Source organism: Oreochromis niloticus, linkage group LG14 (assembly GCF_001858045.2).
Source record: "Oreochromis niloticus isolate F11D_XX linkage group LG14, O_niloticus_UMD_NMBU, whole genome shotgun sequence".
In the NCBI taxonomy this organism is placed as follows: domain Eukaryota; kingdom Metazoa; phylum Chordata; class Actinopteri; order Cichliformes; family Cichlidae; genus Oreochromis; species Oreochromis niloticus.
Genome location: NC_031979.2, coordinates 19,447,149 through 19,655,251, shown reverse-complemented (window position 1 = coordinate 19,655,251; position 208,103 = coordinate 19,447,149). Strand labels below are relative to the sequence as shown.

General features: G+C 41.2%; 16 protein-coding genes, 2 long non-coding RNA genes and 1 pseudogene across 33 annotated transcripts; 12 read left to right on the top strand and 7 right to left on the bottom strand.

Moving 5' to 3' along the window:
* The first annotated feature begins 7,266 nt into the window (after nt 1-7,266).
* On the top strand, nt 7,267-17,216 carry aifm4 (apoptosis inducing factor mitochondria associated 4). Of its 4 annotated transcripts, none has more exons than XM_005463742.4 (20): nt 7,267-7,539; nt 8,939-8,944; nt 8,975-9,028; nt 9,568-9,677; nt 9,760-9,869; nt 10,859-10,903; nt 10,989-11,070; nt 11,247-11,359; nt 11,467-11,553; nt 12,285-12,376; nt 12,496-12,626; nt 12,782-12,897; nt 12,990-13,061; nt 13,263-13,326; nt 13,530-13,606; nt 14,071-14,188; nt 14,284-14,382; nt 14,481-14,556; nt 14,653-14,757; nt 15,673-17,216. In XM_005463742.4, exons 2-20 carry the CDS (start codon nt 8,940-8,942, stop codon nt 15,701-15,703), a joined length of 1,587 nt encoding a protein of 528 aa, XP_005463799.1. In that variant the 5' UTR covers nt 7,267-7,539; nt 8,939; the 3' UTR covers nt 15,704-17,216. The 4 variants fall into 4 exon arrangements, with proteins under 4 accessions (XP_005463799.1, XP_005463798.1, XP_005463796.1 ...); XM_005463741.4 differs by having other exon boundaries at nt 8,920-8,944; XM_005463739.4 differs by having other exon boundaries at nt 7,268-7,539; nt 8,939-9,028.
* Nucleotides 16,715-20,543, bottom strand: zgc:153372 (arsenite methyltransferase). Of its 3 annotated transcripts, XM_003458622.5 has the most exons (11): nt 20,403-20,543; nt 19,984-20,117; nt 19,138-19,288; nt 18,926-19,062; nt 18,754-18,823; nt 18,563-18,644; nt 18,339-18,470; nt 18,126-18,268; nt 17,842-17,964; nt 17,501-17,582; nt 16,715-17,012 (listed from the first exon to the last, which is right to left on the bottom strand). In XM_003458622.5, exons 1-10 carry the CDS (start codon nt 20,436-20,438, stop codon nt 17,505-17,507), a joined length of 1,086 nt encoding a protein of 361 aa, XP_003458670.2. In that variant the 5' UTR covers nt 20,439-20,543; the 3' UTR covers nt 16,715-17,012; nt 17,501-17,504. The 3 variants fall into 3 exon arrangements, with proteins under 3 accessions (XP_003458670.2, XP_025754229.1, XP_013121873.1); XM_025898444.1 differs by having other exon boundaries at nt 16,878-17,582; XM_013266419.3 differs by lacking the exon at nt 20,403-20,543 and having other exon boundaries at nt 16,878-17,582; nt 19,984-20,384.
* A 913-nt stretch (nt 20,544-21,456) lies between these two features.
* Nucleotides 21,457-28,113, top strand: LOC100697305 (protein FAM98A). Of its 3 annotated transcripts, XM_025898443.1 has the most exons (5): nt 21,458-23,003; nt 24,272-24,385; nt 24,460-24,571; nt 26,882-27,028; nt 27,152-28,113. In XM_025898443.1, exons 2-5 carry the CDS (start codon nt 24,378-24,380, stop codon nt 27,272-27,274), a joined length of 390 nt encoding a protein of 129 aa, XP_025754228.1. In that variant the 5' UTR covers nt 21,458-23,003; nt 24,272-24,377; the 3' UTR covers nt 27,275-28,113. The 3 variants fall into 3 exon arrangements, with proteins under 3 accessions (XP_025754226.1, XP_025754228.1, XP_025754227.1); XM_025898441.1 differs by lacking the exons at nt 24,272-24,385; nt 24,460-24,571 and having other exon boundaries at nt 21,457-22,327; nt 22,939-23,003; XM_025898442.1 differs by lacking the exons at nt 24,272-24,385; nt 24,460-24,571 and having other exon boundaries at nt 21,458-21,954; nt 22,939-23,003.
* A 1,257-nt stretch (nt 28,114-29,370) lies between these two features.
* LOC109205005 (uncharacterized) lies at nt 29,371-40,174 on the top strand. The gene is made up of 11 exons (XM_019367312.2): nt 29,371-29,416; nt 31,102-31,394; nt 32,223-32,370; nt 33,002-33,290; nt 34,050-34,194; nt 35,962-36,106; nt 36,737-36,935; nt 37,693-37,837; nt 38,527-38,694; nt 39,426-39,570; nt 40,077-40,174. Exons 2-11 carry the CDS (start codon nt 31,263-31,265, stop codon nt 40,100-40,102), a joined length of 1,542 nt encoding a protein of 513 aa, XP_019222857.1. The 5' UTR covers nt 29,371-29,416; nt 31,102-31,262; the 3' UTR covers nt 40,103-40,174.
* Nucleotides 40,175-46,288: 6,114 nt separating this feature from the next.
* On the top strand, nt 46,289-51,082 carry LOC100697567 (protein FAM98B-like; annotated as a pseudogene).
* A 7,411-nt stretch (nt 51,083-58,493) lies between these two features.
* On the top strand, nt 58,494-74,320 carry prpf8 (pre-mRNA processing factor 8). 2 transcript variants are annotated; one of them, XM_003458608.5, is made up of 43 exons: nt 58,494-58,705; nt 59,394-59,547; nt 59,664-59,832; nt 59,939-60,103; nt 60,202-60,420; nt 60,526-60,738; nt 60,938-61,063; nt 61,229-61,334; nt 61,598-61,788; nt 61,951-62,070; nt 62,189-62,378; nt 62,506-62,625; nt 62,868-63,002; nt 63,117-63,246; nt 63,362-63,558; nt 63,830-64,036; nt 64,381-64,544; nt 64,674-64,800; nt 65,126-65,318; nt 65,460-65,647; nt 65,752-65,990; nt 66,082-66,228; nt 66,365-66,575; nt 66,707-66,823; nt 66,950-67,197; nt 67,298-67,477; nt 67,600-67,735; nt 68,001-68,170; nt 68,354-68,483; nt 68,607-68,753; nt 68,852-69,012; nt 69,138-69,329; nt 69,446-69,683; nt 69,800-69,928; nt 70,085-70,198; nt 71,291-71,464; nt 71,595-71,788; nt 71,931-72,170; nt 72,280-72,421; nt 72,516-72,656; nt 72,749-72,888; nt 73,053-73,255; nt 73,698-73,852. In XM_003458608.5, exons 2-43 carry the CDS (start codon nt 59,403-59,405, stop codon nt 73,850-73,852), a joined length of 7,053 nt encoding a protein of 2,350 aa, XP_003458656.1. In that variant the 5' UTR covers nt 58,494-58,705; nt 59,394-59,402. The 2 variants fall into 2 exon arrangements, with proteins under 2 accessions (XP_003458656.1, XP_019223100.1); XM_019367555.1 differs by lacking the exon at nt 58,494-58,705 and having other exon boundaries at nt 59,403-59,547; nt 73,698-74,320.
* A 393-nt stretch (nt 74,321-74,713) lies between these two features.
* On the top strand, nt 74,714-83,374 carry rilp (Rab interacting lysosomal protein). The gene is made up of 8 exons (XM_005463743.4): nt 74,714-75,346; nt 77,543-77,666; nt 79,148-79,269; nt 80,672-80,857; nt 81,111-81,280; nt 81,384-81,509; nt 81,622-81,720; nt 82,199-83,374. The coding sequence occupies exons 1-8, from the start codon at nt 75,017-75,019 to the stop codon at nt 82,317-82,319; spliced, it is 1,278 nt and encodes a 425-aa protein (XP_005463800.1). The 5' UTR covers nt 74,714-75,016; the 3' UTR covers nt 82,320-83,374.
* Nucleotides 83,375-83,469: 95 nt separating this feature from the next.
* scarf1 (scavenger receptor class F, member 1) lies at nt 83,470-91,776 on the top strand. Its single transcript, XM_005463746.4, has 13 exons — nt 83,470-83,584; nt 83,689-83,826; nt 83,924-84,031; nt 84,299-84,360; nt 84,455-84,556; nt 84,688-85,228; nt 85,612-85,830; nt 87,287-87,415; nt 87,878-87,984; nt 88,108-88,225; nt 88,343-88,467; nt 88,690-88,827; nt 88,951-91,776. The coding sequence occupies exons 2-13, from the start codon at nt 83,717-83,719 to the stop codon at nt 90,063-90,065; spliced, it is 2,874 nt and encodes a 957-aa protein (XP_005463803.1). The 5' UTR covers nt 83,470-83,584; nt 83,689-83,716; the 3' UTR covers nt 90,066-91,776.
* vtna (vitronectin a) lies at nt 91,028-97,118 on the bottom strand. The gene is made up of 8 exons (XM_005463744.4): nt 96,960-97,118; nt 96,251-96,370; nt 95,760-96,158; nt 95,507-95,646; nt 94,531-94,687; nt 94,290-94,442; nt 93,668-94,207; nt 91,028-91,898 (listed from the first exon to the last, which is right to left on the bottom strand). Exons 1-8 carry the CDS (start codon nt 97,015-97,017, stop codon nt 91,777-91,779), a joined length of 1,689 nt encoding a protein of 562 aa, XP_005463801.1. The 5' UTR covers nt 97,018-97,118; the 3' UTR covers nt 91,028-91,776.
* Nucleotides 97,119-98,325: 1,207 nt separating this feature from the next.
* On the top strand, nt 98,326-111,081 carry sarm1 (sterile alpha and TIR motif containing 1). Of its 2 annotated transcripts, none has more exons than XM_003458624.5 (9): nt 98,326-98,468; nt 100,655-101,239; nt 104,238-104,856; nt 106,341-106,553; nt 107,135-107,226; nt 107,308-107,634; nt 107,735-107,924; nt 108,989-109,110; nt 109,375-111,081. In XM_003458624.5, exons 2-9 carry the CDS (start codon nt 100,776-100,778, stop codon nt 109,481-109,483), a joined length of 2,136 nt encoding a protein of 711 aa, XP_003458672.1. In that variant the 5' UTR covers nt 98,326-98,468; nt 100,655-100,775; the 3' UTR covers nt 109,484-111,081. The 2 variants fall into 2 exon arrangements, with proteins under 2 accessions (XP_003458672.1, XP_005463804.1); XM_005463747.4 differs by lacking the exon at nt 98,326-98,468 and adding an exon at nt 100,072-100,237.
* slc46a1 (solute carrier family 46 member 1) lies at nt 110,892-116,456 on the bottom strand. 2 transcript variants are annotated; one of them, XR_267826.2, is made up of 7 exons: nt 115,863-116,456; nt 113,986-114,377; nt 113,412-113,890; nt 112,366-112,449; nt 111,978-112,134; nt 111,760-111,879; nt 110,892-111,433 (listed from the first exon to the last, which is right to left on the bottom strand). XR_267826.2 is itself a non-coding variant. In XM_003458625.3 (6 exons), exons 1-6 carry the CDS (start codon nt 116,172-116,174, stop codon nt 111,825-111,827), a joined length of 1,479 nt encoding a protein of 492 aa, XP_003458673.1. In that variant the 5' UTR covers nt 116,175-116,456; the 3' UTR covers nt 110,892-111,824. The 2 variants fall into 2 exon arrangements, 1 of the variants encoding a protein (XP_003458673.1); XM_003458625.3 differs by having other exon boundaries at nt 110,892-111,879.
* foxn1 (forkhead box N1) lies at nt 115,921-140,223 on the top strand. Of its 3 annotated transcripts, XM_025898304.1 has the most exons (12): nt 115,921-116,040; nt 118,974-119,254; nt 120,563-120,628; nt 121,681-121,763; nt 134,226-134,307; nt 134,933-135,229; nt 135,419-135,514; nt 135,688-135,809; nt 135,938-136,034; nt 138,264-138,471; nt 138,584-139,042; nt 139,394-140,223. In XM_025898304.1, the coding sequence occupies exons 2-12, from the start codon at nt 118,988-118,990 to the stop codon at nt 139,702-139,704; spliced, it is 2,088 nt and encodes a 695-aa protein (XP_025754089.1). In that variant the 5' UTR covers nt 115,921-116,040; nt 118,974-118,987; the 3' UTR covers nt 139,705-140,223. The 3 variants fall into 3 exon arrangements, with proteins under 3 accessions (XP_025754089.1, XP_019223103.1, XP_003458674.2); XM_019367558.2 differs by lacking the exons at nt 115,921-116,040; nt 118,974-119,254; nt 120,563-120,628; nt 121,681-121,763 and adding an exon at nt 127,548-128,907 and having other exon boundaries at nt 134,229-134,307; XM_003458626.4 differs by lacking the exons at nt 115,921-116,040; nt 118,974-119,254; nt 120,563-120,628; nt 121,681-121,763 and adding an exon at nt 127,548-128,907.
* LOC106097012 (uncharacterized) lies at nt 136,938-139,608 on the bottom strand. Of its 2 annotated transcripts, none has more exons than XR_003213850.1 (4): nt 139,467-139,608; nt 139,205-139,288; nt 138,833-138,975; nt 136,938-137,629 (listed from the first exon to the last, which is right to left on the bottom strand). It is a non-coding gene; the product is annotated as an uncharacterized LOC106097012 (long non-coding RNA). The 2 variants fall into 2 exon arrangements; XR_001223344.3 differs by having other exon boundaries at nt 138,833-138,972.
* A 1,323-nt stretch (nt 140,224-141,546) lies between the features above and the next one.
* On the bottom strand, nt 141,547-164,675 carry unc119a1 (unc-119 lipid binding chaperone a1). Of its 2 annotated transcripts, none has more exons than XM_003458610.5 (5): nt 163,650-164,675; nt 145,437-145,550; nt 145,145-145,238; nt 142,713-142,885; nt 141,547-142,607 (listed from the first exon to the last, which is right to left on the bottom strand). In XM_003458610.5, the coding sequence occupies exons 1-5, from the start codon at nt 163,771-163,773 to the stop codon at nt 142,495-142,497; spliced, it is 618 nt and encodes a 205-aa protein (XP_003458658.1). In that variant the 5' UTR covers nt 163,774-164,675; the 3' UTR covers nt 141,547-142,494. The 2 variants fall into 2 exon arrangements, with proteins under 2 accessions (XP_003458658.1, XP_019200985.1); XM_019345440.2 differs by lacking the exon at nt 163,650-164,675 and adding an exon at nt 148,862-148,997.
* On the top strand, nt 160,803-162,147 carry LOC112842122 (uncharacterized). Its single transcript, XR_003213778.1, has 3 exons — nt 160,803-160,852; nt 161,702-161,881; nt 162,013-162,147. It is a non-coding gene; the product is annotated as an uncharacterized LOC112842122 (long non-coding RNA).
* Nucleotides 164,676-164,792: 117 nt separating the features above from the next.
* crybb1l3 (crystallin, beta B1, like 3) lies at nt 164,793-173,077 on the bottom strand. Its single transcript, XM_019345439.2, has 7 exons — nt 172,975-173,077; nt 168,478-168,727; nt 167,462-167,535; nt 167,222-167,340; nt 166,998-167,130; nt 166,367-166,509; nt 164,793-165,801 (listed from the first exon to the last, which is right to left on the bottom strand). Exons 3-7 carry the CDS (start codon nt 167,525-167,527, stop codon nt 165,633-165,635), a joined length of 630 nt encoding a protein of 209 aa, XP_019200984.1. The 5' UTR covers nt 167,528-167,535; nt 168,478-168,727; nt 172,975-173,077; the 3' UTR covers nt 164,793-165,632.
* On the top strand, nt 171,622-174,674 carry cryba1a (crystallin, beta A1a). The gene is made up of 7 exons (XM_003458612.5): nt 171,622-171,702; nt 171,864-172,198; nt 172,699-172,765; nt 172,925-173,043; nt 173,313-173,454; nt 173,773-173,915; nt 174,136-174,674. The coding sequence occupies exons 3-7, from the start codon at nt 172,727-172,729 to the stop codon at nt 174,281-174,283; spliced, it is 591 nt and encodes a 196-aa protein (XP_003458660.1). The 5' UTR covers nt 171,622-171,702; nt 171,864-172,198; nt 172,699-172,726; the 3' UTR covers nt 174,284-174,674.
* Nucleotides 174,675-176,629: 1,955 nt separating this feature from the next.
* cpda (carboxypeptidase D, a) lies at nt 176,630-196,705 on the top strand. Of its 2 annotated transcripts, none has more exons than XM_005463753.4 (21): nt 176,630-177,435; nt 178,089-178,336; nt 182,902-183,044; nt 183,386-183,555; nt 186,567-186,964; nt 187,072-187,263; nt 187,899-188,066; nt 188,306-188,415; nt 188,567-188,669; nt 189,395-189,537; nt 189,624-189,793; nt 189,903-190,205; nt 190,305-190,500; nt 190,662-190,797; nt 190,978-191,124; nt 191,975-192,073; nt 192,159-192,220; nt 192,464-192,595; nt 192,738-192,923; nt 194,273-194,375; nt 194,633-196,705. In XM_005463753.4, the coding sequence occupies exons 1-21, from the start codon at nt 176,786-176,788 to the stop codon at nt 194,857-194,859; spliced, it is 4,086 nt and encodes a 1,361-aa protein (XP_005463810.1). In that variant the 5' UTR covers nt 176,630-176,785; the 3' UTR covers nt 194,860-196,705. The 2 variants fall into 2 exon arrangements, with proteins under 2 accessions (XP_005463810.1, XP_005463809.1); XM_005463752.4 differs by having other exon boundaries at nt 192,156-192,220.
* On the bottom strand, nt 192,942-194,266 carry LOC102077877 (uncharacterized protein C22orf31). The gene is made up of 2 exons (XM_005463751.4): nt 193,821-194,266; nt 192,942-193,696 (listed from the first exon to the last, which is right to left on the bottom strand). Exon 2 carries the CDS (start codon nt 193,685-193,687, stop codon nt 193,187-193,189), a length of 501 nt encoding a protein of 166 aa, XP_005463808.1. The 5' UTR covers nt 193,688-193,696; nt 193,821-194,266; the 3' UTR covers nt 192,942-193,186.
* Nucleotides 196,706-208,103: the final 11,398 nt, after the last annotated feature.

Genomic DNA, 208,103 nt, shown 5'->3' with positions numbered 1-208,103 from the left:
ATTATCTTAGAAACCTTTCCATTCACTCCTGATGTTATCTTTCTGTAGCAAATCACCCATGACACTTGTCTCCACCCACTCCACCCTGCCTGCTCTCTTGTGCACTGTCTGTTGCTTCGGATGGTTGACCCCAGGTATTTAAACTACCTGTACTCTCTGCAGCTTCACTGCTACACCTGTCCGCATTACACGGATGTATTCTGTCCTCCTTCCACTTACTTTCTTTCCACTTTTCTCCACAGCATGCCTCCACCTCTCCAGACTCTCTTCCAAGCAGATCCCTGATGTAGTCCCACCCCCACTTTTAACCCATGTCACTCCGACCACACACCTCCCCACTGTCTCACTGCCCTAGACCACCCTCACATACTTCTCTGCCACTCCAAACCTCCTCATGCAGTACCACAGCTCCTCCCTTGGCACCCTGTCACATTCTTTCTCATGTCAACAAAGGCAAAGTGAAGCTCCTTCTGACCTTCTCTACCAATTGTTAAAGACAGCAGTAGAAAGATTAAATGTACAAACAGTTATTAATTATTGTGCCATCATGTGCAGTTTTTATAACAGATTGTTATTGTTGCTTTATTCAAAAAAGAAACTCCAGAATTCACTCGAACCTCCCACAAACAAAGTTATAAATTACAAACAGCCTTTAAAGCATCACCGCTTCCAACCCAAATCATTGGCTCAGAAACCACCGCGGGTTCATGGGAGTAGTAGTTTATTTGTATATGTGACTACAGATCATGTAAGGGAAAGCGAGGTGCTTTGATACTGGCATATTTGTGAAATATGACTGCAAAATAAATAATAGTCGTATGATCCACTCTGTTCTGTTTACATGGTAGCCAAATGAATGTTTTATTTCCTACTCGTGTGTTTTTTTCCTGTGGTATAGACCAAACGAGCGCCGCTTTCATTCACGCCCGGACCTGAACATGCACGTGAATGACTGCTGTGATATTTAATGACACAGCGACATCATGCGGCTAAAAGCAAAAACACACACAACCATAAAGCGTACTGCGCTACAAAGAAGAGCAAAATAATTTGTAGAATGAGTGTTTTATTTCATCTTAATAATCAAAGACTAATGTAGCATAGATTAAAAGAACAATACACTTGGATGTATTTTATGGGTTAACGTAAGTTTTAATAAGCTTCTCAACTGGATAACAGGTGAATGAGCTCTACCACCTCCTCCACATGGGGTAGCTCGGTGAAGTGGGACGGCCAGTGTCAGAATATCACTAATTGATCTCCTCCAGTACTTGTGTCAAAGTATCTTTGGGCAGCCAGAGCCACTTCCATATTCTGAGATGGGTCACTGTGTTGCATATCTGACCATTCAGCTTTTGTTCATTTATTTACTTTACTTTTTATTTAATTTACTCCACATCCCAAGGACCGAAAGAGCTACAGGATGTTGGCTCTGACATCCCACCTGATGAAGACCTTGGAGCGGCTGGCTCAGCTTTGGACCATGGTGAGCTAATTACTGGACCCACTTCAGTTTAACTTACCAACCTGGCACTGGAGTTGATGACGCCATCATTCACCTCCTACATTGTTCCCTCACTCACCTGGAGACCGCTGGGAGCACTCAGAGAATCATGTTCTTTGATTTCTCCAGTGCCTTTAATACCATTCTTCCCACAGTTCTGAAGGACAAGCTGGAGAACACAAGAGTGGGCCATCACCTCACTACATGGATACTGGATTACCTCATTGACCGACCACAGTACGTGAGAACTCAGGGCTGTGTGTCGGACAGGGTCATCTGCAGTACGGGGGCCCCACAGGGAATGGTTCTGGCTCCGTTCCTCTTCACCATCTACACTGCAGACTTCTTCCACAACTCCACCCAGTGCTTCCTGCAGAAGTTCTCTGACAACTCTGCAATAGTCGGCCTCATCACTGATGGGGACAACAGGGAGTACCGAGAACTGACTCAAGGCTTTGTGGACTGGTGCCAGCAGAACTACCTACAGATCAACACTAGAAAGACCAAGGAGCTGGTGGTAGACTTCCGCAGGCACAAACATCCTCCACAGCAACCACTGAACATCCAAGGTATGGACATTGAGGTTGTGAATAGCTTGGTGTTCATCTGAACAATAAAGTGGACTGGGCTCACAATTCAGATGCCATCTACAGTAAAGGGCAGGGCAGGCTGTACCTGCTGCGGATGTTCAGGTCTTTTGGAGTGAAGGGCCCACAACAGGCTGATCTGGAGGGCCAGCTCTGTTCTAGGATGCCCTCTGGACCCAGTGGAGGTGGTGGGTGACAGGAGAATAGTGGCTAAGCTGTCATCCCTGTTGGACAATATCTCCCACCCCATGCAGGAGACTCTGACAGCACTGAGCAGCTCCTTCAGTGGTAGGCTGCGGCACCCATGTGGGACGGAGAGATTTCAGAGGTCTTTCCTCCCCACTGCTGTCAGATTCTACAACATGGTCTCTGCAGAGGAACACCACACACACACACACACACACACACACACACACACACACAATTGTAACTCTCGCCACCTCTCTTTGATGTGCAATGGCACAAGTGGAATTTTCTCTAGATAACAAAGTATTTTATTCTGTTTGTATAGTACTTATTGTATTGCATATATGATTCTTTCTTTTTTGTATAGTATGTTATTCTGTTTATCTTATTCTATTCTTCTATTCTTATTCTGCTTTTCTCTTTTCTTCTCTTAATTTTTACTGCTGTTGTACTTTCTGCCGTGACCAATAATTTCTTACGTATGGGATTAATAAAGGTTTATCTTATCTTATGTTATCTACTTTACTTACTATTTAAATAAAAGTTCATTGCATGCACAAAATACACTTGAATCTTTTTGGCCAATATATCTTATTGCGTATAATTTCCCCCCATTTAGATCATAATATATTACCATTGGTAAGGTGACTAACACCCACTGGTTTAACTGGTTTCATGTATGTTTGGTCAGAGACATTATAAGAGACTGGCTGACAAATACACCTCACATTCAGGTTACGGCATGTTTATGTTAAAACTATAGACGTTATGGAGATGTTTCTCAGGATTGTGGTTATAGGTCATGGAGTTATAGCAGTGTGTGTGTTTCCCAACACAGGAAAGGACCTCTTTGTTTAAAATCCAAACATACAGCCAAAGATAGACTATAAGGGCCACACCTATTTCTCTAAAGCAAAATCCTTCTGAAAGTATTTCTGTGTTATGATACTTTATACTTCTACTACTCTCATGGTCCATGGGAGTGTCTGGGGTTTTTCCACCTGCGGCTGCCGGTCTCCAGTCCACCCTTTTGGGGTGGAGCTTCCTGGGTCTCACCTGGGCCTCTACAAGTAATCAGCAGGAGGGTTTCTTAAACTAAGGCAACATGCCACTCCTTGCCAGTTCATTACGTACTCTCTAGGCAGCTCTTTTTGGAAATTGTTTTACCTGTTTTCCTCGTGTGACCTTGTCTTCCCCGTTTACAGAGGGTGTCGCTTCCCACGACTCACCTGGAGTTGAGCTTTCATTCCTCCACCCTGTAAACATCTGTCTGTCCTCCTTGCCTCCCCCCGGCCTGACCTGCACCCCTCTCTCGTTCCTTCGTTTATCACTGCAACCCCTCTCCGTGGTCCTGTCCGCAACCCCCCCCCCCTCTAGTTCCCATCGTCATTTTCCCCGTTGCCATACAGGAGCGGTGTTTGCACAGGCATGTCCGTTTTCTGATGACCGAGAGCAATGCAGTAAACTTAGAGTCGAGAAACACAGTGAAGTATCGATCCTTTTGGGATAGTATCGATCCGATACCAGTGTTGGTATCGTATGTATGAATATTTGCTCACCCCTAGCAGAATTCACAATGATAATTAAGAGGCCATTAAAGGCTTTCAACTGTCTTACAGATTTATTGTCAAAAGCTATCTTTTAGCACCTCTTTATTTGGGCTAAATGCCAAAACCATTTCGTCTCCCTACAGTAATTCTTAATTCCAAAAAGAGCCTTCACACCTAAAATCCCAGGACCAGATCTGTTCCACATATTCAAGTCCTACTTACTAATTTTTCAAACTTTACTGAGAGTTTTTACTGAGAACAAGAGGTGTAAATAAACATCTTAATACTGCAAGAAACATGTACAGACCAAAAACTAAAGTCCAAAAACTGCTACAAGTGTTTTATATTTAAGAGGTTTTCTGTGGGTGTGTGCAGCTTCCCTCACAGCCGTGTGGGAGGTGGGGGAGGATGACATTAGCATTGAATTTCTCGAAACCTATCACCCCACCTCACACACATACGATGGGCTGCTTTTGTCTTTGCAAACAACAGGCACTGTTAGTGTCCAGCTTCAGAGGACTAGGAAATAAATGAGTGTGGTTTTTGCTAAATCATCGTTGCTGTTGTCTCTGTTCTATTTCCCACAGAGTAGGACTCTAAGTTAGAATAGAAAGATGCCTTTACAACAACTGTCGTTAGTTTCGAGCTTAGTTTTGAAGTGAAATGAATCATCAGACATAAAGCATGCTTCTTTTATTAATTTCACAATCAACAGAGATTTTTAAAAAAAGTGTCCAGAGGCAAAGTGTGGATAAAAGAATGATTCACATAAACCCATGAGTATGGCTTATAGGTAACAGTTTTCAGGGGGTTCACTATCACACACACTATGTTATGGTACTACATTAGTGAAAGCCACATACCGTCGTGATTGGTAATTTGGTGATAATGGTAATTTTGTGCCTTTTAATGATTTGTTTGAACTCTTCTCTTTCCAGGGTGGACTGATTGTCCAGTGTACATATTTAATGATTTTGACAAACAAGAACTGGGCACATTTTTTTAAAGCCATGATAAGAAATTGGAGCGCATCAGTGCAAAGACACACATACGTGCTATTTAATGTTAATTAACAGGCTTATAAAGTATAATTTCATGGGTGGATGGTCTGTATCCCACACCATCAGTGATTAAAATCAGCGGGGGTGAGGATCAGCAGGCAGCTGCTGAAAAAATGTCCAATGTTACCACAGACAATTAAAAAGATAAGACACACTAACAAAAGATACGAAGAGAACGTGCAGATTGCAGTTCAGTCTCATGTTTTAACTGTAATTTTTCACAGCATGATTAATGTATGATGTCTTGAGCTCTGATAGGCTTGTGTATCCTTTTTAATAGTCTTCATCATTTGGCTGCTCCCTTTAGGGGTTGTATGGCTCCATCCCACCATATCCACACCATCATGTGATCTTCTTATTGTGCTTCTGCTGGGAGTTCTGTTTCCATCCATTCAAACCATCCAGCCTCGTCTCTCTTAACTTTGTCTCCAAATTCACTTCACCTGAACTGCTCCTCTCATACATTAATTTCTCATTTCTTATTCTAATTATAAAATATTACAGAACATGAACATAAATTCCTCCAAACCCAAAAGAAACATTGAACACAAAACTAAAAGCCAAGGGTCCAAGACTCAGGGACTGATTCTTTGCTTGCCTCTCTTCTCTGGATTTCTGTTAATAATGACATGCCTGATGTATCATTTGACCTCTAAACGAAGTTGATTATATGGGTATACACAACAAGTGTGTCCTTAACCACTGTTGTTGTAAAAGCATCTCTATGTTCTGACTGTGAGTCCTACCGTGGAGAAAAAAAACCCTATATGTTCCTTATAAAGTGGTCAAAAAAGGGTAGGACAGAGACAAAAACCTACTTGTAACTGTCATTGTCATTATCCATTTATTTCTTAGACCCCTGAAACTTGACACTCCTAACAGTGTTTATTGTTTGCAAAGACAAAAGCAGCCCATTCTATGTGCGCGAGGTGAGGTGATAGGTTTGGAGAAATTCAACGCTAGTGTCCTCCTCTGACACGCCTGTGTACCTGTGAGGAAAACTTCATGGACACGTACGAACACTTTTTCATTTTATTTTGTTTATTTTTTTTCTTTTAAATTCAGTTTCAGTTAGTTTCCAGATGTGATTTCCTTACTTCACTTTTGTTCTTATTGTTTGAAACTGTTTAGTATTAGTTTATGTTTTATTGGTCTTAATCTTTTTAATTATTATTATATTCAGGGAACAAGTCAGAGACAATATTTAGGAAAATGTGTACAGGTGTTGTAATAAAAAAGCAGTAAACTCCCAGTGGTGTGGACATCCAGAATCTCAAAAAAGTTCTGATAAAACTTTTTACCAAACTAACATGAACTATATTTAATTTTATTTCAGTTTCCCAACTAATAAATCATTTCAGTTTCAATTCTTTTTAAAAGTCTAGTTTTTACTCGTCACCCGAGCAGGCAGCCTGGACACCCAAGTTTGTGAGTCCGATAACAAGAAAGAGCATCTGATCCTACATTTCACGAGGCCAGAGGTGACTCACGCATGCCCACCAGGAGCAAAGGATGCAGTCCTTTACATGGTGTTTATTTTTGGCCGGATATTTGAATTTCCCCTTGGGGATAAATAAAACAAGTGTCTTTCTGTCTATGGTCTAATAATATATCAAAGGGTTGGAAAATTGGTGAGGTGGTCAGTGCTGTTGCTTCACAGGAAGAAGGTCCTGGATTCAAACCCACTGGATGTTCTCCCTGTGTCTGTCTGTGCGGGTTCCTCCCACAGTCCAAACTGAGTATAGATGTATCAATGGTGGACTGTCTCCATGTAACCCTGCTACAGATTGACAAGGTGTACCTGAACTTGTGATGTGTTTTCATGGTTTATGGTGTGTAGATTCATGTGCTTTTTGTGCTGAGAAGTTTTTGTTTTCTTTTCTCCTACTGATCTCCCACCAGGAGCTCAATCTGTGCAGTTATCTTTTCTCTCCTCCACTCCCTATTGTGTTGTACATTTCATTGTTTTTCTTTATGCTACCTGTTCTGACTTGTCTTCCTGATGTGACGTTTGTGTAAAGTATGTATGAGGGGTCCTATTTCACTGCAGGCAACTGCAAGTGACAAATAAAGCTTCATCATCATCAACTCTCACCACATGACAGCTGGGATTGAACTGAGACTTTAAGATGGGTTATGACTTTTACATTTAAGGAATAGAAACTAATTTTTAAACCTTTATGCTTTGCCTCTTTCCATGCAGCTAATAACAGGGCACATGGCTGCACATGAGCCTGAAAACCATGCACTGTATGCTGCAGGCAGCTGATCATTTCTGATTAAATGCCCCCCGCCCTGGTGTGCCACCCCATTGACTAACGCCCCTGCTCCTTGCTGTTCTGCCTATTAAAACCTTTAAAAGCGGCTCCTCTGCAGGTATCTACCCTCCGGTACACATGTGTTCGTACTGATCCTTCCTTAGTCAGCGCTAATCCTTTTTTTTTTCATGGCGTAACTGTACGCTCTGTTCCTCCCGTACACGGACTGTATTCGCTATACGCGCTGTGCAGCCCATTGTCACTCCTGTATTGTTCCTCCTCGGTTACGGTTGGCTGAGGGAGGAGCTCGCGGGACCGGGTGGCTGTCACGCAGGGGGTGTTCATCTGATAGTCTGCTTTTCTCCTCCGTGCTGCTCAGGTGCAAGGAAACAGGTGAGTGCAGCCTCGTGGGGCTTGCTGTTTCTCTCTCTAAACCGGTCAGCTGTATTTAATGCACTCGTGGAAATAATGCGCAGATTTCGATTTCGCTTTAAGCTAGATGTAAATCACAGTCTTTAGCGGTGGTGTCAAACATAGGGCACGGGAGCCAGAAACGGACAGCAAAGACTCCGATGTCATACCAAAAAGTGAATTCTACTATTTGCATGTTTGTTATTTGTTTGTTTGTTTGTTTTTAAAGTACGTTGTTTATGAGGATAAACAGTGACTGTGATTTATGACGGGTTTATATATGAATTGAAGAGGTGGCCAGTTTTTGCAAGCATCATTATGACTCTGCGTTATTGTCCCCACTCCGTGTTTGACATTGTTATCAGTCCAGTCCATTTTATTACTTAAAGTATCTCTATAGAACTTTTATGTTTTGCTGCCACCTTGTCCAGGTCTTTCTTGAGACTGTTTCCCTGGATAAATAAAGATGTATCAACAGCCAACAACTGATTGCAGCTTCTGAAAAAACATTTTTTCCCGTCTCATTATGTCTTGACATCATTTATGTTTGTATGCACTTCTTTTCCTCAAATTATCTCAGGAATTAAATGTGTAGTTAAACTTTGTTACAATGACAGAATTGAGATTTATACAGGCTGATGTACTACTTCAGTCATTTTGACTGTAAGTATAAAAAACAAAACAACTTGCAGGAAATATTTCAGTTACTATAATGTGAAGCGGACATAGTAAAATCTATGCAGAGCTCATTTTACCATGTGCTGGTCTTTTTTTCTGAAACGGTTCAAATTTTGTCCATAGCATAAAGGATAATGGAAGTTAAAGAAAAGGTTAAGATGAACGTATGTGGCCCATGATGTAAAATGAGTTTGACGTCTCTGATCTATTGGTTTTAGTGTTAGCCTAAAGTTTTGGCCTTATATATAAATACAATGCCCGTTTACTTAATTTTAACCCTTGTTATACTAATAGGCTGCTGTACAGCACAAAGTCTGTATATGATCTTCACTGATTCTGCAGAACAACATATTTTAAGTATAAGTATATATTTTCTGTACCTGACATATATGGCTGCATTTGCTATCGCTTACCTTCTGTTAATTAAAAACTTTAATAATTTTTAATATTTAAATTCCCAAGAAGCATTTCAGCTAAAATGTAGGAGTATTTGCAATACATAAAGAACAAAAAGCGAAATATGCTGCGTGTGTCTCTGATAAAACTAAGAATTTCAGTACCTGCATGTTGTCTGTTCTGTACTAAGCTGGATTGTAGCTGACTTTGGTCTAGATACACATTATCATAAATCTTGGCAGTCTACGGGCCCACCCATTCACTCTAACAGCAAACATGTTTACTTAGGGTGGTTAACGTGTTGCAGGATGAATCAGTGCCAAGAAACCGGTCAAACGGAGACCCAGGAGGAGGTGACGGAACTGGTGTGTCAGGAGGCTGATCTCAAAGATGGACAGTAAGTGACAATGCAATTCACATCGTCTGTTTGTGACACCTTTGCTAACAGGAAACCAGGTCAAAAGTTCAAATCAGTGCAGAGGGAGGAGAGACATGTACAACACAGCAAACAATCTAAGCAAAACAAACACCGGGAGCAAACACATAATCAGCCGCCCATGAAGGCTTGGTATCTTATTCCAATGTTTCTTTAAGAAATGTTGAATGTGATTGAAAGGTTGTATTTGAACCCAAGACGTAATCTTTTCCTAAACCAAACCAAGTGGCTAAAGTAAGTGAAGTAGTTTAAAGGAAAAGAACGCCCTGAAGCCAGGTCTTTCCTGCTAATCTTACAAGATGTGCAGACCGACCTTCAGTAATCGTGCGATCCACTACTTGGCAAATTAATCAGATATATGTGATATTTACAAGTTGTTGGGAAAGAGCACAAAAACAGAGGGAAGTTAAGAACAACAACAAAACAAAAGAGGAAAATGGTAAAAAACAAAACAGGTTTTTATAATGATTTCTTCTTTTGCTCTTTTTGTGTTCATGCAGAATGAAAGAAGTAACTGTGGGGGATCAGAAGGTGCTGCTAGTCCGCAGCGAGGGTCAGTACAGCGCTGTTGGAGGCAGGTGCTCTCATTACGGCGCACCTCTGATCAAGGGTAAGGCCTTAAGGTACGTCTCGGCTATTTATCTTTCTCGCCTTCTTTCACTTTCTAAGTTGCATGCTCTGTGTTAATTCAGGGACACTGGTTGGTGACAGAGTGAGATGTCCTTTTCACGGTGCGTGCTTCAATGTCAGGAATGGAGATATTGAGGATTATCCAGGTCTGGACAGTCTGCCCTGCTACAAGGTGAAATGGCAGTTATCTGAATTATCACAAGTTCATCTAGGATTGTTTTCTTTGTCATGATTCTGGTTTTCTGCTCAGTCACTTCCTGTATTGTGAAATATTTTCCATTGGCCTTTTTTAGCCCTCTTTCTGCCACACCTGTATTCAAGTCGTCTCTGCAACATATATACAAACACCTCCTGCTTAACACTGCCATGTTGTCAAAAGGCTTCAGAGAAGTTTTTGAGTGGTATTGTTTGTTTCATCCCTCACTTTTGGTTTACACCTACCTCAATTCAAAAGCTGGATTTTTGGACTTGACCTCTGATTCTGTGACTTCCTGCATTTGGGTCATTTTCTCCGTTGTTCATTACATTTTCTCACAAATTGATGGATTCATTTTGTAGCTCCTCTGCCCGAAAAGTCGATCAGCTTATGCCATGGTGAGGTGTCCCTCATTCATCTGTCCCGCCTCGCTTCACCACAATCACTACACCTACAGTTTTGGTCAAAAATTGGATCACTGTGATCACCTAATGTGTCTTCACTCAGATTGTGCTCAAGTTCAAGGTCATACATGTTACTTTTACAGGCAGTAACGTGTGTATTGTGATCGCTCATGAGACGATTTGACTAATATACCGTTGAAGTTCTGGTTCCAGTTTAATGTAATTGTATAAAGAATAAAGCTAAATTAAAGGAGTTTAAAGTAATTAAGGGCTCAGATCATTTTAACAATATTTATATTTATATTTGAGCTTATGAAAAACATTTAGGAGATAGGCTGTGTTTTTTTTGCATCTGAGCTTCTGAAACGGGGAACGTTTGATCAAAAAAAGGCAAAAATAATGTATCAAAAGGGCTTTTCTTCCTAAACCTATACATGTTTGGTTCTGTTATCCTATCTCATTATGTTTCAGCAAACATTCTGCCTCTTAAACAATGTTTTCGTTTTTTATTCTGTTCACCTACAGTCAGGCAACGATCATTAATGTGGTTTCATTTAACAGGTCAAAGTTGAAGACGGCAAGGTGTACGTTTCAATCAACAAAAACGTAAGGCAGATCAGGTGAAAGACGATTAAAATGAACCAAAGTGCACTTTTATGTTGTGTTACAATGCACTGTGTGTTTGTCTCAGTCTCTGGCCGTGACCAAACGGGTGAAAGAGATGTGCAGTGTGGTGCCGGACGTCAAACATACGATTCTGCTCATAGGAGGAGGTGAGAACTTTGTAATGAATATGAGATGGAAATATTCATCAGTCCATTTTAACCGACAGGCAGGTTTAGGGCATGGCAGCTTTTTGTACAGTTTAAAGTATTCAGGCAAAAGTGAAGACAGAGACTAGGAGGTATAAAAAAAATCACAGTCCTTAACATAGACATTGTAATTTCAGGCCCCGCCTCTCTGGTCTGCGCTGAGACGCTTCGGCAAAATTGCTACCAGGGTCGCATCGTCATCATAACTAAAGACTCCGTGCCTCCGTTTGATAAACCCAAACTGAGCAAGGTAAGCACCAGGATAAGGGGGTAGATGCTCCATGTGTTTGCATTTCTGCCTTTTGATTTGTGTTTTTCTCTCTGAGTGGTTTTAGTGAGTGGCGTTCCTTCTTTCAGGCTCTGAATGTGGAGAGCAGCAGCATCCTTCTCCGGCCAGATGACTTTTATCAACGATACGGGATAGAGATGTGGACGAAGAAAGAGGTTAGAATGTATTTTTGATGCACTCTCGCCTAGTTTTGGAAATCAATCTCCTCTTGGGGAATAGTAAGATCTGCGGGCCTTAAGAGGGTCTGCTGTTTGGTAATCAGTGTAGAATTAATAGCAGTTTTATTTATTTAGTACATTTAATTATGCTCAGACTCAGATAAAAACATAAACGCCTATGAAAACAGCAAAATAAAACTAAAATACAAGTGAACATACACATGCACGGCCACACACACTTCAGGCAGAGTGAATTGTAAGCATCTTCTGCTCAGCTCCGCTGAGAATCATTAAAGCAATGGTTGGGACTTCCAGTCAGTCAATCCATTAAAACAGATTATTATGGATTTCAAAATGGTATTTGGTTTTCAAATGTACCTGTTTACAGTGATATCAACTTTAAGAGCAGGAAATTAATTAGGCATATAATACTTTTCTTTCTCCTTTTTTCAAGTATTTATCAGGTAACCTATATTTGACAACGGCATAATAAAACTAGAAATTATGTTTTTGGTGTGCCACCTGTATATTGTTAATCACCCCCATATGGCCACACCTATGAAAAAATTCTGGAGGCGCCCCTGGTCCTCGGAGGCCAAATCATTGAGAGTGTTATCAACTAATAGAAGGATTTTAAATGTAACTGTTTTGAACTGGGAGCCAGTGAAGTGACTTGACTACAGGGGTATGTTTTTGTGTATGTGTAAGGTTTGTGCGTTGCTTTGCAGGTGGTGTCGGTAAACCCGGCCAAGAAGGAAGTGAAAATGAGTGACGGCACTCTGCAGCATTACGACCAGCTCCTCATCGCAACAGGCTGCAGGTGAGACCGTCTTTAATGAGCAAAAGCAAACATACATTGTATGTGTCACAAGTTGTAATGTTTGTCTGATAGCACCGCGGTGGTCCCTTTTTTTTCAAATTACTATTTTTTGTTCACAGGGCACGGCCGCTCACCTGTCCTGGCTCAGACCTGGAAGGAGTAAAATTACTGCAGAGTTACGAAGACGCCAAAGACATTTACAGCTCCAGCCTCGGCCAGAAAGTAGTTGTTACCGGAGCGTCTTTCATAGGTTATTAAATAAGGTTTCTTTTTTATGTTAAAGAATGAGACACCTTTCATCTTTTTGCCCATCGGGGTTGACGTGACGCTCTTTGCTCATAGATATCTGATAGCTACGGCACACAAGTGTGCACGTCACTGATGTGTTTTTCATTTGCATATTAGGTATGGAGGTGGCGTCCTACTTTTCAGACAAAGCTGCCAGTGTGGCTATGGTTGGCAGTACTCAATACCCGTTCGAGTGCGCTCTGGGGTCGGAGATCGGCCAGCTGAGTATGCAAGTGCGCGACTATGATGACGACAGTTTTCAGTGCTACTCTCTTGGATTTGTTTTTTAAATTCACATAAGTAAAACACAGTTTTTCACTTTCAGATGTTGGAAGAAAAAAATGTGAAGTTCCACATGAACGATCGCGTCACTGAGATCAGAGGAGAGAACGGGAAGGTATCTCTGCCTGCGATTATTTTCATGACGGACAGTTTGGTTAATGATTGTAGAACAGGAATACATGTCACCCGCAGCATTATTAACAATGATCAAACATCAACCCTCATGATATCGCTTGTAAAATAACCCATTATCTCTGAAGTCTAATATATTCTGCTTAAACGGAGCCATAACTGATGTTTTGGGGGGTTTTTTCAGGTGAAGCAGGTGGTGTTGAAGAGTGGTGTAGTCCTGGAGGCTGATGTTGTGATCGCTGGCATTGGTAGTTATTTTTCTACTTCAGTGTTCCTTCAGGTCTGCCTGAAATGCAAATCAAGTTTGGGAGTGTTTGAGTGTGGAGACATTTGGATGTGTGGGCTGGTGTTTGCTAACATTGCTTTATGAGTGATGATTGTTTTAAACAAAGTCGGACAGAAATTTCCTGTGCAGTTCCACCAATATCAAAGTCAAATATGTGTTTTTCAGGTGTAATCCCCAATTCAGACTTATTGGCAGGAAGCGGGGTGGAAGTGGATTCAAAGAAAGCTGTTATTGTTGACAAGGTAACGCAGTCTTTAGAGGGCACAGCCGAACTTATGCTGATATAACTAAAGCATAAAGCATGGCACCCAGAGGTGTCTGCGTTTCTTTAACTGTTACCGTAAGCCTTGATGGTGAGCCAGCATCATCAATATGAGTACACCTTTGCTTTTCCTACGTTAAAAATATTAAAATTTTTGCTTCAAAAAGGTCTCTTTCTTACATTATCTGCACATCTGATGACCGCTAACCAAAATAAACCTGTCAAATCAACAGTCTGGTTCATTCTTACAAAGAATGAATGTAAGTTCATGATCACATGGAAGGCCAGATTAGACGTTGCCTGAAAACATACAGAGGCAAAAACTAAAAAGAATTATAGCCCTAACTGTGTGCCCTGATGACTGGAGGGAATAGCTGCACGTATGTATTTTACACGTCTTATGTTGAGGTTCTTGCTGTAACCTTTATTCATCTATTCTAACAGTTCATGAGGACCAACGTACCAGATATTTTTGCCGCTGGAGATGTTACCTCTTTCCCTCTGACCATTCGAGGCGACCAGAGGGTGAGCATTGGTCACTGGCAAATGTCACACGCTCACGGTGAGAGGCTGAAGGACTGTGTTTTTCATTCAATCGAAAACTTATGATGGGTGATTTAATGCCGAGTTAAACCTTATCATTGTCTTTTGTACCAGGAAGAGTAGCTGCTCTGAACATGCTGAAGAAATCCACAAAAATCGAGTCTGTTCCTTTCTTCTGGACTGTTTTGCTTGGGAAGAGTATCCGATATGCCGGTGGAGTGTTCACTTCTAAATGTCACCTTTAAAATGTAATTTACTTTTAGACGAGGCTGTGTTAAATCTTTGTTCCTCCTCTCATTTCCTCTTTCTAGGCTATGGGGAAGGATACACAGAAATTATATTCAAAGGCAAAGTGGAAGAAAGGAAATTTCTGGCTTTCTACATAAAGTGAGTGCAGAGTTAGCCCTGAACAGCTGACCATAAACTCGTCCTCTGTGTGTAAAATTTCTCACGTGACCTTTTTTTTTTTTTTTTTGGTGACAGGGACGATGTGGTGGTGGCAGCGGCCAGCCTGATGTTCGATCCTGCCGTGGCTCGCATCGCAGAGCTGATGGCTAAAGGCCAAATCTTAACAAAAGCACAAGCTCAGTGAGTGCTGTCCTACATTTATACAAGTTAGACTGTAAAATATACAAAAATGTTTAGTTCCTCAACTGTAATATTGGTTACATTCGTTGTTGATTTCTTCCTGTTAAAAGGGAGTTTTTCCTTCCCACAGTTACCAAGTGCTTGCCTATCGGGAGTTGTCTGACTGTTGGGGTTTTCTCTGTATGATTGTAGGGTCTTACCAAAAAAAGCACCTTTAGGTGATATATATATTTGCTGTGATTTGGCACCATATAAATAAAATTGAATTGAATCGTGCTGCTTTCCAGTTACCTCTGAAATTAAATGTTCGAACATCTAATCTCCCATCTAACTGACGGGAGTGACATTGACTTCTGTACGATCAGACTTTTTGCAGCCATATGCGTTGCCCCCTGCTGGTCAGTAGAAAGACTGCAGCTTGAAAGTTCTGCATTGGCTTCACTTTTTAGCCTTGGAAGTTATATATCCTTTTCTTTACAGACTAAAGACAAACCCCATGCAGGACATATGGGACAACATTGTCTGTCATTTATGTGTCATGTTGAAATCCACTGGTGCCTTTGTTTGCTTTCCACTAAATTCTCAGAGGAACATCTGGTTCTTTAGATGCCAAATTCTTCACTATGATTATAGGTTAGCTGCTTACGTCATCTGTCTGCCACATGGTGTTATGCAGGAAGTGAGTAGTGTATTACTGGAGTGTTTATGCTAAAACAACCTGCAATCTAAAACATAAAAAATACTTAAAGTAAAATTTGATGACAAGTATTGTTTATAGCAGTTTTAACCACTACTGTATACTACCAAAACTAAACTTAGTTCATGTTTTAAAAAATAATAAACCAAATCACTAACTCACAACCTGAAAGCTGCTCAGTGTTTAATTTTTGTTTTCTCCTCTTCTCTTCTGTTCAGAGCTGAAGACCTGAGCTGGCTGCAGATGTAACGAGGATTTACGCCTCTCAGCGATGAGCGATGTCGTCTCTTGCTTTGGTTTTTTCTCCTTCTGTCTGACATGACATCAAATGAAATTAATCCACTTTCTGCCTCAGGCTGCCTGGAAACCAGCCGGCCTCTCTTATCTGCTCTTATCAAAGAGCCCTGTTACTATAGTAGCAGTCACAGCTTTATTGAATTTCTCTCTTTGTGCACACTGACCTCTTTAATTAGTTTATTTTTATTTTTTTTTTCCGGTTGCTTTACTAAAGGTGTGATGTCTTAGGAAGGTACAGTCTGTAGTTAACGTTAGCAATGCAACATTAAATTGTGACAGGAAAAATCCCCCACACATCTACTCCACCAGCAGCCTGAATCCCTGGAACAAGACATGAGGGATATGCACTTTCATGTTGTTTATGCTAAATTAATCATCAGACCAGGCAACATTTTACATTCTCTTGTCTGTTTTTAATGAGCCGTGTAAACTGAAGCTTCAGTTCCCTTCTTTCAGCTGACAGGAGTGCCACCCAGTGTGGTCCTCTGCTGCTGTACCCCATCTGCATCAGGGTTTGAGATACTGTGCTCCCAGAGATGCTTTTCTAGATATCTTGATTGTAACCAATGGTTATTTGTTACTGTTACCTTCAGCTTCAGATTGAAGCTGTCTGGTCATTCTCTTCCAACATGAACGAGGCATTTTTACGCTGAGAACTCACTGGATATGTTCTCTTTTTTAGACCGTTATCTGTAAACCCTCGAGATTTCTATGTGGGAAAATCCCAGCAGATCAGCAGCTTCTGAAATACTCAGACCAGCCAGTTTGGCACCAACAGTCTCATCACATTCAAAGTCACTTAAAGCAGCTTTCTTTCACATTCAGACACTCAGTTTGAACTTCAAGAGATAACCAGCTGCTGTCATGTGATTGGATGATTCAATATTTGTACAGCTGAGCAGGTGTACCTAACAAAGTGGCCACTGAGTGCATTTAGATGTTTTTATGAGCTGAAAATGTTACGGCTTTATCAACTTTATCAGTTACTTAAAGGTCTTTTTCATTTCATACTATACACTCAAAACTTCTTAAACACACACGTCACTACACTTCACATGAGAATACATTTACAACATTTACAAAACACTTTAAAATACTGCCCATGAAAGATAAATAAGATAAAAAGTTTGTTTTTCACTTCTTTTTTTATGTGTACTGTAGTGCCTTAATACATTATACAACAGAGTTGTAGCTCATGTATTCCTTATGATATGCTGCACAGCTCTGTATCAGGTGTCGTCTTCAGTGCCACGACAGTTAACTGGGGAGAAAGAAAACTTTTCTGTTTCAGCACCCCTGAATGTTTATGTCATTTCGTATTTAACACTGTCAGCCTGTCGGCAGCTGCTTGTCATGCATCCACCTCAGTACCTGAATGTTGCTGTTTAAATCCCCTATAATTCAGTCGTTTTATTATACGGTTGTAAAATTCCATATCAAATATTAAACACAGGTTATTATGTCATTAAGTCTTTTTATTTCCACTTCTGTAAATTTTGTTGTTCACATGGCAATTATGACATGAGCTTGAAGAAGCTCAAACTCTGAGTTGATAGTGTTACAGAGAAACAAACTTGTGTTTTCTACAAAAATACATTTTAATGTCTAAATATGAAATATGGGGACATGTCACTGGCCACGATCTGTGAGATTATCTACAAGAGTCCCCATTAGTTAGTAAAGTTATGTCTTTAAAAAGGCAACTTCAAAAATAACATTTTCTGTTAAGCCTTCAGATCAGTCACTTGCCTCTTCATTTGCTTGTTTTAGAGCACTGCTTCACGGAGGATCCCAGTTTGTCAGCCAGCAGAAATGGGTTGAGGTGGCAATACTGAGAAGATAAAACTGTATGTTGATATCATAACTTAAGCACGCTGAAGCGTTAACTCTTTCCCATATCAAAACATCAATTAACGACCTGTACCCTTAATGATGAGTTTTGATGTCTCAGTCAAAATCACTAACAACGTGATTTGACGACCGCTCAGTTCAGAAAAGAGCTTCAAGGGTTTTTCTTAGTTCGCTCTAAAGGGGTAAAAAGTTAACATTTAAAAGCATTTTAGCCACAGTGAACTTGGGGTGTTGGATACCTCTGGCGTTGTCTCCGACTTGGATTCCTGTTTATCCAACATCTGGATTTTAAAGTCTGAGGAGAAACGGGAACTCTGGAGGATTGCTGCCATCTCTCCATTTACCTGCACTGCTACGTCTTTCTGTGTAAGAGGAAAAGAGTTTCATTGGATATCCATGTTTTTTCTCTGAAACTAAAAGCTACAACACTTCCAGACTTATTATCACCTGTGTTTTTAGAATAAAAGCAGGTTAATAAATGTCTCTGCATACATGCTGATAAGAAAAAGGGTGCCTTTTATACCTTGAAGCAGTGGGAGGAATCAAAGTCCAGCTGATCTGGGAATTCTGCCAACGTCCCTTTATAGGTCACAGTAGCGTTTGACATTGCTGGACTTTTGGGCAGCTTGAAGAGCCTGTAAGTGCCTGAAGCATAACTGATGTCGCCTACAAAATGAAGAGCTCGCTCAGTTGTGAAATCAGAGTGAATGCTGTCTGAAAACGTGCCTCTTTTTACCTGCTTTTGCTTTGAGCTCACTGTTGTAGACCACAATGTGGCTCGCTGAAACAAGGTGTGGAGAGCTGAAACCCACACTGTGGGCCAATGAGATTAGATCGGGCCAAAACAGAGAGCCGCCCATCCCCTCACCTAAGTCAGAGGAGACGGGGATTGAAGAGTGAAGTGACGGCAGAGATGGTTGGCTTTGAATTAACTGGATTTAGAAGCAGTGTTTGTTTTACCCCACAGGACTGCATCTTGCTTCATGTGATCAGGGATGATCTTACTGGCAAACATGTCACTGAAGTAAAGCTCACCTCCCTCCTGTATGAAATAAGTGGGTGCACCTTATATTCCTATATTTCTTTGTGTGTGTGTGTGACAGCATGTTAACACTTCTTTGTGTTAATTTGCAATTAATCGTCAGGCTAACCTTTAAGACGTTGTAGGCTTGCTGCAGCACTGCTCTTTTATCAGCACACAGACAGATCACACAGTTGGATCTGAAGAGATTACAAAGAAGGGTAAAAAAAACCTTTTATCAACCAAATTAAAGCTTCTTTTTTTCGGCTGACAGCCAACACAACTACATCATTTAAACCTACATCACAACATCCATGGAGTCACTCTGAATGCCAGCTTCGTTGAGGTTCTCCATGTAGCCCTGGACAAATGTGACGTTGGGCTCCTTATAGCCAAACTTTTCTTGATGATACTGAACATACTGACGAGCTGCGGTGATCTAAAAGAACATGAATTAACTACATCAGGAAGGGGCAGACATGAAAGTGCCATCTGTGCAGAAACCTGTAATTACCAGCTCCTGTGTCATGTCGATCCCAGTCACGTGTCCATTCGGCCCAACCAGTTTACTAAAAGCATAGCAGTCTCTGCCGGAGCCACTGCCGAGGTCCAGGACTCTGCAGCCCTCGAGCTTTGCTGGAAATGGAAGACCACAGCCGAAGAACCTGAAGAGAGCCAATAACACCAGTCATTACAGGAAAGCCTGTTGACTCTAATCAGGCTGTACAGAATGATCCCATAAGTGGGAATCTCAAAAATCTGATTGTCTGGGTCTATTCCATGTCAGCTGACCAAATGCTTCCAGCCTGAGCAAAAACGAAAAGATCAGGATAAGCGGAAGAAAATCGATGGAAAGATGTGGTGTCTGGTAGTAAGATATCCAAAGTTTGTGGTTGTGATGGTGTTTGGGCTTACTTTCCCAAAATGAAGTTTGGAAAAATTCATATTTGTGTTTACAGGCACCATCCACGGCCACATTGAGTTTATATTCTTTTCTTTTTGTGATACAGAGCTTAAATTCCACAATACGTGTCTCGTGTACTAGGCTAAATTAAGTATGAACTATTACACCAGTCAAATCATTAGTTACAAAAATAATGAAACACAAAAACTTAAGAAATTTTATCAATTTAATAAATTCATCGCCCCTGAAGTCACAGCAGCAGACATGTGGCTTCTGCTCCACAGAAAAACAGACAACACTGCTTAGAAATGCTTGAACAAGTGCATCATCATCCTGGAACTTTCTTCAGGTAACTGAAAGATGGTCGGCTGGGAATCTTTATTTACGAGCTGATATCTGGTAAGAAAAAAAAAGACTTTAATTGCTTATGTTTCCAAAGCGAGACGGGCATTTCACCTTTTGGTCACCTCAGGGTGAACCTCACTCAGAGCTTCGGTAACGCTTCTGGGCGCTGGTCTGCAGGACGATCCGCAGGAGGCGGCACCTGTCTGCAGATCACCCGAGGATTCCAGTCGCTTGCCGTAGTATTTCTGCACAGCCACATTAACAGCTGTCCTCATACATGTTTATTAAGACAACGTACTGTAAAGTAGACACCGCAAACCTTTCTTTTGCAGAATACATAAAACAACCTGCAAAGAAACTTATTAAAAACAAAAGAAATTCCACTGGTTATAAATTAATCACGCCCGAGCAACTATTTTGCAATGCTCGAATAACTGTGGACAAAATAAAAAAAATGTCCATAAACTGTGAATGAACAGTTTATGGACAACAGCTGAGCGGTGTCTGGGCGACACCCGGGACTAGAGTACCTTCACATTTTCTCGCACGTCCTCACTGGTCGCCATTTCTTCTGAGAAGCTGTCAAAATTACAAAAACTAAGTTCAAACGGTGTAAAAATCAGAGTGGGATCACATCTGGCCGTTCTTCCGGTGTGGTCTTTTCACAATAAAGGCATCAGTGTTTGTGTGTCGTGACGGGCTTTTTTGGCGGGGGTGGCGGCAAAGTTTGTTAATGCGTCCTAATAAATGGAGCTGTGTTACGTTTCAAACATCTGTATTCTAGCATGACAACTGCGATCTGATTTAAAGTTAAATTTGAGTAGCAGAAAATAATTAAAACTACACTAATTTAGACAATCAAAAGTAAAACGTCTGAACATCTTTTAAATACAGTGAATTATTGATTTTCACTGCTGATGCTTTACTGTGTAAGCAGCCTTATAGTTTTAACAATGCTACACAGCCATTGTTTTATGTTTTGCATGTAAAATCTCCAAATGAAGAAAGAAAAACCCAAATGCTAAACACACGAGGAAAGGCCTTATGAATGAATGAATGAATGAAGCCTTTATTTGTCACTTGCAGTTGCCTGCAGTGAAAAATTGACCCCTTCCGACCATACATATATTACACAAACATCACATATCACTTATCTAATATCTGTTTAGTTGCATCCCACCTTTCAAGGTACTTAATGCCAGCAGATTTATCTTTGGTTAACACAGCAGGCTACACTAGACCTCTGGTGACCCCTAACAGGCAAACAAACGCGTATTCCGTCCTCATAGGACAATTTGTTCCCCTCAAGAAGTGAGAAAGGTGTGATGTGTGCGGGCAGAGTGAAACCTTTTTCATTATATCACGGGAGAAAGTTTTAAAAAGATGCTGTCAAATAGAGACGCATAAAGTGGGAAGTTGAGGGAGAGTAAATATTACACGAACAGTTTGAAACCTTTGAAAAGCTAAATGTACTACTTTATTCACTAATTCTGTAACAGAAAAATAACCTAAACTTATTCATACAAACTGTAATGTTTTTCTGTTCTGCTTTTAATTTTTTTTTTAATAATTATGTTGTTGTTGTTGTTGTTGTTTAAAAAAAACACGATTACTTATTTTCTTTTTTTAAATTGGGGCAAATAATACTGTTAACTTTTATAATTTTTCATACACTTGCTCCACAATCTTGTACTTTTGTGTTCATATTTTGTAAAATCGTTGGACTTTCTGTACTTTATCCTTTATTTATTAATTCCCTCTCTAGTGAATGACTTGGTTATTTATGAAGTTGTTGTGCGCACTCCGGCCAGCAGGGGGCGGTGAGCGTGCTGGGTGTTAAAGGAGGAAGCACTCCTTGTAAACACACGTGAACTTCGCAGAGTAAAGAATAAGCCGTGCACGCCCGTCTTCGTGGAGAGGAGCGCGGGGACAGTCTCAGCTTTTCATAATGTATTTTTTCCACTTCTGGTGAACTCTGCTGTTCCTTATTCCGGCCCACTTTTCAACCAATCAGCATTTAACTGATGCACAGTGTCGTCCACATCGGGCACTGCACAGTTGAGATTTTGTTCGATTGCAATGGTGATTAAAAACCTGCCTCCAGAGGCAAATACTGACACAACCTTGGTAGAATAAATTAAGCACAAGGCAGATTTCTTCTACTTGGGTGCCCCTCGCAAACAGAACCTTTGAACAGCAGGTGGAGTTTTTACATGGGAAGTTGGATTTTGGAGCTGGGAGTGATTTCGTACCCAAGTAAACCCCATGGCAGGCTTCCAGGAAGTGTCTGGAGTATAACATAATGATTATTCATTTATTTACTGTGCTTAAAAATGGCACCTCAGCACAGAGAGCCTGGTCAGTACCACGTGTATGGTTTATTTAGCAGTCACAAATACAGAACAGTGGTTGTACAGATTACAAGTTCTCACCGCAGCCAGCTTGGATTACAAAGGTAGGGTTGGTGTGATGTCTCTGACTTTTTACGTGGGAAGTCCGACTTGATTAAGGGTTTTAGCTGAAAATTCCAGCTGCAAACTTGAAATTTCCAACTTCTCACTTAAATTGGAATACAGCACGGATCCACGAGATGACCATTTTAAGGGTGTCTTTAGCGTCTGATATCAGTTGAATGCAAGAGTAGTAAAGAAGTGTTTGAAACTGAGCGTTTAGTGTAGTCTGAAGCCTAAATGTTTAGTTTACAGGGATTACTTGTTCATATGCTTACCTCATTTGAAACTTTGACTGTTTAAATATGAGAATTAATACAACAGAAAATATGGCACGGAATAGGTCCACTTTAATGTGACTGAGAATGAAGAAAACCAGGTTAGAGTAACATTTGTGAAGACACTTAGCGGCACTCGGAAGTTTATTTAATGCACAAAATTAGCTGCGGTTCTTCATTTGCATCTGCATCAAATATCTCCAAAATGCATGAGAACCCTGCCTTCTCTAACACCTGTAACAAGTAGAGTGTATGTAATAAAGGAGATAAGCAGCACATCTGAAGCCTTAATCTGAGATTTTGACTGTCATCATCTTATTTTCATCTTCAAACTGAAGGAGGGTGGATCCGAGTAACAAACCAAGGGACACTGCGTGTTGCAGGACTGACTTGTCAATTGCAGGTTAGGCATTCCCTGATTCATCATCTTTTTTTAAAAAATCCTTCATGGTGCCATAATTTTTAAAATGAACGCCATAGTAAACCGGAATAAAACTGCTGACTGAGATGATAAACTCATTAGGAGGGTGTTTACTCGCTCATAAATTTAGTGAGAACCCATTTGTCTAATGTCCTTTTGCAAACAAAGGGGCCTATAGGTTATGTTGAATCTTTATATACAGTAAATGTCTGTTACTGTCTGCAAGATCACTGCGTTATTAGGACAACACTGACATTGTGTGGTCTGGGGTCCGTTCTTCGTACCTCGCTAAGTAAGTTAGCCGGATTTGATTGTTGACGATTTCGCGTGATCTTGGATCATTCGGTTCTCCGAAGCTCATCCGGGACTTGCTGTCATAGCAACAGATCCGTAAGCGTAAACCTGCTCGGGAGCAGTCTTACTTTATGTAAACAAGATTAGATCGCGGCCACTCAGGTATGTCCGCTGCATTTATACGAAAGCAACAGCGATATTTCGCCACTGTTTTTCCATAAATAAATATTAGCAATGTAACTATAATGCAGCATTTGATTCTTTTATTGATTTCATACAGATACATACAGGTCATTTCCGAAAAAAAAGGGAAATGTACTATTAATCATTCTATGTCTTGTAGTAGATCATATGTCAGATGTAATTCATATTTTAGGGTAGTAATAGTAAATTACTACGTGCAATCAAGATGAGAGACCACGGCTAAAAAAGCGAAGGTGGATTTGGGAAGTCTGTCGCAGCCATGTCCTGTCCGTTTGTACGCGAGCAACCCATTGCGGAAGGTGCAAGATTGATAAGGAGCGTTTACAGAATTCAGCGGATATTGCGGGATAGACAGGATCCTTTAGCTCAGCGCGACAGTGTGCTCATAGAGAGATATCAGTTTTCCCGTGAGGGTATTATTTACTTAACCAACTTGTTGGATCCCTATGTTAAGAGTTCCACTCACCGTAGTCGGGCATTAACAACTGCACAAACTGTGTGCATTGCCTTGCGTTTCTTTGCGAGTGGCACGTTTCTGTACGCTGTTGGAGACGCAGAGAACATTGGCCGTGCCATTCGCAAAGTATACCTGGCACTCAAGCATTTCCTGGGTGTGTTTGTGGTTTTCCCAAGCCACGTGAGACCACAGGTTGTCAAACAGGGCTTTTTTGCCATTGCAGGTACATGAAAATCGATAATGAATGTGATGCAACCATGACCTATGTCTGTAACTGTAGCGCGATTGTCCGCAGGCTTCCCCAATGTGATTGGTGCCATAGACTGCACACATTGCAATCAAGGCCCCCCCAGGCCCCAATGAAGGGGATTTTGTCAACCGAAAGGGGGTCCACAGTATAAATGTGCAGGTGAGTAATACTAATATTTCAGATGGTAATATATAATGGAATGGAGTGTGTTCACATATACTGAAATCTCTTAGATGGTGTGTGACTCCATGTGCCACATCACAAATGTGGAAGCTAAATGGCCCGGATCAGTGCATGATTCAAGAATCTTCAGAGAGTCAGGGTAATGCACATTATTTGAGCGTGGTAAGAAAAAGAGACTTATTTTGATATGTCATACTTATTTTGGGCCTGACATAACAACATTTCACCATTACACAGGGGCCTACGATGGGATTCTCCTTGGGGACAGGGGTTATGCATGCAGGCAGTACTTCCTGACACCGTTCCCTGACCCCAACCCTGGGCCACAGACCCGCTACAATGCAGCTCTAGCCAGGACAAGGGCACGCATTGAAATGACCTTTGGGCAATTAAAGGGGAGATTTCAGTGTCTGAAAGGTCTGAGGGTTGCACCTGACAGGGCATGTGACATTATTGTTGCATGTGCCGTACTGCACAACATTGCCACCATCAGAAAGGAGAGGACCCCCGTGGTGGAGGTGCAGCCTGTTGATGACCTCCAGCCAGTGCACTTGGACCAACCTAGTGGCAGAGCTGCGCGGGACAGAATTGTGCAACACAATTTCGTATATTAAACACTTGACAAAACATATTTTCCTTTGAGATTTATTTGGGCATCTTTTGCCGTCTCATCCAACAGAAGGCAGTCATCATTTGCCTGGAAAAGAAAATCATATATACTGTACCACGCAAGGTTACCAATAGTGCTCTGTATGAAAGTGTATTGTTACTTACTCTGTAGTTCCTTCTGTAGCAACTCGATTTCCAGTTGAACTTTTTGCCTCATTAGAGCTTGAAGTTCGATGTCACCGAGAAGCTTCTGTTTCTTTAGCTCAGTGTACTCTATTTTCTGCTGGAGACTTCTCTTATAGAGCACACGGATGTCACCCTGTTTCAATTGTGGAGACAACATTTGACGGTCAATACATGTCATATAGGAGGTAGAATTAATTCCAAGACTGCCCACCCACCTCTGTATCAGGCCCCTCTGCCGGCCTCTTTGCCTGCAAACCATACTGCAGTCAGAAACACATGGAAGTACACAAGTAGATACACATTCAGGCCAAATTATGCATGCACTTACAGGGACTTCCTCCAAACCACAGTCATCTGACAGGGTTGCTTCACTGTCCTGTGCATTGGGAACAACATGGTGTTACAAAGGGATGTGGTACAGCCTATTGGTCTACATAATTACACAACAGATTGTGTATGTGTGTGTGTGTGTGTGTGTGTGTGTGTATATATATATATATATATATATATATATATATATATAGATATATATATATAGGGAGAGAGAGAGGGAGAGATATGTATGTATATGTATGTATCTCCCAACTTACTGTGCATGCTTCAGTCACCCCTTGCATGGGAACAGGTAAAAGTGACGGGGTGTACAACTGCACACACAAAAACCCACAGTGTCAATACATGTCAGTGTACAACCAGCATTTTGATTAAGGCAACGACCACATATTTTACATTGTACAAATAGAATTATTAGCTCATTTACCAGTTATGAAGGTGCTGCTGCTACTGCACCCCGGCTGCTGGTCTAAGGAAGAGCTTCCCCCAGGGATGCCCTCAACACTGGGTCTGGTGGCATTCAACCCTAGGGCCAGCTCCTCTGCCGGGGTGTGACAAGGGGGTGCAGGACCACCACCTGTCTTTATTTGCTCTGCCCTTTTCTTGGTTGCTGTTACGACCAAACAAACAGGTTATTTCAGGGTCTCTTTTCAAGAGACTAGGAGCAATATGAGTGATAGATATTACCATTCTGTAGAATATTCTTATATTTCACTTTTACTTGTTCCCATGTTAGTGGGTCCTGTTGTGGCTCTAATGTGAAAGAGGATATGATGTAATATAATATAATGTGGTATAATATAATATCACATGATATAATGTAATATCATGGATCACTTACAAGTTTGATTTGTCAGCAACTTTCTGCCAGCCCTCTCTCCTTGCTTTTGCAGCCTTTGCAGTGTTCCCCTGCGTTTTAAGTAGACTCTGAAACTCCTGAAATCCCTCAATCAAGAGTTCTTGGTCTGCTGCCGTGAAATACTGAGCGCGCTCCTTCGACATCTTCGCCGACCAATCACAGGGTTGCCGATCAATGTTTCTACTATCGATGCGTAGCCCCTTTTAAACCACCCAGTGATCTCAGATTACTTCGTCCAGCTATACTAATCGTCAACAACAGGTGTGTTCGGAGAACCGGATTAGCGAGCTCAAAGTTAGCGCGATGATTTGATCTTGGATGTGTCATTTGATCTTGGATGTAGTAAGCGAGGTACGAAGAACGGACCCCTGAACTGCAACAGACTACTTTTATGTCAGTCGGCTTTAGGCCATCCTCAGAGCATGTGCTGGTGACGCAGAAGATAAATATCGGACATCTCCATTTAGTCCATCCTTTATTTACAGGAACACAGTGCTGCGCTGGCTTCGGCACCTAATCTTGCGTCCCTCATTGGCTCCTCCCAAGTGTCTCCATCTCTGCTGCTCGCTGCCAGAGAGGATCAGTCCTTCATTGACCCGGTCAAAGCTGGAACAAGCACCTCTGTTTACAAGGTACAATCATGAATGTGTCTGTGATCCTTAATGAAGATGCCTCTGACTCCAGCTAAGTAAACATTTTCTTTTTCTTTTCTTACTTTTGTTGTTGTTGTTGTTTTTTTTCACTGTTGTCACTAGACGTTGATGGGCAGCGTGCCAGACAGAGGAGGACGACCTGGGGAAATTGCCTCCTATGCCAGCATGGACAGGGAGGAGCTCGAAAGGCAACAGAGGGGGATGAGGAGGCGGACAATCTCATAAGCATAAGAAGAAGAAAGGGAAAAAAGATTAACTTGTCCATCTTTTTGGCCTTACTTATCAATTTAAGAAATAAGTGATCATTTTGCTTTATTGAAATCCTTGTTGCGAGGTAAACTACGATTGGGAAGTGCTGCATATAATTTTGTAGTTATAAATCTGTGTATAATTTATAGTTATAAGTCATGCACATACCAGATTGTGTACATTTCTATAAAAGCAATGAAGTCAAGTCAAGTCAAGTTGGCTTTATTGTCACTTCAGCCATATACAGTTTGTACACAGTGAGGCGAAACAGCGTTCCTCCAGGGCCAAGGTGCTACATGCAACATAAATTTACAACATAAGTTAACAGAAAATCACTAAACTAGCTAACTAGAGACAGGACAGACTGACCTAACATAAATTACAACATAAATTAACAAAAACTAACTATCTAACTAAAACTAACTATTCTAGCTAGGTAAGTAGTGCAAAGGAAACCGTAAACATCCTTGGTATGTAGGTAGTGCAGGAACAGTAAACATAAAAATATTGTGCAAAAAGAGCATTTACAGGTTGATGTGTAAGTCCAGTCTCAGTGCTTTGAGGTAGTTGAGTTGAGCTGAGTGATAGAGTGTGTGTGTGTGTGTGTGTGTGTGTTTATCAGTCCAGTCCCTTTTTGTTGAGGAGACGGATGGCTTGTGGAAAGAAGCTGTTGCACAGTCTGGATGTGTGTGCCCGAATGCTTCGGATACTGGTACATGACCAGATATTTTGGTAAAAGAGCAGAAAATGGAAAAAATGTTGGCTTTCCACATTTATCAGTAGGTTTGTTTAAGAATAAACCTCTGAAACACACATCTATTGGTATTTTGTGCAACTTACATAAAGCATTTAAGGATTATTGCATGAATATTTTATGCTCACTTCACATTTTGGAGACAAGAGGTCCCCTTGCCTTTTTTAGGTGATTTCATAAGATAGCAAACATGTTTATGTGGAATGAGAAAGCCTCACTTACATCTTTAAAAACTAAAAGGACCAGTTGGTGAAGGGTGACTTTGAATATCTAAGAATGTTGTTTTATTGTTACACATTAACCAAGACTCACTTCCCCCTGAGAGAACTCCTTGGTACAGCATTGAGTCATCTTTCTAGTCCCAGTGTTTCCACTTCAAAGTCTAAATTGCCTAAAGAAGGAAAAGATCATACAAATATTATCTTAAATATAATTGGAATAAACTGGTTTCAATGTTTCATTTTGATCTTGCCAAACCCAAAGTTGTGCTAAGGTAAAGCTCATTTTGACCAGATGTTCTAGTAGTCCACAGTGATGTATTGAAATAATTTCAAGATCTTGTACACCAGTTTAATAAACAACAGTTTCAATTGTTTTATCTGAAACTCCACCCTCAACCATCTGAATTCTGCAGATAGTTATGGATTAGATTAAGTACCTGTGAACTTTAGGAAATGTTATTTTAACATCTTCTCTGTTGATTCAGAGCCTGGACAAAAAGGCCTCTTGAGTTTTCAAAAAAACAAAAAAAACAAAAGAAAAAACATGAGAAAGTGGTTTAAGTCTGAAATTGGATGAGAAAGGACTTCTAGGAATACTGAAGTAACGGCTGATGCAAAGAACATCTTGATCAATTTAAGATTATGAATTGCTTTTAACAAGCTGGGACCACATCCTTATTTAAGTTTGATAACAGCAGATTGAGGAAGCACAAATTGAAGCTGCGGTTTGGGAACGGCCTCAGAGGGGACTGGCAGCAGATCCCAGGCCAGGCAGATCTAATGAGAAGTGACTGAATTGGGGAAAAAAGGAGAGAAGTGTTGGGCATGAAAATGAGTACAAACAGCTTGTTGCGCAGGAGGCATATACCAGTGCATGAGGTGTGGTCCTGCACCTGAAATTCAGATAAATTATCTCCAGTTATTGGACACCATACAAGTTTTGAGAATAGGGGTGAAAGATGCAAAAATATCCTTTGCTAAAGAGCTTCTGATTTCTTTCCACTGTTCTGCAGTGATGGACACAACATGTGGGGCAGAGTTGAAGTTCCGATTTTAATTGGGAGTAACCAGAATTGACAAGATCAGATGTGATTGTTTCAGAGGGACAGCTTGTGTTCAGCAGCTGGAGACAAAGTTGGAGAGGTAAGGCTGAAAAGGTTTGGACATGTGCAGAGGAGGGATAGTGTATGTTGAAGATAGAGGTGCCAGGCAGGAGGAGACATGAAGATTCATGGATGATATCTGATTTAGAGAAACTAAATCACATGCAAACAATAATTAACTTATTTTATGACACACATGCGTTTAAATGTGTTATTTCTTCTTAAACATTCTTGGAAACATATTTACTTACCACCCAACTTAACTAGAAAAAAAAATCTTATTGACTCAAAAAGTAAAGGCAGAGTATTTGCATCCACAGACCATTTTTACTTATACACACCAAGTGATTTATTTTACTGTCAAATATAAGGGCTCATATCCAAGCCAAGGTCAGCAGAAATTACTTATTCTTTTGCGAAACGATTATTCTATTGCAAAAGTATTACAGTCAGTGCACAGTCATATTTTTGTCATCTCGTTGCCATTACTGGTGCGCTTGGTGTCCACATTAGTGACACTCTTCTTGGTAGTCGGATTTTAATTGGGAGTAACCAGAATTGACTAACGGTCACCGAATGTAAAGTAAACGCTTTACATTCAGCGACCGTTGGAGAATCCCCAAGTTTGCCAACCGCCAATAGCATTTAAAAATTTGTCTCCCGAGTGTCCCACTGTTTTTTATTTAAGCAAATATGCCAATAGTAAGCAGAAGCCGGGCGTCGAGGATGCCCCCTCCAGCCAGGTAACACTTAGGGTTTAATTCCCCTTTTTTAAAGAAAGGTAGAGTAGATATTTTTAGTTAGCACAAATGCTAACGTTTAGGTAATGTCATAGTGCCGTATGTTAGCTAGGAAAGTGCAGGTCATGAGGTGCTTCAAGTAGCTTATAAAGATAATTTCAATTTAAACCTCAATTGCTGGTTAATCTGGGTATTGCTCAGAAAGTTACTGTGTTATGAAAATGATGAAGGTCATTGTCTTTATCGTGGTTTCCTCTGTAAAAATCCCCACATGCTAGCGAAGCCAGTAGAGTTGCATCAGCTTCTATAGTTTTGTCTTCTAACCTGCAGCTAAACTGAGACTTTATTCTTCCGAGTTATAATTAAATAAGTCGCATAAGGGTTGGAAGTATTTCTGTTTCTCTTCTCCTTGTGGGAAGTATAATCCCTCTGTCCTCATTTCTCTTTCACTAAATATATCCAAAACTAAGCTGAATATATAGCTGAAACTAAGAATTGCAAGAACACTTTTGACTCTTGGTGCTTAATAATTTGTACCAATGTCTCCACCTGTAAGGCCAAGCTGCATAGGGAAAGACTGATTATTTTCCACAGTGACATGTTGTTTAAAGTTCACTTTGAACACAGGTGGGCTTACTTTATCCAGCTACAGGATAACACTTTTTCTTACCAAGTGAAGAACAGATCCCAGGAGGAGACGCAAATCCCTTTGTGGTTGCATCAAGAAGAGCATCTGAATATTATTCTCGCTTGTGAATAAGTGATCAGCTGAAAGTAGCTCTTTGTTGTCTTACTAGTGTGGAGATATTCTCCGAATCAGAGCTTCACCTTTATCTAAGCTTTCATAAACCTTTGCTGTGATTCGGAGTAATAGCTGGAATAACAGATGTCAGCTCATATCTGTTTTTGATTGTGTTTGGACTAAAAAGTTCTTAACAAAACGCTTTTGTTACAGCCGGGCTCCACCATCCCCACCACCTATGGCCCGGGCTCCACCATCCCCACCCTCTACGGCCCGGGCTCCACCATCCCCACCCTCTACGGCCCGGGCTCCACCATCCCCACCCTCTACGGCCCGGCTCCCCCCCCCACCCCCACCTCTACGTCCCGGCTCCGTCCGCTGTCGGCACACCATCTGGGCAATGTATGTTTGCCCAGATGGCGTCTACAGCCACTGGGGTGGCAGTAGGGTCGGGGGTAGGCGCCACAATCACACAAACTATGACGGGAGGTTTGGGTGGAGGACAGTCAGAGCCTGCCAGGCCTGACATCACTCAGGTAAGCCCAGGTTTAGCCAGCCACAGGACTGGAACAGTTTCAAGGAAGATTAGGGTGTCTGAGACACGGTATGCAGGGCCTTTGCACCACAGAGCAGGTGAAAAACAAACACCACATTTTATGTAACACATGGATGCAGTTACATGCACTGTGGTAGCTCAATATAATAACAGCCAGATGGAAACAATATGGTGAATATTGAGACTTTTAACTAAAAGCAGTGAAGGAATCATCTTGCTTTCATTAAGACTCTTGAGTGCAATCCGTGCTGGTCGATTAGAGATGAATTACTCAATCTGGGTTTGTTTTTTTTGTTTTTTTTTTATGTTTACACATGTGATAAGTTTAATTTGAAAATACAGACACAGCTGCTGCTGAAGGAAAACATCAGTTATGAAAAATATTTGGGGTGTTTATAACCAAAACAAAAGTCCAAAGGCCAAATGTGGTTTATTTACATTCACACAAGTGCAGGGAAATATGCATAATGATGTTTGTCTCATTAACCCTGAACCCAGTACATCACTATTATCTTTATGCAGTTACATTCATAGTAGAATTTAAGATATGAGTGATGACCAATCATTTACTCTGCTTTTCTTTATGACAAAAAGGACTGAGAAACCACACGAACTTGAGCAGATTGAGGATTGCAGTTTTAGATATTTCAGCATTTTTATCGATAGATGTGTAAATATATTTACTTTGTGTCATTGATGGAAGATATTCCATCATTGTGATACAGAACTGAAGCTCGTTCTGACATGTTAAACTCTGTTTTGATCTTTATCACACACATGATTTAATTCTCTGTCTTGTGTGTATTAGGAGCCGTACCAGCAGGTGGGGCCTCAGCAGCAGCAGCATGCCTGCTCCGAAGAAATGAGGAGTTTTTTGGCCTGTGCCTTAAATATGAGCGACCTCATGGTGTGCGAGGGCTCCAGAGAGGCGCTCAAAAGGTGCATTTTTGCAAATGGTAAGTGAAACACGTCCAGGCTTTGTATAAATGGAGACTGCTTTGTGTCTTATAGTCGTTGCTTTTCATCATTATTAGTAATTTGATATATTTAAAGTGAGTGTAGTTATGAAATGCTATAGTTCCTGTTGCATTTGCGGCAAGCTAAACATTTACTACATATGGGGGGTAGACGCACAAGCTGTTGCACATTTTCAGCATGCTCCTTTCATCGCACATAAAATTCTGTTTAAGTACTCGATCTTTCTCATGCATATTAAATAGATCGACATCAGGCTGTTGCTTTTTCAGTCTCATTTTTCTCTTTTCAAACGGAGTTTAACCCAGCAAGCATCGAGGCTTTGAATGAGCCCTTAGTCGCTCACATATCAAAGCCAAATCCCTTTGTGGTTGCATCAAGAAGAGCATCTGAATATTATTCTCGCTTGTGAATAAGTGATCAGCTGAAAGTAGCTCTTTGTTGTCTTACTAGTGTGGAGATATTCTCCGAATCAGAGCTTCACCTTTTATCTAAGCTTTCATAAACCTTTGCTGTGATTCAGAGTAATAGCTGGAATAACAGATGTCAGCTCATATCTGTTTTTGATTGTGTTTGGACTAAAAAGTTCTTAACAAAACGCTTTTGTTACAGCCGGGCTCCACCATCCCCACCACCTACGGCCCGGGCTCCACCATCCCCACCCTCTACGGCCCGGGCTCCACCATCCCCACCCCCTACGGCCCGGGCTCCACCATCCCCACCCCCTACGGCCCGGGCTCCACCATCCCCACCCTCTACGGCCCGGGCTCCACCATCCCCACCACCTACGGCCCGGGCTCCACCATCCCCACCACCTACGGCCCGGGCTCCACCATCCCCACCCTCTACGGCCCGGCTCAACTGGAACAGTTTCAAGGAAGATTAGGGTGTCTGAGACACGGTATGCAGGGCCTTTGCACCACAGAGCAGGTGAAAAACAAACACCACATTTTATGTAACACATGGATGCAGTTACATGCACTGTGGTAGCTCAATATAATAACAGCCAGATGGAAACAATATGATGAATATTGAGACTTTTAACTAAAAGCAGTGAAGGAATCATCTTGCTTTCATTAAGACTCTTGAGTGCAATCCGTGCTGGTCGATTAGAGATGAATTACTCAATCTGGGTTTGTTTTTTTTGTTTTTTTTTATGTTTACACATGTGATAAGTTTAATTTGAAAATACAGACACAGCTGCTGCTGAAGGAAAACATCAGTTATGAAAAATATTTGGGGTGTTTATAACCAAAACAAAAGTCCAAAGGCCAAATGTGGTTTATTTACATTCACACAAGTGCAGGGAAATATGCATAATGATGTTTGTCTCATTAACCCTGAACCCAGTACATCACTATTATCTTTATGCAGTTACATTCATAGTAGAATTTAAGATATGAGTGATGACCAATCATTTACTCTGCTTTTCTTTATGACAAAAAGGACTGAGAAACCACACGAACTTGAGCAGATTGAGGATTGCAGTTTTAGATATTTCAGCATTTTTATCGATAGATGTGTAAATATATTTACTTTGTGTCATTGATGGAAGATATTCCATCATTGTGATACAAAACCTAAGCTCGTTCTGACATGTTAAACTCTGTTTTGATCTTTATCACACACATGATTTAATCCTCTGTCTTGTGTGTATTAGGAGCCGTACCAGCAGGGGGTCCCTCGGCAGCAGCAGCAGCGGGCCTGCACCTGTGAGCTCAAGGAGTTTGTGGCCTGTGCCCTGGGCGACCTCAAACTCTGCGAGGGATCCAGAGAGGCGCTCAAAAGGTGCATTTTTGCAAATGGTAAGTGAAACACGTCCAGGCTTTGTATAAATGGAGACTGCTTTGTGTCTTATAGTCGTTGCTTTCATCATTATTAGTAATTTGATATATTTAAAGTGAGTGTAGTTATGAAATGCTATAGTTCCTGTTGCATTTGCGGCAAGCTAAACATTTACTACATATGGGGGGTAGACGCACAAGCTGTTGCACATTTTCAGCATGCTCCTTTCATCGCACATAAAATTCTGTTTAAGTACTCGATCTTTCTCATGCATATTAAATAGATCGACATCAGGCTGTTGCTTTTTCAGTCTCATTTTTCTCTTTTCAAACGGAGTTTAACCCAGCAAGCATCGAGGCTTTGAATGAGCCCTTAGTCGCTCACATATCAAAGCCAAATCCCTTTGTGGTTGCATCAAGAAGAGCATCTGAATATTATTCTCGCTTGTGAATAAGTGATCAGCTGAAAGTAGCTCTTTGTTGTCTTACTAGTGTGGAGATATTCTCCGAATCAGAGCTTCACCTTTATCTAAGCTTTCATAAACCTTTGCTGTGATTCAGAGTAATAGCTGGAATAACAGATGTCAGCTCATATCTGTTTTTGATTGTGTTTGGACTAAAAAGTTCTTAACAAAACGCTTTTGTTACAGCCGGGCTCCACCATCCCCACCCCCTACGGCCCGGGCTCCACCATCCCCACCCCCTACGGCCCGGGCTCCACCATCCCCACCCCCTACGGCCCGGGCTCCACCATCCCCACCACCTACGGCCCGGGCTCCACCATCCCCACCCTCTACGGCCCGGGCTCCACCATCCCCACCCCTACGGCCCGGGCTCCACCATCCCCACCCCCTACGGCCCGGGCTCCACCATCCCCACCCTCTACGGCCCGGGCTCCACCATCCCCACCACCTACGGCCCGGGCTCCACCATCCCCACCACCTACGGCCCGGGCTCCACCATCCCCACCCTCTACGGCCCGGCTCAACTGGAACAGTTTCAAGGAAGATTAGGGTGTCTGAGACACGGTATGCAGGGCCTTTGCACCACAGAGCAGGTGAAAAACAAACACCACATTTTATGTAACACATGGATGCAGTTACATGCACTGTGGTAGCTCAATATAATAACAGCCAGATGGAAACAATATGATGAATATTGAGACTTTTAACTAAAAGCAGTGAAGGAATCATCTTGCTTTCATTAAGACTCTTGAGTGCAATCCGTGCTGGTCGATTAGAGATGAATTACTCAATCTGGGTTTGTTTTTTTTGTTTTTTTTTTATGTTTACACATGTGATAAGTTTAATTTGAAAATACAGACACAGCTGCTGCTGAAGGAAAACATCAGTTATGAAAAATATTTGGGGTGTTTATAACCAAAACAAAAGTCCAAAGGCCAAATGTGGTTTATTTACATTCACACAAGTGCAGGGAAATATGCATAATGATGTTTGTCTCATTAACCCTGAACCCAGTACATCACTATTATCTTTATGCAGTTACATTCATAGTAGAATTTAAGATATGAGTGATGACCAATCATTTACTCTGCTTTTCTTTATGACAAAAAGGACTGAGAAACCACACGAACTTGAGCAGATTGAGGATTGCAGTTTTAGATATTTCAGCATTTTTATCAATAGATGTGTAAATATATTTACTTTGTGTCATTGATGGAAGATATTCCATCATTGTGATACAAAACCTAAGCTCGTTCTGACATGTTAAACTCTGTTTTGATCTTTATCACACACATGATTTAATCCTCTGTCTTGTGTGTATTAGGAGCCGTACCAGCAGGGGGTCCCTCGGCAGCAGCAGCAGCGGGCCTGCACCTGTGAGCTCAAGGAGTTTGTGGCCTGTGCCCTGGGCGACCTCAAACTCTGCGAGGGATCCAGAGAGGCGCTCAAAAGGTGCATTTTTGCAAATGGTAAGTGAAACACGTCCAGGCTTTGTATAAATGGAGACTGCTTTGTGTCTTATAGTCGTTGCTTTTCATCATTATTAGTAATTTGATATATTTAAAGTGAGTGTAGTTATGAAATGCTATAGTTCCTGTTGCATTTGCGGCAAGCTAAACATTTACTACATATGGGGGGTAGACGCACAAGCTGTTGCACATTTTCAGCATGCTCCTTTCATCGCACATAAAATTCTGTTTAAGTACTCGATCTTTCTCATGCATATTAAATAGATCGACATCAGGCTGTTGCTTTTTCAGTCTCATTTTTCTCTTTTCAAACGGAGTTTAACCCAGCAAGCATCGAGGCTTTGAATGAGCCCTTAGTCGCTCACATATCAAAGCCAAATCCCTTTGTGGTTGCATCAAGAAGAGCATCTGAATATTATTCTCGCTTGTGAATAAGTGATCAGCTGAAAGTAGCTCTTTGTTGTCTTACTAGTGTGGAGATATTCTCCGAATCAGAGCTTCACCTTTATCTAAGCTTTCATAAACCTTTGCTGTGATTCAGAGTAATAGCTGGAATAACAGATGTCAGCTCATATCTGTTTTTGATTGTGTTTGGACTAAAAAGTTCATAACAAAACGCTTTTGTTACAGCCGGGCTCCACCATCCCCACCCCCTACGGCCCGGGCTCCACCATCCCCACCCCCTACGGCCCGGGCTCCACCATCCCCACCACCTACGGCCCGGGCTCCACCATCCCCACCACCTACGGCCCGGGCTCCACCATCCCCACCCTCTACGGCCCGGCTCAACTGGAACAGTTTCAAGGAAGATTAGGGTGTCTGAGACACGGTATGCAGGGCCTCTGCACCACAGAGCAGGTGAAAAACAAACACCACATTTTATGTAACACATGGATGCAGTTACATGCACTGTGGTAGCTCAATATAATAACAGCCAGATGGAAACAATATGATGAATATTGAGACTTTTAACTAAAAGCAGTGAAGGAATCATCTTGCTTTCATTAAGACTCTTGAGTGCAATCCGTGCTGGTCGATTAGAGATGAATTACTCAATCTGGGTTTGTTTTTTGTTTTTTTTTATGTTTACACATGTGATAAGTTTAATTTGAAAATACAGACACAGCTGCTGCTGAAGGAAAACATCAGTTATGAAAAATATTTGGGGTGTTTATAACCAAAACAAAAGTCCAAAGGCCAAATGTGGTTTATTTACATTCACACAAGTGCAGGGAAATATGCATAATGATGTTTGTCTCATTAACCCTGAACCCAGTACATCACTATTATCTTTATGCAGTTACATTCATAGTAGAATTTAAGATATGAGTGATGACCAATCATTTACTCTGCTTTTCTTTATGACAAAAAGGACTGAGAAACCACACGAACTTGAGCAGATTGAGGATTGCAGTTTTAGATATTTCAGCATTTTTATCAATAGATGTGTAAATATATTTACTTTGTGTCATTGATGGAAGATATTCCATCATTGTGATACAAAACCTAAGCTCGTTCTGACATGTTAAACTCTGTTTTGATCTTTATCACACACATGATTTAATCCTCTGTCTTGTGTGTATTAGGAGCCGTACCAGCAGGGGGTCCCTCGGCAGCAGCAGCAGCGGGCCTGCACCTGTGAGCTCAAGGAGTTTGTGGCCTGTGCCCTGGGCGACCTCAAACTCTGCGAGGGATCCAGAGAGGCGCTCAAAAGGTGCATTTTTGCAAATGGTAAGTGAAACACGTCCAGGCTTTGTATAAATGGAGACTGCTTTGTGTCTTATAGTCGTTGCTTTTCATCATTATTAGTAATTTGATATATTTAAAGTGAGTGTAGTTATGAAATGCTATAGTTCCTGTTGCATTTGCGGCAAGCTAAACATTTACTACATATGGGGGGTAGACGCACAAGCTGTTGCACATTTTCAGCATGCTCCTTTCATCGCACATAAAATTCTGTTTAAGTACTCGATCTTTCTCATGCATATTAAATAGATCGACATCAGGCTGTTGCTTTTTCAGTCTCATTTTTCTCTTTTCAAACGGAGTTTAACCCAGCAAGCATCGAGGCTTTGAATGAGCCCTTAGTCGCTCACATATCAAAGCCAAATCCCTTTGTGGTTGCATCAAGAAGAGCATCTGAATATTATTCTCGCTTGTGAATAAGTGATCAGCTGAAAGTAGCTCTTTGTTGTCTTACTAGTGTGGAGATATTCTCCGAATCAGAGCTTCACCTTTATCTAAGCTTTCATAAACCTTTGCTGTGATTCAGAGTAATAGCTGGAATAACAGATGTCAGCTCATATCTGTTTTTGATTGTGTTTGGACTAAAAAGTTCTTAACAAAACGCTTTTGTTACAGCCGGGCTCCACCATCCCCACCCCTACGGCCCGGGCTCCACCATCCCCACCCCCTACGGCCCGGGCTCCACCATCCCCACCACCTACGGCCCGGGCTCCACCATCCCCACCACCTACGGCCCGGGCTCCACCATCCCCACCCTCTACGGCCCGGCTCAACTGGAACAGTTTCAAGGAAGATTAGGGTGTCTGAGACACGGTATGCAGGGCCTCTGCACCACAGAGCAGGTGAAAAACAAACACCACATTTTATGTAACACATGGATGCAGTTACATGCACTGTGGTAGCTCAATATAATAACAGCCAGATGGAAACAATATGATGAATATTGAGACTTTTAACTAAAAGCAGTGAAGGAATCATCTTGCTTTCATTAAGACTCTTGAGTGCAATCCGTGCTGGTCGATTAGAGATGAATTACTCAATCTGGGTTTGTTTTTTTTGGGTTTTTTTTATGTTTACACATGTGATAAGTTTAATTTGAAAATACAGACACAGCTGCTGCTGAAGGAAAACATCAGTTATGAAAAATATTTGGGGTGTTTATAACCAAAACAAAAGTCCAAAGGCCAAATGTGGTTTATTTACATTCACACAAGTGCAGGGAAATATGCATAATGATGTTTGTCTCATTAACCCTGAACCCAGTACATCACTATTATCTTTATGCAGTTACATTCATAGTAGAATTTAAGATATGAGTGATGACCAATCATTTACTCTGCTTTTCTTTATGACAAAAAGGACTGAGAAACCACACGAACTTGAGCAGATTGAGGATTGCAGTTTTAGATATTTCAGCATTTTTATCGATAGATGTGTAAATATATTTACTTTGTGTCATTGATGGAAGATATTCCATCATTGTGATACAAAACCTAAGCTCGTTCTGACATGTTAAACTCTGTTTTGATCTTTATCACACACATGATTTAATCCTCTGTCTTGTGTGTATTAGGAGCCGTACCAGCAGGGGGTCCCTCGGCAGCAGCAGCAGCGGGCCTGCACCTGTGAGCTCAAGGAGTTTGTGGCCTGTGCCCTGGGCGACCTCAAACTCTGCGAGGGATCCAGAGAGGCGCTCAAAACTTGCATTTTTGCAAATGGTAAGTGAAACACGTCCAGGCTTTGTATAAATGGAGACTGCTTTGTGTCTTATAGTCGTTGCTTTTCATCATTATTAGTAATTTGATATATTTAAAGTGAGTGTAGTTATGAAATGCTATAGTTCCTGTTGCATTTGGGGCAAGCTAAACATTTACTACGTATGGGGGATAGACGCACAAGCTGTTGCACATTTTCAGCATGCTCCTTTCATCGCACATAAAATTCTGTTTAAGTACTCGATCTTTCTCATGCATATTAAATAGATCGACATCAGGCTGTTGCTTTTTCAGTCTCATTTTTCTCTTTTCAAACTGAGTTTAACCCAGCAAGCATCGAGGCTTTGAATGAGCCCTTAGTCGCTCACATATCAAAGCCAAATGACTTTGCACTATTCTAAACTCCTGTAATACCCAGTGTGGCCATAAGGGGGAGCCTTAACCTAAGTATGTTAAGTCAGTTTAAACAATTTAAAGTATTAACTGTCCTTTTTTGTCTCTTTCTACAGGTCTGTCATTAGAAGACCTGCTTTAAATCAATTTTTTCTAATATTATTCTTTGATTGTTTTGTTTTTTTAATGGTTTCATTTCATTTCATTCATTTTTTTTTAAATTAATATCTTGAATCAATTATAAATCTACTTAATCACTAATCATTGTAAAATTTAATAAAGTGTTAAATTGTAAATAGACTGGTTCTTATACCCTGTTTTTCTATTTTACTCAAAGCTACATGTATTTCTCTGCATATATACACATACAGAAGCTCAGATGGCCTGAGCTTCTGTATGTATGGTGGCAAAAGCAGACGCACTGTACATCAGGGCCCAACACGCCTCACTGCCATTGTTTCCATTGTTCCTGTTAGTTTGGGGGCAGCTGATGTGGCGTAAGTGTGACGAGGAGGCTCACATACCTCCTGCAGTGAAGTCCAACGAGGGACACGTGTGCTGAACAGCACACTCAGACCTTGAAGCACTTGTGTTTAAGAGTGTGTGCACAGAGTCAGACATGAGAAGAGGAAACATGTTTGCATTTGTTCAATGAAAGCCAAACTTGGTTATAAAATCTATTACTGAAAAGATGACTCAGGCCACAGAGGAGCATCACCCTTTACTTCAAGATTTTCTGATCTAACATTTGCTGCCTATTGAGTTCAAGCTACACAAGCAGAACCATCCACCATAAAACCCTCAGTGAGGTTTTAAATCAAAATAATCCCTGACACCAGGGATACTGCATATAACACTGCAGCAAACATCAGCTGCATCAGCAAGACACAGGATAGTGCTGAGAGCAGTAAATAGTGTTCGGCGTAAATGGTGTATTACACAGCTGAACAGGAGACATGACTGTGATATTCTTAGTTGAGTTCAAGTTCAAATTTTATTCGCCACATGCAGTGGCAGGTTGCCCTGCAGTGGAATGATCCCGCCCCCCGACCTTACACACACAACACAGACATCACATGGGGATACAAGTCAGAGAAAGGTTGCATTACAGAAAAACAGTGAAATATACACTACAATGGGAAAGTGCAAGAGGAAAAAGAGACCTCTACTCATGCTGGGCTATAGGAGGACAGCATGAGAACAGGAAACAAAAAAACTCCTCTGCACAGAAAGCACATAAATGTCCACAGTACAACATTATGGAGCACGTGACCAGCAACAGGGGTGGGTAGGGGATGAGGAGTAATCCTAGGCAAACACATCAGCCATCTTGGTCAAAGGAGTTTGCAAAGAAAAGCGTCTGGACTTCTTTGAGTTGCTTGAAGACGTTTCACCTCTCATCCGAGAAGCTTCTTCAGTTCTAAGGTCAAATGGCCGAGAGTCCCAGATTTAAACCCAGTGGGAGTATCCCCCCAAGGAGGGACAAAGGACCCCCCCCGGTGATGACCTGGATGACTGAGAACCTTCACAGACATCAGCCATCTTGCCACTGCGCCGTCTCTCCAGCGCGGGTCCAGACCCGCCCATGTTTCCCAGGAGGATACAAGCATCGAAGGCGTTGGAAGGGGAGGGGGGATGAGTGTGTGCATATCAGTGTATGTGTGTGCGTGTGCGTGTCCAGAGTTCAGCTGAGACAGTGTCCTTCGCCCTGCCAGGCTAAGTAAACAGTCTTCCAGCCAACCCAGGTGGCCTGAGTTCATTCTCAGCCACTGTACTTAATGATAATTTGACAAGATAACAGACATTAATTGATTTAGTTAATTTGCTCATAATATCCACCTCAGATCAGAGGATGGAAGCTGATGTTAATGCATCCTAATAAATGGAGCTGTTACGTTTCAAACATCTGTATTCTAGCATGACAACTGAGATCTGATTTAAAGTTAAATTTGAGTAGCAGAAAATAATTAAAACTACACTAATTTAGACAATCAAAAGTAAAACGTCTGAACATCTTTTAAATACAGTGAATTGTTGATTTTCACTGCTGATGCTTTACTGTGTAAGCAGCCTTATAGTTTTAACAATGCTACACAGCCATGGTTTTATGTTTTGCATGTAAAATCTCCAAATGAAGAAAGGAAAAACCCAAATGCTAAACACACAAGGAAAGGCTTTATGAATGAATGAATGAAGCCTTTATTTGTCACTTGCAGTTGCCTGCAGTGAAAAATTGACCCCTTCCGACCATACATATATTACACAAACATCACATATCACTTATCTAATATCTGTTTAGTTGCATCCCACCTTTCAAGGTACTTAATGCCAGCAGATTTATCTTTGGTTAACACAGCAGGCTACACTAGACCTCTGGTGACCCCTAACGGGCAAACAAACGCGTATTCCGTCCTCATAGGACAATTTGTTCCCCTCAAGAAGTGAGAAAGGTGTGATGTGTGCGGGCAGAGTGAAACCTTTTTCATTATATCACGGGAGAAAGTTTTAAAAAGATGCTGTCAAATAGAGACGCATAAAGTGGGAAGTTGAGGGAGAGTAAATATTACAGGAACAGTTTGAAACCTTTGAAAAGCTAAATGTACTACTTTATTCACTAATTCTGTAACAGAAAAATAACCTAAACTTATTCATACAAACTGTAATGTTTTTCTGTTCTGCTTTTGCTTTTAATTTTTTTTTAATAATTATGTTGTTGTTGTTTAAAAAAACACGATTACTTATTTTCTTTTTTTAAATTGGGGCAAATAATACTGTTAACTTTTATAATTTTTCATACACTTGTTCCACAATCTTGTACTTTTGTGTTCATATTTTGTAAAATCGTTGGACTTTCTGTACTTTATCCTTTATTAATTCCCTCTCTAGTGAATGACTTGGTTATTTATGAAGTTGTTGTGCGCACTCCGACCAGCAGGGGGCGGTGAGCGTGCTGGGTGTTAAAGGAGGAAGCACTCCTTGTAAACACACGTGAACTTCGCAGAGTAAAGAATAAGCTGTGCACGCCCGCTTTCGTGGAGAGGAGCGCGGGGACAGTTTCAGCCATCAAAGCTCTAGGATGATTAACATGTTTGATTTTCGTCGTTACGAAACGCAGGCGCCTCCGTCCGCTGTCGGCACGCAGGCCGGGTATGTTCGTTCAGATGCACAGACTATGTGCACGTTAGCATATGCTACTTCCGGTGCGGAAACGCCTGTGGGGAGCTTTGTTTCCGGTGTCCTATTCGCGCCTTGTTTACGGTCTAAAACAAGTTAAGCAAATGAATGAATCAAGCGGCGATTTACATTTCTATAGATGTCTTGGGCATTTACCCAATATATCTGTAAATGATGTTCATCGACTTGTCGATATTTTTCCCCCGCACCTCAGAGCAAAAGAGAAAAGGGATTCAAATGTTATATTTCTCAGCTGTCCCTCGTTTATCGCGGGTGTTATGTTCTAAAAATAACCAGCGATGGGTGAAATCAAGTAGCCAGTTTTATTTTTTGACACGTGGACATCGTGGACATACAGTACTGCACTTCAGAGTCACACTGCTAGCGATCGATGCAGCGATTCTGTACTGCACAGGAGAGACGTCACGGAGGAGATTGTCTGCAGCGATCAGGACGCAGGACACGATGTGATGTAAAAAAAAAAAAAGCATGCAAACTTGCTCTAAAAATCTGCAAAACAGCAAGGTGAAAGGTGAACTGCGTTATAGCGAGGGACCACTGTAATTTTGAAGGTAAGTCACAACACACCCTTCATAAATACTAATGCAGAGAAACCCTTACCAGCAATCATTCATTTTTTGTGTGGCTTTTTTTCATGGTTTGTTAACATGCTGTGTAGGTGTGTACTTGACTAGCTGATATCGACATAATGGGGAAACATCTGGTTTGACTATTGTTCACCTGTAGTTTGAATGCTGAACATTTGCCCGTTTAAATGTCTTCTGCATGCAGTAATGCAGTTCTGCTTGTGTTGAGTGATGTAAACAACTGATCGATCTAAACTCTTTAAATGTCAAAATTGATCATTAGATTTTTTATGACACAACAGTGGTGAGTGTTCCCACCTTCTCCTCTTTGTAACTTAACGCAATCTTTCCGTTTTCGAGTTTTGGACATGATTTTGGAGTATATCTTCGCAGTAGCGATTGACCGCAAAGTAAAGCTACCGGAAATGTACAACCCTACATCCGGTCTCAAACCAGGAAGTTAGCATTTTCTCGTGCACAGGGTCAATCAGCCAAGCCATGACTGGAGGTTTCAGTGGAGGACACTCAGAGCCTGCCAGACCTGACGTCACATAGCAGGTAACAGTGGCGTGTCTAGAAAATTTTTGTTAGGGGGGCCAGGTAGGGGCACAGATTTGGAGAAGGGTGGCAGATGTAATTGGCAGATAATGTTAAAAAAGAACTTTCTACCAACCGTTAACCATAATTCAATAACCCTATAAACCTAATAACCGAATGCGCTTTTAACTCTTATTAGAATGAGATTTTAACCACTATAGTGCAAAGTTTTTAGATATTGCGTTGATAAAGTACAAGAGATACAATCAGTGCTTTGTCATTGTTTATTCAGCATTCAAGGACAGCAATATTTGCATAGTATTTTTATGGAAATATAGTGCACATATGTTTTGGGCAAAAACATTTTTGAATATTAAAATACGAACATTTTTAACATACAATTGGCAAATTAGCCAATGCCAATGCAAAACTTTATCTGCCTATTAAAAAAAGAAGATAATCTTCTCACAAACTGGTGTTTGATTTTGAAACAGGAAAAAAGTGGGGAAACAAATGAAAAGACTAACTTTTGAATGAAACCTGAAAGCAAGTAAATACTTTCTATGCTGCCTTATGGTAAACTTTGGTAATATTGATGTATAAAGAACAACACTGGCTGATGATGAAATACAGTCAGCTGGCATGGTGACACGGCCAGTATTAACCTGCAGGGCTGGACTGGGACAAAAAATTGGGCATTTTGACCAGAGACCGGCCCACCAGGTATTAAAGCCATAAAGCCTTTGAATGAAAACAAATGCTGTTGTGACAGTGATGTAAAGTCTTGTTGGTATATGTATGATTTCTATACATTTTACGTCAGATAAAAACTTTGTTCGCAAGATTCAGATAATTATTTAATAAAAGCTAGATATTTTAAATGAGAATAAGAAAGAAAAGTATTTCTTTGTGCCCCCCTTTCCCTGTTAATGCCCTACCTGGCCCCCTGGCATAACTTTGCTAGACCCGCCTCTGCACAGTTACCAGCTGTCAGCTACACAGAAAAGGATCCTGGTGTTATTGGTCTCTCAGAAACAGTTCATAACTTCCCTTCAACTCATTCATGTCACCTAAAAGGTAAACCTGTTTCTCCATCACCTGTTCAGCTCTGATGATTCAGTAAGGACATCTCCTGGTTTCATCTTCATGTTTCCCTCTCACCTCATATCCAAACCGATATCATGACCAGCAGATTTTACAGCTGTGGCTCCAGCAAACATCAGCTGATACTAGAAATTAATATTAAATAAATTCTATCAACAGCTGATCAAGCTTAAATGTGCTGCTGTTGTTTAGCGCGACATACGCCGGTTTCCTCTTTCTGGTGCAAAGTGGGCGATAAACAAACACGAGAGAAAAGCCGATCAGCTGATCATTGATCAGTTTCATGATTGAAGTAGCAACAGGAGAGAGAGGGGAGAGAATGAGAGAAGAGGCAGCTGTGCAGCGTAAAGACAGAATAACTCCAGCTTTGTGTCTTTTTTTCATTATTGCTGAAGTCCGGGACAAACTGTGTTTCTTCTCAGCTCAATACGAAACGTATAATATTTTCTCTGAATGAGGGACCATTCCATTTTTAAGAAGCTGTTGGCAACTCTACTAACTAACCTTATGAATAAAATAAAGTTCACTATCAGTAACATCACAGCACCCACCCAGCTGTATAGAAACTCCGTCATGCTAGCTAGCACGCAGTACGAGTTTTTGTAACTGACTGTAAAAAGTCAGCACAACGAAAATAAACTCCACCTAAACTTGGTTTATATCTGAACCAGATAGACTGCAGGTCATAACTTCTTACCTGAAGTTCAGTTCACCTGACACTCGGACCGGCGGCTGCCTCGGGTCTCTCCTCCTCCTGCCTCCCCTTCCCTCATCCACCTGCTGGCCTCTGTGGAAGCTCCGCCATAGCCACCACCAAACAACAAGTTATTTTTACACATCGGCCAGCATCTGGCCAATCCACCACCTCTCATTGTTCATTACAAAAAAAATAAATAAGTCATCAGCCCACCGTGCAAATGCCCGATATGCTCGATGGCCAGTCCAGCTATGTTAACCTGTTAATCTTTCGCCGAAAAATTGTTTTCTGCGGTGCTGTCTTTCATGCTTGGCTCTCCTACCTTTGCTAACATGATGCTCATAGCGCAGAAGCTGATGCTGCATTCACTTACACTCGGATATCTGAGCTTCACTGTGAAAACATAATCGTACATTTGATATTTCATTGAATTTTATTGTTTTAGCTTCGGGGTGGCACCTGGGGTGGCCAGTCTGGTTGGGGGGGTGGCCTGTGCCCCCCCAGGCCACCCCGCTGGACACGCCACTGCCAGGTAAGCCCAGGTTTAGCCAGCCATGTTTGATTTTCTTCCTTACGAAACTTTAATTTGAGAAGAGAAACCTTATTCTCTGCCTGCTTTTTGGGCTTTTGATGTATAATGACACTTGCCGATACGCCTGACAGGTGAATAGGTAATCTCACCTGTCGCCTCCACTTACTTCCTGGTCAGGTACCCGGGCAGCCGCTGCCTTTCCCGGTGCAGATGTGACGAGCTTCCCTGTCCGCTGCTCAGCTGGCTGTGCGCAGAGCTGAGGGACTCTCTGCCCGGAGCTACGAGGTGAGGCTCAGGCCTGAGATTTTCATTTATAAATCTTTGAGAGAGGCTTTTTTATGTTTAACCATTGTCTTTAATACAGCACACATTCTCCCAAGGAAGGAGGAAACCATCTCAGGATTGTGAATTTTTTACTGTCTCACGCAGAAGGGTCACTGTGGTCTCAAGTGGGCCGACCCAGCAAAGCAACTGCTTAAGAATCGACCTAACTTTTTATGTAATGTAAAACAAAATGCAAGTCCTTTCTGAAAACATCCACATTAATTCACCAAACCAGTTACAGAACAGCCGATTTAGATGCCTTTAATAAATAAAAATAACAGGATATTTTTTACACGTTGACAGATGCTCTACAAAAGCAAAACATCTTCACATGTAGAGTAGAATTGGATTTGGAAACATTTGGATAGTGACACCATTTTCATAATTTTACCTGCAGTTAATTTAATATGAAACTACTGAGATGCACTTCACATTAGCTGTAATTTATATGCATTATATAACTACAACCAAAACATGCTTTAGTAAACAAACTGATGGTTACTATGTTACAAATATAAGCCATGAAAAAAATCAGATCTTTCTGACTCAACTTGCAGTGAAATGTGTTAAATAAACTGGCTTAATTGTCCCTTTTTAGACTCAGGAGGGTCAGGTGATGTGCTGCTGGCGGGAGAGCTGAAAAATGTACTATCAAACATATCCTCTCCCCTCGCTGTGCTGACCTCCGAGTGTTGAACCCGTCCACTCTCAACAAAGTCACTGGTGAGAAACAGAACTGTGGTGGATACTGTTGTAGTAAGAACAGATGATTGCAGTGCTCGTGGATTTTGATGGTTCTTAAAACCTCTTTTGCACATCTTGCAGAGTTCCTTGTATCAGAATTGCAAGCAGCTCGCATTATCAAGTACAAAGAGTCACATCCTGACGAGCGGGCGACAGAAGCGGACTCTGAAAAAGAGCAGCGAGTTGAAGATCTGAGCCGTGACTTTTGTGAGGAAAACGAAGGCGATGACGGTTCAGGTGAAAACAGGAGGAAGGCAGAGATGCAAGCAGAATGGATTTTACTTCTGCGTGCTCTCAACATGGACGCCTCCTCTCGGTTTGAGGACGTTTTGAACGAGGTAAGCTTGAAATAACAGAGATTGAGCCATGAATAAATTGCGAATACAGACTGAGAAGCATTGAAAGAGGAGTTTACAAACATTTGCTTTAATGCAGGTGAATGCAAGGCTTTCTCGCCTACCAAGTGGAGACATGACCAACCCTCTTCTCAGCAGCAGCCTCAGCTCAGAGCAGTGGGTAAGGTGCCAGGCCTGTTTTCAGCTCACAAGACTTTAGACGTGACTCTAATGTGGCATTTACATCTTTGCCTCTTCCTGTTTCTCAGCTTCAAGTGAAAAAAATGAATGAAATTTTCTCCGAGGACTATCGGCGTCGGCGACAAATGATGGTCACGCGCTTTCAGGTTACGCTTGAATCATTTGCATGGGGAGAAAAACAAAAGGTAGGAATGTTAAATAACTCTGTTTATAAACTCCTACCGAAGGGGATCATTTGCCTGTTAGCTGGGTTATTTTACTCTGAGCCTTGGTTCATCTCTTCAGTCCATTCCCTTTTAATGAGAAAATCTTAGTTCAGCAGTGGTAGTGCATGAGGAAGCTTTGGACTGCCCATCTATCTGCAGAGGGCGTCTCCTGTCAGATGTGGGCACTATAAAACTTGCGCTCTTGTGGCTCTTGCCTGTGCTATTGTCAGTCTGTCAGCCAGCTGCAGACAAGAGCGAAATTCTAACATGCAAAGAGCTGAAGTGAAACAGAATGTTAAAAACAATGAAAAGTGTGCACTGTAGCCCCTTCCTCAGCTTTTCATAATGTATTTTTTCCACTTCTGGTGAACTCTGCTGTACCTTATTCCGGCCCACTTTTCAACCAATCAGCATTTAACTGATGCACAGTGTCGTCCACATCGGGCACTGCACAGTTGAGATTTTGTTCGATTGCAATGGTGATTTAAAATCCTGTCTCCAGAGGCAAATACTGACACAACCTTGGTAGAATAAATTAAGCATAAGGCAGATTTCTTCTACTTGGGTGCCCCTCGCAAACAGAAGCTTTGAACAGCAGGTGGGGTTTTTACATCGGAAGTCAGATTTTGGAGCTGCGAGTGATTTCGTACCCAAGTAAACCCCATGGCAGGCTTCCAGGCAGTGTCTGGAGTATAACATAATGATTATTCATTTATTTACTGTGCTTAAAAATGGCACCTCAGCACAGAGAGCCTGGTCAGTACCACGTGTATGGTTTATTTAGCAGTCACAAATACAGAACAGTGGTTGTACAGATTACAAGTTCTCACCGCAGCCAGCTTGGATTACAAAGGTAGGGTTGATGTGATGTCTCTGACTTTTTACGTGGGAAGTCCGACTTGATTCAGGGTTTTAGCTGAAAATTCCAGCTGCAAACTTGAAATTTCCAACTTCTCACTGAAAATGGAATATAGCACGAATCCACGAGATGACCATTTTAAGGGTGTCTTTAGCGTCTGATATCAGTTGAATGCAAGAGTAGTAAAGAAGTGTTTGAAACTGAGCGTTTAGTGTAGTCTGAAGCCTAAATGTTTAGTTTACAGGGATTACTTGTTCATATGCTTACCTCATTTGAAACTTTGACTGTTTAAATATGAGAATAAATACAAAAGAAAATATGGCACGGAATAGGTCCACTTTAATGTGACTGAGAATGAAGAAAACCAGGTTAGAGTAACATTTGTGAAGACACTTAGCGGCACTCTGAAGTTTATTTAATGGACAAAATGAGTTGCGGTTCTTCATTTGCATCTGCATCAAATATCTCCAAAATGCATGAGAACCCTGCCTTCTCTAACACCTGTAACAAGTAGAGTGTATGTAATAAAGGAGATAAGCAGCACATCTGAAGCCTCAATCTGAGATTTTGACTGTCATCATCTTATTTTCATCTTCAACCTGAAGGAGGGTGGATGTGTGTTCATGCAGGAGTGATTGAGAGTTAGGCATTCCCTGATTCATCATCTTTTTCTTTTTTTAAATCCTACTTGGTGCCATAATTGATCAAATCAACGCCATGCTGCAGTAAATAGGACTTAAAACTGCTGACTGAGATGATAAATTCATTACGAAGGCTCATAAATTTTGTGAGAACCCATTTGTCTAATGTCGTCTTGCAAACAGAGGATTTCCCATTAGGAGAAAAAAATGTAGTTTTACTTCACTCTTTAGACCTATAGGCTATGTTGAATCTTTATATACAGTAAATGTCTGTTACTGTCTGCAAGATCACTGCGTTATTAGGACAACACTGACATCGTGTGGTCTGACTGAACTGCAACAGACTACTTTTATGTCAGTCGGCTTTAGGCCATCCTCAGAGCATGTGCTGGTGACGCAGAAGATAAATATCGGACATCTCCATTTAGTCCATCCTTTATTTACAGGAGCGCAGTGCTGCGCTGGCTTCGGCACCTAATCTTGCGTCCCTCATTGGCTCCTCCCAAGTGTCTCCATCTCTGCTGCTCGCTGCCAGAGAGGATCAGTCCTTCATTGACCCGGTCAAAGCTGGAACAAGCACCTCTGTTTACAAGGTACAATCATGAATGTGTCTGTGATCCTTAATGAAGATGCCTCTGACTCCAGCTAAGTAAACATTTTCTTTTTCTTTTCTTACTTTTGTTGTTGTTGTTGTTGTTGTTTTTTTTTTTTACTGTTGTCACTAGACGTTGATGGGCAGTGTGCCAGACAGAGGAGGACGACCTGGGGAAATTGAGCCTCCTATGCCAGCATGGACAGGGAGGAGCTCGAAAGGCAACAGAGGGGGACGAGGAGGCGGACAATCTCATAAGCATAAGAAGAAGAAAGGGAAAAAAGATTAACTTGTCCATCTTTTTGGCCTTACTCATCAATTTAAGAAATAAGTGATCATTTTGCTTTATTGAAATCCTTGTTGCGAGGTAAACTACGATTGGGAAGTGCTGTATATAATTTTGTAGTTATAAATCTGTGTATAATTTATAGTTATAAGTCATGCACATACCAGATTGTGTACATTTCTATAAAAGCAATGAAGTACTGGTACATGACCAGATATTTTGGTAAAAGAGCAGAAAATGGAAAAAATGTTGGCTTTCCACATTTATCAGTAGGTTTGTTTAAGAATAAACCTCTGAAACACACATCTATTGGTATTTTGTGCAATTTACATTAAGCATTGTTTAAGGATTATTGCATGAATATTTTATGCTCACTTCACATTTTGGAGACAAGAGGTCCCCTTGCCTTTTTTAGGTGATTTCCTAAGATAGCAAACATGTTTATGTGGAATGAAAAAACCTCACTTACATCTTACAAAACTAAAAGGACCAGTTGGTGAAGGGTGACTTTGAATATCTAAGAATGTTGTTTTATTGTTACACATTAACCAAGACTCACTTCCCCCTGAGAGAGCTCCTTGTTACAGCATTGAGTCATCTCTCTAAGTCTAAATTGCCTAAAGAAGGAAAAGATCATACAAATATTATCTTAAATATAATTGGAATAAACTGGTTTCAATGTTTCATTTTGATCTTGCCAAACCCAAAGTTGTGCTAAGGTAAAGCTCATTTTGACCAGAAGTTCTAGTAGTCCACAGTGATGTATTGAAATAATTTCAAGATCTTGTACACCAGTTTAATAAACAACAGTTTCAATTGTTTTATCTGAAACTCCACCCTCAACCATCTGAATTCTGCAGATAGTTATGGATTAGATTAAGTACCTGTGAACTTTAGGAAATGTTATTTTAACATCTTCTCTGTTGATTCAGAGCCTGGACAAAAAGGCCTCTTGAGTTTCCAAAAAAAAAAAAAAAAAAACCCATGAGAAAGTGGTTAAAGTCTGAAATTGGATGAGAAAGGACTTCTAGGAATACTGAAGTAACGGCTGATGCAAAGAACATCTTGATCAATTTAAGTAACAATATAGCTACTTTCAAGGACTGAAAGCAGAAAGGAGAAATTGAAGCTGCGGTTTGGGAACGGCCTCAGAGGGGACTGGCAGCAGATCCCAGGCCAGGCAGATCTAATGAGAAGTGACTGAATTGGGGAAAAAAGGAGAGAAGTACAGCTTGTTGCGCAGGAGGCATATACCAGCGCAGGAGGTGTGGTCCTGCACCTGAAATTCAGATAAATTATCTCCAGTTATTGGACACCATACAAGTTTTGAGAATAGGGGTGAAAGATGCAAATATATACTTTGCTAAAGAGCTTCTGATTTCTTTCCACTGTTCTGCAGTGATGGACACAACATGTGGGGCAGAGTTGAAGTTCCGATTTTAATTGGGAGAATCTTTCACCCCTATTCTCAAAACTTGTATGGTGTCCAATAACTGGAGATAATTTATCTGAATTTCAGGTGCAGGACCACACCTCATGCACTGGTATATGCCTCCTGCGCAACAAGCTGTTCTTCTCTCCTTTTTTCCCCCAATTCAGTCACTTCTCATTAGATCTGCCTGGCCTGGGATCTGCTGCCAGTCCCCTCTGAGGCCGTTCCCAATATAAACAATTACAGCAATATGATGCAACAAACGCAGCAGTGCTACTAATCCAAAATACTCAAAATTTCATAGAACTGAAACAAACATTTATTTTTAGGTCCATTCTGCTGCTGATACATACTTTAGGTTTCTGAATATTAAACTTGGTGCTGCCTTTCATAGTGTGTAACTTGAAGGCCCTGAGTACTTTCTCCCACACTGAAAACACTGGAATGATCAAATTATTTGAACATTACCTAATAAGACTGATTCAGGACAGACAGTTAGTGATTTTAAACTTTTCTAGCAGTCCTTCACAAACAGGGAACAGTCTGTCTATTCTCTCCATCTGTCAGCTGCTGCTGGCTCTTCCTCCTCCTCTTCCTCACACACTGCTGAGTTTGTCCTGGTGGATCATCAGGGGTGCAAAGCCTCACAGATGATGTGCAGCAGTGGGTCCCTCTGTCTGTCCTCATTCTGGACACTTGCAGTTGTCACACATGGAAATCAAATGTGTGATAAGCTGCAGGATTCAAACACAAGTGTAACTGATAAATACATGTTCATACTTTTATTCCACAATCAGAGAGAAAGAAAAAGAGAGAGAGTGCAGGACAGACAGACAGGTGACAGTCTCAGGTGTATACACTGCTACAAACAGGAGGATTTAGTGTTTGTGTTATTACGAGTGCTAAACAAGAAGAGTTCCCAGATGGTACAGTGGACACGTGTGACTCCTGTGATTAAAGCATCTTTCTTTCAGCTTAACGAGTGAACCGTCAGCTCGTTCAAACACACGTTAAAGTCCGTTTGGCTCCACACCACCGAACAGAGGCAGCAATATAACATAGCTAACATTAACAGTGCAGTGAATCCTGCTGGTGCCGTGATATTCAGGACTGCAAACCGAGCAGCATCACTGACTTTCAGCTTGTTGTGTTTGTGGACATATGACTGACTTTAATTATCCATAAAATCATCACATTCTCTGTAAGATTAAGGTCGACTATTGTATTATTATATTTTAAAGGCTTTAAAAGCAAGTAAACGTTGAAAGTACAAACATCGCTAATGGTAAATAACTTTGCCGACATGTGGCCAACAGTAATGTTTTAATGTTCCTCATTATTAAACATTTGCACATAAATAAGTGACATAATATTCAGTACTTACTTTTCACAGTTTACTCTTCGGCCGCTCCGCTTCTGCCGTCCGCGGCAAAATTATCCACACCGACTGCCACGCTATGAATTGTGGGATATGTTTTATGGCCTTAAAATGCAGCCTTTAAGGCTGCAGACCCTGAATTGGGCTGCAGACCCTGAATTGGGATACAGCCAGTGATTCGTTCAACTCGTTTGAGCTGTGAGCCAGGAGGGAGGGGGTGAGTGAGTGAGTCAGTGATTCGTTCAACTCGTTTGAGCTGTGAGCCAGGAGGGAGGGGGTGGGTGAGTGAGTGATTTGCCTTACGCTATGATTCAGCACAGCAAGGGAGGAGGTGAGTGATTCAGTGATTCGTTCAACTCGTTTGAGCTGTGAGCCAGGAGGAAGGGGGTTAGTGAGTCCTGAGTGATTCGCTTATGCTATGATTCAGCACAGCAAGGGAGGGGGTGAGTACTTCAAATGTGCTGTTAGCATGCTAGCTGAGCGATACTACTGTGAACCGAGGAGCTATTGTCTTGATGTGAGCTTCTACTAAGGGTTTTTTCTTCCAGTTCAGAGCAGGAATGTTTTTGTTAATAAACTGGCTGTTGTTTTTTTTTCCCCCACAATTTTAATTATAAGCTAGATATATTTCTACTAATGGAATTAGTTTGCTAACAGCAACAGGGATGAGTCAGTGAGTCAGCTGCGCTTGTGAATCATGATTCACGAGTCAGTAAAGTGATTCTCGAGTATTGAACGATTCGTTCACGAATCGAACATCACTAAAGTGGAGTGAAACCACGTAATGACAACGTGGAGATGTGAGCAGGACAGACGGAACAATTGACGGAAAAAGTGTGGACTTTATACCAGTTCTTAAATTGTGTTGATAGGCCACGTAAAACCAGAGTTATGATAAAAATATATGCAATGTTTGCTTTTTTTCCCTGAATACTATCGTTGTTTATATTTACTGCGGGAAGAAACGGTAAAAATGGCGTTTTATAAGGAAAACGCTCGAAAGGACTCTCCACCTGTGAGCAAAACCAAAAAAAACCCACCCTTTTCTATTGGTCGAAAAATGTACCGTGTCAACCAATTAAAAAATGATATGGCAACATGGCATTTATTGTTATGAAGGGGGGAAGTTTTAGGAGTGACGACAGTGTTTTGAGATGTGAGAGATTTGCGACGTTTAGCGCAAATCTTGTGTAGTTAGTGTGTAGTAAATGTTAAATGGCCTGTATTTGTATAGCGCTTTACTAGTCCCTAAGGACCCCAAAGCGCTTTACACAACCAGTCATCCACCCATTCACACTACACATTCACACACTGTGTGTAGTGTAGTCAATTGTTTTGTTGTGTGTGTCAGAACAATGAGGCGACTGCCGAATGTTACAGGTGTTACAGGAGTGATACATCCTGTTATCAGGCCTGCGGGTATCAGGCTGTTGTTCTCCTTTATCTCATAGTGGACAGAAATTGTTTTTTGCAGTGGCACAAATAATTTGTATGGCATCAAATTTGATGCAGAACAGCTGATTGTTCTGTAAATAGTTTGAAATGTTTATTTTTTAAAAAAAAATGCCCTGGCTGCATTTTTAGGTAAACAGCTGCAAAAAACTTTGTTGTTTGCGCAACACTTGTGTAACTATATAATTAATTGCCCAACATTGGTCATTATATACTGTATTTTGCAGACAGAGAGTTACAGGACTCTCTCCCAGACCATAGACTCATACTCATCATACAAGTCAGAGCTTTATATAAAAAAAGAAAAGAAAGAAAGTTGAGTTTTCAAGGCCACTGGATATTTGAAATTGCTACATGATGATGTCAAAGGAGTTTGCAAAGAAAAGCGTCTGGACTTCTTTAAGTTGCTTGAAGACGTTTCACCTCTCATCCGAGAAGCTTCTTCAGTTCTAAGGTCAAATGGCCGAGAGTCATGATGACATGATGATGTGTTTCCCTTTTTGTGCACTGAAGCTGGCACGTTCCCTGAGTTTTTCCAGCAAGATGGTGCACCACCGCATTATGGGTGCCAGGTCCGAGCATTCCTAGATGAACAGTTTCCTGGAAAGTGGATTGGTTGTCGTGGGCCAGTTGAATGGCCCCCAAGGTCTCCTGATCTGAGCCCCTTAGACTTTTATCTTTGGGGTCATCTGAAGGCAATTGTCTATGGTGTGAAGATACGAGATGTGCAGCACCTGAAACTACGGATACTGGATGCCTGTGCTGGCATTTCTCCTGCGGTGTTGCCAGTGGCGTGTCCAGCGGGCCACCCCCCCAACCAGACTGGCCACCCCAGGTGCCACCCCGAAGCTAAAACAATAAAATTCAATGAAATGTCAAATGTACGATTATGTTTTCACAGTGAAGCTCAGATATCCAAGTGTAAGTGAATGCAGCATCAGCTTCTGCGCTATGAGCATCATGTTAGCAAAGGTAGGAGAGCCAAGCATGAAAGACGGCACCGCAGAAAACAATTTTTCAGCGAAAGATTAACAGGTTAACATAGCTGGACTGGCCATCGAGCATATCGGGCATTTGCACGGTGGGCTGATGACTTATTTATTTTTTTTGTAATGAACAATGAGAGGTGGTGGATTGGCCAGATGCTGGCCGATGTGTAAAAATAACTTGTTGTTTGGTGGTGGCTATGGCGGAGCTTCCACAGAGGCCAGCAGGTGGATGAGGGAAGGGGAGGCAGGAGGAGGAGAGACCCGAGGCAGCCGCCGGTCCGAGTGTCAGGTGAACTGAACTTCAGGTAAGAAGTTATGACCTGCAGTCTATCTGGTTCAGATATAAACCAAGTTTAGGTGGAGTTTATTTTCGTTGTGCTGACTTTTTACAGTCAGTTACAAAAACTCTTACTGCGTGCTAGCTAGCATGGCGGAGTTTCTATACAGCTGGGTGGGTGCTGTGATGTTACTGATAGTGAACTTTATTTTATTCATAAGGTTAGTTAGTAGAGTTGCCAACAGCTCCTTAAACATGGAATGGTCCCTCATTCAGAGAAAATATTATACGTTTCGTATTGAGCTGAGAAGAAACACAGTTTGTCCCGGACTTCAGCAATAATGAAAAAAAGACACAAAGCTGGAGTTATTCTGTCTTTACGCTGCACAGCTGCCTCTTCTCTCATTCTCTCCCCTCTCTCCTGTTGCTACTTCAATCATGAAACTGATCAATGATCAGCTGATCGGCTTTTCTCTCGTGTTTGTTTATCGCCCACTTTGCACCAGAAAGAGGAAACCGGCGTATGTCGCGCTAAACAACAGCAGCACATTTAAGCTTGATCAGCTGTTGATAGAATTTATTTAATATTAATTTCTAGTATCAGCTGATGTTTGCTGGAGCCACAGCTGTAAAATCTGCTGGTCATGATATCGGTTTGGATATGAGGTGAGAGGGAAACATGAAGATGAAACCAGGAGATGTCCTTACTGAATCATCAGAGCTGAACAGGTGATGGAGAAACAGGTTTACCTTTTAGGTGACATGAATGAGTTGAAGGGAAGTTATGAACTGTTTCTGAGAGACCAATAACACCAGGATCCTTTTCTGTGTAGCTGACAGCTGGTAACTGTGCAGAGGCGGGTCTAGCAAAGTTATGCCAGGGGGCCAGGTAGGGCATTAACAGGGAAAGGGGGGCACAAAGAAATACTTTTCTTTCTTATTCTCATTTAAAATATCTAGCTTTTATTAAATAATTATCTGAATCTTGCGAACAAAGTTTTTATCTGACGTAAAATGTATAGAAATCATACATATACCAACAAGACTTTACATCACTGTCACAACAGCATTTGTTTTCATTCAAAGGCTTTATGGCTTTAATACCCGGTGGGCCGGTCTCTGGTCAAAATGCCCAATTTTTTGTCCCAGTCCAGCCCTGCAGGTTAATACTGGCCGTGTCACCATGCCAGCTGACTGTATTTCATCATCAGCCAGTGTTGTTCTTTATACATCAATATTACCAAAGTTTACCATAAGGCAGCATAGAAAGTATTTACTTGCTTTCAGGTTTCATTCAAAAGTTAGTCTTTTCATTTGTTTCCCCACTTTTTTCCTGTTTCAAAATCAAACACCAGTTTGTGAGAAGATTATCTTCTTTTTTTAATAGGCAGATAAAGTTTTGCATTGGCATTGGCTAATTTGCCAATTGTATGTTAAAAATGTTCGTATTTTAATATTCAAAAATGTTTTTGCCCAAAACATATGTGCACTATATTTCCATAAAAATACTATGCAAATATTGCTGTCCTTGAATGCTGAATAAACAATGACAAAGCACTTATTGTATCTCTTGTACTTTATCAACGCAATATCTAAAAACTTTGCACTATAGTGGTTAAAATCTCATTCTAATAAGAGTTAAAAGCGCATTCGGTTATTAGGTTTATAGGGTTATTGAATTATGGTTAACGGTTGGTAGAAAGTTCTTTTTTAACATTATCTGCCAATTACATCTGCCACCCTTCTCCAAATCTGTACCCCTACCTGGCCCCCCCCAACAAAAATTTTCTAGACACGCCACTGTTACCTGCTATGTGACGTCTGGTCTGGCAGGCTCTTGTGTTTGTAGTCCCTATGGAGTCCCTAGGAGTACAAGGGGCAAAAAGGAAATGACAAAAGAAATAAATGACCTCATGTCAGAAATAAAACAAGAAGCAAATAACTGTAATGAAATACTTTGAATGTGATTAAATAATACAACACATCAGCAAATCATGTTTTTGTTTAAGCCACAAACTTTACAGGACTCAGTATATGATCGCTGACGATCGCACTCCAACACTGCAGGGGGCAGTAGTGCGCCGGAAACATGATCATCCGGGTATTCTCAAAAATTGCGCTTGTTTAACGTCTACGCATATTTTCTGACGTAAAGCAGATTCTTTACCGGTGGAGAGAAATATCGGACGTAACCGCCGTCTGTGAATAGTACTGAAGCTCGTTCATCGTGTGTCCGCTGTCGTGCGTCGTGCGTTTATGCAGTTTTGTGTTAGCGCACATCAGCCCAACACTGAGGCGGAAAAACACGGAGAATAAGAAAGAAATGTTGTGCTAGCTGACTGTGTGCGGATTAAGGCTTTATCCAACGATAAGAAACGCTGGGAGTGAAGTAAGCGAGGTACGTGTTGTTGAATGCATTCTGTTATCGCTTAGTTTTACCTCTCACTCAATCGTTAGCCACCGTGCTAGCTTTAGCAGTTGGCTAAGTTGCCGCTTCCTCCACGCTTGGCCTAATTAATAACTAGTGTTGCAGTGTGAATTACAATGTGTTACATGTAACATAATGTAGCCATTTATGAATGATATCCCGAGTTTACGCTGTTTCTGAACGGGCTAACGACAGTTAAACGCGGGTAAAGTTCGCCTTGCTGTTGCAGTTTTGTGCCATCCGGGAGGCCATGTTAGGCTAACGTAGCTAGCTCATCAACTATGAGCACGAAGATGTTGAAGCTACACAGATTAGTTAATGTGCAATAAATGCATTTTCTACCGAATTAAGAAGCTACTTATTATTTTTGAAAGGCATTTTTCTCCAAGGCCATTCTATTTTCCAGAGCTTGCAAGGCATTAAGCACACACGTTCACTTTGTGGCTTCTGTTATTTAATCTGTGGGTTGCAGGAGCCAGACAAGGAATTCATGTGCCAATGTAATAAGTTTCTGATCAGTCTTTGTTTCAGTTAAGTTAAGTGTAAGTTGGCTTGTTTGACATGTAAAGCCTCTCTCCTCAGGGTTTTCATTATATACAGTTATAATCAAAAATCTCACTTATTTTCATACCTTGTTTTGTGTCTTTGTTTTGGATAGTGAGGCACCATGGCAGCTGCCTTTCCTTACAGAGGCGTCCCTGCAGCGATGCCACCCGGTGTGCCACCAGGGGTACCACCTGCTGTGCCGCCTGGTGTGCCCCCTCCTGCACCTGTCCCAGACTACATGTCTGAGGAGAAATTACAAGAGAAGGGTATGTTGTTTGTATTGACTAAAGCAGGACTTCCATGTTTTGAGCTTTTAGCGAAGAAGTTTTCACAAATAGACAAGATTAACTTCGCGATTATTAAATGTCTTTCAACTCTACAGCAAGAAAATGGCAGCAGTTACAGGCAAAGCGCTACTCAGAAAAGAGAAAGTTTGGGTTTGTGGATGCTCAGAAAGAAGATATGCCACCTGAACATGTCCGCAAGATCATCAGGGACCATGGAGACATGACCAATAGAAAGTTTCGCCATGACAAGAGGGTCTACCTTGGGTAAAGATGACTCCTTTAACTCTTTTTAAAAGTCTTAACAAAAGTCGGTGTGTTTTCTTCTTGATAACATCTTCATATGTGCGTTCTGTGTCTGTCTGTTGAACAGTGCCCTCAAGTACATGCCCCATGCAGTGCTGAAGCTGTTGGAAAACATGCCAATGCCTTGGGAACAGATTCGAGATGTGCCCGTGCTTTATCACATCACTGGAGCCATTTCCTTTGTCAATGAAATTCCTTGGGTCATTGAGCCAGTCTACATTTCACAGTGGGGGTAAGGGAGAGTTTCTACTGCTGAAAACTTTCAAGCCAACTGTGCTCATTTCCATTCAATAAAACTTCAATTTGTCTCTTTCCCGATTTTAATCCCAGCACCATGTGGATCATGATGCGTCGTGAGAAAAGAGATCGTCGGCACTTCAAAAGAATGCGCTTTCCACCCTTTGATGATGAGGAGCCGCCACTGGACTACGCTGACAACATTCTTGATGTGGAACCCTTGGAGGCCATTCAGATGGAGCTTGATCCGGAGGAAGATGCTTCAGTTGTGGACTGGTTCTATGAACATCAGCCCCTCAAGGACACAGCCAAGTAAGCAGCCATGGCTCTCTTCACAGACAAAGATTTTAAGTTTTGCATATTCAACTGATGTGTTGCTTGAAACATTAATTGATGATTTATCTTTGTCTTGCTCAGGTTTGTGAATGGCACCACCTATCGTCGCTGGCAGTTCACACTGCCCATGATGTCCACACTGTACCGTCTGGCCAATCAGCTTCTGACAGATCTGGTTGATAGAAACTACTTCTATCTGTTTGACCTGAAGGCTTTCTTCACATCCAAGGCTTTAAACATGGCCATCCCTGGAGGGCCAAAGTTTGAGCCGTTGGTCAGAGACATCAACCTCCAGTATGTTCTTTCACCCTTTTAAAAAATGAATATTCTAAAGACTTACTGTTATTAATGTTAATAAAGTTTTTATAGTTTCGCTTTCAGAATTTAAATATTTCTTGGAAATTATTTGATATTGCTGTTTTAATCCAAACATAACGTGAGAACAGATGCTGGCTGTTTTGTGTCCTAACTGGTTCCTCTGTATCCTCTGTAGGGATGAAGACTGGAACGAGTTCAACGACATCAACAAAATCATCATCCGACAGCCCATCAGGACAGAGTACAAAATCGCCTTCCCCTACCTGTACAACAATTTGCCGCACCACGTCCACCTCACCTGGTGAGAACTGCTGTTTACTTGAAATGCTGGCTGACTGAAAAATCCTTTTTCATTCAAGACAGGAGAGACATTCATCACTTATAAACATCATAGATTTGCTGCATTATTTTTCATAATGGCTATATAAAAGCAACACTTGTGATGTTTTTGTTTTGTTTTCCCCAGGTACCACACACCAAATGTGGTTTTTATCAAAACAGAAGATCCCGATCTTCCCGCATTTTACTTTGACCCGCTGATCAACCCCATTTCACACAGACATTCTGTTAAGGTAATGCACATTATCTACTTATCTCCCTTTGGTGAATAACACCCTGCATCACAGTCCTCTTACAAAGGCGCACTTGCATTGGACTGCTTGCCCGTGCGTAAGAACTGGAGGAATAGTAAAATGAATGGTGACTTGTTATTATTGGCTGCAGCTGCAGATCACCTTTCACCATTCAGATATCTCTTCTAGTTATTTTATAGTTTGTTGAATTCCAGCCCTCCTGCCCTTAAAAGTGATTCACTGTGTTTCCCGTTTCCTCTCAGAGTCAGGAGCCTCTGCCCGATGATGATGAGGAGTTTGAGCTTGCTGAGTTTGTGGAACCCTTCCTCAAAGAAACCCCACTCTACACAGACAACACAGCCAATGGCATTGCTCTCCTGTGGGCGCCGAGACCCTTCAACCTCAGATCTGGCCGAACAAGACGTGCCATCGATATCCCCCTGATCAAGAACTGGTGAGCAAACTGTGAAGCTGTTAGGACTGGAGTTAATCTGAAGTACTTTACTGTTTGAAGAGATGTCGGCTGTGGGGAAGATTTTGTTTTGCATTAGAGTTCAATTTAAGAAAAAAAAAAGTCTGATCAGTATTAAACATTTGTTGCTAAAATATTTTATAGGTACCGCGAGCATTGCCCTGCTGGACAGCCAGTGAAAGTACGTGTGTCATACCAGAAACTGCTGAAGTACTACGTGCTCAATGCTCTCAAACACAGACCACCCAAGGCCCAGAAGAAGAGGTGAGCATCCTTGGATTTATTTTGATATCCTGCTTTCATGCATTTCTAATTAAACCTTTATTTATTTTGCTCATTATCCAAGTTCATCAGTAAAAGTTCTCCCTCTGTTGTCTTGTAGATACCTATTCCGCTCCTTTAAGGCCACAAAGTTCTTCCAGTCCACAAAGCTGGATTGGGTGGAGGTTGGCCTGCAGGTTTGCAGACAGGGCTACAACATGCTCAATCTGCTCATCCATCGTAAGAACCTCAACTACCTGCATCTGGACTACAACTTCAACCTGAAGCCTGTCAAGACACTGACCACAAAGGTACAATCTGCAGAGCAGGATCTAACTTCACATTTTGTTTTTGTTAAGTGTCAGACTGTATTCTAGTATGAAGTGCACTTTTTTTGACCATTGCTGACCTATGACTGTTTTCTTTTGCCTCCTTCAGGAGAGAAAGAAGTCGCGATTCGGCAATGCCTTTCATCTGTGCAGAGAGGTTCTCCGTCTAAGCAAGCTGGTGGTTGACAGCCACGTGCAGTACAGACTGGGAAATGTTGATGCCTTCCAGGTTAGTTGTGAAGTGGAAATTGGCCAGGCGTTACTTTCACAGGGTAGTGGTAAAAGCGCTCTTTAATGAAAAGCAGTATAAAATGCAAGGATGTATCTTTTGTATTGATAAAGGATTTTGGGAATCTTTTTCCTGTTCATAAGAGTAAACATGATTTTATTTTTATTTTTTTTTTCAGTAGTTATTTTTATGTATTGATTTGCACATGTGACCAACCTCAAAGGTTTGTTTCTGCGTTGCAGTTGGCTGATGGACTGCAGTACATCTTCGCTCATGTGGGTCAGCTCACAGGCATGTACCGGTACAAGTACAAGCTGATGAGACAAATCCGGATGTGCAAAGACCTGAAGCATCTCATCTACTACCGTTTCAATACCGTGAGTAATTGCCCAATGTTAACAGTTTGCACACTTAAGGTGAAGCTGTTGTCTGTATAAATATCTTCCCACAATCTCACATTTAAGTTTTAATTTTATTGTCTGTGTTTTCAGGGTCCTGTGGGCAAGGGTCCAGGTTGTGGCTTCTGGGCCCCTGGTTGGAGAGTGTGGCTGTTCTTCATGAGGGGCATCACCCCCCTGTTGGAGCGGTGGCTCGGAAATCTGCTGGCCAGACAGTTTGAAGGTCTGAACATACATATTTTACTTGTGTGATTCTATGACACAATCAGAGTTATTCTCTGAGGGAAACTGTAGCAGTTTCAGCAGCGGCGGCGGTTTTGCTTTTAATTCCTCTGCAGGACGTCACTCGAAGGGTGTTGCAAAGACTGTGACCAAACAGCGTGTGGAGTCTCACTTTGACCTGGAGTTGCGTGCTGCTGTGATGCATGACATCTTGGACATGATGCCTGAGGGGATCAAACAGAACAAGGCCAGAACCATCCTGCAACACCTCAGCGAGTCTTGGAGGTGCTGGAAAGCTAACATCCCATGGAAGGTCAGGTCCCCTCAGGAATTGTTTGACATTTGAGTGTCTTGTTACATTTGAATGGATGAGCTGTGGTTTGAAAAAATAAGGATTTGTAAATTCTTTGTAACATGAATAAAATATCAGCTAATTGGATAATAAAGGGAACAATAAAGGAAAACATTGAAAGCACTGATTAGATATTGGAACAACTTCACAAAGATACTACAACAAACATCGTTAAAAATTGTAACTTAAGTGAGAATAAAATACTGAATGTTATCTATTTCTTTCACTTTAGGTACCTGGATTGCCTACTCCTATTGAGAACATGATTCTGCGATACGTGAAGGCCAAAGCTGACTGGTGGACCAACACAGCCCACTACAACCGTGAGCGAATCCGTCGCGGAGCCACTGTGGACAAGACGGTGTGCAAGAAAAACCTGGGCAGACTGACCCGTCTGTACCTGAAAGCTGAACAGGAGAGACAGCACAACTACCTGAAGGTAATACTCTAAGAAGAAGGCTTAAAAAAAGAACTCTAGTAAAGTCCCTACAACGTCAACGCATTTAAGGTGAAATGTTGATTGTTGACCTCCTACAAAGGCGCACTTGCATTGGACTGCCTGCCTGTGCGTAAGAACTGGAGGAATATTAAAGTGAATAGTGGTTCTTTTTATTGCTGGTTGCATTTGCCACTGGCCCCTCGCTATTCAGACACTTTTCTGATTATTACATGATGTTATAATATATGAAAACAGCTCTCACTGTATCTCTGTATCAAAGATAAAAATGGCTGCGTCCTTCCCCTTTTGCCATATAATTGAAAGTGTGTTTATTCTGTTTACAGGATGGTCCCTACATCACTGCAGAAGAGGCCGTGGCCATTTACACCACCACTGTGCACTGGCTGGAGAGTCGGCGGTTCTCCCCAATCCCGTTCCCTCCACTGTCTTACAAACATGATACCAAGCTGCTCATCCTGGCGCTGGAGAGGCTCAAAGAAGCATACAGGTAAGCAAGCTGAGAACATTGCCTTTAACTTTAGCGATGCATGTTTTCTCACATCAGGCAGCAGAATTGCCAGAGTATGTTTTTGCTTAATTTTCATTTTGTTTCCATTTCCACTCTAAATCCCTCCAGTGTGAAGTCTCGTCTGAACCAGAGTCAGAGGGAGGAGCTAGGGCTCATAGAGCAGGCCTACGACAACCCTCACGAGGCTCTTTCCAGGATCAAGCGTCACCTGCTAACACAGAGAGCCTTCAAAGAGGTCAGGGAGATGATGTGTGGATACTTTGCGAGAGTTTCATTTAGTTAACAGGGAGGTTTCTGTCTTCAAACAGTAGATGAGAACACTAGAAGAAAATATATTGCTCTAATTTTTTTTTTTTTCACTGCTCAGTTTACAAACATAAGTAACATAAATTTGAGGCAGTATTTCCTAGCTTCTGTGTAGATGCATAGTTACTGGGATGTCGTTTTGGGAAACCACTAGAAAAATAGATTTCTGTCACAGCCTTGAGTTTCTTTGTTGTAAAACTCTTACTTATCATCACATTCGTTTGTTAGTTTCTAAGTGACTACTACTTTTGTAGGTGGGTATCGAGTTCATGGACTTGTACAGCCACCTGGTGCCAGTGTATGATGTGGAGCCCCTGGAGAAGATAACTGATGCTTACTTGGACCAGTACCTGTGGTATGAAGCAGACAAGAGACGCCTGTTCCCACCCTGGATCAAACCTGCTGATACAGAACCACCACCGCTGCTGGTCTACAAGTGGTGCCAAGGTAAGACTTGAATATGGCTGATTGTGTTGTGTAGTAGCTAAGAGGGGATCCAGAATAAAATAAAATCTCAGTTTTGATAACATTGTGGACAAATGTCATAACATTTTCAGCTTTATTTAAATGCTCCTTTATTCTATTCAGGCATCAACAACTTGCAGGACGTGTGGGAGACTGGAGAAGGAGAATGCAACGTGATGCTCGAGTCCCGCTATGAGAAGATGTACGAGAAGATTGATCTGACATTGCTCAACAGGCTGCTGCGTCTTATCGTTGACCACAACATTGCTGATTACATGACAGCCAAGAACAACGTGGTCATCAACTACAAGGTAAGGGTGCTTATTTCTTTTTATATAGGAGCTTTAAAGATAAGTGATGAGATTTTTTTTTTTTTTTTTGAGTGTTTCTCTTTATCTTTATTCCTCTCACATAGGACATGAACCACACCAACTCTTACGGCATCATCAGGGGTCTCCAGTTTGCCTCGTTCATCGTGCAGTACTACGGTCTGGTGATGGACCTCCTGGTTCTCGGCCTGCACCGTGCCAGTGAGATGGCTGGTCCCCCTCAGATGCCCAACGACTTCCTCAGTTTTCAAGACACCGCCACGGAGAGCGCTCACCCAATCCGACTGTACTGCCGCTACATCGACCGCATCCACATCTTCTTCAGGTAGGATTGCACTAATTGATAAGATGACATTTTCTCACTTGTTTGTTTGCTTTTTCACATTTAAGTGATGTCACTGTTTTTGTGGCTCCAGATTCACTGCTGATGAGGCCAGGGACCTGATTCAGAGGTATCTGACAGAGCACCCAGACCCCAACAATGAGAACATTGTGGGTTACAACAATAAGAAGTGCTGGCCTCGTGATGCCCGGATGAGGCTGATGAAGCATGATGTGAATCTGTGAGTTTTTCTTTCAACCTTTCACTCTTAAGCTTGTAGATTATTGTTATGTAGATCTAATCTTTGGTGAATATTGCACATAACGAAAATTAGACTTTATGAAAAATGGCTTGAACTTGCCTAATAATCTTCCCAGTGGACGCGCAGTGTTCTGGGACATCAAGAATCGCCTGCCCAGGTCTGTGACCACAGTCCAGTGGGAGAACAGCTTTGTGTCCGTGTACAGCAAAGACAACCCCAACCTGCTCTTCAACATGTGTGGGTTTGAGTGCCGCATCCTTCCTAAGTGTCGCACCAGCTATGAGGAGTTCACTCACAAGGATGGTGTCTGGAACCTGCAGAATGAGGTGAAATTCGTAATGCTAACAAATCTGCTGCTATAGTGTCTAGACAACAAAATAAAGAGACTATATAAAGACAAAATTTCCCTTTTTTGATTTAATGAGCTTGAAGTTCACGCTTGTATTTATTTGTTCAGGTGACCAAAGAGAGGACCGCACAGTGTTTCCTGCGGGTGGATGATGAGTCAATGCAGCGTTTTCACAACAGAGTGCGTCAGATCCTGATGGCCTCTGGATCCACCACATTCACCAAGGTTAACAGACATCTTGCTTTTTATAAACTAGAGTATTATTGTTACATTCATTAATCCTTTTATAGTGGGCAGCTGCATTCAGAGCAAGGAAAACTTACTACTTTCTCTTTTTTTTTTTACCTGCAGATTGTGAATAAGTGGAACACGGCTCTGATTGGTCTGATGACCTACTTCCGTGAGGCTGTGGTAAATACACAGGAGCTACTGGACCTGCTGGTGAAGTGCGAGAACAAGATTCAGACACGTATTAAGATCGGTCTTAACTCCAAAATGCCTAGCCGCTTCCCTCCCGTGGTCTTCTACACTCCCAAAGAGTTGGGCGGTCTCGGCATGTTGTCCATGGGCCACGTGCTTATCCCACAATCAGACCTGAGGTAGGTCTCCTTGCAGATCTGTGTGAACTTCTAGTCTGTAAATTCATTCAGCTGTGGTGTCTTAACCAATCACACACTCATTTTTCTCACTCTTTAACAGGTGGTCCAAGCAGACAGATGTGGGCATCACCCACTTCAGGTCTGGAATGAGCCACGAAGAAGACCAGCTGATCCCTAACTTGTATCGTTACATTCAGCCGTGGGAGAGCGAGTTTATCGACTCTCAGAGGGTCTGGGCTGAGTATGCTCTCAAGAGACAGGAGGCCATTGCCCAGAACAGGTAGAGCAGATTACTCTCTTATCTGATTTGGACTCACTGCAGCTGGTCTAGACAACAAATTTCCCACCTGTGGGACTAATAAAGGCCATCTTATAATAACCAGCGTTTCATCTTTATTCCAGGCGTCTAACTCTGGAGGATTTAGAGGACTCCTGGGACAGAGGAATCCCCAGGATCAACACTCTTTTCCAGAAGGACAGACACACACTGGCTTATGACAAAGGCTGGAGAGTCAGAACTGACTTTAAACAGTACCAGGTAAGACGAAGACAGCGATGTGCAAAGAGCAAAAGTGTGTTACGATGAAATTGCTTTTTCTATAAAAAAACATGAAGTGCCTTTTAATAATTCAGGCATTGTCCTAAGTAAAAATATTTGAGACTCTTGATCTTAGTTGCACTCTGCAATACTGTTTACAGTTTTATTTGAAATGCACGTGAAAGTGTCTGTGTCCTATTACATGATATTTATCATTTAGCTATTTCCAGCTATTAATTGTATTTTCTTCCTTGGTTGGACGCAGGTGTTGAAGCAGAATCCGTTCTGGTGGACCCACCAGAGACACGATGGTAAACTGTGGAACCTGAACAACTACCGCACAGACATGATCCAGGCGCTCGGTGGTGTGGAGGGCATTCTGGAGCACACACTCTTCAAAGGCACTTATTTCCCCACCTGGGAGGGTCTCTTCTGGTGAGAGCACTTTAAATGTTTACAGGAATTAATTATATTGCAAGCATCACACAATAGACTTTACACTTGGATCACTTTGTGTGCTTTTCTCGATACACTTGGGGAGTGTATAACTGCCAGGAAACTAATTTGTCATACATTTAATTAATTGCCTTTAAAAACAGATTCTCTGTGTGTTTTTAGGGAAAAGGCCAGTGGCTTTGAGGAGTCCATGAAATGGAAGAAGCTGACTAATGCCCAGAGATCTGGTCTCAACCAAATCCCCAACCGTCGTTTCACTCTTTGGTGGTCACCCACCATCAACAGAGCCAATGTAAGTACAACCAGGAATCAGAGAGGAAAAAAAACATCTTACAGAACATATGAGACTTGTGTTGTGTAGGAAAAACTAAAGAATGTCTGTAGTGGCTTAAAGTTTGTATGTTTTTGTTTCTAGGTGTATGTGGGTTTCCAAGTGCAGCTTGACCTGACAGGAATCTTCATGCACGGCAAAATCCCCACACTGAAGATCTCCCTCATTCAGATCTTCAGGGCTCACTTGTGGCAGAAGATCCATGAGAGCATTGTCATGGATCTCTGTCAGGTAGGTTCTGTTCATTTACCAAACTTTGCCTCAGCACAGGAATTACTTTGCAAGTCAGAACTTTAAATTTGTATGTTTTTTCTGATTCTGGTTTTCAGGTGTTTGACCAGGAGTTGGATGCTCTGGAAATTGAGACTGTGCAGAAGGAGACCATCCACCCCAGGAAGTCCTACAAGATGAACTCATCTTGTGCTGACATACTTCTCTTTGCATCATACAAGTGGAACGTCTCCCGGCCTTCTCTGCTTGCTGACTCAAAGTATGACTTTTAGCATGATTTTAAGTTTTTTAGGGGATGAAACATTAGTTTATAATAGGATAATGAGGTCCAAAACAGAAAAGTGAAAAGCTTGTTTAAATTGAAATGTTCACTTCCTCCTGCAGGGACGTGATGGACAGCACCACCACACAGAAGTACTGGATTGACATTCAGCTCCGATGGGGTGACTATGACTCCCATGACATCGAGCGCTATGCCAGGGCCAAGTTCCTCGACTACACCACAGACAACATGAGTATCTACCCCTCTCCCACTGGGGTGCTCATTGCTATTGATCTGGCCTACAACCTCCACAGGTTAGGATTGTCTAAGGGCCAAGTTTTGTGCACTGTCTTGTTTGAAGATAAGAATCTTGTTTCCCATCTTTTAGCATCTACTTAAACCCAGCATTTTATGTGTTCTTGTTTTGTAGTGCGTATGGTAACTGGTTCCCTGGAGGCAAGCCTTTGATCCAGCAGGCCATGGCTAAGATCATGAAGGCCAACCCTGCCCTGTATGTGCTCAGGGAACGCATCCGCAAAGGTCTGCAGCTGTACTCCTCTGAGCCCACTGAGCCGTACCTGTCCTCACAGAACTACGGTGAACTGTTCTCTAACCAGATCATCTGGTTTGTGGATGACACGAATGTCTACAGAGTCACTATCCACAAGGTAAAAGGGTGTTTTTGTAATTCTAAGAAAGTACAGTGTATTTTGCTTTTGCATAATAATAATATGCAAAAAATGCCTAAAATGTAGTGACATGTATTCTCCACCTGTTTCAACAGACCTTTGAGGGTAACTTGACCACGAAGCCCATCAATGGAGCCATTTTCATCTTCAACCCGAGGACCGGTCAGCTCTTCCTCAAAATCATTCACACCTCTGTGTGGGCTGGGCAGAAACGTCTGGGACAGGTACATCCCCTTACTCTATATGAAATATAAGGCTTTGTACTGTTTATCATCCAGTTAAATGGTACAGGCACATGCAGTACCCTTCTTACCAGTAAGTTGCTTATTTTTTTTTTTTAATCAAAGGTGTTTAACTTGATTCTTGTTTTATCTCTGTAGCTGGCCAAGTGGAAAACAGCTGAGGAAGTGGCTGCTCTTATTCGTTCCCTCCCAGTGGAGGAGCAGCCAAAACAGATCATTGTGACCAGGAAGGGCATGCTCGACCCTCTGGAGGTGAGACTCTTTATGCTAATAAATGATAAATGGCCTGTATTTGTATAGCGCTTTAATAAAACTTCAGAACATTAGCTCAGTGTAATTTTGAGCTCAACTCGGTGTAAAGGTTGAATCTAGGGCTGGGCTATATCATACCGTTCACGGTAATACCAGTGTAATTTTGGGCAACGATAGGAAAATGAAATATCGCGATAGAATATGGGTAAAACGCGCATGCGCAGTGCCTATGTTTACATACGCACATGGCGGCGGCGCAGAATGAGAACAGCGAAAGTGGATCGTTAAGTGAAACGGATGAACCAGAATTGGTTTGTAAAAATGCTGCAACTTCAGTGGTGTGGAACTGGTTTAGCTTTCGTCCATCAGATACACAACAAAGCACTATTTTTGGTAGCGCATGCTAGCGGGCCGTCGTTATTACCGTGTTGTTTGGAAAATACGGCACACTTAAAATCAATCCTTTGATTTTTCTGAAAATCGACAGTGCCCCCGTGTGCCTTATGTATGAATTGTGGTTGTGTTTACTGACCTTGAAACGATTTTATGTGGTACACAGCGCTCAAAAATCTGTCAAATGTTTTAGTACGACTTTGCTAAGTTACGAAGCCACACCACTTGATGGATTGTTGGAGCATTACGGCTATCGTAGGCAGGCGCCTCGCGGAGTGACACGTACTGTGCTTCAACATAATATTACCGTATTGTGTGTGTATAACCTCTTTTTAAGTTTTGTGGATATTCTACATGGTTATGCTGAGGATATGTCGGCCAATTTCCACTGGAAATGCCTTTTGGTTAAACTGTCAGCAAGGAATTTGCATTTGCACTGTTAAATTTTTATATAACTTTAATGCACATAAAAAACAGCTGCTTGTTTAAGTGAAAATACATTGATGGGGTTTTTTGCACTAATAAAGTTGTGGAGTTGTAAAGTATTTTGTCTAGTGTCAATTATATCGTCAGTTATATCGTTATCGCAAATTTTCAAATGTATATCGTGATAAATATTTTTGGTCATATCGCCCTGCTCTAGTTGAAACCACACTGCAGCACTTTTCCAGTTTGTGATGCATTGTTCTCCCTGTGCAGGTCCACTTGCTCGACTTCCCCAACATTGTGATCAAAGGCTCGGAGTTGCAGCTGCCCTTCCAGGCCTGTCTGAAGGTGGAGAAGTTTGGAGACCTGATCCTGAAGGCTACAGAACCACAGATGGTGCTGTTCAACCTTTATGATGACTGGCTGAAGACCATCTCGTCCTACACAGTGAGTTTCACACCAGGATTAAGATTGTATTTAATTGTTTTACAATGGTCGTGTTTTTTTTGTTAAATTTTAAAGCCCCCTTACTCCCTTCCCCGTGTAAATAGTTTGTATTTGGTTGTCTGCTCCGTAGGCCTTCTCTCGACTCATCCTGATCCTCAGAGCGCTCCATGTCAACAATGACCGTGCCAAGGTGATCCTTAAACCTGACAAAACAACTATCACCGAGCCCCATCACATTTGGCCCACGCTCACTGATGAGGAGTGGATCAAGGTGGAAGTGCAACTCAAAGATCTAATTTTGGCCGATTATGGCAAAAAGAACAAGTAAGTCTTCAGTTTGAGTTCCCAAGTTTTGCACAAGCTAATTGCTGTATGTACCTCAAATAGCTGCTTGTTTTCTGTAACTTGGAGCTTAAAATAACCAGACGTGGGTTTTGTGGTCAATACTTCCTGTGTCTCCTTTCAGTGTGAACGTAGCTTCGCTGACCCAGTCTGAGATCCGTGACATCATCCTGGGAATGGAGATCTCAGCTCCGTCTCAACAGCGCCAGCAAATTGCTGAGATCGAGAAGCAGACCAAAGAACAGTCGCAGCTCACCGCCACACAGACCCGCACGGTCAACAAGCACGGAGACGAGATCATCACCTCCACCACCTCCAACTACGAGACCCAGACATTCTCATCCAAGACTGAATGGAGAGTCAGGTATGCATGCAGCTTCTGTGGGGTTCAGATTTTTAAGAGTTTACTCGTGATTGAGTAAAATATGAAGACAAATCATGTTTGTTTGTTGTTGTTTTTTTCCCCATGTCAGGGCCATATCTGCTGCGAACCTTCATCTCCGAACCAACCACATCTACGTCTCATCTGACGACATCAAGGAGACGGGTTACACCTACATCCTGCCCAAAAATGTCCTCAAGAAATTCATCTGCATCTCAGATCTGCGAGCACAGGTATCTATTCATCATATTACACATCACTTTATCAACTGAGCCCATTGTAACAACATGCTCAGGTATATATGCTGACCATATTATTTTGTTCCAGATTGCAGGCTACCTGTATGGCACCAGCCCACCTGACAACCCCCAGGTGAAGGAGATCCGTTGTATTGTCATGGTGCCCCAGTGGGGGACTCACCAGACTGTCCACCTGCCCAACCAGCTGCCTGGTCATGAATACCTGAAAGTAAGTTCCAGTTTATTCTTAGCAATCGATACATGATAGCTTTGCTTGCTGCTTTGTTCCAGCTTTAAAGCTTTTTTATTTTCCCTAAACAGGAAATGGAACCCCTTGGCTGGATCCACACACAGCCCAATGAATCGCCGCAGCTGTCCCCACAGGATGTCACTACCCATGCCAAGATCATGGCTGATAACCCTTCATGGGATGGAGAAAAGACCATCATCATTACTTGCAGGTAGGCTTTATTACTTTGCTATGAAAGAGTGTAGGAAGGTAAAATCTGTAGCAGTTTAAAAAAAAAAAAACTAACTTGAATACAGTTTACAGTATTGCAATTTCAATACGCAGTTTTGAGACATAGTTGACTTGTACTTAAGAGTGGTTGTCTGTGCTTTTCAGCTTCACCCCAGGTTCATGCACGCTCACAGCCTACAAGCTGACACCCAGTGGGTACGAATGGGGTCGCCAGAACACGGATAAGGGCAACAACCCCAAAGGTTACCTGCCGTCTCACTATGAAAGAGTGCAGATGCTGCTGTCTGATCGTTTCCTGGGCTTCTTCATGGTACCTGGCCAGTGCTCCTGGAACTACAACTTCATGGGTCAGTATTCAAAGCTCTTGTATTTATATTAGTATTGCTTGCTATATATCTGTTGCCAAATCTGCCCTGAGTGCATTGTTTTGTTTTCTTGTTTTTTGAATAATCAGTAGGATACATTGATGTTTCCACTGCCCCAGTGTCTGTTTCATTGATTTTAGTGTGCAGATTTGCTTCACAATTATTTAGATCCAGGGATGTGAAACTCATTTTGCACTTTAACCTTAAATGGGCCGGACATTAAGACAAAATGTGAAGACATTTAGCTAAACATTTAATCGCTGACATATCCTAATGTAAGATATACAACAGTACGCCTTTTTTTTCCTACATGATAAATATGTAAAATAAAAGTAGTTCTGGTCGCTCGCCTTACGACACCCCTGCCCCTGCTCTAGTTATTTATATATGCTAATAATAAACCTGTCAATTCCCTTTGCCACAGGCGTGCGGCACGATCCCAACATGAAGTACGACCTCCAGCTGGCCAACCCGAAGGAGTTCTACCACGAAGTCCACCGGCCCTCGCACTTCTTAAACTTTGCCTCTCTGCAGGAGGGCGAGATCTACAATGCCGACCGCGAGGACATGTACGCCTGAGGGCAGACGCGCTGCACTTGACCTGTTTTGTTGAAAGTTCTGCCAGAATCATGTGGCGCTCAGATTTCAGAACCTGTAATATTGCTATTGAAAGAAATGTAACTGTGATGATGGAATTCTTGTTTTTTGTTTTTTAAATGTAAAGGCTTTAGGATCCTTTTTGATATTTTCTACAAGTGTTTCACCCTCCTCTACCCTCCCCTCTATTACAGTAAGGCTACTTCAGTCTTTGCGGCATCTCCCATGTGCATTTGTGTAGTTTTCAGTACACAATAATTTGGTATAATATTTGATCAGACCTCTGTTTAGGAAGAGGAAATGACATGCTTACTGTTCACTCTTTTGAGAAATGAAAGTGAAAGTTGTGTTTTCATGCCAGTAACCCATTATTACGGTGTTGTATGTCGTACTGTACATCCTGTCACACCATAGCTTGAGTTTAAATAAAGATCTCCATTTTTATGAACAGTGTGGTGATAATGTCAGGTTTGTTTTTTCACCCCCAGAGGGGAAGTAAGGCTGGACAGGGACTTTCTGGCTCACTTCCCCTGTTTTGAGAGGTCAAATTGCTTTCCCTTGAACCACTCATGTTGCTTTCACTTGCTTGCTAAAGCACATTGGTATCCCATAATAAGCCAGGACTTTTCTTTCTGTTTTAGTCTTGGTTAATGAAGCTATATTTCCAAGTTTAGGTGCAGTTCTGCCTTTATTTTACTCCCCTAGACAGTTCTAGGTCAGCATTTCTGACTGCAGATCTAGAGAGGAAATTAAGTTTAGGCTTTGCTGCATGCATCAGTAAGCTCTACCGAGCAGGCACGCTTGTACATGTTGCCCTGTGTACTCGCTCTACATTGGTCAGAAAAGTAGGAGGACCCAGCAGTGAGTACACAGCAGCCTACTGTCCACTGTTGTGCTCGGTGTCTTTTTTTTTGTTTTGTTTTGTTTTTTTGGGTGGGCTGTGGTAATGTGATCACACATTAAATAAATGAGGTGGCATCGTCGTGAGCGGAGCAGGTCAAGTTCAGACGTGTCGGTAGAGGGTGAGGTTTAAACTTTGCTCGTTGATTTGGTTGACAGTTTGCCGTCACGTCTCTCCTCGCTGAGCCAGTGTCGGTTTCGATAGCCGAATTAAGAGCATGTGAAGCGAGCTGCAAGGGCTCTAACATGGAGACGCTCTCGGAGACCAAAAACTCGGAGGACTGCTTCGGCAGGACGTTTTCCGCTCTCACCGTCGATGATGTGTACCAGATAGCCAAAGTGATCGGCACCGAGGTGGAGAAACTCATCGACGGTTACGGCAAAGAGAGCGCTGAGGGTCTGGTGCCGAAGATAGTGAAAGTGCTGGAGCTGCTGGAGAGCTTCGCGTCGAGAAACCATGCTCACAAACTGAGGGAAGAGGAGCTCCTGAAGACCTTCGAGACCATACAGCTGCAACAGCAGAAGAAACGTGGGGGGAAGGAAAACGACGAGGCCAACGATAAAAACGAGATACGGGTGAGAGACGCGGGGGATTTTCAGTCACACCACCATTTTGTAAATAATACAACGGCGCCTGTGCATATTACTCACCGAGTGTGCGTCTCTGTGTTATGACAGCAGGTTAATAAAGTTGTTTGTCAACGACTCTGATGTATTTCGAGGTGATTTTGCGCCGTTAGGTTAACCTACATGCTACTGCTTCCAAATGTAGTGAAAACGTAGCTCCACAACTCTTTTTTTTTTACTGTGATACTATGTCATTATGAAATTAAAATTACTTTTGCATATATATTTGCATGACCTCGCGTGATATAAACGGTATAACTGCCTATTTGATATCAATCCACCTCCACCTAAAGTGCCGCCCCGTGTCGTCAAGGCAACCGCGTAGACCGATAGTAGACGCGGCAATTTAACAGTTCTCAGTGAGAATATTTAACATTAGCATGGTTTAACTTTAATGTTTAATGTCCCCTCTTTTACATTATAAAAATGTATTTTATAAAACCCTAGGAATGTGGGGTTCACATGAAAACACAGCAGTGATTTTAGCTTTAGCACTGGGAGTGTTACCCACATTAAGAAAAGAAGCTAGCTAATTAGCAGTCGGCCACTTATCTGCTTAAGTAGCATCTTACCAGTAATCACTTGGTGTAAAGTACCACAATTAAAAGGGACTTTTCAATGATTATAACTGTAGCTATACAGTTATAAATGTTGAAGAACCAAGTTCTTGAAGTCATAGCATCATTTAGGAGCTTCTACAGTACTGTTCACAGGTTTTGTGTCACCTCTCATTTATTTATATTTTGCTAGGAAAATGGGAAATAGATGCAGCGATTTATTAAACATGTGCATACATACATGGAAATACAGTATATAGGGTAAGTACAGAACTTGTCAAGTTCTAAAGAGCTCGAAAGTCACTATTTGGATTGGCCACCTTTAGCCAAAATCCAAAGCTCTGCTTTGGATCTCACACTGCTTCATGGATGTTGAGGTCCTGTGTTTGTGAACATTGTCATACTGAAGAGTGAAGCTATGCTGGTATTGCATGATGGATCAAATTTGGATTCAACACTCTATAGGGCCTGTTGCCACTGATTTTCAGCCCAGTTCTTGTGTATCTCAGTCTTTTCTCTTGTTTTCCTTCTTTAACAATGGCCTCTTGGCAGCCACCCTTCTGCTGAGAGCATATCTGATGAAGCTTCAGTAAACAGCAGATAGTAAATCAAACGAAGGGTCAGATGCATCTCTCAGGTCCTGTGTCATGTCTTTGCTGGATTTTGTTTCTGTTTCTTAAGGGCATGACTTTAAGATACTGTTCATCTTTTTTAGGCCTACTACTTTTTCTTTTGTCTTCCACTTGTCCAGTTTCCTCAGGTCTTTTAAGGAAACAATGCCCAACATGCTGAGGCCAAGTCTTCACTTCAATTCAAGTCAATTTTACTTATATCGCCAAATCACAACATCAGTTGCCTCAAGGAGTTTCAGCTAATAGCTCTCTGGGCGTAAACGTGTTGCAAAAGTAATATTTTTGCCTGACAAACTGTGTTATCATTGGTATTTGTCATAGATTCAACAAAAGAAATGGAAATTATGTATTTTTGTAATTGGCTGCTAGTAACAAATTTCATGGACTGAACTGAAAATGATTAAAAATCTGCCCATGTGCAAAGAATATTTCTGAAAGACCTTCAGAAAGCCTGTAGACCTTTGCTTGCAAGAAAGTCTGACTCATTTGATGCAAAATTCAAAGAAATGAGGGATGGCTTAAGGGGTGGGCCTCACACAGATAGACCTGTCTGTCAAACAGTCTGATAGGTTAGAAGCTCCTACAAAAATAACCAGCCTCCTGGGGATTTCTCAAAGCTACAGCATAAAATTTATTCTGTATGAACTGTCTTTTCTTAGACTCTTTCTCTCTTTATTTACTGTTTATGATGTCATTATATGGAAAAGCTCTGCTGTCCTGGGAAGTCAGACTTTGCCGTTTAGATGTCTCGCAGCCATTAGAAAAACATCTGCAATGACTTAACACCAAATTGACACACCCGCTCGGACACAACTGGTTAAGTTGAGTCCAGATTCTGAATGCTCTAGAGATTTTCTACAGCTTACATCAGATCTTTTTTTCCCCCTCCTAAAAATGCAATAGAACCTGCTTTTGAGGTTTTAGTTTCACAGTCTGGCTCCTGTTATCTCATCAAGGAACTGCAGCAGAAGGAGCAGCAGTGGAAGAGGAGGTGCGAAGAGCTGCAGGTCCAGATACAGCAGCTCCAGGAAGACAGGGAGGTGCTGGAGAGCAGGCTGAAAGGCAGCCATGCACAGGAAGGTATGTATGAGGAATTTGTTTTTGTTTAAGTGAACTATAAAGTTAGGTATCTTATAGGCTTTTAAAATCTGAACTATGTGGAAATCAGTTCCACTTCACAATTTTCTTCATAAAACAGGTTAGAAGTTAAAATAACCCCCCCCCCCCCCCCCCCCCCCCTAAAAAAACAAAACAAAAAAAATTCAACATGCTTTAGAAGTGCAGTAAGTGCGTGCTCTTCAAACAAGTAAATCAAGCTTGAGGTCTTGTGGTGATGTTGTGATTTTTTTTTACTTCACTCTAGTCTGTAAAAGGGACATAAACCAGTTCTAGTAAATATTCAAAGCAGTGGGTTAACCATCATATGCTCTGAGACTGAAACCAGTCCAACTGGCCATCACTGTGTGTATAGTGCAGTTATTTTTGCTGGCTGAAGTTCATAGTTGTGAAAGTGTTCAGAAAAAGCAAACATTAAAATTAAGCCCTGATGATAACCTGAACAATTACTCTGTAAACTATAAAAATTAAACAACAGATAGATACGATCAATAGTCTTTTAAACATAATATACAGTAAGGCTCACTGACTGAAAAACAGTCGGCATGATTTCTGTTTAAAGCTTAGTTTCAGTATAATTTAAGCTGGCTGGGCGAAGTGAAAAAGAGAATATATCATCTCTATCCCAGCGCGTAGAAGACCTACCGCAGAGATGTGAGCCAGAGGCTGGAGTCGCCTTGCTGACTCCTGTTTTCGCGTACTGGCAGATAAACTCTTGCCGTCTTAACTTTGTGATTTATTTGACAGGACGCCCTGAGGCAGGTGAACGTGACTTTTCATTTCATGTAGTAAAAGTGAAATGGCTGTTTGGCCACTGAGGTTCACCGCAAATATGCTTTCAGCTATTTCAGTTTTGATGAAAGGTCCCAGAGTGTAAGGGTTAAAAAGAAATTTTATTATTATCTGCTCATTTTTAGTGCTGGGTGAACTACAGATGAAACTCATTTGCTGAATTGTTGGCATAATTTGAGAGATGCACTTCTCAGAATCTGTTAACGTAAAAGCGAAACTATTTGCAAAGCAAGATAACAATAGATGCAAGCAAGAGATGCTGTCTGCGCTCTGAAATCTTAAGTCTCTGTAAAAAGAATCAAGATTACGTGCAGCGTGCTGTCCTCATGCACGTCTACACAAATGGGATTAAGGTATTAAGATCAAGTAATGTTGAGGTCTTGTGGTAATTACTTCTCATGCTGACTTTTGTCTTTCGATATTATTTAGTGCGGATTTTCTTGGAAAGAGTTTGGGCTCGTGAGTTTATTACATTTTAGATGACATGAGTAAGCGATTATGAGCATTAGCAACAATAAAACACAGGTTATTAAATGTTAAATCCAATTTGAATGAGCGTAAGCTATGAAATTATGAGGACAAAGAGGGACAAAAGTAGTTAAAAAAGTAGCTACACAAAGTTGATACACTTTGTGATTTTGTGTGTGTGTTAGACCGTGTTCAGCGCCAGGAGCGTGAGGTGATGCTGAAGCTGAAGGAGGTGGTGGATAAACAAAGAGATGACCTGAGGGCCAAAAGCCAGGAGATAACTACCATCACCAAAGAGGTGGAGGCGGTAAGGAGACATATGATATAATTCACTCTTAACCTTTTTTCTTTCTTTCTTTCTTTTTTTTTAAGGATGCTCACAGATGAACTTTCTTAGATATTTTCTCGTTTTCGGACCACTCTCTGTAAACTCTATAGAAATGGTTGTGTGGGAAAATCCCAGTGGATCAGCAGTTTCCGAGAAACTTAGAGCAGCCCGTCTGGCACCAACAACCATGCCCCGTTCAAAGTCACTTAAATAACCTTTCTTTCACATTCTGACGCTCGGTTTGAACTTCAGCGTTTGCCATGTGATCAGCTGATTAGATGTTTGTTTAAACAAGCAGTTGAAAAGGTATACCTAATAAAGTGGCTAGTGTGTCTATCTATTTTTAATAACATTTACTGCACTGACATTTCTATTGCACAAATACTGCAGTGTCTTAGAGTAACAAGTTTGACTACTGCAGAGGCCTTGAGGCAGATGATTCCCACGGTGACAATGAAAACTAATCTAAAGATGGAGCTGCGTTGGGTTAACTCTTCACTGCCGAAAAACGACAGAAAACATCATTAATTTCGTCAAAACATTTTATAATTTCTTTTAAAGGCAAAGGAAACAATAGAAGTATTAAAAAAACATAAAAATATATTGGCTTGGTTGCTTGAGAATTAAGATGAAAACATGTATGAACAGCAGCCCTTAAATAATAAAAAGTGTTCTTTGTCCATGTGGATCACAAGGTTACACTAAATCAAATTTATGGCTTCAACTTGTGTTTCCTTACAGACTTTCTGACTTTTCTCATGGAAACAGTAGTATTTTTTTCATGATTTTCAAACCCTGTTTTATGTATTGTGTTATTTGTATATATATCGTACATACTTATATACACAATCATGGAGTCACGTGTCAAACAGCAACATAAGAGAACTTGCATCATGTAAACCACTCTAACGGAGCAACTGGAAGGCAGAAAGTGTGCTAACTGTCAGGAAAAGAGGGCAGGGATTATCCACGTAGTTACTGCTTGATGATTTAAGCTGCACTTTAGACAAGTCAGGGCACTGTTTTCATCTTGGTACAGCCACAGTGTGGGCGTGTGCTGTTGTGTGAGTGTTTGCACGTGGCTGTGTGTGTGTGTCAGGGCATGTATACCACATGATTTAAATAGCCGCCATAACTGGGTGTGTTTCTTAATCCTTGGCGTTTTGCACCCAATCAGCTGACTTTTAAACAGAAAGAAAAACTCACTTCATGGTTAACTGGGGGAAGTAAAAGAGTTGGTTTTGATTTGATTTGGTTAACCAAGAAGTATTTTTTTTATTTTAAATAATGCCTATTTTTAATCCTTTATATTAAGGCAGAGAAATATGTGTGTGTGTGTGTGTGTGTGTGTGTGTGTGTGTGTGTGTGTGTGTGTGTGTAGCTCCAGGAGCAGCTGGACCGCTTTATGAAAATGAATGCAGAGCTGCGACACAAGCAGAATGTTTTGCAGGCCCAGCTGAAGAGCACCGTGGAGAGGAAGGCCGACATGGAGGCCGACCTGAAGGAGAAAAACAAAGAAATAGAAAACCTCCAAGCACAGCTCGACAGAACCAACAGCAACACGCCGGTATGCAAACCTTTCACACAGGATACGTCATATGTTTCTTTACTTTCCCGCGTAATGAATAAGATGCTTCTTAGAGATACCTTAATATTTACTTAAGGCCTTAAAAGGGAAATCTGTGAACTTTGGACTCCAACGTCACTCTAGAGTGTTTAGAGAGTTTAAGCTTGCACTGTTGATCAAATAACTGCTGCTTTTTGCTGAAACAGTTTTGTGGTTGAATGAACCTGTTGATCACTGTTTGTTGTCCCGTCAGTCCCGACCAAGTCAAACAGCACAGGAGCCAAAGAAAAAGCCAACATCTGATCAGAAGGATCCCGATCAGCCGTGCTTCACCAAGAAGGAGGTGCGCGACATCCTTTTCGAGAGGAATGAGCTAAAAACCAACCTCTTCCTGGTGCAGGAGGAGCTCAGCTACTATCAGAGGTGGGTTTTCCTCTTTGGGTGCATGTGTTCTTGTTTTAGTTGCTGGTCATGGTGCCAGTGAAGCTGTATGTCTACACGCTGAAAGGACTGTATGTGTCTGCAGGGAGATCCTGAACGAGGAGAGGTGTCCAGGTTTTCTCTTAGAAGCTGTGCGCTCTGCCATCAAGAAAAAAAGAAAGCTCATTAAAGCCAAGATGCTTGGGATTCCTAACAACGAATGCAGCAGCAGGTATTTCCTACAGACATCATTTCTAGAACAAAAATAAGAAAACAATGCGCGGATTTAAAAAGATGTTCAGAAAGCGAAAGTGGCTTGAGTGACTGTGTTTTTTCCTCGGCAGTGATGAGGAAGACAGGAGTTCTCTGTTTGGCCAAACAGAAGTGGATGGCACAGAAGTGGATGGAACAGTGAAACCGGCTGAGTCACGTATTCGAAACCTGTGAGTACGATGTTGCACGAGCACTCCGCATTGGTCAGACTGGAAGTCCTGGAGTCCTGGTTTGTAAAAAGCAGCAGAACCTGGTGGTGTTTTATATTTTCGTTTTGGTTTATATTAGTGCTCTTTTCGTTCAATGAGTGAACATGAGTTCACAGTGCTGATTAAAGCTGTCATTCGTCTTATTTCCACATCTGTTGCACGTTTACTGAAACAGAACGCTGGCAAAATTAAACAACCATAAATTAATTTCCAACGGCTTCAGCGCTTTGCACTGTTCCTCTCAATAAACATAGAGCAAGAGCAATAAGAAAATGAACCACTCAGAAAGAAAAAATAAAAGCAGAAACACTGCAGACATCCCTCGCTCTGCTAACAATGTCACCCTCCTCAGATTTTGTCAATCCCAGTCTATATTTAGCAGTAATCCCTGACTGCAGATCTGATCTCAGGCCTGTCTCTTCTGCTCTGTCGCCTGCAGCTTTGGCTTCCTGACGAGGTCAAGCAGCGGCCCGGGTCCCACCGACGTGAACAACTCCGCCTGGGAGATCATCAGAGACTCCGAGGCCAATGAGGAGGCGGAGCAGCTGAGGTCTTCCTGAACGAGTTACTGACCACAGAGTTTGAACTGAGAGATTTCTCCAAGTTTGACACTCAGACAACTCTTTCTCTTCACCTCAGTCACAACTTCTCTGCGGTTTTTGCTCAGGGCAAAGGTTATGAGGACATTTGAATGCAGACCCAGAGCACCACAGGAAGATAAAGAAGCGCTTTTAAACAATCCCCTCTTATTTCCTGAAATTAAGTTTAAGTTATGATTAGTTTATGTCTCGTGCCTTCCCCTTTACCATGGAAGGAGGAACATTGTGTAACTACAGTACGATATGAGAAATACTGCTATGATATTCTGTACAGCAAGACAATCATGATTTTTTTTATTCTAAGAAAAAATGTATTTTTGGTAATTCAGTAAAATCAGATTCTGTATTTATATGTATTTTTAAAAAAAACCAAAGACATAGTTTGAGTTTTAAATAGATACAATTATCTACTATAATAGTACATAAAGCAGTAAATTAAGTTCTGCTCATTTTATAACTCATACAAATATTTTCACAAACAATTACAATCTAACTCATACCTCAGCGAGGGAATTTTAAAGCCATGTGGTTACTCTATTTTTAAATGATCTGAAGCACTTCTATGCACAAGGAAACAGAAAAGTTGCAGGTTAAGAGAGTGCATCTTAACCCCATAAGCCTTTTTTTAGTGCTCGTAGTGTAAAAAATCAATCAATCATGTGTCAGTATTCGGGTATTTGATGGTGGTGCCCTAAACGGGGGCTTTCACCACCACCACTTTAACTGAACCCCTTTGTTCCCTCTAAATGTGGTAGAAACTACTCAGGCAGGCCAGTGGTATGTGTAAAGGGAGAATGAATGAACATCCAGTAAAACCACCTTCTCCTGACATCCTTTGTGGGCAATTTATTTTTGTAAGCATCTTTGTAATGGAGCACTTGTTTTGTTTTGTTTTTGTTTTTTTGCTGATGTAAACACATTTAAGGTGTCATTTGCCATCTGAGTGAATTTTATTATAAAACAACTGAAAATGTGTGACATTGAGATTTCAATAAAAACATCTATTAAACAGAGAATATATTTACAAAAGTGAAACAATCTCAGTTCATTTTTTTACCCTCATAAGGAAAGGAACAAAGAATGCTGAATAAGCTTCCACTGGAGCACAAATTGATCACATGGGCATCTTTTCACCGACTTTCACAACTTATACGGAAGACGAAGGCTTCCTTCATCATCTCCCGTAAGACCTACTGCAATAGATTCTGAGAAAAGGGTGACCATCAGTACGTGGATGTGTTTGTTCGTACGTGCCCCATCGTTGTGTATGGCGAGTTTTGTGTGTTAGTGTTCGACCATCTTTAAAAAGCTCTTGTGTCTGGCTGAATAGAAGGAAGTGGCTCTGACTTCCCCAGGAAATGGGAAGAGGAAACCCGGGGGCTTCGACCTCTCTGGCTGCGCTGGAGCCACAAGACGACTCACCGGACAGAAAGAGAGAGGGAAGGGTGGAGGGTAGGCTGAGAGATAGGTACTGCCCCTCGTTTTGCTCCCCTCAAGTTGAGACAAAGACAAGTTGGGAGCAGAAATAAAGACCGGAATATATTTGTCCCTGGTTGTGCTTTCAGATTGGAGATGAAGCTTCTCCTCAGAGCTCTCAGCGCTCTGCTCTGCTTCTCGCTGGCCTGCGCTCACACTCTGGATCCTGCTGGGAAGAACGTCTGCCGGAATATGAGGTAAACTCCAGCTTTACCTTCACCCACACATACTGGCTTTTGAGTCTTAAGTGGCGACAGCGGGTTACCGAATTAACGTTTTTGCCGGCCTTCAACTGGCTTTGAGTTCTGGTGATGAATATTAGTGCCATGAGATTGTACTGTTGGCTTGTGGGTTGTGTGGCCCGCCCTTCTTTAGGATGACATGGCTGAATGCAGGCACTGGAGTGTTTTATCTACTAAGGTTTCAGATTTATCAAGCTGATTTGATGATGTCTGTTATCTTAGGGATCCCTCTAACCTGTTCTGTTGCCTTGGATGGCGCCAGGAGGGAAAAGAGTGCACAATACGTAAGTTCTACTATTCTAATGATTATTATGCTTATGCTGTTACCACCTCTACATTGGCGTTGTCTTCTGGTTTTCTCTTTGTGTTTGTGTGCAGCTGTATGTGAGGGTGAGCAGGCCTGTTTGAAGGGTGAGATCTGTTTATATCCTGGATTATGTCGCTGCCCACCTGGCTACTTTGGTGCTGAGTGCAAAACCCGTGAGTTAAAACATCCATTCATTGTAGAAGAAAGAAGAAAAATAACAATATAAAAACATTGTAGTCATGATAATTACTATATTGTAGTCTAGTAACAGCTCTCTATGTACTCACTTGTGTGTTGTTTCTAGAGTGCCCTCTTGAGTTCTGGGGTCCAGACTGCCGTCAGATATGTAAGTGCTATCCTAATGGGCACTGTCATCCAGCCACTGGCGAGTGCACCTGCAACCACCTCCGCTGGGGCCCACTATGCAAGCAAACCTGCAGGTGTTCCCGGCACGGGCGCTGCCACCCCATCCACGGAAACTGCACCTGCGACACCAGCTGGTGGGGTTCAACCTGTGCCAAACCGTGCCAGTGTGATATCGGTGGGTCCGTAGGCCCCAGCTGTGACCAGCAGACAGGCAAGTGTCAGTGCCACGAGGGGCACTGGGGGATGAGGTGTACAAACCCGTGCAACTGTAACCAGTCCCCATGTAATCAGCGCAATGGTGTGTGCGAGTGCAAGCCTGGGATGTGGGGAACCAGCTGTGACCAGAGTTGTAAATGTGACCTCAGACACAGCAGCTGTGACGTAATGGGTGGGACGTGTCTGTGCCACCCAGGATACAAGGGCGTGTCATGCAACCAGCCCTGTGAAGCAGGAAAGTATGGCACTGACTGTAAAAGGAGGTAGGTTTCAATGTGTGTGTGTGTGTGTGTGTGTGTGTGTGTGTGTGCGTGCATGTATCATGTTTACATATCTTTGTGGGGACCAAAAATTGAAAGCTTACTATACTTGTGGGGACCAGCAGCCCTTATGAGGGCAAAATCCCCGTCCCCATGAGTTCGAAGGCATTTATGAGACTCAAAATGTGGATTTAGTGTCAGGGTTAGGGGTAGGCATTCATTTTTGATGGTTAGGGTTAAGATTAGGGTAAGTAGCTAGGGAAAGCATTATATCAATTAGATGTCCCCACAAGGATATAAAAACACAACTGTGTGTGTGTGGAAAGAAAGGTGGATACACGTGAATGTGTGTGTTCTCACTGCTGAACTTTATCCTCTGTCTTCAGTTGTGGTCACTGTAAAGACAACCAGCTTTGCTCTCTCACCGATGGCGCGTGTGCAGCCTGTGAGTCAGGCTGGAATGGTACGCAATGCGACCGCCCATGTCCATCTGGTTTCCATGGTGATGGCTGCAAAGAAGAGTGTCCACGATGCAGGAATAATGAACCCTGTGACCCAAAAACTGGGTTGTGTCAGAGCTGTGATCCCGGATGGACTGGACCCAGGTGTGCGCACATATTTTGGGGAAGCATTAGTAACAATACATAAAAATTGACACTATTTACAACTAACTGCTTTACAAAGTACATTACGAGTCATTATTTTTCACCTTTTTTTGTGCGTTTTTACACTTTGACCACTTGTCATAATCAAAGCAATAAATAGGTAAATGAGAGAAGTAGTTTTCAAATTAAAACCTTATTTCCAAAAAAGTAGGACGCGTGTAAAATGATGAAATGATTTGCAAATCTCATAAACTTGTATTTTAGTCACAGTAGAACATAGAAAATGCCATTTAAAGAAATGTATTTACACATTTTTGATTTGATGGTAGCAACACGTCTCAAAAATGTTGTGAAAGGGTCATGTTTACCGTTGTGTACCATCCCTCATGTCTGTTTTTAATGTAGTGATGTCTGAGGACTCGAAAATCACAGGATTTCAGGTTTTGATTTTTGGTAGTGTCCCTTGCGCACAGAGATTTCTCCAGATTCTATATTGTAGATGAAAGATATTCAAGGTCGAAATTGTTCCACAAGTTAAAGGCTGAGTGTTTTGCAGATTGGTGAACCTCTGTCCATCTTTACTTCAGAGTTTTTTTTGGAATCGGGGTTCTAAATATACAGAAATGCTAAATGTAATAGCTGGCTGCTTAATCACTGTGTTATTTAAGGAGAGTCCCAGATTTGACCCTAGAACTGAAGAAGCTTCTTGGATCAGCAGCTTAAAGAAGTCCAGACGATTTTCTTTCCAAGCTCTTTAGACTACAATGACTTGGATGACTGAGAACCTGAGAACCTTTACAGACACACTGTCTTATTTAAAAAAAAAAAAAGGTTAAAAATGATCAGCAGCCTGCATCTGACTGATCTTAGGAAGCATCCCGTGATCAGTGTAGTTCATATGCTTAAGCTCAAACTAAAAAATCAATCAATCAGTAAACAGATAAAATGGTCCGTTTGTCACAGATTATAGTTATTTTTGTCAGAAGCTCCATTGTCATCCTGTGGTGTGATCTGGGGACTGAAAACACTTCTGTACTTGTGCATACAGCTGTTCGTGGGAGGCTCTGACATCCGTGAGTCGGCTGTCAAAGCGCATTTCGCTGACTAGAGACATAATCAGAAAGTCAGACCCAGAAGACAAGAGATGATTTGAGTTTAACACAAAGAGTTGAATCTGCTAAAAAGTCAAAGTCATTCACTGCTTACAAGTGTACTGCAGTCTCTTGAACATGATGGATTCAAAGAGTTGCTTGGAAGAGTTAAAGCTTTTGGATTAAGTTGCCTAAAGATGCTAAACTAATAAAATGATCCATGTGGTAAAACGTGAGCAAAGAATGTCACTGCTTATGACACTTAAGCTCAAAAACAGTCTGCTTATAGAGGATGGAAAGTTTGTACCACCAACAGTGTAAGTGTGTTAGTAATCTCTGTCCTCATTTTTTCTGTCCTCGTCCAGGTGTCAGGACCGCTGCCTTAACGGGAGGTTTGGAGACGCCTGCCTCTTGACATGTAGTCCTTGTTTCCATGGCAACTGCCATCATGTGACAGGAAAATGTGTCTGTGAGCCAGGCTTCCAGGGAGAGAGGTGAGAAAATTAAAGCATTGCTTATTGTTGGATAAACTTACTGTTGCAGATACAGCTTTTATCTAAGGTTAAAATTTTAAATAGCTAAACTGCACTCCCAGATCAGTTAAAGACTGTGTTTAACTGACAATCGAGCAATTTAGAAATTTACAATTAACCTAATTAGTTGTGGGATGTTCCAACAGGTGGTAGCATTGCAGAAGTTTTGTAGTCACACCAACCATGGTAAAAAAATGAAACTAACTATCTTCATGACTTGGATGTCCTTTACATTTGTCTGATTTCACTCTTTCTCTTGCCCTGAGTGTACGATCTGAGGTTACTAGGTTAAAACATGGAAAACATGGCCCCCTTAACTTTCTTCTCTGTGATGCTTGTACGTCATCGTTATGTGTTCACCGAGTACTAAAATAAAATCTTGATTTAACTTTCTTACTCACTGTGACTCATGGATGTTTCCAGCTGTAACAACAGCTGCCCTGCCCTCCGGTTTGGCTTCAACTGTTCTTCTGTCTGCGACTGTGGTGAGGGGGTGGCCTGCGACTCTGTGACCGGAGCCTGTCCTAACAGTACGTCCATCCATCCACTCAGTTATCTGTCAGTTTTGTGTATAAATGTGTACATTAGTGTGTCTTGTACTTTCCCTTACGTGTTTGTGTGTGTGTGTGTGTGTGTGTGTGTTTGAATGACAGGTTACAGAGGTGCTGTGCTTGTGGGTGTGCTGGTTCCTTTGCTCCTGTTGCTTCTTGCTGTAGTTTGCTGCTGCTTGTGTTGTGGAGGACGCCCGGCTGGTGACAGAGACAAAGACAGGTCAGCAGCTACCTTTCTTTTAGCCATTTTATCTTCACTTTGCATAGACGCTAAAACATGGAAAGCAGGCTACGTTTGTCACTCTACATAACTTTACATGATGTCTTTTGGTTATAGAGCAACTGTTGCTGATGGCGGCTTCTTGGTTCGGATGAAGTATCATGTTTATAGCGTCCTGGCAAACATTGGCGCTGCCCTGCCGTGTATCTCTGCCTGGTCCTCTGGCCTGCCTCGTGTCACCGGTGAGTCTTGCCACTCACAGTGCTCACAGTGTAATGCAACTATTGTATACAAACTTCATGAAAGTACAAAAAATACTATTTTAATCATCATTAAGATTTGAATTCTTTTAAAACTTGTACTGTGCGTGCATGAATTATGACCAGAAGCTGTGATATTTAGTTCTATTATTATTATTCTTTTTAAATTAATCTGCTTTCTATGTCTCATGTACACACACACAGTGTCTCACCATGACCCTGAGCTGACCTTCAACCACAGCTTCATTGAGCCTCCTTCCTCTGGCTGGGTGACGGAGGGATCGTCCTTCGACAGCGATGAGGAGACGGGAGAGGCTCTTTACTGCGTCCCTCCAATGGAAGGTAGGGGCAAAAATAAAGTTCACCAGTTTACCAAGTTTATAGTGCCCTCTTTTGGTGCAAGGTAGAACTGCCACTTTTAAAAACTTTCTGGCACCGGTTGATGTTTTGCTCCGTCTCTGTTAGACATCCCGGCTGTGGCGGGCGGTGAGTTCCAGGAGATGAGCTCAAAGTGTAACATGTTCTTAGACCCATCGGGCTTCAGCAGCGAGGACATCTCCTCACCCTTTAACATCCCTCGCACCTCCAGCATTGCCAAGGCCAAGCGGCCATCCGTCTCGTTTGCAGAGGGCACCCGCTTCAGCCCCAAAGAGAGGCGCGGCTCTGCTCAGGACCCTGGTGCTCTCCTTCGCAGCAAACCCAAATCATCCTGGGGGGTTTCGATGCTATCGGCCCTGCAAAGTCAGGGAAGCACAGCTAGAACTAGGGAGGGGGACGGACCTGAGGGCGAGAAGGAGAAAGATGGACTGGATGTGACGGACAGCCAGGAGTTAAACTGTGAGGAGGCTGAACAGGAAGTAGACAGAACCCCATCAAGATCCACCCTGCAGGTTCCTGGAGCATCAGGACGGAGACGGACTATGTCTAACACAGCTGCTCATAAAGGGACATCGTCCGCCTCTGATGCTCAAGGAGGGGGTTCTCATAAGGTCACCACTGTGTATGTGACGGTGGGTAAAGCGGGTAAGCCCATCACAAAAACAGAGCCAAGCTCTGAGGGCCCCGTTCAGGCGATGCTGCGAAGACTGGGCAGCCTCCAGAGGCAAAAAGAGCAGGAGTCTGGCAGGCCAAAGCCGAAGGGGAGTGAAGGCATCACCAAACCACCCAGGAAGAAGCTGGGAGCTCGGGCGGCTGTTTGGGAGCAGGGAGGACCGTCTACAGGGGAGGCTGGAGTTTGTAAGCCAATCAGGAGGAAGCACTCCTCCCACAACTCCTCTGATGCAGCTGGGTCGAATGGCACACTGCCAACAGAGAGTGGCACTCCAAAACGGCCGCTGTCGTCCATTTTAAAGAGCGTGCCTGAAGTGGCGTCAGCTGACTCGGGGTCTAATCTGCGGGCCGAAGGAGACGAAAGGCACCACGCTGCCCCGCATCATGAAGGACAAATTGAGAGCTCCTACCGGACTCTGAGACCTGTGGGAGATGCTGCAGGCCCCATTGAAATCATCACCAACGAAGGAGTGGCGGTCAGTGTGACTGAGGAACCCTGGTACGAAAATGTCCAGATCAAAAACTCGTGACCTCTGAGAAACCGTGTCAGCAGGACTGATCGAAAAACAGCCACATGTTTGTTATCCTGCACTTATAACTGAACAATGGGGAAAGCTTCTCTGAGAGATTTGTGCAACTGCAGCTCACATGACTCAAATGACAGAGAAATTGTGATTTTAAAAATAGCAACCGTTAATGAAATTTCAAACAACAGATTGAACTTTCTTGTTTTCTAACAAGAAGACTACACAGTCCGTTGTTGCCTTGGTGTTGTTCCCACACTGTAACCCATGTTTCCCCAGTACCATGACCCTGAACTGACCGATCATGCTGTTATGAATTTTTATCTTTGCAACTTAGTTTTTCTTCAGGGCTTTTCAATACTCACTAAACATATTTTCCCTAGACCTATAACCAAGTGTTATTTGCCTTAACCTAAAAACAACTGCAACTGAAAACTGAAACTAATCTTTTTAGTATTATTTTAATCTAAGCCTAAAAATCAAAACATTTACTTTTACAGTCGTACAAACTTACAGTCTCGTGGGTGAAAGTCCTGCATTTGAGACTTTCATTAGCCAACAGCTTGTAGGAGCAACATCAACTGGGTCCTGGGTTTGAATCCATTGGCTGTTTTGGGGCCTTTCTGTTCTCTCTGGGTACTCTGAGTCCCTCCCGCAGCCCAAAGACATGCATGTTAGATTAATTAGTGAATCTAAATAGGCTGAAAGTGTGAATGTGAATGTGTGACGACCCATGGGATTGGCTCCAGCACCCCCATGATGGATGGATGGACGGATGTAATATCTGCACCTGTTGTGCTTATATAGTCAGAAAGGATAAATGGAAGTAAAGAGTGGAAGTTTGTGGAAAAAGAAGCAGTGATGAACATCTGGGTGGGTTCCCAGAGGATAATAAAAATGAGTGTGATGAACTTTTTGATTGATTTGATTGATTCGGTTAAGTGTGAGGAAAGGATCTGAGTCTGCTGCTCTGTGGATATTTTATTAGTCTTGGATGAAACTCAGGTAAGAACAGGCTGTAACAGATTGTAGTCGCAATTCACTCAGAATCAGTACATGCTTTACACATGAGGGGAAAGCCCAGCAGGGTTGTTTATTCTATCGTATAAATCAGTCAGAGAACTGGAATTGTAAAAATGTTTGTACTTCTGTGACCCGATGTCAAAGTTTCCTGCGATTCCACAGCGCACGAACACTGCTGTGGGGTTAGAAACACATTACCGCCCTGCTTGTGACCACTGGTGGATTAAACCTCCCCTGAAGTCTGTGTTAATATTTTATAATAGTGTTATTTCACTGTATAAACATGACCATGATTAATAAAAAGACAGTAAACACTTTGGCTTTTGTAGATACATTATTCAGAATACACGATAAGTAATGAATACAGTAATAATTGCAGATTAATTATCATTAACAGAATTTAGCTTTCAGACTGATAAACGTTGCTGTCTCTGGCTCACTCATTTAAATCTGTTTTTCACTTTAGCTGCGTTTAATAAAGCTGACTGAAAGTCAGCCAGCTGAACTTTGGCCCTAAGCTGCATGTGGACTCTCACCGATACACCAATATTTGCTGAAGTCAGCTAGCTGTGTGTTACACTGCGCATGTGCGACACTTTTAACCCCTACCACCGCCCACTGCAGTAAAAACAACAGCTCTATTATACGCTAACTGGGTTACATTGATCAAAATAACAAACTAAAATTCTGGAAACTACTTCTTCTCTGCTCCAGGGGGGTCCGAGCATCCGAGCCAGTACTTGGCGATGGATCTGGGGTACGGAGGAACAGCAGGATCAACTCTCTTAGTCCTGAGGTCCACTCTGTAGTATTTATCTAGAAAACACAAAAACTCACTCAACACATGTTTACCAGTCACAGTTAGTATTCATATTGTCTGCTTTGTACACATACTACACTATTATTATAGTGTGTGGAGTAGTGGTTAAACATAAACCAGAATTGCACTGAATATGATGTAAAGATTACAAACAGAAATGCACTTGGAGTAAAGTATAAAACAGAAGCTAATTTTAGGCATCTGTTTTTTACTGAATCAACTATATACAGCATTAAAGATGTAATGAAACTAGTGTGTGGTGAGAGAGCAGAGCACATTAGTTCCTGTTGCCTCTCCCAGCTGTCTGCCGTCTACAGCTGTGACTCAGCTCTTAGTTTATGTGTCATCAGTGTGAAGACCAAACACACAATATTTGAACAATGATAAAATCATTATTGTACTAGCCTTCATAAGCATTGCTGTTAATAACGGCCCTGTTTTAGCTGTGGGGGATTATGAGCGTGAGATTTTTTTTTTCTTTAACATCCTCCTTAAAATGGATTTGATTTGATTACAGTTCCCAGGAAACCTTGAAATAAAGACAATAACTCATGGGATATGCCTTTTCTCGTTCCTTCTGCGCTAGCTGACTTTGTAATGATTAATGCACACTCACTGATAACTCCATTAGTTAGGGGTAGAATGGTGATTTAGGTTGTTTTTGACTGTCGCATGGTTGTTAGTCACCTCAAGGTGCTTTAAATTGTACAGACCCTACAGCAAAACAGAGAAACCCCCAAAATTAGACAGCCCCCTGTGAGGAAGCATTTGGTAACAGTGGGAAGGAAAAACTCAATTTTAACAGGAAGAAACCTCCGGCAGAACCAGGCTCAGGGAGGGGCAGCCATCTGCCACAAACAGATGGAGTTTTTTCAGTGTGGAAGTGGCATTTTCTGTGTGAAATGCTTTGTTAATGGCAGAGGTAAGAGGAGAATAGCCAAAGTGCTTCGAGCTGATTGGAAGACAACAGTAACTCAAAAAAGGCACTCTTTACTGCCAAGGTATGCAGAAGAGCATCACTGAACGCTCAGCCCTTTGAAGCAGATGAACTACTGCAGCAGAAGACCGCACTGGATGCCACTTCAGCCAGCTAAAAACAGGAAACTGAGGCTAATAGAAGCTTGGGTAAACGTTGCCTAGTCTGAAACATTCAGATGGTCGGGTCAGAATTTGTTGTAAAAAACAACATGGATCCTTTTCCCAGCAGTTTGGGGTGGTGGTCGTGTCTTCACTTACTTTGGGCCTCTTAAACACCATCTACCTGAGTATTAATGCTGACCATGTCCATCCCTTTATGGCCACCGTGTACCCATCTTTTGATTGCTGGTTCCAACAGAATAGCAGAACAAGCCACAAAGCTCAGATCATCTCAAAAGCTCAGATCATCTTAAACTGGTTCCTTAAATATAACAATGAGTTCACTGCACTCAATACCACAGCCACGAGATCTCCAGGAGAGAACCTTTGGGATGTTAAATCTATGCCATGAAGAATTAAAAAGGGGTTCAACCCACTAGAGACACAAACTTAATAAAGTGCCTGATCAGTGTTTGATTTATGGCAGTGATAACTGTTGCGTAATTTAACAAAGAAAATGTTTAACTGCTCTTTTTTAAATGTGCTGCTTTGCTGCTTTTCTAATTTATATTACTATGAATTACAAAATAACCAATTAACCACATGTTGCAAGACAGTGGAAATGAATGATTGAATACATTTTCAGAAACATTGTTTGATATGGCGCTTCCCATTCTGAATCCGTTACCTTCTTTGAAGAAGTAGACGGTCTGTATGGGCATCTCCCTTTGGAAGTTGTAGCCGTATCGGTCATCTCTGGAGTCATAGTTGCCTCTGTTGTTCTGGCCATAACGATCTCTTCGTCTGTCCTGGTCCCAGTCTTGATCCCACCGTCTGTCCTGGTTCCAGTCTTGATCCCACCGTCTGTCCCAGGCTTGTTCCAGCCTCTCTGCCATTTCCATCCTCCTCTCTGCCAGTCTCATACCCATTTCCATCCTCCTCTCTGCCAGTCTCATACCCAATTCCATCCCTCTTTCAGCAAATTCCTGCCCCATGTTCATTCCCTGCTCAGCAAAAGAGCCCCAGGAGGGTGAACGACTTTGTCTCCGCCGACCCCACTGCTGGTTCCACTGCTGGTTCCACTGCTGGCCTTGCTGGCTGTTGTAGCGGCGTCGCGTCGACCGCCAAGGACTGATGTAGATTCTGCCCGCCATGGCAGCATCCACTGGAGACCTGAGACCCTTCCAGTCCTTGTTAATGAAGTGGTGCTTACTATGATGCTGAGGCACTGCAGAAGATTAAAAATAAGTTAAACCACACGTATGTGTGACTCCTGTCTGCACAAATAGGTCTATAACTGCACAACTCACAGTCAGAGAAGAGCTCGCTGAAGAAACGCTCATAGTTGTTGTAGTACACATCAGTGTAGCGCCTGAAGGGAGTGGACGGAGAGCTCTCAGACATTTTGATGCACTCCTCGTGAGTTGGCTGGTGCAAAAACTCATACACATAATACTGGTCACCTGCAGAAAGGATGGTATGATGAGCCACTGATGTTCAGTACTACAGGAACAGCTGGAGATGTATGCAAACCAAAGGATTTGGCTGTACCTTTGAAAAAATAGACTTTCTCTTTGCCGTTGTGACTGTGGGCAGGAAGGGCAAACGCTGCATCCACATGATCGGGAATCCTGTCAAAGCCAACGCTGATGTCTCGGGGATAGTCATCATCCAGCACGCCGTTGTCAAACCTCCAGTACTTGTTTCCCTACATGGGTAAATATCAAATTTGTAGTAGATTAGCTTTTTTAAAATACTTTTAAACCTAAACTATGACATAATGTTTCCAATATTGGCTTTGCCCTTTATAAGGCAGTCATTGAAATACATGGAAATGGAAGATTTCAACCCTAGAGTGTTATTGGAGGACATTAAAAAAGCAAACTTTTTTCAAAGTTTTTTACTTTTTTATAGTGCAAAGTCACTGAAGATATCATATATGATTCTTCACACATTTAGAGCATTTTTTTCTACAAAAGACTATAAGAAAAACACACACACATATATATATATATAAATATATATATAAAGGAGCATTTACTTTTGAACATTTTTCTTGTTTCATACTGGCAATTTTCATAAATATAACACATATATCAGAGTGCAGCCCTGCCAACCACTGTTAGTTTTAATGCTATAACCACACTTGTGGGAGTAGGTATGGGGGAAAAGCCAATTTCCCAAATTCAGGAAGAATTTGATTGGAAGTTTAAAATGTTCCAGGCCTTTAATGATTGGTCAGATGCAATAATGTCACATAACCTGATCTTTGCTGATTAGCTGGAAGAAATCCATGTGTTTCTACAACCTCCCAGTGAGTCATGGGAAGGCCAATTTTCATGTCCACTTAAGTCACCAAATATGGTTCCTCGCCCAACAGTACTTTATTGTTGTGTTGAATTATCTTTTTTTTCTATTGTTGTATTATTATTGTTCTCTTAGAGCATTTGATTTCTTTGGAAAGTTGCAAACAATCAAAGTGATCAAAATTATAAAGATAATTGAATTTGATTTGTTTTGGTTCCACCTTAAAGATGTAGGTCTTCCCCTGACAGTTGATGCGGGTGAACGCAGCATCAATGGGCCCACTGATGCCCCACACATCCTTAATGAGCTTTGGATAACCAGGAAGCACCGCCTTCTGGTCCAGTTCAAAGAAGTACTCCCCTGGAAAACAAAGCCAGAGTGATCTTGCTGTTTTATTTGTTACTTTCAAACATGAGCGAGACCATGACAGAGCCTGAAAGGTTGTCGTGTAACAGATGAATTCACTCACTGACCTCTGAAGGCATAGATGGAGCCATTTTTGATCTGCATGAAGGCGTCAAAAGGCCTGCCACTGCAGGCCTCAGCATCTGGGTCAGGGGCCACGGTGGTGGCTGTTGTGGCAGGAACTGTGGTCACCTCGGTTGCTGCGCTGGCCGTGATGGAGTCCTCCAGTGTGTGGGTGTCTGGGTGTGCCGCAGTTGTCGGCGGGATGTTAGAGACTCTCAGTCTGGTCGGTCTGGTCATTTCCAGCGTGGTCTCTGGGGGTTCTTGCGCTCTGGGATTGAAGTCCGGGATGTGCGGTTGCGTAGGCCTCAGCTGCTTGCGTGCTGAACGACGTGTGGGCTGAGGCGTGCTCTCAGATTGCCCATCGTAATAATCATCTTCTGCAAACTGAAATGTGTCTCCACGAGCTGAGGAGGGTGTGAGAGAAATGTCAACATCAGTCTTTGACCTGTGAGTTCTTAACAGAATGAATGAACCAATGAGCAGAGAGGTTTCTTACTCATCATATTGCAGGTGGATTCAAAGTCAGAGCAGCAGCTTTTGTAGTACTTGCACATGGAGTCACACTGGCAATTCTTCAGGGCGTCAAAGCCATTTTCACAGCGGCCCAAACATGACTCTGGAGATAAAACAACATACTTCTGTCATTCCCTCTCTCTGCTGTTTGAACCTCAGGACAAAATTCATTTCCTCCTTTGGTTAATAATGGTAAATTTGATTACAGCTCCCATGAGGCTTTGACTGCATGCCAGCAGCACAGACTCATGGGATATGGAAAACTCAATCTTACAGTGAATTAGGCAATATATTAAAAGACAGTGTTAATAATTCAAAATGATTACAGTTTTGTATTTTTAACAAAGTGCTCTGAAGACTTTACTAATTTTTCCACATATTTAACAACATTTTGGAAACGAAATAATTAATTTATTATGAGAATTATCAAATGAATTGTTTTTTAGTAGCTGCACTGACAATAATAAATATGTCTATTTGCTAAGCAAATTGTTTGTTAGTGCCTCAAAGTTTATGCATCAGACATTTTAACACAACGGTTAATGACCATAATTCAACTTTTACCAGCCAAATTTGTACGCAATAGGCCCCAAATCAGATCTGAAGCAGGGTCCTGAACAAAGCACAAAGCTACTCCATGTTTCTCACAACGAAGTCTTCATGAAGTCTGAAGCAGATTTTGTTAGACTCACCGTCTGAAGCCAAAGTGTCGGCGAGCAGAGTGAGCAGCAGCACGGCCCACAGGTCCATGTTGCCTCCTCTGTGTCCGAGGACAGACTGAGGAAATAATGAAGGACTGTCTGCTCCCTATCATTGGAAGCATGTGCCAGTCACCCCACCTCCTCATTCACTTGAACCTTATTTGCAGACCTCTGTCTACTCGGACAAATAAACACAGACTGAGAGGGGAAAAAGATCAATGGGGTGGGTGTGGGGGTTACTGTTTGACCTCTGACCAAAGCTGTTGGTACATTTTAAGTAGTTTGTAGTAATTTTTACAGATTTCAATTATTGAAATCAACGTTGACTCTAAATATTCCAAAGACAGATATTCTACTCCGGCTAACTTTTAAGGCCTTTTCTGATGAAAAAGTGGTGAAAAGTGTCTTTCAGGGATTCCTGGTAACTTTTTTAAAAATGAAACATGTATCTGGTCTGTTGCTAAATAGGAATTTTGTTGATATTTTCACTGTAAGCAACTATTGCACACATATCCTTTTAACACTTTTATACACCACTCTGCATTTAATTATGAGCTATTATTAATCTCTGTCTCTCATCCACAGTGTGTGTTTTGTCTTGTCTTCCTCCCCTAACCCCCAACTAGGTGGTGGCAGATGATTGCCCCTCCTTGAACCTGGTTCTGCCAGAGGTTTCTTCCTGTTTAAAGGGAGTTTTTCCTTCTCACCGTCACCAAAGTGCTTGTTCATAGGGGGTTGCGTGATTGTCGGGGTTTCTCTGTATTATTGTAGTCCTTACCTTACAATACTGTTGTTGAAATTTGGTGCTAAATAAATAAAATTCAATTGAATTGAAATATTGAAATGCTGTGTATATTTTATTGTCACACAATATTCTTCAAAACAATGTTCTGTAAACATCTTTTATTTATTTAACCAGTCATCTTTTAAACAGTTCATATCCAGGGTCACAGATAGTTGGCATGCATGCAGATGTCCTCACAGACCCTCACGCTCACCTTCTGATTTTTTTTTTTTTATGTTGGTGTTTCGTCATGTTACCTTTAACTGTCAAAAGCTTGTCAGGAACTATGAAACACATCACAGACTTCTGGATTTTTAGAAGACAATTAATAATGCTCATGAATGAGACTAAAGGCAAGAAGGTGTGTTTTATAACTAAACATGTTAACAGCACCTCCACATTTATATCATAGTTTATTATATAGCACGTTTATTTCAGTAATAGGCTGTTTATTTCAGTATATCGGTATACACGAATTCAGATTTCCGAGGCCACAGGTGGCCACGTGGGCGTTATCTATTATCCATTATTTATATGATATTCCTAAACTATAATTCATCCAAGTAAACATCAGTTAACCAAGTCAGTTCTTTTGCAATGAAAAGCATAAACACTCATATCACCGGTTAGTTACCGCAGCGCCAGCTGTTTAATTCACAGGCGCTTATGCAAGTAACCATGGTAACCACGGACTCTGAGCGGCTGGATCGACGAAGGTCAGACAATTTTTACATATAAGATCTTAAAACAGGACACAGACACTGTAATTGCTGACCTCATATCAAATGTGTTCGTGGACTGAGTCTATGATTGTTTTTATATCTAATATTTACTCTCAAACCTTTAAACAGTCAAACTGATTGATCATTTCTGTTTAAAATCAGCTGGAAGCGCCACGTTTTCACTCAGTCTTTTATTTACAGCATGATTTAAGTGTTTTAAACAGGGGAATGATGGAGGAATGTGTTGTAAATGTGTTGTAACATCTCTGTGCAAACAGTGCCTGGCTTTGTCACGGGAACATGCATGTATTCATTTGGTGATTTATTAAATGAAGCCTATAAATGTTATTATACTTGTTTCTAATCTGCTGCTAAGTCTCTTACGCTGATGGAAATGCAGATGCCACAGAACACACATCATGAATCGATCTGCGACAAATTGAAGCCTTCATCTCTTTTACAACAGTGTTGCGTCAGACTGGTATATTTTTATATTCTTTATACTGTAGATTTTTGAGTCTCTCTGGAATAGTTGGCAGTAATGCGGATCATCTTCTGTAAAAGAATATTGATATGACCTGTGAATTAGATTCATAGGTTAGTTTGATGCCCACACTTTCATGTGACCGAGCTGGGAAACTCTGGGTCAACTTAGAGAGCTGACCTCGCTCCTGGTGCACACGGCTCCGAGGCAGCAGCTGGACTGCCTGTTTACCCTTAATATTCACAATAAAAATATTAGTGTCGAACATGTGAAGTCTGTATGCATTTCACAGTGTTGAACAAGCCTAGTACAGTTAAACCTAACAGTTACTACATGACGGAAACACCAGTGTTATCTCTTTTAGCAAAGATTATGCGTGTATACACCGGTCACGCTGCTTATTGAACAAAACACAAAGCTCAGATGTCAATCGTATTTATTTGCTCGCTCTCTACGTTAAACATGTTTTTAATGTTAGTTTTAATTCGGAATTGGCGACTGAAACAAGTATGACTCATATGAACATCAGGAAATAAAGACCCGACGGATATAACCTGAGTAAATGAAGTCGGTGTACAGTCAGCAGGGGTTATGACAGTTGTGTACCGGGACCTGAGCTTTGTCGGTGGTATAACAGGTGAAGCGCTTATGAGGGGAACAGGTCTATCACATGCTCATCTGTGAGACTGGGCTGGGCAGACATCTCCGAAATCATCGAAGCACTTTTGCAAATAGGCTCTATCTTGACAAACCGACCAGATATCTGCAGATTAAACCACTACATTCTCGGCTAAAAAAATATTAAAAGTGCATTTGGTGAGACAAAACAGGGTATTTCAAAGTACAGTTTAGTTAGTTTCCACATGCTGGTTGTGTGTCACTAATTAAATAAAATTTGAAATAAATGAAAAATAATGTATTTAATGTTTTAAATGAAATGAATGGGCATTTTATTAATTATTTAAATATTTATTTAATTAATTACTTCAATTTTTAATTAATTATCGACATATTTAATTAATTATTTAATGGTGTATTTAATTAATTCATTTTGTCACTCCTGGCCCTCCATATCTATAGAGGGCCTGCAGTGTTTACAAACGCCCTTGCCACTATGCGCATGCTCTGACCGGGAGCAGAGATGATGAGGAGAGGTGCTGCTTCTTTCACTGTACATCATTGACAACATATCCGGGGCCGGTGGGCGGTGCGAAGCCTTGAAGATGCAGGCAGCCTGCGGATGCTGACCGAAGGATGTCAGGCGAGGAGCTTCCGCAGGGTATGAGCGTCACTTTTGATATTTTTGGAGAAAAGAAGCCGCTGCAGCGCGCTGGATGCGTTGGAAGGGAAACTATGAGAACTACAGGTCTTCTTTGTTAGCCAAGTCTCAGTGAATGAATGCGAGCGAGGAGACAGACAACAATAGTTTATTGTTATTCTTCTTGGCAAAACGAGCAGGCCGTGCTTCCCAGCGTTTCGGTTCGAGGTCTTGTGCGCTTTAAGGACACTTCTACAAATTGTGCCCACTAACATATCTACTGAGAGAGACAAAGCAGCAACTGTGAAGCGTAAACACCCGCTGATCTGCTCAAGATCTGCTCAGAAGTCTTTAATGGCTTACTGGCGGGTATGACACCCAGAGAGAGGTGAAAGCTGTCACTTTTGATTAATAACCGAGGCCTTGCTTTTTCTGCAGGAGTTGGCTTTGTTTACAGGGCGGCCAGCAGGCTGAACACGAATCACGGGCCTTAAGTGAACACAGCAGTGCTGCTTCCAGCGGTGCGCATCCACATCGATCACATTGTTTGTGCCGGTAGATGCTTTTCTCCCTGACGCTTTTCTTGTGGAGGCTCTACCGACATTTCTACATCATGTTCAGCTCTGACCGGCTCACAGTCCCGGATTACGTCAGCCGGCTGCAGAGAGGGAGGAGCGGCTCCGCATGCGACCCCAAGGCCATCTCTCCGGGGATCAACGCCGACGTCCAGGCGGTTTTGGACACGTCACTTCCCGCCTTGCGCTCCGCCATCAGTAGGCTGAAGTCATCCAGGGAGACCTCGAATTCAGATGAGACCCGCAGGGCTATCGCGGAGATCTTCCAGCTGGTGGAGGAGGCCTGGGTTTTACCTACCGTGGGTCGTCAAGTGGCCGAGGAGATCTGCAACAGGATCCGGCTGCATGGAGGCCTGGAGCTGCTGCTTCAGCTCCAGCAGTCGCCTGCTGTGGAGATCACTTACGAGTCCGCAAAACTGCTGGAGCAGATACTGATCTCAGAGAACAGGTATGGTGTAACGGTGTGATGGGGTGCAGGACCGCAGTAGACTGTGCTACATTGCAGTCTGTTTTTGTACTTAGACATAAAGTTTAAACACTGCTGCGGGTAGTGCAGTATTTGTGTTTGTGTGTCTGCATATTTGTCTGAGTATTCTAGTAATCACTTAGTAAATTATTATAGAATGTGATCTTTATTTACTGAACCTTTATTTAATGGGGGTAATGTGACTCTTGAGATTATTACTCTCCTTTCCACAAGCAAGCTGGCCAAAACTGGCAGCAGTACAGTTTCAGAAATGAGTGCTCAGCAAAAATACACAAAATAAGTGTAGTACATTTCCAAGTCATCAATTTAAACGTCATCGTCTGGGGCCAGAACACAGGGGTGGTCAAATATTTGCTGGAGCATCTCCATGCAGCTCGAAAGTAGATGAAGCTGTGCCAGACACCTCTGCTCTGTTTCTACAGCCTGAAGTAACTGATCATCACCTGAAATCCTATTAAGTTTTAGTTGAAGAAACTTCCTTGCAGGCATTATACAAATGCATATAACAACTCTGATATGACGGGGACCAACAAGTCTCTTTGTTGCCTCAAAATACAGACAGCTGCTGAAAGTGAGGTGTAAAAGAGAGCGAGTCATCTGTTATAATTCTTAAGCACTTATACCGAGATACTGATTCACAGCCCAGGACTGCAGTGATACGGTTCAGTGGTTTTGACTTTGCATTTGAGAAGATCATCAGTTCGGTGTTGTCATAATTTCAAACATGTTGCGCTGTGATGTACTAGCAGCTGATTGCAGCTGAAGGAGAGGCTGGGTAGGAGTATGTGCAGAGCAGTCCATCCACCTTGTTATCATCATTACAGTGAAAGGGTTCTTTCAACTGAACCCCGGGGCGCACTTTGGAAGTTGGAAGCGATTCCTTTCTACCTGCATGCACTGAGATCTGTCTGCTGAATACTTTTAAAACCATGCAGCGTTTCTTATGTACACCTGTCACAGAAATAACATGTAATGTTGCAGTTTGAAATAACAAATTTTACTTAACCAGAAGTCAAAAGCTATAATAAACTGAATTCACACTGACATACACTACCAGTCAAAAGTTTGGACACAACTTCTCATTTTATGTTTTTTTCTTTATTTTCATGACTATTTACATTGTAGATTCTCATTGAAGGAATCAAAACAATGAATGAACACATATGGAATTATGTAGTAAACAAAAAAGTGTGAAATAACTGAAAACATGCTTTATAGTTTAGATTCTTCAAAATAGCCACCCTTTGCTTTGATTACTGCTTTGCATACTCTTGGTACTCTATCGATGAGCTTTATTAGGTAGTCACCTGAAATGATTTTCAAACAGTTTTGAAGGAGTTCCCAGAGATGCGGAGGATTTGTTGGCACTTTTGCCTTCCATCTCATCCCTTTTGCTAGTCCGTCTCATCCCAAACCATCTCGATTGGGTTTAGGTCAGGTGACTGTGGAGGCCAGGCCATCAGGCGCAGCACTCCATCACTCTCCTTCTTGGTTAAATAGCCCTTACACAGCTTGGAGGTGTGTTTGGGGTCATTGTCCTGTTTAAAAAATAAATGATGGTCCAACTAAATGCAAACCGGATTGGATGGCATGTCGCTACAGGATGCTGTGGAAGCCATGCTGGTTCAAATCCCCAACAGTGTCACCAGCAAAGCACCCCACACCATCACACCTCCTCCTCCATTCTCCATGGTTTGAACCATGCATGTAGAAACCATCTGTTCACCTTTTCTGTGCCGCACAAAGACATGGCAGGTGGAACCAAAGATCTCAAAATTTGGACTCATCAGATCAATGCACAGATTTCCACTGGTCTAATGTCCATTCCTTGTGTTTCTTGGCTCAAACAAATCTCTTGTGCTTGTTGCTTTTCCTTAGTAGTGGTTTCTTAGCAGCTATTTGATCGAAAAGGCCTGATTCGTGCAGTCTCCTCTGAACAGTTGATGTAGAGATGTGTCTGCTACTGAACTCTGTGTGGCATTTATCTGGACTCTAATCTGAGGTGCTGTTAACTTTCCGAGGCTGGTGATGATGATGAATTTAACCTCAGCAGCAGAGGTGACTCTTGTTCTTCCTTTCCTTCATGTGAGCCAGTTTCGTTGTAGTGCTTAATGGTTTTTGTGACTGTACTTTGGGACACATTCAAAATTTTAGCAATTTTGCAGACTGACTGACATTCAGTTCTTTAAATAATGAGAGACTGTCGTTTCTCTTTAGTTAACCGATTGGTTCTTGCCATAATATAAATTCTAACAGTCAAATATGGGTGTTAGCTGTGTACTAACCTGACTTCTGCACAACACAATTGATGGTCCCAACCTCATTAAGAAGGCAAGAAATTCCAAGAAATTCCACAAATGAACCCTGACAAGCCACACCTGTGAGCGAAAACCATTTCAGGTGACTACATCATGAAACTCATAGAGAGAAGAGTGTGCAAAGCAGTAATCAAAACAAAGGGTATCTATTTTGGCGGATCTATTACATATGTTTTCATTCATTGTTTTGATTCCTTCAGTAAGAATCTACAATGTAAACAGTCATGACAACAAAGAAAAACCATTAAATCTGAAAGTGTATCCAAACTTTTGACTGGTAGTGTATAACTAAGAAAAGCAGAAGATGCTCACATTTGAGACAAATTTCAGATGTTATTTAACTACTGACATTGTTTTTTATCCCATAAGCTAACCACTGCATGCAGGGGGGTTGTGGATGACCTGCAAGTATGATTAATTGGAAAGAAACTAAAGAAATTGAGTTAGATTTTTGTGTTATGTTGACTTTTATTTTACTTAAAATAAACTCTGATCAATTTTTCTGTTAATTAGCGATAAAGAATGTGGGATGGTGGGTATAAACTTCAATTTCTTGGCTGCTGAAGTGCTGTCACTCAGTGTACCAGACTGTATGAAGTCTGTATTTAGCGTTTGTTACCATATTCCAAATTTGTCTACAGGGATTACGTGGCTCGCATAGGTCTGGGGGTCATCCTCAACCTGACTCGTCAGCAGGAAGATGCTCAGCTGGCTCGGAGTGTCTCGGGCATCCTCGAGCACATGTTCAAACACACAGAGGAGACCTCCATCCACCTCATCACCAACGGCGCCCTGGACACCCTCCTCTTCTGGTGCCGAGGTACGGACCCCACTGTTCTGCGCCACTGTGCCGTGGCACTGGCTAACTGTGCGATGTATGGAGGCCACTGCTGCCAGCGCTGGATGATCGAGAAACGGGCAGCTGAGTGGCTCTTCCCACTCGCCTTTTCCAAAGAGGATGAACTCATTCGTTTCTATGCCTGCTTGGCTGTAACTGTGTTAGCTGCAAACAGAGAAATTGAGAAAGAGGTGGTGAAATCAGGGACCTTGGAGCTAGTGGAGCCGTTCATCGCATCTCTGGATCCAGAAGACTTTGCCCGCAGTTTACTGGACAGTGCAGACAGCATGCAGGGAAGGACCGCATCTGACCTGCAGCAACTTTTGCCGTTACTGGATGGCACGAGAGTGGAGGGAAAGTGCATTGCAGCCTTTTACCTGTGTGTTGAGGCCAGCATCAAGTCCCGTCAGCGCAACACTAAGGTAAAACTGTTTCTCTTATTTAATAAGTTGGAAAGACATCAGATGTATAAAATAATAAATAATACTTCCAGTGGCTGACACATAGTATTTATTATTTCGATTAAAGAAGTGCATGGATTCTTTTTAGATATTTAAATTAAAACTGATTATAAATTAATAAAATAAATTAACAATTCAACATATTCATTAAAAAATTACTTAACAAATATTACTAATAAACATGTGAAGCAAATATCTATTTAGATTTTTATTTCTGTTATATTGTTGTAATAATAATAATAGTAATAATGTTTTTATAAAGAAATTAAAACTTAAAAACTTGAAACTATGCAAGGCAGGGCAACCATTTTCAGTCCACACATCAGTTGTTCACAGCTTGCATGTTTGCTGCTACCAAACGTTCGGCATTGACTGAAAAGAATTTGGAAACATCTATGTTTGATGAAGCACTCAGAAGAAATACACAATTGCTGAATGAGAAGGAGTAACAGGAAGCAGTACACCAACAAACCCAGTATAAGCTCCAAGATATGGAAGAAGTACATCAACAGATGCAGCGCAAGCTCCAAAACATGGAGAAAAGTAACGGAGGCCTGCAAGTAACGTTTACGAAGAAATACGGAAATGCTGAAAGAAAAGGAACAGCTGGAAGCATTACACCAACACATGCTGTGCAGAGTCCAAACCATGGAAGCGACACCATCAGATGCTGTACAAGCTCTATGTCATGGCGAAAACGAATGAATTCACCAAAAGGTACTGTGCAAGCTTCAAGTGACCGAGAAAAATAACGAAGACTTGTGCGTCATGCAAATTCTCCAAGACTTTGAAATGAAAAATTCTGAATTGCAAATGTGTTTTGCAGTGAAGTAAAAGATAAAAATGTTGAACTTGGGGAAGAGAAAGAACAACTGGGGAAAAAATGCATAGATATGCAGTGCAAAGTCTAAGAAATGGTGACCAAAAATCACCATGTACAACCACTCTGCAGCAAAGTCCAGTATGGAAACAGCAAAATGCGAGAGAAGGAAAAATCTCAGAAAGACATGCAGTCTTCACTTCAAGAACTACAGAAGAGACATGAGGAGTTACAAACAATCCATGACAAAGAAGAACAAATAAACAAGGACATGCAAGAGAAAAAGAACTGCAAGAAAAACATTAAGAAAAGAAGCAAACCTTGGAAGAACTGGAGATTTGTTGTTAAGAAATATTTAGCAGTACTTAAGAAAAGCCAAATAAATGACTCCTTGTATTTGGATGAATGATAGGTGTGAGTTGGATAACAGTTCAAAAAAACCTCACCTTAATTGGAAAGTAAAATTTAAGAAAATTCTCACCTTAATTATTTGCCTTTATTTTATGAAGAGATGTATGTTTTAGTGTTGACTGATCCTTTTAAGCCTTGTTGTTGTGGCAGGTGGCCATTTCACTTAAAATTTAAATATATTGTGGCTGATCCCTAATTTCTCCTCCCTTTTCAGATATTTCAAGAGATTGGTGCTGTGCAGAGCCTCAAAAGAATCGTCATGTACTCCAGCAATGCCACAGTCTGTGCCCTAGCTAAGCGGGCGCTGAGCATGATGGGAGAAGAAGTACCGAAACGAATCCTGTCAAGCGTGCCCAACTGGAAAACCTGTGAGGTGCAGACGTGGCTGCAGCAGATCGGCTTCACCGCTTACTGTGACCGTTTTCAGGTGAGCGACACATTATTCCTACAGAAAAATGAAATATCTATTCACCTGTTCATCTCACAGCTCAGTTTAACAGCTGGACTGACATGGATGTGTTTTGGATTTTGGAGTGGTTTAGATTGTTCTTCTACAAGGAACGAAAAGTTTTAGGGTCAGTTTTGCCTTTTGCACCGCTCCCTCGTGGAATTCCACAAGCTTATATTCTCAGGTGATTTAGATTTAAGTTTGGGAATCCCAAATCCCAAAAGCACATTAAGAATATCATTGGACCGCCAATTAGACCACTCACCACCTTGTACATTTTTAAAGTAAGGCTTAAAACTCATTTTCATTCCTTGGCTTTTATCCTAGAGTGAAAATTGTAGGTATTTAGGCACTTTATTGTCTCTAGTATATTTGTGATTCTTCAGATATATTTATTGATGTGTGTGGGCAATGGTGTGTGTGTGTGGTGTATCTTTTATTATGTTGTGTAACCCTCATTTTCACGTACAGCGTGCTGGCCGACTTTGCTGTTGTAAACATGCTTTATAAATAAAATCAGACTAAACTGGCCTGATGTGTTTGGTGATGTTATTACGTAGGAACTTCAGGTGGATGGAGACCTCCTTCTGAACATCACAGATGAAGATCTGAGCTCTGATTTGAGCATGACTACCAGCCTTACCCGCAAGAGGCAAGTGGTAAATAATATTTGAACCCGCGTCTTATTTGTCTTGAAAAAAAAAAAACCCCTCTAATTTGTCTGATTATCCAGGTTTTTGAGAGACTTGCGTGTGCTGAAGACTTACGCCAATTACTCCACATGTGACCCCAACAACATGGCCGACTGGTTAAGCGAGGTGGACCCCCGTTTTCGTCAGTACACCTATGGCCTAGTCCAGTCAGGTGTGGACCGTCACAACATCCAGAGCCTGACCGATAAGCAGCTCCAGCACGACTGCCACATTGAGAATGGCGTCCACAGAGCAAAGATACTGTCTGCCAGCCGTGGGCCCTTAAAACTGAGCCGCACAGATGCACAGCCTTCAGGGCCTGACGTTTTTATCAGCTACAGACGAACCACGGGCTCCCAGCTGGCCAGGTTAGAACTGCAGAAGATTTTGTGCAGAAGGTCATTTAGGATGAAGAGTGAGATCAGATAAGGTTAAAATTAAATCCTGCTCATCTTGTTTTGCTCCCAGCCTATTGAAGGTGCACCTGCAGGTTCGAGGATACAGCGTCTTCATAGATGTGGAGAAGCTGGAGGCCGGTAAATTTGAGGACAAACTGATTCAGAGTGTGCAGAGGGCACGTAACTTCATCCTGGTCCTGTCTGCCAGTGCACTCGACAAGTGTATGGGAGACACAGCCATGAAGGACTGGGTGCATAAGGTCAGTTTTCCATTTCCTGCACACGATGGCTGAAATGTCAGGGCTAATTATGTCTAATTTCTGCTGAAAAATGTCAGATCACTGCACCTCAAACTCTTCTCGAGATGTTCCACAGTAGTTCTGTTCATGAGGCAATTGGATTACATCAGATCAAATTTGTGAGCTTGCATTCAAAGTTTGTTTTGTGGAGTCATTTTTGGATAGTGTTTTTGTATTTTCAGTGGAACACAACTCTCTTAAAACTCATGAATAGGTTTATAGTTCCATTTACACCCACTTAAATTCATGATGGCTGGTTTTAATAAAATATCATGACTAAAAACTGAATTAACGGAAATCACACTCTGCCTAATATTACGCCATTAAATACCTCTGATTCATCAGGATATGGGACCCTTGGAGGGGTCCTGTGGTGTCTGCCCCCTGTGATTTGTGGGGTTGGACTTGCTCTGGGACACCCTATGTACGCTTGGTTAGAGAAGGATGCATGTTATTATGAAAAAGCATGATTCTTGTGTTGGGCTCTTTGCCGTGTTGCTCACACTGTTCCTGAGCAGTGTCTGTGTTGTGGTAGGCAGCTTTACCCTTATGAGGGAAGCTGCTGCCATCGGGGAGTGTTGTTACGTCAAGGTGAGGGGTGGCTGCTTGGTCTGCAGCAATGTTTATATGAGTGTTCATTATTGAAGAAGCATCCAGATGTGTACCACCACCAAAAGCAGAACATTGGATTTTAATCAGATGATCTATATTCCTCAGGTTTTCATGTTGTGACTGGGCAGAGTACATAGTAGCTGTATAATTTTGTATCTGACAGAAGAGTGAGAGGAATCAGAATCTGGTAGTGACATGGCTCAGTGATAAACTCACTGATAAACAGAGGCTCTTAAGGTGAAGCTTGCTGGGATTTCTGAAGCTCGAGGTAATGGACCAACGGCTCAAAAACAAGAACAAACAGCTTGTAGTGCAGGAGGGCATTTATAGACACTGAACTGAAAGGTATGAGGTGTGGTCACACTCTTGAAATTCAGATAAATTGTCTCCAATTCATTTGTTTCATCTTGCAGGAGATAGTCACGGCCCTGGCTGGTAAGAAGAACATAGTTCCTGTCACGGATAACTTTGCATGGCCTGACCCCATGTCCCTGCCAGAAGACATGAGAGCCATTCTCAACTTCAACGGCATCAAGTGAGTCCCTGCATGCTGTGCTCTGATTGGACAGTGGACACAGTCCTGTTGTGATGTGCGGGGAAACTGTTTTCCCAACAGGTCTAAACCACAGCTGTTTGTTCCATTTGTACTGCATTTATTACAATCTCCCAATAACACTCATATTTCTCTCATTAATATTTCATTCACTTTAGTGCAGATGTGTAAAAATTCCAATTAGAGGGAACTGTTTTCCCTGAATCGACATCATCATCGAATGCCTGCTGTCGTCTCTTCACACAGGTGGTCCCACGAATATCAGGAGGCTACGATCGAGAAGATCCTGCGCTTTCTGAAAGGACCCCAAGACCAAGTCGACCGCTCAGACGGCTCCAAAGAGCAGAAGAAATAAACTGAGATAAACACAGTCCGATTTCAGCTATAATAACTATCCATGATGCCAAAATTCCACATAACCTACAGTGAATAGTCTGGCAGCTTTCCCTGCTCTGACCTAATGCATGTGAAATGAATTCGGATGTTTAGATTACATGCTGACCCGAATACCTAATATGCACACACTTAATTATTAACAATAAATAGAACTGATAAGGGGATTGCATATAAAAACTCTAAGCCTTTAATGTTAGTCAGTGCTGTATATGTGTAATCAGGTACAGTAAGCGCCTTCTGTATCTCAGGAAAATAACTGTGATAGACCAGCTGACATGGGCACCCAGCAACATTATCACCGCTAACACATCAGTGTTCATCAAAGCTCCTCTATATGCAGTTGTCTTTTTTTAAACATGTGTACAACAAATGGACCAAAGCAGGTCTCTGATTTTACCAACATTTCTCCCGTTTTCATGTTTGTGTTGTGATAGAAGAAATCTTCCTCGGCAGACTTGCTGATTCGTTTAGGATGAGTGACTACTGTGAGTTTAATCTAAGCCCCTAATTTAACCATAAACGAGTGAAATATGTGTAGAGGGAATAACTCCATGTAGCATTAAACATACTGTTCTGTAATAAAAGTGGGTGAAAAGGACCTCAATATCTGTTCTGTTTTACGGTGTAATTGTGAATTACCACACTGTGTAATCCATTATTACTGTTGACATAAGATTTACTTCACCACAGTCTGTCCAGTAGATGTCTGCTTTTGAACTGAAAATGTATCATCCATCCATCTTCTGCTTATCCAGTCAGGGTTTTGGGAGTGGGTGGGCTGTCTCACCCAGCTGTCACAGGGTGAGAGGTACACCCTGGACAGGTGGCCAGTCTATCACAGGTCTGACACACAGAGACAGATGACCCATTAACCTAACCCCATGCGTGCCTTTGGACTGTGGGAGGAAGCTGTAGTACCGGGAGGGAATCCCCGCAGACACTGGAGAACAGAGAGGCCCCAAACAGCCGGTGGATTCAAACCCAGGACAATCTTGCTGTGAGGCAACAGTGCTAACCACCACACCACTGTACTGCCCCAAAGTGTATCCTTGTTCAGAAAATAAATAAATAAATAAATACAGCAATATGACACACCTGTCCTGTATTCATGAAGCATAAATGTACATCTGTAAAAATCAACAAAAGCAGTCATCCAGATGTGTTAATCAAGTTTATTAAATAAAATCGTGTAACTCGATTAACAAGGTTTTTGGGTTCGAAATCATTAAATTATCACACTTTATATTATAACAGATCACTCTGTTAACAGAAGTGGAAGTGTGAAACCATAATTTAATCGCCTTTTTAAAAGCATAATGATAGAAAAACATACAAAATGTTAAAAGTTAAAACACAAACATCACTTATTTCATCAATTAAAAAAATGTACTCTAAAATTTATTCAGATTGCTAAATATTGGAAATTATAGAAGAACAGACAGGTTTCTCAGACAGTTGTAGCACACTGCCATCCACTTTCTAAGGATGGCTTTGGTCACATGACCAAACGAATCTGGCTGATCAGTTAATGGTAGGTCAGTGGAAACTTCACTCAGACAAGTAACTTCCCTTTGTGCATTTAAAGCTGATTTGGCAGCTCCTGTTCCTTCATTGTGCAACTAGGACGTAACACTGTGTGCACGGCTTCTGCATTACTTCACAGATCAGCGTGTAATGCAGAAGCAGTCATTTAGATAAAAATGATTAACCTTCATACAATGAAAAACATCATTACTGATTGATTCTACATATGGCTTAAATCAGTGACACTTGCAGATATACAACAATTACACACATTCACTGGTTTTAGCTAACAGGAGTGGCACCCGGTGTGTGTGGTCTTCTGCTGCTGTAGCACATCCGCTTCAAGGTTCCACTTATTATGCATGAGGTACCGCCATGTGATCAGCTGATCAGATATTTGTGTTAGTGAGCACTTGGACAAAATCAGATAGCAGCAATTTACAAAATAACTTCTTTGTTTTTGTTGACGAGTTACACAGAATCTGTGACGACACAGCAGTGTCATGATCTCTGGTGCTCTAAAATAGCTTATGATATTAAAAAATTACATTAAATTTTTATTATAAAGACACATTTTTGGGTTTGGCAGAACTGTCAGTCAGGATGTAGTTTCTTCATCGCTTAGTTATTCTTTCTGGTGTAACAAGATGGAAAAATCCCATCCCTGGGTGAGCGAATAAAACTGCAGACACGATGGATGCCTCTGCTCACCTTTCAGACTAACACCAGGATGAACCTGCACTCTCTTGTGATCCTGCCCTCCACCTCTCTGCAGGTCAGGACACTGTGGCATCTCTCTGGTCTCTCCTTTGTTCCAAACACTGCAGAGTCCTAGAAATACAGACATGGAGATGGTCAGTAATGACATTTTTCTGGTTGTTTACAGCCCATAAGACTAAAGCCATTCACACAGGCATGAACAGACTCACCCTATTATTCCAGCTGGGATGAAGAGGATGATGGCAGCAAAGAGGAAAGGGAATCCCTTCATGAAGTGCAGGGTTGCTGGGTAAAGGGAGTTGAAGACGCCGCTGCCCGCCAGATAACACAAGCTCTCCACACAGGCAACAGATGCAAACAGGGCACCTAAGAAAAAGCACACACACACCCAATAACACAATTACACATACAACCTGCAGAGCACAAGCTGTCCCGCGTGACAAGGGAACATGTGCTTCAACTGTGCTGCTGATCTAATTAGTTCACTGGCTCATTCCACCACTGCACAGCTGACACACTGAGCTCTCTCTCTCTCAAACACAATCCTCACAACTTTGGTTTTAAATGTGCAACACTTGTACACGATCAGGGGCTGACCTTGCTCTGACGGGTCCACCAACTTGGACAGCTTGGACCTCAGCACAGGTGTCGATGTCATGAAGAGCAAACACAGACCATAACCTGGGGACAAAAAACAAAACAAAACAAAAACAGATTTTTACGTTCATACGCGTGTAATTGTTCAATATCCATGAAATAATCCAGTGTGGGTGAATAAAACTGTTATGATTCTAACTCTGAGTTATATTCTTTGCTAAATTAGTCCAAAAATAGCTATTCAACGCAGTCTCTGAAATCATCACTTAACTGTGTTAATTATTTCCAGAGATTACAATCAGAGACAGTTTATTGTAGACTATCAGTGGGCTTTTGTTCACTGACATGTCATTATGTTTAAAATTTGCTTTAAAAATAACAATAACATAGGGTAAAAGGATTTGGAAAGCACAAATACAGGAAGATAATCAAAGTAAAAAGCAGACATTCATCCATTCACTTATCCTTGAAAAAGTCTAAAGGGAGGCTGGAGCCTATCCCAACTACCATAGGGCGACATGCAGGGTGCACCCCGGGCAGGTTCCCAGCCCAAGATAAGGAGATAGACAGCCATTCACACCTATGGGCAATTTAGATTCACCAATTAACCCAACTGCATGTCTTTGGACTGTGGGAGGAAGCCAGAGTACCGGAGAGAACCCATACAGACACGGGGAGGACATGCAAACTCCACACAGAAAGCCCCCGGCCAGGTAGCCAAGTCGAACATCTTGCTGTGAGGCAACAGTGCTAACCACTGTGCCACCATGCTGCAGTGACATTTAACTCCAAATTAAATTGACACCAATATATATTCTAAGTCTTAACACGGACAAGACGTTTTCTTGGTCAGATGCCGCATTCCATTACACATAATAGAAGAGAGAAAACACCTAATCATGACTAAAGTACTACAATAGTAAAAGTCATCCTCACTTAATTTATCCTACCTCACATTTTTCCTCACATAGTACATTTGAGATTAACTTTTTAAAATGGGTTTATAAACCATCCGGAGGTTATGAATGTGCTCCAACACCTCTCACCTGTAAACATGAGCTGAGTGCTGTTAGCCACAGAAAAGACCACCAGACCAACAATGTTGGAGGCAAGACCCACAAGAGCCACCCAGGAGTCCTCCATGCAGCGCTGCATGATCTTTAGCCCCGCCAGACTGCTCAGGTAGCCCAGGTGCTGAGCTGCTGATCCGTAGCCAATGAGGTCTGGCCCCCAGCACAGAGGCGAGCTCAGCTCGTACAACACGTACAGTTCTCTGGAGCCGAAGTGAACAGTCACCACCAGAAAGAAGCAGAGCGTGTAAAGCCACAGCTTGCATCTGTGAAATCGTCCTCCAGCCTCACTGCTGCTGCCTCCTGATGAGTAGAGGTGCCAGACAGCTTTATGGTGTCGAGTAGTGAGGAGCTTAGCACTCGGGTCTGGCACCACAGTCTCACGGACAAAGAGGAAGGCATACAGAGCTGACACCAAGTTGGTGGCCAGCACGAGCCAGAACGGGTTGATGTAACTAAAAAAAGCACAGAAATAGAGAGGTAAAGCTTATATGGTAGATTTAGATATATTAGAGCAGTGTGAACGAACCGTTTAACACACATTCCTTACCCTTGAGCCCGCCGCCACTGTCCTCCAATGATGCTGGCTAGCATCCCTGACAGGCCCAGACACGCCTCTAGGATTGCCACCCTGAAGGTGCGAGAGCGCCTGTCACTGATGTCTGCCACATAGGCAAAGCAGCCTGCCAGGACGGCATTAAAATCACCCGACAGGCCGCTAAGCAGCCGTCCCACTAGAAAGTAGACCACGGGCAGCTTGAGATACATCACCACAAGGTACACGATCGCCTGCAGGGCCAGGCCAAGGTTAGGGAGGATGAGGACTCGTCTGCGACCAGCGAGGTCACTCCACGAGCCCAAGAGAGGCACAACCAAGAGCCCGACAGAAAAGCCCCCCAGACTGATGTACAGGTTCCAGTGTGCTGTCAAGGTTTCCACCTCCTGAAAAAGACACATTTAACAACAATTAATCTCAGTGATCAGTGAAGAGGTGGAGAAGATTTTTTTTAAATAGATGCTGTTTCTACTTTTTGTTTCTTAGCTGCATCCCAGGTGTAATTCTGTCTGTACACCAGTGTAATTAGACGCATACATCGTTGCGTCGAATCTGCCCAAACACTAGTTTTGCTTCACCTTTTTGAGCAGAGCATGTAGATTGTATTCCTTTTTCCCATTTTCAGCATGTGACTGCTGTTCCTCATTGTTGAACTGCTTGTAGGTTTAAAGCTTAAAACTCTATTTTTCTTTAAATGACTACACGTGCAGCCATTTAGGTGCTGATGATCAATTTACTTATAAAAAAAGCCTTTAAAACACATCTGCATGTCTTTATGTGTCTATTTGTTTGTGTATTGCTTTTGTTTTCCCCAAATTGTAAGCACTTGACAGGAGTTCTTGCATATCTTTAAAGGGCTGTCATGGTCCAAAATGGGCCTTTTGGTGATGCTTATAACTATATGAGTGTGCATTACTTGTTAGAACAGGTTACAAAATATGATACAGGAATGGCTTATTTTTAGGATTGCTTTGCATGCAGTTCTTTCATAAACTCCTTCATTTTGTTGTTTGTTAAGGGTAACTATGTAACCTGAAGAAATCAGCAACGTGGCATGGCTTCGCCTACTGAACCAGTTAATTTAACTGTAAATCTAGCATGTTAGCATTACTTTGTGTCTAGCTTGTGATGAATAATAAATAATGCTGCAAGTTTGCTGGCTGTTCAACAGATTATTGGATTAGTGAGTCATGATATGAGATATGTGAGAGTCAAAGTCAGATTTATTGTCCATTCTGCAATATGTCCCACGTATACACAGGATTGAAATGTCATGTCTCCCCGATAAACAAATATAATAAATGAAGTGAGATGTTTTTCAGCTTTTTTATATACAAGATATTAAGCACAAATGTTTTTTTTCTTTTTAAAGCCTGCATAAATATTCCAAGTAGCAAAAAGATGAGGGTAAACAGGGTACCACAGTCCTTCTGTGGACTAAATCACACATTTCTCCGTGGGCTTTGTCAGCTTACTTCTTTAGTTCTTGTAAGCTGTGGTGCTACTTGGGACTGGTCTAAACCTATCGGGGGTGGGCATATTGTTTAATACATGGCTTATTAATAAAATCAATCAACAGTGTTATAGTGCCTACAACCCCTTTAATCTACAGCCATTATAGAGCCTGAAGAAAAGGGTTAAAATTCATTGCACTTTTAAGGTTATAACATGTAACGTAATATTAATGAAGGATGTTTTTGTGCTTTTTCTGTTATAAAAATACTTCACTATGTATTAAACTCACTTTGTAAAGCCTTTATTTGTAACAGCACACATATTTTTAATTTAAAGGGTAATTACACTGCTTTTTTTTCCCAACCCGCAAAAGACGTGGGCAGCAGCAGCAGTACATTTCAGGGTGACCGGACTACCTTCTGAAGCGGGTCGGGGGGCGCTGAGCTGTTGCCGCACTCCGACCTCTTGGAGCCGTTGTAGCCGAGGTCTTCGCTTATGCGGTCCCACAGGTACTGGGTCGCCAGAGGTGCCTGCAGGGTCAGGGAGAACATAGACAGGAACAACACCGGCTCCACGGACACCGGCAGCGAGCAGGTAACAGGCGGTCGTAAGACGTCGGTGGTCGGTACACCAGGCTCTTCTTTGTTTACGTCGAGCTGTGGTTCGTCCGCTAATGTGTCACTGAGGACATCTCCGTGTAGGATCGCCGCAGTGTCCCGCTCGTCCATGTTGAATCCACTCAACTGTAAACATTAAGTGTGTTGACTAGTTTACGCTGCCTGTTAACGGAGTGTACGGTGAAAACGGGAGCGTTAACATGTGCGGCTGGCTAACTACGGTTACGCTAATGAGAGTGAAGGTAACTTTTATGCTTGCTCAGCCAAAATCAACGAAACAATAACATGCACCGTAAAAGCGCGGGCTTTGCGGCCTCTGCTGGTCGAAGAGGGGAACTACATTTAGTAAAAATTAGCTACGGAGGGTCACGAGTGCCAAAATGAATTGACCAACTCTGTCTTTAAATAATTAATTTACCCCCCCCCCCCCCCCCCCCCCCCCATAGCTCTCATATTTAGATTGTACTCTTACAGATTTTCTTCCATGTTTTTCATGACAATGATGATGATATAAGAGTTTATTTAAAAAAAATAAAATGTTGAAATGATACAAACAAGTAAACAAAACATAAGGAAAATATTAACGAAACATTTCTTTTTCTTCTTCTTATTATTTGTGTGTATGTATAACTATATATCTAGATATTTACATACACTCACTGGCCACTTCAATACTTACACCTTGCTAGCAGCTGTGTTTTGCAAAAGACTATATTTATATTATGTGTAAGTATATTTGCCTGAATTGATAAATAGCCTGCAGTAAACAGACATTATGAAGGGGTTATTTATAAAATAAAGAAAAAACCTATTTTGGAAGCATTTTTATTCCATGAACTGTGTGGAAGGCAGACCATGGACCTGGATGCAGGACTTGGGAGACACAAAAAGCTTTAATGCTGGTAGTAATATAAAGAAGTCCAGAACAATCGCAGGACAGATACAGAGAATCCAAATATCAGGAATCTTTAGGGAGCAACAGGGCAAGACAGTGCATGAATGCAATAATAGGGTAAGAACATGCTGATTTTGGTAATTTGATAAGTGTTATTAATATAATTATGAGTAATTCATTCATCCAAAGCCCTGGGGCTGATCTGGCTGGTAAATCACACTAAATGTGGCTTGATTCATGCAGTATAGATAAGTTACACCTAGTTGGTTAACCTTAGTGTGCTTGCTTGTTAACATCATTGCAGGAAGTACCATCTCAGACTCAGAAAAAGTATTGATGTTTACTTGCTGTAGTTTGTTGTAGTTTTTAAAAGAGGTCTAAAAATTAAGACTCAAATGAGAAGCCAACTTTAGAGCACTTATTTACAGCCTTGCAAAAATACTGCACTATCAGTTTATCAGATTTAATCATGAAAAATCCTGCCTGATTTTAACATGATTCGAGTCATGTGGGCACACATGTTTTTTCTTCTTTTTCTTCTGCTCAAAGTCAGTATAAAAGGCACAGAGAACATCTGTATTTGCTGGCCTGATGAGATAATCCGCTAAAAAGAGAATAAAACAGAGGAGTCAAGGACAGACATGAAGGGAACATTAAAAGAGACTGGCTGTAAAAGTTTGGCACTTCTCTTAAAAATCTACCCTCAAGCAGCGATAAAATAGAACACTGATAATAAAATATTTCCTCACCTCTGAATAACTCAGCATTAATAGGTATAAGAATAAAAATAAATATAAGATCTAAGTTATTTTAAATAATTGCATGATTAGGCTGCTGCACAGCCCCGTAAACCTGGTTCTGAGTTATTATGAGACTAAATGAAATCTAATTTCACTTCTGTTTGCTGAATCACAAGCGGTGGTTCAGGTCAATTGGCAGAAATAGTGACAGAGCAATGCTGAAAATGAAAGCACACATGAGTACTCTGTGATTCTCGGCAGCTTTTATTTCGTTCAGATGGGCGCTTTCCTTTTTTAAGCTCCACTCCTTCAGGTAGTGATCAACAGCAGCATGCAGATCTTTCTTCTTCACAAGCAAATTTCAGTTTCTTTATGCTGCACAGAGGACATTTAAGATACTTAAAATAATTACACATCAACCAAAATACATTACTGTCACTATTATTTTTGTCATTGTTAGTTTTAATTGATGGTAAAATGTATGTAGCACTTAATAATATGCAAACGATGATATGGGTTTTTATATTAGCCCTCAGGTTCCAATCAACATGTGCCATCTGACAATACTTTAAAAGTCAAAGTAAGGAAAGGCTTGAGGGCTGGAACATGTTTTTCTGATTAATTTTAATGTAATTTCTTTTTATTACATACAGCGACAGTAGGTTATTTAAAGTTTCGACCACATGCCAATAAAAACACCTGTAAAATGTTTGCTGGCTTTCATTTCACCCACACACTAATGTGTGGGTGCAATTGGGTGTGGAAAATACAAAAAGGTGCCGCCCTTGCTGTCGTTTTCTCTGTAATTCAATTGTTTAAGAACTTGTTAATTAAAAAGCTGAAAAGGTTCAGTGTGTGGTTATGAAAGTTGGCAGCCTGTAGCCATGGTACTACAAGAAAGACAGCAAGAGCTGTTATTTATAGCGTATTCAATACAGAAACACGCACCAGGTACTTTATTACCAACCACTGGTTTACGCAAATATCTAACCAAACAGTCATATAGCAGCAACTCAATACATTTATGCATGTAGACATGGTTAAGATGACCTGCTGAAGTTGATTCTGAGGATCAGAATGAGGAAAAAAGATAATTTAAGTGAGTTTAAACGTGGCACGGTTGTTGGTGCCAGTGGGCTGGTTTGAGTATTTCAGGTCTTTTGCCACACAACCTTCTCTAAGGTTTACAGAGAACAGTCTGAAAAAGAGAAAATGTCCAGTGAGCTGCCTAACTGAGTATCATTGTTGACCATGTCCATCCCTTCATGACCACAGTGTACCATGTTCTGATGGCTGCTTCCAGGAGGATGTTCTCTGTACTCACGTGGCCTCCACAATCATCAGATCTCAATCCAATAGAACACCTTTGGGATGAAGGGGAACAAAAGATTCACATCAAGGATGTGCAGCTGACAAATCTGCAGCAACTGTGTGGTACAGTCAAGTCAATATGGACCAAAATATCCGAGGAATGTTTCCAGCATCTAGTTGAATTTATGCCACAAAGAATTAAAGCAGCTCTGACTATGAAAGGGGCCCAACTCAGTACTTGCAAGGTGTGTCCACTGAAGTCGACAGTGAGTGTACGTAATTGTGTTTTTATCGTTTATCTAAAATATATTTCTCATTTATCTGAAATTTAAAGGGTTTTTTTGAGTCTGTGTTTGTGTCATGCTTTCTGATTTTCTGACATATGCACAAACTCTCTGTAGGCTATTCCTGAGCAATGCCCTTATAGGAATCTCACCACCCATCAGCACAATGCCAGTAAAGCCGAAACGTCAACCTAAGATATTATCTTTAAAGCAAAAGTTTACTCACTGATATCCTTTTTCAAAAAACTTTGAAAATACCTTTATCTTTGCAGATATCAGGGGCTTTTTTTCCCCACAACTCATGTTTGCCTCAAGCAATAACACCGATCGCTCTTTTCTGCAGAACTGATTTGACTTTGCACTTTATGTACACACACACACACACACACACACTGGAGAATGCTCTGGAGTGTCAACATTTTAATTTCATGAAAGGTTTTACACTGGAATCATACGTTGGTCTTCTTGATAAGTTACACCCACCGGAGCTTTAAACCTGTTTTTACAGATGATCCTGCTGCAGCATTGAGTCATAACCAAGCTTTCTACTTTTTCAATCAACCACATTCAGGGATTTATTATTGGGCTATTTTGGGGTTAGGTGGGACAGTGTCCAACATTCATGCTGTTACATGAATACCTGCTTACAATGTGCTATGCTCACGTTAATAACGACCGACTGGGCATTATTCTTCCCACTACCAAATCAGTTGACCTAATGTGCAAGATAATGTGACTGTTGTAATGACCACATGTTAAGATCCAAATTTAATTTCTACCTTAGAAACTGCAGTAGCTCTCTGGTGGTCTGTAGTTATTGAGGCTGTTTATACCAGTCTTTTGGGGGATGGAAATGATGTTGGAGGCCTTCAGACAGGTGGGAACGTGGCATGAGTCAGGGAGGGGTTGGACAGCCTGATGAAGACCCCTGCAGGTTGGTCCTACATTTATTCAGAGGAGCTTACGGTCCTCTTTTACTTCTTAGAGTGTATAGCGTTATATGTCACTATGGATTTTCCCAATACATAGTTACATGTGTAGAGACAGACTGACTGTGTTTTGAACTAAAGTGCATTTCTCCCTGTTTTTATGTTTTTAAATGAATATCCTACAAGGAATAGCTGAAAATCACACAAACAAATTTGTATCTACATCTGTATCCAACATTGCAAAACCTAATATATATCAGATTGAGATGTAATCAAAAAAGACATTTATCTGGAGGTATATTTTTGTTCTGTGTTGTCTTCTTTTTTATAACATGTTCAGGCCTCCATCACTGACCCTTGGCATCATGTAATCTCTGACCAAAATGACATGTGGGATCATAATCAGGTAATAAAGCATGCATTAAACAATGTCCTTATTTGCCTTCACAGGAGACAAAGCTGTGTTGTGTCAGTGGTGCTGTACTAGGATACAGTGCATACCTTTGCCTGTTAGTACCCTGCTGCATGTTATATTTATCCCATTGATGGGCATCATGTAATATAGCTGTACCATATAGCGGGCACATTTTTAGCTGCTGTATATTTAAACTTGTTGTAATGTATGTGTGCATTTATATATGTATTTGTCAGAGACTGATAATTGTTTCCCCCGAAATCCTTTTACTGCTCACAATTTCTTGGTTGTGCCTGCAGTTCTTGTTTTTGGGAGAGTTCTGTGGATTGTAAGTATTACAACTCTGAAAGAATAGAAAGGATTATGAAGGCAAAAAGACATACCGAGCAATCAACCGAGCGATGAAAGATGAATATAAAAGCATGGAGCATGAGCTTCACAGAGGGCTGTGCGCTTGTTATAGTCACATTTCTGGTTTGTCTGAGTGCGTACTTGGCTGAAACCACCGTGCTCCTTAACAAAGACAAACTCTTGGCACAGTAGTTGTTTATTACACAGCTTTGGATGTGCACCGATCACCAAATAATGACATCCTGTATCAGTGCGGGCTGTTATTGTATCTTCATGGTCAGATGTTTAAATGAATGATTCACTCAACCTGGTAATCAATTGCGTCTCTAATCTTTTTGGTTTATTAACACGCTTTTAAGAGCTTAATTTTAGACCCATCTGCTAAAATATAGAATCATGATTTTTGAATTTAATATAGGAAATTAGGCATATGATGTTCTGTGGCCAGAATAAGACCACTTTACCCGTGATGCTGTGGGAAGTCCAGATGTCACCTAATGAGTTCAGTATTGTCGTTTATAACAGGTATAAAGTTATTAACACTTTTACAATAAAAAGATGACTAGTGCATTTTCAGGATCAGATTTTAAAGGTATGAAATCTGACACTGAAGGTTTATCGGATCTATTTTATATGAGTCTTCCTGTTCACTTGAAATGGAACCATCTTTACATTTGTGCTTTCATTTGCAGAGCCACACTGACACGGTCATGACCAAGAAACCAAAAAAGCATAAGTCAGCTTGTTTTAGGAGGATAAGACGAGAGATGCTAAAGTAAGAAGACTTTTCATACATTATACATGCAGCACAAAGGAAAGTGTGCTTTTCACTGTTGCGTCACAGTTTAACCTCTGTAACCTCTCTCATAAAGATAAAGACGCAGCTTTTTTATGTTTTTATGCTGTTTTCTGTAACAGCCAAAGATACAGTCAGTTACTTTTACCGCCTGTGACAACTCATCTCGCTGATTCAGTGCTTTCTAATTAACTTTATCCCAACTCCTTGCAGAGATGTAGCCTGATAGCCTCAAGGTCAAGCCTGTGCAGCAGTTCCTGCTGTGCTGTTCATCAGACAAACTACTTCAGTGTCAAGGATTAATTTTTCTTCCTTGGTAACTTAAGTTAAGCATGTCTTGCTCCTGCTTATGAGCAACAAGGCCTTGGTGCTCCTCAAAAAGCTGAAACATCAGTGTGTTTTGCACACAGAAGGGTGACATAATGATTAACACACACTTGGTTTAAAAGGTGTGATGCAGACTTTCAGGTGCCAAAGTCCATTAGACGCTTTGGGAAAGTGGAAAAACCTGTTGAAGTACAAACAAAGTTACAACAACACATTAAAAACTGATTCGGCAGCTTTCTTGTGTTTCATCTTTACGAAGTACATTTATTATCTGGAGACAACACAGAGGAAAGCTTTCGGAGAGAAAATAAACAGCTATCGAGGGGCTCGATTTTATTTTATTTCTTTGTCTCCTTGTTCTTGTCGTGGTTCCACGGAGCATCCTTTATGCTCCACTGAAGATGATTTGCATTATTCGGATGTTGGGATCAAGAAGTCTGAAATTTCACTGTGGACTGTCCCAAACTACTGCAGGAGATTAATCCTTTTCCCATTTTTACATTGCTGTGTGCTGGTGGCCACATTCACTGAACGTTCCAGCAGTGTTCTCACCACCATGTTCTTTGTACTAATACTGGCCTTCATGGTGAGACACAACATGACACTAACAAGAACAATAATAAGAAAAATATCATGAAAGCCTTTCAAACAAGCCCACAACATAGTGATTATCACTCTCAGAGGCAGAGATACATATGTCTTATATCTTAATAACCTTTAAATGTATTAAAACTTCAATAAGTTTAGCTTTTTTTTTAATTCATTTGTGACTTAAAAAAACAAACAAAACATACTGCAAAACAAAAAGCTTTACATCCCAGCCATGCACATCATTTGGCTGTGAAAGCATTTCAATGTTTGTATAGATTTATCTATAAAGCTCTATAAGTGAGCATGTTGATATGCACACAGGGTTTTGGATAAAGGGTCATATCCAATTTTTCGATAAGCAGCTTATATTAATCCTCATATATCTGATCTTTATTATCTAATTGCATGGCCATAATATCCTGAATATTACCATGGAAACTGATCTCAGGAAGGCTAAGCAGCAAATGCAATGTGAACGTGCCTCAGTGGTTTGATAAATTGTCATCGATCTTATTAGAAGGCTGATGGTGTTAACAAAACATTGCATTGTCTCGGGTCAAGCACTAGACATAATTTGTTTTCTTCAGGCCAAGGCAGCAGTCATCCTGCACTTTGCTGGAGTCATAACAGCCATCATAGCCACTAACGCGGGGAGTGGGGGGTGTATTTCCAAGCTGGGCTAATATTAGCAGTACTCATTATTTGGAAAACATCTCCTACTTTTGCAGGACTGCACCACGGGCCTGCAGCTGTCTTTGTATTTATAATCAAAGCTCTTTCGTGTGGCCTGATATCCACTGAGGCCTCTTATTGAGTCACAGCACTGATTTTCTTGCTTTAATACTAAAATTGAATCATTGTTTTTATCCATCAATTTTCAGATTTTCTGTTTTACAAAAAGCAGGTTACAGACCTACAAAGTAAATAACAAACAGTTCTTTACTTTATTTCTGAGCAGAAAAAATAGTTTTAGTGGTTGAATGTTACGCTTTATTCATTTCTGACTTGTCAGAGAAGTCCATTGTGCAGGTATAAAACTGTGCATTCAGTTTGTTATTTGCCTAACCTGGTAAACATGGTTTTGATATAGAAGTAGATTGTTAATTTTAATGTTTTTGATTTTAGAAATAGTGGATTTGTATGATCTTTGTTACTCATATTATGAACGATCCCTTTTTTTACAATATAGATAATGATTTTAGGGTTAGCTCCAATTTAAGCATGGTGAAATCAGTGAAAAATAGAGAACATGGAGCAAAATGTGGCCCATAAAATATATTAATTTACTCAATATTGAAATGCTTTTTGAAACGTTATGTTTGCTGTATTTTAGATTGTTATCATCCATAATTGCAACAAGAAACGTATTTTCACTTGATTCCCAAACAGCATTGTTTTAGTTTATTTTGATTTAATGATACTTTATTGACCCTTAATTGGATAAGCAGAACAGAATGAATAGGTGGATGGATATTTTATTGCGTTTGCATTTTATACATCTTATATAATGGTTCACATTAGGTCTACTGACAGGATAAAAATGGCTTCATGGGGATTGCTGTTTCTCTGTTCAACTTGTGAACATGTCAAACTGTGATTCTGTCAGTATGGTTAGATTATACACGTGGTAGTACACAGAAATGTGAACGTACTGTAAATACTCAAACTTGTTATTATTTGATCAAAGGTACAATATTAAACTTACTTAAAGAAAGCACATCTATAGCGACACTGCAGATCCAAGAGTTGTTGTTACTTTTAAATCTAATGATGGGCTCAAATCTCATTGCCATCCATAGGATTATGACCACTGACCCCTCAGCTGATTTAAGGAGAGCCATGGGAACAGGAGGCAAATCCTTTCAAGGGGTCATGTGGGAGAAATTCGAAATGATTGAAGGTCGGGAAAATCTATTATATGACGCTGATTGAAAACATTTCATTGAACCTCTTGGCAGGGGGCCGTATTTCTGCTGTATGTGAAGGCGTGGGACAAAAAGGACTTTAAAATGGTAGAAGCAGAAAACTCAAAGGGTCAAAGGAGTAAGCAGTTATGAAGCCCAGAACATTTTTATTTAATCTACGGACCATGCTCCTGGTAAAGGCTGGACGACGGCATCATACAAAGGAAAATCTATCACTCGCTCTCGGGGATTTGATTCTCACAGTTATGGAAGTTCAAGAAGGTCCAACTGATGTCAGCTATCAGAGGTAAGACACAACATTTATGCCATTATATAGGATGTGAGGGGTTATTACACCACTCACATCCCAGTTTGTGTTTTGTGCCCTGTAATGGTGCAGTACAGCTGGGTTATCCCAAGACTCAAGCTACTGATCATGTAATAATAAGTGAGAAGTGAATCAGTATGATGCATAATGATCTGAAATGCAAGTGGAAAGCTTTACTGCTTTAATGCACCTCTCATATCTCATTCTGATTTTTAATAACTGGTCATGAAATGATAATTTTTTTTAAATGGGATACCAAGAACAGTCATTTGGAGAAACAGCTGCACATTTTATTATTAAATATCCCTGGGATACCAACTGTAATTACTGAATTCATTTAAGCACACACTGAGCCATAAATGTGAAGTACTTGGTGATAAAGCTCGCTGCCTCAGGCACTCTGAATATTTTCCTGAGTTTTTAAAGGGTATTCATAAATCATTATTTCTAATGTGGAATTTAAGCTCTATTCTCACTTTATCACACACCCCAATCTTCTGGTTTGGAAATATAGCTATTTAGACAAGGGAGAATTATCAGAGTTGGTATAAAGGTAAAAAAAAACCTAAACAGGCTGTGTATTGACAGCTGTGCAGCTTCAAATGCTTAAATTAGCCAGGGATGGCTAAGCTGCGGATCTGAGGAAAAAAATATAGTCGACGGTCTCGTGTCATAAAGTCCACTTCGGGAAGAGCACGTGCAGCCATGTCATTAAAGTTCCACCCTATAATAGTCCTGATTTGTTAATGATCACACACATTTCATGCTTACTTTAATAAAGGGGCTGGGAAGTCTAAAAATTATGCAATTTAGCTGCATACATTGTTCTTGTAGCTTTAAGGATTAATCTCAGCACATGTAGATACGTTATGGTTTACACATTACAGCCACTTTTCCCCAACATTCCTTATCTCTCTTTATCGTTTGTGAATAAAGAGTCAAATGCCTAATTTGTTGGTTTGAGGCCATGAAAAACAAAACAAATCAATGTTTAATTTAACCAACTGGTTTAAAAGTGAACGTTTGTCTTTAGGTGATATTTGTTTGACATGTTATGTGATCTGATGGCCACAGGACATCCATCCCTCTTAAAAATGTTCACATTTTTTCATATGTATGCAAAGAAAAAAACGCCAAATGCTGCATAAAGTGTAAATAAAAACAGAATGCAATGCAATGAAGCACCCTCCTGGCCAAACGTTTTTGAGATGTGTTGTTGCCGTGAAATTCAAAATAAATGAACATTTTTCTTAAAATGATACACTTTCCCAGCGTGAACATTTGATATGCTTTGTATGTTCTATGTGAACAAAATATGGGTTTATGAGAACGGCCAATCATTGCACTGTTTTATTTACACTTCTTACAGTGTCCCAACTTTTTCAGAGCTGGATTTGTACAAAAAAATAAATAAATACTGCCTCATTTCTTAGCATGGCTACCTTATTTGTTATTTTATCCAAACTATCACAATAGCTACCCTTTCAAGAAGTCAGGCAAGGTCCTGAGATAGTAATTTTATAAAGAAGAACATAATTCCTGGTTGGTACATCTTACGTCTTATTACTCCAACCATTTTTAAAAAGGCACTGAAATTTTATTGAAAGGACAGGCAGACATATACATGCATGTCTTTTACACTTTTAATCGATAACTAACCCTATGATAGAACTGCTAGTTATCCAGGGTCAATTTTTGCCCAATGAGAGCTGGGATACGCTCCAGCCTCCCAGACGACCCTAAACTAGTTAAAAATCAAGATAATGAATGGATAGATAGATAACTGAGCACTCAGTACTGCTGCACATATAACTAATATCTTTAATGAACAGGTAAACAACACCAGGTCACAATTTAAATATCAACCAAAAGAATCACAAAACCCCCAGCAGTTTCACATAGTAAAACATGTCATGAAGCAGGTACTGCATATGAGTGGTATGCTAACCTGCCAGGGTAGCCTACCTCTTTGCTTTGAGCTAAACGCTAATGTTAGCATATTAATAATGCTAACATGTTTAGCAAATTTCCATTTTTATGCTGATGATCTTGGGGTAGTTTTTTAAAGCTCCATAAGCTCGAGATCAGGGGAATGACTTTAGTTTAGTTTTAGTTCTAAAAAAGGTTTTTAAAAAATTCTAGTGATGACGTTTGTAGAGGACTAGCGATCCATCGCTTCAAGATCAGGAAGTGACCAGTACTGAGCAATGTATTTGCTAGAACTGAGCAAGTACATACCACGTCAACAGTGTGCCAGTGCAAATATTTATCTATTTAAAGTACATTCCATTTGGCCGTGTCTGCTATTAGCGAGTCCGTGGTGACACGGAGGCGACGATCACAGAAGCAACAGACATGAAAATGTCATCCTTTTTATATAACTTACATTGGCTTAGAATGTAGGTTACAGGCTGATCACCGAGTCAAACAACTAAACAGGGTGTGAAAATGAGCATGCATTCCATTTGGCAGGTTACTTATTTGCATATAACAGAGAAAATCACTTGCACTTGCATGCAAAAGCCCTCAAAGATATTCAAATATTCACTTTAAATTGAGTTACTTGTCATCATTTTGGATCTGGCTTATGTGTGATGTAATTACAAAGATATAGGTCAAGTTCAAAAGTGTGCAAACTGTTTCTGACTCACTGTCAGAGCCATTGTTTTGTTGCTCCAGCTCTAGAAAATATGATATTGCAACTGAGAACACTCGAGCACCGGAGCAATTATTTTCCAGAAGACAATGAGACTTTGACTGAAGAGCCCCCCGGAATCTGTTCCCACATTACTCCCTCCTCAAGAACTTCATCTTTGGCAGAAAAAGCCTTGGGCACTATCTTCACTCTGCAGAGGCCTTGAATTGTAACACAAGAGTTTATTCAGTCTGTAATTAATCCTCAGTCTTTCTCTGTCACTCGGCCTCACCCTCTCACTGAGGACAGGGTTTGTTCAAGCTATAGCTACGAGCTAAGGCTGCTGTTGTTCCTGGTTCATTGGGAGGATAGGATAGGAATTTACCTGTATTGACATACCTTTACTCCCTCTCTCACATTCTTCGGTATATATCTACCTCAATTTCTTTTCAAGCTTAACAGCTGATTTCTTAAAGATTTTTAAACACTAGTTCTTAAAATATGGAGGATCTTAAAGTGTACGTGGGAGCCGCCCGGTGGTCCTAAGATTAGTTCGACTTCAGATCCTGCATACCGTAAGAAACAACTGGTGGGTATGTCCACGAGGTATGACATTTACTGTTTCTGGTTACATAAGAAACTAACATTTCCAGACTGACTGCTTCTGTTCACTAGAGTAGCCAGTGGTGCTTTGATTGCTGCATCTGGTGCATTTGTATTCTTGCAGGCTTCAAATGCACAAACGGTGTTGCCTGCGTTCACCTGTGCACATGTTTGTTTGAACACTCAACAGTTAAATGAAAACAGATCATAGTGAAGGCAGCCTTTGCCATAGGCAAGCTCAGAAAGCAGGGCAAGATGCCCGCTCTGTGCTGTGAGCAGTGCTGTATTTTATGTCCCGTACAGACAGCCAACCATTCAGCGAGGCAGTGAAAAGACTGATGGAAGGAGGAAGAGAGGGCTGCCAGCTGCCAGCGACTGCACCAAGTAGATCTTTTGAAACCTGTTCCAGCAGGTTTTTCTTTCTTATTGCTGGGCTAGCTTGGACGAGTGCCACGCACACACACAAACACACACACACTCACACTCAAAACACGAGGATGATATTCCGGGCTGCCAAAATCTGAAACCAACCCATCAACCATTTCCATACACATTTAGACAGTCAATCTAATCGAAGTACCTCACTATCAGGTAGAAGGAAGTGGGAGGTGCACAGGTCCACAGGGGAAATAGACTTAAACTGTCAACAGAGGTTAGAGGGCTGAGTGAGAGAACCTGACTGGGACTTCAACTCCAGAAAGACAAGAAAGAGCAGCCACTGAATCCAAAAACTAGGTGAGTTAATTTACTAGTTGTTATATCATTGTAGTCTTTACCTTACAATATAAAGCGCCTTGAGGCGAGTGTTGTTGTGATTTGGAGCTATATAAATAAAAGTGAAATGAATAGTTGTGGTAAACGTTTGTAAGCTTTGTTTCATATTTTCTGACATTGTTATTTTTATGTTTACCGTGAGTGGGTTAGTTTATTATCCTTCTGTTAATGGCAAAGTTACAGCACTGCAGTGTTGCTGCTGGCATGGGTGCAGGAGAGGAATCCTTGTTAACCTCTGAACTTTGAGTGGCAACGTTCTCATGCCACCACAACTGTCATCGGTATCATCCAGGCCATTAACAGATATGCCTGCTCTTTTCTTCCAATAACAACAGCCTTCGAAGTGAATTACCCACCTTCACAATTGAATGCGTGAGACTTAGCTTGTGGGGAGAAACAGCGATAATTTAGCTTTGCTGATTCTGACAATTGACTGATGACGTATCCGTCAAGCTTCCTCATGTTTAGCAGAAAACGTTGACTTAAGGAGGCATTTGTTCCAAATAAAATGCATCATAGCAAATAGTTAAAAAACCCTATACATGATGTAAAGCTGAGAGTTTTTCAGCCTGCAGCAAGGAAAACATTTATGAAAAAATGAACAAATTTTACTTGATATCTTACAGTTAGTGACAGCCACAAGATCTGTTTCCATCAAAACAACTAATGACATGTGATCTAATGAGGGATCATATGTCCTATCCTCAAATTAAGGGTTTAAAGCAGTTGACTAAAATGCAAACAGTAAATAGTCCAGTTGTATGTGGTTGTCCTGGAACATTACCTTAATTTGCACACCCCCATGAAATGCAAATACAAATAACACATTATGTAGCAGCTAACTTTAAAAAAAATATCAAATCCCACATGAACCTAGGCCTGTTACTACTGATTCAATACTACAACCATAAACGTACCACCCACTTCCTGCTCACCAGACCACAAACTTTGAAATCATCTGGTCTGTGAAGACATAACTGCAAAGCAACTCAGCCAGCCAGACAATTGGTATCTCATCTTCAGCTTACTTGTCATTTAGCTGTGATTTGTTAGTTTGCTGTTTGTTGTTATTGGAACTGAATCAGATCATGAGATTTGCATATTAGGATTTCATAATGAAACTGTAGGAGGGCAGAGAAATATGTGAAGGGTGGGGTGAGAGCTCTTGAAACGCTGAATCAGTGAGACTGAGTTTAGAGGGAATAAATTATTCAACTTGACACAAATCAAAATGTATCTGCCTTCTACTAACACATAAAAATAAATACTACTGACCTACATACCGCATTCTTCCACATCATTTTCTGGGCGTGTCCTGTATGATCCTGTGAAACTGGCAGCGGACCCTTTGGATCCTGTGGGTTGAGGGGTGGTACCTGCATGGCTAGTCCTTGTTGTCTACATCATTGGTTATGTGTCAAAGAAGCATCCATATGGATCCCAAAACCTAAGGTTTCCCATCATAGGGTTTTATTGTTAATACAACTGCCCATGTTTTGAATGGGATAGCTGACTGGTGTAAGTGATTTAAAATAAGTCCATCATCTTCTGAGAACAGGTCAAAACAAAAAATAAATACAGGTATCCCTGAGATTAAGCGGGAAATGTGCCGCGGGCACACATTCAGACATTCGAATCAGCTACAGCGTCTTGTCCACAGGTTGTCAGCTTTCACATGTGATTTATTTATTCGTTCATTCCATTGACAGCCATCGGTGCTGTTTCTGTGACACAGCCATTAGAGAAAAATTTGCATATCAGGAGCTCAATTTGTCACCATAGGGCAGGGCAGAATCTGACATAAGATAAGATAAGATAAAATAAGATAAGATAACCTTTATTAGTCCCACACGTGGGAAATTTGTTTTGTCACAGCAGGAAGTGGACAGTGCAAAAGTTATATAGCTAAATTAGAATACAATAAGAATAAAATACTGTACACAACTGTACAGAATAGAATAAAATACTATATACAGTAGAATAAATAGAATAAAACATACAATAGGATAAAAATAGAATGCAAATGCTTTATACAACTGAGTAAAAATACAACTTTGTCAGAAAAAGAGTATTGCACTTAGACATGTGACTGTTGAAGGTTTTTTAAGTCAAAATGTTTTCATTAGCATTGCATAAAATGGTCACTTTCATACTTACTGTTTTACAGTACATTAAAAATAATTGCAATTGCAAGAGTTATATAATGATAAAGAATAGATGTTAAATGCTCATAAAATTTTGAAGGTTCATCTTTGTCCAGTTCCACTGAAGCACATACAAACCGAATCACCTGACTGAATTTATCAAATATAACAAAATTATAGCACAACAAAACCCATTTTAATATTCACATTAAAAACTGCATAAATTGAATTTTTTCATGCATAACATCAATCATCCTACATCTACTGCTGCTTGCAGAGGTCAAAATGTATATTACGCAATATTTTCTATATCATGATTAAAGCTTATGTGTAGATGCAACCATAGAAATTGTGACACTTTGTGGTAAAATCTACACCCATAAAAAAAAACATAATAATTTCCAGTAATTTAAAACAAGATTATTTAGCTTGAATAATTTACATAACAAATAACCCTGAACTGAAGATCAAAGGGTTGTAGCATTCACTCTTAGCACAAAACTCTGATCTCGTGTTTAATTTGGACTATTCTGCCTCTATGTATTAAACATAAGAAGCCAAGTGGTCATAATCTAACAATAAATGACACAAGGTATCTCAGTAGTTAAAAGCCTGGTTTACAGTTAAATGCTAGTTAAAAGAGTGCAGGCTAACTGTGTAAAATCCAGGAAAGTGTCAAAAATGGAAATGCATACATGCAATACATTATTTGTTCCTTGTCATGTAGAGTATTACAAGTATCACATGCTCTGTGAAGTTTAAAGAATTATTTATTAAAATAAAATAAAAAACTCACTAGATTGCTGATTGTTAAAGGGAATGTGAGTGGGAACATTTTAGAAAGCATAAGAAATAGAAAGGATTAGAATAAAATTGCAGACATGAGAGTCATGAAGCTCCTTGAAACCATTGGCGCACAATTTTATCCTGACTTGCTGATGAATCCCCACAGCCGACCTATTTACAGATTTATTACTTACACAAGATTAGTCACTTAAATTTCTGTCTCTCGTGCATTAATAGTTATCCAAAAGTACCATAAAAAACATGGACAAAATAAAAAATCCTTTTCATATATGAGAAAGATTTTTAAGACTGAACATGTGTTTTTTAATTTTTGGTAAATTTCACATCAAAGTCTTAGTAGTGTCCTGTCATTAAAATATATATAAAATTAAATTAAACAGTTTTGGAAAATAAATTAAACAAAAAAAAAAGGAGTGTAGGAGCCTCTCAACCGCCCTAATACATGTATACTTTCATGTTTAAATAAAATGGAAATTATGAACACTGATCTTTGTAACATTGCAAAACTTTTTTTGTGCAAAATTAGTAAAGAAATAGAAGAACAACCTCTCTTTTTAAGATAGATGCAGTTTTTAAAAACTAAACATAACTATTAGGTATCTATTTATGGAAATACAGATAAGCACACATACACACACATATGGCCACTGCTAAAGCTCCTTCTTCTCTTACTAAAAGTGCATCCGTTCTGGCTGGTGACAGTGTCTGTCAAGCAGATGAGAGGATTTGTTGCCACAGTGATGAAAACGGCAATCTCTCAGCTTTCACCTCGACACTTTAGCCTCCTTTGATGTGAACAGAAAGAGCTACGATTGCTACTTCTCTCTTTTCCACACACAAACTTTCTAAGAGAGGCACTTTGTCCGCCTCAGCATTACTTTACTTTACGTGACCCAGCGCCACGGTTTGTTGGCAGTTTTAATGAGCTTGGTTTATGTGGAGGCTGAGGTTACCTTTACTGGAACCAGGGCCACGTGTCTCACACCTCTGATGGGATCACATAACACTTTCAGATAACCCTCCTGACCCACATACGTCCACCAGCACTTTGGAGTTTTAATGCTCTGGTGGTGAAAATGAACTCAGCTGTTCCCACGCCTGCATTCGTGCTGTCAGATTTACAGTAGAGAAATGACTCACACGATATTATCTCAAAGGATCATTGAACAGAAGTGCTTTTTCCAAACATGTCAGAGTTGATTCCTCTTATGTGGCAACAGCAATATAAATCAGATTTCACCACCTTCCACTTGATGTTTTACTCCAGAATAAAGGGAATTGTGTTGGTCTGTAGCAGAGAGTTGAGTGAGTGCAGTAAGCAGCCGCTTAGCTTAGCTTAGCATGATACTGGACACAGGTAAAACACAAAACCCAATGTAAAACAACAACATCAAATTACAGTCCTGTGCAAAAGTCTCGAGCCACCCCTCATTTCTTTAAGCCAGATTTTTTTAGTAGTAGTTGAACAATTGTTTTTATCTTTGGACAATGGCTGCTTCTTCACTTAATTTAGCCCAGTCCTTGTACCCGGTCATTTTCACAGGAATGTTTAGTTTGTTTGTTAAGCCATTTAACAATGTGAATCATTTGAGTTCAAAAGACGCATCCACCCCAAGGAATAAACCAGTGTTGTGTCAAAACACAACAGACGACTTAGCAAAGAACTGATTTTAAATCGCATGTTTAGGCAATTTGTTACTTCGCATTCCAAGTAGTTGATCGTTGTCATTGTCAATCTTTAGTTTCATCTATGAGAAATGCCAAAGATAATACAGTTTGACAGACATGAAATGTTACTTTGGCACCAACAAGGTGGATCCAAAAGAGCTATTACAGTAGCTGAAAACTTGGTATTTCTCAGAATAGTGTTCAGTGTGTCTTTAAAAGACTTAGGAAACCGGATCGGTAGGGGGGAAAAGGAGAATTCACAGGCCTAGAAAACTCTATAGCAGATGAACAGTATCAGAGAGTCATGTCATTTAAATGTTTACCAAATTTACCAACTACCTCAGACATGTAGTTGGCTCTTCAGTTTTGTTTACTCAAGTGTCATTGGAAATGTTCTCAGTGAAAGGATGGCTGTCGAAAAACAATTCTTAAAAGATGGGAAACCGCTTAAACTAAGCTAAGCAGCTGCCAGATACATCATTATATTTAGCATACAAAAATGACACCAGAGTCAGTCTCATTGTCTTATTTTGGTCAAGCAGCTTTTAAGTTTTTACTAAATTACTTTCACAGCTTTTTTTAACGTTCAATTTGAACTAAAGCCCCTGACGACAACCCAAACGTTTCTCATTTAGCTTATTTTTAAAAATGTCTTCACAGCAGCAGGTTTTGGTGCAGGATGTCACAGTCGCTGACATTTTCCCCGAGCAGGAAATCTCATCATCAAACATCACCCCCCCAGGTGAGTCTACACACCTGTGAACCCTTTGGAGCCTCACACCAACAGATGGTAGAAACAGAGGCAGCCGCCTCTGGCATTGCTATTTTAACCCAAAATGACCTTTTTTTTAATGTAACAGTGCAAATAAACCAGTTCTGAATCTGCTTTGAGTCACATCTAGCTGCTGTCTGCACATTCTGTGTAGTGTTTCTGAATTAAACTGACTGAGTTTTTCAAAAGTAACAAGAACAAAGTATATGAGGGCATATGGGGGGGATTGTACAACTACCCGCTTGCAGACAGATACAACTTATGCCACTTTAATGCTTATTAAATCGAACTAAAACTAATGCAGGGTGCTGTCAGGATAAATAAACCCGTCTTAAATCCTTCAAAAAGACTTCTGACACATTTTATTTTGTGGCCAGACTCTAAATAACAATAAAATAAATAAGAATAGTAATAAATAAAGATGACACACTTCTCTGTTTACCTTAGGGGATTCCCAGGAAAAACTGTTATTTGAATTCTTTGTTTAAAATGAAAGTGGAGAGATGGGTGCCACCTGTTTTGCAGCAGTTAGCATGTATTTCCAAGTAAATCCAGCCTGTGTCAAATCACTTTGATGATGGTTTTCACACCACAGACCAAAGAAGGCAGCTGCTTCACCCAGGAAGAGAGCAACACCTTGAGCCTGAGAACTGCAGCAGTGAGCAGGAGGCACAGCGCTGATGGGATGATCAGTTCGCGGTCAGGGCGAGGGGACGTGGACTCTGACCGTTTCCACCCATATCATCGACAGTTCAGTGATGGAGCGGTGGCAGGGTGCCTCCAACAGTGCTCTTCTTCCTTTAGCAGTCTGCATGAGGTGTGCAGTCCTGACAGTCATTCACACAGCAGCGATATGCCACCATCCTGGGACCAGTACAACGGCAGCATTCAGGTTTCTATCTTTATGATACTCATTTTATCCTTCCATATTAAAAGTTTTGTACAGCCAAAAAGCAGCCTGATTGATTTGACACAGGAAGGTGGACAGGGAAAAAAAAAAAAAGATCCACCACATCACAGCAAAAAACACTGTTTTGAGGGCTTCTCCAAACATTTTCCCTTCATTTACTTATATTTGCAGAACTCATATCCAGAGCTACCAGGTGTACCTGTGGATCCTCCCTGTTTTCTGTCTCAGAGCTATCCATCTTACAGCTCAGCAAGCCCTCAACAGCAGGTGAGTGTCCTGCTTCAGGCACTCAGAAGTGCTTTAGAGGACATGGTGTTTATGACACAAGTAATATCTAATATTTGCATTTATGATGTGGTGTGCACATTGGACTATAACACATGTAATGGGGTGTATCTTATTAGTGGTCAAGTCATGATTTTCTTCTCTGTTTTCAAAAGGTCTCTTCTAGACTGTATCCTAACAACGACCAGTCCAGCACCTCAAAATATACTCTGTCCAGCCAGTCACACCAGGACGGCACCACACAGTCCATCTTTCCTAAGCCCATTTACTCATACAGGTAGCTCTGAAGCTAAATCTTATGTCTACCTTTATCACTTACTAATATTTAATACTGCATGTGCTATCACAAACAGGGTAGCTTTTTAAAATATATAATTATAAATAAATTTTTCTTTATTGTGGCAGCATTTTGATTTTCATGGCTCTGAAGAACAGCAAAACAGGAAGTCTCCCAGTCAGCGAGATCTACAGCTTCATGACTGAACACTTCCCATATTTCAAGGTACCACAACGTTATTATTATTAAATACTTTACTTAAACAGGTTGGCTCACTGAGAGCAAGGTTTCTTTTTCGAGAGACATCTGTGTGCTAAAGACATTTTTGGTTTAAGAGTAAACATACAGACGTGATATAGAAGCAAAGCATGTGACATGGTCACTATGACCCAGTGCTTTGAGTTTATTTTGGACTTTTGATCCACTTTCTTGGATTTAAGTTTTAGCTTGGTATTAGTTAGTCCTGAGTTTTGTATTTTCTAGTGCATCATAGTTTGTTAATTCTAGTTCCTGGTTCTTGTTTTGTTACATTAGCTCCCTTTTGTGACCAGTCTGTTCGTAGTCTCGTCTCTGTGTCTTGTCATGAAGATCTCCTCTAGTCTCCATGGTTTGTCTCCTCAGTCAGTCATATTTCCATGTTTGTTTATTTCCAGTCCCTGTGTCAAATTCATGTGTCTCAGTTTTGGTCTCAATGTTTGTTACTTCCTGTTTTATCCCAGTCTTCCCTTGCTCTTTGCTGTGTTTTTGAGTATACAAGTGTCTCTTGACACAGAACTGACATGTGGGACTTGATCGTTATGAGCTTCCTGAATGTTATTCTGTGTGTTTAATCAAAGTGGAACCATGAGTGTACACTCAAAAAAATCTTTATGCCCAAAATGCTGATTAACGAAGTGATTTGGGTTTTCTTTTTTTTGTAAATTTAAAGTGTAAAAGATTCAATTTAATAGATTATCATTAAAACTCGATTGATATGTGTGGAGTTTATACCAAGCATATTTTCCTTAGTGATTAATTAATGAATAGCAGTTTAAATAAATAAACCTTTCAGTACTTCAGAAACATTTTTGAGGGCAATTTTGTAACAGCTGTTCCAGGTGTAAAGGACAAGGAAATAGTTGTAAGACAGTAGATCATATATTTAAATTGAGCTTTTTTTCATTATTAAGCGAATTTGAATGTTTTACTGATGTTGCAATTTTTTTCTGGGAACCTTGGAAATCACTTCATGGGCTCTGAAAACCTTTGCCTGCTTTCCAAAGCTGTTCAGTGAGCTGAACTGGGGACTTTGCTGGGCCATTTCTAATGTTTAACACCCCTGCTATACATTATTTGCTCTCAGTTCTCACCCGCTGTATTATTTTAAGAATAAAACAGTGATGCACATTTTTGTTGGAAGAATGGATACATATCAATGCATTACATCCTTTTTTGGTGAGGAGTTCTAAGTAACAGATTAGATTTAGTTAGATTAGATTAGTTATGCTCATAAAATACTTTGATACTTTTTTAGTGATTAAAGCCACATTGTGTCAGAGCTGATGTAAAAACAGAGATATATAAATAATTAATTTTTATACGGTAGTTGACAGATGTGATCATGTTAAAAATGAATGCCTTTGTGCATTAATTTTGATAAATGAGGCAGCTGCAGGGTTGGACTTTGGCTTGAACCCTGAACACGACAAATATTTGACATTTTCCAGCCATCTATGAATCAGTTCAATAGGTTCAGAGTAACTTCTGGAGGGAGCTCAAAGACTTGCTGCCATTCATATTCAAGCAGGCACCTTATAGATGGCTGTTTTCCAAACAGCTGCCTAAAAAAAGGAAGAAAAAAAAAGTTAAACATATGCTGCAGGGCTCGAATATACACAAGACAGATGAAGTGATATTTGAAGAAAAGTTGGGTTCACTTTGTAAAAGCTGTTTCTAGATACGTCTAAATGCTTCAATCAACGCATCACTTATGTGCAGTTCAGTGGACACTTGTTATGGCATGCAGATACCATTTACTGCCAGAGCAGATGGTGGCAATATTAATATACTGTGTGTTGTAATATTCCCTGCAGGGTGGACTGAGTGCCCTGATTTTATTAGATGGTTCACAATTAATTTATAGTTGCTCTCAAGATATTTAAACAAGAATGTAACACATGCAGCGGAAGACAATCAGGCAAGTGAGGCCGAGTTTCTTTCAAAGTCAAACTCAAGATGTGGAAAAACACTGTGGAAACTATGGAAAAATTACCTGGAAGTTCTGTTTAGAATTCTGTATAGGGTGTTCCCCGAAGCAATGAATCATAACAACATTCATGAGCCATCAGGAGAATTTGTCCAGTTTGTTTAAAGTCATTTGAGGTGTCCCAGTAGCCGAGTGGTTAACTTAAGAATATCTGCTTCAACCCTTTTCACATAAATGTTCTTCATTCATCTTTTTCTTCCTGCGTCCAGACGGCTCCTGATGGATGGAAGAACTCGGTGCGGCACAACCTGTCCCTGAATAAGTGCTTTGAAAAGGTGGAGAACAAGAACGGCAGCACGTCTCGTAAAGGCTGCCTTTGGGCACTCAATCCAGCCAAGGTGGACAAAATGCAGGAGGAGCTGCACAAGTGGCGCCGGAAAGACCCCGTTACTATTCGCAGGAGCATGGCAAAGCCAGGTCAGTCCCTTAGGTATCCAGCCTGAGAAATAGAAACTAAGGTATACAAAAGATTCTTTTCTACTACTTTTAGATTTATCAAAGCTGGATGCTTATTTTACTTTTCCTGTAGAAGATCTTGACCGACTACTGGGAGAAAGACCGGAAAGACTCAGGTCTGTGCCACTGTACCCCAAATCAGGCTCATTAACCAGACCGACCCCCGTCTACAACCCCACCGCTTTAACTTGTACTCCAGCTGAGCTTCGTCCAGCATGCCAGCCCATTTGCCAGTCACAGTATGCTCACCTTCAGCCTCAGCAGCCGTGCTACCTCCCCCCTGCCGTCACACACCCCAGCAACTCATTCGCCCTGTACTCACCCTGTGGACAGCAGCCTGCGGCTGGTATCCCATCATCCACTGGAAGCCTCAACTCACCGGTAGCTGGGAAGATACCGCTTGTTTATAACAATGCTCTCCAGTCTGATTACAGTATTGAGCCCAGGACCATGCAGGAGTTTCTGCTGGAGGGAGACACCACTTATGACATTGACATGCTCAACCCCAGTCTGACTGACCTGCAGCTGCAAGGTATGAAAGACGGGGACAGTACAGAGAGTAAATGAGTGCACAAAGATTTGCTTGTGCAAACTTCTGCAGATATTTATTACTGATACTGATAAACTGGCTTAAAAGGTGATAAGAAAGAAAAGGGAATTTAGAACTTGTGTCGTAGTTGCGTAGTTTGCCCACCAGAGAGCACTGAAGACTTGATTTTCTTGCTTGGTAGATTTTACACAACTTTAGATCAGCTTGCATTTCCGCAGGCTGCTTTAACTGCAAAAATAACAAAAAAGCAAACTGTTGTGTGAGTGTAGCATCCCTGCTAAATGATGATTGGTGTTGCTCTCTAAAATATGACATGTGGCTCCTTTTTTGCAGGTAACCTGTGGGAGGAGCTGAGAGTTGACAGTCTGGTGTCAGAGCCACAAGTTAGCACAAGCTCGTCCGCTACCTTTGTCCCTCAGAACCACCACATCCAGAGCAGCGGCCTGCACATCGCGCCTCCCATCAGTCAGACATCAGCTGTGGTTGCCAGCGGTCGTTGTGAAGCGGAGTACGAGGATGGGGACGAAGGGCGAAACGTGGAGCAGCACGGCTGTTTCAGTGGACTAAATCCTGTACTATATTCAGGAGTGGAGAGCTTGGCTGGGTATCTGACCTCCTGCACTGCATCCGTCTCTTTAATGTAAACCTTCGCTGGATTTGATGTACCATGTGATTCTGAATGAGGAATATAGTTTCAAGCAGTTTCACACTGCAGTGTATGATTGGTGGTAATTTAAGTCAACCAATCTCACCAGAGTCTGGTGAGATTGGTTGTTGAGATTTTCACTGCATGCAGTCACAGTTACGCTGATAGAAGAGCTTGTGTACAGTTATTGTCTGAAACATTTCTCTTCCTCCATTTCTTCTTATAGCTCCTGATGAATTAGACTATTCAGTATTAGAGTTTTACAAAGTGCGTGGAGTAGAGGATAAACTCAGATGGATCAAAACCCCAGTAACAGCTTAATTCAGGCCATTGCAAAGAAAGAGGTTAACAAACCACAAATATACCAGTCAAGCAATATTGTTGTTGCTGGAGTTTTTTGTACCTCTTCATAATTAGCCAAAAAAGTTTGATACACAGAGGAGAATAAGAGAAATGGCTGAATTAAAACTGTAATTAAAGTACTTAATAAATATAAAGCTGTCTTGCTAAAAAAAAATATATTTTTGAATGTATCTATTTATTTACCCCTCCCAGAGTGTGTTGTCACATTGGTATTTTTGTGTATCCCAGTATTTTTAGGTAGTTTAAGGAATTATCAGTTTTTTTTACGGTTTGTAAAAAAATAAAAATTAAAAAAATTCATGTACAAATAAATGTGAATAAATCAACTGCTCCTGTGTGAATTTGTGCACATTTATGAGCTCTTTTATGTGGTTAATAAAATGAGTAAAACAAAATAGCTGTAATTGATCTTGTTAATAACATTTTCTATTATTAGAACTTTTCCCAATCAGCTATGATTATGCAATAACAACTATAACTAAGATTTGAAGCAAAGCAAAGCAGCTCCTCTTGTTTATAAAGCCTTTCTATAAAGAGAGTTTCACCGCACTGTCGTATTCCTGTGTTGGTTCATTGTTTCTTCTCTCATGTTTCCCTGCGGCTCACTTCCTGATCAGCAACAAACAGCAAACAAATGCAACAAACCTTTTTCACAGCGGCTGTTTTTGACTTGAACTAGTCAGCAAGATACTAATCACATTAATGAACGCTTCATTTCTAAGCAGAACAGCACCAAGATTCATTAATGTGATCAGTTACACCTGCTTTTACCTGCTATTAGAAGAAAACAGTTGAAAACTGTTAGAATATTCTGTCGATGATAGATATTTGGATGAAATCAGGTGGTTGGAAATATGACCTCACATGGTTGCTAATTTTGCTCTGGAAGGTTTCCGCTGCCTCTGGGTGTCCAAAAAGACCCCTTGATGTTTCATGTTTACAGACCATTGACCAGAGTGTGTGTATCATGTACTCACTGGCTCCAATCATGCACAGTATGTGCTGACAGAAAAAAGAAAGAAAAGATGTTGATGATTGATGACTGATACAGTGGGATACGTAATAATAACGGTGCAGTAAGACTGTTGCTACAGAAGATGGCGACAAAAACACGTTTTGCTTGTTGCACGTTAGGAATAATCTTTGGACGTGCTTTACCTTCTGTTTGTATTTTACTGTTTTCTACATCAAATAAGTCAAACAGGAAGACGAATTCCAAAAGCACACAAACGACCTGTAGAGGATGTTAAATGGAAAGTCTGCATTATGATGTTTACATTTTTTTCATTTTAGCTCTATGCGACCTTTCACTTGCCTATGGAATTTATAAACCACTGTGGTTTGGGCATCAGTCCATTTAAAGGTAATTCAATTCAGACAATAGTATCATCTGTACCCCGACTTTAGGTCTTTTTTTCCTTTTAGTGGGTGTATTTGGAGTGAACCTCACTGTTAATGAAAAAAAACCCAGCAAATATCAAGGTCCCACAAAAATCCCACATTTATTGCAGTTATGGAATTTTGGTTGTCAAAACTTTTTTACATACTTTTTTTTTTTTGCTTAAAACATTTATTGTAATTAAAGTATACACAGTGCTCAGTACTACAGAGATCGTACCGGATATCAAAATTGGTATCTGACTTTGGGCTAGTGTAACACTCTCTGACACTTTTCCAAAGTGGCTATTTATTTAAAAAATACTCCTCACGCACTACAGCAGTAGTAGTAGTACTATGGACGTGAAAATATATGACAACAAGTGACACATTCACAAAGACAGAGTACACAGTGCCGTCATTCAACTGAACGATGGCAGATCACAGGAGGAGGACCGAATCATTCAGATGCGTGTGCCACTACAAAGACTCCTCTGAACCTCTGAAGTACAAATACAGCGAGAGTCCTATACAAACTATATACTGTAAATATACATCTAATTTTTTTTCTTACTGCTGTTAGGGCAATTTCATTTCCTTCTTTGTCTCATTCTGTGTTTCTGCCTCGTCTGTTTGACTTCGGTTTCTCTTCCAAAACGCACAAAATTAAAAAAAAAAGGTTTTCCTGATGAGAAACTGGAACCCACATATACAGACGGAAATCAACACTATGTACAGACACTGCATGTGTTTGCTGCCCACACACTCACTCACGCACGCTGATACAAATTGAGGATAAAACTGGCAGAATTCAGTGTTCCTGCAAAAAAAAAGAGGCAAAGGGAGAAATCTGATTGGCCGGGCAGCTCAGTACCTGAATGGAAATGCATGGAGCTAACAGGGAGGGAGACAGGAGTATTTAATGCCAGTGATTTGTCCATCAGTTCATCTGTTTCTGGTCCTGAAGTGATAACTGGATTATCGAAAATGTCTAGAACAGGGAAGGAGAAAGAGAGAAAGGGTGGAGGGTTGAAGGATGGAGGCTTTCCTACGGCCCTCCGCTGTAGGAATAATCTGCCTTGTTGTGCATCACCAGCTTGTTGTCCACAAAGTAGAAGCTGTCAGACTGCGTCTCGTAAGGGTGCAGGATCATCTCACGCACTGAGAGAAGGAGAGAGACAGCACACAGCGTTCTGTAACATCAAATCCATCTAAACATGGGGCGGGGGTATTTGTCTCGAGTGCGTCGAAGTGTGTGACACTCACTCGTTTCCTCGGACAGCGTGGGGAACTCGTAAATGTGCTCGCACGTGTTCTTGCTGCTGGGCATGCAGAAGCCAAACTCGAAATCAAAACTCTTTAGCAGCTGATCGCGGAAGTAGTGTCTCTCAATCATACGGAAGTTGTTGATGGGGGTGTCACCAACCGTGAACTCCACTCTGCAGAGACACAAAGGGGACAAAATACACCCACCAATGAGTAAGGGAATGGGAATACAAAGTGCTGTCACTGCTTTTTACACTTATGATAACAGTTATAAGAACGCAACAAGGGAAAAGCATAATAACAATCAATCTAGATCAGAGGTCTCCAATCTCAGTCCACGAGGGCCGGTGTCCCTGCAGGTTTTAGATGTGTCCTTGATCCATCACAGCTGATTTAAATGGATAAATTACCTTCTCAACATGTCTTGAACTAAAGCTTCTTAATTCCTATGGAAGCAGAAAGGATGTAAGTCTCCTTTATTAGGTTATGGGAGAGTGTCAGATCTGAACACGCTGAGTAGCCTTTAGTGTTTAATTGCATTGGCTGCTTCAGAGCTCTAACAAGCAGCTTTCACATTAGAAATAAACAGCAGTGAAAAAATAAACACATTAACTTGAATGAATATCTTTATTTTTTTGTGCGGCTGTGATGAGCAAATCGCTTTACTTACAACACTCTGCACCGCTCTCTTGTCTTAATTATTCTTTACTGTTATATTTTTACATTCTTCATGCATCTCCATCACCTGTTCCTCTGATAATGTCTCTGATTGGAGCAGACCATGTGCCATCGATCCACTTTTTGTTTGGAAGAAGCGTCAAACGACACATCAAATGCCCCCTTTTATGTGAGCCTGAAGCAGAAAGTCTGACTTAAATAAGAAAGTCGATAATCACGGTCGTGATAAATGTTATCTCTGACTGAGGTTTCAGATTTTGTTAAGCCAGTTCCATCAGGCCTGGTTTTGTTTAACTTGCTCTGGAGCACACCCATAAAGGAGGCTTTAAAAAAATAACATAGTTTGGTGAATGAAATGTGATTAGAAATGATAAAAAGGATATACAGAAGTTATAAAATTAAAGAATGAAGACTGTCAGGGGTTTTGAGTTTTGGGGAGTTTTGGGTTTTCTCTAATTTTGTATTCTTATCTTGTTTTATGTTTCTGTATTCTATAGTATTGATATTTAGTTTGCTGTATTTCTTAGTGTTTATGGGTCTGCGTTTATGTTGTTAGTTTTACTTTCCCTGTGTTTATGATTTCTTATCTGTGCCTTTAGTTCCCTGCTTGTTTTAGTTGACGATAGGTTTGTTAATTCCCTTTTGTATTCCAAATTCTGTTCCTTCCATCTTATCTCTGTGTTTTGACCTCTTTTCAATTCAATTTCATTTATATAGAACAGCAATTACAATAGCAGCCGCCTCAAGGTGCTTTAAATATACCTACAAAAAGACTACCTCCATGAGCAAGTACTTGGCGACAGTGGGAAGGAAAAACTATCTTTTAACAGGAAGAAACTTCAGGCTAAGGGAAGGACGGCCATCTGCTGCGACCAATTGAGGACGAGGGGAAGAAGACAGGACAAAAGGCACATTGTGGAAAAGACACAGAGATGAATAACTAATGATTAAATGCGGAGTGATGTATAAACACACAGTGAGTGAAAAAAGGTAAATGAAGAAGAAAAACCCAGTGCATCATGGTCCCAAGTCCCCAGCAGCCTAAGCCTATTGTAGACTAACAAAGGGATCCAGCCCTAACTATATAATTGTATATTTGAGTCTTGGTCTCAATGTTAGTTATTTCTTGTCTTATTTTGATAGTCTCCTGTCACTACTGCTTTGCATTTAATTCTACTTCCCCTGTCTCGCCATCTCTGATTGGTTTCAGGTGTCCTCCCACCTGTTTCCTCTCTGGTGTATATTTATTGTCTCAGTCTTTCCTCCTTGTGTGTTCTCTTAGAAGAGTTGTAGTTTTGGCATATTTGTTCTTGACCTGCATTATTTTGTATTTTAATAAAAACACAGCATTAAAGCTGATTTTGAGTTTACTTTGCATTTTCTCAGATCTACATTTTGGGTCCATCCAGGTGTCAAATGCACTAAAACCATTTACTCTATAGGTTAACACACTCATAATCCAAATAATAATAATAATAATACTAATGATAATAATAATGATACAAATTTAGGGCTAATCCCAGCTTAGATGAGTCAGTCGATGTGTTGGTTTGAAATCTGCACTCAGTCTCATGATGAGCACTTTTGGCTACTTGGTGCCTGACTCAGCAGATGGGCTGGGCCACTCTGTATGTTCACACTCATCGCTGTCAGCCTGCTGCCCGACACCAGAGCCTACACACATCCTAATTCCGGTACGTTTCCTCAGTCGGAGCAGCAGGGTTGACCGGATAACACACCACATGGGGACTTACGTGGCTCCAACCTGCCGCAGCTGTAGGAAAGCCGGGGTGAACTGGTATCGGACAAAACGGCCGGCATTGGGGTCACACTGCTTTTTACCGCCAGCTGAAGACAAGATGAATAACAACAACAAAAAGCAGTCAGCTTTTTGAGTTCCAGCCCTTGCTTGGCTCATTCGAGCTATGCACATATCCGTGCAGGTTTTTCTATTAAACTGATGAACCAATATACCATTTGACATATTGGAAGGTTTTTGGACCTGCCATATAATGTGTTATCTAGTTTCTGCACGTTGGAGCTCACCTGGTGTCGGAGGTTTAGTGATCTCAAAGAGGACAGTCCCCGTTTCCATGTCACGGATCTTAAATCTGGTGAAGTCGATCATGTGGACGTTTTCTTCTGGAGAGCAGAGGTAATCTGAAGACAGAAAAAAAAGAAAAAAATGTGTCTTAGGTTCTTCTGTTTTTTTGTACATGATACAAAGCAAACTGTCCGTTAACCACAGACTTCTGTTACACTCCAAGAAACAGTCATATCTGTTGTTACAGGCAGGCCCGAACCGGTCTCACATTCATAAAAGCCAGCTCTGTGCTGAAGAATAGTCACCAGTGTAACATCACAGCGGTGCCAGGAAAGCCATTTTTGCACATTTTTATCTTCCTCTGCGCCGAGAGAAGCCATAATACAAAACTCCCTACTTCAGCTACTTCAGTGAAAGCCAAGACAGACGTTCAGGTCACACTGAGCTGAGGGAATTGTCTGACTCGCTCAAAAGGATAGACACACAAAGCAGAAGCTAAACACGTTACAGAAAGTTTCTAAGTTTCAAAGCAACTCACTAATCTCTTACATGTTTGTACTTATGTGCACTGGAAGATATGCCCAGAGTCAGGTTTGACAGCGGCAGTTATGTAACCTCCTTTCTGGTGTGTGATTGAATTGTTTTTGTGATCGGTTTGAGTATGCATATACTTACCTTCAGATAAAGAAATCTCACAAAACATGGAGATCCTATTATTGTATGGATGAGCTGTATGTTAGAGTTGTTTAGAAATAGCTTTTCTTTATTTAATTTTTAACTAAAGTTGAAGTTTAACAGCTTAAACATAGTTTTGCACTGGTCCTATCCAGAGCTTACGGACAGCTTTGCAGATCAACTTCTACATGCATTTATATAGCAGCAAAGGCGCTTTGTATTGTAAGATAAGCATCCTACAATCACCCGGGAGCGGTGTTACAAACAAAAATAATTTCCCATAGTCATCCAATTCAGTTCAATTTAATTAATTTCAGTTTCATTTAGTTTAATATCGCCAGCTAACAATAACAGTTGCTTCAGGTTTTATACCTTAAAAGCCCCAAACAATCTGACAGTCCCCTATGAGCAGCACAGACAATGTCGCCTAATCATTCAAGCCTTTGTATGTGAGGAGAAGGATTTTAAATTCAATTCTGGATTAGACTGGGAAACAATAAAGAGAAGCTCATATGTGAGAAATATGATCTCGCTTTCTCTCTCTAGTTGTTTCTCTCTAGACTTTTCAGGGGCCTTTTAGAGCCAACCAAAGGTTTTCTCTTTCATGGGGAACTCATCTGCCTTCCACTTTCCTGCTCTGGCCCACTTTTCAACTATTCTGTATTTGACCTATGCAGGGCATCATCAACTCAAAGCTACATGTTATTGTTTGGAGAACTGCGTCAGTTGCATACCTGCTTAGGATCTACAACTGGACACCAAAGCAGCACTGTAAATCTTGCCTTGTTGGTGTTGTTTTTGATAAAGCGTATGGATGGCAACTTGGTTTTTCCTGCTGTAAATTCAGGCTGGTGGGAGACCTCCCATGGAGCAAAAAGCAATTCTCCTCTCTTCCTCTTCCTGTGCATTTATATGCCACATGTCATTAACATGTCTTCTATCTCCAGTTTCCCCTTTTTGTTGTTTGTTGTTGATATTTTATTTATTGTTATTTTTTTAAAGAAACATTATATGGAAGAAGGATCATAAAAAACATTCTCATTCTCATATAATTTCAGATGCTTTTACCTCTCATTTGTTTGTTTTGTGCTGAAAATCTAAATTACCATAAAGAATTTGGATAATCGCACACACTGTCCACTTTTAAAACACATCTCAACCCCACTTTTATCCTTTGACTTTCGGCCTCAGCGAGACTTAGCTTTTCTTGTAATTAAATTAGCTACTAACTAATTAATTACTTTACTTTTTGCTTTCATTTGTTTTTTTATTAATGTATTATATAATTGTATTAATTCGTTCAGCACTTTGCATCACCTGTGGTTGTTTGAAAGTGCTTTATAAATGATGATGATGATGACTTTCTTACTGTCCTGTAATATTGTTGACCAAACAGGTTGCTTTCCGCCAATAACAATAAATGTTGTTTTTTTTATCACTTTTCTTTTTCAGGATTTTGATGGCATTAAACCAAAGAACCGTCAGATTTAGCCACGTTGGCGCTGTGTGTGCACGTATGTGTGCGTGGCATGTGTGAGACACTGCCTTCCCAACGGGGCAGGATTAGACCTAAGAGGCTTATTGTGTTTTACCATCACATGGACTGACTGTTTGAGAAGCGCACACACAAACACACACACACTGTATCTCATTAGGGTATGGTAAGGGCAAGTATTATTAGCCATCTACGTTGCGTAAGTGTTGAAGGGTCTTTCATATGATACATTAAGAAAGACAAACATAAGTTACACTAAATGCATTATCACCTGACTTGAATGGATCTGTGTATTTGTACACACACACACACACACACACACACACACACACACACACAAACCTGCACAGTTACATCTTTGACTCCTTCCTTCTGAGGGTTAAGGAGCAGATGGGCCACACAGGCTTTAGCCACCTGCTCTGAGGTATTTATAGACTTCTTCATAAAGGTTAAGACACAATAGCTGACACTTAATGTGAAATTTATTGCACACCAAATAAGTTTAATAATAATCAATCAATCATTTTAATTGATTAAGTAATAATAATTTTTTAAAAAAAAGAAGAAATCTGGACGCTGTTATGCCGGAGTTAAAGAATATCCCTTATTTTGCACAGTTTTAATGGAGATTTACACAGGTGAATGCTAACGAATGCTAACATCTGACATGTATTTTAACTCAGAATTTGCATAGAGTTAAAAACTTTATGAGCTTTGATATTTAGGTGAATGAGATCGTGTCATCTTTCTACGGTGGCCCTGTGAAGTAAAAAAAACTGCAACTTAAGAAAAATGGAAAAACACCACAAAAGCTGACAAAACACAACGGAAGTGTTTTTGGGGAGACATTTATGTGACGGAGCAGCTTCAGCTGTGACCCGAGACCATTGACTGTAGACAGTCATTGCCCGAGAGGCCGAGACAAGTTTTGTAAAAAAAAAAAAAAAAAAAAAAAAAAGACAGCTGTAGATACTTGATGCTAGGAACCCAGTTGTGTATTCTGTAAAAATAATAATACTGAAAGCCTGGATCATTTGTTTTTCGATTGGGAATCTGTGCAAGTTTTCTGGAATGACATGTGGAGTTAGCTACAGTCCAGGGGGATTCAGTTACCACATTTAACATTAAGTGTAATTAAATTTGGGATATTTGATCATTAAAAAAAATGAATTTGTTATTAAGTGTTTTTAATTCATTAATGTGGATACTTTGACGCTAAACCATGAACAGAATGGCTGAACGAACGCAAACAGTTACCGTTAGCTTGTCACTTCCGCAGCTGGTCCGTCATGGTAATGCTTCCCCTTCCTATGAGGTTTTGCTGCTTTTTTTCTATTTCTGTTGTTCTTTTGTGTGTTTTTGCCGCATTTTTATATTGCTCGTGTTTTCTGAAACTGGAGTGGCTTCCCATTTCCATAGTGAATAACAGCGTGGTCAAGAGATTTTAGCTCTTTATTTTTTAATCTTTTTCTGTTACTTTCTGAAACAGTGAGAGTATAGATAGCAGGTGTTTGATGCAGCGCCCTCTAGTGCTGTGGTTTTTTAATGTGAGGGGCTTATATGCACTGGGAACATTACTATAAGCCTAATGTTACTGCTGCAAATGCAACTTTCACATAGGATTTAAAGAGTGCCTGCATGCTATGTGGCCTAGATGCGATTAGCGTGGTGTCGTTTTGAAATAAACCCAAGAACTGAAATCGTCATCTTGGCTGAAAGCTGAATCAAATACTGTTATCTAACACAGTGCAAAACTACGCTCTTCATGCTGCAGAGATTAGATGCTTGTTTGGGTTACTCACACTAATAACATAAGTATCCACAACCTCTCTCACCTCCCCCATACCATTTACAGCTCATGTTTAATATGACAGCATGTCAGGGTCCTGAACTAAATGACTGTTTCAGGGATGCAGCAGAGTCAGAGAGGAAAGTGTTTACACTCAGGATCTAAAGCTTAAAATAGCTACTGTAATTGCAGCCTTGACATTATTTTCAAAGTGAAGTATGTATGTTACACTGAAGTACACTGAAGTCCATCAGTGTGTTACCCTGCTCACACGGTTAAACCATCAACTTAAAAAGGAAACTCTCGCATGCATACTGCACTGTTCAAAAGTCTTGAGCTACCTTTGATTTCTTTATGTTCTGCTATGAAAATGGGAAATAGGTACAATGACTTATTGAAACATCAGCAAACATATATGGAAATACAGCATATAAGGCACAAATAGTTACCATGCTAATAAGCCTGAATGTCAGTATTTGGTAAGGCCACCTTTATTCTTTAGCACAGCCTGAACTCTCCTGTTAAACTTTCTTGTAATTTCTTTAAGTCTTCAGGAATAGTTCTCCAGGCTTCCTAAAGGACATTCAGAGCTCTCCTTTGGATGTTGTCTGCCTTTTGTTCTGTTTTTTGTCAAGATGATCTCACACTACTTCAATAATGTTCAGGTCCGGGCTCTGGGGAGGCCAATCCATGACTGACAGTGTTCATCTATGTGTTATTCTGACAGGTATGCTTTTACTGCACTGGCAGTGTGTTTGGGGTCTTTGTCATGCTGAAAAATTAAGCTATTGCCCATCAGATGATTTCCAAATGATACTGGACCGTGCATCAAAACTTAATGCTACTTTTCAACTGTGGTTTCATAAGACAAACATTCTTCTGAAAATGGTCAGGTACAAGGACTGGACTGAAATTATGTGAAAAAGCAGCCAATGTCCAAAGAAACACTGAAAGAACTTCAGAAAACCTGGAGAACTATTACTCAAGACCACTTGAAAAATGCAAGGACATCTCGCTCCTGGGAAGCAAAATATATAAGAAATGACGGGTGGTTCAACACGTTTGTACAGTACTGTACATACAGAATCAATTATTAGGTCAAAACTATTCACACAGTTTACTCACAGTATATTATAACATTGCTAGAACATATTTGGCTGTTTTGATCGAATGAAGAATACACTGACTGAAAACTCAAAGTCAGTGCTCTTTCCCTCTGTCCAGTAACAATCTTTTATGCTACAACCTCAAGGAAAACTGAACTCATCATTTTTGGTGAAATAGCCCTTCCTTTTCTCAAAATCTGTCTGACGAGTGCTCTAAGTGTATTTTCTGTAACAGCTACTAAACTCGCTGTCTTTGTGGACAGATGACTGATAGATGTACTTTGTGAATCAGAGACGGCTTCTTGCCAAACCTGATGAAAAAGACAGATGGAGCGTTTCATCTGATAGCAAAGCCAATGAAATCACTTTCACCCAGTGCAGTGCAAGAATTTGCACACTTCTGTGTGCTCCTACGGTCGCATGAAGCTCAGACTACACACTACAAAACACACTTTGATTTCACAGCCTCTGCACATGGAGCAGCTTGACTGATGATGGGTGACTGCCTTTCAGAGATTTGTAGTAGTCATAAAATATGCCCTTTTCACATGCTCGGTGTTTAGAGAACACAAAATTTGGTGTGAGGGGAAAAACACAAACTGAAGGATAAATGTCATTTTCAGTTTGTGAAACATATTGAGAACACCAGAAAAAGAAAGAAAGAAAGACAGAGAAGTACAGTATAAACAAACAGGTCTCAGACTGGTTTCTGAAAACATGTAGCCAGGGCAAATCTACCTACTATAGCACATTTGGGATTATTTATATATTATCTATGAAAGCAATTAAGTTAGGAGTTAACTCTGCTCTAGGTGGTTTTCGTCCTGGTCATGGACTACTCCACCAGTTGTTTATAGTTTGGAGGATATTTAAGGGTGTGTGGGAGTTTACCCAACCAGTCTAAAGGCTTCGTTTAAGGTGTCCTGTGAGGGGTGTTTCAGGAGTCTGTTGTTACAAGTTATATAACTGCTGATTAATGGGAAGAAAAATACTGCTGCTGAAGCCAGCATCTTAACATAGTCCAGCCATGAAGATTACCCCTGCACATTTAAAAAATTATGCAAGCATCAATATGTGATGATTTGGAAGTGACTGTCGTCTAACTATTGTTTCAATCAGTGCGTCACAAATACACAGTGCTAAAGGGCACTGTGTGTACCTCTAAGTGACTTTCAGAAAACAGCAGTATTTAACACCCAGGGAACAAGCATAAGCTTAAAATAGAACATTTTAGCCTTTACACACAGTAAGTTTTGTCCAGAGAGTAAAACATGTCGAACAAGTAGCTTTACTGGTGCTGTAAAAAAGAAAACCTGTACACAGCATCTCACTAACAAGGAAAAAAGTACAAGAAAATAACCGTCCATCATTGTAAAGACAGGACGTCCATCCCAGCTTTTAAAATCCCTTTAACTCATATGATTAGTGTTATAAAAATATGGTTAAAATGATGGTTCTACTCGTCAGTTTACTCTTCTTTCCTTTTAGCACACACACACACACACACACACACACACACACACACACACACACACACACACACACACACACAAAGTGCTGCACTTCACTTCCTTCAACACTGTCACCTAGCAACGCTCCTTGTGATAGAGCACTAGCTCGATTAGCCAGTCTTTTTCCTTCTCCTGTTCCACCTGCCTGCTCCACAACAACAAGGTGCAGCAGCAAATCAAAGGAAAGCATCTCGGATTTGACATCAGTCGTATGCAAACAAAATGCACCACGTCTGGGATCCAATGGAGGTATGCCTGAGGCCTCCTCCTATAGAGGTTTGTGCAGGATGTGCCTGAAGTGCAGGAGAAATTAGACATCCTGTGGCAGTGAAAACAGTGACTCCACTTGTGACATGAGACCTTACTGTACTGTGCTTGTCATTTTGCTGAAACATGTCATTATCTTCCAGCTCAGGTAGGCCTTTAATTCTGCCTTTACCTTCTGGATCTTACTCTAACCTTGACACATCTAATTTCTTGGATAACAATCAGACTCATGCTATTAGACTAAGATCAGGCTTTTGTTAAATACATGAATTTTCAGTTGTCAACAGAGTCCTGAAAAGAGAGAGCAGCACCTCTACAGAGAGTAAAATTAGCACCGAGTCAAGAGTCATGCTGTGCTCCTGCGTTCAGAATCCCAGAGCCTGTCTGACGGGTGCCACTTATAGCTCCCTAATCCCTGAGATTAGCCCGGAGTTACAGACTTTCAGCCACAGGGATTGACTCCACATGGCTCATTCTTTCTCTTTGACTGTGTGGCCTTTGATTAGTTTTAAGACCTTGTTTTGAATAAATCTAAGAACACAAGTAAGGAAAATGCAAAACATGTTTGCATGTCTTCACCTTAAATCCATAGCCTTTGGCTGCTTGTGGCATTAGCATTACACGTTGGAGTTCATGTAATGATGTATGGTGCACCTGAGTGCGGCGGGTTGTTTCATGTCTCTCAGTTAACAGAACCTGCAGGCAAACTGACAAATGGTGAGGTTCATGGAGAGGCTGCATTCTGAGCAGCTGAATGCAGATGAGATTTTTCTCTTCTTATCTTTCTCCAACCAGAAAAAGGAGGGGGGAAAAGATCCGGGACTTCCTGTATCTTATGATCAGTGCTGGTGGTAATTCTTTACATTTGTCTGCAATGCACTATGGTTCCTAAATTAAGTAATCACATTACAGTTACTAATCAAATATTTATGTCAATGTTGTTACGCAAGTTCTTTAATTACCTGCATAATTTTTGCTTGTGCACCAATCACTTGACTTTGGTTCACGTGGCGGATTTGGATAAAAATAGCAGAGTTGTCTGTAGCTTCTCAGGGGTGGATATAACAAATAATCTTGTGGATACTTGTTTTCATATCTTAGTGAGGACAAACAATTGACATAATGCCTTCCCTAGCCACTTAACCTAACCCTAACCATCAGAAATGAATGCCTAACTCTAACCTAACCATAAACTAGTTGTAACCCTGACACAAAACCCACATTTTGAGTCTCAAAGCTACCTTTAAACTCGTGGGGACGGGCATTTTGTCCCCACAAGTATATTAGCATTCCAGTTTTTGGCATATCGAAACATGGCACACACACACACACACACACACACACACACATATATATATATAATGAAATGAATGAGCAATGAAAATTTGTGAATTTTTTTCCCTTTCTTTTCTTTTTAAGATGTTGGAGTGAAAACAGATGTTAGCGTTCACCTGGCTTACTACAAGGACTGATTGTTGTTAGTCCTGTTTTCCTTTCCACCCTTTATGCCTAGCTATGATGCAGTGGTTAAAACATTTGCTTGGCAATTGAAAGGATGCTGGTTTGGTTCCAGCTGGAGGCAGAACTCCCCTCTGGGGTTGTGTCAGGAAGGGAATCTGGCGTAAAACTCTGCCAATGCAGAGCAAACATTAGGCGCTATCCAATGGGGCGACCCCTTGTGGCAACAGAACAGCTGAAAGTAACTTTTATGCCTAAACTAGCCTTCAGAGAATAAAAAAGTAAAATCCCTACAAAAACTGCAAATGCTGAAATTAAACATATAATTTCTCTTTTTTGCTAGCAGGCAAAGATCCTCAAAGATCGGCAGGTTTGATTGTGCACACATGTACACTGAATGTAGGTCATCTGTTCTTCAGGTGGAACCACTTCAGTGTGGAGTATGATATAACCTCTGCCTGGTAGTAAACACACACACACTCCACCTCTCTTCATGGACATCATCCATTTAAAAAAGTGCATAAAATAGCTCAAATTAAACTGCAGAACAAAACAGCTCAAAATAAAAAAAAAACATATTTAAAAACTACTGATGTGTTTATTGTAACTTGTAAAACTGCATCACCTTGCAAATAGATAGAGACTGCTTAAAGTAGCAGATTCAGCAGCACACTGATATGAATATTTGAACTGGGGCGATCGTGGCTCAAGAGTTCGTCTTGTAATCGGAAGGTTGCCGCTTCGAGCCCCGGCTCTGACAGTCTTGGTCGTTGTGTCCTTGGGCAAGACACCGTTGCCCACCTACTGGTGGTGGTCAGAGGCCCTGGTGGCACCAGTGTCCGGCAGCCTCGCCTCTGTCAGTGCGGCCCAGGGCAGCTGTGGCTACAATGTAGCTTGCCATCACCAGTGTGTGAATGTGTGTGCGAATGGGTGGATGACTGAATGTAGTGTATGGATGGCCCTTCCACCTGTCTCCTTTGGCTCTGACAAGAAAACTAGATTAATATGAAAATGATCCTCTTAAATTCTCTAGACCTCCGTATCAGTGGCTAGCATGGATGCACATCTATACACATCCTGTTTTAGTGTCCTTAGTATGAACTGAAAATAGAAGTGTCATAAGAAACCTAACAGTTCATGGTCAGATTTGTTTGCTTTCACCTCCGATGCTGCTGGTATACTTCACCTGTGGCTGGACTTCTGTCAGAATTAATTTGAAATGTGTCTTTTAATATTTTCCTATATTTCAGCAAATACTTTTATCTGTTTCTCAAAGTTATTGTCATTACTTTTAATTTGATTCCTTAGCACAAGCATGGGAAGAACTCAAAATGGCTTAAGTCTGTTTTAAAGTGGGTCTATACGGTTTGTTTTTCTTTAAAATTGTTCTGTTATGTTGATAATAAAACATAAGCAAAGAAACTAAAGAAACCAAACTAAATGCTTTTAGTTATTTTAGGTCTCGAATTTCATGAATGCAACAAAATTTTGGTAACACTGAAAGGGAAATGCAACGTCAGAGTACCAAATAATCACTATAACTAGTCTACTGCAGAGTAATTACATGTGGTGAAAGATTTTAACTATTTAAACCTGTTAGCAATGTTACTGTAGGCTAATTTATATGTAACAAGCTGTGTCTCCTCCATTAAGATAACATTAGAAAAAAGGTATTTTATTGATCTTAAGGCCGGGAAATTCTTTCATTATAATAGGTAAAAAGTGAAGTTCAACACAGCAAACATCTAACAAATAGCCTGCATAAGTCAGCACTGTGGGGCTCTAGTTTCTCCCAATATACACAGCGTGTAAATTTAATGCTACTTAAATTTAAATACTTTTATTTTTCCTTTAGTTGAAGAAGATTTACTAGATGGTAGTGAGGCCTGCTGCAAATGAAACCAGATATTTACATACACTTAAAAAAACCACAAAAACATTTTCTTCTTTACCCTCAAAGATCAAATCAGAGTAAACATTTCTTGTTTTAAATCTATAAATATTAACGTATTTGTTGTATTTATGAAAGAAAGAAAGAAAGAAAGAAAGAAAGAAAGAAAGAGAAAATTGTTATGTATTTTTTTTTATTACTTTCATCAAAGTCAGAAGTATACTTACACTTCCTTTGTGTTTGGTTTGTCCTGAAACTGTTTCACTTGGTCAAATGTTTTGGGTATCCTTCCACAAGCTTTCTACAATAGCTTGCTGGAATCTTGGCCCACTCCTCTTGACAGAACTGGTGTAACTGGAACAGGTTTGTAGTCGCACTCGCCTTTTCAGTGCCACCCACAAATTTTCTATGGGATTGAGCTTTATGATGGCCACTCCAATATCTTGACTTTGTTGTCCTTAAGGCACTTTGTAACTAATTTGGAGGTAGTGCTTGGGGTCATTGTCCATTTGGAAGACCCATTTGCGCCCAAGCTTTAAATTCCTGGCTGATGTCTTCAGATGTTGCTTTAATATGTCCACATAATTTTCTTTTCTCATGATGTCTTCTATTTTGTGTAGTGCACCAGACCCTTATGCAGAAAAACAGCCCCACAACATGATGCTGCCACCCCCATACTTCACAGTTGGGATGGTGTTCTGAGGCTTCAAAGCTTCCCCCTTTTTCATCATTACGGCCGAACAGTTCAATTTTGCTTCGTCAGACCAGAGGACATGTTTCCAGAAATTAAGATTTTTGTCCCCATGTGCAGTTACAAACTGTAGTCTGGCTTTTTTTATGGTGGTTTTGAAGTTTTTGAATGGCTTTTATCCTCCCAGAGTAACCGCTCTTGTTTTGTTGTGGATACTGACACTGACGTACCAATTTCAGCCAGCATCTTCAGAAGGTCTTTTGCTGTTGTCCTGGGGGTGATTTGCACATTTCGCACCAAAGAAACATTCCTCTCTTTGACTCAGAATCTGTTTCCTTCCAGATGATTGGTTGTACGTTCCCATGCTTTTTATGTATCTTAACGGATGAAAGTGGGACCTTCGGGCATCTGGAAATTGCACCTAAAGATGAGCCACACTTGTGGACCTGTTTTCCCATGATGTCAAAGAAAGAGGCTCTGTGATTTATGCCTTTATATACAGATGTGCCACCAACTCAAATAGACTCAATCAACCTATCAGGAACTTCTCAAGCTCAGAATGGAATCATCTGGAGTTTTCTTTTTCTTTAAAGACACAATAAACTTAGTGTATGTATACTTCTGACTTTGATAAAAGTAAAAAATACATAACAATTTTCTCTCTCTTTATTTTGACGTTTCACAAATGCAAAAAATATGTTAATATTTATTGATCCAAATCAAAAAAGTTTACTCTCATTCGATTGTTGATGGTAAAGAAAAAAATTGTTTGTGTTTTTTTCTGAAGTGTATGTGAATATCTGGTTTCAGCTGTGTGTTGTATGGTTTGGCGATGGAGGCACTGACAACAAGACAGGAGGCTGAGCTGAAGATGTTAAAATCTTCATTGGGATTGACCAGAATGGATAAAATTAGAAATGAGTGTATCAAAAGGACAGTAACTTCTTCAGTTTAAAAGTTAAAAGCTCTTGTTGTTGATATTAATGTAATTGCATTGAAAGTAGTGCAGTGTCCTCTTTCAGTGATGGTGTAAACAGAAGAAAACGCCCATTTTTTACTAGTATTGGACAACGAATGTTAAAGATGGAGGAGGAAAAAAGGAAGACCACAGAGGAAGTTTGTGGACAAGATGAAGGAGGACATGCACCTCTGTGGCGAGCCCTAAAGGGAACAGATGAAAGAAGTTTTTTTTTCCTGTTATTATTTAGAGTTTTTATTACTTCAGTCATAAGAACAAAGAGTCCTTTGTGTGCTCAATATATTAATACAGTTTTATAACATGTATAAAACATGGATTAAGTTCCGCAAATGGCTCGATAAGTAAAGCTCAGCAGAAAAGCAGAGAGTAAAGTTGACTACATCCTGTTTAGGATCGCCCATTTTTATTCTGATGTAGCTCTTTCAAAAAATTCATCCTATCAGGAGAAAACAATGAGCAGAGATCCAGCATGAATGACTACGAGCATATGTTTAGTAAGTTTATTTTCATACAGTCTCTTGAAGCCACAGTAATCTTTCTAGACTGCTGTTTGCAATTTGTAAGTTGCATGAAAGAATATTAATGTTACTTAATAAGCAGAATATTTTCCAATTACTTATTCAGAAGCTCCACTGATGATTGTCATTTAGCTTAGCTATGCTGGGGAGTCTAAAATCATCTTCAAGTAAAACTAAAGGTTCATTACACTACGATGGTTTTGGTGGCATCTTTGCATACACAACTGAACTGAAATTATTCAGCACCAAACCCTGACTTGTGGTAATTTTTCTATTTCAGCTCTCACAGTTTGTCATCCACAAGCAATCAGAATTGATTATATGACTTAACACAAATACCAGCACCAGCCAGTAAGCACAGAGTCATAGGTTATTGATCAGTAACCATGTTAGACCCGATACAGGGTGATGGCCGTCTCACAAGTGCACGTTTACCATAATCCAATTGCTTAACCAAAAATTAGGCCTAAACTCATGTGAGGGACACCTCACGAGACCGTGCCAGTGACTGATGTGGATTCAAAAGCCAGCTCTCTGCGCTTCAGATTGCTCCAAAAGAATAACCTTGCGACAGCTGTGCATGGGAGATTAAGAACCGGCTGCACCAATCAATTTTAATTAAAACTGTATCCATTGTGCTGGCACACATCACAGAGTGGAAATCCCGCCCGATGTAGATAAAGCGCTGCTCTGTGTCCCAGACTTATTAAGGCCAAATAATTGATTGCCCATTAATGTAAAAGGAGCAAGAATGCTTTGAGTAAATCATCTGGATAATTCAAAATTACACGCAAGTGATCCTTTGAGTAAAAAGACCCACAGTCCAAGAAATCTAGTGTGGTCATGCTCCTCTCTTCCCATGAAGGTGTTAACATTTTTTACACTGAAGATAACTGTTTTTTTTTTAACCTGACTGTATTTTGGAAAAAGGGAAGTGTCAGGTTCCAAACTCTACATCCATCCTTCACGAGACCATTACAACAGGTACAGCTGGATGAAAGCTCTCTAAGGGTGTTTTCACACCTATAGTTGGCTTACTTTGCTCCAAAGCTACTTTGTAAACTTTTAGCAAACTAACCACGTGAGAATGTTCAGTCAGCTCATTGGCCAGATGTATCTGGGGCGGGAGCTACAAAAGTAAGTACAGGAAGAAGGTTCTGTGTTCTGGACCTGTGCTCATCTATAGTACACAGTAGTAGTATCAGGGTAGGATCACATTCACACCATAAACGAACCGCTCTGGAGACTGAGACCCTTTGGAGGAGGTGGTCTTGGTGCGGTTGTTTTGGTCTGCACACGAGTGCGATTACCATGTTCAAACCTGCACAGACGAACTGATTTAAACTGACCAATCTGCTTTTTCAAGCTAATTAGGACATCCAGAATGAAACAACATTGAAAACAAAAAAGTCAACACAAACTAAACTTCTTCTGTGTGCATTTGTGCTTTTGTCTCAACTAAAGATAGCTGTCACCTCGAAAAGCGGTAAAATCTAGTGGTCATTCTATTCATAATGGACATTGTGGTTTTAAGAGCAGCATGGTGATTAGTACTGTTACCTCACAGCCAAAAAGGGCTTGGGTTCAAATCCGGGCTGAGGCTTTTTTGAATTGCATAAGCAGTCTGGACAGTTTCACATTACCTGGTAACATGTTGCCTGGTAATGTAAGTACCCAGCAAAAATTGTGTTGAATGATCACTGTTTGATCATATTTAAGAAAAAGTTCTAAAAATTGTGCTGTTACCTGGTTGCCCGTTCCAGCTGTTTTGTGGATGTCATGGTTTCTGGCTTGTTAACAAGAATTTTGGTACATTATGATTTCTCTATGAAAACAAAACAGAAACTTAAGCACCATAAAAATGTGATCGAAGTCATGACTTTGATAGCTAACCTGCCAACACAACACGGACTCTAAAAGCTTGTGTTAGAAGGGTCTGACTGGACCGTCTCTGGTCTCTGAAAAAATAAAGCCAGCATGTAAGTGGCTAAATCTTCACTTCTTCTGTGTGCTGCTCAAGACTGACTCCAACAGGTTACAAAGTCTAAAAGCTTACAGCAATGCAATAATGTAATGCAATACTGTACTAAATTCAGTAATTACATTAGTTACAATTATGTCATTACAAAAGGTCTTCAGGTCTCTGCGTGCCGCGTGGATAAAGTTTTTAAAGTTCATGTGTAGCAGAAGGAAAATAGCAGCGCAGTCTACAGCGGACATTACTTTTATTTTTAGTTCCCAGAAGGGCAAGAGAGAGAAGGTAAAGTGCAAACTGCGTCCAAGACAGAAACAAATGCATTATACTGCTTCACAAGCACCTGCAGAGACAACATGCTAATGCAAAGCTAGTAAAGAACCCAGGATGATATTAAATCAATGTTTGCTGACCCCAGCCCAGTAGCCAAAGCCTGATCTTCAACAGGTAATGAAACCAGAGATGGACAATCAGGTTTGAAGCATTTGTTTCTACCATTTTATGTTTCTAATTTAGAATCACTGTGGTGATAGCTTTGAAGTCTCCTTGGGCTGGTTTTCAGCTTTATGCTTGTACCTAAAAACTAAGAGAAAATAATACGCATTTATTCTCATTAAGGTACAAATAGGGTAGAGCCATGGAGACCTGGCTTATATGGTCTTGTTCTGTCTAACCGATTGGCCTCGAAGTTGTCCGGCAAACCTCCACACCACATGCAAGCTGGACCTGCTAGCTGCTCCTTCCTCGCCAGACCACCTACAGCCTCATCTATCATTGAACAGTCATTAAACTGAACCTCTTTACTGTATTTGTGTCTTTTGGAGCATTTATGTTGGATTTTGTTGGATTGTTGTCTGTCATACAAGCAAATCCATGAAGTGTATCCATCATTATGTTCATTCATTCAAATTAGCACTAATTAGCCCGTATGGGTGTCTTTGCATTGTAGCTGTCAGTTTATGATTGCAGCTAACTGCGCTAACTAGCATTAGCTAATAAATTAGCACTCCATTCTTTCATCCATATCAGGTACAGTGCAACAACAGGCTGAAGAACAAAACCAGTAAGTCCATCTTTGATGATGACCTCAGTGTTTGAAAGTTTGGCTATGTATATTGGTTGTATCAACAGCAGAATATAAGGAAAGGTAAACGTTAAATACAGTTAATTTAGTGCAGGTGTGGAGGATGAGCACTTTTGACAGAGACCAGTTCAAATCAGTTATAATTTGTTTAAACAGCTGAGGTGTAATGAATGACTGATTCAGTATTTTTATGGTTTTGGTGTGCAGCAGTGAATGCATCCACTGCTGCACACTGATATCATAAACCAAACACACCCACAGTCACAACTCTTCCCATAGCGTTCCAACAAAGGGTCGTTTTCTGTCTGAATCCACCTGCTAACAGCAGTATTTCAGGGATCTGGATCTCTCAGGTAGCTGTAATCTCACTGTGGACTGTGTGTTTTAAATTGTCAGCTGGAAATTTAAATGCATTTTCAGCAAGAGGCACAATTTGCCTGAAATCCTGACTGCTTTTCTGCGGCACTCAAGTGCACTTACATGGAGACATAGTTAGACATGGTGGATGACAGGAAAGTGGCTACAATAGAGAAGTAAATAAATGTTTCAATATAGAATGTTTCCAGAAATGTCCGTAACAGGATCAAATATTTTAAATTTAAGTCTCCCGTTTTTTCAGAAATCTGTGTTTGATTATAACCAAGAATAACATATTTCACACCGCTCTTGTCCATCAGTAATTCTTGATATAAGGTTACAGGATTACAAGCGCAGCATTAATTTAGTGTCAGCAGTAAGTCTGCTTACAGTATGTTCGTCTGCAGCCATATCATAAATCATCTGTAATGCAAACAGTGAACTGATAATGTGCCATTTTTCATGTCACAGCACTGTTTCTCATCTGCCTGGACTATATTGCTTCTCCGTTCTGCCTGTGTGACAATGAGGTGCTGTGCCTTGCTTATCAGCACTGAACCACCGTGACAGACTGGAGCTGGGCTGCCCCAAAATGGTGGCATTTGCTTCCCAAAAGCACAAAAGGAGAAGTCATTTACACAGCAGGCTGCGGTATTTTCTGCAGACGCCTTTTCTAGAAAAGATTTTCTTTCCCTTGCAGCACAAAACAATAACCCAAATTATATGAAACTGTGCTTATCTGTGGGATATGTGTGTGTGTGTGTTTTTTGTTAAATGGTTAGGACTTGGAACCACTTTTGGACACCTGGGTGTGAAATAGGGCTTGACGACAGGTTGAAAAAGTCATCTTTCACCATCGAGGATTACAGCCACACCGCGTGTCTATAACAGGGTGCAGCTCAATAAATGAATGAGTGGCAAGCACATTTGTAAGCTTATTCTTAGTCTCCAGGGTCATTAATTACCTGAGGTGTGTGGCTCCACTGCAGAATGCTGTTACAGCCATTCTGACATAATCCAGATTACATGTCAGTGGAGAGCGGAGATTACCGCACCATCACGAGTGATTTAGGAATTATCAGGCTGATGCAGGCCGAGCACTGCCTCTCCTCTTCTGAGAGGTTACTGGATGAAAATCCATGTGACTGTTTGAGAAAAGAATGAGAGCTTGACTTAAACCGAGCTGAATAATCTAAATAAAAATTTAGATTTGTTTGCCTTTTCACTTTGTCGAAAGATCAGTCGCTTTGCCTTGTTGAAATCCCTTCTTGTTGCATAATAATAGTTGGCCAATCTTAACTCTAATATTTAGATTAGCATCTTTTTTTCTCAGTGAGTTGGGGTGTGATTTAGTGCTTCATCACACACAATCCTTTAATACTGCATATGGATATTCCAGTCATTAGTAACAGTTTGGTCACATTTGCTCCTAAAGTTGTTAAGATGAGGCTCAAAAAAACTAAAGTAAAATCAGCTAATCACATTTCTTTGCTCACACTAACTGTCGCAGGCCTCGAGTAGTGTTACTAAACTGTAAGTTTTCACACCAAGCCACCTCCACAAATTATACAGTTTCATAATAGTGCATCCTTGATCACCACAGAGATGCAATAGATGGACTAAAAGCACCTGCGTGAAACATCCTTGTGAGAAGAAGACACGTGAGAGAGGTTTTCACTGTTCCCCTTCTCCAGCACACGTTTATTAAAGTGTAGGGAAAGCAGGCCTGGTGCTGGGGAGAGCCTCTGTGGCCACCCTGCTTCCATTACATAATGTGGAAAGTGTCAGTTATATATGACAAACAACAAGTTAATGGCATCACTGTCTTGTTTTCGTTCCAACTGTCTGAGAGGAGCTATAATCAGTGGATCACCTCTCCGGCCACCTGTTACCTCAGAGCCACAGGTATCTTGAGGTGAGGGAGTAGTAAGCATCACTCAGGCCCCCCTCCCCTGCAGTGGGAGTTGAGAGGCGCACATTAGAAGCACCTACACTCACCTGCTGTCTCTTTCAGTGCCCACACAGTCAAACACAGAGGTACAAAAAAACCCAAAAAACAACTAGAAGCATTCACACACACACACACACACACACACACACACACACACACACTGATGCATTAGTAGTACCAGTCAAACTTTGCACGGCAAATACAACTGCAATTGGACGAGACATCTAATCTACAACTGCACACTGACTGAAACGCACACTGATTACAGGTGGTTAATCTTTTTTTTAAGCTATAACACTCGGAGGTTATGTCAGAGTCGCTGTCCATGGTATCTTTCAACAAGGAAAGCAGATTTACAAAAAAAGACACCGCGAACAAGGAAGGAGCACATGGGTCTGCACTAATCCCATCTAACAGTAAGGCTGAACTCATCCCCCCGTATCGTGCGAGTTGCGGCGGGTTACTCACTCTTGGTGATCTTCTGTAGCCCGAGCACATCCTCGGGCGTTATTACGGTGTGTTTGCGCAATTCTTCTTCGGTTGTAACCGGGATGCCCATGTCTGATGAGTTGCAGCCTTGCTGCACTTTCATGTCCGGCAGGAGAGGGTTGTTCGGAGCGCGACCTGGCAGGAACTGAGGCTTTCTGATGTTCTCGGTGTCGTCGCCGCAGGAGCCGATTTACTTGCGTCGAAGCCTTTAGTTACGCGATGGCTAATACGCCGTACAGCAAATAGGCTCTGCTCTGTTACAAGAATAACTCATTCTCCGAGCCTCCTCCCCTTCTCGATCCGGTAAAAGATAAAAATCAGCCCTCGGCTCCCTCCCTCCTTCCCTCCCTCCCTCCTCCTCCAAGCCTCATCGGTTCTCTCGCAGCTATTTAATCCAAATCCTGCGGCTTTAAAGCGACCGGCGGAGCGTGGCTGCCCGTCTGCGCGCCTCGTCATGCGCTGCCGGTGCGTGCGCGGTTGGCTTTTTGCTCAATAACAGTTTCGCACCTCCGAGATGAGCTCTGTCACCTCCCGCGTGGAAGTTAGTGGGTGTCAGAAATAACCGCTGGAAATCGTATTGTGGATGGTGCGTTCACTGCTGTGTTGAAAGAGACAGTGGTGCTAAAGTGCACGGCGGAGCGCGAATGTGCAAGCTACACAACGCAAGGCTCTCTGTTTTTGTTTTTTAGGGCAGGTATCAGTCTGCGTTTTAGCCTCCGAAATATAATCGGTGCTGAGGCTTGGCTCTGCACAGCTGAAGAGAGTCATCAAGATAGAAGTGCAGAGCGACCGGCAAACCAAATAATGTCACGGTATAGTCACAGAATTATTTAGACCATATGGTCTAAATTGTGTTTGGGGACTGCCTGCTCTCAAGATCCACGTGTTCACATCTGTCTGAAGCTTGTGTGCCAGCAGGTAGGGTCCAGTGAATGTGGTGAGAGTGAACCAGAAGCAAGAAACTTGAGTTCCAGGCTGGAAAATCAAAAGAGCGAGCTGAATGACAAAGAAAGGCACTTCAGACTGCTGTTTCATAGCCAGTCTGAGCAGCATCGAACATCAGCAACATCTGAAGAAAAGAAAAAAACAACAAGAGATAAAAGAGAGTAGGCCCAGTGAGACTTGCTTTCAGGTACAGTTCTTTTATTTTTCCATTGGAAAGTTGCTTTCCAGATGCCAGCATCCCTGAGAACATTTAAAATGCAAACCTTCTGGACAGCCCCATCAGTGAGGTGAAACAGGCCAGCCAAAAGATATTCACATCAGCAACCCACAGCTCTGCACTGCTCTTTTTTCTTCTTCTTCCTTTTAAGTCTATTTTAATGATTAACCAGCATTGCCGTCCAGTCTCTGAGGCTGTTGCTTTGCGATGAGGATATGGTGCCTCCCTCTGCCTGGAGAAATAACTGCAGGCCATGTGTTGGGTTGAGAGCTGTCCATGGTAGTACTTTGTGAGCAGATATGATATGTGTACCTTTATTCTAGACTATACTATGGATCCCAGGAGAAGGAGAGCTCCGTGATGAACAGGCTTAGTGACATCATTTCAGCTTGAAATACATCATCAAGTAAATAAAAATAAAATCAAAGAGTTGCAGGTATGGTTGGAAAAATAGCATTGAAACAAACTAATAAACACAAACCATTAAATCCACTAATCCCCTTTAATCCCCGTTCAGATAAATCATATAATCTTTCCATGAGGTCTGTAGACAGAGAGCTTTGCTACTGTTTTTTTTTTAAACCTGTGTTACAGTTACTCTGAGAGTCTGTGACAATAAGAACTTTTCATCCCATTCAGAATCGTTCACCCCGCCACATACTTCCAAATCCTACCAGGAAACAATATTAAAATGCTGTTAGCTGGTGTGGCCATGTGGCTGCTGAAGGGTCTCCAGGGGATGTTTTTAGCAGCATGACTTCACCCTTGCTATTCCCTCCTTTTTAGTCAGCTGGACTCCTCTATGCGGTCATTTCGAAGCAGCCCCTGCGGTGCGTCTGCATGTCTCTCACGCGGCGGATGGACTGGATCTGAGGGTGGTGGGCTCCCCACTCATTCCAGTGCTTGAAAGGACCCATTTCAAGCATATATTGGTAGCCACGGTAGCCAGGGTACTGGTAACCCACCCAGCTATGAGAAGAAGACAGAAACAGAGGTGAACTACAATGCTTTAGCTTTCAGTTTTCAGCTACATTGCTACACAAATGAGAAAGATATTTTCTGTATAAGACAACACCTCCCAGTGCTTCTTATTTTACATCTGTTTTCATATTTATTTGTTCTGCCTTTTCTTATTGCACTGTGGATTTCCATGTTGTAATTTTAAGTATTGTTTGGACTATATAGGTGTACACTGTCTGATGGTGTGTTATATTTCTTGGTTATTATTTTTGTCCGATCTGTGAGACTACAGATGAAAAGGAGCCTTTTGACTAATTCTGGAATCTTTGAATCTGAAAAGCCCAAACACATTAAAGCTATAAATCATCCTTATTATCTGACAGAGGCATTTTGGATTCTGGGTCATTGAGTCTACCAGTTATGGCCCAATCACCCTACAGTCAGGGTGAACAGTACCCCTCGATCACCCAAAGAAACAGGACAACATGCCCTAAACAGAGAGCTCAAACCAAGTGGGGATTTGGCACTGAGCCTGAGTCGAATTAGCCAAAAAAGATAACTAGAAATGGCTTACGTTCCACCGGTGACCTGAATGCTGGCAACACGATCCTGGAAGCCGTAAGACCACAAACTTGGAATATCCTCGTCGCACACTTCCATCTTACGACCCTCAAAGTTTGCACATTCATACAGGCAGATCTTGTGGTCCTGCGGGTCCTGTTGGAGAAATACATTGTTTGCCACAGATTGTGTAAATGTTCATATTTCTATTCTAGATTAACAACCACCCCCCACCCCCCACCCCACCCCCACCCCCACCCCACAAAACCCCAAAACATAACCAAAGCATTATTAGGATTACTGAGGATAAATGATGTATGCATAAATACACAATGGTTGTGTAATACTGGTTATGTGTTTGAATATAAATGTTTTAGAAGATAAAATCAAATCCTTGAAAAACAACACTGAATACTTTTTGTTGTTTGGGGTTTTTTTATAGTTCAAAATGAAACAGCTGCAATAAAAAGACATCTAATGAATCCTTTCATCCAGAAATGGAAAAAATAAAAAAACTTTCCTTTGAGCCAGCAAAAGACAAAAGAAAGAATAGATGGACACGAGCTGCAACGTGAGGCGGACACCAGAAACAAAACGAAAAATTGACAGGCTGAAAAAAACCCTTCATGTCCACCACAACTTACCATCCGGAGAGGTCTGATTGACATGATGCGGTCGCACCTGTAGCTGTTGGACCAGGTGTCCCAGCGGGGGTACTCTCCTTTCTCCAGTATGAACATCTCACCGGTCATGTTCTGCTGCTCATACCCAACCCAGCTGGAGAGGCGGACAAACAGATAAGGAAAACGGGCAACCTATATAGTGTGCTGTCACTCATAGTTTGTCTAACACGGGGTCAGTGACTTACGGTCCAATCTCTACCCGGATGGAGCCGATTCTCTCCATGCCCTTCTCGCACAGGTTACGGCACTCTCCAAACAGGTCCATCCTACGTCCCTGGAAGTTCTCGTATTCATAGAGGTATATCTGAAAAGTAAAAACACACTGAAAGCATTCGTTTCTCGAGTACAGTACTTTAGATACATAATTACTTGTTTTCATGTTTTTTTTAGGGCTCTTCATGTTAAAAAGAAAACTGTAGCAGTACCTTGTGATTGCGCAGCCCAATGGCAGAGTGGCTGCCTATGCTGCCTTGAGCACCTGAGTGAGACATGATCAGCTCTAGAGGGAAGAAGCATGAAGTCAGTCAGCTGTTTTTAGAGATCCTGAAGAGGATAATTACTTCCACTCGACTGCTGGAACATGGCACAAACTCTAGCACGGCAATTAAATTAAAATAGTGGTCATTTAAACTCAAAGATTACTCTTTTTTTTCTTTTTCTAAAGATTCGCTGGATAGATTCTTGATGCTTATTTATTCAAAAGTAGGTTTTTCTCAGAGTTATCCAATGGCTGTTTTCAGATGTAGCTTGTTTTACTTTTGCAGTCTATAAAACGAGTCAACACAAAGCAAACTGACACAAACACAAAATTTGAAGTCAGTTTTTCTTCTGGCGCATGCAGCAGTGACATCACAGTTGGGGTCAAGGTGCGAACTTCAACCACACCAGTTCAACAAAAACAGGGTTCAAGTAGAGTCAAGCTGCTCATTAAGGATAAAAAAAAATCAGTTCTGGAAATGATTGAGCTCATTATAAAATAACAAAAATAAACTATGAGTGTCTTTATATTCAAGCACTTTGGACACATCGTTATTATGTGAACATAAATCTAAGGCTCATCAGTTTTTAATGCTTAGTTATAATAACTCACTTTATCAGATTTTGACCTTAAAGTTGTATTTACTGTGTAAATATTCCAGGACTGCAAGAACAGTCGATGATCATCCATAAAATCTATCAATAGTGGCCTGAGCGGCTTTTTAAGGACAAAAGAACTGGGCGCAGTCTCTTCTCTTTCTCTTTCATGTTAACTTCAGGATGACAAATGAACACGTTCTGTGTCAATATTCCTCCTGTTCAGGCCAGAGTTAAGGTTTAAGAGAAGAGGCAGTCCCTAGTTGGTTCTTTGAGTCCAAGGTGTCAGTAGACAGGAAAACAAACACAACATTTCCAAATAACGAGTCTAGCAGTTCTTTAAAAGTTAGAAAGAGGAAAAACTTACAGTTACAATTGAAGGAATGGCCGACCTTTAGAGAAAATGATGGACGCCGACCTTATGAGTGGGGATATATATATACATTCACATCCAAACCAAGTCTACAGAGGCAGGATTCTGACTTCTCATTGGCTGTGAGCTGGGGTCAAAGGGCACGCTGCTAATCCGTGGACAAGTCATGATGACTCAGCTGCTCCTTTTGTTATCCTGGACCATTGTGGGGGACCAGGGACAGTCACTGCCATCAGCAGAAAGTCTGCGCACACACACACACACACAGAACAAAGACACATTTAGGTGTGTTGTTCTGTGTGTATGAAGCTGCCGCTTCTCTCCGTGACTTTCTTTTTAAAAAGCTTTTTCTTTTTTTCATGTTTTTTCTTTTCTGTCTTTCATTTCATTTTCACTTCTTGCTCTGTGATATATATTTTTTGCCTTTCACCTCCATTTTTTTCTCTTTTTTTTGATGCTTCGTGCATGCAGTCTAAGCTTTTGAGCCCCACGTCTCTAATATGCTGACTGCAGTAGCTTTTGTATAGGCAGGCAAACGGACACTCTTTGGAACATTTGGGTGGTCGACAGGCTATAGTCATGTAGATAGACATGCATCCATGATTGTATCATACAGACACATTATTTTCTACATGCACAGCAGCAGACTTGCAGAGTGGCAGCTTCTTGACATGACTTGTGAAGTGACCAAAAGACCAGAAACATTAAATGTATTTTTGTTTCCTATATTAAAATAAAAACACTGTCAGTGTCATTTTCTTTTTACAGTCATGGTAAAAGCAAGTACACTCTCCTTCAATTTTCAGATTTTATGTATCCGGACACAATGAAAACATAATCTAGTCCTTAGCAGGTTCTACAATTATGTAAATACACCTTAGTGAACAACTACAGCAAGTGTGAGCAACTCTATAAAAGCGGGACTTTTAGGAGTTTGCTGGTCTGTAGTATTCAGGTGTGTGCTAACACAATGCCAAGTAGGAAATACATCAACAATGATCTTAAAGCAATTGTTGCTGCCCATAAATATGAAATTAAGGCTATTTTCAAAGAATTAGAAATTAGTCATTCTGCAGTAAAAAAAAAAAAAAAAAAAAGAAGGAAAGAAAAAATACTCAAATGAAGAAAACATTCAAGATTGTCGCCAATCTCCCAAGAAATAGGCGTCCTGCCAAATCTGCACTAGACTGTGCAATGCTCAGAATAACTGTGAAAAATCCACGAGCTACATCTCAGACACTAAAGGCCTCAGTTAGCATGTTAAATGTTAAAGTTCATGACAGTACTATCAGAAAAGGACTGAACCAGTATGGCTATCGGGAGAAAACAAACCACAAAACCTCTGGTTCTGTCACGATCCTGGGTCTTTTGATCCAGCATTTTGACTTTTAGTTTATGGTTTATGTTTAAGCCCTTCAGGTTTTCTAAGTTCATTTTTTATCATGCCTAGGTTGTTATAGTTCTTTGTTATTAGATTCCCCTTGTGTCTTCCAACCCCTGTTTAGTCTCCCTTGCCCTTCATGTGTTTCATGTCTGTTATGTTGTCAAGTTCATGTAGTCATGTCTGCGTTTCATTATGTTTCCTATTTTATTTTCTAAGAGGTTCTGTGTTTTGTTTTACTCTTTCCCTGTGGCGTTGTTATGTCCATGTTGTGTCTACTGTGCCTTTCTGTCCCATGTTTCAGGTCCCTATGTTCTGTCTGCTCAGTTGCTGTTAAGTTTGCATGTCTAGAGTTCAGTCAGTGTGTTTCCTGTTTTACTTTGAAGGTCCGTGTCTCATGTGAGTGATCCTAGTTTTGCTTCCCTTGTCTCGTCCAGCCTGATTACTCCCAGCTGTGCTCTCCTTCTGTGTCTCATTCCCTCATTATCGCTCTGTGTATTTAAGTCCTGTGTTTCTCTTTGTCAGTGTTGTAGTCTCCCTCATGGCTGTGTTTTCCTGTGTGTCAGTTTATCCATGTCCCAGTTTAGTTTTGTTAAGGTTTTCATGCCATTCTGCAATAAAGCAGCTTTTTGAGTTTAATTCCTGCGTGGTGAGTTTTGAGTTTGGGTCCTTCTCCTGCCTGCACACGGCCGAAACATGACAGGTTCCTTTGAACAGAGACCAAAATGGAGAAGTTTGGCCATAATGCTCAGCACCATGTTTGGAGAAAATCCCCCACACCTTATCAGCACAAACACTTCATACCAACTGTCAAGCACTGTGGTGGATGAGCGATGATTTGGGGTTGTTTCGCCGTCACAGGACCTGAGCACCTTGCAGTCACTGAGTCAACCATGAACTCATCTGTATATTAAAGTGATCTAGAGTCAAATGTGAGACAGATGAAACTTTCCTGAAGCTTGGTTCATTGTCCTGATTCAACAGGACAATGATCCCAAGCCTTTTCTATACTGGTGACATATTTCTTTCCATTTAGTTTGGGTTACACTGATTTCAACACTGTACTTGTATCTTTTTGACATTTGAGTTTCACAATGATTTAGCTCTTCAGCCTTGAATGTAAGATCAGCACAACAGCTTCACTTAAAATAAAAAGAATTCACAGTGTCCATGTTTAATCAAGTGGTTAATTATTCAAATGCTAAACCAAAGGTTTCTTAGATAAAACTCCAACAGGTTTTCTGCTTCAAAGCATTAGTTTTTCCTCACTGACCCACAATATGCAGAATGTGAAGCTTTAATCTTCGCAAAAAGAGTGTAGTTGTTGCTGCAGCCAGTAAAGACGCTTGTATGAATTTCTTTGCAGGGAATTAAGTCAGAAATTATTATTAATTTTTTCTGCCTTGAAGACAAAATCATATTAGGGTGCATAATAATAACATGTGAAATGCCACCTATTCACAAACAGCCTTTGACTTTTTAGTGCAAAGCAATTTTTGGCTCCCTTTTCCTTTCTATTATTATTATTATCATCATCATTATTAACAGTAGTAATAGCAGTATGGAGGGAGAAGATGAGTGTACACTGGAAGGTCAGTTGTTCTCATGTAAATGGTTTTCTCTCTGCGTGTCCTTTGTAAGCTCTGCATGCATGTGTGAGTGCTTGAATGAAGCCATTGCATGTCTGTCTCTGTCCATGACAGTCTGCCTGCATGACTGAGCATGCGTGCACATTGATTTGAGAGGGGAGAGGTGAAAGGATCGGAGATGTGGGGTCAGTAGAAGCGGACATGATGTACAAATCTGAGACAGAGCACTCCGCATTCTGGAAAGACCTTGTGAGTAAACAAGAGACAAGTTATCTTTTGTATTAGAAACATTTTTAAGTCCCCCTAGATTTTGAAAAACATTTAATGATGAAAAGTCTATGCTTGCCTACCTTTTTTCTATTTTTTGCTTTCTAACATAAATCTACTTGTGGTGCTTTTCCTATTTGCAGGGCAGCCTCTGCCAGGACTGTTCACATCTGTTATCTGTTATCAGACTAGGCCGTGCCAGGACTTGGTCCGGCCCACCGGTCATGGACCATTTGGAACTTGTGCTTATCTGCACTGGGCACCGTGCCCTCCATCCAGTCCTACTGCAGCTAAAGCCCAGCAGCTCAGCGCCGAACAATGCGCGGAGCAGCAATGTGCTGACTCCTGCCCCGACCCACAGGCCCAGCTGCTTTTCAGCACCGACATGTATAAATAGGTCCGTTTACTCTGAGGTCAGGACATCGTTTTTGTGGAGCCCCCTGTGAGCACTGAACAGCTATTCTTTGGGGCCGGTCAGGTAAGCCCTCTATCTCAGTCCATTCAGCCTATACAACCTTGTGCAGACTATTGTCACTTTACATTTTTGCATTTTTTTTTCTCTTTGTGGATTTCGCTGAGTCACATGAATGTAAAGACAGAGGGCAGACATGCATATGCAAAGGTGTACTGACCACACACAGGGAGGACACGTATGCACTATGTCTACATCCGAACGTGGCTTCATCAAGTGTGGAGCATTTCCTATTGTTGGCTGTTTCAAACCCAAACATATATGACAAAGGCAGTATTGTTATATACGTCAAAACATTCTAATTAATGAACTTTGTAAATTTTGTTATAAAATTTGGTCAAATAAAAAAAAAGACACACAAACGTGACACATAAAATGATGACAGTCTGTAAGATCCTCTTATATTTTGCATAAAAACTGCAGAAACGGTCGTTATTGTTTTAAGTGGTGTGAATGATAAGCTGTATGTTTAATAAATGCAACACTCCCTGCTCTTTACTTTGAAGGTAAATCAAGTCCGAAATACAAAGTAGCATGGCTCTGAACAACCCTAACCCACTGGGACCATGGAAGGTGAGTCTGACGCCCTTGTCATGGATCAACAACAAAAGAAGATAATGCTTTTAAATATCAAGCCTGGCCTGATAAATGTGTGACGTGTGCATCTGTGCACACATCAGTGTGTGCGTGCAACATGTGCATGCTACATGTATGCATTTGTGTCCGCTCCAGATCACAGTTTATGACCAGGAGAATTTCCAGGGGAAGCGTCTGGAGTTTACCTCGGCCTGCCAGAACATCATGGAGTGTGGCGTTGACAACATTCGATCCTTGAAGGTGGAGTGTGGCGCGTAAGTCACCCACAGAGAAAAGAAAATCTTGAAACCAGAGTGTGACCTAAAACACATTTATCATTTATTAGAAAGATGTTGAAAGATCTGTCAATACTTAAACTCGAAACATCACACCTGAAATTACTTATAGACCTCACTTATAACTATTTAAAGTTCACTATAAGCTTTCTTTAAATATACAAAACATTTGCCTGATGTCTTCTAATTGCTCTGTGTTCCTGTGATCCAGCGATGCATTCATGTGTCTCTCTGTTTGTTCGTGGCAGCTGGGCAGGATATGAGCACTCCAGCTTCTGTGGCCAGCAGTTTGTTTTGGAGAGGGGAGAGTACCCTTACTGGGAGTCATGGAGCGGCAGCAACGCCTACCACATTGAGAGGATGATGTCTTTCCGCCCCATCTGCTCTGCTGTGAGTTTCTGTCCTAAATCAGCAGCTTCTGCTTTTTCACCATCTATACAAAATGTAAAAAAAAAAAAGTATTTGTCTCGTGAAATGGTCTCATGTGTGTGTACAGCTCAATAGAGTGACTAATAAAGGCGCTGAGTGCAGCCTAAAATAGAACGGAGTGCATAGATTTTGGACCCAAATCACACAATTTTGATTATTACTGTGCAACTCTTTTACGCCTGGAAGGTTGCTACCTCATTACTACTGATATCCATACACCTATCAACAACATCTTGTGTTCTTTTGTTTGTTTTTCCTGGCTGACTCATGCTCGCACAGAATCACAAGGAGTCCAAGATGGTGCTATTTGAGAAGGAGAACTTCATGGGGCACCAGTGGGAGATAAACGATGACTACCCCTCCCTGCAGGCTATGGGCTGGGGCAACAACGAGATCGGATCTATGCAAGTTCAGAGCGGCGCGTAAGTCTCGACATCAGAACTTGTATTACTCTTTACAGGCTTTGCACATGTTAAAAATGGCATAAGTGAAGAAGTGAAGTGATAGTGGCTTCCAGGCTTATCCACTAGCATCTAACTGTTGTCTTTTCCTCCTGTAGCTTCACATATATTTTGCTAAATGCATTTCATTTCACTAGCTGTCTAAACCACAAATTCCCCTCTCCTCCTCCTCCTCCACCAGCTGGGTGTGCTACCAGTTTCCAGGTTACCGTGGTTACCAGTACATCATGGAGTGTGACCGTCATGGTGGCGAGTACAAACATTACAGAGAGTGGGGCTCCCACGCTCAGTCCTTCCAGGTGCAGTCGCTGCGCCGAATCCAGCAATGAGACCCCGCGGCCTCCTCTCCCAGCCTCTCGCTCTTTACCTCCTCCAGATCTTCCCTCCTGCTCCTCCTCTTCCACCCTTAACCCAATCATTCCAGCACCTTCTGGTGCTTTATCATCGAGATGTTTACGACACTTTTTTTGTCTGTTGCCAAATGAAAATAAAGAGAAAACATGAGAAGAATAAAAGAAAGTTAAAAACAGGCCACTGAAGAGAAGCTCCTGACTGATGCCCCGCTGAGGAAAGAAAAGGAGGACGCTAAAAACAGGCCTCAAGGCAGCAGCAGGGTGGTGATGTCACTCAGAGTCATTGCTCCTCATATTTGTGGGTAACTGTGGTGCTGCCAGTGTTCAAAGAAGAAAGAAGAAGGCAACTTAAATAAAGAGTCTGCTGCTAACCTCTGGTATGCTCAATTGTGATTTATTTTAAAGCAGCGAGCTTTACTTTAAGCTTCTCTGTTTACCTGTGACTATTTGCAGTGAAAAGAAGCTGGGAGCACGTAAGGGATAGTAGGTATATTGGTAGTCACGTTTTGTTTTACGCCTTAATAGAAGCAAAATTGACTTATACTTACATAACACCTTTCTACTCCATTTGAGCACTCACAAGTGCTTTCTACTACAAGTCACCCAATCACATCACTCACACTCTGATCAGGGGCAACTCAAGGTTTAGTATTTTGCCCAAGGAGTGTCATTAGCCAGTACTAAAGCTGGTTAATTATTGGAAAGCATGGGCATCTTCTTGAATCTTTTAATGTGGAAATGAGACTAATTACTTAAAAAAAATTCAGCTTTTAAAATCAGGACATGTTAGATGATTAGTTGCTGCTCCATCTATCCACACAGTGAGAGCCAGAGCAAACTGGAAAATGCATTGGGACTTCCTTATAATGGCTAACAGCAGGAAGCAACAGCACTGATAAGGAAACCACACAATGAAATTCTTAGATCCTTGATGCTAAACCTAGATCTAGACCTAGATCTAGTTTAGTTTGCTGCTGCAGCTTTAACCCCTGCAGTTATAGTTTAGCCAGAGCTGTCTGAAGTTAAGCACCTCGGGGGTTTCAAAAACTTCTACAACTTGCTACCAGCTCAGGGAAAACAAAGCACTTTGGAAACATTTTGAAGTCTCCTCAGAACCTTTGAAAGGAGAAAAATACATGCATTGAAAGATTTCTAGGGTGCATGTACATCCTAGCCTGGAAAATGTGAGGGTTTGTTTTTTTGAAATCTGAAGGCTCTGAGAGATGCGTTGGATTGCAATTTTGCAGAATTTGCTAATATTGGTAGCATCCATTCTTTCTCATTAGTGGTGATCATACAACCCCACAGGAGGATATTCCAAACTGGGATAATTTTGTTCTCCAGACACTAAATCTGTTGACACTTGTTCCTAAAATGACTGGCTTATACAGACGTTGATTTCTATGCTCTAAACATTGGTTTTGTGAAGAGATTGCAGATAAGGTGTTCATTCTTGTGGTGTACCGACATCAGACCTCCATTTCTTTTGGCAGTTCCTTCTTGTCTAGTCAACCGAGGCCCATAATGAGTTAATGACGCCCCACACATTTTTACAGGCTATTTAAAGTCTGCATTTGGTGACTCATTTGTAATGTCCGTTTGTTTCATCGATGGCCATAATAATCAATATTAATCTGCCCCGGGGAGCTGAAACTCTTGCAGAAGTCTGCATGTTTAATACCTGTTGTTATTAAGGAGTAACTATATGTTACCGCAGCAAATATAGATACTATTATAAAAAAAGATTTCAGAATCAGAAAACCTTTATTGTCACTGCACAGGACACATGCAACATTACATTTATTTAGTTGCATGACATAATAAATTAAAAACCGTATGTAATAATATAAAAACGAAAAAGACAATGCAATGTATGAAACAATATACTTAAGAGATCAAAATATCATATGAATTTAAAATGCTTTAAAACTGTATAAAATATCATAAAAACTTTCTTAGACTGTATTCTGTTTTATATCAGTCCCCCATTCCAGTAAAATTAACCGTTTTAAAGCCAAATGTAGTATATTTGATGAGTTGTTGAGTGCTTTTGGGACTTATACATAATTTTTCTTCTACATTTTTACCATTTTTATTTTAATAAATGACAAAAAAGACGGATGTACCAAGTAAGATACAAATGAAAGCTAATATATAAAAATTATTATTTAATTAATTTTTTTAATGGCCAGAAGGTTCAATAAACACTCCGTTTTCAACAGATAGATTTTTCTACCTATTATTTCGGGCTTTAAAGGGTCAAAGACGGAACTACTCCGGCCCACCTTAAAATCTGACGTCACCACGAAGCTCCGACCCTGTGAGGTGAACGGAAGTAGATGGAAACAGGCAGGCCAGAACAACTGTGGCAGCGGAAAGACGTCCGTCCGTGCAGAGCCAAAAACCAAAATACCCGAGTGTAGTGTTTGTTGTTCAGTTACCAGTTCCGGATGGTGTAGAAGTAGAAGACAGGTCAACATGGTGGCTAACTGGGAACATGTCTCGATGACGCTGAAACTACGAGTGTCACTTTTCGCCTTTCTTCTCCTTTTTGTCGCCTCTCTTGGCGACGACAGACTGCACGGCACACGAAGCGCCCGAGCCTCTACGGAGGAAGCAGTAGAAACTTACGACATATACTACCATTATGATGAACTAACGAAACGTTTACAGTCGTTAGCCCAGAAATACCCTCACATAGCTAACCTGTCGACTGTAGGACAGTCCGTGGAGGGCAGGCAGCTGTGGGTGATGCGGATCACCAGGGACCCCGACAGGGAGTCACCGAGGAAACCTAAATTTAAATACGTTGGGAACATGCACGGCGACGAAACCGTGTCCAGACAGGTGCTGGTTTACCTCGTGGAGTACCTGCTAACCAAATATGGGGAGGAAAAGCGCATCGCTGAACTGGTGAACAGCACCGATATTTACATCATGCCCAGCATGAATCCCGACGGCTTTGAGAAGTCCATAGAGGGGGACTGCAGTGGTGACAACGGCGGTCGAAATAACGCCAAAAATAAGGACCTAAACAGAAGCTTTCCTGACCAGTTCGACGGAACCACCGCGGATCCAGCTACTATCCCCGAAGTGATGGCAGTGATGAGATGGATCCAAGAGAAAAAGTCAGTATTTTTGGCGTTATTTGTCTTAAACACGCAGATTCCAGATGTTTTTGTCCAGTTATTTGAGGTTTTGACTCGTGTGGCTGTAATACTTTAGCTAATCTGTTTCCAGTTATTGTCTAGCTAGTTATGGAGATCAATAAGCAACTGCTATTATTTACTTATTGTTTGTTAGGACCTAATGGTGGGAGGAGGGTGGATTAGATCGCCCTGTCTCTAGTGTTTTCAATGTTTTAAATAATATTCACAGAGTAAAAGTTGTCACACAAGCTTCACAGGCTCTTTGCAAAGAGGGAATACACCTCAGATCATCCTACATTATAAACATTTCTCTTTCATCATCACTTTTATACAGAAAGGTTCACACTTTCATCCTGATTTAATGCGTACATGTCCATATGTGCCTTTCTATCGTTAAAGTCCTTGTTCTTTATAGTTATTCATGATGTTCAGCCAAGGATAATTTGAGGTGTCAGCAGTCAAACATGGCCAAGTCGATTGCTCATAACTCAGGCTGACAGTCTTTTTAGTGTTAGATTCTTTCTTTACTTCATGGCAAGTATAGACATGAACGATATGGTAACAAAGAGTTTGGAGCACTGTGAGTTTTATGCTTTAAGGCTACTGTTATAAATCTGTCTTTATCTCCTTAGATTTGTGCTGTCAGGGAACCTGCATGGTGGCACTGTGGTTGCCAGTTACCCTTTTGATGACTCAGCCTCCCACCAGCAAGAAGGTCACTACAGCCCGTCGGCGGACGATGGTCTGTTTCGCCACCTGGCCCTGGTATATTCCCAGAACCACCCTGTAATGAAGACCGGTGAGCCTCACTGTCCTGATACGCCAGAAGAAACATTTAAAGATGGCATTACTAATGGAGCGGCGTGGTACGACGTGCCAGGTAAGACAGCCAAGTTTCTTTGCTCTTATTGATCTGTGCGGGGCAGAACGCCCTCAATAATCTATCGGGGTAAATGTTATCTCACTGGATTCGGCTGAATAAACTGTGCTTCGTTAATCATATCATGTTTGTTTCTGCTAGAACTAAACGTATGATGTCCTTGTTTGTTTTTGGACAAGGAAATAACAGTCACCTAAAACAGATGATATCTTAAAGTGAGAGTGCACCTGAAACAAACTATTTATATTGTGAAGTTTAAAGATTTTATCCTCCATGATGGATCGCAATTCAAAATATCTGCATTTGCATCAGAGAAAACATTATGTCACATTCCAAAAATGGCATGTAGCAAACCTTCTTTTTTTTCTTTCTTCTTTTTGGGATTGGTGATTCTGTGTATGGAGTTTTTTGTTTTTGTTTTTTTGTCCATCATTGAGTTTAAGATTAATTTAGATAAAGCTTCACAATAACTGCCTCCAAAAGTTCCCAAAGTTGTTTCCTGACAGATTTCTAGTAGCAAGACAGTGTTTATCTAGGATTCATTTACTTCACATCGCTGCCTTGTTTAACACATGCTGGCCGGTTCATAGCCTCTTTAATACATCTACATATAACAGAATAGAGGTCGTATGCTTAGTCCTTTGAAACACAAAGAGCTTAAGTGCTTGCAGTGCTTCGGGATTTTGACCCTACTCCAAAACCAGAAGTGCACTGCTCATCGTGTTTGTGTCTGCCAAAGCCTGTAATTATGCAACATTTTAGAGCTGGAGTCATTTTATGGCTCTGTGGGCTGAATCTTTTCAGTTGTCAGTACACTGCATGTATCAGTTTCTTACATGAGCTAAACTAAAAGCAGTTTGTTTTGTTTCCTTGACTGCAGTGTAATTTAGGCTGAAAACAAGCTCTTCTCTGAACCTGTGGGGCAGAAACTCAGTCAGCATGCCCCTCTCCACCTTTGTTTTGTTGGCTTGTCTGATGGGTTGGGAGTTGGTGATGTGTGTGGAGCGTCGGGTTACCACACCGCTCTTCCTCTGTGCGCTGTAGTAGATGTCAGGTTAGCGGTGGATTTGCCTCAACCAGATTAACTGCTTTGATTAAACTCAAGCTTTGCGTAACTAGCTTGTCTTTTGCTCTTTTTACTGGGGTGGCTGTAGGTAGAGTAGGTCATCTAGAGGATCCCACTAATCAGAAGGTTGGTGGTTCAGTCCCTGGCTGCTCCAGTCCCCAGTCTGCATATTTAAGTATCCTTGGGCAAGATACTGAACCCCAGCTTGCTCAAAGTTGAGTATGAATGTGTGTGAAGAAAGAGCTTAGGTGTGTAAAACGGTGTGAATGTGTGAGGCATTTTTTGTATAAAGGACTCAAGTAAAGAAGTGCTATATACAAGCACTTGTTCTTCAAGTTTCTTATATGAGACGACCTAGTTTTATTAATGTACCTGTCTTCTCTATATGCAAGTCTGCAGTCACTTTCAAAGTCTGAGCTTTTTTATGCATATAGCATGAAGTTAATTCTGAGTATGAGTATGTATGATAAAGGTTTTATGTGTATAAAAGTATCTGTCAACCAGCTACTTGAGCAAAAATACTTGCGTGTCATCTGACTGAATGCACCTGTATTATCCCAGCTGATTTTATAGTCTATGCACTGAAACTCTGAATATAAAGATGGCTTAAAAGTAAGCACTATTTGTTCTTGTTTCAGTTTGTCTTTTAATAGAACAATATTTGTTTACCACTTGGAGAAAAGGTAACACTAAATCATCACCTTAGAGGCTTAAATAGGAGGCAGTATATGCTAGTACTTGTCAGAAACACAGTGAAAGGAAAATTAATGTTCAGGTTATATATTATGGACCCTTGACTGAAACATCCACTATTTACTCAGTGGAGGTTCACATTGTTAGTATGAGCCACTTATTGAACCTCTTAGCAGCGATAGTATTCATATCTCACTGATGAAGGTGGTGCCAAGAACAACCTTTGAATTGACAATGGGTTCATCTGTCTGCCATGCCACAGTGGATGAAATGTCACTGCTAAAACCGGACTAATGGCAGATGATGGAAGCGGTCAGGCCATTGTGTGACGTAATTAGTCATCCAGGCAAAGCTCCAGGAATCAGGAACAAGGGATTTGTTGTTTGGGAGTCAGAGCTTGAAATAATAATTGTGCATAACATGTAATCATGACCTATAATCTTTTGACACAGCCTATTGTTCGTGTCCTCTTACTTTTGAACTGTGTTTTGGTTCATGTAACCAGATCTGGTGTTATTGACGATGTGTGTTGCTGTCTCCAGGGTCTTATCTGTTTGAAATATTTTTGGCTCATTTAGTTGCTGTCTGTGCTGAAAGAAACGCGTCGCTGCATAGACACTTACAAGAGAACAAGGTCCTGAATCTAATTTTACTGCATGAAAACACCGCTCCACTGCCACGATAATCTGACTGCTCTCCCAGTGTCTGAGTTCACTCACGCCTCTGATAACCACACTTAAAAAAAAGTCACCTGACATTTATACTCTATGCCCTGGGTTGCTATCTTAAATGTTTGACTCAGCTTCTTAAATCATCACTCTGAGTTCAGGGTGTGTCACTGGATCCGGTACAGACAGGATATTTAAGGTTGGGGCTGCTCTTGGCCTTTTTGTGTGTTTGTCCTGCATATGCAGGATGTTTGCTTTTAGTGATTTGGTTGAAAGACAGCGAGACTTGGCCAAAGAAAAGCTTCTTATTTTTGTCATGTTGTTGCAGGCAGTTGGATTTACACATAGTTGAAACAGGGGAATGCCACTTAGTGCAATTATTCTACTTTAACAGGTGAGAGATTTTAAGACCTTTGTGCTGCTGGGTTGACAATGCCTCTGCTCACTGTGTGAACACAATGATTAAAGTGTTACCCTGACACGTCTAAATACACCACCCATATTCCAAATAAGCCCAGAGGCCATGCTTCCTATTAACTCTGTTTAGGATTGATGGATTACATATCGGGACAAACATTTTGGTAAAAATCTCTTCCCTAATCTGACCTTAAATTAAACTGAAGCTAATTCAGCATATTGAAAAAGTCAAATGTGGTTGGTAGCTTTAAAAGTCACAGTTTCAGATAGTTTACTTGTTGAGCTGCAGTTTTAATATGGTAAGAAGGAAGCTTTGTATTAAAGACTAGTTTTGGAGTCTAATTCTTTATGTAGACTGTTAAACCCCCTTATAAAATAAACTTTGGTGTATATACCATGTAGACACACAAATGATGACTATATTTTGACCCTCATCTTATGTAATGACTGTGTATTAGAAAGGGAATCTTTCAGTGGTTGGTATGAAAATAAGGTTAGAGTAAAGAGAGCCGGAAAAATGCATTTGTGTTGGTAAAGGAAGAATTCAACACTCTGCTTGTACCGTCCCTTTTCAGTTTCCATTAAGTGACCTGGCAGACAGTCTCTCTGAGTTTCGGGCAGCTGAACAGCTGTCGCTTCACGAGGGATGACTCAGAATAACTTGTATTTTTCCAAGGCTGCTCTCTGAGTTGAGTGTACCATATCACCATCTGTCCTTAGGGTGGAAGAGATCCATTGAGATTTTCATTACTGCATTTTTCTAACATAGTAAAGCCAATAATACAACACACAAGCAGATCAGGTTTATAAAATGGTCAGGAGTATGGCTATTTGGAAGGGTACTCAATGGGTTCTACAAACAATCATAAAATTGCACAAATAATAGTAGTTCTATTAGTATTTAAAAAAAAATGATGCAAGTAGTGCACACTAAAGTGGTGGTGAGTATTGTGACGAGGTGGGGGCTTTCCATACTTTTTAAAAAAAATTTCCTTCTCAGATTTACTTGCATGTGGCTTTGTTGTGCATCACAAATTTTGTGTGCCAACACTTTCTGTTGTCTTGTGGTTTGCATCTTCCTCACTGAGGCTGGTGTAAGCTGGTTTATTGAAATTTTGACAGACCCTCTGCCTCAACTGTGTAGGATGAGGGCAGAGGGAAAAAAGAGAAAAGAAGCCCATATAGAAACAATGAAACGTGTAACAACAAACACGAGTGGACACTTGGTAAGGCGAGCAGCCGCACATCATTGGCATGCAGCTTTGGGGGCAGAAGTGTCTGTTGCATTTGGTTCCCGGGGCCACCAAGCCAGGAGTCATGGAAACCTTCCAGCCAGGAAGCATCTGACTGCATGCTCATGTTCCACAGGGATGACCGGCAGAACAGCCTGCCCTTCTGTGTGTGTGTTTCTGTTTGCATTACTGGACTGCAAGGTGGCTTGCAAACCCCAGATGTCATGGCTTGTTGCCACACTAACTCCCTCTGTAAACTATGGCACTGAGGGGGACAAAGACCGACTTGAACCTTTCCAGACAGAACCTCTCTTATAATGAACAGTTCTGGCACTGCTGGATTACCGTTCAGGCCTGCATATTATGTGGAATATGTAATTTTTGCATCTTTTGCTTGCATATTTTTAAATGTGACTTTAATATCGATTATGCTGTTTCTAACTTGTGCTTTTATGTACATGTTTTTTATGTTCTTGTTCTGTTATCCAGGAGGGATGCAGGACTACAACTACATTCATGGAAACTGTCTGGAAATCACCATGGAGCTGAGCTGTTGCAAATACCCTTCAGCTTCTGAGCTCCAAAGGGAATGGGATCTAAACAGGGAATCCCTGCTAGCCTACATAGAACAGGTAGATAAGAAATAAATTGTACATAAGATATGATGTGTCTTTTGTTTGTTTACATAAAAGAATATTGGCACAATCAACATCTCTGTAATGTAGTTTCTCCACTTAAGCCAAGTGTAAGGTTCTTTAACTTTCCTTGAAAATCATAATGCTTATTTAAGAAAATGCATACAATAAAAAAATGTGGAAAAAATGAGCCTAAATCCACAAAGATGGTATTTTCAGTGAATTAAAAAAAATCATGTTATTACAAGTGTTTTGTAGATTAATACCAACTGTAGTCAAACCAGTGATTTTATAACCGCTGAGGGTTTCTTTGCACTCAAATTACTGCTATCTTCCAGGTGCACATCGGCGTTCGTGGCTATGTGAAAGATGCAGTTAGTGGTGCTGCCCTCAGCAATGTCAGCATTGTGGTAGCAGGCATTCGCCACAACCTGATGACAGGAAAATACGGGGACTACTACCGCCTTCTGCTACCAGGAACATACAACATAACAGCTGTGGCTCCAGGGTGAGTGCACATAACAGGTTTTTACAAACAGAGGTTATTCATTAGTGGAACCACTTAATGCTGGGTCAGATCTCTAGTTTCAGTTCAGTGACCAGTGACGGCCCAAAGGCTGCAGATTGCTTCCTGCTGGTTGTTACCCGGGTTTTTTTTGATAGCGTTTAGGCTAGTTTGTAGGATTAGACCAATCTTGATTTTGCTTACCGTATTTTCCGCACTATAAGGTGCACTTAAAATCCTTGAGTTTTCTCAAAAATCGACAGTGTGCCTTATAATCCAGTGCACCTTATGTATGAATTCTGGGTGTGCTTACTGACCTCGAACCGAATTTATGTGACGCTCAAAAATCTGTCAAAAAATGTTTTAGTAGGACTTTGGTAAGCTACGAAGCCACACTGCTTGATGGATTGTCTGAGCATTACGGCTACTGTAGTCAGGAGCCTTGTGGAGTAATCTGGGTCCAAAACTCCGTCCGTTTCATGTCCAAAGTCAAACGAACACTGCAGCATCACTGAGAGTTAAAAACCGTCTAAATTCTTTCATCTTTAATGAAATGATCAGCGTTGCTGCTTTACCAGGTGTAACAATTACGTTTAACATCCAGGCATCCATGAAAACAGAATTTATTAAATTTAACGGAGTTAGAAGTTAGCAGGAAGTTAGCTCGCTAGTTTCCACCTAAACATGATATAGCATGTTCTGACTGAGAGATTCCTGAAAAAATTCAAACGTACCGCCCTGCTATCACTTCCAACGTAAATGAAGACAGAAAACTAAACAGCAGTGACGTTTGTAGGGTTACTGAAGTTGGGCTAGCTGGTATATAATGATGTGCTACGTGATCGCTAGCGACACAGCTATGTTAGCATAAAATAAACAGTGAAACTGGAGAATGAATGCTAATACTTGTTTCGCTTAATGCGCCTTATAATCTGGTGCGCCTTATGTATGAAAGCAGACCCGTTCATCAACAGTGCGCCTTATGGGCCAAAAAATACGGTGTATATATAAGAGTAATGCTAGTTAGACTAATGTGAAGTTAAAAAACCCCAAAACAAAACGTTTTCTTAATTTCTTAATCTCAGGTTAACTATTGTATAGTAAGTGACGTGTGTCTTTTTCTGTTGCCTCAGGGCAACTATTATTCACTAAAAAAGAGGCATCTACCGACCATATATGGACAAAACTATATTTGAATTCAGCTGTTTTTAATGAGTTATTCTAAGGAGTTGACTGAATAATAGTGTGCTATCTAGACAGGATTTGTTCTTCGGTTTTAAATCCACCCTGTATATATGATGCTGGTAACTGCAAACCCCACCGAAACCCTACGCCTTTAGTTGACGTGTACCTGCCTGGAAATGTAACTACGCGTCTTGTCGATGAAGCTCACAGCTATTGTGATTGGCTTATTCAGTGCTCTTGAATAGTCTTATGCATTTCTAGCTGTTACTTCAATATAAGGAAAATTAATCATATCCTCAATATCAGGGCTCATATGAAGCAAAAAACATCTGGTACCGCATATAAAAGCCCGGACATGACTGCAGGATAACTAACATGTAAAACATCACGCAAAAGTATGAATGCTGGTAATGGCTTTGGTCACTTACACAGGTTATGTTACGTACGTTCTAAAAAAAGCTTCTAAGTCAGCCATAATAGGATACAACTGTTGCAACAAACCAGCTAGTGAAATTCATTTCCTCTTAAATAATTGAAATGGTATTATTACAAGACTTTAGGAACAATAGCAGGTCAATGACAGACCACAAAAAGTTACAGAATAGGGTCACTGAGTTCTAGGATGTATAGTAAAATTAAGTCTCCAACCCTCTGTTAACTTCCTGCGATATTAACATCAGCACAAAACTGTGTGCCAGGAACTTGCATGCGTTTCTATTGCCAAGGAGGCCTTGTAGGTGTAACGTGTAGGCGGTCCAATACAACATTTCATTGTCTCTATTATTTTCCTGTGATTGTCATCCTTCTTGCCAAGACAAACATACTTTAGTGCCTGAATGCAGTCTCTGCCATTTTTCCTCCCTTTTCCCTTAAAGGTAGTTTAAAGTGCTCTGTGCAGTGAATTGATTGGAACATTTAGCTGAAGTTTGTTTGTTTGTTTGTTTTAAATAATCCATGGTCAGAATCATTTTTTGTACAACCTATGCCAGATCAATTTTTAATTTGGCTCTCAAAGGCCATCAAATAATGAAATTTTGTCTGTGACTGAGATACTTAACCAAATGTACCTCCCAGAAGTATTATCTAACCATCGCTCTTTGTTAGTGTTTGTTAAGTAGTTTAAGATGTGTTGCACAAGTTACTTGGCAAACTTCCTGATTAAGAGACTAAAACTGGAACTACAGCTTAATACTTCCTTGTGATGGGCTCACATGTCAACAGGTTTACATTCCCACCGAGGTGTACACTGTAGTTATTGTCATATTATTCTGTAATTCTGTCAGTTCTCAGTCCTATTTTTTTTTTTTAAATCATTCATCATTCGTGAACTCAGGACACGTGATTGTGACATGTGTTGCATACTCAAAACCAGCTTTGTGGTAGTTCCTGTTACAGTCGGCCTCTAAGAGATCACATTTTCTCAACACATGCACACCATGCACACACATATACTGAAAACAATGGCAGTCACACTATTGCAGCTGATAATATTTGCATGAACTGAGCTGATCTCAGCTCACATGATCTGTGAACATGACCTGTTCAGCAGAAAAAACCCAGAGATTTCTAGCAGGATATCTCTCTCTCTCTTTTTTTACATCCTGTCCTCATTAGATTCAAATCTTTAATACAAGAACAAATACTAAATCTAACCCATGTTTACACACGTTGCCTGCATAGCAAGCTACATGACTCCTAAAACAGACCTGACGTGCATAATTGGATTGCAACTTGATTAAAAGAAATGATTTTCTTATGGTATTCTCAGTAGTAAATTGAGTTTCATAACAGATTAAATATCTTCAACATGTGCTTTGTTCACTGTGCAGGTACATATCAGCGACTGTCAGCAGTGTCGAGGTCTCTGAGGGCAAAGCAAAAGAGCTTAACTTTACCTTGACACCTGTGGTCAGTGAGGCAGCAGGTAACAGCACCACTGTAGCTACAACCTCAGTGCCGTCCATCAGCCATCCAGACAATTCCACTACCAGCTCTTCTGGCTCCACCCAGACTCCGGTGGTTACTTCTGTTTCTCCAACTTCACACCAACTGGCCAACCAGCCACAGGAATTCCGTCATCACAACTATGCAGACATGGAGCTGTTTCTACGGAAGTACAGCAGCGAGTTTCCTTCTATTACCAATCTTTACTCTATAGGCCAGTCTGTAGAAAAGCGCGAGCTGTATGTGATGGTCATCTCAGATAACCCTGATACTCATGAGCATGGTATGTGATGATATTTGCTTTAATGTTTTATTTCTTTATACCAGTAAATCTTGAAAAACGTCAAATGCAAACCAGAGAGTATCATTCTATCTGTTACACTCTCCCAGGTGAGCCAGAATTTAAATATGTGGCCAACATGCACGGCAATGAAGTGGTGGGTCGAGAGTTAATGCTCAACCTCATAGAGTACCTGTGTCGTAACTATGGTACTGACCCGGAGGTCACTGAGTTGGTCAACAACACCCGCATTCACATCATGCCTTCGATGAATCCCGATGGCTACGAGGTAGCTGAGGAAGGTAAGTAAAAGGGTCATGTGCATATTCTTCACAGGCAGTAACAATTAACACTGTCATACTGTCATACATACTGAGCATGAAGTGCAGCATGACAGGAAATACTTTATCATACCAGTCATGCAGGATGCTTGACTTATGGCTTTTGGAAATGTAAGGTGTAACCTTACAGGCCTTAAACAGTAATTTGACTAAGTGTTCCTTGAGTCTGTGGCTACTATTAAATTACTGCCTTTGCTAATGAAACTGCATTACAAACTGACCACACCACATTGGTGTATACTTGATATCTTTAGTGGTCACAAAGAAAGAAGCAATTGACCCTGGAGATAGAAATATGAGGAGTAGCTGTTCTTCTCAGCAGAATTATATTATCTCCTTCCATGCTACACCGTCTGTGTTGAAATAGCTTTCATTTCCCTTTGTTAGCACGCAAGTGTCCACAAAAGGAAGTGTATGAAGTCACATATAAGTGTATGACTTAAGGGAAAGTTTGACAGGGCACATCCTCTGTTTGCTAACAGCTACTTTTGTTTGCCTATGTAAGGAAGTGTTGAGGAGGAGGAGCCGAGGATGTGTATATGCTGTGGTTACCGATGCATGTAGATGGCTGCTCACCGGTGTTTGTTTCCTGACAGGTGATATAAGTAGCTACAAAGGGCGTAACAACACCAACAATTTTGACCTGAATCGCAACTTTCCTGATCAGTTCGCCAACATCACAGAACCCAGACAGCCAGAGACTAAAGCTGTGATGAAGTGGCTGAAGAGCATCCCTTTCGTCCTGTCAGCTAACCTCCATGGAGGCATGTACTGTACAGTGGTGTTTCAGTGTCGCGGCCAGCTTTTGAATGTGGTGATCTGCTAAGTGCTGTTATAATTTTTAATATTTTCTATCTTTTGTGGTTATGATAATTATTGTTTTTGGTAACAAAACATAGTTTTAGGTTCACAGACTGCATTTTCTTTCCTACCCACAGATTCAGATATTATGATTTTTGTGTGTGTGTGTTTTACGCTGTATTATCTTTGTTGTGCAATTCAGGGTCCTTGGTGGTCAACTACCCCTTTGATGATGACAAAGATGGGAATAGTTTCTACAGCAAGTCACCTGATGACGAGGTCTTTCAGCAGGTCTCTAGAGCCTACTCACAGGTAACTGGACACCGTTGCTGTGGGAGCTGTTTGAGGCTGATGCTTATAGTTTCAACTTTTAGTACTGATGGAAGCTCATTGAAATCTGTGGAATGACTGTTTGAAAACTTGACAACAACAGTGATCATTGTTTGGTTTTACTTGTATGCAGGAAAATCCTCTGATGCACCAAGGACACCCCTGTAAGGACCTGTACCCTAATGAATCTTTTAAGGATGGCATAACCAATGGTGCCCAGTGGTATAGTGTTCCTGGTATGCTTACGCCTTTCATTAATCTTGGCATACTGCATGTTTTAAAAATTCACAAAACCCTTTTATATAAGAGGTTAGCCTTAATTAAGATCTACTTGAATTCTTCCTGGCAAAGATTAAGCAAGAAAGGCATTAATGATGCCTTCACAGATATACCCCATGCTATGTGCACTACTGGTACTATACTGTCACGTATGTTGCCCTTAAGATGTGCGCTGATACCAAGCTGGGTGGTCTTTCTCCTTCTTAGCCTGGAGGACTCTGCTTTCAGTTTTTACAGAGAAGATTTCAATTTCTTGTTGGTTAGACCTGAGGGATAGTTTTCTGCTTTGCCCTCAGTATGTCTTTAATAACAGAGTGGCCAGCTATTTGCATGAGAGTGTTGGCACTGCATCAGTAGTAGTTAAACTATGTTTTCTGGTAAGAAGGCAGGAAAAAAGTGTTTCTGAGACAAAGCAGTGCAGCTCAAGGGCACTATGGTGACTTGTAGTTCTAAAGTAGGTTTTGGCCTCGTCACCGGAATAAAATAAATTGTGATTTTTATTCTATCAATGTGTGAATTGTATATTTTTAATGTAGAAAAGAATTCCCTAATTTTTTTTTTTTTTTTCACAATAACTTTTTTATTATTTTTTTATGTTCTATTATGAAATTGTCAGATTATTTACCCACACAGTTTCTCTAAAATTTGATATGACTCTAAAAGGAGTGCATTTTTTTTCCAGGTGGCATGCAAGACTGGAACTACATAAACACCAACTGTTTTGAGGTGACAATTGAGCTGAGTTGTGTCAAATATCCTCTGGCCAAGGACCTGCCAAAATACTGGGATCAAAACCGGCGATCCTTGCTTCAGTTTATACACCAGGTAGTAAACATAGATCTCAACATTATCCTGAGCCTTCAGCGTAATTTTGCATTCACTCATGTTTATGTGGGCATTTACGGCTTTAGGTTCACACTGGCGTGAAGGGCACAGTTTCAGATATATGGAATGGTACAGGAATTCCCAATGCCACCATTAGTGTCGAGAAGATAAACCACAACATCACTACAGCTCAGACTGGAGATTACTGGAGATTGCTGGTCCCTGGGACTTACGCCATCACTGCCTCTGCTCATGGGTAACAGCTTTATTCAAAAGGGAAAACATAGTAGCCACATGAAATCTAGTTTCAGTATATTTTTGTTTTATCGCGACCTTTATTTCTGTTATTCTGTTATGTTGTCTAGTTATAAGCCTGTGACGATCTACGCCACAGTCTCAAAGGATCGAGTGGAGGTGGTGGACTTCAGACTGACATCTGTGCGCTCAGAGGGTAACCGTCATTCTTCCAGTGGCCCCCGACCCACACAGAACCCATCTGAGAGGGAGTTTCAGAGCTTAATCAAGGAGCTCTCTGTAGGCCAGGGTTTGGATGAGTTGGTGAAAAACACAGCCGCCGAGAGCAACTTCCGCTACCGACCCTCCAAAGAGATGTCGGCTTTCTTGAGAGGCCTCACGCTTAACTTTCCCCACATTACATCTTTACAGAAGTAAGAAGATTTTATTCTCCCCTAAACTATGAGTTTGAACCAGTCTTTATTTTACTGCAGTGACCTATATTGTTTCTTTTTTTTCTTTTCTATGTCCAGCCTGAGCCAGAGTGTGGAGTATAGGAACATATGGGCTTTGGAAATCTCTAACAAACCAAGAGAATCTGAACCGTCCAAGCCAAATATTCGCTTTGTAGCAGGGATCCATGGTAATGCGCCAGTGGGGACAGAGCTGCTGCTGGAGTTTGCTGCCTTCCTGTGCATCAACTATGGCAAAAACCCAGCCATCACCAAGGTGTGCCATGAGACCTCTTTATGATTATAACAACAGCATTTTTATCGGCTATTTTCGGCTTTAAGGAACTTTAAGCTTGATTTATTTCTCAATGAAAATTTAGTACCTGTGAATATATGACTGTAATTGTTCCTTATCCATTAATTTTTTTTCTTCTCCAGCTGATCAACGAGACTCGAATTTTCATTGTTCCTTCTGTAAACCCTGACGGACGAGAACGGGCTGTTGAGAAGCAGTGCAAATCTACCCAGGGCTTGACCAACGCTAATGGCAAGGACCTGGACACAGACTTCTTTGGTCAGTTGTCTTGATTTCTGCGTGTGTGAAGCTGAAATGAAAAACAGATTTAAAAGATCAGCTCTTCAAGTCAAGATTTCTTTTGAATGTGAAAAAGAAATTGTTGACATTTACATGTACAATTTACAAAAGAAAAAAGAAGATTGTCCAATATCTCGTTTTTTCTCTCCTCTTTAACAGGCAACGCATCACAGCGTTTGGTGGATCCCCAACCTGAGACCAGAGCAATGATGAACTTCATTCAAAGCCACCGCTTCACTCTGTCTGTAGCCCTTGATGGAGGCGCCCTTGTTGCCACTTATCCTTATGACAAGCCTGTCCAGACTGGTAATACCACTATGACAAGAAACAAGAAGTATATTGTGTATAAAAATCTGAGAACACCAGGATAGATCTTTGCTGATGCTGCATGAGTGCAACGTGACTGTGGGCACCACTTTTCACACATATGAGATTCAGGAAACATTAAAATTAAATTGTTTGAGTTTGGAGAAAGTGACATGTGAATTCAGGTAGGAGACACACATCCCTTGTGGGCCTTTTCAGAAACCCAACAACACTTGCTGTAGCTCATCATGGATGACACTGTGGGCAAGATTTACTAAACAGGGAAAAATAGCATGTGACCCAATATCCAAATAGCGCTCATAGGTGTTGTTAGTTTTATGGGTGATTTACAAAAGATGCACTGTTTTTCAAACACGGGGGTGGTCAGTGCATTTCAGTATCAGCCACAAAATACAAGCACGTCAGTGTATGTGGGCCTATGTATAGGTTGAATGCTGACTGGTTGAAAACTAGGCTGGAAAAATGAAAGCGGTCAAGACACCTTGGGGACTAAGATATCAAAGTTAAAAAAAAAAAAATACAGAAGGAGAAGCACAGATTGTTGCTGCAGTGGACACTTTTCATTGTTTTATCACTCGGTTTCACTTCAGCTCTCATCTTATAACTTTGCTCCTCTCTGTCAGCAACAACACAAGGAGAGTAGCCCACAGACCAGTTGTTTGTGACACTGCCCCCTGGTGATATTAAACATGTAACTGATGGTCTGTAGAGCTGATCGCAGAACCATGTTTTCCCCATTACAGGCAGATAAATAAATCATTTGAAAACAGTTTCCTTAACATCGCTGGTTTCACTGTTTAATTATTGAATCAATTATTTTGTTTTTCAGTTGACAATGAAGGCACCTTGAAGTATTTGGCAAGTGTCTATGCCAGCAATCACCCCAAAATGCACCTTGGGGACACTGAATGTTCAAATAATGGGCAGAGTAAGTCATACGACTGCTACATATTCTTGTCATGTCGGTCATACAAATAAGTGGTTAATGGCGAAGGTTTTGCTTTACTCAGTAGGCAACATCCCAGATGGAGTTATGAGAGCAGCGGAGAGAGAAAGTCACCTGGGAAGCATGAAGGTAAGTGTGTGTCTGTGCTGTCATTTTCTGTATTTAAGTTGGCATCCATCATGTCATTGTGACCAATCTAAAAACAAAAGGCACTACTTCATATTTCATTGGAAATGGAGTCAAGAATGTTTGTTTTGAAAACTTCCTTGACAATTCTGAGAGTCTTGAAGTTCTTTTGGAGTTATTGCTCAAGTGAAAATGACAAGTAAAGCATAGGAAATGCATCAACTTATGTCCACATCTCCTTTCCAGGACTACAGTATGGACTTTGGCCATTGTCCAGAAATCACAGTGTACACTGGCTGCTGTCTGTTTCCTCCCGCTGAGCAGCTGGCCACACTCTGGAATGAGAACAAGAAGTCTCTGCTAAGCATGTTGGTAGAGGTATGATGCATGATTTTATTAGGGAACTGCAGCAACATTGACATTTATTTATTTTAAAAGTTATGGCTGCTGTAATACATAATTTGTATTCTAATGAACTGTCATACAGCCACGTATTTCCCTTTGTTTCTGCTCCTTCCAGATCCATAAAGGTGTGCGAGGCATAGTGAGAGACAAGAGTGGAAAACCAATTGTTGGGGCGATCGTTATACTGAACGGAGGAGTGAGACTGTTTACTGAGGAAGGCGGCTACTTCCATGCCCTGCTAGCTCCTGGCAATCACAATATTGAAGCAGTTGCTGAAGGCTACCAACGCCAGCGTCAGAAGGTACTCTCTTCAATAGAATGTACTTGCTCGCAGGAAGAATAATATAATAGTTTACTGCTGTACACACAGACGCACACACCACACACGGTAATTATTTGTTGTTCAGACGTTTATCATGAGGAGCTTCATTTAAAACATTTGAAGCTTTTAGTCAAAAACATTAGAAATATGATTATTACAATCATCCCACGCAAGGATTGCAGATGGACAAAATGAAGCAACATAAAGACACATAAATAAGAATAACTCTACTACTACAGGTCTCATTTATGGTCTATATCTATGCAAGGTGTGGGACGTAGTAGACAAAATCTCTCCATCACCTCCACCTTTCCTTTTGGATGCTCTGCCATTTGAAGCATGGGGTAGGCCAGCTCTCTAAACAGATTTTCCTTGATGGTGTGTCCAAGCTCCAGACTGTAGGCTGCGAGCTTCCCGCATGGCTTAAAGAGCAAGGGATCCACCACCGAGTGATAAATCTGCTGGTAGTCTCGTACTGTGAAACCGTGGATCTTGAGCTCGTCACTGGAGTTTTCCTCTTCAGTAGTGACAACTCTGTTGCTGCGTGGCAGGTCTAAAAGATCTGGAAGAGCGGCGGCATTCCTTATATATCTGTCATCCAAGGGTTCTTTGTGGTCCGTTTCTTTTTGCTCCCACACAAGGTGCAAATCGTAAGCTGGAGCCAGCAAATATTTTCTCTCCTTAATCGTCTCGCCATATTTCTTAGGACATCGAATACTCTGCCTTAGACCATATGGACGCATCTCATACCTCTGGAAAGAAGAGTGGTGTCAGTTTTAGTTGTGCCCCTTCAGGTTCTTTTGCGTGTTTATCATATATATTGCAACAAAAATATACGGTTACTGCGGGGGAAAAAGAAACCATTAAGGTACTTACTCTTTGGTGTATTTTCAGTGAACATCACTAAAAAATGATCTGAAAATGTGGTTTTAATCCTTAATTCCCGAACTATAAATCCAGCTTTCCCATTTTTCTTTACACTGGATTGTGAAATCGCTTCTTTGCGAGTTGCAAAAAGTAAGTCCTTAGATTCTTGTAATTTAGCGCTGGGGTGAGTAAATTTAGATTTTTATGGGCTAGCACTTTTTCAGACATCAGACACAACCTGCACCAGATTATACAAAGCAGGCACACCTGCAAGTGGCTCTTGCTGATTAGATAGTTAACAAGCCCAACTTTTCTAAGGAGCTTCAGCAGAGTGCTAAAAACACTTTACCTCTCTGACAAAACAGCTCCATGTTTTCTTTTTGATGCAAGTTTTAAGTCCTTTAATAAAAGGACCAAAAAACCCCGTAATGAAACTTTTAAATATTTCTGCTATCTTTTAGGTCGTGGTATCTTCCTTTGAAGCTGCTAACTCCATCATCATAGAGTTTGACATGGACAACAACATCTTTGGCCTTCCCAGAGAGTTCGTTGTAGCCAGTGCAGGTAAGCATGTTTTATAATGCAGCTTTTTGTCACCTGCTGAGCTGACGTCACATTAATTATGCTCCTTATTTATGCACAAGATAGATTTTCAGTGTTTCGGTAGATTACGTATTTCATATTAAGTCTTAATGGTGCTAAAATCCACTGGCAGTAACAGTAGATCTCAGCTCTTTTAAGCAAAAGTGTAACTTTATTAAATTTAGAACGAAGTGTGCATAATGATAAGTCATGCGTGCATATTCTGTTCCTCCCCATAGCCGCTACCATGACAGCACTGGTGGTGACGGCGTGCATCATCTGGTGCGTGTGTGCCGCTAAGTCTAATCGCCAAAAAGATGGCTTCCACCGTTTGCGCCAACACAGAGACGACTATGACGACGAGATCCGGCTCAGCTCTATGGGCTCCAAGAAGTCCCTGCTTGCCCATGAGTTTCAGGACGAAAGCGAAAGCGACGAGGAGACTTTGTATGCCAACAAAATCTGAGGAACATGGCAAAAGTTTGTTTGTTTGCTCGGTGTTTTATTTGGAGCTCAGCCCCCTCCTCACTGTCTCCCAAAGATCAAACCCCTGACCCACGAGGACCACCATGAACTCGGCCTCCGTCTCTCTTTATGGCCAATATGAAAGGGATGGAGCCGGTTTCTGTTACACCAGTATATTCTGAGGACCCTCTCCCTGCCATCCTGTTGGTGTCTGCACTGCAGGTCCTGCTTTTTTTCTTTTCCCCTGCAGATATCTCTGATCAACTTGTTCAACGTATGGAGCGAGGAAGAAATTAACAAAAGGAGGGTGGAGAAAGGTGTTCACTCCACCTTTGTCCTCATCCAGCCCTTATAGCAGCTTGCTTCTTTGTTTTTTTTGTTGTTTTGTTTTTTTTGTTGTTATCCGAGCCATCCAAGAATCCTCTAAGACGACCACACATCCTGCCCGGTTGAGACATCAAGCCGAATTGTCCAAATAACTTTAGATAAAAGTGCGTTATTTTCTTTGTTTCTCCTCACTGATGTCTGTGAGCATCATGGATTTATTTTTATAACTGCTTTGAATTAGAAAGTAGGTTATTTCTGTGTCCAAGCCTTTGGGAGACTGAATCCAGTTCTGTGCCTTCTATAAAGTTTACAGTCTCAGTCAGGCTGTAATGTGTGGCAGAAAGTAACATACTGGAAATATAATACCATAGTACTGGAATTTGATCCATCTTATACTCAGGTGGAGTGAAAGAGAAACTTTTTTTTTTTCTTTCTTACCTCCTTCTGCCGCCCCCCTCCCTCCAAAGAGGAGTGGAACCATCAGGGAGAAGGTTACAAGGCTTGAATGAAATGTTTACCAGAAAGTGGAGTGTGGACTTGATAGGGTGGGCGGTGATGTGGGTTGGGGGGACTTGCACAAATTGGAAAGAATCACCCTGAATTTTTGGCCACAAAAAACAATGAATCTTTCAATCTGTAATCATAAAAAGAATGTATTTTTATTTCCTTTCTGTTTTAACAGTAAGTTTGTTTGTAAGATAATTTATCTGTATATGGAAACTTACTACTTTTGTGGCTATCACATTTTGATCACAGATCACTATATGTGTAATCTTTCACTATGATTTGAGTTTTTATCTGAATATATTTGGTATTTTTGCCTTTTTTTTTTTTCTTTTTTCTTTTTTCTTTTTTTTTTTGTACTAAATATTTTGATCACAATGAAAACCAGGTTTGTCCATTCATGACTGTGTAAAACACCCATACCACACCATATAAAGGTTTTATAATCTTATATCTTTCCTGACTTATTTTAAATTGCAGTGATTGAGTTAATTATGAGTTTGAAGTTTTTTGTGTTGGTACTCCGTCAGAGACCCTTTTGTCACTGTGTGAGGAACAGTGACAGCTGGGATAAGCTCCAGTCCCCAGCAGCAAATCACTGCGCTGGATCGTTCATCGGTAAAGTATCTCTTGGGTTGGAAATTCACTCTGTGATTTCTTTACATGGCAGTAGTTTGAAGCAATACGTGTGCGTTCTCTAAAGAATTTGCCCTGATTTTCAGTTTGAGAAGAGATTTCTTGACATCTGTGTAGGGAGATACTTTTGTACATTATTTTTCTTAAACTGTGTGTGTGTGTGTGAGAGAGTGACTTTTTTGAAGTTAAGTGCGTGCCACAGTCGGGCAGTTTTGTGTGAACATTTTATATGAACTGGAATCAACTGTAAATAATGTTGGCGATTGTAAGAGGGGGAGCATCTCATGTTAACTATGAATCAACATGAAACATTCAAAATCCTCTTTGTGATGTGCACAAAAACTCACAGAACACAAGCAAATAAAACTTCTCACAACACATGTTGCTTTTGTGTGTACTTGTATGATAAAGAAATAAGAGCAACTTAATTATGAGGCAGTTTTTTGCACTAAATTAGTAGGAAACTGGGAATTTTTCACTTGTTAGGCAAATTCCCTTGTTGAGGACTTTAACAACGGAGCCAAAAAATTTTCATAGATTCCTGACTGACAACTGTATAAAACAAAAACTACACACAATATTGTTATATCTACACAGCAAGAAGGTCCTGAGTTCAATTCCACCATCAGGCCAGGGCCTTTCTGTGTGGAGTTTGCAGGTTCTCCCCGGGTACTCCGGCTTCCTCCCACAGTCCAAAGACATGCAGTTAGTGGGGATAGGTTAATTGATTAATCTAAATTACCCATAGGTGTGAATGTGAGAGCAAATGGTTGTCTGTGTCTCTATGTGTTAGCCCTTTGACAGACTGGCAACCTGTCCAGGCCTCTCGCCCTATGACAGCTGGGATAGGCTCCAGCGCCCCCATCCATTCGCTTATGGAAGCGAATGGATGGGTCGCGATGGATGGATACACAGCACAGTCGTAAACTCCCCCTAATTTTGGTATGATCTGAGCTCAGGCACTAGGCGACTGAGCACAGCACTTACGCATGTGACCGTAAGTATATTTTTTTTCAATATTAAGTTGTTTTTTTTTTTAAACAAAACTCAAAACACAGCCAAATAAATCTTTCAGTCATTTCTAACACCCCCCCCCCCCCCGCCCCTATCCCACATGCATACTACCCTTTAGGGCAGGGGTATTAAACTAAAATTTGAGGAGGTCCAGTTGGAGAAAATCTTTTCAAGCAGAGGTCCGGGACATCATCAGAAGCAGCCTTTTTTTTTTTTTATATCAATATCTGAACGTATGAACAATAGACTGTCAAATCAATGAAAATACAAGTTAAAAACATTTCAACAAAATTTATTGTTAACACTGAAACACAGTAGCCCTACACCCCTACATTAGATCTAGGGCTGCAGTTTAAAATGAATGAGAGAAAATAAATTGTGGGCTAAATTGTGCATCTTAAAACAAAGTGCTTAATTTCAGAAAGAAAATAGCAGCAGCTTGAGTTTCCCTTTTTCTTTACCTTTTACATCTCAACATTTTCAACAGATAACATCAAAACATCTGAACAATTTCACAGTTTCTCTTTCTTTCGCTCTTATATTCCACTTCCCCACTTTCTGTTGTTCAGTGAGAGAATTGAGCTTTAGTTTGACCTACCAGGATTTTAAATCTGGGCTGGAATGGTGTCAGGGCCATTCTCATACACATGTGTAGGTGCTCATTGGTGAGCCTGGAACGATATTTAGTTTTTATTATGCTCATTGTGGAGAAAGCTGCCTCACAGCTGTATGTGGAGCCAAACATGGTCGATGTACAGGGCTACTTTGCTAGATTTGGGAAAGCTGTCTCAGAGACCGTTTGGAGCCAGAAAGTGGCAGGTTCAGTTCTTCCAAACTGCTCTTTAAGGGCCACATCTGCTTGGAGATCAACCAGTTGCATTTGAAGAGGCCCAGCATTTGCCCACTTGAAGTGCTGTGTGACTTCCTTTGAGAACCCTCTGACATCAGTGATGAGAAATGGGTTCTTTATGAACATGGTGAGCTGCTATCCAAAGCTGAAGCTATCAAAACGTTTGCTGAAGTTTTCAATCAGCTTATCAACAAAGTCAACAAATGAGGACACATCTCTCTATCCATGAGCCTGTTCCTTCACTGTTGGGAAGTGTGCATAGTCTCCTTGCAGGTCTTCTTTGAACACTTCAAGTTTCCTCTGAAAGGAGCGGACAGCTGTCATCAGTTCACAAATTGAATTGTCCTTGCCCTGCAGCTTCAAATTCAGCTCATTCAGGTGTGAAATGATATCAACCAAAAAGGCCACAATATCCATGTTTTTCCCATCATTTAAAAAGAGAGAAAAGTTTGTTGCTTTCTGACTTTCCAGCTCTTCCAAGAAAGCTGCTACTTCACTTCTGATGGACCAAAATCGCTCCAATGCCCTGCCTTTGCTGAGCCATCTCACATTGTTGTGAAGCAGAAGATCATCAGCGTGTCCCTGAGCATGCAATGCTGACAAGAAGAAGATGCCCTGAGAAAATGTATCATTTTCATCATTGTTTTCATCACCTCAGCATACTCATCTGACAGGGTGGAGCATAAGACAGACTGACCATCTGTGGTTATTTGCTCTATTCCTCGCTTTGTTAACATGTCGGTAATGGCCAGGTAAATATCCTCTCCTCTTGTAGTGCTCTGAAGGGAGGTTACACCAAACAGGTCTGCACAGAACTCTTTCTTATCATTATTGAAGAACCTTACATGAACTAACAGCTGAGCATTGTCAGACACATCGGTGGACTCATCTACAGCCAAGCCTACATATGGTGTCTTATGAATAGCTTCTTCCAGCTGGGACATCACATCCTGAGCTAATATTTCACTTCTCTTTGTGGCTGTTGACGCTGACATAGGTATTTGCTTTATTTTGTCACAAAGCTCTTTTTTTGTTTACCCTCAAGTAATGTTTCTGCTGCTGCACTCATGCACTCTTTGACAACACCTGCATCTGTAAAGGGCTTTTTGTGTTGACCTAAAATCCAAGCAACTCTGAGGGAACATTCATGAGCACGTTGTTGGGTGGTGAAAGAATTTAAGATCCTTGAAAGAAATTAAGATCCTTGTGGATTGATCATACTGGGCTCTGAGTCTGCTAATTTTCTAGGACCTGAGTTCAGACTTGGGTGGGTATGATTGTGCAAAGGCTTTGTGCTTTGTCTCATAGTGGCGTTTGACATTGCCACTTTTAATCAGTGCCACGGTTTCTTGCGAGAACGCAAGTACGCATATTGAGACAGGCCCAATATCTGACAACCACACCAACCACAGAAACAGCAGCAGTGATGAGAGCAGGGGAGATGCAGCAGATTGACCCGGAACTTATACAGAGTTCATTCCCGCCACAATAAAAAGATTTCCGGAAATGGGGTCAGATGTTACCTTGGTTACACAAGCCTAATGTAGAGTAGATTTTTTTTGAAAACTTTATACAATCAGGCAATCTGAGAACAAAGCATGATGTATTGTCCAGCAAAGTCATGCTACATGTAATTAGCAACCACTTTATTAGGTACATCTGTTCTACTATTCATTGCAGTAATCCACAAATAATCATCCTTTTGCAGCAACTCAAAGCACTTAGACATGTAAACATCCTCAAGACAGCCTGCTGAAACCAAACCAAGCCTCAGAATAAGGAATAATGATGAATGAATGTGGCATTGCTGTTGTTGTTAGATGGCCTGGTGTGAATATTTCATAGGAGTGGGCTAAAAAAAACAACAAAACGATTTTCCGATTCAAATCGATTATAGCTTAAATAATGCGATATTGATTCATTAAATCCTGAATCGATTTTTGAATAAATATGTATTTTGTAAGAATCGCCAGAATCTCACGTTAAAGCTATTTCAACAACCACCAAACAGCTAAAACAGCAAATGAGAGCAGGTAAACAGATTCCACACAAAGATGTAAACACAAAGTGCTGCCCCGAGGCATTAAAATCTGTGAGTTGTCAGCTTTCTCACCCAACACGCCGCCGTGGCTAAAAGCCAACATCTCACAGATTCTGAAGCTGCAGGTTTTGTCACTCTTCAACCAAAACTGACTGAACAAGCAGCAAAAGAAGATCAAAACTACACTTCACATTTAATGAATACCATCATGAATTCCCTCTTACTTTCACTGTTTTGCTTCCACCACAATAAAAATCGCACTTCCTGCAGAGCTCTCTCTCTCTTTCTCTCTATCTGTGTACTTCAAGAACAGTTTTCCATTCAAATCTCTGTTTTGTGCATGATTCGCTTGGTTATTATGCACCAGTCTACTGATGTGTACAGTGCTGTTGGCTGTTGTTTTGTTTTTCAAAAATGACCTCCCACAAGAAAGCTTAATTTCTGCTGTTTAATAGAGAAGAAATTAAAACCTTTTAAATTATGCCAAATTGCAAAATGCTTAGCTGTGTCTTATATAAAACCTCTGTAACATTGCCCTGCTTCACTTCAGCAAGTAATGTTCATATGTTAATTCATGGTTTTCTTCCATTTTGTTCTACTGCAGAATATTTTAAGGTTTTCTGCTATAAAAAGCCAGGCCAGGAACATCTCCTTCATGCGTTTCTGTTTTATCCTCAGCTACTTTGACACAAAGGCATCTGCTGGCAGATGCTTACACTTCTGATGAAGCCTCACAAGTGCCAGTACTAATAAATGATCATAATTATATTATTTCTGACTGTCTGAGTCAAAATTGAATCGAATCGAATCAAATTGGGGATTGAATCAAATCAAATCGGGACCTTGTGAATCGATATCAAATCGATTATAGAAATCAGTGATGATAACCTGCCCTAATGAAATGTATGTATTACATTTTTAACATTAGAATACAAATTTAATGTCACAAACTTGAGTTGTCAGATACATCTGTGAGTTTATGTGAGCAACGGTATGGACATGTGGTCTGTGCATGTACACAGGGGATCCCACCTTTTATCCTCCACCTTGAAGCTGTCCAGACTGGTTATAGTCAGGGATTTTAAAATACACATTGACGATGACTCGCACCTCTTTGCCAGAGGCTTTCTTAACGTCATGGATTCTTTTCGTTTTACACACCATGTGTCTGGTCCCACACACCAAAGGACACACACTGGACCTTGTTTTTACTTTAGGTTTAAACATTGATTTTTAACTTGACTTTCCATCTGTTCCTCTCTCCTTTTGACATGTGGTTAGCTCTCGCACCTTAAATTCTTCTACTGCTGCTAAATTTTCTGATATTTTGAATTTAGTTTTACCTTCTTATATCGATGTTGATTTACTAACAAATCTTTTTAATAATCATTGTCTTTCTATTTTAGACAATGTTTGTCCTGTCAAAACCGTCCCCGTGAATAAATGACAGCATTCGCTGTTTAAAGCATTCCTGTTGTAAAATTGAGCCATTATAGAGGAAAACTTGTCTACATGTTCATCTCCTTCATTTAAAGGACCTTTTAGTTTCAACACATCAATTTGAGGTGCAGGAGCTGCTTATTACTCAGACTTAGTTTCCAGGAGCAACAAGGTGTTATTTGACACCATTAGTGATATTGTTGCTCCTGCTCCACCTGCTGGCCCAGTTTCATTGAATGAAGACTGTAAACATTTTCTTTCTTTCCTCATTGAAAAAGTTAGTAATGTGAGGAACAACATCTCTCCTTCTGTGTCTCTGTTGTCTTCTCCACCTCAAGCTAGGCCGGTGATTTTAGAAAGATTTTTACCTGTGTCCTTATCTGAGCTGGTCAAATTAGTTAGTTCGATGAAAGCATCCTCCTGCTCTCTTGATATTTTACCTGGATCTTTGTTTAAAAATTTCTTTCAGTCTATCTGTCCCTGTGTGCTTACAATTATCAATACCTCACTGGTTTCTGGTCAGGTCCCTGTTCATTGTAAGAATGCTGTCATTCACCCACTGCTAAAAAAAACCCCCAAGCTTGATGCTTCTCTGCTTAGCAGTTATAGACCAATTTCAAAACTACCATTCATCACTAAGACTTTAGAAATGGTTGTGGCTAAGGCAGCTGATAGCTGTTCTGGATGACTACAACATTCTGGATAAATTCCCATCTGGCTTCCATAGAGCTCACTCTACTGAAACTGCACTTCTCAGAGTCTCCAGTGACATCTTGATGAGATATGATGCAGGCGAATGCTCTGTTTTGCTGATGTTGGACCTGACCTCTGCCTTTGATACTGTAGCTAATCACATTTTGCTAGATAGGCTGAGACACTGGGTGGGTGTATCTGGGTCTGCTTTGGATTAGTTCACATCTCTAAATATAGGTTCTTTTCTGCTTCTCTTACCTGTGGTAAATGGACTGGTTCTTATGGGATCTAGGGACTCAGTGATCTCTTTAAAAAAAAAAAAAAAAGCTAAAAACTCATCTTTTAAAACTTGCTTGTGGTTAATTTTTTTATGTTTTAGTTTCTCTGTGAAGCACTTTGTGATTTTTGTCTTGAAAAGTGTTATACAAATAAAATGTTACTTAGTTTGTACTTACTTATTTTACTATGTATAACGTTAGTTTTTCTGAAAATCCTAAAAAAATTCTTTATTGACAAAATAAACTAAAAATAGACATTACTGTATTTTATAGTTTTAAAATTGGATAACAACTGACTTGAACATAATATAAATGTGTTTTCACTATGGGGACTGTGGATCCATTGATAGCTTTAGTAATCTGAAACTTATTTATATTTTGATTTTTGTTGTTTTCCATTTGATTCTCTGATGTGTATCTGTTTCTACCTGTGTTGATGCTAGCATGAATCTAGCCAAGAAGCAGTAAATATATGAAGCAAGGCAGAAAGATATACTCATCAAATGAACAAAATCATAAGAATATGACACCAGCACTGCAAATGCAACAAAAATATGTTGACATCAAATGGTGTGCAATTTGAAATCTACATGAAACAATGACACATCTATTTCGTCCAATTTTTTTATTAGATTTTTCACCAATTGTACAAATTAGTCTGTGTTTGGCCTTAGTGTCCCAGAAATCATATTTATATACAACTAAATATGACTCGCAAATATGTTTTAAATGAATAATTCCTAACTTGATGACAAATGATCTATTTACATATTTGCTGAGTCCTAAATTAGATGCCAGTGAACCAATCAGTGGTTGTTTTAACAAAGCCCCAAAATCCCCTATGAGCAAGCACTTGGCGACAGTGGGGAGGAAAAACTCCCTTTTAACAGGAAGAAACCTCCGACAGAACCAGGCTCAAAAAGGGGTGGCCATCTGTCGCGACCGGGGGGGGGTTCAAATGTTCACTGAAAATATAGTTTTATATAAATATGATGTTGAGGCCAAAAAACTAAAAAGTTCCTAGCTGTCACAGCTCCTCTGCAAAGGGTTTCTCTAAGAGAGAGAAAGAGTGGTTATCAAGAACTTGAGGACATTACCTACATATAAATAATTATAAATTTGTTGTTCTTTTTTTTTTTTTAAACAATGTCAGAAGGAGCGAGGCACTGAGGCACCGTCTTCCGCCCCCGACGCTCCTGCTGTGCTTCTCCTTCTGACAGGAAGTGCCTACATAGCAAGTATGAATGATACCTGAGTGGACGTACACAACTCACAAGTTCCTGGCTCTCTCGCTCCTCTGCAGAAGGTCTCCCTAAGAAGGTGGGCCTAGCAGGGTCACCGGGGGACGGGGGCTGTGCCTCACTGCCCTGCCTCGTCGGAGAAACCCTCGTGCAGAGGACTTCAGAAAGCCAGAAACTTGTGTGTTGAGTATGTCTTGTGAGCCTCCACCATTTACTGTGGGTCCCACCTGGACTGTCTAGAGACAGACCAGACCAGCTGCACAACACAGACACTTCAAACCTCATCTGAGGACAAAAACTACAAGAACAACAGAAACAAGAAAGAAAACAGCTTAGGACCGTGCAGGGTTACACAGGAGACGGCACCACTGCAGAGGTGAGGACCGGCAGCTGTCTGAAAGAGACAAAACAATACACACAAACACACACAACAACAGAGGAGAAACAAACAGAGAGAGGGGAAAAAGTGGTTATCACGAACTTGAGGACATTACCTACATATAAATAATTATAAATTTGTTGTTCTTTTTTTTTTAAACAATGTCAGAAGGAGCGAGGCACTGAGGCACCGTCTTCCGCCCCCCGACGCTCCTGCTGTGCCTTCTCCTTCTGACAGGAAGTGCCTACATAGCAAGTATGAATGATACCTGAGTGGACGTACACAACTCACAAGTTCCTGGCTCTCTCGGCTCCTCTGCGGAGGGTTTCCCTAAGAAGGTGGGCCTAGCAGGGTCACCGGGGGACGGGGGGCTGTGCCTCACTGCCCTGCCCTCGTCGGAGAAACCCTCGTGCAGAGGACTTCAGAAAGCCAGAAACTTGTGTGTTGAGTATGTCTTGTGAGCCTCCACATTTACTGGTGGGTGCAGCCTGGACTGTCTAGAGACAGACCAGACCAGCTGCACAACACAGACACTTCAAACCTCATCTGAGGACAAAAACTACAAGAACAACAGAAACAAGAAAGAAAACAGCTTAGGACCGTGCAGGGTTACACAGGAGACGGCACACTGCAGAGGTGAGGACCGGCAGCTGTCTGAAAGAGACAAAACAATACACACAAACACACACAACAACAGAGGAGAAACAAACAGAGAGAGGGGAAAAAGTGGTTATCACGAACTTGAGGACATTACCTACATATAAATAATTATAAATTTGTTGTTCTTTTTTTTTTAAACAATGTCAGAAGGAGCGAGGCACTGAGGCACCGTCTTCCGCCCCCGACGCTCCTGCTGTGCCTTCTCCTTCTGACAGGAAGTGCCTACATAGCAAGTATGAATGATACCTGAGTGGACGTACACAACTCACAAGTTCCTGGCTCTCTCGGCTCCTCTGCGAGGGTTTCCCTAAGAAGGTGGGCCTAGCAGGGTCACCGGGGGACGGGGGGCTGTGCCTCACTGCCCTGCCCTCGTCGGAGAAACCCTCGTGCAGAGGACTTCAGAAAGCCAGAAACTTGTGTGTTGAGTATGTCCTTGTGAGCCTCCACCATTTACTGGTGGGTGCAGCCTGGACTGTCTAGAGACAGACCAGACCAGCTGCACAACACAGACACTTCAAACCTCATCTGAGGACAAAACTACAAGAACAACAGAAACAAGAAAGAAACAGCTTAGGACCGTGCAGGGTTACACAGGAGACGGCACACTGCAGAGGTGAGGACGGCAGCTGTCTGAAAGAGACAAAACAATACACACAAACACACACAACAGAGGAGAAACAAACAGAGAGAGGGGAAAAGTGGTTATCACGAACTTGAGGACATTACCTACATATAAATAATTATAAATTTGTTGTTCTTTTTTTTTTTAACAATGTCAGAAGGAGCGAGGCACTGAGGCACCGTCTTCCGCCCCCGACGCTCCTGCTGTGCCTTCTCCTTCTGACAGGAAGTGCCTACATAGCAAGTATGAATGATACCTGAGTGGACGTACACAACTCACAAGTTCCTGGCTCTCTCGGCTCCTCTGCAGAGGGTTCCTAAGAAGGTGGGCCTAGCAGGGTCACCGGGGACGGGGGCTGTGCCTCACTGCCCTGCCCTCGTCGGAGAAACCCTCGTGCAGAGGACTTCAGAAGCCAGAAACTTGTGTGTTGAGTATGTCCTTGTGAGCCTCCACCATTTACTGGTGGGTGCAGCCTGGACTGTCTAGAGACAGACCAGACCAGCTGCACAACACAGACACTTCAAACCTCATCTGAGGACAAAAACTACAAGAACAACAGAAACAAGAAGAAAACAGCTTAGGACCGTGCAGGGTTACACAGGAGACGGCACCACTGCAGAGGTGAGGACCGGCAGCTGTCTGAAAGAGACAAAACATACACACAAACACACACAACAACAGAGGAGAAACAAACAGAGAGAGGGGAAAAAGTGGTTATCACGAACTTGAGGACATTACCTACATATAAATAATTATAAATTTGTTGTTCTTTTTTTTTTTTAAACAATGTCAGAAGGAGCGAGGCACTGAGGCACCGTCTTCCGCCCCCCGACGCTCCTGCTGTGCCTTCTCCTTCTGACAGGAAGTGCCTACATAGCAAGTATGAATGATACCTGAGTGGACGTACACAACTCACAAGTTCCTGGCTCTCTCGGCTCCTCTGCAGAGGGTTTCCCTAAGAAGGTGGGCCTAGCAGGGTCACCGGGGGACGGGGGGCTGTGCCTCACTGCCCTGCCCTCGTCGGAGAAACCCTCGTGCAGAGGATTCAGAAAGCCAGAAACTTGTGTGTTGAGTATGTCCTTGTGAGCCTCCACCATTTACTGGTGGGTGCAGCCTGGACTGTCTAGAGACAGACCAGACCAGCTGCACAACACAGACACTTCAAACCTCATCTGAGGACAAAAACTACAAGAACAACAGAAACAAGAAAGAAAACAGCTTAGGACCGTGCAGGGTTACACAGGAGACGGCACCACTGCAGAGGTGAGGACCGGCAGCTGTCTGAAAGAGACAAAACAATACACACAAACACACACAACAACAGAGGAGAAACAAACAGAGAGAGGGGAAAAAGTGGTTATCACGAACTTGAGGACATTACCTACATATAAATAATTATAAATTTGTTGTTCTTTTTTTTTTTAAACAATGTCAGAAGGAGCGAGGCACTGAGGCACCGTCTTCCGCCCCCGACGCTCCTGCTGTGCCTTCTCCTTCTGACAGGAAGTGCCTACATAGCAAGTATGAATGATACCTGAGTGGACGTACACAACTCACAAGTTCCTGGCTCTCTCGGCTCCTCTGCGGAGGGTTTCCCTAAGAAGGTGGGCCTAGCAGGGTCACCGGGGGACGGGGGGCTGTGCCTCACTGCCTGCCCTCGTCGGAGAACCCTCGTGGATCCCACAGAGGACTTCAGAAAGCCAGAAACTTGTGTGTTGAGTATGTCCTTGTGAGCCTCCACCATTTACTGGTGGGTGCAGCCTGGACTGTCTAGAGACAGACCAGACCAGCTGCACAACACAGACACTTCAAACCTCATCTGAGGACAAAAACTACAAGAACAACAGAAACAAGAAAGAAACAGCTTAGGACCGTGCAGGGTTACACAGGAGACGGCACACTGCAGAGGTGAGGACCGGCAGCTGTCTGAAAGAGACAAACAATACACAAACACACACAACAACAGAGGAGAAACAAACAGAGAGAGGGGAAAAGTGGTTATCACGAACTTGAGGACATTACCTACATATAAATAATTATAATTTGTTGTTCTTTTTTTTTTAACAATGTCAGAAGGAGCGAGGCACTGAGGCACGTCTTCCGCCCCCGACGCTCCTGCTGTGCCTTCTCCTTCTGACAGGAAGTGCCTACATAGCAAGTATGAATGATACCTGAGTGGACGTACACAACTCACAAGTTCCTGGCTCTCTCGGCTCCTCTGCGGAGGGTTTCCCTAAGAAGGTGGGCCTAGCAGGGTCACCGGGGGACGGGGGCTGTGCCTCACTGCCCTGCCCTCGTCGGAGAAACCCTCGTGCAGAGGACTTCAGAAAGCCAGAAACTTGTGTGTTGAGTATGTCCTTGTGAGCCTCCACCATTTACTGGTGGGTGCAGCCTGGACTGTCTAGAGACAGACCAGACCAGCTGCACAACACAGACACTTCAAACCTCATCTGAGGACAAAACTACAAGAACAACAGAAACAAGAAAGAAAACAGCTTAGGACCGTGCAGGGTTACACAGGAGACGGCACCACTGCAGAGGTGAGGACCGGCAGCTGTCT

Bases quoted from the DNA above. Each gene is read 5' to 3' on its own strand.
- aifm4 (XM_005463739.4), top strand. From the start codon at position 8,940: ATGAATCAGTGCCAAGAAACCGGTCAAACGGAGACCCAGGAGGAGGTG. The intron at 9,870-10,858 runs GTGAAATGGCAG...TTCATTTAACAG, and splicing joins ACAGTCTGCCCTGCTACAAG to GTCAAAGTTGAAGACGGCAA. The intron at 14,383-14,480 runs GTGGAGTGTTCA...TCCTCTTTCTAG, and splicing joins GAAGAGTATCCGATATGCCG to GCTATGGGGAAGGATACACA.
- zgc:153372 (XM_003458622.5), bottom strand. From the start codon at position 20,438: ATGGCGACCAGTGAGGACGTGCGAGAAAATGTGAAG. The intron at 19,289-19,983 runs GTGAAATGCCCG...GGCTCTCTTCAG, and splicing joins CACCCTGAGGTGACCAAAAG to GTTCTTCGGCTGTGGTCTTC. The intron at 18,269-18,338 runs GTAAAAAGAGGC...TTCATTTTGTAG, and splicing joins TGAGCTCAAAGCAAAAGCAG to GCGACATCAGTTATGCTTCA.
- LOC100697305 (XM_025898441.1), top strand. From the start codon at position 22,246: ATGGTTTATTTAGCAGTCACAAATACAGAACAGTGGTTGTACAGATTA. The intron at 23,004-26,881 runs GTTAGGCATTCC...CTTTATTTACAG, and splicing joins GACTGACTTGTCAATTGCAG to GAACACAGTGCTGCGCTGGC. The intron at 27,029-27,151 runs GTACAATCATGA...TGTTGTCACTAG, and splicing joins CAAGCACCTCTGTTTACAAG to ACGTTGATGGGCAGCGTGCC.
- LOC109205005 (XM_019367312.2), top strand. From the start codon at position 31,263: ATGTTTGCCCAGATGGCGTCTACAGCCACTGGGGTGGCAGTAGGGTCG. The intron at 31,395-32,222 runs GTAAGCCCAGGT...TGTGTGTATTAG, and splicing joins CCAGGCCTGACATCACTCAG to GAGCCGTACCAGCAGGTGGG. The intron at 36,107-36,736 runs GTAAGTGAAACA...CTTTTGTTACAG, and splicing joins AAGGTGCATTTTTGCAAATG to CCGGGCTCCACCATCCCCAC.
- prpf8 (XM_019367555.1), top strand. From the start codon at position 59,403: ATGGCAGCTGCCTTTCCTTACAGAGGCGTCCCTGCAGCGATGCCACCC. The intron at 60,104-60,201 runs GTAAGGGAGAGT...TTTTAATCCCAG, and splicing joins GTCTACATTTCACAGTGGGG to CACCATGTGGATCATGATGC. The intron at 66,576-66,706 runs GTGAAATTCGTA...TTATTTGTTCAG, and splicing joins TCTGGAACCTGCAGAATGAG to GTGACCAAAGAGAGGACCGC.
- rilp (XM_005463743.4), top strand. From the start codon at position 75,017: ATGGAGACGCTCTCGGAGACCAAAAACTCGGAGGACTGCTTCGGCAGG. The intron at 79,270-80,671 runs GTAAGGAGACAT...GTGTGTGTGTAG, and splicing joins TCACCAAAGAGGTGGAGGCG to CTCCAGGAGCAGCTGGACCG. The intron at 80,858-81,110 runs GTATGCAAACCT...TTGTCCCGTCAG, and splicing joins GAACCAACAGCAACACGCCG to TCCCGACCAAGTCAAACAGC.
- scarf1 (XM_005463746.4), top strand. From the start codon at position 83,717: ATGGGAAGAGGAAACCCGGGGGCTTCGACCTCTCTGGCTGCGCTGGAG. The intron at 84,032-84,298 runs GTAAACTCCAGC...CTGTTATCTTAG, and splicing joins AACGTCTGCCGGAATATGAG to GGATCCCTCTAACCTGTTCT. The intron at 85,831-87,286 runs GTGTGCGCACAT...GTCCTCGTCCAG, and splicing joins CCCGGATGGACTGGACCCAG to GTGTCAGGACCGCTGCCTTA.
- vtna (XM_005463744.4), bottom strand. From the start codon at position 97,017: ATGGACCTGTGGGCCGTGCTGCTGCTCACTCTGCTCGCCGACACTTTG. The intron at 95,647-95,759 runs GTCAGTGAGTGA...TTTGTTTTCCAG, and splicing joins CTCCATCTATGCCTTCAGAG to GGGAGTACTTCTTTGAACTG. The intron at 91,899-93,667 runs GTAACGGATTCA...TGTGTTTTCTAG, and splicing joins CGTCTACTTCTTCAAAGAAG to ATAAATACTACAGAGTGGAC.
- sarm1 (XM_003458624.5), top strand. From the start codon at position 100,776: ATGCTTTTCTCCCTGACGCTTTTCTTGTGGAGGCTCTACCGACATTTC. The intron at 107,925-108,988 runs GTCAGTTTTCCA...TTCATCTTGCAG, and splicing joins TGAAGGACTGGGTGCATAAG to GAGATAGTCACGGCCCTGGC. The intron at 109,111-109,374 runs GTGAGTCCCTGC...CTCTTCACACAG, and splicing joins CTCAACTTCAACGGCATCAA to GTGGTCCCACGAATATCAGG.
- slc46a1 (XM_003458625.3), bottom strand. From the start codon at position 116,174: ATGGACGAGCGGGACACTGCGGCGATCCTACACGGAGATGTCCTCAGT. The intron at 114,378-115,862 runs GTAGTCCGGTCA...TGTCTTTTTCAG, and splicing joins CCCCCGACCCGCTTCAGAAG to GAGGTGGAAACCTTGACAGC. The intron at 112,450-113,411 runs GTGAGAGGTGTT...TTTTGTCCCCAG, and splicing joins CACTCAGCTCATGTTTACAG to GTTATGGTCTGTGTTTGCTC.
- foxn1 (XM_025898304.1), top strand. From the start codon at position 118,988: ATGGCTGCTTCCAGGAGGATGTTCTCTGTACTCACGTGGCCTCCACAA. The intron at 135,230-135,418 runs GTTTCTATCTTT...TTATATTTGCAG, and splicing joins AGTACAACGGCAGCATTCAG to AACTCATATCCAGAGCTACC. The intron at 136,035-138,263 runs GTACCACAACGT...TCCTGCGTCCAG, and splicing joins AACACTTCCCATATTTCAAG to ACGGCTCCTGATGGATGGAA.
- unc119a1 (XM_003458610.5), bottom strand. From the start codon at position 163,773: ATGAAAGTGCAGCAAGGCTGCAACTCATCAGACATGGGCATCCCGGTT. The intron at 145,551-163,649 runs GTGAGTAACCCG...TTCTGTCTTCAG, and splicing joins GCTACAGAAGATCACCAAGA to ATTACCTCTGCTCTCCAGAA. The intron at 142,886-145,144 runs GTAAGTCCCCAT...GTGTCTCTGCAG, and splicing joins CTGCGGCAGGTTGGAGCCAC to AGTGGAGTTCACGGTTGGTG.
- crybb1l3 (XM_019345439.2), bottom strand. From the start codon at position 167,527: ATGTCTCACTCAGGTGCTCAAGGCAGCATAGGCAGCCACTCTGCCATT. The intron at 167,341-167,461 runs GTACTGCTACAG...TTTACTTTTCAG, and splicing joins TTGGGCTGCGCAATCACAAG to ATATACCTCTATGAATACGA. The intron at 167,131-167,221 runs GTAAGTCACTGA...CCGCCTCTCCAG, and splicing joins ATCCGGGTAGAGATTGGACC to CTGGGTTGGGTATGAGCAGC.
- cryba1a (XM_003458612.5), top strand. From the start codon at position 172,727: ATGGCTCTGAACAACCCTAACCCACTGGGACCATGGAAG. The intron at 172,766-172,924 runs GTGAGTCTGACG...TGTCCGCTCCAG, and splicing joins ACCCACTGGGACCATGGAAG to ATCACAGTTTATGACCAGGA. The intron at 173,455-173,772 runs GTGAGTTTCTGT...ATGCTCGCACAG, and splicing joins TCCGCCCCATCTGCTCTGCT to AATCACAAGGAGTCCAAGAT.
- cpda (XM_005463752.4), top strand. From the start codon at position 176,786: ATGGTGGCTAACTGGGAACATGTCTCGATGACGCTGAAACTACGAGTG. The intron at 190,206-190,304 runs GTAAGAAGATTT...TTCTATGTCCAG, and splicing joins CACATTACATCTTTACAGAA to CCTGAGCCAGAGTGTGGAGT. The intron at 190,501-190,661 runs GTGTGCCATGAG...TTTCTTCTCCAG, and splicing joins AAAACCCAGCCATCACCAAG to CTGATCAACGAGACTCGAAT.
- LOC102077877 (XM_005463751.4), bottom strand. From the start codon at position 193,687: ATGCGTCCATATGGTCTAAGGCAGAGTATTCGATGTCCTAAGAAATAT.